At 41.2% G+C, this 277,313-nt stretch overlaps 1 protein-coding gene across 22 annotated transcripts; it reads left to right on the top strand.

Annotated features, from left to right (window-relative positions):
- Window positions 1-50,094: 50,094 nt before the first annotated feature.
- On the top strand, window positions 50,095-249,000 carry PDLIM5 (PDZ and LIM domain 5). 22 transcript variants are annotated; one of them, XM_034772227.1, is made up of 22 exons: window positions 50,100-50,281; window positions 54,607-54,743; window positions 111,273-111,424; window positions 157,339-157,381; window positions 158,979-159,094; window positions 164,107-164,121; window positions 166,220-166,237; window positions 166,593-166,765; window positions 167,808-167,844; window positions 170,069-170,098; window positions 173,661-173,795; window positions 174,643-174,744; window positions 182,717-182,845; window positions 183,242-183,448; window positions 184,957-185,106; window positions 185,675-185,809; window positions 206,790-206,974; window positions 234,283-234,457; window positions 241,263-241,443; window positions 242,794-242,914; window positions 246,344-246,459; window positions 247,407-249,000. In XM_034772227.1, the coding sequence occupies exons 2-22, from the start codon at window positions 54,648-54,650 to the stop codon at window positions 247,494-247,496; spliced, it is 2,406 nt and encodes an 801-aa protein (XP_034628118.1). In that variant the 5' UTR covers window positions 50,100-50,281; window positions 54,607-54,647; the 3' UTR covers window positions 247,497-249,000. The 22 variants fall into 22 exon arrangements, with proteins under 22 accessions (XP_034628135.1, XP_034628136.1, XP_034628114.1 ...); XM_034772233.1 differs by lacking the exon at window positions 158,979-159,094 and adding an exon at window positions 163,121-163,137 and having other exon boundaries at window positions 50,101-50,281; XM_034772228.1 differs by lacking the exon at window positions 164,107-164,121.
- The last annotated feature ends 28,313 nt before the right edge of the window (window positions 249,001-277,313 follow it).

Raw genomic sequence — 277,313 nt, 5'->3', positions numbered from 1 at the left:
AAAGTATAAAAATGTGAGTGGGGCCAGATTCTGCTCTCAGGATTCAATGATGTTGTGCCAGATCTGAACTAATATGACCGAGAGCAGAATGTGGCCCATTGTTTTCATCAAGATAAAGAAATTGAGATGTAGAGCAATAATAAAATGATTCTTAAACATTCACTCATCATATTGCCTTCTGCTGCTAGCTTACAAAGTGATTTCACAATACTTTCTTGCATAAATGGCAGCAATAGTAATGTGTCTCAGAAAACACGAAGAGTAGTATTCTTAGAACCCAATAGGCTTGCAGCATTATGAACTGTAAAGTGGATTTTTAGATACCACTGATCTCCGATAATACAAATGTAAATATCTATGTGCATATTTTTAACAAGCACCTCTTATTCTAGGAGAACACTTTTTCAATTCCTTTAAGAAGGCCCAATCCTGTGACTACTGAAATCAGTGCCAAGATTACTACTGACTTCAGTGGCACCCAGATAGGGCCCAAAATGAGTTAATATTAATGGAGTCATAAAACATAGCTATAAAATTAGTGATGTCAAAAGACCTGATACTTCCTGCTATGTAATATTTCAGGAGTATCAGCCAGAGTAACTGTGTCTTAGGGTGCTTAAAATAATTCACAAGAAGACTTTTGTGTACCACTCTGTTTGCACTTTTGGATTAAGAGCAATGTACAAATGTACAATATTGACTCAATCTCCCATTTTTAGGAAAGGTATGTAATACTTTGTGCAAATAGATTAAGTAGAGATGTCCTAACCATGTTTAGTTGTTGTTTTTTGTTTTTGTTTTAAAGGAATGGCTGAAGAGAGAGCACATTAAAGTAAAAGGGACAAACTTTTCAAACTTGGGTTCCAGTCCCTCACACACAGGTACATTTGTTAATTGTGCTCATATGAGAAGTCGCTTTGAAGTTGATGGGACCCATCGCATGCACTCATTAAGTACATGCTGAAGTTTGTGAGAAGCTAAGGCCTTGGCATCTAAAGTTAGACATTTCAATGGGAGTAGCCTGATTTTCAGCCGTGCTGAGCACCCAGCACTCCCATTGATTTCTGTGAAAACTGGTTTCTCGGAATGTCTGAAAATCAGACCACTTCTATTGAGATCTTCAACTACAGACACCCAAGTTTGAGGAATCTGACCAAAACCAATTAATAACTGTGGCAAAACACTTTGATCTTAGTCCTGAATCTTACTAGTAATTAATTAGCAATTGTTTGTTTCTGTGACTTCTCTGTTTAAAACAAATGTACCATGTGTGCATTTTTGCCAATAGATCCATATGTAACCTAAGGTTTAGACTGCAGGTCTGTTAAACATTTCCTTTTCCCATGAATCAATGGGCTGCAGATGGTAGACTTCAACCTGTTCTAATTTAAAACAGTGGTAAAATAAAGGTTTGGAATAAGAAATAAGTCCTTATTTAAATTCTTTGAATGCTGAAATATTTTTCCCACTGGTTCAGATGGGGCAATGGGCAGGGATTATATCATTGGTTCCCTATCCTGGAAAGACCTGGAAAATCTGCAGTCCCAAACCTACTACACCCCCTTATTTAAAGTGATACCAACATAAAAAAAACCCTTATAGACTACTGCCAGAAAACTGTTTACATACTGTTGTTACAAGTGACATGTAACTGCAAGTGAAAAATACACACTTTTTTCTCTATTTTTCTGCTTGTTTATCCGTTTGCCAGCACTTTTTGTACAACCAGTTTCATAGTTTCTCCTGTATAAATAATTAGTTCCTCTGTTTGTGGTATGCTTTCACACAGAGGAGAGAGAACCATTTTTTTTTAAATAAGAAAACTGATTGTAACACCCTAAAATCTGGCAGGAGTATACAGGTGTAGAATATGAAATTTCTTTTAACTGTGGAGCATGTCAGGTGGCAGGGGGTGTTAATTAATCATGCTTCAAGTTGATAGTGTCCCTTTAATACTTCAAATGCATGTGACAGTTAAAATACAGGGTGAAGTCAGACATGGGAGCAGCAGCTGAATCTGCACATATGTGGTCAAACAGAAGCTGGCAGTGATTCATATTTTGCTGATAACTCATAGCATGGTACTATACATAAATATTCCAGTATGCACTGAAAAATTATATGAGTGGAGTGTTTTTCTGCTGGGATGCTCATCCTTCCTGAATCTGTCACATATTTTCACAAATCTCAATCATGCAAGGGTCCTGCCGCATTTCTGTCACTCATTTTATAAAAAGAACAGGAGTACTTGTGGCACCTTAGAGACTAAAAAATTTATTAGAGCATAAGCTTTCGTGGGCTACTGCCCACTTCTTCGGATGCATTAACTTAATTGGCCTCTCAGAGTTGGTAAGACAACTCCCACCTGTTCATGCTCTCTGTATGTGTGTATATATATCCCTTCAATATATGTTCCACTCTATATGCATCCGAAGAAGTGGGCAGTAGCCCACGAAAGCTTATGCTCTAATAAATTTGTTAGTCTCTAAGGTGCCACAAGTACTCCTGTTCTTTTTGCGGATACAGACTAACACGGCTGCTACTCTGAAACCTGTCATTTTATAAAGTTTCTATGTTACCCTCATGTTATTTTCTTGTTAGTGCTACAAGCTCTATGCTACATGGAAAATGTAAATCACATGCAAATCCATTTCTACATAAACATACCACTAATTCTTGCTAACAGTACACAAACAATACAAAGTCTACATACACATACCACTAATTCTTGCTAACAGTACACAAACAGTACAAGGATGGGGACATAATCCTTTACTATTTAAGGTAAAACAATCTCACAGAGATTGTAAAATATTTCACAGAGAGAAAAATTTTAATCCTCTAATCTGATACAAAAATAGAAATTTTGTTCCAAAAATGTTTGCTGTTTATTGCTTATGTTTGCATTTTTTTTATAATTTCAAAAGTCAGTTGTGCTTTTCCTGCTGGGTCCCCCTTCGTCTAAAACTAGCTTTCAAATGAAACTCATCACTCCTAGTCACTGCGCTGGCGAGAGTGCACCAAATATAAAAGTCAAAATAAGGACAAAACAGCAGGTTTTGCTGCATCATCCTCCCCATCAACAGTGTTAGCACTTCACGATAACGGTTGTGGGGCAAGCTTGGTCAAATATGGCTAAAAGGTTCTGCTTCCATCCATTCTTGGTCCTATGGAGCAATCCTGTCCTAAAAATTGGTGACAAAATCTTGACATGGAGGAATTCTGACACTGTTGCAGCTAATTAACAATGATCATTTTAAAACATTGTTGATCTTCAGCCACAATTTGACTTGCCCTGCTCCAGAGCATGGAAATATCTCCAGTTTAAGCCTTTACTTAGGAATGTGTTTGGACCAGATGCATTGGGACCTCCAGAACTTTTATTATTTTGGAGGAAACTTCCTGGATTTTGCGAGCATGCTCAGTAGATTAAAATTGTTCAAAGGTTTGAGCAGTAAGCTGCTAATAAGCTCTACTACACGTATGAAAATGGTGGTTTTCAGAGGTTTATAGCTGAGCTAACTGTGCGTGGATTTTAATGGGAACAGCAAAATACACCTCCCTGAGGTATTTCCCTTCCAAATTTCAAGTTTCTGCTCTAAAGCAGGGAAGTGCTGAAGCTCTTCCAAGAAACAGCTGGAAATATTTAACAGCACAACTATTTTTCTATTAGCAGTGTTTTCGGAAATAGCCAAACCCTATTTTCTGAAACTTACAAATAAAAAAAAAAAAATCACCTTGGGCAGACAGCAGTGTGAAACTGTCAGACGGAATGATTAAAGTTTGATAAATCTCGAAGCAACCAAAAACAGGAGTCTGTAATGGAAAGTGTTAGGCAACCTTAATTGTAGGTGTGGAGGGTGACTCCACCTCTAATGAGAGAATTGAACACTAGGCATTCTGTTCGAAGCTTCAAGTGTGATAAAACTTCTTGTGGTTTCTGAATTAATTTATATCGAGCTATCTGATCAGTTGACTGAATGTATAAAGGAAGCTTCTTGGTTCTGTTTGATACCTATTATAATTTAATTTTCAAAGTGATGTAAGATCCCTGCCACAACCAGTAGAATGTGCTGATTACCAACTAATTTTCCCTTTAAATTCTGACATTGAAATCCTTTCTAAAATGCTCCACCGAGGCTGCAACTTCCCTTATAAATTAGACTGAGAGAAGGATGAATGAAAGGGACATCAATCAGTAGATAATCTTGGACAGTTGATTAGTTTGGCACAACAATAAAACAAAACAAAAAATCTTAAAGTAATCCTGCTGCTAGACTCAAAGGTTTGAGCTGAGTTAGTTATTGGGACTTTCAAATACTTTTGGGGGTTTTTTGAGCCTAAATTAGTGGTTGAGTAAAACAATATGCAGACGTTCTACCATCTGATCTAATAGGATGTAGTGAATTTCCTTCTTAACAAGAAGCACACATCAAACATGTCCAGTTACCAAAGCCCAGCTAGACAAAGGTATTTAGATGCCTAATTCCCACTGATTTCAATGGGAGTTTGGTGTCTAAGTACCTTTAAGGAGCTGGAGCCTAACTTCCAGAGACAGTTGGGGAATGGACAGAAGCTCTGTCATTCTTTCCACGTGGTAATTTTATAGAAATGAGTTTGAACGTCATCCTTAAAACAGAGTTCTCTTCATGAAGAGAATTCCCCTAATGCAATATATTTTGCAAGGTGGAGAGGGTTCTGCTGTAGCTGATTCTGAAGACTCAGCTCATCTTCTACTTTTACGTGTGCCTGCCTCTTGCCCACTGGCACTATCTGTAAACCACGTACACATTGCTAGGTACGACAAGTATGTCTCACGCCACAAAGGCTCCCTCAAGGCTGCAAAATAAAATAACTGCATTGTCTATTAATTGTCTTTCTCCTGAGTCTTATACTCCTAGGCCTCACTGGCTTTGAGTGATGATCTATTAGGCCAAGGCAGTTAGGCAACAGAGGGTGGTACTGTATTATTTTATTATGCTGCCCACTCTGGGAGTGGCTGGGGTGGTTCTTTAAGATGCTCTGGCATGCATCCCTTCTGGCACAGGCTGCTTCCTCAGGGAGCCATTGTTTTTGTACTGGGCTGGATTTATTTTCTTGCATGATTATTTTTTCCTGGCACAGCTTCTAAGCACTGTTTTGAAGGTGTTTCGCAGACAGTCTTTCACACTTTGGTAGTAATGACACATTCTGGTGCTGTTGATACAATGATGTATTTCTTGTTGGGTGAAGTTTACAGGCCACATTGTTCCTGTCAGGCCAGGAGAGCAATTGAGCTAGTAGGATATCCAGATAAGAAACTCCCACAGGCGTCCTCCCCTCTTCCCCCATTTTGATGGTGGTAGCATTTCCAAACTGTACTGAAAGAGAAGGGTTCAGGACACGAAATTTGGAACCAGATTTTGAACACCTTTACAGTGGAGTGGGGGCAGGGGAGGGAGGGGAAGGGGAGCATAGGTTGAATCTAGTGAGATTTAAAAAGGAGAGTTTAAAAAAAAAAACACTTTTATTTGCCTTCTGTTTTAGAGCCATCAGGGATCATGTTTTCATGCTGTTCTCTGCAACCAAAAGGGCTAGAAACATCCTGGTGTTGAAATGAAAGCTGAAATTTATCACCCGACTCTAGGAGCTGAGGCTTTAAGAAAACCACCCAACCGACACATGATAAAGTTGCAAGAATTGTCAATACTGTAGGTTACTTGGGAAGTTCGTGGATTTAACCATGCGGAGTTCCTGGGTACAGGGGCAGCAGATTTGTATAATTTTTGGTGGTACCTGGAACGGCTCCAAGTCCTGCCCCCCCACACACACACTCTCCCCCCCTCCCTGACCTGCCTAAGGCTCTGGGAGGGAGTTTGGGTGTGGGGCAGAGGTGAGCAAACTATGGCCCATGGGCCACATCCTGCCCATGGGACCGTCCTGCCCAGCCCCTGAGCTCCTGGCTGGGGAGATTAGTCCCTGGCCCCTTCCCTGCTGTCCCTTCTCCCCCGCAGCCTCAGTGTGACGCAACACCAGCGCTCTTGGTGGCAGGGCTTACCATGGGTGGCTCCCGAAAGCGACCTGCTTTTGGCCCAATCCTCTAATTTGTCTAGGTCACTGAACCCTATACCTACCCTCCAGCATAAGTACCTCTCCCCCCAGCTTAGTGTCATCCGCAAACTTGCTTAGGGTGCAATCCATCCCATCATCCAGATCATTAATGAAGATCGTGAACAAAACCGGCCCCAGGAAAGACCCCCTGGGGCACTCCGTTTGATACCGGCTGCCAACTAGACATCGAGCCATTGATCACTACCTGTTGAGCTCAACGATCTAGCCAACTTTCTATCCACCTTATAGTCCATTCATCCAAGCCATACTTTTTTAATTTGCTGGGAAGAATACTGTGGGAGACTGTATCAAGAGCTTTGCTAAACTCAAGATATATCACGTCCACCACTTTCCCCCTAGCCACAGAGCCAGTTATCTCATCATAGAAGGCAATCAGGTTGGTCAGGCATGACTTGCCCGTAGTGAATCCATGTTGACTGTTCCTGATCACCTTCCTCTCCTCCAAGTGCTTCAAAAGGGATTCCTTGAGGATCTGCTCCATGATTTTTCCAGGGACTGAGGTGAGGCTGACGGGTCTGTAGTTCCTTGGATTCTCATTCTTCCCTTTTTTAAAGTTGGGCACTATATTTGCCTTTTTCCAGTCGGCCAGGACCTCCCCCATTCACCCCAAGTTTTCAAAGATAATGGCCAATGGCTCTGCAATCACATCAGCCAACTCCCTCAGCACCCTCGGATACATTAGATCCGGCCCCATGGACTAGTGCATGTCCAGCTTTTCTAAATAGTCCTTAACTTGTTCTTTCACCACTGGGGGCTGCTCACCTCCTCCCCATACTGTGCTGCCCAGTGCAGCAGTCTGGGAGCTGACCTTGTCTGTGAAGACCAAGGCAAAAAGAGCATTGAGGACTTCAGCTTTTTCCACATCATCTGCCACTACGTTGCCTCCCCCATTCAGTAAGGGGCCCACACTTTCCCTGACCGCCTTCTTGTTGCTGACATACCTGTAGAAACCCTTATTGTTACCCTTCACATCCCTTGCTAGCTGCAACTGCAATTATGCTTTGGCCTTCCTGATTACATTCCTGCATGCTCGAGCAATATTTTTATACTCCTCCCTAGTCATCTGTCCAAGTTTCCACTTCTTGTAAGCTTCCTTTTTGTGTTTAAGCTCACCGAAGATTTCTCTGTTAAGCCAAGCTGGTCGCCTGCCATATTTGCTATTCTTTCTGCACATCAGGATGGTTTGTTCCTGTGCCCTCAATACGGCTTCTTTAAAATACAGCCAGCTCTCCTGGATTCCTTTCCCCCTCATATTAGCTTCCCAGGGGATCCTGCTCATCAATTCCCTGAGGGAGTCAAAGTCTGCTTTGCTGAAGTCCAGGGTCTGTATTCTGCTGCTCTCCTTTCTTCCAAATGGGTCTAGAGCCTTTGGAAAAAGGGCAGAGATTTATGCGAAGGGGCACCCACCCCAGTGCTGCATTCTTATTTTTTCTTCCCTCCTGACACTAAGATTCTCTGACCATGGCAGTGCAAAGCCCATCCCCTTCCATCCCTAAGAGACAGAGTGAGAAGTGCAGAAGTTAAAGTGCTCATTATAGTTATTAACATGGGAAATTCTGCTGGTGTGACAGAGGGGGATGGTCAGGGGCTGCATCAGCGCACCAAGCGCGTGCCTGGGGCAGCAAGCCACGGGGGGCGGCCTGCCGGTCACCGGAAGGGCGACAGTCAGGCTGCCTTCAGCAGCAATTTGGCGGCGGGTACTCCGAAGGCGTGGGACCAGCGGACTTCCCGCAGGCATGCTGCCGAATCCACTTTACCAGCGGACCTCCTGCAGGCATGCCACCAAACGCTGCTTCACTGCCATGCTTGGGGCGGCAAAATACATAGAGCCGCCCCTGGAGATGGTGTGTAGAGTAGCAATCCTCTGACTGCAGCCATGCTCTCCTTTCCCCCAAACCATCCCCCCACAAAACCTGGAGAGCCCTAAAGGGGCCGTGTGTACCAAAGTCCTTCACCAGGATGTCAGAAAGATGCATGAAGTGGGCTTTTCTTTCTCCTCACTGTATATGGGTCTATGCTCCTTATAATGTTTAATAAACAATTAAGAGGCTGGTTCAGTATTGCTGAGCCCAAGATTCCCAAACCACAAGTCAGGCCCTCACAATCATGAGACTGGCTTAAAATCATGGTATTGTAAAAACAATAGATTTGGGGTCCTTTTTATTTGCCTTCTGCTTTTGAACTCTTAGCGTTCATGTTTTCAGACGCTATATCTGTAAGGGCTACACCTAGAATTTTGTTATGAATACTGAGATTGTCCTGTACGAACCCAACTCCAGGTATTGGAGCTTTAAGAAAAACAGCGTCTATCATGGGCCTTGTGATAAAAGCCTAGTAGCTGGCAAAACCTCGGTTCATTCAAGAAAGAAGGCCCGACTCTGCTCAACTGCATAAACATATATAGTCACTCCCACATTGAAAACATGCTACCTATCCTTACAATCCTCTCTATGCAACAAAGGTGAGAAAGCAAAGGGAAGTGTCTTTGAGTAGCTGAACAGAGGACAGAGGTTGGACACGTTCACAGATTCTAAAAAGTAAGTTCTGGTATTTACAAGAGAAACTTGGACAGAAAACATTTAAGTTATCAGATTTTAAACCAAGGTAGAATGAATACCAAAAATTCTATTATTTTCTTCCTAGAGCAGTTTAATTAAATTGCAAAGGAAAGACCTATTTGTTCCATAGCTTAGCTAGATAATTATAAGGAAATATATATTTGCCGAGGGTAAGATTGTCGTTGACATCAATAGGCTTTGATTCACGCCCTGGAAGAGCTGTCTTATGCTGCATATATCCAGGCATTACCACTGATTCTACAAAGAGTAGTCTGTATTAAACCTGTCTGTATTGCAGATGTTCCTGACTGGAATATAAGGAATTAGTCACGTCTACTCAATATTTTAATGCTACAAACAGACTAAAGTCAAACTAGCAGTATATTAGATTGTTGTGGCTTGCAGAACATATTCACATAAAATAAACTCAGATTTCTTTTAAAGGAAAGCTGCTCTAATCATTTATAATAATTGTTCAGCTAGTTACCGTGAATAAATATTTATTAGATATACAAAAGTTGCCACTAAAAGGTGAATACTTACCAAGAGTCCACAGTACCTGAGATTTATTTAGTGTCTTTCATAAGGTGTTCATTATCATAGCATATAAGCACCTCATTAATAGATTCAGCCTCACCACTGCCTAAGATAGGAACATGCTGTTATCGCTATGGAGAAGCTGAGGCATGGTGTCGTTATGTGACTGTTCACTATTACGCAGGAAATCTGTGGCAGTAGGGGGACAGAACCCACTTCTCCTGAGTCCCAGTCCAAGTCTTAGCCACAAGCTCATCCTTCCTCCCTAACTACAGTGTACACACTAAGTTTCTGATTACTCCACAAAGAAATCATGTCCCCTGCAGATTTCTTTGCTTTCCCACAATAAAATGATTTCTGACAGGGAAGCAAAGGGAATCTGCAAGGAGCTCCTCCACAGCAGTATGGGCACTCATTTAAGGCGCCTGGAGCAGCTGATGGAAAGGTATATCACCATGGGGCTTGGGGTGCCCCAGCTGGTGGCGCTTACCCTGTGCTGGGCTCAGATTCTCTTCCTCTGAAAGGAGCGTCGGCCCAGGGCTGGGTCAGACCCATCCCCAGAATTCTCCCTGCCTCCATTTCTCCTCTGCCATGAGAGAAGGGGTAACTGTACAGGAAATTGCTCCCCCATCGGCCCATACCCTGTGTGTCAGGACCCCCACCTCCAATACCCAGACTCCCCATGCCACATCAAGCCGCACCCCCTGCATCCAGAGCCCCTGCTAAACCCGACCCCCCTGCACCTGGACCCCCCGCAGCCAAGTCCCCCCACCCCTGAATCAGGATCCCCCATGCATGCCCCCAGACCATTCCCCTCTAAGCTGCCTGCACTTGAACCCCCACCCCACCAAGCCCCACTCCCCCAGCACCCAGATACCATGCTGAGCTCCCAACACCCAGACCCCCCCATTGAGCCCCAACCACCTTTGCCTGGACCTCCCTGCAGAGTCCCATTTTCCCTGTACTTGGAGTCCCCCAATGAGCTTCTGTGCATTCAGATTCCCCACACACCCTGACCTCCACCAAGCCACCTGCATCCAGATTGCCCCACACAGAACTCTCTCACCCCATACCTGGATCCCCCACATTAAACCTCTCCACAGTTGGATCTTGCTGGACTGAGCCTGCTTGCCCCACATTTGGATCGGGGGCCAGGGCTGGGTGTGCATGCAAGACTCTGTCCCGCTTGCTTGATATCTTGGTGCACCTGGCACAAAAGGAACAGAGCCCTTGGATGTTTCTGAGGCAGGCCCGGCCCTTGCACTGTGTCAGAGTTGGGTGCAGCCTCACCGCTGAGTCCATGTCAGGGGGGAGGCCTGCAGGAGGAGCCCCCACCTCTGTGCAGCCAGTGACCTATGCTCCCCACTGCATAGCCTCCTAGTTTATTTATTGACAAATAAAACATGCAGAATTTTAAAATATGTCCAGAATGTTTTCTTTCTTTTTTTTTTTTTTTTTTTTTTGGCTCCAAGTTTTTAATGTTTTGGTGCAGAATTCCCTCAGGTGCAGCTGAAATACCTGGATTCTAAATATAGGCATAACAAATAAAACCAGAGGGAGGCTCAAACCAAAGCCGTGATCCCAAACACCCCACATATTTTTGGTGACATTTGAATCTCAGTTTGAACCTGAACTCTGCTGCTGAGCGTAATCTTTATAGCATGCCAAACCTAAATCATGGCTCCAACTGCACATACACACACCTATCACTGAAATCTGTGGCTGGGTCCCTTTTAGACACTAAAAGGAGAGTTCCCTGGGAAGCAGTGGCATATGTATAGAGCAGCCAACACAGGATTACTATTTACCTCCACGCCTTTAATCCTGTGTGATATATAAAGGTTGTAATAAAAAATTGTATTTTAAAATCAGGGATGTCTGCCATAAAACTTCTGACACTTTTTATAATTAATTTTAAAAGGGGGGAGGGATTGGTCATACTTATGTTATGTTCAGATCTAGTTAATGTACTTTTTTTTAACCAAACTTTCCCTGATTTTGTCCCACTTGCTTTGTTTTTTGTTAATATCCACATCTTAATAAGTATTCTGCAGCCCCTATTTTAAAATGACAGTATTGTACAGAACAAGTCCCAAGTCCCTTACCAGCAAGTATAAGCAAATGTAAGCGGTCATTTTTTGAAATCATAAACAGTGGCATACTAAACGTAGGGAAATATGCCCTCTCGATAAGGTGGCTGAGTCCATAAGAGTACAGCAAAAATTCCTGATCCTCCAATAGGCATATCTTGCACCCTCCACCAGAATATGTTGGCAATTTTGAAAGTCACCACACAGTTAAAACTAGTTCAGTGCTTCAGGCCATATTTTGACTTTCATGCTGCACATTTTCTGTATGTGGTGCTTGGAATATCTTCAAAACTTTCTGTCCCTGCTCTTACAAAGTTGGCTTGTACTTGTACCTAGAGAGCAAAGTATTCAAAACCACGCGATCTGTTGTTCACATGCCCGAAATTCACTTGCTATCAATAAGTACCAGTATAGCAATGTTTCCGCCACCAACCATGGCATCAGGATAATGATGATGATTACTGTGCCTGCACTGATGTCCTCTGACTGACCTGGGGAAAGCATAAGAATTATCAGAGGCTGCTTACCAGCCTTTAATTTTATGTGACACAGAGCAGTACTAGCTGACCCTGACACTCTAAGAACAGGTGTAGGATAAAAAGTGCTAAAATGGAATCAGAGTAGGAAAGGAACCTCCTCCATTTGGTATTACATCCAGTTTCAGTTGCCTAAGAAAAGTCCTGTTCTATCCAGAGTATAACACTTTTTGAATTACAAAGTGATGGGGTGGTACTCCACACACTAGCCCCAAAAGGGCTGAATTAGGCCAAGTGGGGAATTAGGCCAATCAGCCAATTAGGCTGCAAATGGGAGAGAGTTAAGCTGCAGGAAGCTAATTAGAAGCAGGCTCACCTGTGAGGGAACAGGTGGGTTTCTATAAAGCAAGGAGGCAGGCCACCAAGAAGAAGCCTCCAGTTAGGAGGCTTCCTGAGGTAAGGGAGAGGAAGTCTAGTAAGAAGATGTCCAGGGGCAAATGTAGTAATGTGTTGATGATGTAGACCTTAATTGTTGGTTACAAGGCCGTGAACTGGAACCCAGAGTAGAGGATTCTCCTAATGACCATTGCAGAGTGGTACTGTTTGGGGGTAGTGGACAGGAAGGCTACCTGGAGAAATGCTGAAAAACTATCTCAGAAGGGGAACTCACTTAGTGAGCTGGGTAGAGGGCTAAGTCATGAAGAGTATACACAGTTCCTGGAGTAAGAGGGGGATTGCAGGCAAAGATGGAGAAAGTGATGGAGCACAACTGCAGGAAGTGGCCTTGATCATGCAGAGCTACTCCACAGCAAGACCAGGAGAACTCACCGCTTTTGGTGAGTAGAGGCATCCCCTTCCCTTTCTGTCACAAAAGTATTGCAATGTGTCTCCTTGGCTTAGAAAGATGTTTCTTCCATCTAGACAAGCTGGGCCAAAATCCTAGTGGATGGGTCTTGCAAGAAGGCAAGATTGGGGTGTTGTGTATAACACCTTGGGCCTGCAGAAAGAGATGTGGGTGATTCAGTAGGTGGAACTCATCTTCTGATTGACTATTAAGACCAGTACCCTAGTACTGTGACAGAGGGAACTATACTGTTTTAGATGCTGTTTGATGAGATTTGTGGTCATTTAAGTTCCCCTGGCACCTTCTGCAATAACAGGGCCAAAAATTAATTTGGAGAACTACCCTTGCAGCATAAGGGCTTGTCTACATAATTTATATCCTTTAGTGTAGATTAATGCACTATCATGCACATTAGTGTGTCATGCTGTAACTTACCTTTGTGGACCCTGCTGGCCTGCACTAAAGGTTCCCTAGTGAGTATTAATGTGGTACTGTTTGAAATCCCACTAGTGCAGACTACAGCACCATGAGAATATAGTATTCCTTTTACATGCTTTTCCTTCAATAATAACTTCTTCACACTCTCATAAACATAAGCAAATGAATCAAGCAATTTCTTCTACAGGCTGGAAATGAAGAAATGGAGGGGAGGTGGTGGTGGTGTTTCTATTTTTAAATACTTTAGAGACACTCAGATGCCATAGTGATGGAGACCAGACAAATACCTAGATATAAAAGATTACATATTAAGTACATCTGGTCTTATCTCAGTGGTTATAGTAACAGTTCCCAGTGTGAATAGCAGCTATCAAAACAGGCATATTTTCCTGGAATTGATTACATGAAATATTAATCTATGTAATAAAGGTCTCATCCATATGTTGTCCTCTCTCATAGAACCTTTGCTGTAGGGTACTGCTGTTCTGCGTGTAGGTTGTTGTTGGCATATGTGAAACCTGGCAGACACAATGACTATGGGCAGAGAGGAATCAGTCATCAAATGCTGGTGATGTTTGATTTCTTCAGAAGGCACACCCATAATCCTCATTAACCTCTCCATAGCAGAATAGTATTCTGAACAATTTAGCTTGTGTACGAGCCAATAATGCCCCACTGCATCATATGCAGCACTTAAAGCTGGCATGCTTTTCTTGTCCTTAAAGGCATCTCCATTGTCTTGCTAATAGGTGGGTTGCCTTAATCATAAACTACTGACGACAAGAAAATTTTTGCCAGCTTATAAGGATGGTGAACTGAGAAAACTAAGCAGTGTCTTTTAGGACTATGTCTGTGTTCTGGTGATTAAATGTTTTATGCCACAGGTTGAGGATTTTGTCCTTTTTTTAAATCTAAAATTAGGGAGTCTTCCTCCAGATGACAGGATGATAGCAGGGCTGCTAAGGGGAAGAGAAGTGACTGAAGCAATGATCAGGAGACCTGCTCAGATGCAAAACAAATCTATTGATCTTTGTGGCTGTAAAGTCAAACTGTATCTTTTGGAGTGAGCAGGATTCTGCTTAATTCTTCTTTCTGTGGGGAATCTCTTGATGTAGCTACGTTTTTAATAGCCTTTATGACTGGTTCAACATCCTTAGCATGCTTGAGACACTGACCCACTGATTCTCTCTTGTGCTCCACAGCAATTTTCGTAATTTCTTTCTGTGTGTAAATTAAAAATAAAAACACAAACCTAGTCACAACCACCTTGTTGATCACCTGTACCTGGTGAGAATTCTTCTAAATACTTGCTGTTCTTTTTTTGTTGCTGGAACAACAAAAGGAGATGAGTAGTGGAAGGTAACAACCTGTTTTATAGACTAAAACACAGGCTTGTGGGGGTTGGAAGGCCATATATGTTCATGTATTCTGAAGTGGTGATGGGGTGGGGGGTAGCTGTTCTGAAGCACTCAAAGGAGAAAAGCATGTTAATAATGAACATGATGCTGGTACACTGCACCACATGTGACAGAAGCTCTGTATCATTTCATATGACACAGCCTATATGTAATGCCTCAATACTGAAGGGAATGAGAGTGCATGAGCTTCTAGTCTGTAATGGTATCATTAATGGATGAATTAACCAGCCTTCCAGTTGCAGGCAATTGGCAGGTAGTCTGATGGAAAACGAGCAACACTTTCAGTAAAGGTTTCAGCTAGACCACATATCAATTGCAGTAGTGGAAAAAACAGATGAGGCAAAGGTCTCTCTATTTTTACATGCAACAGGGAAAGTATTAGATATCTGCAACAATTTTCAGTTTGAAGGAAGGTGAAACTTGAATCAGGCTGAGTGTCTGAGGCATAGTGTGTTCCAACAAGGAATGAAGTCAAGGTTTGTGGCAACTTTTTTACACAAGATCCTATATACAAATAAGCCACGATCATGGCTTTGAATTTAGAGATTTGACTGTGCCATTGGCAACTTGATAGTCTAAAATGTGAAGTTGAGACACCAAGAAGGCAGAGAGCTTCAACAGCATGAGCTGATCACAGCTCTGTAAGTGCATATTGCTTTTTGAATGATCAGTCAACCAGAACACATGGGAGAGCATTAAGTGCAGAAGATAGTAAAGCAGAATTTAAGTGCTGTTCCTTCATGGTACTCAGCTAGAAAACAAGGGTCCAGACTCTAAGGGTTTGTCTACACTGCAATAAAACACCTGTATCTGATCAGCTGACTCGGGCTCATGGGCATTGGGCTGGAGCCTAGGCTCTCACTGTCTCTTCTCCTCCCCTGCCCCACCCCAACTTCTCCCCATGTGGGGTCCCAGAGCCTGGGCTCCAGCTACAGCCCAAATGTCTACACCACAATTTTACAGTCTTGTAGCCTGAGCCAGTGATAAAGGCCAGCAATGGGTGTTTAATTGCAGTGTAGATGTACCCCCAAAGCTGTTCATAGAAATGCAGGTTCCCTGGGTGAAATCATCCTCATTTCAAATGTTTGAACTCTTCTTATAGGTGCAATGTAATAGAATTTATCTGCTCTTGATCTGAGGTCTAAACACTAGTCAGAAAACAGGATGGGTTGCTGAGGCTGGGGCAAGGAAGGTCCTACATGGAACCCTACAAATAGCCATGCTTGGAGAAAGCCTTAGGCAGAGGTTATATTTGAGTTACCAAAAAACTACAACCCTAGAAGGTGGTGAGTTCTGAGTGTGACTATTCTGTTTGGAGGAAGAGTAAGAACTCGATAGCAGACCGAGAAACCCAGAGGAGAGAAATAGAAGGGCCAGGAAACTTAGCAAGGCAGACAATGTTGAGCTTATTCACAGCTGTCCCCTTAGATGGGAGCAGTTTTGGGGAGTGCATGGTGCAGGGGGTGCTCCTAGCCTGGTGTATTCTGGGGAACCTTGGAGCAGAGACAATCTAGACCTATGAAATCATGAGTATCCATATGGAGGGCTGGTTTCTCAACAGTGTTCTGCTGGATCCACTTGCCCCTTGGCAGCACTGCTCCTAAGCAGTACTGCCATTGGCTGACTCCTTTTGCTGCTGCCCAGTAGCAGTAATGAATGGGACCCGGAGGGAGTTAATGCTTCATGGGAGTCTCTGGAGTCGGCAAGACATTATTACACAGCAGGTGGCTTGTCCTGTGCTCTGCCTAGGGTGACCAGGTGTCTGGTTTTGCAGTGGAACACCTGGTCGAAAAGGGATCCTGGTGGCTCGGGTCAATACTGCTGACTGGGCCACTGACTGTCTGGTTGGCAGCGCTGCGCAGCCGGGCTGGCAGGCTCCTTGCTAGCCTCCGTGCTGGGCAGCTTCCGGGAAGCAGCCAGCATGTCCCCCCTATGGCTCCTACAAATAGGGGCAGCTGGGGGCTCTGTGTGCTGCCCGCAGCTCCCATTGGCCAGGAACTGTAGCCAATGGGAGCTGTGAGGGCGGTGCCTGTGGACAGGGCAGCACTTCCATGTAGGAGCCTGAGGGGGGACATGCTCCTGCTGCTGCTTCTGGGAGCTGCTTGAAGTAAGTGCCACCCGAAGCCTGCATCCCACCCCCTTTCCGCAGCCTGACCCTGTGCCCCAGTCCTTATCCCCCTCCAAACACCTCAGCCCTAGCCCGGAGCATCCTCCTGCATCCCACGCTCTTCAGCCCCACCTCAGAAACCACACCCCTGGCCAGAGCCCTCATCCCCTGCATCCCTGTCGAACCCTTATTCCCCCCTCCCTGAACCCCTCATTTCTGGCCCCACCCCAAAACCCACACCCCCAGCCCAGAGCCCATACCTCCTCCTACACCCCAACTCCCTGTCTCAGCCTGGAGCCCCCTCCAATACTCCAAACCCTTCGGTGCCAGGCCTTGGTTCATGTTGCACGTTTGATGAAGTCAAACATCAAATCCTGCAGTATCATTTTTATAGTCACTTTTGCTAAAAGAAATGCGTTTTAAATCAGCTCAATTGTCAACCCAATGTCAGGGGTAGGCTGTAAATACTCAGTTCTCTCTACTTATGGGTATGGAGTGCTGGTGAAAGATATATGCTGCCAGAAGGATTCATCCATCTGGCATAGGCTGGACTAGTATGTTGCTGTGCCAGTCTTGTGCTTTTATTGAAATGTCTCCATAGGCTGTGTGACCTCCTGCATATGCATTCTGTCTCCTAATATTCACCTGGTATAGGTCTATACATAGCCTTAAGTCAAGTTAAAGGGGATGGCCATGTAGCTGCACCATGGGAAGCTGAAGGAATCTGACATGAACTGCAAATAGGGCCTTAGTCTGTGTGCCTCTGACAACCCCATAGGCTTAACAGAAAATGCTAAATAGGGCCAGAAGACAAACTTTCAGTAGGTATTCAGAAGAGGCCTGAGTCCCAAGGCTTAGCCTAAGCAATAAAGTTTTGCTGGCATAGTTAGGTTTGGCAGGAGTGTGAAAATTCACTCACCAATCGCTGATGTAACTGCCATCGAAACCTCTGGTGTTAATGGAATTGCACCCACAGAAGAGTGCTTTTGTCAGCAGAGCTAATGTTTGGGGAGATGGTTTAAGATATGCCAGCTGAATGCCTATCAGCTTGCACCATACCTCAGCTATGCCAATGGGCGCCATAGTAGTACAGGTATAGCTATGTCAGCAAAGTATTTGTAATGTAGACACACCCTCACTTGCCTACTCTTCCTCCTCTTGGGTTAATTTCATGTTCTCTGACAACACTTTACAAGTGTTTTCAGCTGACTTTGTATTAAAACCAATTTTGTGGACCTCACTTGATACTTTTAACTTTGTAGGATATCATGTTTGGTCTGGATACTTTGCACTTTAAATACATATCCCACTCCTATTTGTTGTCTTTTTACCTGTGTGAGAGGGCCAGTGTTTGGGAAGAAAGTTAGAGGCTTTGTATATTTCACTGTCTTCCTGCTTCTCCCCATGATCTGACCTGATCTAAACATCTGAAAGCATAAACAATGGTGGAAGCACATTGGTGTGTGTGGGGGGGGGGGGGGGGTTGGATTCTTTTTATCAGAGAATCAATAGAATTTGCTCTGTAACTCCCAGCAGGAATCAGTGGGATTTAATGCTCTGGGTTGTGCATTGATTTTCTAGCTTCAATCTTTATCTCTCCTAATAGAGGCTTTTACAAATACTTCATGGCTCTTTATTTCTGCACAAAAGTCTGGCCACGTTTATATTACATTATTTTCTCGCCGGTAGTCGGCCTCAGCTAGAGGATGCTGCTTTATGCCTGTTGCTAGAGACATTGAATGTACGTGAATTTTAGCTGATTGTTTCAAAATAACCAACAGGGAAGAGTTATTTTATGCTCATGTAGCCACAATCACAAGCCTGTTTCCTTTCTGATCTTTAGTGGTGGTGGTCTCTGCACTTCTGTAGTGCTTTGCATCACAGTGCATTCACTAGCATTAATTGATCTCAGAGCTTCCGGTACAACAGTACTGCTTCATCACCATTTCACAGAGGAAGAAACTGAGGCACAAGGGCCAACATTTTCAAAGCTAGGTGCCTGAAGACTGGATACCTGTGTGCCTCAGAGGGACTTGAGTGTTCAGCACTTTAATAAGTGCAGCCCCATTTTCAGAAGTGCCTAAAAGTGGATTTAAGAGGCCAATCCTGGGCACCCAGCTTTGAAAATTTTGATCTGAGCATGATTTGCCTGTGATCAAACAGTGATTCAGTGACTGACCTGGGAATACAAACCAGGTGTCTTGATTCCCAGACTGTTCTAGCAGCATTGTCACATTAGTGCTGTGACGAATAGTAAACTTTTGTCTATTTTTACATGCTTATCTTCCATACATAGACTCTCTACAAATCAACTTTATTATGAAGTAATTGGCTTGTAAATTCTGTGAAATGCTATACTTTGTGCTACAACATTTGCTCCCTACACAGGGAAACTCTCTTGTATGCTTAGGCTATGTCTACACTGCTGCTGGAGGTGTGATTGCAGCACATCCAGATCATAGACGATTAGGGTTGGAAGAGACCTCAGGAGGTCATCTAGTCCAACCCACTGCTCAAAGCAGGACTGACCCCAACTAAATCATCCCAGCCAGGGCTTTGTCAAGCCAGGTCTTAACCTCTAAGGATGGAGATTCCACTACCTCCCTAGGTAACCCATTCCAGTGCTTCACCACCCTCCTAATGAAATTTTTTCCTAATATCCAACCTAGACCTCCCACACTGCAACTTGAGACCATTGCTCCTTGTTCTGTCATTAGCCACCACCGAGAACAGCTGAGTTCCATCCTCTTTGGAATCCCCTAGGGTGACCAGATGTCCCAATTTTATAGGCACAGTCCCAAAATTGGGGGCTTTGTCTTATATAGGTGCCAATTACCCCCACCCTGTCCTGATTTTTCACCCTTGCTATCTGGTCACCCTAGAATCCCCCTTCAGGTAGTTGAAGGCTACTATCAAATCCCCCCTCACTCTTCTCTTCTGCAGACTAAACAAGCCCAGTTCCCTCAGCCTCTTCTTGTAAAAAATGTGCCCCAGCCCCCTGATCGTATATCTGAGCTAGCTTGATCTAGACATCATGAGTACCAATGGCAGTGAAGGACTTCAGGACAGGCTAGCCACTCAAGTACATACCCCTACAGTCCCAGGAGGGCTTGTACAGTTCATGCTGCTGCAGCTCTACTGCTATTGGTAACCAAAACAACTAGATTAAAGCTAGTTTGGTATGCCTGCATGTACTGCAGTCACACTCTTCAATTGCAATGTAGCTCTATGGAGGAAAAGTAGTAGTTATTCTATCACAATATTCACCAGCCATGCTAGCTGGCCTGAGGCATTGGTAACTATCATGATACTCTTTAGTTAAGAGTCTGAAGGGAATATTTTGGGCTAATTTTTGGTCCTGGGATGGGGCTGCCCTGTCGCGTATGAATAAATGTTAAAACAAGCTACATATTTTCATGTCATCTCCACCAGCACATTTTGTATCTCATAATTCCCATGAGACTTAAAATGTATGTGATTTCATAATCTTTCAGGGTCCATGGATTTGACTAGCTGTCTGCTGGGAAACTGGCAACGCTTGTAATGTGCTCATTTTGTTTGTGGTGCCAGCGGTTCTTAACTCTCTGACCCTTGTTTTCCTTTCCCACTGGTTCTTCATGGGGGGGGGGGGCTATGTGTGACTCCATTGATTTCCATCATTATTTCTGAGTTTCACAATGGTAAGAGTGGAGGAGTCTTCATGCCTTACTCATGTGAGCTGTCATCTCTGTTGGCTTCCCTTTAGAGCATGTACACTTAGGAAAACCCTGAAATAAATAATGCAGAGTGATTATAAAGCCCACCAGCTTTCAGTCAGAGCTTGGAAGATCTGTGAGCCCCAAAAAATCAGAGAAGCATGCTGTCATGTCCAGAGCAGGGAGCTGTAAGTTAGGGCCAGTCCCATGTCTGCTACTGACTCAGTGAGTGATCGTGGGCAAGTCAATGCACTTCTCTGAATCAGTTTCCTCCGCTGTAAAACCGAGATAATACTTATCTCCTGGAGGCTTAGAGAGAGATTGTGCTTTACAGACACAGCCCTGCGTTGGTGGTACAGATGGACTGTGCCGGGGAACTAGAGAAGGGAACATATTGGCCTTTAGTTCCATTTTTACTATTATCTCTGTTTGCCTCCAATTCCTTTGTTTTCTTTCCTGTTCTTTAATGTTTAGGGGGACTATTTCTTATTTCAATAGTTCCCCACATTTTACATGTGTTGTACAGTAGAAAGATTAAAAAGACTTCCTAATAGAGCCATTGAGGGATTTTTCAACAAGCAGCTTCTTGTTGCTCCAGAGAGACTTAACTTGCCATGAAAATTTGCAGGCTTTGGCACTGGAAAGCATGGACCAGGTCCTTAGCCCCTGCTCCCAATTCTCTCTGTGCCACTGTGGAAGTTCACTTAAACAGCCAATTAGGGCCTTTTCTGTGTAGGGAATCCTCCTGTAGTGCACAGCTGGTTCTATGGCACTGCTCTGGACCACCCCTAATATAAGGGGTGTCTTGAGGCAGGAGGGTGAATGGCCAAAGGTTACTGCATTTCAACAGTCCTGGGCCATCAGAAATAGGGTGACCAGACAGCAAATGTGAAAAATTGGGGTGGGGGTAATAGGAGCCTATATAAGAGACCCAAAAAATCAGGAATGTCCCTATAAAATCGGGATATCTGGTCACCCTAATAAGAAATAACCTCTTGGGAACCATTCGTCTGGTACAAGTTAGAGAAGTTCTAAGGCTGCTCAAACTTGCCCTCTCCAGGAATGTGGGAGGGCGAGGGGAAAACCACGAAGGAAATACTCCTTCGGATCCACTGGGTACAGCTCCAACCCCATGTGACTACTGTGAAAATTAAACATTATAAAACCTTATTGTAATTTGGTGAACACTAGATGTCATCAATGAGGCTTCATTTTAGCAGTAACATCTGAGTTTTAGAATGCACTGTACAAACTTTCCTGTTAAAGTAGTTTACTGTGCATTCTTGAGCCAGGAAAACTTTCTGAAATCCCTATCCCAGACAGTCTAGTCAAGAATTCAAGCTATCCAGTAAAAATCATGTCCAGACCAGACTCTGCGTGTTAAGTGCTGCTTGTGCATGCACATGCTCTCTATATGTACTTTAAAAAAAAAAAGTCCAATTTATGCAAACATTTTTCAAATACCAAGTCAGGAATTTCTTGCTGCAGATTCATTTTCTTTATCTTTCGTGTCTTTGTCCAACTTCCTATTTCTAGTCCACCCTTCTGTACCAGCCCTGTCACTCTAACAAAAGGGAATGTGTGCTCTCAAAATCAGGAATATCCTTTTCAGGGCCTGTCAGTGTTGGTTTTTCAGCTTTGGGGTGAAGGTGGAAGGGTGTGAACAGGGATGTGTGGCAAGGGGGGAGAGGAGGACTAGAGAACACACCAGCCCATGTTCCCTGAGGCAGCATCGTTGGAAAGGTTCCCAATGGCTTCCTGACGTACTGAGGCAGCACTACTGTGAAGTGGAAGCAGAAATGCTGGTACTAGTGACTGGACTCCTCCTCATGCCAGCCAGCCTTAGAGGAGGGAGAGCTCTCTCTCCCTGTTGTGCTTTAATACCTGTTCAGCAACTCTAGATTGCTGAGCTGATGTCCAGTCAAAGGCCTCTCTGAAGTCACTGGCTTGCTATCTACTCTTACGTCAAACATCTGTGCCTTAACTGGCTACATGCCTTCACCTTGCTTTAGTCATGTAAAGTTCTTGGCTCAGCATTTTTGTTGGTGAGCTGATACCACAGTACAGGTATGTACTTGTAGCTTTTCTGTCTGGTGTATAGGGCCAGGCTGCTGTGACATAACCACCTCAGCATCTGACTTGTTGGCCGGATGTCAAGGAACAGGCCTCTGTAATGTGACACTGGCTCAGCAACTTTAGCTTGGTGGGCTGATGTCAGACTTTGGGCTTCTGTGAAATAATAATATAACCACCTCCTCCTGCCTTGCTAACCCATATGTCGTTTCTCTTAAGGCCCAATTCAACATTTGCCCTGCACCTCAGTCCTTTGCAGCAGTGCAAAGTGAGTGTAAAATGCTACCCTTCTGGTGTCGTATCATTTTACCTTCACTTTGCACTGGTGTAAATGACTCCATAACATGCAAGCTAATGGAAAATTGAGTCTTTGGCCTAGACACCCCCTCCAACCAAGAATCTCAATCCTGGCTCCAATTCATATATGAATAAAAGTGCATCAAACCTTAGCTTATGTGAATTGTTTGCCAATCCTTCTAAAAACAATTCTTTCCAAGCTAACCCATCTTCCTTAAACCTCAGAGATAATCAGATAACAGTTTGTGGCCATTTTATTCCTGACCCCCAATCAAAGCATCTGCAAAAAGACTCTGCCCAAAGCCACTACTCTATTTGCAGACTATGTCCCAGAAAGTTTGTGCGCCTGATGCAATGTTACTTTTTTAACACTCATTGCTTCATTCAGTCTTTTTAGTTTAGCCAGAGAGAACCTAGATTTCCAAATCCATGTAATCAAGTTTAATGCTAAGAGAGGTCATTACTGGAATGACATCTTATGCCTCCTCTTTAACTCGTGAAATTAATCTACCCCAAAGACCTACATGAAAGTCATCTGGAATTTTTTTTACAATATCTGAAATGTTTATGCACTGAGATAAAGCTGATGCTTAATACGCTTCCATTTTTAAAACACATGGCAATAGAAAATAACTCTGGGCACATCCCTGTGACAATAACTGTCCTCTAAAAAGGCAATTCTTAACCAGGGGTCCAGGAACAAGGAATTAAATTCAGTTCAGCTCTCCCCTTGCCCTGTATAAGTCCTCTGTGCTAGCTTTAATCTAGGTGGGTTAGTTACCAATAGAAGTGATGCTGTCAGCAGAGGCTGTACAAGTTTGCCCAGGATCTTGGGTACATAGTCAAGTGGCTAGCCCATGCTCAAGTCCACGCTGCTGCAGCTTCACCGTTGTTGGTACCCGAGTTAGCTAGATGTGCTGCAATTACTTTCAGCGACTGTCTACATTGCGGCCTCTTGGGAGAAAAGAAAAGGGATAATGACTTAGAGAAGACAAGGCTCCATACCCAGGCCTGGGCTGAACCCCAACTTGAATTGTTTTTCAGGATGGGGATTCTAGTGTGCTAGGTTCTGTACAAACACATGGGCAGAGGCAGTCCCTCCCCTAAAGAGATCTAGAGGTAGTGTGCCCCTCCATCATGAGATCTGATAGAATCCCAGGTTTATTCTAACCTGGATCAGAGGTGTTGTGGTGGTAAAATACAATGTTTTTGAGGAGCTCAGATACTATGGTGAGGGGAGGTATATAAATAGACCAAGAAATACCCACTCCACTATTCCATGGACCACATCCTGAGCCCTTCGCCAGCAGCATTAATCAGCTATAAATGCTGGTTTATCCACTCTGCTAAGGATTTACCCTATCAAGGCATCCCCATACCCCACCAACCCCAAGCTGCCAAAACGGACACTTCAGTGAAACACACAAATGTTCTAAGATTGTTAAACTTCAGAATAAGCTTTTTGGGGAAAATATAGCGTTTGTTTGCTGGAATTTCCCCCTTTCTCCTGGCATTTCTTCCTTAAAGGCCCATTCCAATACAGGAGGACTGGATGGGACTCTCTTCAGAGCACATGAATGTTAAATCTGTGCCAAGTGGAAGGAGTCACTTTTGAACTAAGTGAAGTTTTATTATCTTTCCTGCCTGGGGGGCAGCCACTACCTCTTCCAGATTCTAGCTATAGAAGGGTACACATGAGGTGTGGCTTTCTTACCAGTTTTGCAAACCCCTAACTTTGGGTTGATTGGCATCTGGGTCTTGTATATTTGAACCCTAAAACTCAGCATGGGGAGGGAGCGCCGCTAAATGGCTTTTCTGATTCCTTCACAGTTACCTTTTTCCCCCAGATCCCCCAGATCTGTATTTGTATGACTTTTGGTTTCACAAACATTAGTCTAGAGCTACTTTGCAAAATCAAATCCTTTGAGCATCGCGGGTTTCTCTAGATCCGCCTTTCCCTCCTTGCGTGTCCTTCCCCCCCCCCCTCCACCGCCCCACCTCCACCACTCAAAATCCATATAACTAGTTCTGGATTTAAGCTCTCTTTAGCAGAGAAGCACAGCAGAGCCACAATTGACACACAGATATTCATCTCGCATATGATCACTTACTCTTGTTATATAGTTAAAACAATATTCCAGTTGTGTATAAGTCCTCAGTATAGCTTCAAATCTAAAACTGCTAGCTTGTCACTAAAGGGGGGGAAAACTGGTTGCCTTCATATACCCCAGAAGACTACAGAAATTATCCCATTACTTGTTAGTTTCAGGAAAGAGGAAAATAAAGCCCCAGCAGAAGAGCCACTGTGTTCCATGGAACCCACGTAGCATGTGTATTATTAGAACACATGCTGCCTCCATACAACTCTGGTGGAATGCTTCTCATTCCAGAGCTCTTTGGCTACCCTTTTATCGAAGCAGAATGAGTGACATAGTTACTGCTACCAGGCTGACTGATTTCATACAGGAAACAGGTAACACTACAACTCCGCTGTCCTTCAAGTCACTAGCTGGTTTCAAAGGGCAAACATGCTGATGGGCCCACAAACTTGATTCAGTAAATCAATGCCAAAATTCTTTCTATACGAAAAACGTTCACTGGAATAAGCACAGATGACAAATGTTCTTGAGAGAGAGGCATAGAAATCATCTTGGCTACTGTGACAAGGGATATCAAGCTACAGGGTTAGAAGATTCTAAATGCAAGATAGAAGTGAATGCCAATTTTAAATTTAGATGTGGGAACTGTAGAAGGACTGCCTGGTTCTAAAAGGCTTCAAAGCCTCAGCCAGACTAATGGTCCATTTGGGCACATCAGGCAATACTACATATGATTCAACCCCAACATGCAGTTGCTATGTAGATTGCCAGTGAGCACCTCCTTTGTATGCTCAGCACTGGTTATTTGCAACCTTCTCTGTTGCACTCTGAATCCAAGTCCTAGAAAGAATACATGTTGCTCAGACTTTGCTGCTGTTCTGTCTATTTCTCTTTTGCTATAACTCAGTCCCCTCCTGCTTTCTTCTCCAGTTTTAATTCTCACTGCTCAAGACCTCTGATTTACATGTCTTAAAACAGATGCCTCATGTTGTGTAACTTGAGTTAATTATATGACCCGTACACAGAGCCAAAAAAGAAAGATGACATCAAGCTACTCTGGCACTGTTAAATTTCCTTTAAATTACAAGCTTAGAAAATGTTGTCCGACAGTTTGTATCACTATGTATCAAAGCGTTCTTCTTGAGCAGGGTATGGAATGGTCAGAGAAAAGAGCTGGCAGCCCGGAGACAGAGGCCCAATTTCTCTTATGCTCAGCCCGTTTGTGCCACTCCAAAGAGCCTCTGCCACAGCCCTAGATAATCTTTTTAAAAAGTGGAACGCTTTGCCTTATTTTAGAATTGTATTAAAACCACCCATATTCCATTATCCTTCTGTCTCCTTGCACTCCCTTTGTAAGATCAATTGCTGATCAATATGGATCCTGATAAAGACTAGACTTGGGTTGCTTGACCAAAGTCAATGTTTGATAATACTTGGCAGTCACTAAACTTTTTCCAGGTTCAAGAGCTCTTTCCCCAAAGCATGGGGCAGCAGTAGGGGCTAGTTAATGATACAGATCATGGAAAGCTAATTTTTAAATGCTGCTTGGGGCGGAGGGTGAAAAATAACTCATTCAAAACCAGAACTTGTTGAAATATAACTTCTGAAAATGGGGGGGGGGGAAGCCATCATTGGAAATCCTAATGATGATGTATCGAAGAAATGACAGATAATAATGAATGCGGAGGTTCCAAGCTCACTATGGGGTTTTTAGAAGAATATATACCCCAGAAGTAACTTAGTGATGATCTATATAGTCCATCAGCCCCTGAAATGGATCTCGGTCTCCATGATTCTTTGAACACTCCTGTTTTATATAACTGTGTGAATTCAACTCCCCAATCCATACCCTGCACAGCATAGCACACTTTCTTCCACTTTCCGCTGTCTTCCTTCCATCTTTCTCCCTCTCCTAGGATCCAATCCTGTAATCACTTACTTGTATGACTAACTTTACATTGCTATGCCCCTCTCCTCTCTGCTGCTCCCTGCCTTTCCCACTTCCTTTGTTCTTCCCTTCAGTGATTTTTATGTGCACTCACTGCCTATTTTGGAAATCTCTTGTGCCAGATTCTTAGCTAGAGTAAACTGATGTAGCTCTACTGACTCCAATGGCGGGAAACTGCCTGAATTTGCCCTTAAACCAGATATTTTCTGATCAGACCAGGTGGCAAAGTGAGGACCTTCTCCGGGGGTCTGATCAGCTAGGGATCTTTGGGGGGCCCTCTCCCCGTTCTCATTTGTTTTTGAGCATACCCCTGTTTTTAAACTCCCCTCCCACGAACACCGAATTTATGCCTGGAGATCTCCTGATTATTGTAAGCAAATCAAGTCCTCTCTGCGTCCTCTGATGCTGAAACTGCTGTTCCTGCTGCTGCTTTGGGGATTGGTAAGGAAAAACCTCTTGCACACTCCCCTTTGTTCTAGCTGCTGGCTTTCTTTCCCCAGCAGGCAGACACAAGGTAACTCCTTGGTCTGTATCTGTCATCTGCTTCTAGCTCCGCAGTGCCTTTGCTGCTAGAAATAAGCCTGCTTGTAGCCATCACTAGTTTAACTAACACACACACACACACACACACACACACACCCTGAAGCTGTATCCTGGGCACACACCACTCTGCCCTCTGGAACTACCCCTAGTATAAGGTGCACCCATTAGGTTAGATTTAGCCTTTAGTCTAGATAAATTGTCATTTCATTTTGCATAGTTGTGGTTAAGTTAGGTTTAGAAAATTGCTTGCATTGTACTCTGGAAGTTAAGCTTAAAGAATTGTTGCGTTGTGTTTTGTTGCTAATTTGGGTAATCTTGGTTAAGTTAAAACATAAGAGCTTGCTGTGTTCTGTATAATTGTCTCTCTGCTGTTTAAGCTTGCAGCCTGTCTGGTCTGTCTGTCTCTGTCTCTCAATCCCTTTTCCCACATGCTCACCCTGCTCCTACTGCTGCCAAACCTCAATTGTATTACTAAAGTCTAGCATAAAACCCCATTGGTTACCCCTTTTCTCTCTCAAACACCCCTCACATTTTACATTTACACCACTGACAATTTTTACCTAGAGTTGTTTAACACATTTTACCCATAACTGTCAGTTGGTTAATGCTGCTGTGACACACCCTTTACTTAGGCCTGGTCCACACTAGGCGTTTATGTGGAAGTTAGCGCCGTTACATCAAATTAACCCTGCACCCGTCCACACCGCGAAGCTATTTAGTTCGACATAGAGGTCTCTTAAATTCGACTTCTGTACTCCTCCCCGACGAGGGGAGTAGCGCTAAATTCGACATGGCCATGTCGAATTAGGCTAGGTGTGGATGGAAATTGACGCTAATAGCTCCGGGAGCTATCCCACAGTGCACCACTCTGTTGACGCTCTGGACAGCAGTCCGAGCTCGGATGCTCTGACTAGCCACACAGGAAAAGCCCTGGGAAAATTTGAATTCCTTTTCCTGTCTGGGCAGTTTGAATCTCATTTCCTGTTTGGACATCGTGGCGAGCTCAGCAGCACTGGCAACGATGCAGAGCTCTCCAGCAGTGATGGCCGTGCAATCTCAGAATAGAAAGAGGGCCCCAGCATGGACTGATAGGGAAGTCTTGGATCTGATCGCTGTGTGGGGCGATGAGTCCGTGCTTTCCGAGCTGCGATCCAAAAGACGGAATGCAAAGATCTACGAGAAGATCTCTAAAGACATGTCAGAGAGAGGATACAGCCGGGATGCAACACAGTGCCGCGTGACAATCAAGGAGCTGAGACAAGGCTACCAGAAGACCAAAGAGGCAAACGGACGCTCCGGATCCCATCCCCAGACATCCCGTTTCTACGAGGCACTGCATTCCATCCTAGGTGCGGCCGCCACCACTACCCCACCAGTGACCGTGGACTCTGAGGATGGGATATTGTCCACGGCCGGTTCCTCGGACATGTTAGCGGATGGGGAAGATGAGGAAGGAGATGAGGACGAGGCAGTCGACAGCGCTTACAACGCTGATTTCCCCGACAGCCAGGATCTCTTCATCACCCCTACAGAGATCCCCTACCAACCGTCCCCAGCCGTTAACCCGGACACAGAATCTGGGGAAGGATCAGCCAGTAAGTGTTGTAAACATCTAAACATTTATTTATAACAGAAAAGGAATATTAAGAATAACAAAAATGGGTTTCTCATGATTAGTTTGCCCTAGGCGCTTAACATTTCAGTCCTGGGCAGTGCAACTATTTAAAAAAATCTAACAATGTCCGGTTTAGCATGATTGTTCTGCCCCATCCGCTCTACTGTTTAGTCCCTGCCAGTGCAGCTACAGTAAAATGCGGTCTATATGTCCGGGGATAGAGCAGAAATCCTCCTGGGACATCTCTCCTGGAGGTAATTGGAAAACCTTTGCATCAGGTTCCTGGGGAGAGTGGCCTTATTGGGTCCTCCGTAGTAGGAAACGTTTCCGCGCCACAAGACAAGCAAGTACTCAGGGATCATTGCCCTGCAGAGCAGGGCGGCATACGGCCCTGGTCTTTGGAGGCTTTCCCGAAGCATTCTTTCCTTCTCACTGTCTGAGATCCTCATCAGGGTGATGTCGCTCATGGTGACCTGCTTTGAATTAGGTAGGGGAATGTTAGTGTTAGGACTGCTTGCCCGTTCCTTTAGTGAACTGTAACCGCTGGTTTGCAGCCACGCGGTGGAGGCGTGAGAGGGGCAGCATACAGGGATCTTTCCCGGGGATAGCCACGAGGGGGTGGGACAGGGGCAGAGTTCCTGCTTGCCAGATTGCTGGCAGCAGGGACTGGCATTGCTTTCAGTGTGAAAGGAGGCCAGTGATACTATTAAAGTTTTAAGCTGCCACAAGTCTACGGCTTACCATGTCTGCCTGCTACACAAATTCCAGTGTCCTGCCCTGCTTCTCAGATCTTCAATGCAAGACCCCAGGCACTGAATGCGAAGGCTGAGAATTCGACCTTGCCCTGAATGCACATGTGATAGGTGCTGTGCATGGTCTTGTTCACAGAGAAGGACTGTTTGTTCACAACTACATTTATCTTTCTGAGGAATTCACTCCCTTTTTCCCATTCCCACAGCCACGTCTGCGACTCTCACAACCTAGCCTGGCATCACACTCCCAGAGGCTAGCGCAGATTAGGCGTAGGAAGAAGAGGACACGGGAGGACATGTTCTCGGAGCTTATGGGCTGCTCCCGAGCCCAGGCAGCACAGCAGACCCAGTGGCAGGAGAACTTGTCCCAAATGCACCAAGCACACATGGAACGGGAGGAGAGGTGGCGGCAGGAAGACCAGCAGGCGACTCAAACCCTGCTTGGACTACTGAGGGAGCAAACGGACACGCTCCGGCGCCTTGTGGATGTTCTGCAGGAACGGAGGCAGGAGGACAGAGCCCCGCTGCAGTGTATCTGTAACCGCCCTCCCCCGCCACCAAGTCCCATACCCCCCTCACCCAAAGTGCAAAGAAGGAGGGGCGGCAGAGTCCATGCAAACTCTCACTCCACCCCTGCGGACAGCTCTAGTGGTAGAAGGCTCTCATTGCCCAAAATTTGACACGTTCTTTCCTTCCCGCCTCACACAAGCCCCTGTCCAAGTTTCACCTCCCAGTTTCATGTGTAGTTGCTAATAAAAAATACGTTTCTGTTAATTACGGTTTCCATGGTGTTCTTTTTTGGGGGGGGGGGAAGGGGGTTGGACAGGACAGTCACCTTTAACAGGGTACATAGGCGGGGGCAGGTCCAGCAGCAGGGCACATACACAGTGCAGTGATGCAGTCACTAGTTACCCTGGTCAGTCTGGGAGGTGGCTTTCATGTTCTGTGGTGGGGGGTGGGTTGCTCTGTGACTTTGTGGCGGGGGAGGGCAGTTACAGATCTTATGCGGCAGTCCTTATCCTGGATGACAGAGCCACGCAGCAGGGGATCTGTAACCGTCCTCCCCCTGCCACAAAGTCACATAGCCCGCCATACACACAGTCCCAATCAGAAGGGGTGACAGGCTCCATTGAAACAACCAGTCCACCACAGCGGAGCCTGTCAATCCTGGAGTTTAGAAGCGTCATTTGCGTCACTACACTACACCCGCTCCCCACCACAGTCTGCATCCCAGGTTTAAAACATTCCCGCGAAAACAGTAATAAAGAAAACAGTGTTCATTAGCAAAGTAGAAGTGATTTTATTTCTAAACGTGTGTTGGAAGGGGGTGAAGGGGGTATGTAACTGGAGAGGATAGTCAACATTAAGAGGGTAAAGAAACGGGGGCAGATTCAGCTTCTCTGGACACGAACTTTAAAGTCACAGGTTACCCTGCTCACTCAGGAACTTAGCTTTCAAAGTCTCCCGGATGCACAGCGCGTCCCGCTGGGCTCTTCTAATCGCCCGGCTGTCTGGCTGGGCGTAATCAGCAGCCAGGCTATTTGCCTCAACCTCCCACCCCGCCATAAAGGTCTCCCCCTTGCTCTCACAGAGATTGTGGAGCACACAGCAAGCTGCTATAACAATGGGGATATTGGTTTCGCTGAGATCACAGCGAGTCAGTAAGCTTCTCCATCTCCCCTTGAGACAGCCAGAAGCACACTCCACCACCATTCTGCACTTGCTCAGCCGGTAGTTGAAGAGTTCTTTTTCACTGTCCAGGGCGCCAGTATAGGGCTTCATGAGCCAGGGCATTAGCGGGTAGGCTGGGTCCCCGAGGATGACTATAGGCATCTCCACATCCCCAAGAGTTATTTTGTGGTCCGGGAAGTAAGTACCTTCCTGCAGCCATCTAAACAGACCAGAGTTCCAGAAAACACGAGCGTCATGAACCTTGCCCGGCCATCCCATGTAGATGTTCGTAAAACGTCCCCTGTGGTCCACCAGTGTTTGCAGCACCATGGAAAAGTAGCCCTTTCTGTTAATGTACTGGCTGGCCTGGTGGTCCGGTGCCAGGACAGGGATGAGAGTTCCATCTATGGCCCCACCGCAGTTTGGGAATCCCGTCGCTGCGAAGCCATCTATGATCGCCTCCACGTTTCCCAGGGTCACTACCTTTGACAGCAGTACATCAACGATTGCCTTGGCTACTTGCATCACAACAACCCCCACGGTAGATTTGCCCACACCAAAGTGGTTCGCGACTGACCGGTAGCTGTCTGGTGTTGCAAGCTTCCAGAGGGCTATGGCCACTCGCTTCTGGACAGTCAGGGCTGCTCGCATCCGGGTGTCATTACGCTTCAGGGCAGGGGACAGCAACTCACAAAGTTCAAGGAAAGTTCCCTTCCGCATGTGAAAGTTTCGCAGCCACTGGGATTCATCCCAGACCTGCAGCACTATGCGGTCCCACCAATCCGTGCTTGTTTCCCGGGCCCAGAATCGCCATTCCACAACATCCACATGACCCATTGCCACTGTGATGTCCTCGGCGCTGGGTCCCGTGCTTTCTGACAGGTCTGTGCTACTCTCAGACTTCAGGCCCTCACCGCGGTGCCATAGCCTCCTCGCCTGACTTATCTGCACCCGCCTCTGGGAAAGGTGGATGATAAGCTGCGAGGCGTTGAGAACGGCCACAACTGCAGCGATGGTCGCAGCGGGCTCCATGCTCGCAGTGCTGTGGCATCCGCGCTGTCACTGACTAGAAAAGTGCGCGAACTGATTTCCCGCCAGTGCTTTCAGGGAGGGAGGGCGGGAGTGATGGACGGATGACGACAGTTACCCAAAAGCACCCTCGACACATCTTTTTACCCAGAAGGCATTGGCGGCTCCACCCAGAATTCCAATGGGCAGTGGGGACTGCAGGAACTGTGGGATAGCTGCCCACAGTGCACCGCTTCCAATGTCGACACTTTCCCCGTTAGTGTGGACTCACAAAGTCGAATTACTGTCCTTAGTGTGGACACACACGTTCGACTTTGCAATATCTATTCCAGAAATTCGATTTAAGTAAAATCGGACTACTCTCGTAGTGTAGACATACCCATAGAAACTGTTAGCTACCTGTTACATTATACTTCAGTATTAATTGGCTACCAACTGTATTGTACCCCACTATTGAAACCCCCATCCTAGTTACTAAAAGAAACCCGTCCCCAATTGTCTACCTTAACAAACCCCATACCCTTCGCTATTAAATTTTCCCTGTTTTTGCATTTTCTTAAAGTTTATTTTACACCCCACCAGTGCAGTAGTTGTCCCCCAAGATCCCCTACCTGCTGGCAGGGTCACCCCCCTTTCTAGTTTGCCTAAGATCTTAACTTATAGTATGAAGGCTAGAACTGAGTTGCTCTGCAATCACCCACCAGTGTCCACATAAAGCTGCTGTTCTTACCCATGGTCTCAAATGGTTGCCCTTTTTAGAATCACCCTTTTCAACTAACATTACAAACAATGAGGTGATATCTGGCTTACTTTTTAACCTTCTTCCGCAACATCAAAACTTAAATGTCCAACTCTCAACATCCATACTGGAGGATTGACCATATGTAGTCAGAGCCAGCAAAAAAAATTCTGGCTGTCCCCGCCCCCACACACACTTTTTTTGGCTTTTACACATTTGCACTTTGCAGTTTTGTTTAAAATTTTAAAAAGTCAAAATTTGTAGTTACTGAAATAAACAAACACAATTACAAACAATTTGAGTTCAACTATACACTGTAATGAAAAACATAAGAAACTGGAAGACACTAACAAATTAAAAACTTATATGAACTGAATTTTTCTGGTTTTTATACTTGTGTAGTCTTTTAATAAGTCAGTGAAATCTAAATATTTTGCAATAGTACTTTAAATTGAAATTAATGTGAGTCCTGAAAAACAATTTTGAGACCTGGCAGACCTCAAATTTTTTAGTAATTTCAGTTTTGAGAAACTGCGCTCCCCAGAAGCCACTGATACTGGTAATGCTATAGCATAGTTTGGAGTGAAAAAAATCACTTCTTACTATAAATTCTAATAGTTATTAGCTCAGATAAAGCTATTAATTCATCATACAATTCTACTACATCAGTGTCAGCAGCGTTATCAGTATTGAGCGCTAAATGTAGGTCTTGGCAGTGCTTCCTGAGGTCGTCTTTGGAAAACTGATATTTAATATTTTCAATATCATATAAAAAGTCAAGTTTCACAATGACCATGCAACTGATAAAATCTTTCTTCAATGGAAGTTATAGCTACATCCAAAATACAATAGAAACCTTCAACTTTAAACCTTTCGTTTGGATCGAGAATAGAATCATCGTGAGCCTCATAACAAAACTGTCTTGTTTTTTTTCCCAAGGACGAATGAATTGATATGCAAACGTCGGTTCAAAATCAAGATCCTCTGCTATTGTTGCTGCTTTGACAGTTTCTTCAAATCCTTCATCTGAATGGTAGCTCTTAAATATTCCAGTGTTTCATTCAAAATAATCTTTGCCTTGGATATGTGTAGTTATGTTCTGCATAACTTTGCTGGTCAAATTAATTTGATTTAGAATATTATGCCGAATAACCGTGGAACATGAAAATTGAAACTGCATCATTTTCTGAGCCAATGTTTCAGCTTCATGTCAAAATGAAGGATCATATGACAAATCCTGACTTATTTAGAATAGTGCATCGTAAATCTTTCCTGATGAATATCGGAATGGTCTAATAGCATCTATCCTGCTTTCCCATCTAGTTTGACTTAGAGGTTTAAGTGTGAGTTTTTGTTCAAGATGCTTCTTCAAGACTGCCCAATGGTGTGTGTGGAAGCACTAAAAAAGTTGTAAATTGCATGCACTGTGGTAAAATATGAAACAGCATCTTTAGATGATTTGGTGGCATCACTGACAACCATATTGAGTGAATGCGCATGGCAAGGAATGAAAAAAGCTCGATTGTTTAAATTCAATATTCTTTGCTGTACACCTGCATGTCGTCCGCGCATGTCTGAGCCTTGAACGTGCATATTTTCTAAAGGCATTCCAGTGTTGCAACTCTGTAGAATTACATCTGTGAGGGCTTTCCCAGTAGTTTCGTTCACTGGTATAAATTCTAGAAAGTGTTTACAAATCTTCACGTCTGCATTTTCATCAATTTTCAGAAACCTTAAAACTATTAACATTTGCTTGGTTTTGCTCAGATCTTGAGTACAATCAACTAAGTAATTTGACATGTTTCAAATTTGATAATTTCATTACGCACGCCATTAGAAACTAATTCTATCTCATTTTGTGTATTTTTACCCAAATAATGGCTGTGAATCTCTCTCCATCTTTCACTCTTCTTACATGCTTAGCCATAACATTATCAAATTTTGCCAACAACTCAACCAATTTTAAGAAATTTCCATTGTTCTCCTATAAAATATCAGAGGATCCACAGAATGGGAGGCACTGTTCAGTGAGGAAATTAATGATTGCCAGTAAACGTTCCAACACCACTTGCCAAGGTAGAATTTCTGAATTTACGTGACGTCGCTGTACCACGTCGATTGTTGTATCGGAACGTAATCTGTTTGACAGTTCAATCCAATTTGTCAATGAGCGTAAATGCTTTTTTGATTCATGTTCTTTCAAATGCTGATGCAAATTTCACCAGTCATTAAAACCTGCAGTTGCCAGAAGAATGTCCATTACAGAACAGTTTGCAGCAAAACCAAAAAACTACATCTTTGATCTGTGAAGACACTAACCATGATCTATCAGCTTGTTGCCCATTTTCTCTTCATACTGGATGGCATAAATTGACAGTTCGACTCATTAAATGGATATTCAAATGTAGGATCTAATTTTGAAGGACCTTTTTTCCCCACAATCATTTGCATTGCATCAGTAATTGTGGGCCATGTACTTGGATCGGATCCTATGTCAGTTTCTCCACCTTCCAATAATTGTTCTTCAGTTTTAGATTTGGATAACAGTTCTTAGTTTCTGGACTCTTCAGCTGAAGTAGTAAATCTTTGGATTGTGATCATCTTTATCAGAGAAGATAACCTTTGGTCAGATCATCTTTATCAGTTGATAAAGGTCATCTTTGGTTTGATTGGTCTTCATCAGTTGATGGATAATCACCTTCAATGCATTGCTTACAGCTTTCTCCTTGATTGTCTACTTTTTTGAAGTACTAAAGTTTTTCTAATTCTTTGCTGTTTCTCTTTGTTGCTGGTAGGCAGTACCGGACAGTCACTTTTGTTTTTGTCCTGGCATTTTAGCCCTATAACCACTGGCACCAAGACAAAATGAAAATTAACACGAATGGTGCTGATAGAGCAGCAAAGTACATACATGTAATCGTGATTTGAGTGACCATGTCACAACATGACATATTTTTCATGTCACGCTCCTATTGCACTACTGTATTTGTCGTAGTTAAGGCACTAGTCATTGGGGCGAGAGAGCTCCCCGCGAGCTCGGATACGCACTGGACCCAGCCCTGCTGGTGTTTTCCCCAGCATTGAGGCAGCCCAGCTGGGAGCCCCAGGGGCATGCAACGGAGAGCGCTCTGGGGCTGGAGGAGCCAAGGAAGAGATGCTGGGCTTGCTGGACAGATGCTGCCCCTCTCTGCCAAGTCACTCACCCCTTGCGGGGGCGGAGGGGGCGCAGAAAGAGAATCGAGGCACCGGTGTACTGTGCGGGGCTGGGAAGGGAGGTGGCAGCCTCTGGGTCTCCAGCAGGCAGAAGCTTCCCAGGGACCCTCCCGCCCGGCCCGACTCTTACCTCAGTGCAGATCTGGCCTGAGGTGGATTCATCTCCCATTGCCGCTGCTTCTGCAGCTGGGAATTAGCGCTGCTGCTGGATCCCAGCCCCGCTCATCCTTGGTCTTCGCCTTGGCCCTGGCACGAGTTCGTCTCAGCCCGGGCTGCCGCTCCTCCCCTCCCCTGGCAAGAGGCGGCGCAGAGGGGAGGAGGAGGCAGCAGCAGAGGCGGGGACAAGCCGAGGAGGAGCAGCCCAACCTCTGCGGCTGGGGCAGGGCTGTGCTACCAGCTCATGCCTGGGGGCGGGGGTGGTTGCTACCCACGAGAGAGCAGCAGGGACTCGCTCCCCACTTAACGGTCTTCCTGCCCTGCCGCACCCTGGCAGCAGAACAAGCTGTTTACCGCCCCCTCCTCCCCCCCCCCCCCGGGGTGGTGTAGGATCCAGCCCAGGACGCTGCTTCAGGTTTGAGCTGGGGCCCCTGCATTATGTCGCCCCAAGCGCCTGCTTGTTTAGCTGGTGTCTAGAGCCGCCCCTGTATGTAGTGTTTCAGCAATATAGTGTGGTTGTACAGTTTTAACTTCAGACAACACAAGTCTTTGGAAGCACAGACATAGCTGGTATTGGTAAGGTCAGTGGTTGCTCTCCAAACCTAAAGAAGCGTTAACTAGAAATGGAAACACCAATGTCAGAGTGCGCTTCAGTGATCTCTACATCTCACAAATGAGAGGAACACCATGGCCAAGTTTGTCTACCAGGATGCAGTGCAGTCTTCTGGCCAGCTACAGTTGGAATAGCCTATCAGAACAGTGAAGAATCCTTAAGACAGTGAAGATGATCATGTGGTGCTGGCAAGTTCAGTGAAGTGCTTCCCTTTCCCCAGATCATTACCTCTGCCATATGCTGGGAGATTGTGGCTTTCTCCTAGGTGCAAATGCCTCTTTGGCATTGGCAGAACTGGGAGATGGTGTCTTGTGTATTTATGAAGTAGGTATAGCGCTGGGCAGTGTCCGTAGTCTTGACATTTGAGTCTAATAATCTCAATTAGTAGCATCACATAATTGCTAAACAGGATGGGAAATCTGTGTCATGAGGTGGAAAAGGGGTTGTGCACTGTGATCCTCTGCATTACCTATGAGAAGATTGGCACTATCTCTGAATCTTCTTGTTAGTGGACAACCCAATTCTTAACTTCTGCTATGTCACTAAGGTGGGAGAGCAGAATTCCATGTATCAAGGTTGATATCCAGTAAAGCAGAGAGCCACCAAGATGTGTGAAAGTATACACCTTCTCACATGACAAGAATATCAATGCAACGAGTGACAATTCTGTTCTGTGTCAGAACTGAAGTGCTAGAAGTGCTTTTTAGAGGGATCTAGGATATTGAGAGCAAAGCCACATGGCTTTCAATGTAACTCTTTGCCAGCTTCTTAAGTTAGCTTGCTCAGAAATAGGTCTGGTATCCAGTCCAATCAAATGAAGGTGCACATGAGTAAATTCAAATGCTTTGAGTTCAGCCTAAAAAAGTTTGCTTCTTAAATGCATGTTTGACTTATCAGCACTACCAATATCTCAGCCAGTAATGCCAATTTACACCTCCCCTTTGTCTATCACTTTCATCTTTGTATCTTTTTCCAAGCTGGCCCTGAGGTATGGAAGAACTTTCAGGTCACAGAAGATGGTTAGGATATGATAGACTAATTCAAACCCCTTTTAAAGGACATTCCTTCCACAAGATGTTTGCACATACTCCAAAAACAACAGATTAAGGATTTTTTAAAAAATCAAAAGTAATTTCTTCCTTGGAATCAACAAATACATCTTGTCTTTCTGTGTCTAAGATGGTAAGCTCTCCAAAGCTAGGACAGTAGAGTCATAGAAATGTAGGGCTGCAAGGGATCTTGAAGTCCTCAATCCAGCCCCTCTGCTGAGGAAGGACCAATTAACCTAGACAGCCTGACAAGTGTTTGTCCAACCTGTTCAACTTACAGTGATGGGGATTCCACAGCCTCTTGGAAGCCTGCCTTTATAGTTAGAAAGAGAATGATGATCAATTCTCCATGCTCATTGGAGATGGCAAAAGTAGTTATGGGCTTAGATTGCAGAAAGGGACATTTAGGTTAGATATTGAAAACTTACAATAGCCCTTAACATATTTGAAGACTCAAATCCCCACTCAGTTGTCTGTCTTCTCAATATTAAATATAGCTGGTTTTTAAACCTTTCTTCCTAGGTCAGGTTTTCTAAACCTTTTATCATTTTGTTGCTCTTCACTGGACACTTTCCAATTTGTCCACATGTTACCTAAAGTGTGGCATCCAGAATTGGACACAGTGCTCCAGGTGAGGCCTCACCAGGGCCAAGTAGAGCAGGACAACTACCTTTCATGTATTTTTATACATGACACTTCTGTTAACACACTCCCAAAATATTAGCCCTTTTTTTGCAGCTGCATCGCCTTGACTCGTATTCATTTTGTGATCCACCATAACCCCTATTCCTTTTCTGCAGTACTTCCACCTAACCATTTATTCTCTATTTTAGCTGTGCATTAGACTTTTTTCCTTCCAAAATGAAGTACTTTGCACTTGGATTTCAGACATTTCCTTAGTTCATCAAGGTCACTTGAATTCTAATCTTGTCCTCCAAGTGCTTACAACCCCTCCCAGCTTGGTGTCATTGACAAATTTTATAAGTATACTCTCCACTCCATTATCCAAGTCATTAAGGAAAATATTGAACAGTACCAGACCCAGGACTGACCCCTCAGGATCCCACTAGATACATTCTCCCAAACTGAGAGTGAACCATAACTACTCTTGAGTATTTTCTTTCAACCACTTATGCACCTACCTTTATGGCAACTTAGTCTAGACCACATTTCCCTAGTTTGCTTATGAGAGCATCTGAGACTGTCAGAAACCTTAATAAAATTAAGGCATATCAGATTTACTGCTTTCCCAATCCACTAGGCCAGTAACCCTGCCAAAGAAGGAAATTAGGTTGGTTTGGCATGATTTGTTCTTGGCTACTCCTTATCTTATACTCCAAGTATATAAAAACTGATCATTTAATTTGTTCTAGTATTTTTTTCAGGTACTAAAGTTAGGCTGACTGGTCTATAATTCCCCAAGTAATCTTATTTCCCTTTATATTAAAAAAAATTGGAGAATGGCAAAAATGCCACTTGTTGGCTGGGACCTCACCCATCCTCCAGGACTTCTCACAGATAATTAATGGTTCTGAGATTGCTTCAGGTAGTTCCTTAACTTCCCTACCATCAGGCCCTACTGCCTCTAATACATCTACCTTAGCTAAATACTTTTAGCATGATCTTTCCCAATTTTGGCTTCTGTTCCTTCATTGTTACCTGTGTTTTTTATTTGCTTTTCTATCCCTGTGCTTTCATCATGCTTGTACAGAGCTGTGCATGCTGCTGGTGCTTAATAAATTACAAATAACTTTTCAAATGATTGTTATTCTTCATCCATTCTCTGACTGAAAAATTCATCTCTGCTTGTATCAACTCTAGTCTAAACCACATTAAGTTACTGTTGTCTATTTGCAAGCAGAGTGGTTTTCATGCTACAGCTTGTACATTTTCTCTTCCCAGGGTAGTCTATATTGTAAAGGACTATAGACAAAGCTTCACCTCATGTTATAGCACTAGCTTTTTTAAAAGTAAATAGGAAAATTCTGATGTTGATCTACAAGACACTTCATGATCAGTGTTCTTAGCATATGGCAGGATTAACATCCAAGTACAAGTTATAACAAACTCATCCTCAGTGGGGATTATAATTAAAACACACCACAAACAGATGTATAAACCACTCCCTGTTGCCAAGGGAAAGGAAGTTAAAACAAACCAGCTGGGATTATGATTAGGAAGAGAGGATGGAAGTACTCACTCTTGTTACATGTAGGGCCCTGATAAGAATGCTATATGATTAACGCTGGAATATTATTCCTTGCCTCAGCATGCTATAAAAAAGAATAGACTAGAACTATGCCTCAGTGAGAGACTGGATGATTCAGTGGTTAGGGTGCTAGCCTGGGACTTGGGAGACCTAGGGTCAGTTCCCTCTTCTGCTAGACTCCCTGTGGCCTTGGACAAGTTACTTACTCAGTTCCCCACCTGTAAAATGGGAATAATACCTCCAGGGGGGTTGTGAGGTGTTCAGGTACTTGAGTGATGGGGGCCGCAAAAATCTTATGGCAGGTTATATAACTTGACAGACACAAATCTAGTTTGAAGCACATCCTCACAGCATGCCTGCTGGATTCCCTAAGATTACAAGTTCCAATTAGCTTACTCATTTGGATGAGGCAAAAGGATAGATATTTTTCCCTAGGCTTATGTACCATATAAATATTAAAAACATAGGTTGAAATCCTGACCTCATTGAAGTTAATGGCAAAACTCCCAGTGACTTCACTGGGGCCAGGATTTCACTAATCCTAGAATGCTGCTTAAGTATTACAGTAGTCGGTGCCCTATAGTTACCTGCGGAGGGAACAAAGAGGCTACAAAACAGCACACAACACTGTGGGTGAGCATTGCTTTTGGAGTATGGCCACTGATGGATTAAAGGTGAGTGACCGCTTAGGAGCAGAGAAGAGACAGGTCAAACTTATTCATTTATTTTGTTTATGGCAACTGTCTTCCTCTCTATCTGTGGACTTCACTGCTGCTTACTGGACACCAGTGACTGACTAGTGGATGGGAGAAAGTGAATTTTGAGGGAAAGTCAAAAATGGAAAAACCTATTTTAAAGGTGCAGGCACTAAGGCTATGTCTACACTGGCAATTGAAGGACACAACTTTTCTTTTAGCGGTATTAACTTTTTTGTCTTTCGGGGGGGAGGGGTTCACCATGAGCGCACACCAGAAGGGGGGGATGTTCCCATGGGGGGGATGGGAACAGCACACAGGAAAGGCAGATATGAGACAGGAGCATAAAGGCAAGTAGATCAGTTCTGACCATGACTTTGTCAGACCTAGAGTCTGTGGAAACAGGAATAATGTGTTTGCCGCTTCATAAGTGGATTGTGTGGGCCAAACTAAATTAAAGGGTCAGATCCTGGCACTTTCTGTTACTGTTTTGTACCAGACCACTTAATCAGCTGCCCTAAATTTCTTCAGGCATCAGGAAATCCCTGCTTTGCCAAGGAATATTGTAGCTTGATGGTGTGTACAAATTTTCTTAATTCAGCAATGAATACCATCAAAAACAGTGAGCTGCACTTCTTTAAAAAATGAAAAGAAAATATCAAGTGATTCCAAGTCAAACAAGTTTACAATTTGCCATGGCACAAGTGTCAGATTTCCAAAACACAACTGAAATCAAATTAACATCCATATATCAAACACTTCGAATTTGTCCAAGGTTTGGCCACATACATGCTATATCTGAAGCAGAAAGGACATGTTTGGTAGGTTTTAGGTGGATTGGGCAAAATTAGCCTGGTAATGGAAATATGCTCACAACCTTAAGTACAGAGATTTCTCCTGACTATAAAACCATATATTGGCCATTTTTGTGTGTGCATTTTTTTTAATTCAGTGAAGTATTCCAGGATATGGTTGGTATGAAACTATACACAATAAAACTTATTTTGTTGTACTGAATTTTCCCTATTTAACTTGCAGCGACACAGACCTGCAAAACTCACTCTTACAATGTTGCCACTTCCAATTTTATTGCTAGTCTTGTGATATTAGGCTTTTTCTTAAAGACCCAGTTCCTGGTGTCATGTGATTACATAAGGACCTCAGCTTTTGTTTTCCAAGTAGAAGTAAGTTTTGTTTTCTTTGGTTTGGTTTTGTTTGTTTTTTTCCCTAGTCTTCAGGCTTGTGGAGAAAAGCTTGGAAAAAACCTAAAGGCTCAAAAACCAGAAGGCAAATTCAGCAATAAGAACTAAAATTTTAAAGCTCTACTGACTTTTAAACAAATCTCACTATTTTTGAGGGCCTGACTTATTTATTTTTTTTTATTTATTGAATGCTTGGGATTGGCAAGAGTGCTGTTAAGTCCTAGATTCTTTAAAGAGAAGTTCTTTCTGGACTGAAAGTCAGTGCTAGCCTATGATTTTAAATTACATCAAACCTAGTTTCAAAAATAGAAACTAAAACTGGAAGTGTTGATACAGCCTGTATGACTAGAACAATAAATGATTTGCTAGTAAGTATTCTGCAGTGCATCATTTGTGTGTGTATGCCACTAGATCATTTCATAACCAGAGCTGCTAATCTGTCATGGTTTTCTATTGCGGTTGTTGTCAACCAGGGGTTGGGGAATCTGTGGGGGGGCTGTCAAACAGGACCTGCCTGGGTTCCCCCTTGACATTGTGGTGCCTTATGCAGGCCCCTAGCCTCCATGGGTGAGGGGGATTCCCAAGCCTCTGGGCAGGGGTGGCAGCTGTGCCCAAGGTTTGTGGGGTGGCAGGGGGAAAACCACCCCCAGCACATTTGAAAACTCTTGGAGGACAGGTGGGGTCCTAAAAGACTGGAGAAGGGCAAAAATTGTACTTCTGCTTAAAAAGCAGAACAGAGAATTATAGAACAGTTACCTTAACATTGATACCTGGAAAGGTACTGCAACAACTGATTAAATCAGTTTATAACCCTCTTATTCTCCAGATGCTTACAAGGAATAGCCAGCATGGATTTGTCAAGAACACTTCATACCATACCAAACCAATCTAATTTCCTTCATTGACAGGGTTACTGTCCTAGTGGATGTGGGGAAGCAGATGTGCTATACCTTGACTTTTAGTAAGGCTTTTTGATAGTCTCTCATGACATTCTCATAAGCACCCTAGGAAAATGTGGTCTAAATGAAATTACTTTGAGGTAGGGGCACAACTGTTTGAAAGACTACTCCAAGAGTAGTTACCAATGGCTTGCTGTCATATCCTCCCACTTTATGGAGTGGGGTTCTGCAGGGGCTGGTCCTGTCTGACACTAGTAAATATTTTCATCAATGACTTGGATAATGGAGTGGAGAGTATACTTATAAAATATACAAATGCCAACAAGCTGGCCTAAGTTGCAAGAGAAATTTGCCGCAAAAGAGATTTCAGTTAGTTTTTCTTAATATCTGTCACAACAGAGTGGTTAAGCTCTAGCATAGACTTCCATGAGAGGTTGTGCCATCCCCATGACGGGAGGTTAAGAACGGGTTGGATGAACATCTGTCTGTACAAGGATCATGTGGTTATAGCAGCACCTCTGAGGAGGCAGACTCTCATTGTTGTGTATTGGCAACAGCCTCGAGTAACTTCCCCCTGCAGCCCCCAGCTATGCTGTTCTAGTAATTCAGATGGAAGTGATGAATGCATGGATAGTTGGGGCCATATGCTCCTCTGGGAGGAAAGGCTGAAGTTTCCTAGTAAACTGCAAATGGACAAGGGTATTTTTCATTAATGAGGCTATATGATATTCTAGGCTAAGTGCAAAGTCAAACAGGACCCTCAGGCTTTGCACTACCTTGATATATTTCAGAGCTGGATGGGACTTCATGTGCTTGGGGATGTAATGAGTGACATTTGCAGGAGGCATAGTGCCAAGCTCTTTTCAAGCTTATAAATAAAACAGCATGAAAGTGACCTAAAAACCTTGTGACAGAATGAAAAATCATTGTTATGGGGAACTTTTACCTCCCTGAACTAACAATCATGTGATGGAGCTTGTCTCTGCGTGCAAAAGAGATTTTCTTTTAGGTTGAATAGAGATGCTTAATTGGGGGCGGGGGGGAGGGAGAGGTTGGGTTGAGAGGAACCATGACTGAAAGAGCAGTCCAGTCCAGCTATATAAAAACTTTCACAGTGGAGGGGAAAAAAATGAAGATTACCAAGTCAAGTTAAACAAGACACACGCCTCAGTGCTACAGCTCTTGCCAAAGTAAAAACCTCTGAAGGTGGGGAGTGGGAGTAGCTTGCAAGATTGCAGGTGGCCCCTGGGTCCATGCACACCCCCAGTAAAGTTAATATCTGTATTTAACGGGAGCCTTAACTTGGCCCTGATGCTGCAAGGTGAACTCTAATTGTACATTATTTAGCATAACTGTTTAATTGGATAAATCTTTTCTTTTGCAAGTCATTTTCACTGTAATTCTCTTTACTGTTAACAAATACATTTCTTCTACCCCAGTCTCTAGGTGTTTTTGCCACAGATTTTTAAAAAAACTAAAGCAAATAAAAACAAATTAAAACTCCCCTGGCAGCTTCTCCTCACTTCCACAGTAAGAAGTAACTAACTAGAGCTTAACTCAGTTCGCTCCACCCTAAAAATCCTAGCCTTTATGGGACTTTTCCTTTCCTAAAAGTTTGGTAAATGATTGAGCAATCCACTTTTCTGCAGGGGGGGGGAGGCAGTTCTGTTGTCTTTCAGACCACAAGAGGCAGTGAGTTCTAATGCTGATAGTCCCCATAGAGCATAAATACTCTTACAAGTGAGGCTGTAAGGTTTACATTCAAAAAGAGGGGGAGAATTATTGTACATATGTGAATATAAGAGCTAGCTGCCTGTACACACAAACATACTCAACAGGCATACCTCCAGTGGTTGAAAGATGGGTCTAACAGCCAGAACTTTTCCAGTTCTTACCCTGACTTTGTCAATCACTTCTATTGCACCTGGGACTTAATCACTTAACTTGTCTGACTCAGTTTCTCCTGCTATAAAATATAGAATTCTTACTCAGAAATAGTGTTTAATATCTGTACAGTGCTTTGAAGATGAAAAGAGCTGGATTATCAATCTCAGTCTATTAAATGCATACTTAGCCCTTTGTTCTGCCCAGCATAGGAGAATTTCAGGGGGGTGTCTGGAACTAGCTATGGCTACAGTGTTGTGGGCATGCCAGGGCAAGGGAAGCAGCTCAGGGACAATTTCTGGTGATCTTTGGCTCCTGGCAGAACTGGCCCCCCCCACCTCAAGCTGGCTCCAGTATTGGGAGAGGGTGGGCACAACTGCCCGTCACTTGTGTACTTTTACCTGGCGATGCCTAGCACAACTCAGTCACCTGCCTGAGGATTCCAGCCTAAGGGTATGTCTACACTACGGGATTAATCCGAATTTAGATAATTCGGATTTGAAAAACAGGTTGTATAAAGTCGAAATGAGTGCGGCCACACTAGCACAGTAATTCGGTGGTGTGCGTCCAAGTACCGGGGCTAGCGTCGATTTCTGCACCGTTGCACTGTGGGTAGCAATTCCATAGCTATCCCATAGTTCCCGCAGTCTCCCGCGCCCATTGGGATTGTGGGTTAAGATCCCAGTGCCTGATGGGACAAAAAACATCGTCGCAGGTGGTTCTGGGTATAGCCTCACTTCCTCCCTCCCTCCCTCCCTCCCTGCATGAAAGCAACGGACGGCAGACAACCATTTTCGCGCCTTTTTTCCTGGGTGGGTGAACACTGCAGACTCCATACCACGGCAAGCATGGATCCCGCTGAGGTCAAGACAGCACTCATGAATATTGTAACCACCTCGCGCGTTCTCGTGGAGTTTATGCTCAGCCAGGACCAGAAAAACGAGGAGAGGAGGCAGCGGCGGCGGCAGCGCAGCGACAAGCATGATGAGGACATGGACACGGACACGGACACAGAATTCAGTGAAACCACAGGCCCCGGTGCTTTGGAGATCATGTTGTTAATGGGGCAGATTCTATCCATGGAACGCCGATTCTGGGCAAGGGAAACAAGCACAGACTGGTGGGACCGCATAGTGTTGCAGGTCTGGGACGATTCCCAGTGGCTGCGGAACTTTCGCATGCGTAAGGGCACTTTCATGGAACTTTGTGACTTGCTGTCCCCTGCCCTGAAACGCCAGAATACCAAGATGAGAGCAGCCCTCACAGTTGAGAAGCGCGTGGCGATAGCCCTGTGGAAGCTTGCAACGCCAGACAGCTACCGGTCAGTCGGGAATCAATTTGGAGTGGGCAAATCTACTGTGGGGGCTGCTGTGATGCAAGTAGCCAAAGCAATCACTCAGGTGCTGCTACGAAAGTTAGTGACTCTGGGAAATGTGCAGGCTATAGTGGATGGTTTTGCTGCAATGGGATTCCCTAACTGTGGTGGGGCAATAGACGGAACCCATATCCCTATCTTGGCACCGGAGCACCAAGCCACCGAGTACATAAACCGCAAGGGGTACTTTTCAATGGTGCTGCAAGCACTTGTGGATCACAAGGGACGTTTCACCAACATCAACGCGGGCTGGGCGGGAAGGGTTCATGACGCTCGCGTCTTCAGGAACACTACGCTGTTTAAAGGGCTGCAGCAAGGGACTTACTTTCCGGACCAGAAAATAACCGTTGGGGATGTTGAAATGCCCATAGTTATTCTTGGGGACCCAGCCTACCCCTTAATGCCATGGCTTATGAAGCCATACACAGGCAGCCTGGACAGGAGTCAGGAGCTGTTTAACTACAGGCTAAGCAAGTGCAGAATGGTGGTAGAATGTGCATTTGGCCGTTTAAAAGGTCGCTGGCGTTCATTATTGACTCGCTCTGACCTCAGCCAAAGAAATCTCCCCATTGTTATTTCTGCTTGCTGTGTGCTCCACAATCTCTGTGAAAGTAAGGGGGAGACCTTTATGGCGGGGTGGGAGGCTGAGGCAAATCGCCTGGCTGCTGATTACGCGCAGCCAGACACCAGGGCGATTAGAAGATCACACTATGAAGCGCTGTGCATCAGAGAAGCTTTGAAAACCAGTTTCATGGCTGGCCAGGCTACAGTGTGAAATATCTGTTTGTTTCTCCTTCATGAAAACCCTCCCCCTTTACTGACTAATTTTCTGTAAGGAACCCACCCTGCCCCTTCCCCCAGCTTTCTTTCAAACCAAATAAAGTCACTATCATTTAAAAATCATTTATTCTTTATTAATAGATTAGAAAAAGAGGGAGGGAACCCGGGTGGTATTTGGGAGGAGGATTGCTGGGAAGGAAAAAGCCACAAAGAAAAGGTTAAAAAAAATGACAGCCTTTTGCTTGGGCCGTCTACGGGGGTGGAATGGGAAGGTGTACGGAGCCTCCCCCCCCGCGTTCTTACACGTCTGGGTGAGGAGGATACGGAACATGGGGAGGGGGGAGGGTGGAACAGGGGCTGAAGCGGCAGTCTGTTTTCCAGCAGCCGTTCCTGAACCTCCACCAGACGCCGGAGCAGCCCCAGCGTTGCATCCTTCATCCTCTGGTCTTCCTGCTGCCATCTCTCCTCACGTTGGTCCCTCCTCTCCTCACGTTGGTCCCTCCTCTCCTCACGTTCACTGACTTCTTTCCTATACTTTGAAACTGTTTCCTTCCACTCATTCAGATGAGCTCTGTCACTCCTGCTGGATTGCATAATTTCAGAAAACATGTCCTCCCGCGTCTTCTTCTTACGACGCCTTATCTGTGATAACCTTCGGGATGGAGGAGGGAGGCTTGAGGAATTTGCAGCTGCTGTAGGGAGGGGAAAAAAGAGAGAATTGTTTTAAAAGCTACATTTTGCAGAACAATGCTTATACTCTTTCACGGTGACCAACACTGTTCACATTACATAGCACATGTGATTTCTGTGCAAGGTCGCATTTTGCCTCTTAATGCTGAGTGCCTGTGGCTTTGCTGCTAGAGATCAATCACAGGTCTGGGCAACTGAATTCGGCTTGCATGCGGCCATGGTAAGCTTCTGCGCCGTGCTTTCCAACATACAAAGCATAGCTTGTAGAGTGCTGCAGAAGCCTGGCCAATCTCAGCCAGTTGGGGCGGGGGGGGCAGTGTGGTGGGGCTTGTCTGGGCCCCTTCAGGCAAGTAGAGTGCTGCGGTTTTTCTGTTAACATTCAGCAGCACCAGAAAATTCTCTGGGATGATCACGGTACCCTCCCCCCACCGCGTGGCTGGTAACAGGGAAGATCCCTGCTAGCCAAACGCGAAAAACTCAGGGCCAATTTCCCATCTGCGCTTGGCTAACTGCAGGGAAGGATTTATTTTCCGCCACAGGCAAACAGCCCAGTAGGAACGGCCACCTCTGTCCCCTTAATTAAGTTCCCGTATTTCAACCAGGTTACCAGGAGTGATATCACTCTCCTGAGGATTACACAACAAGATAAAGAACGGATGTTGCTTGAATGCCAGCAAACACCGGGACCATACGCTGCCAGGCTTTGTCAGGCAATGATACCAGATTACTTGCTGCAAGCATGGCGTGGTCAAGTGTCCTACCATGGAGGAGGGAATAAAGATGCACTGCCCAGAAACCTTCTGGCAAGGCTTTCAGAGTACCTCCAGGAGAGCTTCATTGAGATGTCCCTGGAGGATTTCCGCTCCATCCCCATACACGTTAACAGACTTTTCCAGTAGCTACAGACTTTTCCAGTAGCTGAACTGACCGCGAATGCAAAGTCAGGCAAAGTAATCATTAAAAACCGTTTGCTTTTAAAACAAGTTTTATATTTTAAAAGGTAAACTCACCTGAGGTCCCTTCCATGGGGTCAGAGTCTTGGGTACTGGCTTGGGAGGGTACTTCAGTCGGGGTGATAAAAAGATCCTGGCTGTTGGGGAGAAGGGAGTGCTGTGTGCTCTCTGCAAGCTCATCCTCCTCCTCCTCCTCCTCCTCTACCCCATCGGCAGAATCCTCAGGCGTCGAAACTATCCCTGACCCAGAATCCACGAACAAAGGTGGGGTAGTGGTGGCAGCCCCCCCTAGAATTGCATGCAGCTCGGCGTAGTAGCGGCATGTCCGCGGCTCTGACCCGGAGCGACCGTTTGCCTCCTTTGTTTTTTGATAGGCTTGTCTGAGCGCCTTGACCTTCACGCGGCACTGCTCAGAGTCCCTATTGTGGCCTCTCTCCATCATGCCCTTGGAAATTTTTTCAAAAGTTTTTGCATTTCGTCTTTTAGAACGAAGTTCTGCAAGCACTGAATCCTCTCCCCATACAGCGATCAGATCCAGTACCTCCCTCACGGTCCATGCTGGTGCTCTTTTTCGATTATCAGCCTGCATGGTTACCTGTGCTGATGAGGTATCTGTGGTCACCTGTGCTCTCCACGCTGGGCAAACAGGAAATGAAGTTCAAATGTTCGCGGGGCTTTTCCTGTCTACCTGGCCAGTGCATCCGAGTTCGGATTGCTGTCCAGAGCGGTCACACTGATGCACTGTGGGATAGCTCCTGGAGGCCAATACCATCGAATTGCGGCCACACTAACCCTAATTCGAATTGCTAAAATCGATTTTGGCGCTACTCCGCTCGTTGGGGTGGAGTACAGAAATCGATTTAAAGGGCCCTTTACATCGAATTAAATGGCGTCATTGTGTGAACGGTTTCAGGGATAATTCGAATTAAAGCTGATAAATCCGAATTAAAGTCGTAGTGTAGACCAGGCCTAAGTGTGTTACAGCTGCTACTAGCAGTACAGACATGGCTACTGACTGTTACTGGTCTTATTACTGCTGGATCTTTCTCCAAGGTAGCTATTGTATATCATATCATTTACATGATTTTTATACTCAGGTGAATGCTGAGGTTTTTAAATCATTCAAGGTACTGGCACACGCCCAGGATCGCTGTAGCAGAGAGGTGCCATGCAAGGGAACTTGCACTGGGCTGTTAACAATACTCTGCACCCTATTCGCCTCGTTCATTGGTCTGTGGCTGCCCTTTCTTGTAGGCCTGGGCCTTTGTTTGTGCATGTGCAATCTTTTGGCTCAGCTGTCCCGGCCTTTAACCCTCCCCCTGGATGCCCCCCCCGTGCAGTCTGCCAGGGCTTTCTTCTTTCTCGGCTGCGGCGCGGCGAACTTCCCCATCCCTCCTGGGCCGCGGGGGAGGAGCAGAGAGAGGCGGAAGTGAAAACAAGCCCCGCGGGACGCAGCTCCAGCCTTTCACAGGCGCTGCGAACTCCGTGCTTCTCGGCTCCGCGCGGCGGCTGCAGCCTCCCAGGTGAGCAGGTGCCGAGCGCCGCGGCCGGGGCAGGGGCCGCCGGGGCGTTTGCCGCTGAGTCCCGGCCGAGGCGGCTGGGCGCTCAGGTGCTGAGAACTAGCCGGGCTGGAGCGAGGGGCACCTGCGAGAGGAGCCGGGGGCAGCTCCTTGCTGGAGTGTGTCCTCCTCTTCCCGGAGCTCAGTGCATGGGGTGGGGGGCTCCGGCTGGCAGAGCCGCCCCCGGCACGGCGCGGTGCAGCGCCGGGCTGCCGAGCTCGGGGGCGGAGAGCAGCATCGGCAGTACATCTATTGCTGAGCGATATATCCCACCCCCAGTGCCCGGCCGGGGGGAGGAGGCGCCTGGTGCAGCGCGGAGGGGCATGGGCGGCAGTGTCTTGCCCTCTGCGGCCCCCAGGAGGGTGGGCAGGTCAGAAACCCCCCCGGAGATGTGGGGAGGAGAGAGTCACTCCGAAGAGAAGCGGGAGGGAAAAGCGGCTGTGTCTAAACGAGGGTCCCGTTGAGTTGATTGGAATTGCTATTGACTTCGCGACCGACTTCGATTTATTTGGTCCCCCCGTCCTCCCCCGAAATCCCTTTTGCAATCGCTACAGTGGTGTTTGTTTTTAAGGGAAACAACAAACACCGAGCTCTTAATACTAATTACTGTGTAACCGATTTGTTTTTTTCCTTTCGAGAACTCTACTCAAAGAACCAAACAGAATGGACACCAGAGTCAATCCTGTTTTGTAGGTGCTAACGCTGCAAGCCTGTGTGTGCATGTGTCCATGCCGGCTTGCGCCCGCCTCAGGCTCTCTGTTTTGGTGTTTAAATGCAAGAGTGTTGCACAAAGTAGTACCAAAAATGGTCAAGAGGAAGAAAAAGGATTTGAAAAGGAAAATTCATAGCTGAGCTGGGTTGGGCAGGTTTAGGGCGTGTAATTGTTTGATCATCCTAGCCATGTATTTCCTCCTGCCTGTGGGGACTCTTGTAACTAGATAGCTACAGGAACAGTAAAGCCAGCAGTTTCACTTGTATGCCAAGACGTACTTTTTTTAAAAGTAGTGTGGTGTTTAATGCTGCATCTTCTGCATTCTGTGGATGACGTGGGACTGCACATATAAAACCAAACCTCCTTTTTGATGGTTTCATACTATAACAAATATGTCTAAGATGTCACTTTTTGGGCCACTGGGATCTTCACTGCAGCAGAACACCAGATTTTCCCAGAAGCACAGGCCTCGACCACTTCTGCTGAAATATCATCTCTATAATACCAGCAAAGAGTCCTGGGGCACCTTATAGACTAACAGATGTATTGGAGCATAAGCTTTTGTGGGTGACACCCACAAAAGCTCATGCTCCAATATGTCTTAGTCTATAAGGTGCCCCAGGACTCTCTGCTGCTTTTACAGATCCAGACTAACACGGCTACCCCTTTGATACATCTCTATAATGTTATCTATTAGCACTATTGGAGGTATGACCTATGGTTGAGCAATTCTGATTCTGTCCAACAGAGGGCAATGATATACATACTTCTTTATGATTAGATGGTGAAACCCATTGTTGAGCACTTACACAAGAAGGCTCACCGAACGCTCATCAACATGAGTGAGAGTTTCACAATTTACCCCTTAGCTAGTTCATTGTGCAATGTTTTCACTGAGACAAAGTCAATTCATAGACCCCTGCGTGGGTACAAAATTTATATCCACATCCAATATGCAAACATGGACCGTGGATTTGGGCTCTAGATCTAAAATTTGGATACGCATCCATCTGCTTATCTGCAAACATGTCTGCTGATATCTGCATCCACAGATATAAATTGGGCATCCGTGGATTTGCAGGGCTCTGTCGATTCAGGTGGTGATACCTCTCCTTCATACCAGATATAGAATCTTTAACGGTGACATAAACAGATCAGTAAATCTATTAGGGTGCTTCTTTAGTTCTCTTTCCCCATATCCCAAATAAGTTCTCTAGTTTATGAGATGCCGATGTTTCAATGCAAGCTCAAAGCTGGAGAGTGCGGGTGGGAGGAGGGGAGAGAGCACATTATACCTTACCATGCCAAATGCCTTCCTTTGCAGTTAGTTACTGTAAGTTTTGGGTTATTTTGTATCTTTTCCTGGATTTTTGGTAGTTGCCCCCTTCCTTTCTCTTTTTAACGCATGCAGGAAAAATTATTCACACGCTTAATTTTTGCTTTGAGTTAGGAAAAAATATCTTGTCAATTCTTACTGGTGATCAGAGACAATCTGGTGTCGGTTTCAGAGTAGCAGCCGTGTTAGTCTGTATCCGCAAAAAGAAGAACAGGAGTACTTGTGGCACTTTAGAGACTAACAAATTTATTAGAGCATAAGCTTTCGTGGACTACAGCCCACTTCTTCGGATGCATTAGATAAGGTTCCTTTTTCCACAGTCATTAATTTGTGATAGCTTATAATTTTAGTGTGATTACTTTAGGGGGACCAAAACATTTTCATATGGTAGTAAAATCATTAGTAAACTAAAGTGCATATTTATATGGGATTCAGTGTTTAGTACATAGAATAATTCTTGCTTGAACTAGTGTGCAGGTCCTATAAGGATCATATCTCAAACTCTGTGGACATTCCCTTTTGTGTGGGTGAGTGGGAAGGAAGGAAGGAAGAGAAGGAATCTTTGAACTAGGGAGACATAGTCACATGTGGAGGAGAGCACAGGAGATGGAGATGTAAGTGAGCCAGGTTCTGTCCTAGAATTCAGTGGGAGCCATGGTCCTTTCGTGGCTTCTGACATGAGGGTGTAAGTAGTTCTAGAACTGCCTCAGTTCTGAAACAATCTTTGTTGTTGGCTTGGAGGAGTAGTTTCTAAAGGTTATCTTGTTAGCCTGCCTTACCCGAATGCTCTTCTTTTTATTTAGTTAACTGGACCTACTGGTGTGAATAAGACTCTTACAGTTTGGCCCAGGGAAACAAGGCTGAACAGCTAGCCCTTTCTTTTTTTGGTGAGGTGTATCTGGAAATCTATATAATTACATTATTTTTCCTCAAGAAATGACTTTAGTGCATTGTTAAATTTCTGGTGAGAGATTTTGTCGAACTTCCCAGATATTAATCTTCCCATAGAAATGAAATTCTTTTATTAGTACAGTATCCATAAATCTATTACTTTAAAAATAAGTCACCTGTAGTCTAAGTATAGTGAAAAATAATTCTTGCCGTACTTGATAATATTTGAAACACACTTTCTTCTACTCGACTGAAGTTCCACCTTAAATCTCCTGTATTAACTATGGAATCTTACAGTGATTTGGTGTAGTCTTACAGTAATCCACCCCTTAGTGTGTGCACTCTCTCTCCCTCCCCGCTTCAAATATATAAAAATAGAAGGCAGCTACTATCTAAGACGTCATTGTAATATTGCCTATATGTGGTGTAGCTGAAGCTGTTATCTTTGACACTGAGCAACAAAATTAAGTGCACAGCGTGCCTCTTAAAGGTAATCCTTCATCCTTGTTTGGGGAGGTGGGGAAATAATCTTGAGATTCCTTAAAAATACTCTTTCTTAGTTTAAAGAAGTTGCCTTGGTATTTGTACACAACTTTCTGTGGTTATAAATTTTTGCATTTCTTTTTGATTTCTTCTGTATGTGCCTAATAGGAAATTGGGGTTGGATGTACATTAAACTGTAGGTAAAAAATGCCAAGAAGAGAACATTTTTCTCTCTGAATAACTTTGACTTTAAAATTTGTCATTTTTGATACTTGAATTGTTACCAAAACATGCACACTCCTTGGAAATTAGTTTTTATGTGGTAAATGTACCTGTGTACCTATGACTAAATACATAATATCACAGGAAATTAATGTGCCAACATCTCTTACATAAACTATTAAAAATTTTATGTACTTAAGTAATTTTTAAAGACCACTGTCAATTTAAATTTGGTCCAATGCTTACATTTTGCAAAAAAAAGCTTAAATAACTCCAAACAGAAGCCTAGAGGAAATATTTCCATGGTTTTTTTTCTGAAGAAAACAATTGTTAAAAAATCATTGCATGCAGTGTGTGAAACCCAAATATTGCAGTGCTAAGAATCAGAAAGTAAAACTAAATTGATTATTTTTCTTTTTCTAAACTGACAAGTCAAAAAGTCAACAAAAAGCCCAAATAGTGGCAAACTAGACTTTTTAAAGTCCATTTACTTTTACTAATATAAGGTTTTACAGAATAGAAAAAGCTTGTTTGCAACATATATTTAAATTGACAGGGTCCCTTTTAAGTTAACGTGTGCATTTCCATTTCACTGTGTACATATCCTGTTAAGATTTACAATAAAAATTTAATCCTCTTCCACAGGCATTTTATTATCTGGAATTAGAGCTTCAGCATCCAACACCATGAGCAACTACAGTGTGTCTTTGGTCGGCCCTGCTCCTTGGGGTTTTAGGCTTCAAGGTGGAAAAGACTTCAACATGCCTTTGACCATCTCTAGGGTGAGCCATATTTGCCTTTATAGACTTTACAAAAATGTCTGGTTCATCATGTAGTACCTGAAATCTGCAAAGATGAGTATTTCTGTAATCATCTTGCTGAATGTGAGGACTGATCACTTGTACAGCGGATAGAAGTATTTCCTTTCATCCTTGCTTCCGTAGATGTGTGTGTAAGAAGCAGAGGTGGAAAGTTGCTGACATAAGTTCTATCATGTCTTAAGCTAAAGTTAGCTTTTGAACAGCAGGATGCTTGACCCTCTCTCCCCCCCCACCCCCTGGCAATGGATGGCAGAAGAGGATGCATATCTCTCAAGCGGGAGGGGACATGGATCTTTAATGAGAAAATAGCTTGTGTTGCCTATGTGTATCCAGCATATATTAACTGAGTTTATGGTCTTTAAGTATCTACTCTTGCAAAATCCTCCTGTTTAAAATAAAAAAAAAAGTAGTTAAACTATGTGCAGTACAATGTTCCCTCTAACTTTTTACACCCATGTGCAGAATGTATTTTGTTATGTGCACCAATATGGAGGTGATGTGTGGTGAGGGTGGGGCCGAAGGGTTCGGGGTGTGGGAGGGGGCTCAAGGCTGGGGCAGAGGGATAGGGTGCAGCGGTGGTGGTGAGAACTGTGGCTGGGGGAGCAGGTTCTGAGGTGGGGCCAGGGATGATGGGTTTGGGGTGCAGGAGGGGGCTCTGGGATGGGGCAGGGGGATGGTGTGTGTGGGGGGGGGTGAGGGCTCAGGCTGGGGATGAGGGGTTTGGTGTGGGACCAGGGTTTGGGGTGCAGACTGCCTTGGTGGTGGGGCTGGGGAGAGAGGACTCTCCCAGCCCTCTCTTGCTGCAGCAGCCTGGGAGAGAAGTGCCTCGCCATGGCATCTCTGGGGCCGGGGCTGGGGGAGAGGCACGTCTTCCTACCTGCGCAGACCTTGATAGCCTGCTGCGTGGCCGCGCAGCTTAGAGGGAGCTTAGGTGCCATAGTTGTGAATGGTGTTTCATTAAAATGTGCCTGAATGGACATGCCAGTTTCTCACGGGTGTTGTACAGTGTATTGCTCTAAAATGCTGCTATTCAAAGGGTTTGAGGAGCTAAGTCAAAACAGATAAAATCTTTGTACGAATAACAATCCAATGTCTAGCTAGAGCTCACTACCCTCAAATAGCGTTTAATGGATATTTTTCTTTGGATCTAGGCTGAGTTTCAAAACCTTCCTCAAATGTCTGAGGCTGTTATATTTGGCGTGTATAACATAATTATACCAAGTTTGCAGTATTGAGGCTTTCAGAATATTAGGAATCCTAGTTAGAGAAGAGTTCATTTTACTTCTCTAATACGTGTTTCCTCTGTGTGAACCAATTTTTTTTGAAGGGCAATTCTACTATAAAAGTATTTATGTGAAAATGGCAGCTTATTTAACAGATTGTCTCATGCCCTCTCCCCCAACACTTACCCTATTTACTTCAGTGACAAAGATAAGTTACTACTTACACCTGTTGAGTGCAGTGTCAATACTGCCCTGGGAGAGGGATTTGGTTTCTGTTGCATCATCAAACTTCGCTTTTTCAATTGCAGGTTCAAATACTGCTGGTTCATTTAAACCTACATAACCTTATTCAACTGTGGGTTACGCTGTTGCGATCAAGGTGAAATTTTGGCCCTGCAGCCTATTTTATTTAAATAATACCGAATTGAGTGCTATAGAAATGACCTCAAATAAATACAAACTTATGACAGTTGGTGCCTGAACCAGAGGGTGTACTGCATACTTTTTTAAACCTAGGGTGAGGTTTGAATGACTGACAGGAGAATCTCAACAAATGATTTTGAGTTTACTGATGCAGAGAAAACATGGAATTTAACAAGGCTGTTTTTACAGTCACTTTTCAAAGAACCACCACATTTCTTAAAGTCTGGGTTATATTCAAGTGCCTCTAGATCCATCAACATCATTGGCTTGCTTTTGAATGTATCAAACTTGTCACTTGAGTCTTAGGATTTTTTTCAAATTAGGTCTCAGTTGGGCTTCTAGTATGATGGCTGTCAGTTTACATGGGCGTGAATTGTGAGTGCAGCTGGTTGCACCTGGAGATTTAACCCTTTGAGTTGCAGGTATGAACTGCTCACATGGCAAGGAATGATTGCAAAGCTGTTGAAACATAGGTCCTAGACATTTTTTGGTCAGGAACTCTTATTTGGTACACATCCCAATACCTATCAAACCGTGGTAAATGATAGAAAATACTACTACTACTCCTAGTGTGTTTGAGAACCAGAGTGCAGCTACATTATGAGAGCGGGTAGATTTAAAATATCGTTCCCTCTCTCTGCAAAGCTTTGGTTTAAGACTACGTACTACACTTATCCTTGACTAACATTGCTTAATACATGTGGCACATATTTAAATGTGCTGTTGTATTGAGATGCACTAAAGAAATACACAAATTGGTCTAAACAATTGAATCTGTAATCCCCAGTCCTCTGATCCTATGCCAACTGGCCTAAGACTCCATCTGAGTAGCTCACAATACAGGATTGGGGCCATAATAATCGGAGCCAAAATTAAAAAAAAAAAAATGTAAAATTTGGCGCACCTACATGAGCTCCACCCCTTCTGGGTTGTTTCTTTTCACTGTAAGTTGGAGTGTGTGTGTGTGTGTGTGTGTTTGGTCCGGAGTTAAAATGTACTTAGTTTTGGTATGCAAATCCTCCTCCTCCTCCTATCTGATAATTTGAAGAGTTCTGTCTTGTGTCCTTTATACACTAGCACAGCATGTACAACACGCCATCCTTCTCTTCCCAGTGAAGCATAAATGCCTTTCCTGTGTAGTTAGACTGCTAATTAAAGAGTTTTGAACATACTGATTTAATAAAAAAGGTAACTAAGCAGCAGAGTTATTTCTGTTCCCTTACAAAGGTCCTGCTGTCTATCGTGACCTTCTTGGGTTTTGTGCAGTCATGCCTGGAATTCATTCTGGGCTGTGATGGTGAATCTTGGTCATTGTGTTGACAACTAATATCTTGCTGTAGCTTTGTTTTAACTCCTTGCATTAAGTTTAAACAATACTTAACACAACAGTATTCTCTGTAGTTGACCAATAGTAAGTTGGTCTCCTAAAAGTATTGAAATAAGCTGTAAAGTTCTTAAGTAAAAGGCTTTAATTTAAGAAACTTGCATCTCCTGTGACTGTCCTCAAGAAAGTTCATTCGTCTTGCTATTGCTATTTTAATGGCATTAATTAGTGGTGCTATTACTAGAAAAATAAGAGTAGACTGAGTTCTTCCATTGAAATTTTTGCAGTGGCAAATGTGAATTAAGGGTTTTTAATTTGTTATAGTGTCAAATAGGTCACAACATTTGCACTCATACACTTGTACACTGTGTATTTAAATTTGAATCCTATAAAGCATTTGTAGTGCTTGCCATGACTGAGTGACACTGTTAAAGTAATACAGAAATGTTACTATTCAAAAAGGAGTTTATATATAAAATGTTAATCAAGAGTCTGCTCTGAATCTAATGGGTGACACACAACCATGCAAAAATACAGAGATAGGTGGAAAAGATCCAGGGAGTACTTGGCAGAGAAACTTGGGTGGGGTATAGGAAGTTTTGAGGGTTTGGGGAGGAGATAGCCGAGACATTTGCGGGACGTGAGTTTTGGGATACTTTCAAAGTGAGAAGGTTGAACTACAGCTTTGATGCTTCAAGATGTTGAGCACTCTGGTTCCCATCCAGCAATGCACTTAAGCAAGTGTTTAACTTTAAGCATATGACTAATCTGATGGGACTGCTCCCAATACTGAAGTTAAGGATCAAACCCGATATGTGGAAGAAGATGGATACAGGTGCTCTGATTTGTTATTCTAATAAAGACTGATATATGGGCCTGATCCCATTTCTTTTAGACCTCATTGGCAGCAGGAGACTGGGCTGATAGATAAGAAAGAAAGAGTCTAAAAGTGAGACAGACAAATGCTATGGCACTACTTTCATATGGAGAGAATGCAAAAATTATTTGGCCTGAAATAAATGAAAATGGAGAATACTTGATTGGGGATATTCAAAGATTGGACACATCTCAGTATAACCTACCTAGTTCCATATGGCAAAATAAACAGAGCAAAATAAAATAAACAAAACTGAGAAGATGAGGAGAATGTAAATTGCCTTTTACCTTGTTGCATAATCCACAAATAAGAAACATGTTATAATTTAAGAGCAGTAAAGTTAGAGCAAATAAAAGCAAATAACATTAGATGCAAGGTATCCACTTCTGGTAGCTACTACCATAGGAAACGAAGACTCCTGTTTTTGCTGTATTTAAAATAAAAAAGGCTACCTGACTTCATGTTCATCAACAGCATTGGCAGTTAGGCAGACTGACTACAGCCATAATGAAATCTGCTTCAAGCTTATAAACTGCCTCTGAATCAATGTAGAGCAGTGTTAATAGTACACATAACATGTACACTGCTGTACATGTTTTCTGAAACTTAAAGAACTGTCTCCTGCCAGATTCAGGATATGGCCCAGTGCTCTGGATGAGTTGATGCTTGATAACATGACTGTAAAAGTAGCATTGTGGATTTTGATAATTATTGTCTCAATTATTTTTATATAAAACTTCCTCTGTTTATGAGTAAAAAGAGATTTTTGTTAAGTAACAGCCCAGCAAATTCAGCTTGGACTATGATGATCAAGCTGGTTCTTTTTAATCAGGAACATAATCACCAGTAGTAAAGTATCTGCAGGACAAATTAGCCATCACGGATGCTTAGTTAAGCCCATGCTCTCAGGCAGTCTGGTTGACTGATGACTATTGAGCAGACAGCTTGGGAATGACATTGATAGATACCATTTAGCCTTTGCCAGCTGGATCATTCCTTTTGGTTGTGGACTTAAGGGCAGGTTTCTCACACCAGCACCCCCATTTAGAATTTAAAAGAAAAGTAAGAAATTGATGCAATTTTAAGGACGTACAGTTGAATCTAAAGAGGTTAGGTAAGGTTTCCACAGTAGCACTAACTCAAACACCTTCCACATCGCGCATAACATGCTTAACAATGTAAACATTATGTATAACAATACTTAAAGCAAAGAAAACAGAATATGCTGCATATGTGCAATGTGGTGAATTAATATTGCTGTAGAATTGGCAACTTTTCTATATTCTGACTTCTTTAGGTGTTGCATTCATTTATTTGCATGAAAATTCTGATAGTTGGTTAGAGCTCTATACTTGACTAACAAAACTAGGATAAGACTCAGTAAATACAAATGTAATATCAGAGTTGTCAAAATTGCTGTCCTCTGCAGGGTGTAATGAATAGTGGTGTTTGGTGTCAATGTTGCATTTGTCGAGTTATGGTAACCTGAGAGAGCTTTAACCATCCATGCTAAACGTAAGCGTGATATGTTTTGTAATGTGCCAAAATAGGGACTCTACGCTTTTGAAGGTGACAAGATTTTTCACGCATTGCTTAATGTTGTTCTATAGCAACACTAAACAAGAAAAGTTAGAAAAGGATTTGATAGGTTTTTAATATTTAAGTTTTGTGACAAAGCATCCCCTTTATGGGAAAAATATACAATTAACTGTTTGTTAGCAAATACTGTTCAAAGGAGTTCTTTCAAAAGAAATGTTTCTGTCTGGCTTGATTCCCTTCAGCTTTAGGTAACATTTTTTTGAACAATGTTCTTTATACATTTTACTTACACTGATAGGTTCTGTGTACAACTTCCAGCTGGCAGCATCCCAGCTCCTCATAGTGCCTCAATTGCCTGATTCTGGCAAAGCATATGAAATAAGTCAGTCTCCATCTCTCTCTTCCTTTCCCCCACACACTGTTCCTCCCCCATCCTACCCATTCAAAAAAATAAAAACACCCTATCCCTACTTATGAGACAATGTTCATGATAAAAAGAACGAGGAGTACTTGTGGCACCTTAGAGACTAACACATTTATTTGGGCATAAGCTTTCGTGGACTAAAACCCACTTCGTGCTGATGAAGTGGGTTTTAGTCCACGAAAGCTTGTGCCCAAATAAATGTATTAGTCTTCAATGGTTGTGTAGTTAATGATGAGAGACTTGGGAGATTTGGGTTCAATTCCCAGCTGTGCCTCCAACTTCCTGTGTGAATTTGGGAGAACTGAGACACAGAATAATTGAGTCATCCATCTGTAAAATGATGGTGGTAATACTTCCCTCTGACTGTTGTGTATGTTTACGTTGTAAGCGTAGGGACTCTGTGTTTGAGGCTACAATGTGCTTCTCTCTATACAACCTTGTTGGGGCCTGTAAGTGCTACTGGTATATAAATAAAAATTTATATATTTTATATATGGAGCAAAGAACCCATTCCCCCACGCCTGTAGAGTCAGTGTCAGAGGGTCACTGTTAGGAAATGCATGCCTCCCTTTAATCCCGTGCTCTTTTTCCCTCTGTTGAAATATATAAAGCCATAACCTTATTCTGTAAACTGTATGTACGATTGGATCCATGTGACTTTTTTTCTGCACAAAGCTTGTGTTTCTGTAGCATCTTTGCTTTTTAAAAACAAAATCCTCTCTCCACCTTTGTATTGTTAATGTAACTTTGACTAGGGATCTGCATAGGTTGTGCCACTTGTATTCCACGGTGTGGCATTAGGATTTCTTGGAAACTACCTATTTAAAAATAAAAAAATAAATAATGCTAGCATCTGTGAAAATAATTGTAAAAGAAGTGAATAAAGCAGCAAGACACTTTAAATGTTGACTGAGCTGATGCTTGGGTCTTGGGATTGTTAGTTTCCACTGGGTTGAACCTATTTGATTTATTTACTTTAGGCCACATGTGTTCTGTCTGGTTTAAAAAATACACGATTGGGATGTAGGGAAATGAAAGCAAATAAAGTGGAATTTCACTCATACAAGTCAACTCCTTTTTCTCTCAGGGAATAACTTTTGATCTCGCCTGGCAAATAAATCAGTAGTCGTTCTGGTAACTATGGGCACTATCCTGCAAGATGTTGAGAGTTACCCGCTTGGGACAGGGCTCTTACTGGCAGCTTCTGGCATTGCAGAACTGGGTTGATTTGGCTAGTGAGTTGGGAGACACCTTCCCTTCCTCCCCCGAGGATACCATTCTGAAACACATTTTCATTGTATGGTAGCTTGCATTTGAGTGTCCTAATACCACTGTGTAAAAACCAACGTATATAAAATATTTGTAAGCAGTGTCTTTTGCTTTTATAGATGTCCTGTGAAGTCACTAGAGGCAGGGGGACAGGGCTGTTAACTTCCCTTGGAAACATGCAAAGGAAGTGGGGGTAGCAGACCATTGGGCTTCTTCTGGCCAATGGCTCAATGGTCAGTTTGTGCCACTGGGCACAAAAAGTAGCACGGGGTAGACATTTACAGGGGATTAAAAAAAAGGAGAAATTTCCTTGTGAAGGCTGTAAACTGGGGCTTTCTTTTGAATATTAATAGGAAAGAATTAGACTTATTTGCTTTCTCTGTATCTGAGGCTGGCGGCCTGACAACCTTTGTGAACTTCCTGCCATTTCAAGAAGCTATTTTTAGTGCAACTGCTTTTTCTCACTATTCATTCCTGATGGTTATCTTTGAGGGCATTGTGAGAAGAGACATAGCCTTCAAAGGTTGGTTTGTTTTGGTACAGAGCCAGGAGATAACATTGGTCTTGTTGGGGGATTTTAAGAACAGATCTCATATTATCAGGCTATCCATTTAAGGGAAAGTGTGACAGAAAACTGTCCCTCATGTTTCAGACAATGCGAGTATTGAAAAGGTGACGTTACCACAATCATTAGACAAAAACTGCTTAATATTGTAGCTTATATTTTACATCAAAGTAAGCTAATTTTGTAGGCAAGGAAACATGCTCTCAATCTCCACCTCTGTAAGGAGATACACATGCCACAAATCATCACAGGTGGCTCTCTGGTTGGCAGTCTCTGAAGAGAGGTGAATGGTTGAATGGCCATGAAAACTAAACATGTCTTGATACTGAGAAGGGATTGTGCTGATGTTACTTAAGTCTGCAGGGCCGTCAAACCAGTACCATTTTTATGAGAAATAAAGGTGGATGAAACATGTTCTCACTCTCGAACACATCCTGCTCCAGAGTCTCCTAAACTCGAGGTAGAATGGAAGTCTCGCTCATCACGGTCCTTTATCTTGTGTGATCAAGTTTCAGCTATGATTAGAAAAGATAGGGCAATATTGCATTCTCTGGACTGCAAGAAGCTGTACCAGTCAGTTTTTGGGGCAAAGAAAGGGCTGAGACTGAACCACTAGCATTGGACTACCATTAAATGGCAGAGGGGAAAGTTGAGCAGAAAGTATTGGATGTGCAGTGGTGCAAGTACGGTGGCACAGATATTTATAGCTGGTACAGTGTACCGGAAAGACACAGGAGGCACCCGCCCCCAGCCCTTCTATGCAGCTGCATCTCCTGACTGGGGTCTGTACAGTAGCTCCACCGGAGGACGGGGGGGAGGGGACTGGCCGTGGTACAGCATCCTCGGAGGAGCTGCTGACATTGGTCTACCTGGTGGCCCCACGTTCAACTCCTTTCCTTGTTGCGGTTCCCAGGAGCAGAACGTGCAGCTCCTCCGGTGGGGCTGCTGTACAGACCCCAGGCAGGAGGACTCAGGAGATGCAGCTGCATGGAACGGCTGGGGGCGGTTCAGCAGCCATGCCGGAGGAGCTGCACTTTCTGCTCCTTTGCCCGCTTGCGGTTTCACCGCAGCAGGGGAAGGAGAACAACATGGGGCTGCCAGGTAGGGATATAGGTGGTTAACCGGTAAGACTATACTTGGAGGAGTTGTGGGGGGTCACATGTGCCCCCACTCCTGTGTCCCTTCCATGAGTGCAGTGTACCAACAAGAAATGATTTCTACTTGCACCACTGCAGATGTCAGTCTGTCTGTAGCGGCTTAATCCAAGATGGAAATTTCTTGTTTCCCATCTCTTATGTTTTCCCCCAAATTGGAGCAGTACAGGAAAGTTTCAGTAGATCTGTTACTTTAGCTAATACTGATACATAAAAAAAAAAAAAAATCACTATTTTAGCTAAACATACCTTGGCTTAATTTAGGTGAGCTCAAATGCATCATCAGGTTTTCAGTGAGCGTTCAGTTCTACATATGAGTGTAGCAAAAATAATTGGTAGGCGGGGTGCATTCATTGCACCTCTGAATAGATTTGGGGTTTATCTGCACTTGTTTGGATGATCCTGTTTAGCTGCTGTTGGATTAGGTAAATGAAGAAAATGGTACTAGTAGCCACTGGTGAAAATTTTGTTTTAAATGACTTGTATCTGCCACAGACTTCCTGTGTGATCCTAAGCAAGGATAGAATCCAGTTCTCCAAAACAGTATTCTCCACGGGACTCTTCATTCTTTTCCTGTAGTCTCCTGTATCATTAACGACAGAATTTGGAAGGTGTGTAGCGAATGAACTGTGGGTCCTACAAACAGCCTCATTGACTACACAATTCTGATTGATTTCCAGAATACCGTCTTTCCTGTGCACGGAATGAGGGAGTGGACTTGGGGCAAAAATAGTATGCGATCATGTAATTGAAGACTGTATCGTCCTGTGTATTCACTAGAGGGCTGAATTAAGATTGCATGGATGGAGCATACTGTATTTGGTGTAGACAGCGTAATCAGTAGAAATGGGATGTTGAGAGAATTTTATTGCCAACTCTAACAGACCTCTACTGAGCATGTGGAAACAGCAGTTTTCAGAGGCCTATAACTCAGACAAAACTGGGTGGCTTTTTTTCTTTTTCTTCACAAGGACAGCAAAACTCTGCTCCAGCATATGAAGATGCTAGAGCTGCTCAGCAAAACAGTTGTCAATATTTTCCTTTAACATTGAAGTACTCTTCTCCCCCACCCCCATTGTGGTCTCTAAAACAGCTGAACTTCTTTTTGTTAAAACATTCCTAAAATGTTAACTTGAGGCAGACACCCATCATGGAAAATTTTGACCTAAACAGTTAAACGTTTTTAGCGAAGTTATAAGCAACAGAAATAGAATGGAAAGTGTTAGGTAACCCTAGCTATAGCTATCTGCTTTGCCTATATTGAAACACTCAGATGAATATAATGCATTATTTGAAATCCCAATAAGCTAAAATATGAATCTTGCTTCCAGATCTCTCTCATTGCCCTGCTGGAAAGGTCAAATGACTCAACTCACTATGGAGGGATTCTGGCTTAACCTGTTTTATTTTAAGGGATATCCTAATGTGGTATCCAGTCCTGTCTCTAACTTCCATCGCTGACCATCACATTTTGATGCATTTACCCCAGAGAGAGTGTGTAGTTTATTTTTCATTAGCTATTTCATGTTTGTTTTGACAGTTTTTGGAAAAAAGCTAAAATGAGATGTGTAGTAACTGTTTTTTGAGGGCAAGATTGCCAGCTGGGCTAAAATACATACAGGTCTGTCTCATCTTATGCAGGGGTTCTGTTCCACGGTTAGCGCGTAAAGCGAAAACCGCGTATAACCAAAAGCCCATTGAGTTCAATGGCGGGCGAAATCGCCCGCACTACAGGTATAGTATTAAAATTGTTTTTTCTCTTTTTTTTTTTTTTTTTTTTTGCTGACTGCGTAAAGTTGAAATTGCGCGTGTTAAATGCGCGTAAGATGCGACAGACCTGTACATACTGCATTTCATGGCAAGCTGATGCCTGGGTTGGGTAAAGAGATACCATAACCCCAAAGAAATGCAGTGAGGCTGGAAAAAATTGAAATGTCTATGCTCAGCAGAAGCTCCAATTGCTGAATGTGGTATGATTCATTTGGGCTTCTTCAATAACATTTTTCAGAGCAAAGGCAGAATCTTCCAGTCATGTACCTTATTTATTTTGACTTAAGCACTCCTTCATTATCCTTGGGTTTAGTGGACACTTGAGTTACATGGTGTTAGTAGTTAGCACAGGTGATGCTTTAAAAAAAACAGTGAGGTTCTTTCTTAATCATGTTTATATTTTGATCATTTTGTGCATGTCTACATGTTAAAAGTGGGGCTAATAATTGGGCCAATATCTTATGAGACCCTTCCTCTCTCTTGAAGCAAGTTGAAGCCTAGCAGCCTATGCTCTGCTCTCAGCGGGTGCCCCATCTTCACTTTTGAGGCGTGGGCTTCGCCACTCATTAAAAATAAAGATGTACAGAGATGGTCTTGTGCGGTTGCTGGGGAAGTCACAGTGCTGGTATATCTAAACAATTCCACGATGTTCCTCCTCCCCACCCACCCCAAGCTCCTCTTCTTATTTACGCTTCACTGGGGCTGTGGTGTCACTATGCTGACTGCGGAGGCTGCTTCCTATCGTCATCTATGTTGTGGTACAGCTTCCATCACTGCAGGAGAGCATCTGTACTCTACTGGCACTGAGAGGATCCTGTCAAAATGAGGAATCTACCAGAGGGTGGTTCTGAGGTCATGGACATGAAGATGGGGAAGAGCTGCCTCTTTAAGACCCTTTGTACAGGATGCTTGTAGGAGATTCTTGCTCCTCCTCTCTATCCTGGCCATATGGACTCCTACCTATATGTGGTGGTTGAGGTAATGCTGTTTTTCTCTGTGTTGGGACGTAGTTGACATTGAGAGCAGAATTCCAAGGGGAACACATGGTGTATGTGAAGATTCTGTCAATGTCTGTAGTTGGGAAATGGTGAAAATGCTGATTGCCAAGAGCTGAGGGGGCAGTGAGGAGGCTCTTTCCAACCAAAAGGCCTCGATATTTAATTTTTTTAAATCTAAGTGGAAGCGTAGATGGGGTTCAGAAGAGCTGGTAAACTTAACTTTCAACCTGAAATTTATTTTTCTCTCTCAGTATTTCTGTCATTTGGGAGTAGCCTAAAAAGCAAGCTTTGAAAGGCTAGTGATGTGTTTAAAGTGTTCAATCACAATGAATCTATAATTATAAAATGTGACATGTTTAAAAACTTTCATATGCAATGGTTGAATTGTAGTAATTTCTTTTAGAAAATGAACTTTTAAAAAAGAGTAGCAATGTGTAATGTATTTCTGGGTCCATTTCTTCTTGAAAGTGGCAGTGTAATTATGACCAAATTACTTGATCAGCCTTTTCTTATTGTATTAAAACTAGATCTAAATTCTTTTTTTACTTCAGGCCTCTATCATCTGTAAGAGGATTCTCCACCCCCTTCACTGAAGGAAAAGAGGCCTTGTGGAAGAATTGGCTGACTTTTATTAGACTAATTGGGAAGTTCTAGGCTTGTAAACATTTCACCATCAGTGTTGTGTGTGGTAAATCATATGGTTTCCTTCTGGTTTTCTCAACTACTTAGCATATCTCAATGTTGTGTATTCATACCAAATAAGGATTTTGTTTTCTTACAGTGCCTGAAGGTATTTTTACTAGCAATTATTCAGGAATGTACAGACATCTACTGGCATCTCAGTCCAAATTTAAACTGCAAGAAGTGTGTCTGTCAGATGATAGTGTAATAGCACTTTGGGATGGGTTTTTGATTTTTGATTTTTGGGGGGGGGGGGGGGGACGTCTTAAATTTTATTGGAAAAGAGTGATACTGATTGGGGTACGGTAATATTTATTTGCTCTCAGACACTTAGCAAAGAAAACAGTAAGCATTACACTGAGTACTTAATCCTTCTCACAAGTGGCAACCTGACTGAGTTTTGGTTCTAATACAGCTTGGTTCTGTTGTGTAATATCTGCACGTGTGGATGCAAGCTTTTATCATGAGCTATTTTCTTCAATAGGATGCTTTTTGAAGGCACTAGCCAAAAATGTTAAATATTACAAACAAACTAAATCTTTTGAACGTACCACTAGTCAGTTTATACAAACTCTCTGTTCTCTGAGAGCTATAGATAAGGGGATTTTCTATTTCCCTTTCTAGCTATCAGACTTCTTGGCAGCTATTTTCAAATGTGAGGAAAAAGTCATAAGAGGTAGTAGCAGTTTGTTTTAGGCAGACTCAAGAATACGTTCAGCCTGTAAGTTAAAATAGTGTGTGTGTGTGTGTGTGTGTGTGTACAAGGTGATTCTGCAAGTTGCTGAGCAGATCCTCTTGCAAAGCACTCAAGCATGTGGTTAATTTTGAGAACTGAAAAGCTTCTGTGTAGCTCAAAAACTTGTCTCTTTCAGCAAAAGAAGTTGGTCCAGTAAAAAAAATATTACCTCACCCACCTTGTCTCTTCAATTTTAAGCCTAAGAGCCACCCCCCTGAGACTACTAAAGATGCTTAATATTCAGCATCCTCTTCAGTGCTTCGCTGCTCAGCCCCTTGTAGGATCAAGTCTGTATTCTTACTCATTTGGTTACTCACGTTTGCAAGAAGAGTGGGATTTTTGCAGGGGGACATGACCCATGTTCCTATGTTGTCTTCAACTCAACTTGGATGGCCTTTTGACTATGTACTGCATGACCAGCTAATTCTTCTGCATCACTGAAAATACAGTAGGTGAGAATGCAGTAAATCAGGGGTCTGCAACGTTTGGCACACGGCTCGCCAGGGTAAGCACTCTAGCGGGCCGGGCCAGTTTATTTACCTGCTGACGCAGCAGGTTCGGCTGATCGTGGCCCCCGGTGGCCGCGGTTCGCCATCCCGGGCCAATGTGGGTGGCGGGAAGCTGCGGCCAGCACATCCCTCACCCACACCGCTTCTCGCCACCCCCATTGGCCCAGGACAGCGAACAGCGGCCAGGGGGGGCCGCGATCAGCCGAACCTGCCGCGTCAGCAGGTAAATAAACTGGCCCGGCCCGCTAGGGTGCTTACTCTGGCGAGCTGCGTGCCAAACGTTGCCGACCCATGCAGTAAATGAAAGAGTTTGGGGAGCCTTCTGGGTGAGAGAAGTGGCATTGTTTAAAGGAATGTAGAAAACCGTTATTTACTTGTTTGTTTTTACCCAGCTACAGTCCTGTAAATGCAGTTGAAATGCTCTCGTTTATCTTGTTAACTACTTTTTGTAGTATGTGCTCTCAAGTGGCAGCCTGGTATCTATCAAGAAGACGTTTCCTTTTTTGGTATTGTGTGAAAGTCTCTCCTATCTGGGGCTACAGACCAAATAGTTGAACTTCAGAACCAAACAGTGATAGCTGACATTTTTGGCTAAAACTGGCATATTTTTGAAGAGTTGTGGAATTTGCTGTTTGGACGAGAAATCTGATGTCTGGAAACAGAAATCACATTAATTCTCTAGAGTTAACAAGAGTTTCTTTGACTTGTTGCTGAGGCTCTTAAGTGCTTTTAAAATTTGTTATAGATCTGAGCTTTCAAAAACCTTAACCCCCTTTTCATTAGATAATCAGAGGAGACCTTATTCTGTCTCTGGCTTGTTGAACTGTTCACCTTCTCTGGGAGTGTTCCCTTTGTCAGTTCGTGTACATTTGAACTTTAAAACTTAGAAACTGCTGACCATTACAAATTTGAGTGTCATGAGTTTGTTTTGATACGTGACCTGATGAAAAGTGCTGCTGTCACAGTATTAAGAGAACAGCCTTGGTCAGCTCCATAACTCTGTGCTGGATGGTTTGGGATTAAATAAGGGCTCATTGACATCACTGTAATGACTACAATAGTCTGCTAAAATAAAAGATTAAGAAGCATGGAGTGTATTGATTTGTTGCTTTGACAGATTCATCTGTTAGATGGGAACAGCTGCTGTCTTCTCCCTGCTCCTCTTTGCAGTGAGAAAGTGCCACTCTCTCACCACAGCGGTAGACGCAACAGGGCATAAGTGTACAATTTTAGATTACTTGGCTGCTGATGTTGCCAAGTCCCAACCTTCCACATCGTCCGTGCATTCAGCATTCTTATTGGCTCCCCACTATGTAACACTCTTGTGCAGTAATTAACTCTCTGCACTTTTTAAAAATGTGTTCTCTAACTTGTTCTCAGCCTAGTCAGTTTGTGTCTCAGTTGTATGCCTTCAGCTACCATATTATACTGATAACTTGCATATTTACCTCTACTCTCAACATAACTTCCTCAGTTTAATCCCACAACCTTGCTTGTCTCCGACATCTTCTTGGAATGCCTTGCCAGCAACTCAGACTCGTCATAACTGAGCTCTTGATCTTACCCTCCACTATCCTTCCTCACCTTTTTTAGTTGCTGTTCACACAGGGTTACCATATTTCAGCAAGCAAAAAAGAGGACGGGAGGAGCCCCGCCCCCGTCCTGCCCCTCCCACTTCCCGCCCCCCTCAGAACTCCCAACCCTCCCCCCTGCTGCTTATCCCCTGACTGCCCCCTCCTGGGACCCCTGCCCTTAACTACCCCCCAGGCCTCCACCCCCTATCTAAGCCTCCCTGCCTCTTGTCCCCTGACTGCCCCCTCCTGAGACCCTCCCCCCAATCCTAACTGGCCCCCTAGGATCCTACCTGTACCGTGACTGCTCCAATCCTTATCCACACCTCCACCCCTAGACAGACCCCTGGGACTCCCACGCCCCATCCAAACACTCGCCACCTCCTGACAGCTCCCCCCCCCCCCACCCCCCGACCCCTCCCAACCCCCCTGCCCCCTGTCCCCGACTGCTTGGATCCCTCTCCCCACTCCTGCCCCCTGACAGCCCTGCCCCCAGAACTCCCTACCCCCCCCCCCGCTCCTTGTCCCTTGACTGCCCCCTCCTGGGACCCCTGCTCCTAATTGCCCTCCAGAACCCCACCCCTTACCTGTACCCTGACTGCCCAAAACCTTATCCACCACCCCCCCGAACTCCTGACCCCCCCCATCTCTTGACTGCCCCCTCCAAAAACCTACCTGCCCCTTCTCCGACCCCCTGGGTCCCTTGTTGATGGCCTTCGCCTAATGTCTCTGTGAGCTTGCTCAGGAATGGCCTGAGCCGTTCATCCCGGCATGCTGGGCAGCAGGGGAGGAGGAGTGGGGGAGGAGCTCCAGACTGCCGGAGGTGATCTGCGAATGCAGGGAGGGAGGGAGTGATCTCCGCTGCAGGGGAAGCGGAGTGGGAGCTCTTTCTGGCTGTCGGAGCCCCATGTAAGTGGCACCATCTGGTCGGCTGCCCTGTTAGCCGCGCACGCTCTGCATGGGGTGGGGCGGGGAGAGAAGTCCGGACATTTACAAATTCCCCCCGGACGCTATTTTTAGCTTAAAAGCCGGACATATCCGGGGGAATCTGGACGAATGGTAACCCTAGTTCACAAGACCTCCACCCTCTCACTCATTCAGGCCCATAACCAGTGTTTTCTGCCACACAAGTCCCAGGCATATCTAAAATCTGCTGCTGCTTCCTCTCTGTTTCCAAGAGCCAACCTTTACTGTTAGTCCACATCTGAAACTTTACTGCAGGCCCTTATTTCCTATCTTGACTCATGCATTACCCTCCTCTTAGGTTTCCTGACATCATTAATCTGTTATACATATTTTATTATAAGTAAACAAACCACCTTGCAAACTGTATACAGCTAGTTTAAACAGCCAAGTAAACACAACATTACCCTCCTACTTTTGTGTGTGCATGTGTGTACACCGTTTTTTGGAGTGAGCTTCCTAGCTTGGCTCACACTAGCACTCTAAAAATAGCTGTATAGATGGTGCTTTGAAGTAGCAGTTTGGGTTGGAACCTGGGCTCTGAAGCCTAGGGTGGGGGTTGGCTTCAGAGCCCAAGCCCCAGCCTGAACTGCCACTTCAAAGCACTGTTTGTCCAGTTATTTTTAGAGTGCTAGTGTGAGCCCCCTAATTCACATCTGTTGACCTGGGCTGGGAGGCTCACTCCAGAATGCTGTGTAGACATACCCTCCTACACTCACTGAATATTTTTTTTTAACTTTGGGGACAGAACCAAGCTCTTACTATGTTTTCACAGTGCCTAAAACAATGGGGCCCTTCCTGACTTGAGTGCCTAGGTCAGGGGTCGGCAACATTTTAGAAGTGGTGTGCCAAGTCTTCATTTATTCACTCTAACTTAAGGTTTTGTGTGCCAGTAATACATTTTAATGTTTGTAGAAGGTCTCTTTCTATAAGTCTATAATATATAACTAAACTGTTGTTGAATGTAAAGTAAATAAGGTTTTTAAAATGTTTAAGAAGCTTCATTTAAAATTAAAATGCAGAGCCCCTCCGGACCGATGGCCAGGACCTGGGGCAGTGTGAATGCCACTAAAAATAAGCTCGCATGCTGCCTTCAGCACGCATGCCATAGGTTGCCTACCCCTGCTCTAGGTGCTACAGTAATAAGTATAATGATAGTTTGGTAAATAATGGCTGCTTAACTTTTTAAAATATTTTACATTCCTTTATACTTAAAAGGAACTACTTAAATATCGTTAAATGGTTATTGTTACATTGTTTCTCCCAATGCACTAAGCCAAGTACATGTAGAAACACAATTAACCCAAAATAATAATAAACTAAATTACAAGTCCATTTTTAGCAAGTGTCTATTTACTGCACAGCTGATTCAAGCCCTTAGAATACATTTCCATTCTATTAAAGGCTCAAATTGGGGAAGAGAGGGGAGATGAAAAAAAGTTGGTGGTTTTTAACTTTCAAAAGCGAAAATATTTTCTAAAATGTTGTGGTTTTTTCGTTTTAATTCCTTATCAGATTGAAGTAACTACTGTTGAGTATATTGTATTTACAATAATGATTGAGATAGAGTTGCAGGAAATATTCCCATTGGCAAATGAAATGATCTTATGATCAACTTTATATAATACGAGCAGCCTTTTTGGGCGAGAATGCAGAACAAGGGAAATCTTAAAATGGAAAAAAAATTAACAGGCAAATGCTTAATTTTGCATTTAAAATGGTCCATGTAATCCAGTCAAGTGAAATCAGGTTTGATTTTAACTACTCTATGTAAAATTTCTAATCGCCGTGTGTGTGAGACAAGTACAGTCCATTGCTTTCAACTTGGGGACTTGCTCCTGGTTCGGCAGGGAGAAGAGGCTAGTCTGAGAGGGACACAATTTGTACTGCCTTAATTGAGTTAGCCCTCTGGCTGAAAATGAAATCCACCAGGTTGTGTGTGTGTGTTGCTAGCTCACTTCAGAAGCCACCATTACTCTCTGCCAAAGCAGAGTGGAGGGACAGGGAGAGTATACAACAGGACAGGCATAAGGGAGATGGTGAGAGCCCACTATCAAATCATATTTTTATTAACATCAAAGATAATTGGCAAAAAGCTTCAGATGGCAACTAATGGAAACTTAAACTCTCATCGCACTTGCTATGCAGATAACTATCTTTATAGGGCTGATTTGTTAAAAGGACTTGCCACTCTAGCTTAATAAACTCTTGTCTCCAAGTAGGAATCAAAGTATTCCATTCTCCTTTAGACATCCTTTGTCACTTCCTAAGTCGCTCCCTTTTCTCTTTTAGTCTTTGCAAAAGCTTGCACATATAGGACGAGATCCTCAACTAGAATAAAATCAGCATAGCTCCATTGACTTAGACCAGTGGTTAGCAACCAATTTACCACTGTGGGCTGCAAGCAATATTACCTGTGTGGCCCTGAGGATGTCACATGGGCCGCAGCTGTATGCTGATTGGGCCGCAGGTTGAGAACCACTGACTTAGATCATCTGAGGATCTGGCCTATGTTTTCATCCTTAGGTGACTGTCATCCTGAAGAAACTTCAGCTCTTAGTATTTTGTGTCCTCTTTCCTTTTTGAATCCTTCTATCCCAACTATCTACCAGATGAAACATGAAGCCTGTTGGGTTTTTTGTTTGGTCAGGACAGGTAGGCTATAGTACCAAGGATATGTTTACACTGTAATCATGGGATGTTATGAAAGCTAAAGTAGATGCACCTGAGCTAGCTTTAATCTAGCCTGCTTGGATAGTGAAGCCACGGCAGTGTGTGTTTTCAGTGTGGGTTAGCCTGCAAGTGATTACTCCAGGTTATTGGTAGGCTCATACACCCTGTGCAGAATCAGGCGTTGCAGTGATTTCATAGTTCTGGAACCTGCATATCTTGAGGAAAGCTAGCTCAGGTATGTCTACATGAGCTGCAGTGACACCCGGTGATTGTAGTATAGCCATAACCCGAGTGTTGCATTTCTTGCAAACAGACCAAAAATTCTGCATTGGGAAACTAATTGTTGGCCTACAAAGGGGAACTTCACCTTGTTGCCTTGATTTTGTTATGCTAATTCGAAACATCATTAACAAAACTAGGATTTCAGGCTTTCTCATATGCATACTTCTGTTTTGAGTGAAATTTTGTGGCCTGAGTTATGCAGGAGGTCAGTTTAGATGAGCCTAATAATACCTTCTGGCTTTAAAATCTGTTAAGACAGTTTGACAGGCATTCTTTTGATGGTGTTGTGTTGCTTTTGTTCTCTAACAGTTTGCAAACAGAGGTAACCTATAGACTGTGGCAAGATCGCAGCAATACTTCAAAGCTCATTTTGTAAAACCACACCAGTTTTTTTGCTTGGGCATAGATTTACTTCATTCTTGGTTCAATAGAAAATTAAACTTTTTTTGAATTTCATTCACCCTTTATGCCAAAGTATGGATATGTTGCCTTTCCTGGAAGGTAAGGTCTTCTGTGGCAATCTGTGCTTTTAAAAAGAATTCTTAGATGGTATTAACTGAGTTGGAAGTAATAGTCTCAAAGTTACCAGTTGAGCATGTCAATTCCCCGTCCATTCAGTTTGTCAGTTTTGGACGGGGGATCAGAACTTTGTTTAATAGGTTTGATCTAAGCAAGATTAAAATATAGATATGGTGGGGCCAGTCAAGAGGCTGCATTGCAATGTAGCAGGGCTGGGTTCATTTTACAGGCTAGCTGACTCTTGGAATGTGATGGAAGCAAAACAGCCCCTAAAAAGGGCGTAGTTCAAGTTACTCATCTTTCTCGGTTTAAAAGTCTCCTTTGACTGGCTTTGAAGGGGAGCAGGAGGTCAGAGGGAAGACAAAATCCTTTCCCAGCTTCCTTAAATAGGTGGGAGGTGCCTAAAGTGTGGGTTCTTGAAAGGAAAGTCAATGCAGTGACATACTCAGTTCATGAATACAAAAGAAATTCATGTTAACTCTTGTGACTTTATTACCAGCTTCACAGCATTTGATGGGGCTTTTTTTTGGTGTGTTTTAAAAGTCCCAACTCCTGGGACTTGTGCAGTTCACATGAAAACAGTTTCTCAATTTAAAATAAATAAGCCATCATAATTGGGGAGAAAAGCTTGAAACATGAGCCCCAAAGGCTCAAAAACCAGAAAGCAAGTGAAAAGTCAAAATATATGTGGCTGTAAAATTGTGAGATTAAAAGAATCTTAAGACTTTTGAGGCTATCTTGCGATTTTTCTTTCAATGCATGGTCATAGCAATACCAAGTACCATAGTTGGACAGCGTTATAAATATTGCCAGGCTTTAAGATACAGCCATGACTTGGCTTGTTATACACTTTTGGGGGCAGGGGGGGCGAGGGGGTGCGGTGGTATTTCTTAATGAACTGCTGGTGATATTTTAGGTACGCCTACATTTAGATGTAAATGGGCGAATTGTTAACATAAGTGTGTCTTCAGAGCTTTACTATCAGAGTTAAATTCGTTTCAATGTGTGGATTAAAATGCATCAATTTACTTTTTTTTTTTTTTTAAATTATCAGAACATACTTAATAAAACAGAAATTGGTCAACTGTGAAACATGTTATGATTTATTGTATATTGCTTAGAGTAAAATACATTGTGCAGCAGCTGTTTTTTTAAGACAATCAGAAACAGTATGTGGTAGAATTTGACCCTGTCAGAAAAACAAACAGGGCAAAGAGTCTGGTTGTTGACTCTGCATTTAGTTTCCCATGAACATAGCAGAAGAGGAAGCATTTTTTTTAAAAGGGGGAGGGGGGCAGTATTTGTGTTCTTTCCTGTCTGTTAGGATTTGGTTTGCTGTTAGAACTGCAGTGCCCTGAAACTTGTTTCAGTCAAATCATGAATTAAATTTCGGAGGAGCTCTTTTGCTATTTGTTTGCACATCAGGCTAAACCTTAGTTCTGAATCATACTTTGTATGTAATGTATAGGGATTTCTACGGCTACGTCTACACTAAAGGGCTTACAGTGGGGTAGCTGGATGCAGCTGCACTACTCTTGTGTAGCCATTCTATGCCAATGGGAGAGTGCTGTCTTGTCAACATAATTAAACCACTCCAAATAAGCGGCAATAGCTATGTGGGTGGGAGAAGCTCTCCCGCTGATATAGCGCTGTGCACGCTATGCCGGCATAACTTACGTTGCTCAGGGGTGTGGGCTTTTTTACACCCCTCAGTAACCTAAATTTTCCCGACGTAAGAGGTTGTGTAGACATAGCCTTAATCTCTGTATTAAGGTTAGAAAGTTACTTCCTAATAGTCCCACTCCCTCCCCTTCAAACAAAATCTCTTCATCTGAACATGTTGAGTAGAATTCTTGTACAAGTAAAAGTGAAAACAGAGTGGATGGCTCTGAAGAGGTTACTGAACACTGGGTATAAATAAAATACTGCTATTTTCACAAGATATTGCAAATAGAAAAATGCACATACTGTGTTTCTAGAACTGATTTTAGCATCAGGGTATTCACCTGTGAAACAGTCCTGATTACAATAATATTTACTAAACTAGGGTTAATGCCTTTAAATATTTAAGGGAAAGATAGATTCATGTCCTGGTACTTTCTCTGTGCGCCAAGAAATCTTGGAAGGATTTATTTCCTGATGTTTCTAATTTAGGGTGACCAGATGTCCCCGATTTTATAGGGACAGTCCGGCTTTTGGGGGGGGGGGGAGGGGCTTTTTCTTGGGCTCCTATTACCCCCCCCATCCCGATTTTTCACATTTGCTGTCTGGTCACCCAATTTTAATTGTAGGGGGACAGATCCTCAGCTACTATAAATCAGTGTGGCTTTGTAGTCTTGACTGGTGCTCGCTGAGCATCTGGCCCAGGGTTTTTCTTTTGTTTGCCTTAACAAGGCAGTTTCTCAGGTTTGGGGAATCCAGGGAATTAGGAAATGAACCTGGTGGGGAATCCCTGAACATACACTGAAATTCCTCTAAATAAACTGCTGATAATGAGCAAAGAGGCTATTAAGACTTGCACAAAAGTAGAGCTCTTACCATATTATTTACTGAAGGTTAATAAAACTAATATTTAAAATGCAGTAAAATTTAAACCTACTGATGTAGAGAAACCCAATTACAATATACCTTTCCTAACAATCTGAGGGAGAATTTATAGAAAATAGTTTGTGGGTTGGGCTGGCTATGCCAGGATTTTTTGGATTATGGTATAGGTAAACTATCTGTGTTTATCACTCAGACGAGAAGAATAGTGAATGTGATACCTTGCACTTCAACCCTTTCTATAAATGAGGAGGAATGTAAATGAGTCAGTGCAAGCATAAAGCAATACAAGTGCAATATTTGATAATGGATAATTATGCTATAATCATGTTTGCTTAAATACAAATTTATCTGTATGATATGCATAAACCTTTAAAGTGACTAATTGTGATAAAGGAATTACGGTAAATGAATACATTTTGCGTAAGCTGAAGCACTGAATTTAATAACTTTCCCATTCCTCAGTTTAACTTTCTGTAAATGAGGATATGACAGCTGGCATGATGCCCAATTATTTTTTTCTGAATTGTTTGATTTAGCAGTTCTTGCAGCTCTTTATGTATGGAAGACTGTAAAGTGACATGAATGTTTTTCAGACCTTTTGTCGTCTGTTTTTCATCAGTTAAAATTTTTTTAGCACCCACTGCACTTTTTCCCCTGCTTTGGCTCATCCACGCTATAATTTACTGTAGCACTTTGTGTTCATTTTCTGCTCCATACATCCAACTTATATTTTTCTACATTTTCATTTGTTGCAGTGGTCCATTCAGGTACTATATTGACTATAATGCTTTTTAAGGCATTTCTGATGAAATTCCAAACTAGGTTTTTAATTTTGATTGTATTGTTGGGTTTTCTTTCATCTGGGACACATCATTCATTTTTTGTCAATAAAATAGTTTAAACATTTAATTGGCCTTTTAGACAGGGGATTTTTACCTTAAGTTGTCCAAAATTAGGCTCTTGTATTGAAAAGTTATTCTAAATACTATTCCAGTCTTAAAATAATTAATATAATTTTATTAACTCTAAATTTAATTCTTTAAAAATGTTTTGAGAGTAAGATTTTTATACTATCTGGACTCTCTTTTAAAAATGGGTTTTCTCTAGTTTACTTGATAAGGGAGACTGAAAACTTCTATGTATTTGTTGCTCATTTAACATATAAAAAAAAATTACATTCTTTTTATACACCAAAAGACAAATCTTCTAAGAGCTCCATGACTGCATCACAACTTTCCCAACCAAACTGAACTAACTAAAGTCTCTCTAAACATTTGTCTAGCCAATGTTTTGTGGGGACTATAGTAAGTAAATAAAATGAATTTCAAAGCACCCTAAAGAAGTATGGGCTGGATGAATGGACTGTAAGGTGGATAGAAAGCTGGCTAGATCGTCGGGCTCAACGGGTAGTGATCAATGGCTCCATGTCTAGTTGGCAGCCGGTTTCAAGCGGAGTGTCCCAAGGGTCGGTCCTAGAGCCGGTTTTGTTTAATATCTTTATTAATGATCTGGAGGATGGTGTGGACTGCACTCTCAGCAAGTTTGCAGATGACACTAAACTAGGAGGCGTGGTAGATACACTAGAGGGTAGGGATCGGATACAGAGGGACCTAGACAAATTAGAAGATTGGGCTGAAAAAAACCTGATGAGGTTCAACAAGGACAAGTGCAGAGTCCTGCACTTAGGACGGAAGAATCCCATGCACTGCTACAGACTAGGGACCGAATGGCTAGGTAGCAGTTCTGCAGAAAAGGACCTAGGGGTCACAGTGGACGAGAAGCTGGATATGAGTCAACAGTGTGCTCTTGTTGCCAAGAAGGCTAACGGCATTTTGGGCTGTATAAGCAGGGGCATTGCCAGCAGATCGAGGGACGTGATCGTTCCCCTTTATTCGACATTGGTGAAGCCTCATCTGGAATACTGTGTCCAGTTTTGGGTCCCACGCTACAAGAAGGATGTGGAAAAATTGGAAAGAGTCCAGCGGAGGGCAACAAAAATGATTAGGGGTCTGGAGCACATGACTTATGAGGAGAGGCTGAGGGAACTGGGATTGTTTAGTCTCCAGAAGAGAAGAATGAGGGGGGATTTGATAGCCGCCTTCAACTACCTGAAGGGGAGTTCCAAAGAGGATGGAGCTCGGCTGTTCTCAGTGGTGGCAGACGACAGAACAAGGAGCAATGGTCTCAAGTTGCAGTCGGGGAGGTCCAGGTTGGATATCAGGAAAAACTATTTCACTAGGAGGGTGGTGAAACACTGGAATGCGTTACCTAGGGAGGTGGTGGAGTCTCCTTCCTTGGAGGTTTTTAAGGCCCTGCTTGACAAAGCCCTGGCTGGGATGATTTAGCTGGGAATTGGTCCTGCTTTGAGCAGGGGGTTGGACTAGATGACCTCTTGAGGTCCCTTCCAACCCTGATATTCTATGATTCTATGATTCTAAAGACTGACCTTGATTCCATATATCAAAATATACACCTAAAATATGTTTTGTTTATATATGAACAAAAGGTTCATATATTTTTCAGGATTTTTTTAATTCAGTTTTATTAGTGTCTTTTTGGTTTCAAAGGCTTATAGATGAATGGAATAGAATTGCCTTGGCTCCTGAGTGGGAAGTTCTGTAGCCCTTGAGGCTAAATGAGTAACACTTCTTTGTGCACAAAGATCCATATCGGTTCAACTCTGGCAATAGTAGTCTACTGCCTACTCCTGGAGGAATTCTGCACCAAAAAATATACTGTACACAATATATTAAAATTCTGCTTATTTTATTTGTCAAAAGAACACAATATAATCACTCCAGATTCAATTACAACTCTACCCGGATATAATGCGATCCGATATAACACAAATTCGGATATAATGCGGTAAAGCAGCGCTCCCGGGGGGGGGGGGGGGCAGGGCTGCGCACTCCGGTGGATCAAAGCAAGTTTGATACAACACGGTTTCACCTATAACGCGGTAAGATTTTTTTGGCTCCCGAGGACAGCATTATATCGAGGTAGAGGTGTATTTGGTAATTTATTTCAAAATACCGGTCAGCAAGTAATACAGACCAAAAAAACGGTTCAGGGATTTTTTTTACAAATAGATTATCATGCAAATTAATACACCCCTCCAAATTAGTGCAAAGATTTGGGGGAGTCAGGGGTAACGGAAGAGCTGAGGAAGAGGGCAGGAACCTGGGAGAAGTATGGAACAACTTTTTTTGGAGTGGATGGATTGCTAGGGAGTTGGGGAGCCTCCCCCATGCAGGCCGTGCTGAACTCGCACTCAGTCAAGCACATCTGCCCCCGTCCCTGACTTGACTTTGTTTCCAACTGTTTTGCCTTCCTTTTGCTCTTTCTCACTTGTCCCTCCCCAAAAGAGCCTTTTAAAAATAAAAAAAATCTGAAATAATCAAGTTGTTCTCAAACACATTTTTCTCATTGTTTTGGAACACTGCTTAAACTGCAAATGTTAAATATTAAATTACTCCTCTCCCTGTGTATTTCCTCTTATTCTCCTATGCCTTGGAATCCTTCTCAGGCTTCAAATATTTTATGGGGAAAAAAAATCTTAGCTATTGAGCCAAACTTAAAAAAATAAATCCAAGGACCAAAATAAAAACACCCATACCCTATAGGGAAGATTTAAATGTTACATGTTTTAACAGAGCTCTTCCTCACAAGCAGATCAAACATTTCAGTTATAAAAAATTAAGCTATTAAAGGATGTTGAAATATGGTGTAGGCAAATGTCCTTCCTCTTTTAATAAGGTAGTTGTGTGAATATTCCGGTTACTGCTTTTCAAAATACACAGTGTGAATTTAAAAAAAGACAGATTGTTACAAGTTTACTATAAACAAAGATTATCAAAAGAGTCAATGAGCAGACTATTGTTACAATAGAAAATTGTGTACCTCATTTTCTGCCTTTTGAAGGTGACCTGGAAAGAGATGCTCTAGTTACAAACGAGTTTCCAGTTTGATGTTTAGCACTCTACTGAGTGGTAACAGTTGTGGATGGTGTGACCCTTGCTCATAGACTTCCAGTGGAAGGCGAAACTGATGTCAGAGTATGGGCATATTTGTAGTGTAACTAGTTTTATTTACATATTCATACACCAGTCTTGGAACAGAGGTGGTCATAAACAGTTTGCAGGCAATCCTTTCTTTCCGAACTCTCAGCCAAACACCAGTTCCAGGGAGCAACTTTGCTTTAATCTCTCTCACTTTAGCATCAGTTTTTGAGACAAAATCTCTTTCTGCCTGCTACTGTTTCCCAAAGATCCTGCCTCAGAAATCCAACTCACTATTTCTTTCAAGACTAAAAACTTGATCTCATACCACAAAAAAATGTGTGTAACAGCACCATCTGGAAACTTCTGCCATAACATCCTTGGACAAACAACATTACCAAAATTTTGCACATGGGCAATTAACATGTAAGTGACTATACTTTATTTTTAGCAAATAGAAGAAGTTCTTGGGCTTAAGGTGGCCTTCTAGTATGCACATGGAGGCTTCGGGGGACCAAGAGGCACCAAGAAATTTTTGTCATACTATACTCTTAAAGATGATCTGCAAAGCTCCTCCTTATTTTCCTTACTCTCCCTCCCTGCGCCCCCAAATAAACTGATTCTTTAGTGCTTTGTTAAGATGCAGTCTTAAAATCCTTCATTTGTTGGTTAGGTTCACAGGTCTTCGCTTCCCCTTTCTTAGCTGGAGGACATAGTGCTGAACTACAAGGTGCGATCTGAGCTGTGTAGCTCTGCCTTCCTATCCTAAAGGAGATTATTTCTGTTAATTCAAATTTAAAAAAAGAGCAAGCAGAGAAGAAGCATGGGATGTCTTTTATAAGACCATAAATCAGCAGAAAAGGCCGGATTCGGTTTTGCTTTGCTCTTGTGAAGTTTGCATACTGGTAATGTCAGTGTGAAACATTCTGTTCCTAGTTTTGGGATTGTCTATGACTGATGTTGGATTATGTACCCAACTCTGTGTACACCGTTTTGGTATCTAGGTTCCAGGGTCCGCAAAGAACGTTGCAATCAATATGCTGTGGAAGCTCTCTGCTTCTGTTTAGTTTTATGTTACTGTTTGTGTCTTGTCTCCGTTTAATTAAGCAAAAAGCGCTTCCATTTGTTGCTAAGTAAAGTGATGCTAATTATGTGGCTGGCATGTATTGGTTTCTTATTTAAAACTGGACTCTTGCTTAACAGCAGAAAAGATGTAAAACTTAAGTTGCAAGCCAGAAGGAGAGTTAACCTAGTTTACAAAATGCTAGATAGTTTGCAGATTTTCATTTAAAAATGTAATCCATTCCTGTCTAAATAAAAAGCTGCTGCAAATCAAGTATTTGGGGAGAACCTGACTTTGTTCATTTTATTGTATGATGTACAGTGTACATTTTATATCCATTCAGTGTAAAACCCTGAGCTGCCAAGCAACTGTTGCCATTTTTCACTTCCTTGGAATCATTTTTGAACATCTGGATTTGGCAGAAGCTTTACATAAATCCCATGTCTCTTAAAAATATAAGCCGTGGCACGTTGTCTACCATGTTTCACCAGAACGTTCATTGTAAAGCAGAACTGTAATTTAATATGCAAGACTGTGTATTAAAGTGACATGCTACCTTAGTGTGCCAAGGTTTTAAATAACATATGCTCACTCTCCCAAGAGTATTATGTGAAAGTTTAGTCTTCCAAGTTTAATAACTTATTACTGAAATTAGAGCTCGCTGCTTAACACAGAACTTCTGTGTATAGGTGTGTGTCAACATTTGCAGGGTCTCCCTTTGCATTAATTCCTTTCCCTTTCCCTCCTCTTTCGCCCCCCTCCCCCCAGTGGAATTTTGTGTTCTTGAATATAACTTAACTGACACTGGAGACTGAAGCGTCTCTTTTTTTACAGAACACACTGTATGGGAAACAAATGTAGGCCTATTCAGTTATACAGACAGGATTGTACCCGTTACTTTCCACTCTGCCTCTTTTTGTGTCATCTGCAATCTTGATTTGGCAATGACTATGTATTTTTTTTCCACATCTTAGATAAATATATTGAAAAGCATTGGTCTGAGAACAGATTCCTGTGGGACCCACTAGAAAAACTCCCATTTAATGGCTATTGCCCACTTTTGTGACCTATCTTTAACCAGTTTTTAAATACATTTAATAAGGGATATGTTGATCTTAATTTTTCTTTTTTTTTTTTTGGTATCAGGACATCATGCAGGACTAAATCAAATGCCTTACAGAATTCTAAGTATACAGTCAAGACAATTACCTTAATCAATCAGACTTGTGATCTTGTCAAACTTGATATCATTTTTTGATGAGGCCTACTGTTTTATGAAAAATGTTGATAGACATGGGTATGTATTATGTTCCTATCTTTTAATTCTTTACTTATTGTGTCCCATATCAGCCTTTCTATGATAGTTGTCCAGGATCAATGTCAGGCTAATCAGCCTATGATTACTTGTGACCTCCTATTTACCCTTTGAGAACATTTGTATAGCATTAGTATTTTCTCCAGTCCTGTGGTACAGTGTTCCAAGATCTGTTTAAAAATCAGCATGAATGTTGCAGAGAGCTCCTCAGCCAGTTCTTTTAATACTCTTGGTGTACGTTACCCAGTCTTGCAGATTTAAAAATGTTTAACTTTAGTAGCTGATATTTAACATCCTCTCTAATTAGTGGCAGAAAACAGTGTTAATGAAATACTTTAAGACATGAATACATCATCCCATTTATTTCCAAATATAGAAGGGAAGTGTTTATGTATATCTGCCTTTTCTCCCTCATGACTAATCATTTTACCATTCTTATCAAGTTTCAGACCTATAATTTTTCTAGGATTTAATTTGGCCCTGAAATATTAAAATAATTCCTTCTTATTTTCTTTAACACTACTGGCCATAAGCTTTTCATTGACACATTTTAGCTTTCTTTACCAAATGATTATATTTCCTAACTGCTGATATTTGTTCATTGCTATCAGTTTCCCCATTTTTTGCATTTGTTATATACTGGGTTTCTTTTATTGCTGCCTTCACTCTCCTCTTAATCAGGAGGTTATTTAACCAAGAAGCCTTCATTTATGACAGAATTAGGTTTTTTGGGGGGGCACGTAATAAAGCATTCTTAAACAATTCCCAACTGTCATTCACATTGAGGTTTATATACTAGTTCCCACTCGGTTTTCCTCATCATTGTTTTCCAGCTTTGGAAAATTAACCTTTTTAAAGCTTCAGGTATAATATGTTAGTCAGGAATATATTCTGTTTGTACACAGAATAAAATTGGATGGTGATCAGTTTCGCCTAGGCAACCATCAATTTTTAGTTTAATGATTAGTTCATGTTTATCCATTAGAATGAGGTCTAGAATAATATTAGCCTGAATTGGTTGCTGTATTTTTTTGTTAGAAATTTCCTATAAATTTTTAAAACCTAGAAGTCAGTGCCAATAGCTAGGGTGTTTTTTTTTTATTCTTTTGTGGTGTGGATGCCTCTCACGACTAGGCAAGGTCTTCCAACACACTTGATGCTAACACAGCTTTCCTGGCAAAACTACCGGTATTTTTACTTCCCACTGACCTGGGCTGGATTTAAATCAATGGTTCACTGGTAAAAGGCTCTGTAACACAGAGTGGTCTTCCCTGTTGCCATGTACATACTCTGACAAATCCAGTTAGCCGAGATTTGTTTACAAAGAATGGCTTCCTGTGAGAAGCTGGTCTTTTTCCTCCCCACTTCCTGCTCATGCCCTCACCCACGTTTGTTTGCAATGTATAGAAATGCTTCCTCCTTCCCCATCCCCCCACATTAGTATCCAGAAACGAAATTAGTTCCTTACCAAGTTGTAAGGAACTAATCTAACTGCTGTATTCAGTCTGCCTCTGAAGTTGTTGATTTGCTACTGAAATTTTGTGATTTTCAAAATTGAAAAGAAGCATCTATCTGTCCCCCCCCCCCTTTTTTTAAAGCCATTTGTAAGAGGAGTGACAGCATTGTGCTTTCAGTGAGTAAGGCGTTTAATATATAGTACTTGCTGATAACGCTACAAAGGGCAAATATAGTCCCAGGGCAGATAAACCACTTTTTAAAATATTGGCATTATATTTGCATTATTTTTGTATGTCCAGTTTGTAGGCATCTTTTTATACTTCTATACAGAGTTAGGTAGTCTTGAAGAAAGAAAGATCATGTTCAGCTTTAAGCTTCTGTTTGTTGAAAAAGGAAGTTGTTCTCTCACATTAAGAGGAATGTGCAGGAAATGCTCTCTGCCGCCACACATCACTATATGCATACTCTGCTGTCACTTTACATTGACTTGGTATGTTTTCAGTATTTGAGAGTTTTAGCTTCTTGACTTCAGTTAACCACAATGGGTCAGAAGGCTAAACCTCACATGCCTTAAAAATTTGTCATAGAATCTAAAGGACTTAAGCATAGTGTTTAACCTTTTTAAATATGATTAATTGTTAAAATGATTTGTTGCCATTCATTATAATTGACATACAAAACCAAGTATTTTACTGTAATGCCTAAACGGTCTTTTGTGAATGTGATGTTAGTTGAAAGGTGTCATAATGTTATCGTTAGACGCTGAAATGCTTAGTCCACTAGGTGGGCATTGTAGCCAGAGGCTCAATAAATAGTTCAGTCCATATTCCCATTAAATCACTTTGCCCTGCACCTGAGATCACAAACAAAGGTGCCAGTTGTGGTGCAGGCTAGTCTTCTGATGTGACCTACACTGTGACTGTCAATTCTTTTCACATAAGCTACTGAGAAGATGTTTAAATAGTAAAAAGTATTTTTCACTGTTGCCATGAGGTTGGGTATTGTAAAACTTGACAACCAATGCCCTGAATTTTTCAGTGAACGTAATTGCTTCAAATTATTCATCTGCTGTGAAGTTCATTTCTGTGCTGAGACTTTGGAAGCTTAAAGGCCGTTCTTTAAGTGTTAGTGAATTTTTTCATAGCTGTACTATGAAACTTCTGAAGCGCATACATACCCCGCATGAGTTTACAGTTACAATGCAATGACTTTGGAGTACTTGAAAGTACTGCAATGTTCTTCCTCCCTTTACCCCCCCAAAAGTCCTTATTTAGATCATGGTCTCTTCCATTCTGTAAGTCCAGCAGCAGGCTTTTCTCAAACAAGTACCTTAAAGGGAGGGGAGTGTCCTCTGCCTTTTTTGGAATGAATATGTTTGGAAGTACACCTGTCTCTTATGTTGCTTATCATGGTGGTGAAGTCTCCTAGCCACTAGACCGATCGTTAGCATAATAGCGCTCTCTGTTCTGTGTGTAGGTAGGTTTTTTCCCCTTTAAATTATGAAAATAAGTAGTAACTTCTATAGTATCAGTATGAATATTTTTGATTTTGTATGAGCTGGAACTGTACAAGCTTTTCCATGCGGAAAATTATAACTCCATTTTGACCTGCTATTCCAAACCCAGAACCCTTGAGCTCGGATTGCCAGTTGTGCCATGTATGTGACAGGGAGAAGCCAAGGCTAGAATGAGACTATCGGTGTCATTTATGCTTGTGACCTAGTAGAACTTGAACCCAAATATCCTGAGGTGGAGGGTTAGTGTACTATCACACTGTGCTACCGCCAGGTCTTGCGTTATGTGAAGGATTTCTCTTGCCCATCCCTCTCTGTTCCTTGGAAAGAACCAGGTGGTATGGGCCAGGGAGGAGTGGGGAGTAACGATGTGGGTTGTTTTTTTTTTGAGAGGTGTCTGTATTTCTAAGGTTCCCAGTCCTTATTCGTCTTGGTTGCTAATCTCTTAAATAAGACCCATTAATTTCTGTCATTTTTGCCATCTTTATTCAGTGGAGCAGGGCATGAGTAGTGCACCTTAAATGTTAATTTGGCTTCAACGCTATGTACAAAAGCAGGTGTGTTGAATACAGTTTTGTTGCCGATAACCAGACTTGAGTAACGTAAACGGTTGTAGCCTTTGTCTTTGAGAGAAACAGTACTTGAATTCACGATGAAATCCTGCCCCTGTTAATGTCAATGGAAATTTTGCCAGTGACTTCAGTAAGGCAAAGATTTCACCCTTGAATTGTTTGTTTTGGTGAAAGGATTGGACCAGGAGTACTATACAGGACTGTGGATCTCTGAGGCACCTCAAGGGCCTGCATTAGGCCTAATACATGGCTTAAGGGTCCATCAATGCTAATTTACACCGCATCTCATTATAGTTGTACAGTTCTACTGTCATGTAGTATGGAGAGAACAAAATAGTATACAGCATGAATAAGGTACAGCAGCATCTTCCAATCCACTGTCTGTGAAGACTTGAGGACAACTGTATCTCAAAGGAGGGGAAAAAAATATTGGAGAAGAGGTTTTTTGTCTAGAATTATGCAAAAGTAGGTCCAAGTCCCATTAAAATCAATTGCAAACTTCCCACAGATGTCACTGAAAGTAGGCTTGAATCTCTAATTTGCATATGGTCGTTCCAAGAAAGCTCAGATCTGTTTGTGTAAATGTAATGAAAACTTGTACATGTTGAAATAATTTCTATAATAAGATCAAGAAAGAACAGATCTTCACTCTAAATACTGTTTTCATAACTCAGTCAATATTTAAGCATTCCTTCCAAAGCCTCTAGACAGTGTTGGGTTTTATTAGCATGTAAAAATGTTCCTTTCCAAATACCAAAGGGGGCCTTAAATATTTATTTTGATATGATGCCTTTTGCAGAGGTTTGGCATTTAGCTGCAGTGGTGTAGAAAATATGGAGTAGATTTGGGGAGATAGACTACTCAAGCGCCAATAAAAAATGCTCAACCAGTTCAGTCTCTCTTCTTAAACATTAGAATTCCTCTTACTCATGCCCAACACCAATACGCTTCTGACAGATGTTCAGTAATTTAAGATGAGCCGATTTCATTAATATAGTTAGACATCTGTAAAAGCATTTGACTTGGTTCCACACATCTTGATTTAAAAAATTAAACTAAATCAACATAAAATTAACATGGCACTCATTAGATAGGTTAAAAGCTGGCTAATTGATAGGTCTCAAAATGTAACTGTAAACAGGGAATCAACATTGGGCAGGTCTATTTCCAGAGGGGTCCAGCAGGTATCAGTTCTTAGCCTTAAGCTATTGACCTTTTTTTTTTTTAATCAATGACCAGGAAGAAAAATAAAATCCATCACTGAAAAAGTTGGCTGATGACCAAAAAAAAAAAAATTGGGGGAGTGATAAACAATGAAGAGAACAGGTCACTGATTTAGAGTGACCTGGGTTGTTTGGTAATCTGGTCACAAGCAAGCAATAAATGTGGTAATATGGCCAAATGTATTAATCTAGGAACGAAGAATGTAGGTTATACCTAGAGAATGGGGGGGATTCTATCCTGGGAAGTAGTGAGACCGAAAAAGATTTGGGGGTCATGATGGATAATCAGCTGAACACGATCTCTCAGGGTGCTGCTGTGGCTAGCAGAGCTAATGCAATCCTGGGATGGATGAACAGGAATTTCAAGTAGGAGAGGTTATTTTACCTCTATATTTGGCACTGTTGCAACCACTACTGGAATACTTTGTACAGTTCTGGTGCCCACAATTCAAGAACAAAGTTGATAAATTGGACAGGGGTCAGAGAAGAGCCACAAAAATGATGAAAGGATTAGAAAACATGCGTTATGGGGGTGAACTCGAGGAGCTCAGTCTATTTAGTATGACAAAGAAGGTTAAGGAGTGACTGAATCACAGTCTAGAAGTACCTACGTGGGGAAGAAATATTTAATAATGAGCTCTTCATCTAGCAGAGGAAGGTATAACACAATCCAGTGGCTGGAAGTTGAAGCTAGATGAATTCAGACTGGAAATAAGGCATAAGTTTTTAACAGTGAGCAATTAACCATTGGAACAATTTACGAAGGGGTCGTGATGAATTCTCTTTCATATTTTTAAATCAAGATTGGATGTTCTTTTTTTTTTAGAGAGATGCTCTAGGAATTATTTTGAGGCAGTTCTATGGCTTGTGTTGTGCAGAGGTCAGATTAGATTATCACATTGGTTGGACTTCTATTCCAACACAGCTGTTGGAATAGAAGTTGTATCTAGCTTTCCTGTATGTCAGTGCTGAGCATTACAACTAAGAGTTTGTCTAATCTTGGAAATGTACTGAAAAGATATTTGAGTAAAACATAGACAAGCCCTAAGCCACCAAGTTTACCCAGTCCTTTTCTTCTATTCTACTTTTTAAGTTTTAATTATCTTTGTCCATTTTTATGAGATGTTTTGCCACATCTAAATGCCTGAATACTGTAGTCAATGCACTTTTTCCTCGAGAGTTAGATTTTTCAGGTGGACATCATTACAAAGGCCTTCTGTATACCTCCCTTATTTTTGGTGCTTCTATCCCATTTCTTGAACTATTTTTACCTTTCTTGCCCTCAGTCTTTGTTTCAGAGATGCCTTGATCCCTAACATCTTCATGTTGCTATTATACGCCCCAAATAAAGGTGGGTTGTTTTTTTCTGCTCCAGACTGAGACATGCTTTTTGAATTATAAGCCAGTGACTTGGCTGCATCTATCTACAATACCATGTCCCTGTAATTACTCAGTGAAGTGGCTTGCAGAAATTGCAAGTGTATGGGAGCTTTGGAGAAATGGCATTCCCCTGTAAGCTGCAGGTATGGTAGGTCACCACCTTGGTACAGGAGGAAACGAGATGGCTACCCAAGGAGGAGACTAGGTAGACATGAGACCAGAGCGTAGGAAAACTGTCAAATGCTGTACTGCTGTCTTGGTAAAGAAGCATAGTTCCTAAGCATATTTCCATAATCGTGATCAAACAAGGCAATTGCACAGTGTTAGGACTTTTCTGACTTGCTGTTGTTCATTTGCTGTGATTGTAATATACTGGATTGAAATGTAAAACAAGTAGAAATACTTTACTTGGCACTGAGTCTTCATAGTTCTCCCTCCTCCCCCCCCTTATCCAGATTATTTCTGTTTATTTTAGTGCTTTAGTACTTGCATATCTAAATGTACTACATTAAGAATAATTTTAAATCCTATCTTAAGCTATTCTTGAAGTGTAGTCTCAAGGTAATTATGTATGTAAATTCCAAGGGTACCCAAAATAGCTGATTAAAAATGTAACTGCCCTGTTGTAGCGGGAATGAAGCTGATTCTGAACCTGTAATGTATCTGTCCCATGGCTCATGCTTCTATATGTGCTTTTAGTCAGCCTTTGTTGCTAAACAGCTTCAAAGATAGGAGTTCAAATACAGACTCAAGAGATTGTACAAGGAAAAACTGTGTAAAGGTCAGTATTCTATTTGTAAAACTGTTGAATATTGTACCATTACCCAGTATAAAAATGAAAATGAAACCGCATAAATATTAGGTCCAGATCCAGTTTGGGAAATAGCCAGGTTCCTTCTAGATGTAATGATGCACTATTTAATTTGAAAGATATGAATAATTAATAGAATGGGTTTCCCAGTTTTGTCTTCGGACATGGGTGCATCTTCTTATTCGGTCATAGTTATAGGTCTAAAATCAAGTACTGTGTACACAATTTGGAACTCAGCGATTGTTTTGGATTTCCTTTGGTTAGAAACTTGAAGGTTATAAGGAATTCTTTTAAAACTAAAAAGGTCTTTCCTGCTCTTTTTTTTTTTTTTAAATTTGCCTCATGAGTCATAACATGTTCAAAATAAAATGCGCATGACTTTCTTTTTAAAAGAACAGAATGTCACCTTGAAATCTTAGCAGACTTTTTTTGATTAGTAACCTTCATTTTTGGTAATATAGGAATAGGAATCATTCGTAACTTTAAAAGGGCAGGTATAAGTGAAATGGATGGCTGCTGTGCATCGGTACAGTTGCCCTGATGTTAAATGAAACCTAATGGTTTCTCCACTGTAAGGGCTTGTCTCTGCTAGAAAAGGTTTGCCAATATAGCTATACTGGAGATGCAGCTTGTAGCTACAAAAGCCTAAATGAAATATGCTATACAGGCAAAAGGATCTTTTATTTGCTGCTGTAACTGCATCTGCATTAGGCTTTTGCCAGCATAGCTGTCAGTTAAGAGTGCAATCTAATTTCTCTCCCCAACACACACTCCTAAATGACATAGCTGTGCCAGAAAAACTTCTCAAGTGTAGACCAGGCGTATGACATTTCCCTTCCATCCTAGCAACCCAAGAATTGCGGCATGAAATTCCTACCTATTGGGAGCCTCGAAAAAGATATCCTCACAGCATTTCAGCTTCTCGTGCTTTTTTCACCTTAGCTTATAATTGGAGGAGAAACCTCCAGAAGTTGGCCTGAGAGGTGCTAAGGTCACTGGGCTCAGACCAAACGTAGCCAGACCACTATGATATTCCAATGTAGAGGATTATTCTATAAGGTCACACTTTATATGGCACGACAGTCCATCTCTCAGAAGGGCATACTCATAGTGCATTATAAAGAATAATTTTACTATTATAGGCATGTAAGTCCTTGGACTCAGTCCTTTTTTGGTGGCTCTTCAGAAGCTGCTATATTTGAACCTATATATGTTATCCCATGTTGGACAGTCAACTTTCCTCACAGTATTTAGAGATGTGTTTTGTCCAAGTAACAGTAATATGAAGTAGATAATGGGGAACCTCTGTTTTAAAATATCAAGCGGATTCTTTTCAGTTTGATTGCTACCTGGAGGATTTTGAATTGCAGCAGTGAAAATAAGACTACTCTGATTAGGTTTCTTGGTGCTGTAATTTGACAAGGCTATGAGCAGAGGCACTGGAGTTCACTATCTGCTGACTCAGTAAGATAAAGCACTACATCAGTTTCCATTTGTGTCATGCTTGTTGAAGGTCATCTTGGCAATCATAAAGGCATGAAAAATTATTTTTACTAAGATTTCAGTTCTGTAGACAATGTCATTACTCTTGGAAAGCTTCCTACTTGCTGCGGGCAAGTGGATTTTTTTCATGTTTCTGTCTAAATTAAAAAATGGTTAAAATCTTCAGCGCGCTTGTCATTGGAACTATACTTATGAGTGCTGTTTGTTTAGAAGGGTTTTATTTGGGTTGTGTCTAATATTGTACGTTTATAAAAAATAAACAGCATTTAATCTGGAATTATGAAAATAAACTAAAACTGTTTCATCCTGTAAACTTAGAAAGGCAAAAATCAGTGGGCAGTTCCTGTATATCGCTGAACTTGGGTTGAAGTGTTTCAAGTGTTAACTATAAATAGCTGGGATGAATTTATTAATATATAGCTCCTTTAAAATGTTACTCTGTGGTTTCTGTACTTCAGGTATTCAAGCCAATAAGTCCATTTTAAAATAAAGGTCTGCTAGTATCCCCTTGGCACACAAAAGGCAAGAGGTCCACCAAGAGTTAGCATCTAATTCTCTCTCTCTTTCCTCTCTGCCTCCAAACCCAAAAAAACCCCTTTCTGCTCAAAAGCTTGTACTTGGTTAGTAATAAAGAATTCTGTAGCCATGATTTTAAACATATATCTATTCTTGTTAACATAGATAATGAATACAGAATGATGGGGTCTGCAGCATATTTGGTGTGCATAATTGATTTAACTGTTACGTTCCATGTGTTTGGAAGCACTTCTATGTTTTATCTCCATTATTTTATCTTGCTTTATTTACATTTAGCTGTTTTTCGTCTGAATGAAGGAATGTGCTAGTCATTAGTGCTTTTCTGCTTGAAGTTTGAGAGTAAACTCGAAAGTGGATGTATTGCGATTTAATAGAAGTTCCTGCCTCTTGGCTTGTCTTTCTGACACATCCTTGTAGATACCCTGCTGCCAGCTCAAATGGAATTTGAGAAAACGGAGCTACTCTTTTTCAGCTTCCTGCAAGTTTGGTCGCTGTTGATGCCAACATTGTCCTCCCAGCCACTCAGGCCTGTAATGAAGACCTTGTTTTTAACTTCCTCTTCCCGATGGGCCCTTGTATTCAGGCTGTATTCATGTCTTGCTGCCTTTCCCTGCAGGATCTGGTCTTTATTCTCTAACCAGCTTGCAGAAGCTCTCACCAGTCCCTTATTATATTGCTCCTCAACTACTGTAATTTCTTCCTCTCTGCCCTTGACTAGTGCAGTCTTGCTATATGTTGCATTCTCCTAGGAATGTAAAAGTGAAATAGCCATTAGTATGTAATAAGCTATTTCTATCAGTAATGAGTTCTAAAATGTTCTTGCTACTAATTTATGTACTATGAAATTGTCAGATGAGTTTTTAAGAACGTAAGAATGGCCCTACTGGGTCAGAGCAAAGGTCAATCTAGCCCAGTATTCTGTCTTCCAACAGTGGCCAGTAACGGGTGTTCCAGCGGGAATGAACAGAACAGGTAGTCATCAAATGATCTATCCCCTGTTGCCCATTCCCAGCTTCTGGCAAACCAAGGCTAGTGACATCATTTCTGCCCATCCTGGCTAATAGCCATTGATGGACCTATCCTCCATGAACTTATCTAGTTCTTTTTGAACCCTGTTATGATCTTGGCCTTCACAACATCCTCTGGTAAGGAGTTCCACAGGTTGACTGTGTGTTGTGAGGAAAAAATACTTCCTTTTATTTGTGTTACACCTGCTGCCTATTAATTTCATTTCATGACCCCCTAGTTCTTGTGTTATGAGAAGCAGTAAACAACACTTCCTTATCTACTTTATCTACACCAGTCAGGATTTTATAGACTTCAATCATATCTCCCCTTAGCCATCTCTTTTCCAAGCTGAAAAGTCCCAGTCTTCTTATTCTCTCCTCACACGGAAGCTGTTTCATACCCCTAATAATTTTTGTTGCCTTTTTCTGAACCTTTTCCAATTCCAGTACATCTTTTTTGAGATGGGACAACATTATGTGCACACAGGATTCAAGATGTGGGTATACCATGGATTTATATAGCGGCAACATGATATTTTCTGCCCTATTATCTATCCCTTTCTTAATTATTCCCAGCATTCTGTTTGCTTTTTTGACTGCCGCTGCACATTGAGTGGCTGTTTCAGAGAACTATTCACAATGATTCCAAGATCTTTCTTGAGTTGTAACAACTAATTTAAACCCCATCATTTTATATGTATAATATCCTGGGTTTTTGCTCTCTGGTCACTTTGCATTCTCTTGTCAGACTGTTCGATAAGACACACGATTTCCCCCATGGCTAGCATGGGCAGGTTGCACACCCCAAATCCTCCAGAGCTGCTCTCTCTATTCCACTCTGGGGAAAGAAGAGGGAGGCAGGCAGGTGGCTGGCAAGGAAGAAGAGCTCTGAGAGCCAGTGGGGTTCATGCAGAAGAGTTGGAGAAGCACTGTTATAAATCATCCTTGGTGACTGTTGACCTGAACATTTGGTGCCTCTCTAGTGCTGTCAATCCCACAGCCGTTGAATAACGAGCTTAAATATTAGGTTAAATGTTGGGGACAATGTGATGTTAAAACTTACCAGCTGTAGCTTAATCCCACTGCTATTTGTTCTGTCTTAGTTGTCAAACGAGACTAATGCATCTCTGTCCTTTAGCTTACCTTTTTACATATTAGTAAACTATATTTCTGCCCCGAAGTCAACCGTTTCTCCAGCTTGAACGTGCCCAGGTGTTTAACTTTTCTACATGGGACTTCTTTTCAAAGTCTTCTATCACTTTTATGGATCTCCTTTTGTCCTCTAGCCAACTGTTCTATTAATGGGAATTTATTAAAAATGGTTTGATTTTATTTTCAAGCAGAGTTCTGGAAACGTGTGAAATAGAGGTGTGCAACTTGTTTTCTTTCCAAAATAAGGGAGCAAAGGTATTACTCAGGGTGGGGACAGCTTGGTCAGATAGCAACATGTCAGGCATATGAAGGTCAAAGTGAAAACCCTACCCTATTGATTTGAGATGTTCCTCAAGTCATATCCCCTCAAAATTGGCAAGACGAGGTGGCATATATTAGGCTAATTAACAAACTGCATCATAGAATCCACATGGGCATTTGCTCAGTTGAATTAGATGAACCATCTTAAAAACAAACAGAAATGATCCTATAGCAGAAGACAGGAAAATGTGTGTTTCCTGCTTACACAATCTTAAACTGGCCTGAGCACACAAGGTGGATCTGTTTGGTTTCAGAGAAAATGTGACTATACCTATACTCGCTTCTCTCTCTTCACACTTTAATTAAACGTCATTGGAGAACAGTAATTATGTTAATCGCATGTCTATTTTTTCATTAGTTTTGTTAGGAATGTTTGTGTGTCTACATATGCATATGTTCTCGGTTACACATAAATATTTCATCTCTCAAATAGACGGTAGCTGGTGGAGGGAGGGCAGGGAAATAAACCCCCAGGAATAATTTGCTTTTTTAACTTAAGCTATTTTTTGGAATATTCCAAATTTCCTAAAACCAACAAAAATTTTGGTCTTGCAGATGATATGCAGCTACTTCTGGTGATAGCCAGATGATGGCTGAATGGATGCTGCCTGTCAAGTGCATGTTAGATAGTGCTGCTGACATTCTGCAATAGAAGTGACAGACACCTGAAACACTTTTTTTCATGCAAATTGTTTTGTAAAGTGATGCCTCTTTAGCAACTCCAAGTAGTTGCATGCTTCGATGTTGAAGTAATTTGTGCTGTCTATGCAAAAATATCTGGGGGCGAGAGAGAGAACCCATTTACATGCACCTCACAAACTAGAGCTGATGTAGAAAGGTTAGGTTTGTTTGATATATATATTTATTTTAGCTTGATTTTCATTCCACACTCTTTGCATTGTTCTGAGAAATAAAACTAGGCAGTAGTCTTTTACCACTTGCATATAGTATCTCACCTGGATTAATACTAAAGCGTCTCAATACCCCCCCCCCCCAAAAAATCTTGGGAGAGAAGACTGCCAGTTAAAATAAGTGGAGCTCTGAGACATACTTATAGTATGAGAACACAAGTGACTTTCTTGAAAGAAGGCTTAGGGAAAAGTAGTGGGATCTTAAATATCTCCAACAATTTAGCATCTGACTAGATAATTGTTTAAATCACTTGAAAAGATACTATTGAGAAATGCTTCAAAAGTGCAAAAGTCCCATTTTCAAAAGAGACTTTGACAGCTAGGACTTAAGTAACCCATGTGCATAAGTCACTTTTGGAAAATGGGGTTTTGAGGCTCCTAAGCCAGTTAGGCGTTTTTGAACATCTGACCAAGATCTGCTTAGACATTGTGATATTCCTCCATCTTGACATCAGAACATGGACAAACAACATGGCTCTTATTCTAAGGATTATGTGTATATATATATCACCCTAAGACTTTTCCCTGATTGCTATTTCTTCCCTGTGTCTTCCCCTTCCACATCTCAAAATCATCCACACATGCCAGGCTTCACCCACCAACACAATCATTTTTCCCTCCCCATTAACCAATTGGTTGGACATACTGATAAATTTGTGTGGATGGAATCTTTCCTCTCACTGGAGTTGATGGGTGAACTCTATTTGACTTACTCACATCAGTAGTCCTATGGACTTCAGCAGGAATATATCTGTAAGTAAAACAAAAGTTTTTTTTGTCTAATTCGCTTTCTCCATTAGGTACTGAAATGGAGGTTAAAACTGCTTGTATCTGTAAAGCACATTAACGGCATTGCAATTTACAGTTGATAAAGAAATTATGTACTGCTCTTCATTTTGTTAGATTATAAAATGATACAGTGAAGTTGGACTAAAAAGGATTACTCTGTTTTCTAAACCTATGATGCTGAAGAGGTGAATAATAGAAGAATCTTGGCCTTATTTTGACACTAACAAACCTAAAATAGACCCTTTGGGAAAACTTATGTGCATCTCTGCTTGCCCCCTCCCGCCTCATAGACTGAGTGGTGCCAGGTGAGCTGTTTGATGCCTGTCAATGTGGGACACATTAGTCTGTAAAATGAAGCATTCTGGAACCGGTGAGGATTTTATCTGTGTTCAATTGGATTAGACATAGACTGGCATGTTTTATTTTATTTTACTTGGTAATTCACTTTGTTCTGTCTATTACTTCTTGGAACCACTTAAATCCTACTTTCTGTATTTAATAAAATCACTTTTTACTTATTAATTAACTCAAAGTATGTATTAATACCTGGGGGAAGAGGGGCGCAAACAGCTGTGCATCTCTCTCTATCGGCGTTATAGAGGGTGAACAATTCATGAGTTTACCCTGTATAAGCTTTATACAGGGTAAAACGGATTTATTTGGGTTTTAGACCCCATTGGGAGTTGGGCATCTGAGTATTAAAGACAAGAACACTTCTGTAAGCTGCTTTCAGTTAAGTCTGCAGCTTGGGGGCAAGTAATTCAGACGGGCGTGTCTGGCTTAGCAAGACAGGGTGCTGGGGTCCTGAGTTGGCAGGGAAAGCAGGGGCAGAAGTAGTCTTGGCACCTCACTTGGCAGGTCCCAAGGAGGGTTCTGTGTTCTGCCGTCACAGGGGCATAATCAGTGAAATAATAATTGCCAAGGATATGTTGTCTGAGAGCCAGTCTAGCCTGTTGTTGGTCTTGTTCAGCAAGGAACAGTGCTATCCCAAGAACTCCTTCTAGGACCAATGCACTGTACAAATGCCTGCTTGTCAAACAACCTATTCTAGGACTGTCCAGTGCAGCTTTCCTCTTCCTCCTCCTTGGATTTGCACCTGATAAATAGGGGTGATGTTGAATTGTAAACTGACAAGGAAGGCTAAGCTATAGCATACCCGGAAGATCTACTGTGTCACTATAGAGTTGATCTTCATTTCCAAGCATTGGTTTTGATGTGACAAGTCTGAACACTAGTAAAGTCAAGTATACTTTGGGCTGTTAACAGGTGGCAGTTTTCATTCAGTTTGGACGACTTGTTATCTTAGGTCCTGATCGTGAAAAGACTTGGGTGCCTGGTTTATGTAATGAGACACCCTGCTAGCTTTGTGGTGCATGAAATGAAGCATAGCAGTCAGTCTTTGAGGTACTTTTGACTTCATAGAGAGCAGAATTATTATTTTGCTTTCCGTGGATATGAAACCGACACATTCAGTATCTGATTAAAAGAAGTGCTCTTGCTTTTGGGCAACATACATGGCCACTAATAATCCCATTGCATTCTTTGTAAGAACATCAGTTTTAATCTGAGCTTCCTGGCCAAATTACAGCTTGGGCAACAACATTCTGCCTAATATTTTTCTCCTTCAGTTTCAGTTATATACAGTAGAGCCCTGCGTGGGACTATTTTTGTTTTTTTTTTAATCCTGCTCCCATCCCGCCCCGCAATTCCCACTCCCATTCCCACCTGCTCCCTCATTGTTTGTTGAACTTTTATCCATTATTATGGCAGTGCGTCCTGGGCTCTACCCTGCCGCGGGACTGGGATCCCACGGATCCTGCAAGACCCGCTGCCGTAACAATGACAACGGGATAAATATTCAACAAAAAATGCAAGAGGGAATGGGAGGGGGTATTGTGGAGTGGGACAGGAGCAGGATTAAAAAAATAATGTTCATGAAAGTTCATGTTTGCGGTGCAGGAGGTCGTCATCTTTTTTTTTTTTTTTCTTTTTTTTTTAAATCCTGCTCCCTCATTGTTTTGTTTGAATATTTATCCCGCTATGATGGCAGTGGGTCCTGGATCCCAGTCCCGCTGCAGGGCTCTAATACAGTTTTTCATTTCCTCCTCTAGCCTGCAGAGTTAATGTTGCTGTGTCTCAGCCCAGAGGTGCCCTGGATGTGACTGGTGAACAAAAGGGATATGATTCCTATGGTCAGTGGGGTTGGTAAAGCACTTTGGGATCCAGCTGGATGAAATGCATTGCGTAAATGCCAGATGGCTATTGACAGCTCAACATTTGCGTGAGCGCGGTATATTAGTGGGTGTTTATTTTTAAAGAGCCCCTGTGAATCCTGTTTCTCCTAATCCAGTGAGAAAAAGAGCCTGACATTTGCAGGTACTGTAAATGTCATTCGGCAGATGCCTTGCTGCACTATGTCAGCCTTCAGCAATAAGGATTTCGGAATACTGTTTTCATGTGTGTTTGCCAATTGCCTGGGTGCACACAAAGAAAACAGATTTACAGTACAATAAAAGCTAAGCTTTGCAAGGGTCAACTTCCCTCTGAAGTTAGTTTCCAGCAGTGAGCTGTTTGTGAAAGTGAAGGTGCTTATGAGAGGTCACATAAATAGTTTAATTTGCCTGCAACATCACAATGTTAATTAGATCATACACTCAATGTGGGCTGTGTTTTTAAAATGTGCTTGAATAGACTTCGTGGTGGCAGCAGACGTTGGTTAATGTTTCCCTTAAGCGTTGCATTGAACCTGTCATGTTCTTTGAAGTTAAACTGGGCAATTGCCCGTCAAATGATTTATTAGTGTATCCCAGCCCCCTCACTACACAGTGAGTGCTTTCTTTAGCAGTGGGACATGAGTAAAAAATATATTCCTGTTAGTTTGCCAGCAGCCACACAAACTTAGGCTATGTTCTCATTAGATCTCTCAAACAAAGCAGAATCCAGGTCAAATGCTTGAATAGGGTTGGCAAAGGAAAACCCAGGTGCTGCAGGAACTTGTACTGGTGATTGAGTTTGTGGCTGTCCAAGTCACTTGCTGTTAGACTGTTGCTTTAGTATTGAATAGCATAGGATTGACAGGCCTCTCTTTTAGATGAGCCATTAAACACAGGTCCTAAAATCTAGTGGCCGTTACAGTTTAGGGAGAAATTCAGAGGTGAAGTTCAAGATGTACCATTGGTGAGTAGGTCAAAGGGAGTCTGAGTTTTACACTCTGAGAAGCTAAGAAAATAGAGTAGCAGGAAAAGCAACTAACAGGAGGGTGTAAGAACAAGTTAAATTCCCTCCGACCCACCCACTTCCATTAGTACTGCCTTCGGGACCCTGCTTGAATAGTGTCTACTAGCTCAAATCCCTTACATTCACTTACACGTGTGTAACTTATACCACCTTATACGTCACTCCTACAGCTGGCCCATCAAGTGGTGCTTGATTAATACTAATTGATTATACTTGGATATAAATATATATTAGATTAAAATTCAAGTGTAAAGTGAGTTGAAATCCTTAGGTGTGAAAGATACTTCATAATTGTCAAATACTGAAGTATGGTAATAGTCAGAAAGGGGAATATAGTAGGAAGGTGGTGCCAATCTCATCTTGGGGACATTCATAGTCACATTTGCTTAGCTCAGAAGGAAAAAAATAAGACCTTGCTGCTGGTTCTAGCACTGCAGAGCTGAGATGACTATAGGAGAGTGATTTGGTTTCTTTTTGGGTTAATACATCTACAGAATAAACAAGCAAGGTACAACTGCAAAATGTTTGTTGGTAGGTGTACAGAGATTTACAACTCAAGGCTGAGCTGCACTGGGAACTTCTATCTGCATAGCTGTGTGTCTCAGGAGTGTGAAAAATCCACAACCCTGAGAGATGGTGCTGGTGGGATAGGCAGGAAGGGATAGGAGGAACCTCACTAAATGAAGCACATGATGTTGGGGGTCTGAAATGGAAATCTCTCTTACATCAGCAGTTCTGGATCCAGCCTGAATCCAGAATCTTAGAGAGTGGTTTGAATCCAACCAATCCCAAAGTTTGGGGTGTTGTGACCTTGAGTTCTGGTTTGAACCTGACTCTGAGCCAATCCGATATGGGGTCAGTGATAGCTATGCTTCAGAAAGCCATTTTTGTAAAGTCACTTTTTCTGAGTAAAATCAAAAGACCGGTAACTTGCCAGGAACACAGTTAAACTTTCAAATTCAGGTTTCAAGGTGTGTGGGGTCAGTCTTGCAGTTGGCCAACGTGTGGGAAAGAGCTACTGTGTGCACGATGCAAGAGGATGTTGACAGAGCAGGGCTCTAAAAGCACACGGCCTTTGAGTACATTTACACAGCAACCAAATACCTGCATCTGGCCTGGGTCAGCTGACTCGGGTTGCGGGGCTGTAAAATTGCTGGGTAGATGCTTGGGTTGGAGCCTGAGCTCTGGGACCCCGTATCATGGGTATTTTATTCCAGTGGAGATGTAACTTGTGGGCTTGTCTTCTTCTATTGGTGTAGATACTCCACCCCTTTTATCCTCCTCCGAGAGGCAGTAGCTCTGTCGGAGGCACATAGACCTGTCTACATCGGGGGTTAGGTCAATATAACTGCTTTCCGCACCCCTGAGTGTCGTAGTTACACTGACATAAATTGATAGTGTAGACCAAGCCAAAGAGAGTGCAGGCTTGGCAAATGCCCGAGTGAAAACTGAGTTGAAAATTACGTTGCCTTGTATTGTATAGAAAAAATTGTTGAATTTCACATCCAATATAGAAATTTAAGGGTGAGTTCAAGTCTATATAGTTATAAAAGTTTACAGTACCATTGTATTGTTTTATAAAAACTCCCCAACACAAAGTTACTCCTATTTATTTCCAAATGCAGTATTAATCCAAAAGTATCAGTTCATTGGTGTTTTTACAGAAATTTTAGAATACAATTCATATTAACTTTCAAAAATATCTTATTTTGCCTTTTAACTTCCTCTCTTGTTTTGTGCATTGTTTACATCTTTAAGATTGTTCCAACTCTTAGCAGATTTTGAAAGTTTCTAAAGACCACTGAAAGTGTGGGCAAAAATGCAGGCCATTAAACACGTGCAGTTCATAGTTGCATGTGGAAGCACAAGTGTTTGAGTATTATGCCAGTTCCAGCTGATGAGACTGTGTGTACATTAATGAATGCGTAGCAGAATAAAACCCTCTAGTAACCAACAGTGCCTTGACCTAAACTCTTAAAATCCTGTTTAGATGTGAGGCCAGGGGAAACCTTGAATTTATTTACAGAGCTGCCTCATAACACCTTTTTATGGTTGGTTGTGTCAGCTGTATAAATGTGATCTGGACTTAAATTTGGAATAAAATATTTTGGTTTGGAAGCGAGCATTAAGGCTGGCTAGCTAGCCTGCTGGCCGTGCCAATAATATTGCTCTGCGAAGGGCTATAATAATGATATGGCTCTTAGCTTCCAAAAAAGTGCCTATAAGAAGCTTATTTAGCAAAGATCTGTTATTTGCATATGTATCTTGCAGTGACTTTTTATTCCTGCAAAAGTAACGGGCCAGATCCTGAGATGGGCCAGAGCCTGTGTGACTCCAATGCACTTCTGTTTTGGGGAGGAAGGAGTGGATAACAGAAAGGAGATTTTAAATAGCTTTTCTTCTTTGGTTCTGGGACTGGCTAGGTGCAACTTCAGTTCTGCTCTAAATGAATCCAGATACGATAGCCCACAAAGGCCATTCCAGGAGTGGAAGATTGCTGGAGTATAGATGTGCCCTAACTACACATTGAGGGTGGGATAGGTGTTAATGCTGGTGGGTTATGTTGGCCCTGGAGAGTCTCTAAAGAGCTGGATCCAATAGATGTCAACTTGAGTGGTGCAAAGGGAACAGTGACTTGAACCCAGATCTCCCTTCTCCCAGCTGAGTGTACTAACTACCAAGCTTTAAGGTGTTGTGAGGGTTGGCGCTCGCACGCTCTCTCTCTCCCCCCTCTGAAGTTGTTTCAACTTATGTAATAACTAAAGTTGAACACCTTCAACAGGAGAGACTAAGAGAGAACCAACCCAGGATTCCCCAGCCTCGTGGTTACTCAGCTCACGTCCCTTCTCCAGGGCAGGGATTTGAACTTTAATCTCTAACATCCCAGGTAAATGACCTAACCACTAGTCTATTAGGTATAAGGGGGAATTGCCATCCACCTACTACTTTGTGAATGGCAATCCCCTGTGACTTTGGCCTGAACTTTCATCTGTTGTGTCAAATTTGCAAATAGCTTTGGTTGACCCAAAACTGCAAATAAAACTATAGGTCTGAAAAACTTGTCCCAGCTCTAGTTGTAATTGGAGGGGAAGCTCATTACCGAGTAGACAAAAGACTGCTCCTTCTGTGGCACTGCTGAGCCCTTGCTGATTATTTTACATAATGCTCAGGGCCGCTGAATGTAAGGGTGTTTCTAGACAAACAGTTTGTCGTGCACTAACTGGGGTGTAAATCTTCCCTATCCTAGCCTGCCACTCATTAAGTGCCCATGTGGATCATGCTGCCATCCACTAGAAGTTGCTTTTTGCACATTGACCTACTCCGCATAGAAACAGGAGTAGGTCAGTGCACGCTAGTGAACTTTTGCTCCAAATCTCCACATAGGCAGTTGTTTTGCAGCACACTAGTGCATGGTAGATTTACACACTGGCTTGCCCCATGCTAACAGTTCATTTAGACAAGCCCTCAGATGAAAACTGAAGGAAATTCAGGGAAGAGCAGTAAATGACTGAAGAAATATGGAGAGCGCTAAAATTCATGTAGCCTGTCCAATGTCAAAAGTACTTGAAGGGTAGAAGCCAAGGACGGAAAGGAGTTTAGGGTAGACCAGTGAGTTGGGCTGTGTCAGGTTTCCTTCCCCACTCTGAACTCTGGGGCATAGATGTGGGGACCTGCATGAAAGACCCCCTAAGTTTATTTTTACCAGCTTAGGTTAAAAACTTTCCCAAGGCACACATTCCACCTTGAACAGTATTCTGCCACCACCAAGTGATTTAAACAAACATTTATTGAGGGCCACTTGGAGCCCTACCTTCCCCAACTATCCCGCCCCCAAGTCCCTACACCCCCTTTCCTGGGGAGGCTTGAGAATAATATCCTCACCAATTAGTACAGGTGAAGACAGACCCAAACCCTGGGATCTTAAGAACAATGAAAAATCAATCCGCTTCTTAAAAGAAGAATTTTAATTAAAGAAAAAGTAAAAGAATCACCTCTGTAAAATTGGGAAGATAAGTACTTTACAGAATAACAAAAGAATGTAGAGGATCTCCCCTCTAGGCAAAACCTTAAAGTTATAAAACCAGGGATAAACCTCCCTCTTCCTACAAAGGAAATCACCATCCAAAATAAAAGTAAGCTAACGCATTCCTTCGCTAATACTTACTAATAATGGAGTTGGATTGCTTGCTTTCTTGATCTGTCTCTGGCAAATGCCACACAGAACAGACAGACAAAGCCTCCCACCCCAGATTTGAAAGTATCTTGTCCCCTTATTGGTCCTTTTGGTCAGGTGTCAGCTACGTTACATGAGCTTCTTAACCCTTTACAGGTAAAAGAGGAATTAATCCTTTACAGGGTAAAGAGGGATTTTATGCTACCCTTAGCTGTATGTTTATGACAGGCTCGGTCTGCACTACATACATACTTGAAAAATCCACACCCCTGAGAGACCTAGTTACACCGACCTTCACCTCCCATGTAGACAGAGCTATTTCAGTGGGAGCGCTTCTCCCGCTGATGTAGTTACTGTCTCTCATGGAGGTGGAGTTAAGCCAATGAGAGATCTCTCTCCTCTTGGCTTAGGGCAGGGGCTGGCAACCTTTCAGAAGTGGTGTGCCAAGTCTTCATTTGTCAGAGGGGTAGCTGTGTTAGTCTGAATCTGTAAAAAGCAACAGAGGATCCTGTGGCACCTTTAAGACTAACAGAAGTATTGGGAGCATAAGCTTTCATGGGTAAGAACCTCACTTCTTCAGATGCAAGTAATGGAAATTTCCAGGGGCAGGTATAAATCAGTATGGAGATAACGAGGTTAGTTCAATCAGGGAGGGTGAGGTGCTCTGCTAGCAGTTGAGGTGTGAACACCAAGGGAGGAGAAACTGCTTCTGTAGTTGGATAGCCATTCACAGTCTTTGTTTAATCCTGATCTGATGGTGTCAAATTTGCAAATGAACTGGAGCTCAGTAGTTTCTCTTTGGAGTCTGGTCCTGAAGTTGTTTTGCTGTAAGATGGCTACCTTTACATCTGCTATTGTGTGGCCAGGGAGGTTGAAGTTTTCTCCTACAGGTTTTTGTATATTGCCAGTCCTGATATCTGACTTGTGTCCATTTATCCTCTTGCGTAATGACTGTCCAGTTTGGCCAATGTACAGCAGAGGGGCATTGCTGGCATATGATGGCATATATAACATTGGTGGACGTGCAGGTGAATGAGCCGGTGATGTTGTAGCTGATCTGGTTAGGTCCTGTGATGGTGTTGCTGGTGTAGATATGTGGGCAGAGATGGCATCGAGGTTCGTTGCCTGGGTTGGTTCCTGAGTTAGAGTTGTTACGGTGCGGTGCGTGGTTGCTGGTGAGAATATGCTTAAGGTTGGCGGGTTGTCTGTGGGCGAGGACTGGCCTGTCTCCCAAGGTCTGTGAAAGTGAGGGATCATTGTCCAGGATGGGTTGTAGATCACTGATGATGCGTTGGAGAGGTTTAAGCTGAGGACTGTAGGTGATGGCCAGTGGAGTTCTGTTGGTTTCTTTTTTGGGCCTGTCTTGTAGCAGGAGGCTTCTGGGTACACGTCTGGCTCTGTTGATTTGTTTCTTTATTTCCTTGTGTGAGTATCGTAGTTTTGAGAATGCTTGGTGAAGATCTTGTAGGTGTTGGTCTCTGTCTGAGGGGTTGGAGCAGATGCGATTGTACCTCAGTGCTTGGCTGTAGACGACCGATCGTGTGGTGTGACCGGGGTGGAAGCTGGAGGTATGAAGGTAGGCGTAGCGGTCGGTGGGTTTTCGGTATAGGGTGGTGGTAACATGGCCATCGCTTATTTGAACTGTCTAGGAAGTGGACCTCCCGTGTAGATTGGTCCAGGCTGAGGTTGGGATGGAAGCTGTTGAAATCATGGTGGAATTCTTCCAGGGTCTCCTTCCCATGGGTCCAGATGATGAAGATGTAGCGTAGGTAGAGAAGGGGCGTGAGTGGACGAGAGCTGAGAAAGCGTTGTTCCAGGTCAGCCATAAAAATGTTGGCATATTGTGGGGCCATGTGGGTGCCCATAGCGGTGCTACTGGTCTGGAGGTATATATTGTCACCAAATTTGAAATAATTGTGCGTGAGGATAAAGTCACAGAGCTCAGCAACAAGTTGTGCTGTGGAACTAACCTCGTTATCTCCATATTGATTTATACCTGCCTCTGGAAATTTCCATTACTTGCATCTGAAGTGAGGTTCTTACCCACGAAAGCTTATGCTCCCAATACTTCTATTAGTCTTAAAGGTGCCACAGGACCCTCTGTTGCTTTTTAAGTCTTCATTTATTCACTCTAATTTAAGGTTTTGCATACCAGTAATAAATTTTAACGTTTTTAGAAGGTCTCTTTCTATAAGTCTATAATATATAACTAAACTATTGTTATATGTAAAGTAAATAGGTTTTTAAAATGTTTAAGAAGCTTCATTTAAAATTAAATTAAAATACAGAGCCCCCCAGACCGGTGGCCAGGACCCAGACAGTGTGAGTGCCACTGAAAATCAGCTCACGTGCCGCCTTTGGCACGCGTGCTGTAGGTTGCCTACCTCTGGCTTAGGGCATCTTCACCAGATGCAGCACAATTGCACTGATGTAAATTTGTAGTGTAGACCTACCCTTACAAGTAGGAGTAAATGGTAGAAAGGATGAGCAATGGAAACTTTAGGCTGAATATCGTGTATGGGGGGAGGGTGGGGTTAGACTGTGGAATAGTTTCCTAGGAAAAGGAGTAAAATTCATTACACAAGTTGTTTGAAACTAGACTGGGCAAAGTATCCAAGAATATACTATAGGGAACAATCCCACATGGAGCGGGAGGATGAAAACGAGAACAGGTATTTTCCATCTCTATTTTCTATTTTGCTTTTTTGTTTTCTCAATCACTTCCTATTACATATTTCAGCCAATAATTCACTTGCTAATTCATGAATGCTGCCTGTCTATTTTTATCTATTTGGAGGAGGAGACGTTGGCTTGATTCTGATCACACTGGTGGACAATAAATGATTAATCAGTAAAAATCATTGGGGCAAATCTGATCCACTGCCACTGATAGATGACTCTTTCTAGATAAAATTTATATATCTAGGAAAATGGTTTTTTGTTTTTTGGAAACATACACTACAGAGATGAGGAGAGACTCTTCTCTTGCAAATTTGGTGTGTTGCATGTTGCAAAATGATAGGGTACCCTGTAGACTATATAAACTAAGAAAGCAAAACAAACATTTAGCTTTTGTTGTGATGTTTTGGATTTGTTAGTTTAAAAAAAAACTGCACTGAAGACGTTTTCTATAATGTTACTTTTGAAGTTGGTCCCAAATCAAGAACTAGTTTTTATTAAATTTGGACTTAGAACACATTTTAGAGCAATATTATCACTTCTGGGAAAATTGACGTTATGTTGGATTTTAAAAAAATTGGCCTCCCTGTTAATTACTTGTTTTAGTCTTTTAGGAATCAAACAGAGGCTAAATCTGAAATTTGATACATGATTTTGTTGTGCATATTAGAAAGTTCTCTGAAGACCCCTGTTTGGCAAAGACTAGATCTTTACTGCAAGCCATGAAGTCGGCTCTGAGGGACCAAAGAAAGATTTTCTGATGCGGGGGCTGGTGTCAGCAATGATTGGCCTCAGCAGGTGATGGATTACGTGCGCTCGCGCGCGCTCTCTCTCTCTCTCTCTCTCTCTCTCTCCCTCTCTCTCCAGTCCTAGATTAAAGGAGCTATCCAGGCTATATGTGGTGTTCTGCGTCTAAGTGGTGGGACATTTTCACTTTTCTGTTTCAGATCCTTTCTGCAGTTTGTGAACAGTCTGTATTAAGCATAATAGATAATGTGAAATATAACTTGGTTTTACAACTGCGATTCAGATTTGGTGGAAACATGCTCCATATTGTAAATACAGCATTGAAATTAATAACCCAAGGATTCAGAGAGATTTATGGAAGTTAGCTGGCTTTGTACCTAGCTTGATCTGTTCTTTCAATTCCATATCCTCTTTCTTCCATGCATTAACACATGGTGTGGGTGCGATTGCACTTACAAAAGCAACCCTTTTAAAACAAAACAAAAACATTACACAGCTTGGGATAAGGTTTCCTTCCTCCTAAGGTCTTTCAGTTTTTGAGTTGTTTTCTGTTTCCCTTGCTCATCAGCTAATAATTAGTCTTCTGTAATGTACCTATAAAATAGGTACCTGCTGGTTTGACCCTGTATTTAGGGCTGAGAGCTGTACATAGACAGCGATAGCATTTCAAAATGTATAAAATGAAAAGTGCTATTTTAATGAGATCAGACTTGGCCAGACATTCATAGGTGTGTCTCAATCTCCATCTCCCTGCAAAGAGTCATAATTTGTAATGGGCACATCTCGGGAAGGAAGCCACCTCTCGGTCACCACCTGTTTGAGGCTTGGTATTAGTAATGCTTTTCAGCAGGTTTTGGGTAAGGAGCTAGAGCTTGTCAGTGCTAACTAAGGTGGGCAGGATGCTGTGCTTAATTTTGCCTGATTAGTGTATAACTGGTGTGTTCATACTTCTCTTCACATATAATGGGCTCTTCGGCCAATATTTTACTGTAACTTGGGTACTTACTATACTGTGCAGTTAGTGGAGGAGTGTGAGCAAAAGGTTTGTCTACATAGCAATTGCTTGATGAATTGTAACTCCCCTTTTGATTGATGATACAAAATTTGTTTCTGTACAAATAGCAATTCAGCTGCATATAATAATTTCAAAATGTTGTTGTAACGAGCAAGTTTTCTTTATCGCTTGTCTGCTTTTCCCCACCCCATCTACCGCCACTCAATATTCTGTCTTTCACTCTCAATGTTTCCTTTTAGTTTGAACTGGGGGGAAAAGTAGTTGTGCTGGCCTGCAATTTTTGGGATAGTTGATTCCAAATCTGATTAGTTGGCACATCTCCTTTAATCCCTCTATCAACAAAATGTTTTGGTACCGTGATACCAGCACACATCGTGTGAATAATTTAAAAAAATGCTTCCAGTGTATATTTTAAGTGTTGTTGGTATTGCAGTACTTCCAGCCCCAGACATGTTGGTATTTAAAATACTGGCTTTCTTGACCCATTGCAGGTGTCAAACCTTACAATTTCCCCATATATTTAAAAATTTAAATTTCCTGAGGGATTTCCCTTTTTGAAAGAGCCGTGTATTGTTTTTATGGATCAAGCAGAAGCTGGAATGTCAACACAATTTTTTTTAAATGCACGTAATTGTCGCCTTGTACAGTATACTACCTCCTTTTTTTAAATAATCACCCAAGGTCTACAAATTGGGGACTCTCAAACATAGGCCACTTCTTGATAGTGGTTGTTTGGTGGGCAACTCTTCGCTTAATCACAGATGTGTACCTCACTTTCCCTCCCCTTGGATTCTGAAACAGAAGTTGCTTCCTGATTTCTAAGAATGGGTGTCTTCAAGTCCTAAATTCCTTTTTCTGTGAAACAGATATCTCTAGGTATGCCAGACAGTGACAATATGACAATAGTACCCTTTATTATTTGATCAGAAAGATGGGTTTCGGTTATACAATAAATAACCTTATACGGAGAGGTGGTGCTCTCATGTAAGAGGTGTGTGCTATACCGTCTGTGACAGTGTACCCCATAAGGCTTTATGGGGGGGTGCTTATAAATGTATGTATGACATAACTGGAATATGTTTTGTGCTGCCTGTGCCATGTAACATATCTCCGTAAAGGTTATGGTCTACTATATCTATTCATCCTAGTTGTACATATATATCATTTTCTACTTGAGGTTAAGAATATGGGCTGTATGCTGGCTTGGTTTCTAAGTAAGCTTTGTGAGGCATTTAGTCAGCTTCTTTAGGAAGGAATTCGCCAGGTTAAGTACCTGATCAGGAAACACTTGGGGAGCAATGCATCGTGGAATGCTCCAATCCACATAAGAAGTCTTCCTGGAGACATGCAAGATACTAGGGTTACCATACGTATGGTTTTTCCCGGACTTGTCTGGCTTTTCGGCAATAAAACCCCCGTCCGGGGGGAATTGCCAAAAAGCCGAACATGTCTGGGAAAATGCCGGCCGGGCACTTACCCTCCCGCGGCTGCTCTGCTCCTCCCCTGACTCTTTGGCTCTGTTTAAGAGCCGGGCTGCCCGAGCGCTACCGGCTTTGGGCAGCCCCCATGCCTCCGGACCCTGCGCCGCCGGAGCCCGGGAGGGGAAGTACCTAGCTGGGGGCGCGGGGTCCGGAGGCAAGGGGGCTGCCTGAAGCCCAAGCGCTACTGGCTTCACGGTTTGCCGGGCAGCCCCCAGACCCTGTGCCCCCGGCCGGCGCTTCCCCCGCACAGCTGGAGCCCGGGAGGGGAAGCGCCCAGCCGGGGGCGCAGGGTCTGGAGGCTGCCCGGCAAACCGTGAAGCCAGTAGCGCTTGGGCTTCAGGCAGCCCCCTTGCCTCCGGACCCCGCGCCCCCAGCTAGGTACTTCCCCTCCCGGGCTCCGGCGGCGCAGGGTCCGGAGGCATGGGGGCTGCCCAAAGCCGGTAGCGCTCGGGCAGCCCGGCTCTTAAACAGAGCCAAAGAGTCAGGGGAGGAGCAGAGCAGCCGCGGGAGGGTAAGTGCCCGGCCGGCATTTTCCCAGACATGTTCGGCTTTTTGGCAATTCCCCCCGGACGGGGGTTTTATTGCCGAAAAGCCAGACAAGTNAAGAACAGGAGTACTTGTGGCACCTTAGAGACTAACAAATTTATTAGAGCATAAGCTTTCGTGGACTACAGCCCACTATGCATCCGAAGAAGTGGGCTGTAGTCCACGAAAGCTTATGCTCTAATAAATTTGTTAGTCTCTAAGGTGCCACAAGTACTCCTGTTCTTTTTGTGGATACAGACTAACACGGCTGCTACTCTGAAACCAGTAACTACAGTGGGTGTGAGTGATTGCTGGACCCAGGCTAAAAGGAGATTAGCCTGTGAAAGGGAGCATGCTGGAACTGGTGAGGAACTTATCTGTATTTAGTTTGATTAGACATAGATTTGCGCACTTTATTTTATTTTACTTGGTGACTTACTTTGTTCTGTCCGTTACTACTTGGAACCACTTAAATCCTACTATCTGTATTTAATAAAATCACTTTTTATTTAGTAATTTACTCAGAGTAATACCTGGGGGAGCAAACAACTGTGCATATCTCTCTACAATCAGTGTTATAGAGGGCGAACAATTTGAGTTTACTCTGCATAAGCTTTATGCGGGGTAAAACGGATTTATTTGGGTTTAGACCCCATTGGGAGTTGGGCATCTGAGTGCTAAAGACAAGCACGCTTCTGTGAGCTGTTTTCAGGTAAACTTGCAGCTCTGGGGCAAGTGATTCAGACCCTGGGTCTGTGTTGGAGCAGATGGGAGTGTCTGGCTCAGCAAGACAGGGTGCTGGAGTCCTGAGCTGGCAGGGAAAACAGGAGCAGAGGTAGTCTTTGCACATCAGGTGGCAGCTCCCAAGGGGGTTTCTGTGATCCAACCCGTCACACCGTTTGCGTAATGTGTGTTTATGAATAAGAAATGTAGATAGATATGCATATAACCTTGTATGTACTGTATATTAAAAGAATGCTAACATGACCCATAGAAGAATGCTACTTACTCATTGCATTTGTGACATTGCAGTTAAACGATGGTGGCAAGGCAGCTAGAGCCCAGGTCGGGATAGGTGATGTGGTTCTCACCATTGATGGGACAAGTACAGATGGGATGACTCATCTGGAAGCACAAAACAAGATCAAGGCCTGTACAGGCAACTTGAACATGAATCTGCAAAGGTAAGATTTTTTTTCTTTAATATCTGCTGAATGAACACCTCTAAATCATTTAGCTAAATGCATGCATTTGCTGGCTATAATTGAAGGATAATGGTATTGTAGGCCTAGATGTATTCATTGCATCTAGAAAATGGTTAGATACAAATGTGAGCAGATGGACTGCCTTTCCTAACCTGCAGTTGGACATACAGTAGAACCTCAGTTATGAACACTAGAGTTACAAACTGATCGCTCAACTACACACCTCGTTCGGAACCAGAAGTACACGATCAGCAGCAGAGACATCTTCCCCGAAAAAAGAAATAAAACCCCCAATACAGTACAATACTGTGTTAAACGTAAAAAAAAAAAAAAGGAAAGTTTTTGGAAAAAAGACAAGGTAAACAAATTGTTTCTGTGCTTGTTTCATTTAAATTAAGATGCTTGAAAGCAGTCTTTTTCTTCTGCATAGTGAAGTTTCAAAGCTGTATTAAATCAGTGTTCAACTGTAAACTTTTGAAGCTCTCCCCCTTCCTGGAGCTTTGGTTTTGTTAATATCTAACTGTATGGGATATGAGCTGAACTTTTGTTTTCCCAGGCTTGTCTGCTCCTGTAGCTCCTCCCTCCTGACTGCTCAGCCCACATCCTAGATTCTCTTTTTCTCGAGCCTCTTCTTCCTCCCTTATGTCTGGCTGGGAGAAAAAGCTGCTTGTTTCAGCAATTCTGTTTACACTTAGCTTTCCCCCTAAAACTCCACTGGTGCTAGTAGCAACAATGAGACAAATATGTCTCCTAGATGACCTGCTGTGAGTGGGGTTAGATGCAACAGTAGTTAAAACATTAGAGGGCAATCGACACTATTGGACTCGCAATTATTAGCACTAGTGAAGAATTTTAGGGAGGAAGAAAAGTGTAGTGAACCCCTTTGAGTCGACAGAACATTTCCCAGCTAGATCAGCATCTGCAAATGATGTTTCAGGCAAACGGTGCCAGCCTGTTACAGATGGTTTCTCAGATGTTGGCAGTCTTATGTTTATATTGTGAGTCTATACCAATGAGCATTCAAGTAAAAAGCTTTCTGAACAAGCTGCAGTTGGAAGGCTGTTAATCCTGTGAAGTAATGAAATCTTTTAAAAAGATAAAACCTTTCTACAGGAAATAGTCCAGTCTTGCTCTTTTAAACAAGTACTCAGGGCAGGCTATGAAGAAGTGACAGCTGATAAAACAATGTTATTCATGTGGGATCTGAAGCTGTTTTGCTTGAGAAGTTGATGGCCAGGGCAAACAGTAAGAACAAGGGGTAAAGTAAAGATAACCAGAAACTATATAAGTGGATTTGGGGACTAATACTCACTGTTTTGTATTTCTTGGATTATAAACTTAATTTCAGTTGAAGGAGAAGGTTTTTCTTGAGGGAAAGCTCAGGACTCTATCGGAGTCTGGATCCCTTTCCAGAAATTTTGCAAGAGTAGCAAAATGGGGGGAAGGGGGGTGTGCGCGCACGCACACACCTGTTTGAAATGTGCATGTTTGCATTGTCATATCACACCGAATTTTTATGATTTTATCACAATATATTGTTTCTTTGGCGGTCTCCATTAGGAGTCCTGAACTCTTATGTCATTCTGACGCATCATGTGTCAGGTAGAAGCAGCAGTCAGATTGTGTCCAAGATTCCGGTGCTTAGGACACTGCAATGGTTTCTCTCCTGTTTTTTCATAGTTCCTGTTTTGTGTACCTGCTGTCCGGGGTGGGCAAACTTTTTGGGCCGAGGGCCACATCTGGGTGGGGAAATAGTATGCGGGGCAGGGGGTTGGGGTTGGGGTGCGGGAGGGAGTGTGGGGTGTGGAAGGGGTTGCAGTGTGCAGGAAGGGGCTCAGGGCAAGGGATTGGGGCAGAGGAGGGGTGCGGGGTATATGAGGGGGCTCAGGGAAGGAGGTTGGGCGCAGGAGGGGGCTCAGGGCGGGGGTGCAGGAGGAGTGAAGACTGCGGGAGGGGACTCGGGTGCAGGGTAAGGCGGGGGCTCAGGGCAGGGGGTTGGGATGCAGGAGGGGTGCGGGATGTACGAGGGGGCTCAGGGCAGGGAGTTGGGATGCAAGGTACAGGCAGGGGGCTTAGGGCAGGGAATTGGGGGGCAGGGTGCAGGAAGGGTTTGGGCTCCGGCTCCGCTTACCTCAAGCGGCTCTGGGGTGGCAGCGGTGCGCTCTGGGGCCAGGGCAGCGCTGCGGCCCCTGGGGGAGGGCGGGGGCAGAGGGCTCTGCGTGCGCTGCCCTCGCTGCACCTCCAGGTACCTCCCCTGAATCTCCCATTGGCTGCTGTTCCCCATTCCCAGCCAATGGGCGCTGCGGGGGGCGGTGCCTGGAGGCAAGGGCAATGCACGGAGCCCTGTGCCCCCCTGCCCGGGGGCCGCAGGGACATGGTATCGGCAGTGTCTCGGGCCAGATCCAAAGCGCTTAGGGGCCGGATCTGGACCGCGGGCTGTAGTTTGCCTACCCCTGTGCTAGTCAGTCCCTGAAACCTATTCCTGCTCTGTCATGCCTGGAATAAGATGATGTGTTTCAAATCATATCAGCAAGTAAACAGAGGAAAAGAAGGCAGTACTCTGAAATATGAAGTGAAGTTCTCAGAAGCCATCTATTAATGATCTATCCAAGGAGTAGATCAGAGGCAGTACTGGTGACACAAATCTCCTAAAATGTTTCTCTGTTCCTAAATGTCTATGGTATTCCTGCAATCACTGATAATCAGCCTGGCTTCACTAATTTCAGTGGCCTTTCTGGAAGATACAGCTTGGGCTAGCCTCTCCACTCCTAAGATATGGAGGCCCAAGGGAATTCCCAAAACTATAGCTACCATTGTTCTGACTTCCAGGGTCATCTTATCTTCAACTAACTGGAATCAAACTATATTTTGCACCAGGGGAGGTTTCTTGCCTATGCCACTGATGCTTTGGCTTGCATTTCATAAGAACGGCCAAACTGGGTCAGACCAAAGGTCCATCTGGCCTTCCTGTCTTCCAACAGTGGCCAATGCAAAGTGCCCCAAAGGGAATAAACAAAACAGGTAATCAAGTGATCCACCCCCTGTCGCCCATACACAGCTTCTGGCAAACAGAGGTTAGGGGACACCATCCCTGCCCATCCTGGCTAATAGCCATTGATGAACCTATCCTCCATGAATTTATCTAGTTCTGTTTTGAACCCTGTTATAGTCTTAGCCTTCAGAACATCCTCTGGCAAGGAATTCCACAGGTTAACTGTGTGTTGTGTGAAAAATAATTTCACTAGTTGGAATTCTGAGACTCTCAAAAATAGGGTGGATGAGTCTTCCAGTACCAAACAGCTGGTCTCTTAATGGCTCTTATCAGAATATTAGCCTTTTTAATTCAAAGATGTCAGCGCACCTCAGAAGTAACCCAGCCCCTGCAGCCATCGCCTCCTGGGAGCTACTCTGTGTTATCAGTGTAGAAACTGAAATGGCACAATCCTGCTTAATTAGAACATGAACAAAATTGATTAATAACAACTCCACATTTCTCAATGCTGAGTTCAAACTATCCAACCCTTGTATTTCTCAGGTGAAACTTTGGAGCATGATTCTTAATGTTTCTTCAGCATTAGCTACCTGTTCTGGCAAGTTGAAAGGACCTCATTCTTTGAGAACCTGCTTGAAATGAAAATAGAAGGGCTTCTTAATAGGTGTATATATATTTTTCCAAAGATTGGATCAACAACAGAGATTTTTGAGCATGATGGTTACACAGGAGTTAAAAAGCTATGGTCATGTTATATGTGGGCCTTTTAAAAGATTTTCCTGTCTATGTTACTAAGCCCTGAGCTTATTAAAGGTGACAGTTATTTTTTTAAACAAAAATGAATATACTTTTTGCATCATGTATTGGATTGTTTCTTCTCGTCACTCAGTTTGGACCATGAAAATAGACACTTTGACCTAGTATTCTGGATTAGCACAATGCTGCAATATTTGACTTCAGACACTACAGAGGAATGTTAAGGTCAAAACCACTTTTTTATTTTATTTTATCTAATGGTGTTGGGGGAAGGGAGGAAAACACTTGTTTTAGCTGACAGTGCTTCTTTAGGGTTAACAGGAATCAGTGGTAAGGTATTTTTGTAGGTGCGGAGAATGGGACATCATGTCTCAAGCTGATGGCTGTGTGCTCTGAATGTAATGTCCATATGCTGTATTCTGAGTTGAAAGAAATCAGTAAGGTGAAAGAGTGGGGAATAAGGACTGAAATATACTTTGTAATTCAAAAATCTTTTTGTTTAGTGCGAACATTGACTGACAATGGGCTCCTGATATAGCTTTATTCTAAATGCTATAAAATGATCTATAAACGTTTGTCAATTCCTGTATTTCATTCTACTGGTTGTAACATGAAACAATTTTACACAGTTTGCTTATTCTGAGATTAACAATTGCTGGCTTGTCTGCTGATGCAGGTTGATATAATCCTTCTAAATCTTTTAAATAATTGAAGTTGGGAAGCCTTCCAAAGATGAAACTGCTTGAACCCTCTAGATATTTCATGAGGAGATAACTTACTGTCTGTGTAATCCACCAAACAAAGTGGAATGTCTTCCTTGGGGCTGGCAATCTTCAAAAGTTACCTTGGTGTTGCTGTTTTTAATTTGAATGCCAAAATATTGGGCAACTCTGAGAAACACAGACTCAGTTCCTGTTCTTGAGTGTAATTTTAAATTTCCAAATCTGCACAGAGAATAGATCCCTGAGCCTGTGTGGAGTCCTATTTGAAGTACTTGGCTGCAGGGGTGTGGTTCTTAGTGTAGGGTTGTGGTCTGTATTTTATAAGACAATGAGGTAAGGCTTATAAACAGAGCAGAGAGGGGGGAGAGACTAGAACATTACAATAAGATAGCATGGTTACTCCTAAAATGCATCACTTGTGATGTTTTTCCACACCCTCATTCCTCAGAGGGACGATGGAAGGTCTTTTTTTGTGTGTGTGTGGGTTGACTGGGGGAAGAGAGTAGGGTTACCATTCGTCCGGATTCCCCCGGACATGTCCGGCTTTTTGAGCTAAAAATAGCGTCCGGGGGGAATTTGTAAATGTCCAGACTTCCCCCTCCCATGCAGACAGCACGCGGCTAACAGGGCAGCCGGACGGATGGTGCCACTTACATGGGGCTCCGACAGACAGAGAGAGCCCCTCCTCCGCTTCCCCTGCAGCAGAGATCACTCCCTCCCTCCCTCCCTGCATTCGCAGATCACCTCCGGCAGTCTGGAGCTCCTCCCCAGCACGCTGTTCTGAGCGGCAGGGTAAGAGGGCCAGGGGGTTGGAGAAGGGGCAGGGAGGTTCTGGAGGGGGCAGTCAAGAGACGGGGGGGGGTCAGGAGTTCAGGGGGGGCTTTTTGGGAGGGGGTGTGGATAAGGTTTTGGGCAGTCAGGGTACAGGTAGGGGGTAGGGTCCTGGGGGGCAGTTAGGAGGGGGGTCTCAGGAGGGGGCAGTTAGGGGAGAAGGAACAGGGAGGCTTAGATAGGGGGTGGGGTTCTGGAGGGGAGTTAGGAGCAGGGGTCCCAGAAGGGGGCAGTCAGGGGACAAGAAGCAGGGGGGCGGTGTTTGGGAGTTCTGCGGGGGGGGCTGTCAGGGGGAAGGGGTGGGGAGAGGGATCGGAGCAGTCGGGACAGGGAGCAGAGGGGTTTAGATGGGTTGGCAGTTCCTGGGGGGGGGGGGCTGTCAGGGCGTGGGGAGTGGTTGGATGGGGCGTGGGAGTCCCAGGGGTCTGTCTGGGGGTGGAGGTGTGGATAAGGGTGGGGGCAGTCAAGGGACAGGTAGGGGTTAGGGTCTCAGGAGGGGGCAGTTAGGGGACAAGGAACAGGGAGGCTTAGGTAGGGGGTGGAGTCCTGGGGGGCAGTTAGGGGCAGGGGTCCCAGGAGGGGGCAATCAGGGGACAAGAAGCAGGGGGGAGGGTTGGGGGTTCTGAGGGGGGCGGGAAGTGGGAGGGGCAGGGGCGGGGCTAGGATAGGATGGGGGCGGGGCTCCTCCCATCCTCTTTTTTGCTTGCTGAAATATGGTAACCTTAGGAGAGAGGTTAGGAGGAATTGAATGATGCAAGAGAGGTGGCTTGCCCAACTGGTAGGGAAGGGCATTTCATGGATGGTGGTTCATTGCTCCTTTTTAACTCTGTTGAAATCATGGTGGCTTTATGACCTGCACAAAGGGATGCCAGGCAAAGGAGATATTCTAGTAAATAAAGTATGAAACTTGATGCTTTTTTAGAAAATACTGTTTCTGTTTATTACTGTTTTCAGAAATACTTCTGCTGCTGTTTGACTACCATAACAAAACTTTGAGTTATCATTGCAATTGTGTGGTGCATGTTTCTAAGGTTAGACATACTTAAATGAAAAATCAAGTCCTTTTTTGTAGTGAACTGTAGACGTGGTAAGGCATATAAATAATAAAATTTCATGTAATATGTGTATTCTGAAGCACTCTCCATGTGAGAGACACTATCTGTGCATACAGGAAGACCGAGTTCATGTCCAGAGAATGTGTAGTGTAAGGCCTTGTCCTGCATTGGGATCTGCTAGCATGGACTCTGAAGTCAGTGGGACTGGGGTTCGTGATGGTGGGGGGAGGTCTTAGGAAAAGGTTATTAATGTCTCTCTCTCATTTGGACTTTCTTCAAGTCTTGAGATAAATATTTAATAACTTATTTAATGCTGACTTTAAATGCGTGGTTAGTGTTCATTGTGTTCTGTGGAAAACCAGTTCAATCAATTGGCAATTTGTACTCAAATGTTTGCAGGAGAGTATGCCTCTGTAGGGAAAATAAATGACTTTATTTTTCAGAATAAAATAGTACCATATATTGGTCAAATGTGTAATTGTTTGCTATCCTAGGAAGGAATCAGAATCACAAGTATCACAGTTAAAAAGGGATCCTTTCCTGGAGGCTTCCTAAGTACAGCTGTATAAATTCATACTTGCCAGATGTGCAAGAGTAGTAAATCTCTAATATTAAAAGTATTCTCAGGTACATATTTTTTAACATGTATTAAAAGGCATGTCCCATAAGGGCGTATTTCCAGCATTCTTCATTAGGGGATATTTTGTTTTTGCTGATTCCTCACATAGTAATTGGCTCAAATAACTGACTTTTGTAGAACTTGCAGTCCTGTTCCTCACATCCTTCATTTTGTTAAAGTGAAATGCCTTTTGTAAGTTCTGAAAATATGCTTTTATGGGGTGTGTCCTTTCTTCACCCTCCTCTCAAAGACTTTGTAGCTCTTTTGCTCCCCGATATTTTATTTTTCAGTCAAAGTACTTTCTTGGTTCCCATGAAGACTGATGGAAAACAGATGTTGGCTTTTTTAATGTATTTCCAGCTTGAGTAAATAATTATGTAAGCTACTGAAGTGTATAGCTAGTCAGAATTTCTATTTTAAATGTGTTTTCGGGGGGGAATATTTCTACAAAATCCTTTCTCCATGTTTTTACAGTTCGCAAAAATCAGAAGGGTAAAGAACTTGGATTTTACCGTTACGTGAGGTCACATCCGTCAGATTTCTGGAAAATATTGTTATTGCATTACTATTAATAGAAGTGCACAGGCATTGAGAAGAGACTATATAGTACTCTGTGGTCCAGTAATGTTTAGTGTTCTGAAGTAGCAAGTATCCACCAATGCTACACACCAAAAAAGTCTCTGCTGTTTTACAATTTTATCTTGGTCAGATGCTGACATGACTTTTCGGATGAGTTTCCTTTAACTATAAAATAGTGCTTAAGGATGGAGTTTTCAAAAGTACTCCCTTTGGCTTCAGTGGGAGTACAGTTAGTCCACCGGTGAGCGCCTGTGAAAATGCCACATTAACTCCCTAGAATGGTTATCTTGATGTATGTTCTGGTTCTGTGGGGGAGAGAAACTGATTCCATACAGAAAGAATAAGGTGCCATTAGTAATAACCGAACTTCTTTTATATAAGTCCTGCCCACTGAGTCCCTGATCTTATAAACACTTATGCATGTGAATAGTCCTATTGAAAATATTTCCAGTCAAGAAAATATACAAGAATTTTGAAGTGGTGTCCCCCCTCCCAGTGTGTTTTGTATGTGTGATTTTCCAGAATCTGCTTAACAACTCATCATCCAAGCGAACAAGATCAGTTCAGTTTTGTATGGCTTTTTGTTGGCTTCACTAGAAGAGCCACAAGCAACGAAATCAGGCTCTGTGGTGGTTTGCCTTTGTTCGAGCACAGTTTGTCTATAAGCTCCTTTTAGCAGCTCCTTCACTGGTTCATACAAAATGAATGCCAGGACAGTCTGCTTTTAGAGATTCTGAGCATCTACAGCTCCCATTGAAGAGGCCCAATTATTATTGATACCGATTGTATTTTTAACTCATTCTCCACTGTGTCAAGTCTGTACTTAGAATGTAAGCTCCTCAGGGCAGGCATGGTGTCCGATAGCTGTACTGTGAGGTGCCTACCTCACTTTTGGGTTAATTAAACTATTAAAGTAACATTTAATGATAAAACTTAGTTTTAACTACGTGCTGCTCTCATGGTGAAACTGGGACCTTGTTCTGAGTGGATGCTTGCTTCGTTTTCAAGCCTTTTCCCCCATAACCCATCAAAACTAGATTTTTTTTTCTTTTCTGTTTTTTTTTTTAAAGTTGATATTCTCAAGAGCTCTAATTCCAGCAGTTGGAGTTTTAAGAAAAACACCAGGTATCACATGCCTCACGATAAAACTGGAAATTGACAGTTCTGGGACTTTTTCCTACTGGACTTCTCTTCTTTGATATTTTCAGGTTCTCTTTGTAACCAAGGCATAGCAAGAGAACATTTTCTTAGGCCTGGCAGGATTTGGTTAAAGGCCTATTGTTACAGCATCTTTGGCACCAGCAGTCACAGCTAAAATGGTGGTTTTCCATCTGGCTAGTCCAATGATCTGAACCATGATAGATAAGGACACAATTCCAATTGAACCTCATTTCAGGTAGGGTCCTTTGCTGCTGAGTAAGACCTTATGAGTACTCTGAATTTGTTGTTGTTGTTTGTCCCATTCTGCTAGGCAAATGCACAATAAGAAACATTTCTTGCCCAGAAAAGTTTACAATCTAAATAAATGATATAGACAAGGGCTGTAGGAGAGGAAGTGGCATCTCCAATTTACAGATGGGGAACTGAGGCCCAGTTAGACTAAGTGACTTGTTCCAAGGCTGCACAAGATAATCTGTTCTTCGTCCCCTTTTGCTTCTCTGGTAGTCTCTCTGTTTTTGTTTTTGTTTGTTTGTTTTTGTTTTTGTTTTTTAATACAACAGTGTGTTGGGAAGCGGAAGTCTTAAGTTTCTAAAGTGTTCAAAAGCTACCCTGTCATAGAATGGGGTGAAAAGACCCTTAACAGCTGAGGAATGCTAACAGGTTGAGCAAGTTTAATAAGCAACATAAAAGAACATATGAAGGAAAACAAGCTATTGAACAGATTGCATCTATTAACAATATGCATTTCACTGTGGGAGGTTTAACCATCTACGCTCAGGTTTGAGTTTTAGGCTACTGTGTAGTGATTTTTTTCCCCAAGAGCTGCATAAGGGTAATCTTTTAAGAAACTTATGAGAGGTACTCTTGCTTTTATCCAACTTTGGTTTACTAGTCATCTTCCCTTCCCATACATAGGAATTCTTTCTTTAGTTTTAATTACTGTTAAAGTTTATAAAAAATTGTTGTGCCTATGCACTTACTTACCTATAGAAAATAAGAGACAGTCTACCTTGTTTCAGACAACAATTCAGTCGTGAGCATCATCTGCAAGTTTTGTGGAGGTTTTTGTTTTGTTTAGTTTGACAGTGCATGGCTAATATCTTCTCTGCCAGCCTTTCCTGGAAACTACCTTTCATTATAATACTTAATACTTTGCACTTGTAGCCCTATTCATCCAAAGACTTAAAAGCTCTTCATAAACATTAATTAGATAATACCTCTTACTTCAAAGGAGATTTTTCTTTACAGTGAAGGTTAAGCGGCAGAAGAGAGATATTAAAGGATTTGTTGTAGGTCTCACAGCAAGTTGCTGGCAGTCCCAGGAAAGCATCTAGAGGTTCCATCTGGCAGTCTTGTGAATCTCTCCCTCAGTCACTAGTATCCCGATCTAAATCCAGTATCCAACATCACTCCTTTGACTCAAGTGGAAGGATGTTGGGTGTTGGATTAAGCACCGAGTGTCAAGGCTAATTCTGCAAAATAAATCAACCGAAGAATAGAATTGCCAAAGACATCTTATAAAATTTAAACATTGCCATCGTGCGTTGAGGATGATAACTTTATTATAACTAGAACTGGCAGCACTGCCTGCTTTACTTTAACCATTAAGGCTGAAATTTTCCATGCTGAGTGTCTGCCGCAGGCTTTTACGGAATGTTTCAACAAAAACAGTTCAGCCATTTCTGAAAACAGGGTTTAGGAGAAAAAGTATTGTCAATGTTAAATTCTTGTGTTTAATTGGGAAGCGTTAGTTATTCTATATTTTGGAGCAGGAACCTGAAATTAAAGAGTGCCTTTTGCTGTCCCTCTGAAAATCACCGTTTGCATATGTTCATTAAGGGTTTGTCACCAAAGTTCTCCAAAGACTGTCCATACAGAATATGCTTTAGAGTCCAGGACTTAGGTGCTGAGCTGGACTTTTCCTGAAATTGCTTCTGCTGGTTTCTGGGGGACGCTATAGTGCTGAGCACCAGAAATTGGAGCAGAGAGGCTCAATGTTCTGTCTGCCAGAGTCCATGACAAGGGGGAAGCTACCTCACTTGCTTGCTGAGAGGTTAGGCGCATTAGTGGGGGTTGGGTATAGGAACGGAGTCGGACAGGCTGGGGATGTATCGGAGGACATGGGGACAAGATCAGTCTGGGGTACGTCAGTCTGGGGTATTGGTTGAGGGACATCTACGTAGAACCCATCACCGGACGTCGGCAATACCAGGAGGGATGACCTGGAGTGCTGATAAGTGCAGTCAGGAAAGTAACTGAAATACTTGCTTCATGGATTGCATTTTCTAAATGGACAATCTACCCAGGGCCGGCTCCAGGGTTTTGGCCGCCCCAAGCAGCCAAAACCAAAAAAAAAAAGCCGCGATCGCGATCTGCGGTGGCAATTCGGCGGGAGGTCCTTCACTGCCGCCGAATACCTGGACCTGCCGCCCCTCTCCCAACCGGCCACCCCAAGCACCTGCTTGAGAAGCTGGTGCCTGGAGCCGGCCCTGAATCTACCTAATTCTCAATTACTGAGGGATAATCTCCACTCATGGATCTATTTTGCTTTCCACAACCAAATATCTGCACAACTTTTCATGAGTGATGTACCCGAGTATTCATTTCTAATATCTAAACTGTATTGTTAAATCTATTCACCGAAATTTGGGTTATTGCTAATTAGGTACTCTATGTAGCTATGTAACAAACTTTGTATTTGTGGATAATCTAAGCAGTATAGCCAGATGTGCAGACACGCTTTTCCCAACCTATGTATTATATAATTGTTTTTAACATTAGCTTTAATAAAAAATTTTAATTTGTATGTTGGTTGCAAAATAGATTTTAGTCTGCCTTCTGCATATTGCAGAAAAATTTAAGGGCAAGTCTAAACGTAAAATGCTGCACTGGAATGAAGATGCTCTAAGCTGATGACAGAGCTCTTCCATCAGTTAATCCCCCTCCACGAGAGGCAGTAGGTATGTTCGTGGGAGAGAATCTCCTACTGACTTAGCATTGTCTACACAGGGGGTTAATTTGGTATAACTACGGTCACTCAGGTGTGGATTTTTCACATCCCTGTAATGTATTTATATAAGTCTGTAGCATAGACCAGATCTCAGCCACAGAAACATCTTTCCTTCTCCGAGCATAGATTGCTATGGTTTAAAAAGACAAGCAAAATCCTTGACTGTCATGGGACTGAAGAATAGTTATTTTTATCGATGTACTGTGGCACAGATCAATAGCTGATTTGATGAACCTCAGGATCTTGTCTGTACATTTCTTATATGAAACAGACTTTTTCTGTCGCAGTGGATTTTCTAAAGTCCACAGGCTTCTGTGTTTTTAATTCAGTATAACCCAAGTACTTGAATTTTCTTATCTTTTATCTATCAGATTCTGCCTAGTTCTAAAGTTAAGTGATCTGGGATAAAACACCAGTTACAAGGATACAAAGCTAATTAAAAAGCTGAAGGGTTTTTTTTTTGGGGGGGGGGGTGTTTTTGTTTTTGTTTTTGTTTTTGCATGCTAAAGTGTCCTAGTGCATGAGTTTATGCATGTTTCCCTTGAGGTGCGATCTGATGTTAATGCCATTTAGTTCAACAGCCAAACGGGTTTTGCTGACAATGCTATGACATAGAAAGTCTGATCAGCAAACTAAATAAATGGAAGGGCACAGTTCTTGCTTCCAGCTGGGATTAAAATATTTTTTGTGGTGAACAGTGTTTGTTTCGTACTAACTAGCATTTTGAAAAACCACAAGACATGCTGCAGCTAAGTGAACTTGACAAACCAAAGGCTTGCAGTTCGGTTCAAAAGGAGAGTTAGAGGGATAAAAATTAAAGGGGTGGGATGTCAGGGGAGGGGTTGAAATGAAAGGTCAGCAGTTTGATGGGATATTTCTGCATGTCTGCCAAACAATAAGAGGGAGTGGGAATGAGGAAAGTGGTACCAGCTCATGAAATGTCACATTGTGTTATGAAATGTCCAGGGTACTGCATTAATCTTTAAAGGCGCAACAGATGTAGAGTAGGGATGCCCAAACTGTTGCCTGGGAGCTTGATGTTCCATCAATTGACTTAACTTTTTTTTAAAGTTTGGGAACCACTGATAGAGTATAAAAGTATATAGAAGATACTGTGCTGCAGGGTGAGTTAAACTGAAGAAAAAGGAGAAATAGAATGTGAGTCTATGGAAAACGCTGAGTACCACAAACTGTGAGAAGAATGTTAACAGAACTGTAAAACTTTTCATCCAACTTCTAAATTAATGTACACGCTTAACTTTACTGTACTTAGGAATATATTATGTTTTCATCGAGCTGTTTCAGTAACTGATGGTAGTGGGGCTGTGAAAATACCAGACTGGTTGTATGGGGTAAAAGAAAGAATGAGTGAACGAAAGGAACAAGTCTTGAATCATTCATCTCTTTGATGCATCTCTGGAGATTTAAAAAGGAAGTCTAAAGAGTGATTTTAGAAAAACCCGAGTCACAGTAATTTAGACAGATTAATGGTTTTGCTTCTAAGGGTTCCTTACACATACTCTATTCTGATAGGAAAAACCATAGTAGTCACCGATTAGAAATAATTTTGGACAGAGTTAAATCCATATATGTTGTATTTACTTAGAAAAAATCTCTTCTCAAATGCAGAAGCAGTTAGTGATTGGCATGCCATAGGAGCAGTGCTTTAATTTCAGTAGTTTAAAGAACTTGTCCCCCTCAGGTAGATAAATGGGATGCAGAAGTTGCCTGGAGTAGTGTGTGTTTCTGTCCAATATAGTGTATTTTTTTAGTCCTATTCATTTGATACTGCAGCTGTTAACTATTTAGTGTATTTAGTTTTGATGAGTAAATGGTTCTCTGCTAGTTTCAAACTTGACACTCCAAGTGAAAACAAACAAGCCATGTTAAAGTAACTAAGTTTAAGAATCTAGTAGCCTGTGAATATATTACTCCACTGTTAAGCTGTCTGCACTAGCTCCTCCTTGAATTAAATCCAGTTCTAGATTTGTGCCCTGATATTCAGAGTCCTCCTTGGAGCTGGCCTTCGCTAACTGAGATCACTTCTCCATCTGCAACCATGACCTCCCATGACAGTCACACTCCACTGGAGGAATAAAATTGTCAATGGGAAAGTGTTGAGAACACAAAAGACAGAACTTTCACAAGCGCTGGACCTAGACAAAGGACGTTATTCTCACAAGAGATGGATGATCATGGAACTGGCGAATAGTGGGGAGGGACACAAAGGGGGCACCAGCCAAAGGGGGCGGGCATGTGGCCTCAACTCACGTGACTCCTCCCCGCCTGGGGCCCCCACGCTCTCCCCATCCCATGTTACCTGGGGCAGGTATGTGTGTCTTTCCCGCTGTGCTGCATCGTGCCAGGCAGTGTGGCTGAAAATTGCCTGGGACTCGAGTGCTGCTGCCCCATCCCAGCACGTTACCTGGCGTGCTGGGGGGGGTAGGGGGGAGAGAGGTTTCTGTCCTGCTGCGCCAAGCTGAGTTGCCCTGCACGGCGCCAGGCAGCATCCCCCTCCCAGGCAGTGTGGCCAGAGGCTGCCTGGGAGTGGGAGTGTGCAGCCGGGCAGCGTAGCCAGAAGAGGAGAGGCTCTGGCCCCGCCTCTTCCCTTCTGGCTCTGGCCCCGCCGGCTGCTGGACTTGCTCCTCTCCCCCCCCCCCGATGTTTGGGGAGTCACGTGACCCTCCCTCCCATAAGTTGCCATTCTTCAATACACACATGCACACACGTGTACACAAACACGGCAAACAAAACTGTAAACTCATTAAGCTGGTTTCTCAGAACCCAAGGAGGAAGAAAGAGTTATTTTTTTTACGTGTGTGGAGGGGTGCTCGGATGTTCCCCTAAGGGGTGTCTGTGACTTCCCCTCTGGCGTTGTCTGGACCAGTGATCTGCTAGGTCACCCCAATCCTTGACTCTGGGAGCCAGCCTTACCCTGCACTGCTGTGAGAACCCCCACTCCTGGGCTGTTCACGCACAGCCTCTGGCAAGTAATCTGCTCCCAGCTATCTGCAAGCAAATGACACTAACCAATATCTCTGGTCCCAGAGACAACCCTAGGAACCTCCGTCTTGCAGTGTCCAGTTAGGCCCGCTGGACACTACAAGCTTATATAAGTTTGTCAATTTAACAAAGAAACGAATATGTACCAGGCTGTTCTCCAAAGGGGCGTCTCTGATACACTTCAAACCAAACAGATTTATTAACTATAATCACTTAAATCTACTTTTATAAGTCAAAGCATAACAAGTCAGATTTGGTCAAATGAAATAAAAGCAAAACATATTCTAAGCTGATCTTAACACTTTCAATGTCCTTAAAAACGTAGATGCTTCTCGCCACAGGCTGGCTTTCCAGTCAGGCTCTCCCCTTTGATCAGCGTTTCAGTCGCTTGGCGTGGTGCTGTCTGTAGATGTAGGTAGAAGAGAGAGAACATGGCAAAATGTCTTCCTTTTATCATGTCCTTTCTTCCCTCTTGGCTTTGCGCCCCCTCGCCGCGCCCCCCAGTCAGGTGAGCATTACCTCATCACAGAACCAAACTGCCCAAAGGAAGGGGGTGACTTCCTCCAGGGTCTAACAGATTCTTTTGTTGTTGCCTAAGCCAGTGTCCGTTGTTCCTGTGAGGCTGGGCTGGGTTTGTCCCATCCATGCCCTGATGAAGCATGAACTGCCTCTCTGCTCTTGGAGAGGTTTTGCATGGGCTTGCTTTAAGCCATGAGGATACATACTTGCATATATATATTCATATATATATATGAAATTGTAACCTATAACATTACTATAACAACCATACTCAGTGCATTACGAGCCTTCTGAAGACACCCAACATGACCAACATGACAAATTTTGCATTGGATACCATACAATCATTTTATAAAGATGAACATGGGGGTGTAGGGTGTTCCTCCGAGGTACAGAGCATCACAGTGTCATGTAAGCAGCTTGATGAGAGCTGAACAGTAGTATTGCTCGTTGAAAACTAATGAGAGCTTGTGAGAAAATTAGTGATAGCCTTAAATACTAATTTTAGGATAATTATTTTAATTGTTCACTTAAAGGTCTGTCTACACTAAAAGCATGGTGAAGCACAAAGTTAATATAGTTGTTCGCCAACTTCCTTTTAAAATGTTTGTTTGCTCTGTAGACAGGAATAAACCATGTTATAACTAATTTCTAATATTTTATGCCAAATAGGGAACCTCTGCGAAATTGGGACACATCCTCAGCTGATGTGAATTGGCATACTCCACTAACTTCAGTGGAGTTCCACTGACTTACTCCACTTGAGGATCAGGCCTTACTGTATTCTAAGTGCAGAGTGAGACCTATATAAAGGCATGTTAATGATGAACTTTTTTAGTTGAAATAACAGTCTGCAAATTCAAATAACTTTCAGCTGTGTTTCAGAAAAAAGCTGAGTTGGGATAATATCATTGTGGACTATGGGGAATCATCTGATGTACTCCACATGGATATATTTGTGGAAAGAGCCAACTTACTTGCAAGTTGAAATGTAATATAAAAATATCTAACTTAATTGTGATAGTAACTAGTGTTAATAGTATTGTGAACACTGTTCAGTAATTCTCTCCAGATTACATACAACGGGAGTCGGTTTTATTTGTTTTTTGAGGTTGCTTTTACATTCCTGTTGTTTGGAACACTTTTTTTCATTGGTTTTGTTGGATACAAACAAAAATATGTACTAATACTGGTATTGTTTAGATGTTTGAGGTTCACAGTGACTGTCTCTTAGTTGCTGGTTTCTAAGTTCTCTTTAATTAGAAGTACCTCTAACATTGTTGCAGAGTCTTTATTTCTAAAATATTTTTTAAAATTCTCCATTATGCAAATCTAACAAGTCTCTTGAAAACTACATGTACGTAGCAATGCTTCAGAGCCTCTGCTTCATAATTAGAAGAGGCAACTTCCTATTCTGAGGAGAAAGTATCTCCTCTCTGGTAGCTGTGGAATGCCAGATGAGCCATTCCATAGCTGTTCTGTTCCCTTATATAGCCATGACACTCATTGCAGTGACCCAAGGACTTATTCACCTGACATCCTAACACAGAGGCAGCCTTTATTTCCCAGCTGGCTGACATTCAGTCAGCTGCAATACAATGTTGTTAAAAAGACATGGTGGCTATAGTTGGCTCTTGCTATGTGACTATCTTCCTCCCCTCTGCGCCCCCCCGGGTTGGGGGAGGGGGAGGGGACAGAAGGGAGAGAGCCGGAGGGTTAAGTAGGGAGATGCAGAGAGAGGCCTTGTGCCTTGAAGCCATAAGGCTACCTGGCATCCAAAATGTAAAGAAATGAACGTTACTCAAATCAAAGCCCTAGGATACTCTGCATTTTAGCTTCTTGTACTGTTTGCTCTTCTTGTCAGTGCAGTTTTCCAGGTACAAGTTACTTTAGGTGCACCTTTTTTCTGCTTTTGGTATGTTTTTCGAGGAACGCTCGAAGCCTTATTGAGTAATTTATGTTGAGTCTCTTCCTTTTGTAAAGAATCTTGTAGATGGATATGTGTTCAATGGTTTATCAAGCCATTAAAACCTACTCATCACTTTGTTGAATTTTTTTCATTTAATTAAGGGAATATGCCCCATTCTTCAGGGATGGTTATTTCAAGATGGCTTTCATGGACTTCTCGTTTTTTATTTTCTATATTGATTGTGTAGTGGCCACCTAAGGTAGACATATTTGTCAGCAGTCGTGTAGGGTGGATGTGTGCGCGCGCTCATTTATTAAAGGGTGATTATGCTTTACTACTTCTCAAGAAATCATGGCTAATTTGATTCAGGGTTTGTAAAATACCTTGAGGTTCTTAGAAGGAAGATGTTACATAAGTGAAAATATTTTAATATTCATAATAAGCTAATCAGAGTTGACTGTTACGAGTAATTGTTCCTAAAATCTTTGTGGATTAAAACTTACTTAGAGGTGGTTTTTTTTAGTTTTTGTTCTCTCTCCCATAAACAGTTAAACTGAATAAAAGAGAGTTTTTAACAGTTTCTCAGTTTGTTCTGTCTTCCTCCTCAGATTAATTATTGCCTGTATCTTTATTTACTTTTTAATAATCATTTACAAGAAGATTTAGATTTTTAGTCCAAAAGCAATATTAGAATCTGAAAATGGTAGAGTAGATTCTGTTGATTTAAGAACATACCGGATCATTGTTCTAACTAGTCTTGTACTCAGGCTGGTTACAGCCAATACCTCATGATTCAGAGGAAAGAAGAAGAAAAAGTCCATGACAGAAGAGATGCAGAGTTGCTGAGGAAAAGATTCCTTCCCAACTCAGAATGGAGAAAAAAATATGATGTGCTGAAGCAGGAGGCTACTGTTGAATTACCCTAAATATCTGTAGCTAGTAATTAAATCTAGGTGTTATCAGTGTTTTTTAATGTATCTAACACTGCTCATTATCTCCGAGCAAACACCAGCAAATTCTACAGGTTGACTACGCTATGTGAAGAACAAATATTCTCTCTTAATGAAGTTGAAGGCAAGAAAGTTTAGAATCAACAAGTATTGTATTTCCTTTTCCTCTTATTCCGTAGTAAGGTAAACAGGGAATGACCAGTTTTCATTATTCATTTTTATATAATGTAAATACCTTTTTATATTTTGTGATGGGTTTGTCCTAGATCCACACACTACTGAATGAAGGGGAAGTTGGATTCAAATCTGGACTCCATGGGCATGGATTTATACTAACCTTAATTTAGTCGTCTCTGACTACTCTTTAACCAAGCTGTTGCAGTTGCTCGTCATGTGCAATTCCTTCCATTCTTAGAGCCATATTCATTTTTTTTATTTGAACCTCTGTCATCTGCTGGGGCAAGGCTCTAGGCTTGCACTTGCACAAAGCTAAGCACCTTTAGAAGTTGTTTCATTTTGGGAACCCCATACCTAACGTGGTTACAAAAGAATGGTCCTTTCCCCATGGCATATAAGCCACCTGAACTCCTCCTACCATGCCCCTTGCGTTGAAATCAATCCGGTGTCCTTGCAGTCCTTCTCCATTGTTATTATTAACTGAAAACATACACCCCTTTGATCTTAGCAGTGTAATGGACTTCAAATAGGTTTAATGTTTTGGTTCGTTGAATTAGTATATGAATAGCATGTTGCTGAAGTTTGCTGGTAATAAACTATGTTTTCAGTTTTTATTGTAAACTGTTTTTAGTATATAGACCCACAGATCTTTAAAAGTTGCTCTTTCTGAAAGTTTTTGGAAAGTGTAATGTAAAATATTGCAAGACCATTTAGAGTGGAAGATGGTGCCATATAATTGAAGAGGTAATTGTCCTTAGTTGTGACCAAATTCATCTTTGGTAAACCGGCATATCTCGTATTGAAGGTCATGAAAGTTGTGCATATTTGACCAGAGCTGAATTTGGATTCTTGTGTATGTCACATAATCTTACTCTGTTAGAAGTAGAATCACGTCGTGTGTGTGTGTGTGTGTGTGTGTGTGTGTGTGTGTGTGGCTTAGAGTTGAGATAATTGAAGTTGATGGCAGCAAAACTTTTCATTTTCAGTGCTTCATAAAGTTTTAGAGTAAATTTAGGTCTTGATGTTTTTTCAGCATTCTTGTAGAATGAGTAACTCAGCTGAGTTTAGTCTCTCTACTAAATGTGAACTTGCAAATGGTTTAGATGTCTCTTCACTACATTTAAATTCACAACAGATTTACATGCTTTAACATTTCTGGATCTTAATATTCCTTTTAGGGCCCTGTGAACCTTAAACTTGTAGTGACTGCTAATCTTTTTTTTTTCCCTTCAGTTTTGACATGCTGTCAATTTGGCTAACATAACATTCTTCCCATGAAATGTAATTTTAAACATAAAAATGTTTAACCAGAACATTGAAAGAACTAGGTTGGTGCATGTGTGAAATATGTAAGAGGATGCGAGTCTACGAAAATAGAAATCTAAAAAAAATGGAAAGGAATACGACCCTTAATCTGTGTATTTGTATGTATGTGTCTCACGTGAATGCATACAAACTTGCAACGTCTGTAGGTGTTGTACTTTGCAAGCAAATGTTTGTTTGTGATTTGAATAATTAACTCTAGTACAACAATTAAATGTCTTTCTAAAAAGCGGTTGTGTTTTTTCTGCCTGCATGCTGCTGTGGAATTATGATTGACCTCTGCCTTACAAAGCAGCATGTGTCCACAGCAGTAGACACTGTGTAACATGAACAGAATCATGGAACTTTCATAAACTTGAACACAAGATTCTCAGTCTCACTCTTATTTAACATTAACGTGCTCTGGGGGGGGAAAGTACAGTAGGTTTCAACTTCTAATCAAACTGAGAGTTCAAACATTACTTATATTTTATCTAGGACTTTTACAACTAATAAGCTTGCACAGTGAGAGACTAGAAATTAAGTGTGTGTAATAGCCTGTTAGAGATGTACTGCTGATTTTTAGAAAGCTCAGTGTTTTTGTGAGCATAACTGAGAGCAGATATAACTCATGATTTTAGATTACTATCATATTTTTTCTTGCATGAAATCTGAAATGAAACGTATATTTCTCATGTGAAACAGCTTTGTGAATTTAGCGAAATATAACTTACGCGTTTTATATCTGCAAACTTAATATATAATATTTTCACTTCAGTCTTTGAAACACTTGAATTCATAGATGTGCCTCCAAATGTTAGTTAACTTTTCCCAGCCATGGCATACTAAGATATCAGGTATTCTCTTTCCAAGTGTTGGGAGGAAGGTAACAGTTTTACAATTCAATCATTTTTCCCAAGATCTTATTAACCCATAAAAGACCAGTAAGTTAATTTGACAGTTAAATGAATACTTGGGCAGTTGTTTGCATTTTGAATAGGATAACTAAGCCTCATAGATACTGGATTTTTCCTAATTTTGAGGAACTGTTCTATTGTATTACCTGACATGATAAAACTGCGACTTTTTTTTCCTGATTTCTCCCCCCCCCCCCATATAAACCTAAAACATCTGTTCCTGTTGTTGCACTGTTTAGCTTTAGTAGCACTGTTGGGCTGTGACAGCCAGAGGGAAGAACACTTGGGTCTGTCCTCGCTCTGGTATTAGATAGACGAAGTGGGAGAAGTTATATATAATTTTTTTTTTTTTTAATTGGACCAACTTCTGCTGGTGAGAGAGAAGTGTTCGAGCTTACACATCTTGTGTCTCTCATATCCTGGGACCAACATGGCTTCAACAACACTGGCTTTGATCGTCCACATTATATGTAGGACTGTTACTTGACAGAAAAGCCTGGAGGAAAGGAGGTCTGGATGGGGAGCCAACACAGGCCCGCCATTCAAAAATCTTCCATATCAGGTTAGATTAGGGGGAGAGCCTGCAGAACAGAGTGGGGGAAATGGAGTGAAGAGAAATGAGAAAACACAAGACATGATAAATGGGAGGAGGAGGAAAAACAAAGTAGGATTAAGGCAGAGGTTTGAGGCGGATATAAAAACAAAGGAGAAGGGCCTAGAGTGATGAGGTTGGGGCAGGAGAAAACCGAAAGAAAGATACACATGGTATACTAACTGGTAAAGCATTTTAATGCAATGTTGTGTTGGAGAATTTTGAGGGAAATTATGAAATTATTTCCTATGACCATGGGGCTGTATTTAAACTAGCCGGTTTTTACCTTAGCAGGAAGAATGGACTCCTGTGTCTCTAACTTACACATGTCTTCAGGTACAAAATAAAATGCACTTGTTTTTTTCCGTTTTCGTTTGGCTCATCCCCAAGGATGCTGGCAATAAAACAAATTGGAAAAGATGTAAATTTAAAATGCTTTGTTCATTACATGTAACCTGTGTAATATATTCACACAGTCTCTAGTTGGGCATGTTTAATTAATCTTTAATACTGACATAGAAAGAATTTCAGCTGAAATGAGTGTTTCACAAATTTTTTCAGCATACAATGTAAGCTCCTTTTGGCTCTGCTGTTTAGAACTGCTGCCTGTAGAACATAGTAGTCCTCATTAGTCTGGCCTGTAGAGAGATATGGAGCAATAGTCTACAAAATGTGGGGCTCCTGGAAGGTTCAGAGCTTCTCCTGTGGAAGTATAGATGGCCTTCAACTACCATTGACGTTATAAACTTCAGGACATTCAGCACCTCCCAAGACCCATTTGCAGGGTTGGCTAGGGTTACCATACGTCCGGTTTTTCCCGGACATGTCCAGCTTTTCAGCACTCAAACCCCCGTCCGGGGAGAATTGCCAAAAAGCCGAACTTTTCCGGGAAAATGCCGGCCAGGCACTTCCCCTCCCGCGGCGGCTCTGCTCCTCCCCTGACTTTTCGGCTCTGTTTAAGAGCCGAGCTGCCCGAGCGCTATGGGCTTCGGGCAGCCCCCATGCCTCCGGACCCTGCGCCGCCGGAGCCCGGGCGGGGACGTGCCCCGCTGGGGCCGCAGGGCCCGGCCGCAAGGGGGCTGCCCGAAGCCCAAGCGCTACCGGCTTCATGGTTTGCCGGGCAGCCTCCAGACCCTGCGCCCCCTCCCGGGCTCCAGCTGCACTGGGGAAGCGCCGGCCGGGGGCGCAGGGTCTGGGGCTGCCCGGCAAACCATGAAGCCAGTACCGCTTGGCAGCCCTTTCGGCGTGGCTGGGAGTGGGAGGGAGGAGGGGGCGGAGTTAGGGCAGGTTGGGGTGGGGCTTGGGGGGGGAAATGGGTGGGGCCCGGACCCCGTGGAGGGTCCTTTTTTTTTTTATTTGTTAAGTATGGTAACCCTAGGGTTGGCCCTAAGCTACTTCTGACATTGGCTGCTATTTTGCAGACACAAAACACATTTGCTCAAGGTCAGAATAAAGGACATGAAGGAACCATTGACTTTTTTTCTTTTTAACAAAAATTATAGCAAGTGAGTGTGAAAGTAGCAGTTTGCCATGCCATTTTGCATGGAGCTGCATTTTACCAATCAGTTTATATTTACTGTCAAAACTATTTTTTTTTTTTTTAAACATGTATATTATCTCTGCAGTTTTGGCTGACTTTGTGTACATTTAATGTTTGAGACTCTCTCTCTCTCTCTCTCTCTCTTTTAGTAAGAGAAATAGAATGGATAATATTTACGTAGTCTGGGACCAAAATATTTACATAGTTTGTAAGAAGAATTACAAGGGTGAACAAAGGTAGCCACAGACTTCAGCAATATACTTTTTATTAATCCTGCTCATTGTATGAGTCACCTAAATGATTTTACTTGAAAAACAAAATGTAAGAATTCACCTGATAATACCTAGGGCAGACCTGTTCCTTTCATTTTTACCCATTCTTTTCATGACTCACCAGGCCTTTAAGTTACTACTTGTGTCTCCTTCAATGTATTTGAATGCTACTAAAAAAAATAAGACCGACACAACGGAAGTACCACACAGGGAAATCTATGCTTAACTTTATTTTGATATTTCCAATATTCCTTCTGTAGTCTTTCAGGCTTTTGCTGCTCAGCGTGCCGCTATCCAGAGTGGCAGCTGGCTAAGAATGTGAAAATGGAAAGCCAGAAACTCCCATCAGTGCCATCTCCTGTGCCCAGATGCCACTTCCCCTCTGTTCTAGCCTCACAACGTGCCATGGTTTTCTAACAACTGATGGACGGGCAGCAGAAGGGAGGGGAGAGAATGGAATTTCTGCTGGTGGAGTTTCAGCAGTTTGTCTGTCTGTGACAAGGTCCTAAGCATCATGATGTTCCTTTGCCACAGCTGTGGTGGAAGCTGTGATCTTTCTCCTCCATCATAGCCTCTGTGAAGTCCCATCAAGTGGAACTGTTGAAGGTTTTAAGCTGCCTATAAACCCAGACTGCTTCCAATCAATTTGAATCAAGTGTTTGTCAGTATTGTAATTGGTGAGGCATCCCGTTTTTCATCATATGAAATGTTTGTTACACAAACTTCTTTGTTATGCATCATTTTTAAAAAGAATAATTTAAAATAAAAAAATCCAAATACTTTGAAGGAAAGGTCCTGAAGGCCGAGCAACAAAAAATGTGGTGTGGCAAACAATGTTAGTGAAAATTCCTGACTTACATGAACATAATGTTTTAGCAAATGTTTAGTTATTAAACTATTTCCAGCAGTTTGAGGCTTACTACACATTTACAGGGTTGTATCAAAACGTGTACAGCTGATATAATATATACTCTTTTCAACTTATGGTCTAGCAAACTTGGCTGTGCCTTTATATTAAATGTAAGAACTTTTAAAATGTGAAACAAAACATTGTCTCCCACAAACACCTCACTCTCAAGTTATTAACATCTGAAAGAGAGAGTTCAGATTTCTTTATGTAGTTCTTAGTGGAAATCTTTCAGACCCTTTCTAACCTTGACTGATTACATAGGTCAATAAAGATTTGGAATTTAAGAGACTTGTTAGCAAGCACTTAAAAGGTGGTGCCATTGTTCTTGTAGGGTTATTTTAAGCTGTGTCAATGGCCATGGAGTGAAGGATGCAAGGAAACAATGTGAAGTTGGCTGGAGTTTATCTTCACATCTTAAAATAACACAGATGCCTCACAGAATGGCATGATCTGTAGGGACATTTTAGCTCTGTTGGCACATTGTAAAATAGCCAACTGGGACACCATAGATAGATTTCAGCTTTGAAGCTTTGCAATTACTGTCTCAATACCTAATTTTTAAACTGCAAAATAAGTTATGTATAAATAAAACATTACCTCTTCAATCAAAATTACCTTTTGTAAAGCTTGACAGTAATTGTCAGCAGCCACATGAGAACAATACAGCTGTTGTAAAAACTGTTCCACACCCAAGGATGTTGAGCTTTTATTTCGTAGAGTATTCTTGTCTAAAGTAAAATTTATCCCTGTGCTTTTCACGAGGCTTCTCAAAGGTATCAGGGACATATACTACAGGAAACAGTGTGCGTGATAATATTAAATAAAGGCAATAGGAGAAGTATGTAGAGCCATGGAAGTGTTTTAAAAAAAAAAGCTATAAATATAAAACAAGCAAAACAAAATCCCAACTGCTCTTTTGGTTTTTAAAGATTGGTTTGTGCAGTTGTGGCATCTTTGCTGTAAACAAACACACAAATTCCTGATGATAAAGTCCTTGTTATAACTTATTTATAATTGTCCATGTTATTAGTTGCTCCCATACCGCTGCCACAGACTGGATCGAGGGACACACTAGGAATTAGGGCCCATTCATTAGTGTTGTTTTAGCCATTTCTTCAGCCACCCGCTGGCTGGGCTATCAATGGTACGTTTACCTTCTCAGTTTAGCCAGCACCCAACCTCAAGAAGGATGACAACTGTCCCATCCCTAAATTGGCAGTCTGACACCTTAATAGCATGGTAGGACCTACTGGAGAATACAGTCCGACATCATCACTGACTGCATTACGGATATAACTGTTTCACACTCCCCTTCGCATCCCAGTCAAAAAGGTGTGAAGCAAGGAGACAGGGTTTCACCAAAACTCTTTACAGCCTTCCTCGAAATGGCAGTGAAGTGCATGACCTGGAAGGGTGGAATCAGCGTCAATGGAGAGCAGTTAAACCACCTCAGATTTGCAGACGATACCATGTTGATTGTCAAAAACACTATCAAACTACAGAGAATGCTATAAGAACTTGACACAAAAAGCAGCCAAGTCGGACTGAAAATGAACCGCTCTACGACAAAATTTATGTGGTCTGATGCCTTGCCAAAAGCCCAAATAATAGTCAAGGGAGAACAAATAGTAGAAGTTGAACAATGTGTCTATTTGGGTCAAGAAATTAATGTCACAATCAGGAAGGCGAGCGAACTCGTGAAGAAAGAAAGCTGGTTGGCGCACATTGAATTCTATCAAGGATGTCCTCCAAGGAAAAAATCAACAAGGCAACATGTGCCAACCTCTTCAACTCAACAGTACCGCCGGCAATGTTGTACGGCAGTGAAACATGGGTGCTGATGAAGATAGAGGAGCAACAACTGTCTGTCAGATTTTAGTCTGCGACTGAGTCCCCAATGAAGTGACCAGAGAGCAGAGTGGAGTGCAGGATGTTGTCGTTGAAAGCAAGTAAAGCAAAATGCGATGAGCCGGGCATATAGCTCGGCTCATTGACAATCCATGAACAACAGCTGTCATCGAGTGGTACCAATGGGACCTGAAACGTCCACTCGGCCGACCTCCAAAGAGATGGGAAGATTTTTTTTATCATGAAAAGGCATGGCCCCACATGGAGAAGGAAAGCCACAATAAGAGAAGAATGGAAGACATGTTGTGATTGGTGCAATCTATATGAGGGCTGAAGGACCGATCAATCGAGGTGATCAGTTCCGTAGCACAATGGGATTGTAATCCCTGTTGGAGCTTCTAGACATATCTGTAATACAAATATTAATGAAGAGTTCACAGAATCTTCTATCTGATTTTACATTGATTGGATTTAATTTTCTTTTGAAACTTTTCATAGATACTTCTTTCCTCCTAAGTAACTTATCATTTTAGCATTAAGATGAGCTGAAACAAGGGTTAGGTCAGGACATGGTTGAATTTAGAAAGTTTATGCATAACTTTTTGGATTAGCTCTTGTCAAACTGATACTCCTTCAAATCAGGTCAGGGACTGAATCTGATAGACATAACACTTTGATACTTACTGTTTCTAGGACCAGCGGCATTAGACGGAAGTTATTACCAGTGTCTAAACTCTGATGAGATTTTAGAGAAAAATATCCTTAGTAATTTATTTAAAAGGATATATGTTGTATAGTGACCAGCTCTTAAGCCGAAAGCATAGCATTTGAATAGGTGGAAGAATAAAGGGCAAGGCAGTGAAATATATTCAGATAAGTAATACTCTTCCATATATGAAGGGATATTTTTGGCGCCTTCCCATGAATTCAGTAACTTAACCTCTACAAGGGACATGTTAATGGGGTTAGTAATATGTTTAGAAATGGAAGGGAATTCATTTGCTTCAAAAGACTATCCGCTCCCTTCACTCTGATTTAGAATACAGTAGAATCTTAGGGAATGGCAGTGGTTAGTAACTCTGAAATGTTTATAACTCTGAACAAAACATTCTGTTTTTCTTTCAAAAGCTTACAACTGAACAATGACTTAATACAGCTTTGAAGCTTTACTGTGCAGAAGAAAAATGCTGCTTTCCCTTTATTTTTCTTAGGAGTTTACGTTTAAAACAGTTTTGTATTGTATTAGCTGCTTTTTCCCTTTCTACTGCTGCCTGATTATGTACTTCTGGTTCCAAATTAGGTGTGGTTGACTGGTCAGTTTGTAACTCTGAGATTCTACTCTCTTATCTGTCATCTATGCTTATCAAATTCCTGTCTGTCTACCATGTGCTTGTGCCACCTAGGTCTGTGATGTTATCGGCTCAACTAAGCAGGGCTGGGCCTAGTTAGTTAGTAGATGGGAGACTTCCAACAAAAACTCCAGATGTGTAGCTGATTCTGTAGGTGTCACTCCTCCCTTTTTAAGTTCAGTACTGAGCCAAGAAATTCAGAATGCTGTTGGGGGTGGGGATGTGGTGTCTTTCAATGAAGACCTAAAACTGATGTTTCTAACTGCTTGTGATTGTGAGATTTCTTGTCACATTCCAGTGTGTGGTAGAATCAAGGTAGACCTGGTATTGCTTTTTTCATATTTTCACTTACATGGTATTCTTCTTTTCCTGTCCTAAACTTTTGTATAATATTACTGTGCATGTTGAAACAGCTGCCAAGTTTCATCCACTTCAGAAGTGATGCATTTATCTGTGGTGTGGTGGTGAACTGTATGGGCTGGAATTTCAAGGTGTTGAGTACCTCCTGTGAGTCATAGAAAACCCTCAACTCCTAATGACTACATTTGAAGTTGAGAACACTCAGGATTTTGCTGGTTAAAGCCTTATAAAATTGTGTTCCAGATCATGTATATCTGTGTTTTTTTTTTTTTTTGTTTGTTTGTTTTTGTTGTTAAATGTAAACCTTTTATATTTGTTGTTTAGTGTGAGTAAAATGTACAGAATTTGCAATGTACATAGAGGGGAGGGATAGCGCAGTGGTTTGAGCATTGGCCTGCTAAACCCAGGGTTGTGAGCTCAATCCTTGAGAGGGCCACTTAGGGATCTGGGGCAAAATCAGTACTTTGTCCTGCTAGTGAAGGCAAGGGACTGGACTTGATGACCTTTCAAGGTCCCTTCCAGTTCTAGGAGATAGGATATCTCCATTAATTTAATTTAATAAGTCAATATTAAAAGAGCTAAAGTTCTGGAACTACCTGAGTGTTTTATTTTTCAACTACAACATTGCATTAATACTAATTTTTTTGCATTTATAAATAGAATAATAAATTTTAGTATATGTGCTGCCGAAGCATACTATAACAACTTTCTTCTGACAGTTTCAAATCTTTAAACAAAGGTATTATCCCCATTCTACAAATTGGGAAGCTTAAGTAAAGAAACTGTGACCTTCTTAGTGTCTCATAACAAGTCAGTAACAGATTGGAGACTAGAATCCAGGTGTTCCAATCTGCCGTTCCTTGCTCTAGGCATTGGTGCTTAAACCCATGAAGGATAATCGGAGCACCTGAGGTATGATCTGTTTATATACATCTCTACCACGATATAACGCTACCCGATATAACACGAATTCGGATATAACACAATAAAGCAGCGCTCCGGGGGGAGGGCTGCGCACGTCGGCGGATCAAAGAAAGTTGAATAGAACGCGGTTTCACCTATAACGCGGTAAGATTTTTTGGCTCCCGAGGACAGTGTTATATCTGGGTAGAGCTGTATTTCTTTAAGCTGCCAGGGTGAAGGCTAGATTGTTAAATTGCAGGACCTGTTTTAACCCGAGGGCAATTGGTAGCTTTGTTTGGTAATGTCACCGTTTTATTATCCCCTGGGAATCTTTTATATGCTGAAGTTCTCCTAGACATTTGAATTTATTGCATAAGAATAGTTCCCAAAGTATAAGACAAGCGTTGAGTCAGCCAGCTCTTAGCCACCTCTGCTGCTGTTTTCTTTCACTATCTTGTGTGAGGGCTTTCACACGGGGTGTCCAATATACATTAAAGTCCTCCAGTGTGCTCCATATCATACTCAAGAAGTTGGAAGTACAAATCTGATTTTCCCCATGTTAACTAGATACATTTAAATTTGGTTAAAAACTGCATGAGATTTAGTTGTGTAGTGTTTGACGCACTTGGAGATATGGTAAACACTATATTTTTATTCATTCTATAAAAAGTGTTACCGGGGAAGCATCAATGTATAGAAAATGGCTGTGAATATTAAACAAGTCATCTTTGCTAGTTGTCTTTATTCTCTAATGCTAGTCATGTGTACTAAATACAATACCTTTATCAATTTGCAAGTGGGATATTAAATCTGAAGAATAATCAAATTTATCCAGGCCTAAAATATTTCTTATAAAAATGTTTTTAAGCCTGTTGGTTTACTTCCCAAAAACAGAACTAGCTGTGGGATTTGGCAATCCTGTGGCAGTCTTGCATGACTTGCTAGTGTTTCTTGTGCTTGGACAAGCCTAGATAAATGGAAATTTTTCAGTTTTAAGATCGTACTGTCCTATTCCAAATACCATTTGGTCTTAGTTGTCACGTGAACTGTAGATAAATAGATTAGAAGTTGAAAATTTGACACCTTTTCCAGAAATTATGTATCTGTTCTTTAATGTGATTGTGCATTATGAGGATCTCTACGTTATTTTTTTCAATGCTTGTTTCCAAAAGTGGTTTGCCTTGGTTCTGCATTCCTAATATTAAGAATATAGGGGGATCGTCATAGCATTTCCTTCATTATGCACTGCGTACATCATCCCAAAGCCTGGGATGAGTCTATTCAACTCTAATTTATATGATAGACTTACACTAAAACCTACACTGTGTCAGTCTTTTGTATAATTTATATCATTTTTTCCTTTATAATTACCATTCATCATTGTCTCACTGTTTAGGTGCTTTAAGTGATGTCATTTTGTCTATTTATACTTTAGTTCTCAAAGAACATTCCCCGCACCTGTTGCTGTACTTTGAAACACGTAGGTTTCATGTTGCTAACTTGTAGTATTCTTTAATTATAATAGAATAGGTGACCTACTGTCAAAAGAACAGTTGTCTCTAAATGGATTACAAGGAGTTTATGTGGCTTAAAATGGGCTCTGTCTTCCAACTGCTGCAAATAGTTCACATTAACTAGAAGAAATATTCATCAAAATAACTTGTATCTCAAGTAAAGGTAACATAAACACTAGTTTTGACTCTAAATTTCAGATAATACTTATTTAACTTCTGTGGATTAGGGAGGTGAAGAATAAAAATAAGAGGACAAGGGTATGAACCAAGCAGTTAGACAAACTGTTCAAAAGTGTCAGTGCCATCTGGATAAACAGGAAAAATGAGCACATTAAAATGGTTAACTCTCCTATTCAAAGTTGTCTGATCTCATGCAAGATCATTCCTCACCAGTCAGAAATCAGCAGTTCAGTATAGTGTCTTACTCAGGCTGTAACTGCCTGACTGTGGTGGGTGATACTGCGAATTCCATAGCAGAAGAAGTTGAAATTAATTATAGTGCATTGGTAAATGAAAGCTTGAATAAAAGACCCAAGCTAATTAGGGAGTCTTTTTTCATATTTTTGTCATTGTTTGCGATTATGAGCCAATCACAGTCTAGGAAAAAATTTCCTTCTTTCAAAAGCTTACTAGCTTGTCTTTCACAAAATCCTACCCAGCACAACTGATTCTCGCAAAAAGATTTTCGTGACTTCATCTGATCTTTGAGCAATCACAACTTCCAAAACGCTGTCAGTGGAAAGTCAGGGCAGTGGCACGGAACCACAAACCCCCACACGGCAATAAAAACCTTTGTTTTAGAGATTGCTTAATCTTTTAGTCTTGCTGTACAATATGAATAATGTTCATGGTGTTGTGAAGAACTCCCAACAGGTCTTGTGGTTTTCAAATGTCTGTTTTGCTTCAGTGATTAGTCACCCACAAAAGCAGTTAATTGCTTCATATGCTGCTTTGTCATGAATGTTACTCCCATAGCATTTCAAGCAGAAAAAAGAAAAAACTCATTCATTTTCTATTATGTAAATGCGGGAAGGGGAAACTCTTTACCTAAACTAGTTTAAGTTAGATGAATGGCTTAGTTTGAATGGGATTAACTTTTTTCCCCTTTCACCATTGCAAATGATGGCTTAATTAGAGTAGCACACTTTATACTCCTGTAATTCAAGCATTGTTAGAATTTTCCTTTATAAATGCTTCCCCAATTGGTTTATTGTCGACAGGAATTTATTTGTTCTTGTGGAGGGGTCACTGCTGGCTTCAATTTAACATTAGAGATGGTTATTTCTTTGCATTCTTTTTTCTTGCTGGTATTTGCTATAAACAAAAAAATGTCATCACTGGAGACTTCTCTGGCAAGCACTCTGACTTTCACATCACTCGCGCTTAGACTTGTGGCTTAGGGGAGGCCATTCTCAACAATAAACAATAGAGACTTGGTATTACTGCAGGGTATTCTCAAGTAAAATTATTCATACGCCTGGAACTGTAGTAGGCCAGATAACTAAGACCGAAATAACTTTGTCTTACGTATGTCTGATCTGCAATACAACTAATTTTACCACTAAAATAAATAAATAAATATATATATATACACACACACACACACACACACACACACACACACACACACACACACACTGCAATTATAAAGGCCAGTAAAATTAAGGAAGTGCAATGCTAAAGCCAATGTATCTTTAGGTAGTAATGCTATTTAAATTCTGTAATAGACACACTACAGTTTTTAAGATCTTTTCTCCACTCCCACCAGTGAAGTTGACTTTGGTAGCATATGTTTGGATATAAGGATTATGGGTGGACAGAAATAGAAAGGACCATGATTTGGGTCCTAATAAATGAGACCACCTCTCGCCCTAGATGAAACTGATACAGTTGAGGTCAGATGAGGACTGGGGCAACTGCTTGTCATAGCAACAAACTGCGCTGGAGATAGGTACCTTAGTGTAGGGCCCTCAGCTGGAGGATTCACTTCTAAGTTGTTTACTTTGAAGGAAGGGTTTAAGGCCCTTCTGTTTTACTGATGGGGGATGATATTGGATGATTGGGGGTAGGGAAAATTGATAGATTAAATTTAACAAATGTATTATTGTACACTTAGCTAGGAAGAATTAAAAGCACATTTTTCTATGCACATCATGAGAGGCAGGATACAGCGATAACTCTATAAACTATAAAATGTTTACCCTTATTTACACTTAGACATTTTGTGGGGAATAAAGCAGCATCTTGTTCATACCAATATTGTCCTTCACTTCTTTTATACAGCAGTTCATCTAGAAATTTATCTGCAGAAACTGAGTTATAAGGAAAAAATCTTGACTTGTCCTATATTTTAGCATGATTTATTCATGTTTATCTGCTAGTTTCCTTTGGCACAGTGACTAAAATTTTTCACTAAACCTGTTTCCTTTTCAGACTGGAAGAATCATTAATTTATTGGAATAAAAAATGCAGCTACTTCTTGCCTAACCTTATTATGCTGGTCTGGGCGAGGTTCTTATAAACTCACTCCTTAATTTAATGTGCTGCTGATCAGTTTCTGTTATGTAACATCTTACTGCTAGAACTTTTTTGGCGTTTCATTGCATTGACATAAATAAGGCTCAGATAGTTTTTGGTGCTAGCTACTGCAATGCTGCTGCTCTTGGCTGAAATAATACTGGACTGAAGAACTTGCTCACATTTTCAGTGAGAGCTGCCTGACGTCTTGGAAGTTGAGAATTAATTCCATTTGATTAACCGTTGTCTATGAAACTTGTTTGGTGAAAGGGGGGTTGGGCTGAGGTGCTTTACACACAGAACATTTATTTTAGCCTCAAAACTAGAGGACTGCTTGGGCCTAATTTTTAAGCCAGAACTGGACCCAAGCCCAAGAGAGTTGAGTTGTTTTTCCACCTAACCTGACCCTTCTTTCCTAACCTGTGTCAGCATCTCCACTGCTGTGGCTGCATGCTCAGCTCCTGCTGCCTGCCGCCTGCTTTTTTACTGTGTGTGCGCTGCAGAATCAGAGGTGCTGCAACTCCTCGACATGCTAACTCCACACACAGTACGCACACAGCAGTGAGGCGGTGGTGACTGGCGGGAGTGAGGCGTGCGGCCTCCACCAGTCCAACCCCATGGGCAGGAACTGACCTGACCTGATGCTGAGAGTGTTCAGTTGTTTTCTAACCTGACCAGAACCCAACACTGTGGGTGAGTTCAGGTTGGGTTGCAGGGCTTTACTCAAAACAGCCTTATGTAAAATGTTAAGGCTGTAAAAATTGCAAAACTACTTGATTTATGAAAAAGAACTTAATGTAAAACCTCATGTTCTCAAATATGCGGGCTAGCTAGCAAGCATTCCCAAGTAAGGATATGGTGACTGGGGGGAAAAAAACTTTTTTTCTATTTATCTTGATGATTTCCAGTTGAAGTACTAGTAAATGTGACTCTTCTCTTGGACTTATTTGGGCTCTGTTTTAGACAAATGAAGTAACTTGAACATTAGTCACCCATATCGTGCAGCCATTGGAAAAAATAGTAAAAATAGTTTAGGCCTTGGCTACACTGGCGCTGTGCAGCGCTGCAACTTGCTGCGCTCAGGGGTGTGAAAACGCCCCCTTCTCCCCCCGAGCGCAGCGAGTACAGCGCGGTAAAGCACCAGTGTGATCAGAGCCTGCAGCGCTGCACGCTCACTCACAGCGCTGCAAGCTACTCCCCTCAGAGAGGTGGAGTACATACAGCGCTGCGAGAGCTCTCTCGCAGCGCTGGCGGCGCAACTATACTCGCGCTTCACAGCACCGCCGCAGCAGCGCTGTGAATTCCCGAGTGTAGCCAAGGCCATTGATTGCAATATCCAATCCTGTGAATTATAGCCTAGGGTTGATGGGACATGGATGTCAGCATTTTTACAGGTTCTTGAGGAAATGCTTGATCCAGGGATAACTAGACTTATGACTTTCTTTAGATTTGTTTTCTTTTCTTTTAAAAATAGCATTTGTTGAAATTAGTGTTTAATAAATGCCTTTGGAGAGAAAATATTTGTAAGAACGTAAGAATGGCAATATTGGCTCAGACCAATGGTTCATTTAGCCCGGTATCCTGTCTTCTGACACTGGCCGGTGTCAGATGTTTCAGAGGAAATGAATAGAACAAGGCAGTTTCTCAAGTGATCCATAACCTGTTGTCCAGTCCCAGGTTTAGGGACACCCAGAGCACGGGTCCTTAGAGAGATTACTCCTATATAATCCTGGGAAGGGCTTCTGAGGGCTTTGTTTTGTGATACCTTCTTGCTATTTGCCCCTAATCATTATGTGGATGCTGATATTTAACAAAGGTAATTTGAGGAATTGGTGATGATTTAGAGTGAACTGAAGAAACAGGCATAAATCAATAAGGTATTTTGTTCAGGAATTGATTGAAATCACTATAATTGCTGAATATAATACATCAATGACTAGACTTCATCATTCGTGAGTGATGTAATGGTGACACCCATAGACCTGATGGGTTCTTTTGAACCTATCCTGCCTAGCAGCTTCAGCTCACCTGATCAGAAGAGGTTGAGGAGACATGCTAGACTTCCGCTGATATGGTCTGAGCTATTATATGTGTCACTCTCTGGGACTCTGGCTGGGAGGACTAACCTAGAGAGAGAGCCTAAACCATAGTCCCTTCCACCAAACAGCCTATGCAGTGGCTCTGGGTAAGGATCTTGCCATATCTGCCCTGGCCATGTGGGCCTGAGAGAGCAATCGGTGAGCCGCATCAATGCCCACGTCTCTCAGGCCAGGGCAAGCGGCAGCCTAGCATTGTGGTCAAGGCTCCTTAACCACAGCCTTCTGCTTCACCCAGGCTAGGGAAAGAAGCAGCTGGTGTCAGGAGTGTAGAAATCCTTGTTTTCTTCAAAATCCTTCCATGCTGCAGGCTGGTTAGGGTAAAGTTGTTGTAATTAGGACATTTGTTGTCTCTCATGTACCCGCAGCATATGCAAAATAGGGTGTTATATCATTTGCATGTAATCTGGAGACTTCTGCAGCTGAGGCTTGCCCTGACATAAGTAATTAACACATGAAGGGAGGATAGAATAAGGGAGGTAAATGGATCATTAGGCTGAAAACAGAAAGTTTGTGCTAAATAAGATAAGCGCAGCAATACTGGGTCAGACCAAAGGTGCATCTAGCCCAGTATCCTGTCTTTTGACAGTGGGCAATGGCGAGTGCCCGAGAGAGAATGAACAGAACAGGGTAATCAAGTGATCCATCCTCTGTCGCCCATTCCCAGTTTCTGGCAAACAGAGGCTAGGGACACCATCCCTGCCCATCCTGGCTAATAGCCATTGATGGACCTATGCTCCATGAATATATATAGAGTTCTTTTTTGAATGCTGTTAGTCTTGGCCTTCACAACATCCTCTGGCAAGGAATTCCTCAGGTTGGCTGTGCATTGTGTGAAAAAAATACTTCCTTTTGTTTTAAACCCGCTACCTATTAATTTAATTTGGTGACTCCTAGTTCTTGTGTTATGAGAAGGAGTAAATAACATTTATTTACTTTCTCCACCAGAGTTGTGATTTTGTAGACCTCTATCATATCCCGTCTTAGTCATCTCTTTTCCAAGCTGAAAATCACGGTCTTATTAATCTCTCCTCATATGGAAGCTGTTCCATACCCCTAATCATTCTTGGTGCCCTTTTCTGAACCTTTTCCAATTCCAATATATCCTTTTTTTGAGACTGGGCACACAATATTCAAGATGTGGGTGTACCATAAGAGAAGTAAATAGATCCGTAGGCTAAGACAGAATGTCTGAGCCAGCTAAGATAAGAGGGAGAACACCCAGGGAACCATTTACTAACCATAGACAAGGTAAGATAGGAATGGACAATGCATGGACAGGGCATGCTGCACAGTCATTTGTTCCTGCAAAGTAACCAAGCCAGTCACAAAATGTGATGCAGTGTGTAGTAAAAGTAATCTAATGTGTACATGTATAAAAAGGAAGAGGTTTGCTATGTAACTGTGGATGTGTGGTACGCTCTGTACCCACTCCCTCCACTTGAGTCTGATCAACTCAGTGTAGCTTTGCTGTATGCCAAATAAAGGAACCCGAGTGATGAAATCTGGAGTCAAACTGAATTTTTTTGGATCCCAGAGAACTGGATAAAGTGTTCTCCCAGAACTGGACAAGGTGTCCTGGATAAGCCAAATGGAAAAGGTCTTGGAGAGAGTCCCAACATCTTCTGAACCTTCAGCCTTAACAGATACAGCTTTAAATGTTATCCCCTTGAGCAAATAAATTGTGGAGATCTCAGCATTCTACTACATACATAATAGTTTTTATTTTGATCGTTTAACATTCTTTTAAATAACATAAGATGACATTATTGTCTAGCTGCACTTAGTCTTTAAAAATGTGTTCAGTAGGATTGCTACAAGAACACAGGAATGGGACTGTGAGCAGTAGCTGGCTTGAGAGGACGTGAAAACAGCTCATTAGTCTTTGCGTGGGGGAATACCAAAGTAGAAGGCAGCCGCAGCTTCCTCCTTTACAATGTGAGCTTTAACACATGATGGGGAAGACCCAGGCCTGCCTTCAATATAAAAAGAGAGCAAGGTTTGGTTTGACTGAATACTGAAGCACCAGCTAAAAAAGACTCTTTGCTTACTTCTACCTGGCATAGTGCTTTACTGAAGTAATTGTCTCATGTCCTAAAAAATCACACGGTGTGAGAATATGAAGATGATATATAACATATTCAGATTGTCAGACACTGAAGTTAAATGTTAGAAATAATTAACCTCATGAAAACTTATAGCTAATGAATTCTAAAACTGTGACTCATCAACAAAATATATGCTAAGTACAAGCAAGTAATTGTTCAAAGGTACTAAGTTTTGTGCACACTTTATCCAGCCAAGAAATGTGTGAATATATTTTCCAGTACACTGTACCACACACACATGCTGAGAGAGGAATTCTTCTGGAGAAAGAAAAAAATTAAGCTGAGAGAGACTAATGTAAAAATCACACTTTTGACTGAACAAGTTACTTTCTCTTGTTACAATTAACACCTAAGATTACTACAGCTGAGATAGACTAGAAAATATTATTTTCTTAATTTTATTTTTCACGTTAGAGCAGCACTTTGTGTATAGTTGATTTCACTTGTACCTTTGTATAGTAGGTCAATTCCCCTATTTGTGTTGGTCTTTTGCGGAGCAACAAGAACAAGACACATTTTTTTTAAAAAATCGGAAAACATGATTGTAAAACCTCAAAAAATAAGCAAGATGACTCAATGGTAGGTGTAGTATCTGAAACTGCTTTATACTCTTTTAAATAATTAACTGGTTTGAAATTGACGGTTTCTTCTTAGACATTCAGTATAACACACAAATTTGGATGTGCCATACCTGATAAATTCCCTGACCTTAAAAATGTTAATGTATACATCCATAGACGTCTGTTTCACTGAAACTACTGGAATGTGCAGTTACAGGCCTTCAGTGCTTGTCTTTACAAGATAACTAAAGCAGTGAATAACTTCCAGGAGTAGGCATATAAAACAGCAGGTAAGACAAACGTTATATTTCATTATTTTATGGCAGACAACTCAGACCATGTGATAATACACATGTATTCCTGGCTCTGCCCCTGCCTGGCTTGCTCAGTCACCTTGGGCAAGTCAGGTCCCCACTCTTTGCCTCAGGTTCCCCATCTATAAAATGAGGATAAGGATAATGACACTGACCTTCTTTGTAAAAGCTCTTTGAGATCTACTGATGAAAAGTGTTAAGAGCCAGGTATTATTATTATTATTATTATTTATTATTATTTATTATTTTATAAACAGAAAACAAAACCATAACACGTTTTGTTTTTCCTTTTTATGTGGTATATAATTTCAACTGTTATACAAATCATTAAAGTTCTTTTTACCTATTACTAGAACATAAAGGGATTCTTGCTCAATAACAAATGTATGGAATATTTCTCATTTTTCTTTGCTTTAAATTACTTCTGATTTTATTTTTGTTCAGATAACCCATAGCAGAAGTCTTAGTTTGGCATGTGCACATTCAACATTTTTACCCTGCCATTTTTTTTAGAAGCTACAGCACTGTAAATTGGCTATCAACTGACCACTGTCCTAAAATAAAGCTGAGTAGAAAATTCAAAGCACAGATCAAAATGGCAAAGCCATTAAGATACTAATTTTTATTGCAGTTGCCTATAGGATCTCATAAGTTGCTTCTCAGAGATATAATATATATAGATGATCAGGAAATGGGTTGATCTTGAGGATGCAATATTTCACTATTTTTAGACAGAAAAAAATGTTTTATAGAGGATTACGTTTAGGAAAAAGAACAGGAGTACTTGTGGCACCTTAGAGACTAACAAATTTATTAGAGCATAAGCTTTCGTGGACTACAGCCCACTTCTTCGGTATGCATCCGAAGAAGTGGGTTGTAGTCCACGAAAGCTTATGCTCTAATAAATTTGTTAGTCTCTAAGGTGCCACAAGTACTCCNGCACCTTAGAGACTAACAAATTTATTAGAGCATAAGCTTTCGTGGACTACAACCCACTTCTTCGGATGCATACCGAAGAAGTGGGCTGTAGTCCACGAAAGCTTATGCTCTAATAAATTTGTTAGTCTCTAAGGTGCCACAAGTACTCCTGTTCTTTTTGCGGATACAGACTAACACGGCTGCTACTCTGAAACCTACATTTAGGAAGTGTCCCCACACCCCCTCCCCTCCACCATGCAAAAGAGAATTGAAATAAAAGCAAGAATTATGCAGAGAGCTTTCCAGCCTGGTTTGGCTTTTAGAAGTAGTGGTAGGAAATGCCATTACTGGAACGGGATCCACAAGCAACTTGGAGTAGTATGTCAGCATTTTCATTTTTTTAAGCCTGTATCATTTGGCCATTAAAATCTTTCAGCGGGCTTAAACTTGACAGATTCTAACTGCAAGCACATTCCCTTGGTTTTGTCCACCAGTTAAATAGTTCTGCCATTTTCACGTCGTTGTAATTTAAAAGTAGGCTTTCCAGAGGTTAAAAATGTTTGCCTAAAAGCAGGGCCGGCTCCAGCGTTTTTGCCGCCCCAAGTGGCGAGGGAAGGGGTGGGGAAAAAGCAGCCATCGGCAGCACTTTGACAGCAGCTCTACCGCCGCTGCTTCATTCTTCTGGGACCCACTGCCAAATTGCGGCCGAAGACTTGGACGTGCCGCCCCTTTCCGTTGGCTGCTCCAAGCACCTGCTTGCTGCACTGGTGCCTGGAGCCGGCCCTGCCTAAAAGGAAGTGTACAAAGTTTTGAATAATTATATTTTTAACATTTTGTGAGTATGAACCTTGTTTAATCAGGGGCTGATAAATGAAACTAACCTCTTGGCAACTGGAAGTAGGAAACTTTTTGTCAGAGAGGTGGGGAGTATTTGCCTCTATTTCAGCAAAGTTCAAGCTTTTGCTTTAAAAAAAAAAAAACCCTTCAAATATAAACCTATAGAGTGGCCTTCTCATGAATGTGCAGATAGACTGAAAGAAGAGGCGTTTAAATGAGCTCAGTGTGATGCTAACTCTGAAGTCTCTCTCTCTAGCTTTTGGACTTAAACATATGCACTGTTATGGACCAGATCCTCAACTGATGTAAACTGGCGTAGCTCCTTTGACTGGATGGAGCTTTGCAAGTTTTGAATGGAGCTTTGCAAGTTTAGATCTGCTGAAGATCTGGCTCTGTTTTGATGGCGTCTGTACAGGACAGTTAAGCATCTTCTCATCCCAACCCTGCATGCATTTTGTGCCCTTTCAGCAAGAAGGATAAATCTTCGGCATATTGAATAAATGGAGGATTTATTAAGGGCTGATTCATATTGTCTAAAACCTGTAAACTATATTGTAGATCCAATTTAATCCTTAACCAAATGGCTTGTGCCTAATTATTGAGGTTATAGACATAATAAAATTGCTCAATCTTCATTGCCCTTCATATTGAGGTTTATCTATGCTCCAGTGACAATGGCATGCAATAATACAGTTTCAGCCTTAATTATTCGTTTCCTGACTAAGGCCTGGTCTACACTAGCGGGGTGAGGGGGGGTCAATCCAAGTTAGGCAACTTCAGCTATGTGAACAATGTAGCTGAAGTCGATGTACTTAGATCTAGTTACCACAGTGTCTTCATTGCGGTAAGTCGATGGCGGATGCTCTCCTGTCGCCTCTGCCTGCGCCTCTCGCCCTGCTGGAGTGCCGGCGTCGACAGGAGAGCACTTGGCGGTCAATTTATCACATCTAGACTACATGCGGTAAATCGACCCCCGCTGGATCGATTGCTGCCCGTCGATCCAGTGGGTAATGTAGAATGTGGAAAGTTTTCAATTGCATTAAATGTCATAAAAATATTAATCATATGAGAACAGCTTGCCGTGTGTTTGTAAAACAAAGTTCATCTTGTTGGTCTGGTCTAAATGGACTTTTTACACAGATGGAGTATAGTTTCTTCTGAAAAAGAACAAACAACTGTGATAGAGAAGTTCGTGTATGCAAGGGGTGCAAAATAGCACTGAAATAGTTTTTTAAATAAACAAACAGGAGGAATGTATTTTTAAACTGAATGTATTGTTTATGAAAGGCAGAAAGGCTTCCAGACCTGGACACTGAAGTAATTTATTCCCTGAAGGAGTGCTGCACTATCACAAGCAGAACTAAACTTCTTGATGGAGATGGTACAGTCCTAACTCTACTGAATTTTGTGGTGTAGATGTCACTCCACAAAACTATGCAAAAATGACTGTCTCACTTCACTGTGGCCAGTGAAATGAGACGGAAAGGTCTGACTTATCATAAAAACCTTGCCAAATTTGAACAGGTGCCTTACAGAGACACTACATCCTCTTATTATTCCATTGAGTCACCCAGTCCTCCTGGAAATTTGTAAAATACAGGTTCAGCTTTTGGTCTTCTCAAATCTTTGACGTTCTCCCCTTTTGGTGAACATTTAAGTGTACTATTTTAAACACCTTTTCTTTTCCTTCTACATAGTCTTCATAAAGCAGATGTGAAAATTCAATTAACTTACACTGCATTTGCAGAAATTCTTGATTTCACGGTTTGTATGATACTTCATTGCAAAACATAAACAGTACTGACAGATTGGTTGATTAATAGTGATGAGCCAATTTCCAAAGGTTAGTTGTCTTTCTTTAGTATACACGCAGTATTTAAGATGCTTATCCAAAAGTTGTGTTAATTGTTTAAATCTCTTGTGTCTGCAAAAATAGGCTGGAAGTCTCAAAAGAGAATTCTTGTAGGACTGGAAGTACCATATGGAAACGTCTTTCTTGTTGCATTTTGTTGTTTCTAATTCTGAATGGAATTAGGGAAATACTGCAACGTGGTATTTGCAAATATAGCTGGAAGGAGATGTTGTTCACAAATGCAAAATGAATTTAACAACGTTGTTTTTAATATTTTGGTTGGACATTAGGTTCTTCTTTTGTCTGAGCCAGTTTATCTATCCTTACTGACTAATGCATAAACTAGAAATATTATACTGGAAGGAGCAGGTGACTTAATAGATACAGGAGGAATATTTAGTGCAATGGCAAATTTGTTGATGATTTGCAATCTTGTAGTTTTAGAAGCATTTCATTACTTAATAATTACCACAAGTCAGATCCAGAATTACAATATGACTCCGAGCTGTTTAATTCCGCCGGGTGTCTTAAAAATGTGTATTGACTACATGGCTTCACCAAGGGTGCAGAACAAATACTTTCTCCTTATCTTAGATTCTGAACTAGCAAAGTCAGATTATGACAGAAATCTGATGTGGTAGAGATGTGTTGTCTGAGTTTATAAAGACTGAGGTTAAACCTTGATTCAAGAAGAGAGAGGTGTTGCAGCTCACAAGGGCTGAATAACTGGACCTAATCTTGGATAATCCTGCTCCCTTACCCTAGGGCCAAAGGCTACGTATCTTTATTTTGGGAGACTACCAAGGTAGTTAGAAGCTGTGGTAGAAATATCCTTTAGCACAGGATTTTTTTCTCCTTTTTTGGGGAGGGGAATAACAATTGCTTTACTAGCAGTACATTCATAGTATTACTTGTGTGGTATCTAGTTATTTTAAAAATATTATTGTTTAATTATGGACTCAGATCACTTTGACTACTCCTGTCAGTAAATTCTTAGTCTACAATTTAAACGTGAATTGTTAAGAATAATATAGGGATTTAGCTATACCTTGTGTAGTTGCATTTTCCATCTCCCAAATGGTAAATGGAAATAGGGGGTGTGTATCAGTGGAATCTAAATCTAACTTGACTTTATCCTGATTCATACCAGTGAATACCTTGAGTGAGGTAAACTTGAGGTTAGCATAGGATGAATAACGGTCAATTTGGTGGTGGCAAATTTAAAGGAAAATTCCCCCAAATTCTCTGCCAGTCTGGTAATAGGCCTGATAATAGTACCTTTACATTATATAAATTTTATTAGATTCCTATTGGTTTACCATAAATACAAAATGTATCTATGATGAGCAGAAATATGAACTGAACTGTTCCTAAATGTTGATGTATGTACATTCGACCATTGCTTCCGTATAAATTTCAAAACATGTAGAATATGGTTTCTGTCATGCTGGAAGTACAGAAAATCTCCTGAAACAAAACTTAGGGGGAATAAAACACTCTAAGTGTTCTGATTTTATAATTGTTGTTATGGTGACAAACTATTGCAAGAAAAACATTTTGCAGACTGTTTTATGAATGGGTTTTATGGTATTTATTTTGAATATACTGAACAAGAGCTGGCATAAATTTACTACTGTTGTGGAAATTTGATTGGTTCATCTTCTGATCAGCTGGCATCCTTAGTTGCACCAAAGGAGACCAGGAGACCTGCCTTTCAAATTAGTACCATCAAGCCTAATTAAGTGACTTTTTTTAATGGTTAACAGCAAGAAAAGTATCTAATATTTTGTGAAAGCCTTGATGGCCTGTTGTTCTCCTCAGCCCACTTTACCCACTAGAATTGCTATCTGTAAAACTGGCATTTAAGTCCCGACATGGCAAAGTAGGCAATAAATCAAGTGTAGCTAGAAGGGAGACGTATGATACTTCAGGCAGACAGGCTTTAAAACTATTTTAATATGTTAGCATATGTCACAATACTAAGAGCATTTGTGCTTATTAAAGTACTTAAGGAAGCATTCCATTTGGTCGATGCATTGGAAACGTTTTGCGTTTCACCCTAAATTATGAATTTTTCTTTTTTTTACTAACTTGCATAACCACCATAACATTTTTCTCATTCACATCTTGGTGGCTCAGTTTGCTTGGTGAGCATTTTCTTTGTGATCTTGGAGAAACCACAGATTTAGCTGGTTGTGGTCTGAAGTCAACAAACCTAAGTAAAACTGCTTTGAAACATGAAACCCAAATTTATTTCCTAGTCTCAAATGTACTTAGGGTAAAATTAAATAATGGTGTGCTGTCTGACTCCACAGGCTAAAAGAACATTGTGAACATTTTTAATGATCAGAAACTGAATTCACTTGTGTGGGGTTTTTTTTTGGGGGGGGGGGCTTGTTTTGTTTTTAAATAGCATTTTAACATGTCCTATTTCATCTGCAAAATAGGTTTGCAGATCATTAGGAAATAACACTTTGCAAGTACTACTTCAGACTAGTGTATGCATAAATGGATCTCAAACTGAAATGTCGTTTACGTTTTTTTCTCTGTCTAAAAGTTGACAAGTTATAATCTCCTGAAAACTTTAGGAGAGGGATGTCAAGGAAAGGATGATACAAATGTAACTATAATGTTGGGAGAGTTCGTGTGTCTTCGCTTTCCCGTTTTCCTAAACACCTCCATGCACTCTGGTATTCTTTGGCAGGAGAGATTTAGGAAGGAGACTGATCAGCATGGTGTTGTGAATTAATCCTCACCCTTTGAATGTGGTGATACTTCCCTCTAACAATAGGAGATAGTAAAGTGTAAAATTTTGGCTGAATCTTTAGGTACAAAACTCAAACTTGTAAAATTAAAAATGTTCATTTTTGACTGCTGGGGCAGCTTAGATAATAGCAATTTTTCAACAAACACTTATCAATAAAAAAGTTATTGAACTATGGAATGACATACATGTTTCATGCTAGCTATGGTCATAATAAAAAGAAATCTTTCCATGTGTGTTGCCATTTGTTCTCTTGTTGCTTTTGTTGCTGTAAATTGACAACTCTTGAATTAGAAGTGATTAATGATGCACCCCAGTGTTTTATAAGTCTTGAGGTCAGTAGTCTCATAGACTGGAAATTCTGTGGGAAACTTGGAGAGCAGACCTGTTCCTCCAAATGGACAAAAACCTCTCTGTTCAGAATTATCATTGAAGTGTGCATAATGTGTCATCAGTGATGAACAAATGCTGAAGACAAAGGGCAAAAAATGTGTTCTCTCTCTCTCTCTCTATGCATATTTCTTTAGCCAACATATATGCATAATACACATATCTCCATTTGTACCAGTTAGTAACAAGCCACACTTGTTATCTGAAGACTTTACTAGCACACAGTAATTTTATTATTAGAAGGTGATATGTCCTGAAGTCAAATGGCTTAAATGGAAGCATCGGTTGTTATATAGATTCAGCTGAAATATCTATTTAACTCCATTTCTGGCTCTCCACACTTTCCTGCTGCTGATACAGTGCTGATCTGGAGAGCCTAACAGATATTTAATTAAATTGCAACCTCAGTTGTTTGCTCACCAATTAACGGAACTCTTCACCAGTCAGTGGAATTCCAGAAGTAATGTTCAGCCTCCCTTATTCGAAAGCCTATTCCAAATATTTTTGGAAAATCAGGGTTGTATGATTTGGGATGATATATAATTGCTACTTCCTAGATAATTTTTCAAGTGCCAATTTTTCAGCTCAAGTACCAGATACAGCCAACGATGTCTTAAAATATGGTGATTAGCCATTCTTTCATATCAACTGCAAAAAAAAAGCTAATTTTGCTCAGCAACATCTTGTAATTTTGGTGAACTCAAACAATAAGTGATCTTTAGAGGAAGCTGCAGTACATATATATGCAAATATTTTATTATGGTTATGTACTTATATTTTGTATGACACAGACACCTTAGGTGAGGCCCTTAGATTCCTGCATCTTGCCAGTGCAGCCTTCAGTATCACAAAGTTTGGATGTTGTTCATTATGTCCATTACCATCCCTCCCCTTCCATCTCTTCCTCCCCCGCCATTTGCATCCGTTTGGAAGAATTTTTGTTGCTACCAGCAAAGGACTTGAAGTTATATTAAATTTATCTTGGAAGACCTGAAAGTACACATGAGGTACCAATAATAACTTAATTTGGCTATAATCCTTCAAAAGCAGAACTGCCTTTTTTTTAGTGAAAAGAAGCTTTGTGTTTTAGCACTGCTCGAAGGATGGTGCTGTGTTAAAACAGAGTCTGACTGGTGCAGTTGAGTTCAATGAAGTAATATCATATAAAAGGAAAGGAAATCAATAAGCAAACTGTTGAGATTATGGCTCATGGCCATTGAAAAGACTGTAGTTTAATCTAAAACTTAAACAGCAATCAAAATGACTTCTGTATGTTACTTGTTCTTGTTGAAAAATCAGCCGCATTAAGTGCAGACATGAGCCCTTTATTAGATGTATACTGAGGTAACGTAAAGTTGTTTCTGCAGCAGCCTGTGACGTTTCTGTCCATACAATAGTCATGGCTGCCATTTAGTGCTCAATCTGAAGGAAACTTAATTGAAACTTACGTAGTTTCTTGCACCTCTTATGTAGGGCTGGCTGTTTTGTTTTGGTGTTTCCTAAATGTTGTTTTGGCGTAAGAGAATCCAATTTGTTCATTTTTTGTCATATGTTAGCTGCAGTACTGTGGGTTCAAATCCAGTAATCTCATATTCTTTGTAGAAAATAATTAAGCTTAGTGAAAATTCACCCACATTAAATGGGGGAGGAGATAGATAGTACTTTACCTGTTAAAGTATATTTTCAGTAACCTAGCAATGAAGTACATGCATTTTTAAATTTGTGCATGTTTTTTTTTCTATTTTAGAGCGCACTCTGCACCAAAGCCTGATCCTGTTCCTGTACAAAAGGTATGTTTGTTTTTTTTAATTTCTACCCAGAGATGTAATGTGTCTCACTAGTTTCTGCACGTCCTTCACTCGATTCTTGATACACACTAGTAGTCAATCTGTTCTTTTAGCACAACATATTTAGGGTAAAGATCTCATATACCATGAAATCACTGTGCTTTTCTTAGTGATATTGGTCTTTTTAAAAAAAAAAAAATTGGGGATCAGTACAGTGATTAACCAAAAGCCATATATAAATATTACTGTCCAGCTTTTTCTTCCCCAAACACCTATTTTCTAACTGTTTTTTCTTACCTTAATGATAGCCTTTATAGCAGCATCGCCTCATCCTGAAGGGAGAAACCACTGTAGTTTCTTCCAAATAGAAGCTATAACCTTTCTGTGCTCTTGAAAGCAGCCTAGCTTGATAAAATGTATAGAACAGTTCATCAGAGTTCTTCCCAGTAGTGGAGAACATTGCCCTTCAGAGTTCACGCACTATTGGAAAATACTGTAGGCAAGACTATATTCTACATTTTGTAGAATCCTTGCAAAACATCAGGTTCACATTCTTTTTCCAATATTTTAACCAGATGGAGGCAGGTAGGAAGTCTTTACAGGACAGATGCATGATAACAGTCTGCACCGCTCAGATCCTAAAAGTGTTTGAGGAATTCTGTTCCATCTTTGAAACACACATCACCAAACCCCGGAAGTAAATAATAGCCTTAATAGTGTTTGGCTTGTTCCTCTTCAGCCAGTTTGCCAGTTGCTGCTGTGCCCCTTGAAATACCACTTCATGTACCCCATATCCTTTGACACAGCAGCAAATTGCTACATAGGATATAAAATGTAATGTTCTGTATTTGTGTGTGTATATTGAATTTGATTTGAGATGGAATTTGAATTTTAAAAAAACCTAAGCGGATTTATTAAGCAAACTTTTAGGCCACATATGAGTAATCTGGTGGCCTTTACATCTGAGTGAGTCTTTTGTTTAATCCTTTAACCTTATTGAGGCATGGATATCTTGCATGAGATAAGAGAAGCTACTATCTAGGGTTTCTATGTTTGTTGTGTATGTTAGGATCCTTCCCTCCCCAAAAATGCATGTGTCATGTATACATTTTCTTGCCAATACAGTATAGGTGAAGTTTTGCTACTATAAAACATATCATCTGTCTTGGTTTGAATCAAAGGGAATTACCTTCTCTCTTTCCAGTGAAAATGTCTATTCGGGATTTTGCATGTGGTTGGTGTGCTTTGTGTGTTTTTGTTTTATTTTATATAGGGAGAACCAAAAGAAGTAGTTAAGCCTGTGCCTATTGCATCTGCTGTTGCACCCAAAGTCACTTCCACAGTGAACATGGCCTACAATAAGACACCAAGGCCATTTGGAGCTGTACCTTCCGCAAAAGTCACTTCCATTCCATCACCGTCATCTGCCTTCACCCCAGCCCATGCGACTGCTCCATCATGTGCTTCCCCTTCACCATTGGCCACTGTCACGCCTCCCCCATTCACTGCATCTGGACTGCATGTTAATGCCAAATCCAGTACTGACCAGCGTTCACCTGCACTGAATGCTGCTAAAACTGCAGTTAATGTCCCATGGCAGCCCAACACATACAATACAACCCTGAACACGTATTCCAACGACAATGCTCAGGATGTGGCAGAGGGACAAAGAAGAGGATTCAAAGAGAGCCAGGTTGACAATAAGCAGCAAAATGGGTAGGTGGCTTCAGGGCACTTTGTTTGCTGTGAGGGACTTTTCTTCCAGACAGTTTAGTGGGCTGTGTTTAAGGGGACAAAACGCATCTTGGAAGAGTTGGGTTCTTTTCACAGAACATCTCTGTGAAAAAGATAAATGTGAATAGTCTGGTTTTAGATATAAAGTGAGCTTCTTAGAGGATCTTCTAAAAGCATCTTGTGTCTGCAGTATAATCTTTGTTATAGAGTTGAACCATATGAGATTTGTTGAAAAGGCAGTTGCAATCATTCATTGGATGTGTTTTGAACTTTATAGCAAGCTCAGTAGTATATTTTTTCAGTCCCGGCATGGTAAAGAAAGCAGCAGGCACCCAAAAAATGCGAGGCAGTTTGTCAAGAAGGGCCATCTAGAATTGGGGAAAACCAGGAATAGGACGCTAAGGAAGAATAACCTTAGCAGTGGCTGGCAAAATATAGAACTGGTTATATTTGCTACGTACAGGAAATTAGAATGTTGGTATGGGGAGAAGATCAAATTTGAACTGAATCTAGTTTTTCATTGGTTCTAATGCAACTTTCCTGGAAAGTTCAGTTACGCAGAAGTGTGGCCATCTAATCTAAAAAGCCAGCACTAAAATTCAAGTGTTAGAATATTTTTAGCAATTCAGAATTGTCAAAAAGGCAAACTCTAGTGTTTTGAAAGTTAAAACACTCACTAATATGTCTGCTGAGATTTAACATTTTAAAGACACTAACGGGATAGTTTTTGGTATTGCTGATGCTCAGCAAATCTTTAAATCAAGGCCATAAAGCTACATTTTGAAGAAACAGTTGTTTTAATGTATTTTACTTATTTGTCTTTCTTGCAACCTTAACTTAATTTGTGAAGTTCAAGAAGTATTTTGAATCATTATCAGAGACTTTTAAAGCTAGCTAGTATAAGTATTATTCCACTTTTGTTCAGCGGTCATCAGAAGAGCAGTAACAAAAATGTAGTCCTGATGCAAATCTCTCCTGGTCCATTTTGAATTTGGTGCTGAACATGAGCAGTAACATACAAAGAGAGAAACATCTGTATCTGAGCTAAAGTACAGCATTATGGTTTCAATTATTCCACTTTAAGAACAAATAATTGAGCAAATTATATATATATTCCTTTTTTTATTTCAAAACAAATTTCTTCCACATGTTCATTTATATAATACAGGCCTTATGCATTTTATATCACACTGTTGTCATGGCAATTTTAAGACTCTTTCAAACAGATGATGGCATTATTCCACACAGCTTTAAAAAAGGGAAAAAGCAGGCGGTCCTGAAGACTCATTCCATACTAGGAGACTTAAATGTGCTCTGGTGAACCGTGCATATACTTCTAGGAAGGGTGCTTTTGGAAGAATAATGCAGGGAGCTGGCTTCCAGCTACAGTAACTAGCACTGAAAAAAACACAGACTGATATCGAAATCAACTCTCTTGCAGGGAAGTAGTGCTGCAGGCCTAGAATTAGCACTTCAGCAGTCACGATAGGATGGCTGCTTGAGCAGCATAAATGCATCATAATGAATTCAGTGAAAAAACAATACTATGTGAAGAAAATGTCAACTGACTAGTGAAGAAATTCCTGTCTTCCTGCCAATCTTAGCAGAAAATTCTAGTATGGAAATTTGGAAAAGGTTTAGTGAGGTTGTGAAAGTATATTTTATTATAATAAAGGGCGACAACATAGAATACTTGGACTACAACTTGATTAAGCACAACTGTAAAAATCTTAAAGCCTTAAAACGAAAATGACAAAAGCATATACATCTGCATCTGTCTAGGTAACAGTACTCTCAGCTTGCTTAGTCACCATGCTACTTAACAAGTAAAGTTCTTCCTTGCTTAACCCGAATTATTGGGTAATTCTTGAAATAACAGAAGGATGCAAGTTTGAAGTAATGGGACCATCTGAAATGAAACTGCTTCCGATACACATGTTCAGCAATTCTGTTTTATAATAAAAAAGGGTGTGGTGCATCTTGTAGATGTACAGTATTGTCGGGCAAGTAGAGAGCTCTTGACTTGTTGGACTTTGCTGTACTCCAAATATTTTTGTTTCAAATGTTGAGCAAACCCTTATTAGTATAAGAATTTGCTTACATGCAGAAGAGGTGTAATGGTGAAGAAATCGGGGAGAAATTACGCTGTCGTTTTTACAAATATATTTAGACTAGAGTAATTCAGTCTGTTTACAAAAGGCTTTCCTAGCTAGTAACACAGTGGCTCTCAAACTTTTGTACTGGTGACCCCTTTCACGCAGCAAGTCTCTGAGTGTGCCCCCCCCCCCCTTATCAATTAGAAACTCTTTAAAATATATTTAACACCATTGTAAATGCTGGATATAAAGCGGGATTTGAGGTGGAGATTTTCAGCTCGCGACCCCCCCCCCATGTAATAACCTCGCGACCCCCTGAGGTGTCCTGACCCCCAGTTTGAGAACCCCTGCAGGAGCACCTCACACTCTATATGTAGTGTACTTTGGGGATAACTGTGAGCAAGTGATAGTTTTTTTTTGCTGTTGTAACTGAAGAGCAGAATATAGTTAAGAAACATTCTGCTGTTACTTAAACCCATGTAAATCAGGTGTTGTTTCACTGAAGTGAAGGGGTCAACTTCTGATTTTTACACAGGTGTAAATAAGAGCTGAATCTGCCCATTGTGTTTAAATCAGTCAAGTTATCCCATTGTTAAAAAAGTCAGTTTCTTCTTAAATTTAAAAGCAGCGTTGGCTACGTGGAGTCTTGTGGGTAATTTCTTATTGTATAGTAGATTCAGATTTTTGAAACAATAGATTACTCTGGGTGTGTATAAAAACAGAATATAGAATATTAAAATTGGGGCAAAGGGAGGAGGCAAGCAAGAGGAATGAGAAGCATTCAGTTTTTTAACTCTGACGCTCCAGTTATGGGTAGGTGAATTGATAGACCTAGCGATGAGGGACTGATTGCTTTCTCCGCCCCCTCTTCCCCCCCCCCGCCCCCCGCCATTTCAAGAGTATTTAAATCACTGCCTCAATTACAAACCATAGTTTAAAACTTGTCAGCTGTAGTTCATTGAACCAACCTGGCAACACAACTGGTAGAGCTGTGCAAATTTTTTGGCCGAAACCGTTTTTTCAGTGAAAAATCTTTACATCGACCAAAATGTTTTGCAAATGTGTGTCTATTTCACCAAATTGTTGCAGTTTTAAATTTCAAAAAACCTAGATATGTTTAATTTCTAGTTACCTTTTCATTTAGGAAATTTCCTTTCTTTCTAAAGAAAAATTTTTTTTTAAAAAGCTCAAAATCAAAATGAGACATTAAGTTTTGGGTCGAACGAAACATTTTGCTCATCCAAAAATCTTTTTTTTTTTTATTAGCCAAAAATTTTATTTTAGGTCAAACCAAAGCAAACAAATAAGTCAGTTACTCGCACAACTCTTAGATGTATCAAGATCTGGAACTTCTCCATAATACTAACTTCTTCTGGATGATGCTGATGAATCATTTTATTATGTAGGCATTCAGAGACAGCCTTAAATAAAATCACTTCGCATCTCTCTATTTCCCTTTGTGGAAATATTGGTGTGGTGTAGTGATTCAAAATATGACATTTGACCCTGGTGAAAACCTTATTAAACATCGAAACTGCAGCCTTACCAAATAGTCTGCTTCCTGATTTGCTTTGCTTTCACTGTAGGATGGGGAAGAGAGGTCAATTTTCTGTTTCTTAGCCATGGCTTAAAGGGAGAGCTCGTTTGCTTCATGTGGCTGTATGTAATTGTGCTTTTACCAAGACCTTCTTGCCAACTCACGCATGAGAATGTGCCTGCTGCTTAAAACAGGAAAGACTACTTCAGCTTCTTACTCAGTTCCATGTGGGTTGGCCTGAAACTTTCTCTTATAGGTTCCTGACAAATTTCAGCTTGACCCTAGAAGATACAAAACTCGAACTGGGAAGATTCTCTGAAGTATTGGGGAAGGAAATCATTGAGATAATGCTTTAAATCCTTTTTTCCTTTGCAGGTAACAACAGTGACAAAGTTAGTATCAACAGCACTGGAGTTGAATTACGGTGGCTTATGTTGTTGAAATAACCAGCATGTCTGATTATTGTGTGCAAAATTAATATTTTTGTAAAGCAACTTAATGTTTTCAAATAACCACATTTTAATGGAGTAAATTGTTCTGGTTTACACTGAACATGGTGTGATTTTTGCTTTTCATCATATTAAATATTGCAGCATTTCTTAGTCACAAAATATTTGTGTTCATGTGTATACTGATGAGATTTTTTTTTAAATGCTATTACTATATACCTAACGATATAGGTAATATAACTTGCTGCTGTAGTGGGGGTTAACTACATTTTAGAGAAGTGTTTGGTTTGGGGGTTGAAGGGCATCACGCTGTTAAATCAGCATGATATATAGAATACTCATAAATATAATATAAAATCTGTTGATCTATTTTGATTCCATGTGTTTAAATTAACTAATGATTTTATTCTGATTTTAAAAATGACATTTCTTCCTCCCCACTCACCTGCCTTCAAATAAATACAGAACGCTAGCCTGAGCTAACTGCTGAATTGCCTATCTAGATATCTTTCTTTGGCTCTGGCACCATCTTGTGCCTCCCTGAGTAATTACCATAAAGATCCTCAAACTCTAAAAAGGGAAAGTGTCTCATCTGTAGCAAAGAAAATGAGGGAGAAAACCTAGCAGAACATTTTTTTTCATGATTTAGCTTTTAACAAACATGTAAGGCTACGTAGCTGCCTGTGTTCTTTATTAATGTGCATTTCGTTAGCATGTATTTTAGTTTCTCTGTATTTCCATTTTGCAGTTAAATTCACACCTTTTTATATATAAGCTATCATTTTCCAGTTTAATTCTTTCTAACAACTTTCTCTTGTTGCATCACTTCATTTTGTCTGCATTTCTTACCTGTACTCCGTCATCCTGGAAATTCCATTGTCTCTTTTGTTACTATACCCCTGTCTTCTTCAGTAACCCTGATGAGGTGTAAGTACATCACTAATATAATTTGTTTTTTATTAAATGTTGTTGTATATTAATGCCTCTCACATCATTCTATACTTGCTGCTGTAACTTAGCTGCTGACTAATGAATTGGTTTAATAGGCCTGCCTCTTATTTTTTTGACAAGTTAGTGACAAATATCCTTCTTAGCCAATATTTTGCAGCTTTTTTAATGTGAAACAAATGAAGTACAGTAACTCCTCACTTAATGTTGTAGTTATGTTCCTGAAAAATGTGACTTAAAGTGAAACAGTGTTAAAGCGAATCCAATTTCCCCCTAAGAATTAATGTAAATGGGGGAGAGGGGGGTTAGGTTCCAGGGAATTTTTTTTGCCAGACAAAAGGCATTATATACATTTTAAACAAGCAATTTTAATACAGGTATAAGTTTTAAACAATTTTAAAGAAACAATTTAATACTACAATCATCACTGCTGATTATGAAGCTTGGTTGAGGTGGTGGAGTCAGAGAGTGGAAGAGGATGGATTGTCTGGCTGCTCCTCCTGTTCTTGCAAGCACAGGCACTGACTTTGCTGGGGGTAGGGGGCTCAACCCTTGGCCCCTTCCCCCAAGTCCCCACCCTTGACCTGCTTCTTCTCACCTCTCACCTCCTCCCCCTTTACTGCGTCCTCGCTCCTCCCCCCCCCCCTTCTGAACGCTGAAAGCCAGCTGATTGCCGCAGGCAGGAGGGAGGGGGGAGGCATGCCCAGTCCTCGCTCTCTTCCCCCCCACCCCCCCGCCTCCTAAATGCCACAAGCCAGCTGATTGCTGCGGGCAGGAGGTGGGAGGAGGAGGGGGAAGGCGCTGATCCGCGGGGTCTGCGGGCGGGAGGCGCTGTGGGGAGGGGAGGGGGGCGTAGGGAGGCTGCTAGCTGTGGAGAAAGCAGGCAGCCAAACAACGTAAGAGTGGAGCATTGCACAACTTTAAATGAGTATGTTCCCTAATTGATCAGCAACGAAACAACGTTAACTGGGACGACTTTAAGTGAGAAGTTACTGTACATTGATACAAACAGAATTGTTTTTTCAACTTTTGCAGTTTTGCCATGCCATATTTAAGGAGTTAATTTGGCATTATACATCTCCTATACAGTATGTAAAAACAAAAATAAGCGGTTACTATTAAAATGGATGCTTATAGTATCAGTCCCCTTTGGTGCTTTCCAAAATGGTGAACATCACCATGTATTTGCCACAGTTCCTGAAAGTATAGTTTTAAAAACTCCATGTCCCTGGGAGACTGATAGCTCAGGGATTGGTAATAGCATATGGAACATTATGGGGGAACTTTCAAAGGTACAAAAGAGAGAGTCCCTCTAATTCCATTGATTTTTAATGGGAGTCAGGCACTTAACTGCCCTTTGTGCCTTTGAAAAACTCCATCTACACCTTTAGGGTTTCCACTTCCAAGCCAGCCCTGATTGATAATGCAAGACATTTCTATAACAGATGGCTGTTGGTTGATGTATGTAAAATAAATCAGTCTTTTGAAGTCATGTCCCCATAGAGTGCAATGCTCCACTGTGTAGACAAACCCTTAATATACTTTCTATGGGACAGCAATCCACATCTCAACAGCCACCATCACAATTGGCAGCCTGGTTGATAAATTCAGTTGGGAGGCATGGAATTTCTTATCTTTTCATCCTTGTAGCTGCAGCACTAAATGTTCCAGAACAGAGCTGAGGTACACCTAACAGGCAGTGTGCTCTACGTCTGGGAACAAAGAGAGGAATTCATTCTCCAGGCCATTACACTTCACCAGCATTACACATACTATTTTTCAGAGATGGTGTTCTAAAAAATAAGCCACATTTTGATTACTTTTTTCTTACCTGTGGATATATATGGCATTAGTTGCAGATGCACATACAAAAAATCATGGACATTGCACAGAACCAATTTTTTGTAGCAGGATATCATTGTCACTAGTGGTTGGCTTCATTGCATTTTATCACTTGACTTACCCATATCTTTCACTTCACTTTTCTTACTACTTTTACTTATTTTTCTTTTCCTCTCTCCTTCCTGTTCACACTGGAACACTGTTACTTCTGTTGGCTTATTCCTTCAATTATAAGAAAAAACCCACCTAAACGGTAAATGTTTAAAAATGTATATAACATATTCACACTGATTTGTGCTGTTAGATATACTTTGATAGTGACTATAGAAAATATTTTAAATGTTTCATGGTAAATCTGACTTAAATTACTAAATTCATGGAATTGTTTTGCAAGCAATAGACTTGAATCTGTGTTTCTATCTATGAGCTCATGTCACTTTGTATGTAGTAACGTTTACAAAAGCACATCTGCACCCAAATGCAGAAGCTCTTTTTACAAATCTTGGTAGTGCATGAGGTCTTAAATGACATTGTGACAATGACAAAATTTAAGATTTCCTGATGAAATTTCACATTTTCCCCCTTATAACTATTCTTTGTTGAAATAGTCCACCAAGGAAGCACATTGTGGATACCTATACAGAGTTTTCCCACACACCCACTCATAGAGATGCCAGCAAAAAACGATTGATTGAAGATACTGAAGACTGGCACCCGAGGACAGGAACTACCCAATCGCGTTCTTTTCGGATCCTTGCCCAAATCACCGGCACTGAACACAGTGAGTAATTGTTTGGTGTTGCAGCATTAGATAAGGATAAGTAGCTGTAACGGACTTGCACCCTCTGTCCTGGCAGAACTTGCTGTAAGGTGCTGAAACAATAACTAATAAAGTTCTCCAATCCAATTTGTAACATTTCTTCCCTTGGATCATCAATTCAGTAATCCGTTACCCTGTTTTTCGTGTGAACCCTCCACACAGCAAAAGAGAAAGGGAATTATGGACAGGTGTCAATAGTGCCTGAAACTTTTTTTGACCTGACTAAATTCCAAGCTGACAGGGTCCTTTTTTAAAACAACTACCATAGTCCCCTTGAATCAGCTTGCTAGAAAAATGTCCCTCCTGCCCTTCCTCCACCACCACCAAATGTGGAAATTGCCACTCAAAATCACAGTGGCTTGTGAGGCCTAGAGTGGGGTGGTATTCCATCGTAGAGCACAAATGGGTCTAAATTTTCATACATTATGATGCTTCAGGGCTAGAAATGAGTTTTTCTTTCTGTTGAAAATAGGAGTTTCCAGCAGAGCATTTGCTTCTGCCTTACAAGAGCTAAAGATATCAAATCTTAAAATCATAACATAACATGGAATAAAAGGGAAATTATAATTTAAGTCATTCTAAAGTGATTAGTGAACATTATTCTCTCCCTATAATTTCTGTATGTTTAGATTTATGTTACTAAGGGACAGATTTGTAAAGATATTTAGATGCCTAAAGATGATGCACGGTACCTATAGTGGTTTCTGGAATCTAATGGGAGTTAGGCACTTTTGGAAATCCCACGAGACACCTGTCTGCATCTTTAGACACCTGAATGCTTTTAAAAATCTGGCCCTATGGCTTTACATGTTGAGGTAAGTGGAAAAAATAATAGCAATACCTTTTTTTGAAAAATTATAAAATAGTTTTTCTTTGGCATGTACAAAATACATGATCATGTGATGCAAAGATTTTATTGGCACTGTTTTTCAGGAAGATCAACCTTAATTCAATTGTTTCAAAGTAACCATTTAGAAATATAAAAATTCTTATTTCATTGCAGTGAAAGAACCAGAAACCGAGACTACAAAGAAAACAAAGTAAGTTGATTTGTTGTTTAACTGAGATCTGTATTTTGAGTATTCAATATTTTGCATGGCTTATTTTTAACTGATAATGTAATATTGCAGTTTGGTGCATTGGTGTAAAGTTCTAAAAACTTTTACATGTTCTGTGTTAGTATTGTGTGTTATATATGTATAAGTAAATGAATCAGCATGTAAAATCAATATTTTTGGGTGCTGTGATTGGCTTTTATTTAGGAGCTTAATACAAGACTCTGAAAATTTAAGGTTTGTACAGGAGTTGGAACTTTTCAGTGAATGTAACAGTTGGTTCTCTGTCTGGTGGTAGGTTGTAAACAGATGAATGTAATGTTTTGTCTTGAATCTAGCTGTGCATTTTTGGCTTGTAATAGATTAGATTAACTTTTTCTAAGATTTGAACAGATAGCTATTTTGTTGCTCTTGAAGAATTATGCTATTCAAAATTATGCTATTCGAAGTGGTGCTAAAGGCCCAGTCCAATACCTGATTCAGCAGGGGTCTTTGTATTAACTTCATTTGGCATTGCATCAGGCCTTGAAAGACAGATGATAACGTATATAGGCCTGTAAGTAGTGCATGGAGATGGCATGTTGTCAGTTCGTGTGAATTGAATTGTAAGACAAACATCTTTCCTTTCTTACGTTTCTTCTATCACTTCTTTCCACAGGGAAAAGATTCCCATCCAGATCTTAGGCCCAAAATATACAAAATTACGTGACTGGCACCATGACGTCTCAGCACGTGTCCTTAATGTCCAGTGATTTACCCAAGTTGCAAAAACAAAACACAAACCTTTTCTTCCTTTTCTCTTTTCCAAATGCTTTGCGCAAAAAAAAAGTATTTTATTAGCCTTCTTATGAGAGAAACTCTAGCTTTTTCTACACTTTTCTAACAATTTCCTACTGATGTGTAAAGAATAAGATGAAATTAGTTTGTGTTAACAAACTTACATAATCAATACAAAGTGACTTAGGTGACTGTCGTCAAGTGGGTAGAGGAGGTGGCAATTGAAGTTCTTTCTTGACAAGGAGGATTCATTTGTGTTGCTGAGTTTAAGTTCTTGTAGGTTGTTAGAAAGATGAGCAAAAGAACAGTATACAGGATGCTTGACAAGAGGCCTGTAAACACTGAAACACTTGTACTTTCCAGGATAATTGTATTTAAATTCAATAGAAGCTCAGCAGAAATATTTGAGTGGGTTGTAAATGTTTTAAAATGGTAGAGGGAGAAGTCAAATGGCTTCCCCGCCAAAAGGAGTTTTGCTGCTATTGCAAATCTTAGTGCAGTACAAGTACTAAGCCTGTTAAACAGGTGTCCTGTCCACACCATGGAAAGACTATACAAAAAAGGAGTGCAATGTTGCTGTGTATATGTAAGAGCTTCAGCATGCAACATCAAATGAGAATAAGATGTAGTCATAGACAGTGATGATTATTTATTGTAGGGTGAAACTCTTAGGGTTTTTTTGTGTTTTATAGAAGCTTCGGTACCCTACGATGGTAATGCTTATTATCCTGTAATATAATGTATTATAGTAGAGACACTCATTAACTTAAACTTTTTGAAGTTTGAAGAGTATTTTAATAAAAGCTGCTTTTAACTTAGTTTTGTCTGTTCTTTCCTTGAGGCCTTTTGACTCCATATGTAGAACTCTCATACAAAAGTGCTGTATCTCTAGTATTATAATCTTACTGCTGCAAGAGACAAGACAATAAAACCAAATCGAGCTGTGCAAGAGCCACCAACATTTGTACAATAAATGCATGGGATTTTTCCCAAATCTCCTTTTAAAAAGTTTCTATTACATCTTTTTGATTTGTAAGGGATACTGCATCGAGTGACAAAGTGACTGATCTTTTTTGCTGTCCCAAATAGAAGTATGTGACACGAGCCTAGAACATCTTCATTTAAATAAACTGTCAGCTTTTAACACCTATTGAAGTTCAGAAAGTCCAAACCTAAAAGGTTAATCTTGGAGCAAAATGAATTACTTATAAGTTATATAGCACTTTGTTTAAATTTTGAGTATATCAACTAGGGTTTTCTAATCAAAATAGTCCTTCCTTTGAACAATTATTATTGCAGAGAGGTTACATCCTAAAAACATTATAATATTCTGAAGTTTGCTTTTCCTCTTCAAAAGCATTACTTTGCTGTACAAAACATTCCGGCAGCTCAGCAATTCTATAGCTCACTGTGTTTGTCATCTTATCTTTAGGGAGAGTCAAACAGAAAATGGAGACCCCAGGTAACTGCTAAGTTGTCTTAACACTAACAGTCACTTGTGTGGAAACATAAGAGTGCACAATATAAGGAATTATATCAAAGTAAAAATAAAACTACAGGAGCGTTCTCATCCAGTGCATGATAGCATAAAAATAGTTACGTCCAATAATGGTTTGATTTGTTTTACATTAAAACCACATAATGACCTTTAGGGAAAATAATTCACTATAACGGTTTCACTGCGGACAAAAATTTGTCAATTGGAAATGAACTGCCTTGGCAGTTCTATCAAATTATAATTTCTCTTCTGTTTCAAGTACCTGTTTGTGTGTCACATTTAAATAATGTGCTTAGTTTTAGTAAAATGCACATAAAGCACACTTTTAATTATTGATTTGAACTAGAACATGTATGTTCAGACATTGGAATTGTAAGCATTGTATTAAAGTTGTTTTGCCAGTTTAAATAATTTTTTATGCATGGCAGGGAGGGAAAGTTATTACAGATTGTATTCAACACAGTGAAAAATAAGTGCGATAAGATGACTGCTGCTGGCCACTTTTGTAATGCATTCTTTGAGTGAATATATTGTTTGACCTTAAAGTATGTATTATTTTGAAATGCTCATATAAAATGAGACTATTTTCCTGTAGATATTTAATTTGCCATTTTATGTATCTTGCTAGCATTTAGCTCTTAATAGAATGAGTTGTTTCAATAAGAAATGGAAAAAATGATTTTGCAATAATCTAAAACATAGATTTGTTTAGAGTGAGTGAAAATAAATATACAAAGTGCACAAGTCTAAAAAAAATCCTCATGGTGTGTCCAGTGATAAGTATATCCAGATTCAAGAAGAATTCCCCAAAGCATAAGAATTTCCCAGAAAACTAGATTTACAAATCACTGGCCACCTGGAAATATGTTATGGTATGCCACTGTATAAATATTTGGATGACACTTCATTAAAGCAAGTTACTTTAGCAAAAATGTGTTCAGGGCTGTTAAACAAATTTCTAGATAAGCAAAAATGCTGCATATTTTTTCAAAATTAGAACCATCTGGTATGTCCCTCTGGTGGCTGTTCTTATATTAGTAGTTTTAAGAGTCTATTCTCTTTTTTTATTTGAAAAAAAAATTAAGGAAATCCAGGAACAAAAAATAAAAAGTACTGATTGTACCTTGGTTGGCTTAGAAAATAAAGAGTTGAATAGTGTATTTCATCACATAACTTTTTCAGTCTTTCTACATTAGAAGTACAACTATGCAAACTACCAATCAATCTCTCAAAAAGACTTCTAATGTTTTTCTTAAAACCATCTGTTGTTTTCCTTCCTGCCTCCATTTTGTCTGTTCCACCTTCACTAGCCAGCAAAGTCTCACTCCTATTTTCACATTCTCCCACTATCGGTTCAAGTGTGTTGCCATAGTTAGTCAACAGTAGGAAGAAGGGAGCCAGAAGAGCTCATCTTAATTAAAAGTAAGCACCTAATTGCTCAGTGGAGGAACAGGTTAGTTAGAACCTGTGCGCTGTCCCTGTGATCAGTTTGATTTCCATTGATCTTGAATAGCAAAAGTCCACAGTCTACTCATCTAAATGCTCTGTAGCAATGTTTTCAGTGTATTTACTCTTCTCTCTACCCTCATTGTGCGGCTATGCCAGAAAAAGGGAAGGAGACACTGGATAGGCTGCAACTTTATTCCTAAATGTCTGGGAATGCCTGGTAGGTAAAACGGTACAGTGCAGATAGTTCCATAGTCCTTTACGTATACCTAGAGATTTGCTGTCAGCCACCCCGCTGCTTGGACCTCACCACGTACATCCCACCTCAGATGAGGTTTAACAGGGGTCATGGGAGGGGGGCTTGATTCCCTGCCATAAGTCATAGGAGTAGGAGCCCCTAACCACCCCTGTTTCCACTCCTATAAAGAATACCTTATTAAGGCCTTTCCCAGTCCATTTTACCTGATCACCATATCTGTTCCCTATGGAGTACCTTCACTGGGAATCCGCCCCCACACTTTTATATAATGAGTTGCAACACCATAGCCTAACCCCCTTTACTCCCCTTCCCCCCCCCCGCTCTCCAGTTTGCCTTGGGGAAGGTGAAAAAAGCTACTTCACCTTGGCCAATCTGGGGGTGAGGGGAAAATTCCTCACCAACTGCGCTTCTTCTCTCTCTCCCCTCCACCCCAATTTCAACAGGTGGGAGACTGTTCAGCCTAGTCCGGGTGGAAAAGAGGGCCTCTACTGTACAGATGTGGACATAAATAGTCCGCTTCTCTTCAGGTCACCTGAGGGGTCGGGTGAGAATGGGTCAGCATCTGCATGCTGTCCGGGTATGGAGCTGCCTCCATGTAGTAACTCTCTCCCTTTCTAGTCCTTAAAGGGACAACACCTTCTCTGACAAACCAAAGGTCATTCTCTCATCAAATGTATCTGAAGATATTTTGCTCACAGACTTGAATGTCGTGATACATGTTCCATGCCCAGATGTCTCTTCCTCCCAACCACACTTATGACATGGTACTTCCAGCATTTCTTAATTTAAAAAAAAATTGAAATAAGTAAAAATTGTTGGGAGAAACATTAAACTGCTTTTATTTTAAAATGTGAATAATGCACCTTAATGCATACTCTGATTCCAAGTGTACATTTAACCTTCAAAAAGACAGACTAGCTTTCAGTCGGAGGTCCATATGACGATCTGGATTTAGCTAACTGCTTGATTCAAATTAGGCCTCAGAATGCATTTTGTTCCTGTGATATGGGAAAATATTTAGTGTCCTGATTTATTTTTTTTAATAAAACAACTGACTGCATCTATTGTGGAGGTAGGCCTAAAATTAACAGGCCTGGGTAATGGGGATGTAATCAAAGAAGAGTGAAGAATTTCAAGAGTTGTGAATAAACTTCAGATAAATGTCCAAGCTTTTTAAACTTTCTCTAAAGCAAACTTCCAAATATTTTGAGTTTCATCCATTCCTGTATGTAGCTAGGTAGATAAAAATGTGTTTTCTTTTGGAGAGAGTAACCGTGATCATGGAAAGTTTTACCTAAAGTAGAATACACCAATAACACTTAAATATTTCCATGGAAGCATTCAATGATTTTGTTGGGTTACAACTTATCATTTAGTAATAAAGTAATTTTCCGATTTTCAAGTATATTCTGGATGTCTGAATACCGAGGAACACAATTTTGGACATTAATGAACTACTGAGTGAACCCTGGTGCATGTTTTTCAGTGTTATTTTTATAAATGTAATATATTCAAACCATCAATCGCTCCTTGTACCACTGTTTTTTGTTGGTCTTCTATTTGCTTAAAATCTAAAGTTAAAATAGAACTTTATTATCATGCTACTCCCAAATCCATTAAATATTTTGAGTTGGTTACTGTTTGACTTGTTAGCGATATTGAGCAGGTTTGTGTAGAGACTTTTCTGGATTTTTAGATTAGCAAATCCCTAGCCATAGTGAAAATAGTGATCCCACTTTGGGTCAATTCTGAATTTTCACACATGTATTCCAACACCGTCCATGTGTTGTGGTTTTTTTTGTTTTTTTATCATCTGTAAAGCATGTCTGCAGATCTACCTAATGGAATAGAAGCCCAGAATTCCTCTTTAGATCTAAATAAACATTCAGTAGCTACTCAGACCATCGAGATGACACCTGCATCAGAACCTCCATCAACACCGTTACCAGCTATGAGGTCTGCTTCCCTGTCATTGCTAAGTCAGTTAAATACACTGATATCCCCTAAGACTGGAAACCTGTTAAGATATTTAAATTTGCATGATACTAAAAATAAAGAATGCGTTCTCACGTAGGTAGCTTTACTTGCTCAAAATTTGTGGAAGACAAATGTGGTGGTGTACGTTAACACGCTTGCCTTGTAACTCCTACTTACTGTTTGTCACAAAATGACATTGCCGTTAGAAATGTGATGTGCATTTCTCTTCAAACAAAAGACCTTTGTTGCATTAAATGTCACATTTGCAGTTACTTCAGTCATGTCTGGGCAGGTGGCATAATATGGAGAAAATGTTAAGAATGATACTTCAAGGTTCAACCCCACTCTGCTCAATTCCTGTAGCACACAAAGTAAATGGCAGAGTGGCAGCATAAAGCAAACGACTTACCCTACTAGTTTTCTGGAATGAAGAAATCACAATGAAAGGGTATAAAACACTAAGATGAAACCCAAATTAGAATTTCTGAGAATCTCATTTTTAGTATTTACTGTTTTTTTTCCATCAGGCTATGCAGAGTGACATTAAATATATATGTCTCATCTCTGTAAATATAATAATTGGCCATTTACTGATTTTACAAGCAACAATACATGTTTCAGTCTTTACCAAAGTCAAGAAAAGTCACACAAAAATTGTGCCTCATCTCAGCTCTGACTTTCACTTTAACCCTGCTTCCCATTCAAGATACTGATGTTTTGTTCACTTTTTAACGTATGTTTATTATGCCACTTAAATGTAGATTAAACATCTTTTTTGTGTTGATTTGATTTTGTTACCTTGAATGAAATGCAAACTGTTCACCAGACCAGAATCTACTTCAGACAGTTCACCGTTAGCCAAGTCTTCACCTGTCAGTGTTCCCTCTCCCAGACTTCCTGGACATGTCTCAAGTTCACCCCATGGGAGGTAAATGATTCTCCGGTGGTACTCTTCCTAATTATAACAGGAAAATCTATACTATCCATGTTTCTCTATTTTGGGGTAGATTTGACTGTCACCCATTTAAACTGAACATAACCTGTTTTATGAGCATGGCAGGAGGAGAGGAAAGAGGAGCAGAAACTTGAGGCCCATGAACACTTGATGGATACTAGTTAGCATAAGAAATAACATACTATGTAGTAAAACAATTCAGAAAGATCAATTTTGTCAGTGGGTGACCCTTCCCATGACCTGCTATAATTGATAACAATGAAGTGTCAATGTATAGGTTGAGAGTTAATTCAAATGTATTTCCCACTGAGGCAAAACCATATTAAATATATTGAAAAAATATGGTGTGCTCTTAAAGGAATGTTGTACTATGTGGTGATGAAATGAGAGATGGCAAACTTCCAGTCACTGACCTTGGATACGTTAATTGGCACTATTTAGACCATGTTTTCTTGGCAGACTGTAGACTCTTTTTTGGAGGTCATCTGTGGGTTTAGAAAGAGAAAATAAAATGTTTTTAAATGTTGTTCCTTAAGGTGAATAAGCTACACTGATGTACTGAATTTCATAAGCTAATAGTGTGGGTGTGTGGCTCTGTGTCTGGAAGAGAAAACAAACACCAAACAAGGCCTGTCATTTTTTGTACCTTATCCTAAATTTATTCAATTGGATTATTTTAGTTATCTGTACGGTATGGACAGATTGATGCAAAAGATAATCAAAAGGATAAAAATGGACCCTGTTCTTGGACAGTTCCACAGTTCCCTTAGCCTTAAGTATAACTACTCTTGACCCAGAGCCTCTCTAGAATTTGGATTACTCTGTTACAAGTGGTAGGGAACTAATTGTAGAGGGCTCTTGCCTTTGGAGCCTGATTATTCTTGTGGTCTTCTTCCAAAGCCTAAACTTTAGGTCATCAAGTATGACCTCATACAGGCCTTTGAGCTTTAGATTTCAACAGGGTATGCGGTCTCTGTTCTTCAGCTTTGTTGTTTTGAAAGTCGTGGCTTTTGTCGTTGGTTGGTTGTTACAGTGTGCCTGGCAATTGATGGTTACATTTACCTCTAGAACAAACTAATATGAAATATTTCTGGATGAATCTTATAAGACTTACTTTTGAATTGTAATAACTTCTGTCTTAGGAAGCTCATCTCATGGCATCTGTTGGTCTCACGATAACACAGGAGATTTCACCTCTCTGAGTTTAAAAAAGAAACAAAAACCCAAACACCCAATTAGCTGACTTGCTGATGCCATCCTTTTCACAATCTGTTTACAAAGGTTAGCAGCCATAAAACATGGTTTTTATTACTTGTGCTTCTGTCTCTAGTATGTCCATTTAACTGCTGTTCCTGTACCATATGTGCCATGATGTTGTAGTCAAATGTTTTACTGAAATCAGTGGTTTTTGTTGGCTGTTCACTACGTAACCTGGGCAAGACACTTAAGTTATCTGCTTCAGTTTAGCCACATGTAAAATAGGTGTCACACCTATGCATGGGACTTATTGGTTCATTAACCACTTTGGTGTACTTGAGTGAAAGAGTATATTCTGGTCATTGTTGTGGAAATTATGCTCAATTGGTTTAATTCTTGTTTTGCCATAATATTGGCTCTGCGTTAAAATATGAAGGTTACTGAGTGCAAACATCCTTAGATTTCTCCACACCCTCTTTGGCATGACAGCTTTTCTGACATGAATGGAAATTTGTTATTATTCGTCCCCCTAAGTGTATAGACTGCAGTTAGATCACACTAATAGCTGGCCAGTATCGTAATGGCGGAAGCAGTCGTCGTAGGTGCAGTATGATTAAGATGTGTACTTTGGTCTGTTACCCTTTTCCATCTTTTAGAGAGGAAGGAATATCCAGTGGCTAGGATACTAATGTAAGGAGTTGAGATACCTAGGTTCAATTTCCTGTTCTGCCACAAACTTCCTCTGTGACCTTGGGTGAGTTACTTAGTCTCTCTGGGTACATTTACATTTAGAATAGAAAGCCCATGGCACAGCCGTGGCTGGCCCAGGTCAGCTGACTCGGGTTTGTGGGGCTAAAAATCACTGTGTAGACCGCATAGGGTCCCAGAGCCCAGGCTCCAGGCCAAGCCCAAATGTCCACACAGCCATTTTACAGCCCCACCTGATTCAAGCCAGCAATAGGTGTTTAAATGCAATGTAAACATACCTATGCTGTCTCTGTTCCCCATTTGTTAAAATAGGGATCATTGCACCTGTCTGTCTCACGGGGGTGCTATGATGATACTTAAAAGAAAGTGAAGCTCTGAGACTTCACTGACTCAAAGCAGTATAGAAGCACTATTTTTATTTTGAAATAAATACAATGCACCATTCTGTATTAATACCTTAATCCAAGCATAGAACTACCATTGTCAAACATTTCACGTGAGCAGCATTTTTGTGGTTTTTATGTTTTTTGTGGCAGCCATTGTTTAAAGAAATAGGTTCTTTGTGTTCTCTGCTGTGACTCAAGGCTCTTGAAGGGAGGATGCTGCTGCCCTTTATTTATATTATTTATTTACCTAGTGCCTCTCCTAAATGATAAATCTTAAGCTTCCATTATTATCCCCTACATATCTTTATGCCTTCATAGTGGACATAGCTTCAATACAAATTTATCAACATTTACCAAAAAATAAAGGAAATAAACAGAAAAACATGCCAGTTGTTAAATGGTAATAACAGGCTTTGTTTCACTCCCTGACATTTACCACCTCAGGCTCTAGCAGATGGCTAAGGGGAACCAAACTGCAAAGGTAGGACTCCCTCAAATGAGAACCCTCTGCCTGGCACTAGTCTTACCCTAGGAGCTGACAACGCGTGTAACTCAGCCAATTTCTACCAGTTCCAAAGCAGACTCTCTAAAACCAGTTACCGCATCAATCAGGGCTTTAGAGATAATTACTGACACTATGAATTTGACCTAGAAGAGATGAGAAAGTCAAGACAGAGATTTGTGCATAGATCTGTATTCTGAGAGCCCACCCCACTCAGCTACGTTCTGCACCAAATGAAGCTTCTGGCTGGTCTTCAAGTATGCTGTGTCGAGTCCCATTACAGTGATTTTTACCTGGGAAAGCTATGGGTGTTACTCTCTTGAGGTCAGTATTGGAGCAGGTTTGCAGTTTCCAGGCCTGCTGTAGTAGATGTTACCATCTCTAGCAGCTGTCAAAGAATCCAGGAACAATGATTGATCTAATTACACCTTTAAGCTGAGAGCCATTCTGACAAAAGGTGAGCGTACACACTGAATAACGGGCAAAGATAGTATTGCCTCACCCACACCTGTAGAAGTTTCCTCCTCCTGAGAATCCAATATGAAGCGTTGAGTTTCAGCCAGTTTCCCCTCCATCCACATGTACCAACCAACAGGCCCCAAGCAGGCCCTCCCCCCCCCCAAAAGCCGTGATCACGATCTGCGGTGGCAATTTGACGGGAGGTCTTTCGCTCCGAGTAGGAGCGAGGGACCGTCCGCCAAATTGCCACTAAACAGCTGGACGTGCCGCCCCTCTCCGAAGTGGCCGCCCCAAGCACCTGCTTGGTAAGCTAGTGCCTGGAGCTAGCCCTGCCAGCCAAGTTTAAGGAGATAAGACCAGAAGATCAGCCCACCAATCAAATAAACTCCCTTTCCTTGATATCTTATAAGCTGTCTGTAAACCATAGTGACTCACAGGGACCACATAAGGAAGTTGCTGTTTAGGTGCTGGTGTGTTAATAGTTGTCAAGAGCAGATGGTGACAGCATTCCCCTTAGGCCACAGACATGGGGACTCAGTCACTGAGTGGTAATCTCAGTTTAGTTGGACCATTGAGGTTCCTCTTCACTGTGGAAGTGGGAGCTGGTTAGAACAGCTGAAGCAGCATAGGACTAAAATGGTCTAAAACGCTTCCTGGAGCGGAGCGGCGTAGGACCAGGGCAGGCATGCAGGGAGCCTGCCCTGGCTCCGGAGTGTGCCGCTGCCACCCCGGAGCCACTTTAGGTAAGCAGCGCAGAGCCGGAGCCTAAACCCCACCTGCACTCCGCCCCCCCCCAACTCCCTGGCCTAAGCCCCCTGCCTGCACCTCGCACCCCTCCTGCACCCTGAGCCACCTCATACACCATGTGCCCTGTGCCCTCTCCTGCACCCCATACCTCTCCTGCGCCACCTCGTATACCCTGCACCTGAGCCCCCTCCTGCACTCCACACCCCTCCTGCACCCCAACCCCCTTCCAAGCCCCCTGCCGCACCCCGTACCCCTCCTGCATCCCAACCCCCTGCATACAATTTCCCCATCCAGGTGAAAGTTTGCCCACCCCGATTTAGTACATATGGCAGGGTGCCCTTTTAGCACTTCTTTAAGATCAAAATAAATAAACATTGCTTTTACTGTTATTTGTGGTATACTGACACACCCATACATTTTTTAAAATCATAGTATAACTACCCTTTCAAATGGATGTTTTTATTTTGAAAGATTTAGATAAAATAGTGAAAGAATTGTTAGTGTCTCTCTTTCTCTCTCTCTCCCCCGGTCAAGCCAAAAGGTCCATCAAACTGTTTTCATAGGTTGGACCATCTCCAAATGTGTAGCAAGATGATTTTAGAGGTAGCTCTCATGTTCATTTCTGGCACATACTAAGACGGCTTTATCTTAGGATAGTGTAGATAAAACTGTCCTTCCCTCTTGTTAAGTTTTTAGCGTTCTCTCTTGTAAAGTAGGGTAATTCTTGTTTCAATGTCTCCCCGATGTAAGTTAGTAAAAGGGGTTTGTTTTTTTTTTGCCTTAATGAGATCAGAGGAGGAGGAGGATTATGGTAAGTGTTAACAGTAATGACATTTAGAAGCATTTATATTTTGATTCAATGTTTCAGTTAGAGTAGCGCTCTGAGACTCTGGCTAGGATCATCATCCTGTTATGATGGGTATTGTACAAGCAGAGATGGCCGTTGCCCCTAAGCACAGGCACATCTGGAACATCATACTGAAGACACAACGCAGTGGCTCACTTGTGCCCTTACTTATTAATTTTTCCCTCTGATGCCAAAGCAACTTATTTGAAATAACACATTTAGTAAGTGCTTACTAAAATAAGGGGAAACAAATATCTATCCCCACCTAATTGTTACTGCACTAGGTTGATCTGGAAGAAATTCCAGTATAGATAACATCTGAAATGGTGGACTCAGATATGCCCCTGGGCCCCCAATGTTTGTGCATATTGCAAAACGGACAGTTTGGTACACTATCACAAGAACAGCAGTATCTGCTCCAGAAAGGTAGAGGGGTGAGGTGCATTTGCTTATCCATGGGTTAAGCTTGTAGTGTGGGCAAGTGTTGTGAATGTAGGGAAGGGAAAGTAATTTAGCTGATGCTTGTGTATGGTTCCTGTTCTTATGGGGGGGCGTTATGGGCATGCATTCTGAGGAGACTAGATATGCCAGGCTGAAATCGGATCTCAGTCTTTAAGCACTGAATTCACTCACAAGTCTGGAAAAAAATCCCTCTTACGCCAAAGAAAGTACCTCTTTGTTGGTATGGTAAATTCATGTATTACCTCACACTTACAAGAACAAGTAATCCAGAACACCTAGACAGTTCCTAACCTGAGCAGCTTTGTTTTGTGTGTGTGCGCACGCGGGGGGGGAGGGGGTGTTGTAGTTTGTAGTAGTAAAGACATTTGAAAATAATTGGCTACTAATGGTGTTCTATGAACCAAGCTCATTGTTTTCATTAACTTCTTCATAGTCAACCTGTGGAACTCCTTGCCTGAGGAGGTTCTGAAGGCTAAGACTATAACAGGGTTTAAAAGGGAACTGGATAAATTCATGGAGGTTAAGTCCATTAAAGGCTATTAGCCAGGATGGGTAAGGAATGGTGTCCCTAGCCTCTGTTTGTCAGATGGTGGAGATGGATGGCAGGAGAGATATCACTTGTTAGGTTCACTCCCTCTGGGGCACCTGACATTGGCCACTGTCGATAGACAGGATACTGGGCTGGATGGACCTTTGGTCTGACCCAGTATGGCCGTTCTTATGTTCTTAAGCGGTGAAAGGCTGTTGTCTCAAACACTCTTTAAGTAGCATACATCTTAAATTGATCTCCAAAAAAGTCCTATTTTCAAAACCATGACCATCTGAAATTAATGAGTAATTGCTGTGAAAGCCATCATATATTTAGCAATGCAGAAAAAGGCTATCCAAGGGTCAGTAGACTTAATCTCATCACTTATGTCCTGCATTTATTGTCACTGAGCTAGTGTAGATCTTCATTTTCCTGGTGGTCTAGCGCTTTCCTTAGCTGAAATCAGTCACTTGTGTCATCCGCTTCTGAACCCAAGAAAAGGAGAGAGTTTGATTGCCGTTACAGCTTATGAAGAAGCTGGAACTTATTACTGAATGAAAGCCAGCCTTACTGCCTGTTTGGCAGATTTCACAGTGTAAAGTAAAATGATTGTAATTGTCGTTTCATTCCTGTAATTAAAGTGCAAATTAGTCATGAGGCAATATACCAAACTGCTGTATCTTGTTTGGTCTGTTGTTTATTTCCCCATATAAAATTGTTGTATTAAAATGTGGGCATTCCTTACGCCTCCTAATGTTTAAATGTTTATAACTAATTTAGAAATTACTTTTATGGATTTACCCATTCACTCCTTCAAGGATCACTCATTCAATAGTTTCCCAGGCAACTTTAACCTCCAGAAAAAAATAGGTGTCCCAGATATCTTGAAATAGACAGACATAATATGAAGCAGGTCAGTGGCAACAAGAGTCTTTAGGTTGTTCAGTTACATCTGTGAAAAGTTACCATGCATCTGACGAAGTGGGTATTCACCCACGAAAGCTTGTGCTCCAATACGTCTGTTAGTCTATAAGGTGCCACAAGACTCTTGGTCGCTTTTTACATGTCTTAACAGTGTCACAAATGTCTTTGGGTGGATTTAAAAAAAAGTAGTTTGGTTGCTTTAAAAAAAAAAAACTTTTGAGGATGGTGTGTTGTCAGTGTGAATGTTCCCATTAAAATGAGGGAAAATACATAACCCCAAAGTAATGTGTGCAAAGTGGTTAATTTGGAATGTTAGTCTTTACTTTTCAAATGGTATAAGAAATACTTTGAATTAGGTATTCTTACTATATGACAAATTTGCACATTATCCTTTAATATATGGTTTTAAATATGAATAGTCAAATCTTGAAGTGCTCTTGCTGATTAAAAGGCAGCCAATAGTATATTCTGAAATAAGTGTAATCTTCGGGTTTTTATTGCAAAAGCATCAGCTAGTGTTAAAGTAATTCCCTTTTCTAGCCACCAACAAAGCAAAAAGAATATAAAGTAACTGTTCTACAAGAAATGAGGGTGTAAATCCAAACATGACTGAAAAATTCCCCAAAGGAGAACAAGCTCATGTGATATCAAACTATTTCTCTGCATTTAGGGTCTCGTACAGAGCCCAGCGAAATCAATGTGACTGTAAGAACTGAATTTAAGGGCAGCTCCAGAAAATAATTAGAAAGGGCAAAATCCCTGTGTTTGTCATTAGGGCTGGTTCAAAACAAACAAACAAACAAAAACCGCTAGAGGGGAACTGCGCAAATATCATTTTCTATATTTTTAGTTTAGCCATCTCTTGGGTTGAAAAATGAGGGAAAAATTGTATGAAGTGCCCACTCACCTGCCAAAATCTGAAATTTGATCAAAATTTCTAAATTTATAGAACTTTGTGTAAATGGGGTGGAGGGCGGTGGGAGGCTTCTGATTGCCAAAGATTTAATACAAACAAAATACTAGCAGATGTGTATATTTTACTGTTAACTTACCATAGTTCCTTTAGTATGTAACCAAAGTAATTATTTTCCTTGGAGGCTATACACTGTGATACTGTGGGGATTTTTTATATTTATTTTCTCTGCTTAGTGTGCTACTTACATCTCTGCTTTCTTTTGCCTTAGAAAACTCTTGTTTGACAATCCTTTGGAAGCCTTACCTAAGTGTGCACCTCATCCACCTGCTGTTGTTCAGGTTTTAAGTGTCAGTAGTCAAGTTGCCACAGTGTCTAAAGTGGCGTCTACTTACGCTAGGTAGTGTGTCTTATGTCACACATTTTGTTTCAAGTATATCAGAAATTGCTGGAATCATTATTTAAAAAAAAAAGTTACATACTTTGCTTTCATTGTTAAATGAGGCTATTTGTAAGCTGTCAAAGTTAAACCTTGAAAAAAGCTACTGCCCTGAGGAATCAGTTTGTGGCTGGTCCTATTTTTCTTGCTGCATTTTTTGTTAATCTGAAAGATAACACAGTAGAAGAGTCCCTGTGCCTTGCTGCCTTTTACCAGTAGCATCTTGTCACAAATAAAACCCCTGTTAGAAATAGATAGCAACTATTGTTTATTTTTTTATTAAATAAAGAATTCCAGTTGAAATGCTTCTGCATATCTGATCTCAAAACTACTTCTTGTTAAATTAATGTCAACTAGGAAAATAACTCAATCTGCCGAGTTGAGTGCTCCAGGTCCAGCAAGCTTAATAACAAATGAAGCCGGTAAAGAAAGTTCTCTATCTGATAAGCACACAGTAGCTACACAGACCTCTGAGCCACCCTTGCTCACAGTTGCACCAGCAGAGCCACCTTGTGCAGTCCAACACGTGGAATCCATACCTTCGGTGCCTCCTATTCCTGACAGGTACACAAATCTTGGCCATCTTAAATTTGGAATTCAAATAATATAAAATAATGTGGTTTCATCTCATTTTACGGCATGATGCTGTAAAATGTGCATTGCCATATTATCCACTAACATGGAGTTCTTGCAGCAAAATACAGCAAAATGCTGTTTTGGATTGTGTGATGAAGTGCCATAAAGGAATTAGTCCCTTACCAAAATGATATGTTGACCTAGCAATGAAATGCTTTTCTCCTGAAAAATGCAGTGAAGGGGAAAATTGGGGGAAGTTTATAATTAGCAGTGATTCAGTTCAATTTTTAAATAGACAGATTTGTAGCAACGAAACTTTGTAAGGCTTACTGCTATTAGTCAGTAACAGTAACCCTATACTTGACTTTATTTTCTGGAAGGCAAGTGTTTTATTTTGTCATATTCATTTTGATTTCATGATCCTTGCTCTTGTTGCCTAAAATATGCTAGATGTATATATAATGTTCTTTTACCCTCTCGATATTTTTTTGGGCAGGCATTATATATTTGTGCCTTCTTTTGAAACAAGTCCTTTTTGCTAAAATCTCAAGTTCTCAGTCTAGATCATCTTTAAGTCATACAAGGTAAAATTTATGATGTGCACACAGCAGACTGTTAAGTGAAAGCGTGACAATATCTCTATTTAAATCAAAGCTGCACTGCAAAATGATGTTGTCATTCATGTGTTTGGTTTAGTTACTTCTGAAACCGATTGAAAAATGGAAAAACAAGTGTGTGGAAATTTTTTAAGTTGTAGTTTTCCAGGATTCTAAATGGACCTTTTAACATTTTTTTTTCCCCAAAATATTTTTCAGTATATTTATCTTTGGGTTGGTTTTTGGGGTTTTTTGTCTCCCCCCCCTTTTCTTTTTATTCTCCTCCCTCCTGGGGACAGTGATTGGGGGGAGGAGGGTAAGAAAAAGTGAAGACAGAGGTACGGAGAGAGGCGAATAGAAGGAAAACCTGAAAATATTGATTTTTTTTTTTAATCAGTTTTTGTGATGTGCACTAGTTACTTGTACCTTTAATGTCTTTTTTTCTTTTAAATGATGATTTTGGTATAATATTATACTGATTCTGATTTTAAGGCGATCAGCAGAATAACTTTTAAAACTCATTTTGATGCTCTCATGAAGAACTAGTCAGAGAATCCAAGACCCTGATCGTACAACATGCTCTGTGTGAGTGGACCCCTGCACCCAGACTGAGTTAATTGTAGGATAAGGGCCCAAGGTTGTGAATTGTTGTACTGAATTAGATTTTTTTTTTTTTTTACTGAAAGCTGTATTGATCATTTAAGAGTGTTGTGCCTAAGAAAAATCCGTTTTTCCATATTCATGTTTAAGGGTCAACAGAGTAGTCTTTCCACCAACTTATGCGTTGAAATGGCACCTTCATGATGGCACAGTTTTCAGTGATTACTTCAAGCTGCTTCTACTATTTCTTGGTTGAGATCTCTTTCCTTTCTCTCTGTTTTCTCCCCTTTTCGATGAAAGCTTCTACACTAGAAAAGCGCTGCCTGAAAATCCATTGGAAGATCTGCCAAAGTTTTCTCCCATCCCTGTTCCTTCTCCTTCCAGGCAGAGCTTAAAAGTTATAAGCAGTGCTGCCACTGCCGTGTCTGCTGCTGTTGCTGTACGGGCCAGGTAGAAATCAGCTGTAAAACGGAGCCTTCTTAATTTTTATCAATCAGTTTCAAAAAGCTCATGCTCACTTAGGAGTTAACTGGGAGAGATGTAAAATCAGAAACGGTTAACTTTCACCTTAGCAATATGTGCCTGGGGTTAGAATAGAATAGTCTCCTATGTTTTACTCTGCTATTGGCAAAGTCTGGGGCAAGAACTTTAACTTTTCTGAGTCTCATGATGCCCATTTTCTATCTGGATAAATTAATACCCCCTTGCCTTGCATGGTGGTTGAAGATTAATTGATATTTATCAATAGCTTTTAGATCCTTAGATGCCATCGGCTATACTGGGATATTTTATGACTATCTAAACATTTATTATGTTTTTAGTTATTAAATGATTTTGCAGACACTGAAGTGGTTTCTCAAGGGAGGGAGTGATCACTTTCCAGTTACAATTCTTGTCACACTCTTATGGAAACTGTTGGGAAGCTCAGATCTCACATGTTATTTTAGTAGTTCCTGTCAGTTTTCATCTTTGTGTGGATAGCTAGTGTATTTACCAAGTCTTTCTAAATGCTTGCTAGACTCTCCGATCCTAACGTCTACCGTTCGCTCTTGGATGCCCTTCTCATCACCCCTATCACTAAACCTCCTCCTCTACAAAGTATCAGGCCCTCAAGGAAATCAACAAGTGCTTTGGAGTTGCAAAAGAAAGAGAGGTATTGTATGAGAGTGATGCTCTTTTGTCACTGAAGACTAATAAGACATGAGTTTCTGTATCGGTGTCTTTTTCTGTTGACTGCATCTTCTAAGTGATCTGTCTGATATGCTCTCCTGCATGATATCACCGGTCCAGTATACTACTGATTCCACCTCTTTGTGGAACTAATCTGCACTTTGGTGGTCCTAACATAGTTAATGTCCCATTAATTGAGCAAAAATTTCTTACCTACAGTTGTGTGACTTTGAGGTACACAGTACAGTTTGTAATGCACAGTCAGTTTTATGGAGGCATGACCACTCCGGTTAATTTATTGGAGAAGAAAGAAAAAACAATTACTTGGGATTTCTAATATGAGTGAGATATTTGCAACAGTTTGATGAGCAAAAAAGCCACATGTTAAGCTATTGGAACAAAGAACTTCTATTTCTCAAAGGTTGATTTTTCATATATAAAAACAAATAACTGGCATGTTGTACAGCAAATAAATATTTGTAAACATAATTGCCATTTATACCCTTTGCTCAAGGGCTGGTGAGGCTAGATGTACCAGAACTTTTTGTTCCTGTTTCCCAACTGCAACTATGTTAGAATCAGCTTCCTTGGAAGCTACTGTTATCTAATGGAATTCATTCTTAAAGCCACAGATCTGTATTGGTTTTTAAATGGCAATGGTTCGTTAATTATGTTCAGCAAACACATAACAGGGGAACTTCCAGATGGGTAACAGTGCACTTACCAGCACTGTTTCTCTTGGATAGAGAACTTTAAGGAGACAGAGCCCAATTTTTAGGTGCAGTTGAGCTCCACTTGTAGCAAAAAATGGGGGGTGAGGCAAAGGTACATTTTTTTTCTCTCGTATTCTGGGGCTGCTGGCATCACTTTGGACCTCAGTAAAAGTTAAATCAGCCTGTTTTGGGAGAAGTTGCCAAATAAATAAATTGAAGGCATGTGAGGAAAAATATCCTCAAACCATTTATTTTCAGTTTCATATTTTGCTGCGTCGACTTTTAAACAGAAACGAAGAAAATTATTTTTGTTAGGGCAGGCTTAAGTTCATATAGTAAATTGTTAAGAACCAGCTGTCTTTTTTTTATTTGTGACATCCTGTAGAGGTTAGTCTTCTTTGTGCAGCAAAAGGAAAAGCCCTTTAGAAGTTTTGAAAGATTTTATAATACTCTTGGCACATCTGAATCCATTGGTTGAAGTTCTGAAATCAATCGTATTGCCATTGACTTAAGTAGAGCCAGGATTTCATCCATGTCTTTATTCCCTGCATCATTAATGGAGTTGGAAGTTATGGTGCTTACAATTTAATTCACTGAGTTCAATAAAACTGAACCCATTTGGTGTTTTTTCCTTGTTGCCAGGGCCAGCTCTGGCTTTTTGGCCGCCCCGAGCAAAAAAAAAACCTGCAGTGCACAAGGGCAGGGGGACTGGCTTGTGGGGTGGGGGAGAGGGAAGGGGTGGGCGGGAGAGAGAGAGAAGGGGGCGGCCAGGGCTACAGCAGGGGCACTGCCACGCGGCCCCTCCTGCTGCGCTGCCACCTGCTGCGAGTGCTCCGCTCCGGGTGGGGAGGGAAGGAAGAGGACTGCCCTGCAGGGCGCTCTGGTTCTCTGCGCCGCCACTGCCCCCTACAGGGCGGCCGGAGCAGGAAAAAAAAAAAGCGTCCGTGCCGCCCTAGGATTGGGCAGAATGCTGCCTCGAACAATCTGCGGCCCCAAGCACCAGCTTGCTCAGCTAGTGCCTGGAGCCAGCCCTGCTTGTTGCTGTTTCTTATGGGAGATTTTTTTTTCTTAGTGAAGTCACAAAGAGATGCATTGAATCGAGTTGCAGAGAGCAGTTCTAACAGTAGAAAAACAACCAGTCTCTGAGATTAGCTGTGGCACTCCCAACTGTCCCCTGACAGCAAGTGAGCTGCAGTTATTATGAATTAAACAGAAGTAACAAAGAATGTAAACTAGAGAGAATTCCTGTTGCTAACACTGAACATTTATTGGTCTAACTTTTATGATGGGAGGATCGTTTTTATTTCTAAAAGGCTTTTTGTAGGCTTTGTTAACAGAGAAATTATGACTTTGTGTTAGACATTTGAAATTCCTGAACTGACTCCATTCTGACCATGTCATCTTGGGTGAATATTCTGGGTGTCTCTCTGATTTGGAAGAGAGCATTTTTTCCAGTTAATTCAGGAATTTTCTTCCCCCTTCCCCCTTTTTGGGTAAAGTTATCCTGTAATATTCAAGGTTAAATTATGCAGAGCAGGAGGAGGAGAGGTTTTTAAATATGCTACTGACTCAAACACCATGAGAGGAAAGTGAAATTGGGAGACAGCACTTGTACGGGGAGGGAGAATGAGGGGTAAACCTGGGGGCGCATTAGTCATTCTTAGAGTTGCTCAAGAATTTTTCAAATGTTTTTTTCACTGAAAAATGCCACTCCATCAAAACCTGAACTGTTTGTGGGGAACGGTCAGTTTCAACACATTTCAAAATAGTCCAAACATCCCGTTTTGACATTTTCTAAGTGAAAAATTTTGGTTTTTCAGTTCAGAATGACTTGTTTTGAAATTTAATTGAATTTATACTAAAATACTTTTTAAAAAGAAAAGGTTGAAATTGAAAGTGTTTCATAATTATTTAAATAAAACATTTTGATTGACCCAAATTGAATTTTTTTGGTTAGTTGGTTTATGAAAATTTGAGATTTCTACTTTGTTCCAGTTGAGGATGGGGACTTTTTTTTTTTTTTTTAATCTCAAAAATTCTTACAGGATGGGAAAACATTTCTTCACCACCCCATGTCACTTTGGCTATTGGCCTTCCCAAAAAGCTCTTCAAATTAATACCCAGAGAGCAGGAACCCCTGAGTCAAACACTTTAAATAGTATCAGCAGACTTTGTTTTTAAAGACTGTTTTTTCAGGCATTGAATTATTTTTAATTAGATAGTTTTAAAAAAAAAATAAAACCTGATCATGCCCCTTTAAGGATGTTTCATTCTCTGGGCTACCTCAATTCTGAGCTCTGCGGGCAGGTATTGGTGTGGGGTCCTGGATGGTGGTATGATGTACAGGGCCGGCTCTAGCCTTTTTGCCGGCCCAAGCAACCCCTCACCCCCCNTCTGCGGGCAGGTATTGGTGGGGGGTGAGGGGTTGCTTGGGCCGGCAAAAAGGCTAGAGCCGGCCCTGTACATCATACCACCATCCAGGACCCCAAAAAGCGGCAATTCGGTGGCAGGTCCTTCGCTCCGAGAGGGAGTGATGGCCCCGCCGCCAAACGGCCGGACGTGCTCCGCCCCCCCCCCCTTCATTGGCCGCCCCAGGCACCTGCTTGCTAGGCTGGTGCCTGGAGCCGGCCCTGATTACATGTGTATTTTTATTCTATTTAGTTGATTTAAATCAACAAAGCTTTTTACTAATTTCACAGATTGGACATGAACCAAGATTTGGGAGTAAAACAATCATCTGTCTGTTTGAGAATATTCTATTTAAACTGCTACCTTGAGGGTTTGCCCAGAACAATGAAAGAGAAAATTGGACTACAAATTAATTTAAAAAAAAAAAAGTGAAACACTTCAGGACAAGATAGTGCTCAAACTTCTCTCTCATATCCTATAATCCCAGTGCAAATATGGATAAAAGGACTGCTTAGCAGTAGATGGACACAAAACTTTGTGTCATCATTTGATAATAAAAGAGAGTCACCTGGCTAAGTTCAAACCCAATTAGTGTAAATAAGCACACATTTTCTATTTAAGATGAGCGCATATTACGGTAAAAATGGTAAATTATGACAGAGGACAACAGCCCTTATGAGATTTCAAGGAAATAAATCAGCAGAAATGAGAAATTAGCAATTAGAATGCATACGCAATACTTGCAACATACATTGTCTTGAAATAGTACATGCATAGGATGTAGCGCTGAAGATTAATTGTTATTTTAAGAAGCAGTCCACATGATTGCACAACTTAATGGCTAGTAATCAGCTGTAATAGGAATTGTGCATCCTTAGCCAAAGAGGAGAAGGCACTAAATTATACAGTAGGAAAACTCTTCTGAAAATGGGACTGTTGCAACTTAGAACATAATGTGGGTAATGGAGCATGGACAGCTTTGTTGTTTTGTTTTTCTTAGACCCATGTTAGATAAATCCATTTTGCAAAACGACAAATATATTGTGGCAAATGCAGCTCATTTATTTGACTTGCTGGTTAGGACTACAGCAAACTCAGGGTTTTGGTAGGTAGTATTGCTTTGGGATCACACCATTTTGTTCTTTCTTTCCCTTTTCACCATCCCCCAAAGAGTCTTAATCTTAAGCTTTTGCATATTGTACACCTATCAGAGGTTAGATGGACCTAGCTCTCCTTTGGAACTCGTTAATGCTACTACTCTACCACCCTGAGGTGGTTTATGAGATCCATTTGCTTTCTCCCCAACTACTCTGACCTGGAGATGGAGTGTTTTGTTGCTAAAGCACTTCCACACGGTATTAATCTCTGAAGTGACATTGATTTACAGTGCTGGCATCCATTGGCGTGTGGGACAGCTCTAAAGGTATGTTTTTTTCCTTGATGTACCAGAATTCTTTCCCAGGTATCTGCTTGGAGAGTCTTGCTCAAGGTCTAACTGATCACCGTATTTGGGGTTGGGAAGGAATTTTCTCCCGGGTCAGATTGGCAGAGATCCTGAGGGTTTTTCATCTTCCTCTGCAGCATGGGGCATGGGTCACTTGCAGGTTTAAGCTAGTGTAAATGGTGAATTCTCTCTAACTTGAAGTCTTCACATCATGATTTGAGGACTTCAGTAACTCAGGCATAGGTTAGGAGTCTTATAACAGGTGGGCAGGCAAGGTTCTGTGGCCTGCAATGTGCAGGAGATCAGACTAGATGATCACAATGGTCCTGACCTTAAAGTCTGAGTCTATGTAGAATCGTAGAAATGTAGGTCTAAAAGGGACCTTGAGAAGTGATCAAGTCCAGCCACTTGTGCTGTTGCAGGGCCAAGTAAACCTAGACCATCCCTGACAGGGCTTTGTCCAACCTGTTTTTAAAAACCTCTAGTGATGGGGATTCTGCATCCTCTTTTGGAAGCCTATTGCACAGCTTAACTACCCTTCTAGTTAGCTTTTTCCTAATATCTAACCTAAATCTCCCTTGCTGCGGATTAAGCCCATTATATCTTGTCCTGCCATCAGTATACGTGGAGAATAACTGATCACATCTTCTTTATATAACAGCCCTTCACATATTTGAAGACTGTTATCAGTAAGGCTAAGATTTTATCATGGTTATTTTTAGTAAAAGTCACGGACAGGTGTCAAGGTTCCTTCCCCACTCTAAACTTTAGGGTACAGATGTGGGGACCTGCATGAAAATCTCTAAACTTAACTACCAGCTTAGATCTGGTTTTGCTGCCACCACTCCCAAGTACTAACTCCCTTCCCTGGATAGCCTTGAGAGACTTCTTCACCAATTTCCTGGTGAACACCGATCCAAACCCTTGGATCTTAACACAAGGAGAATTTAACCATCCCCCCTCCTTTCCCCCACCAATTCCTGGTGAGTCCAGATCCAATCCCCTGGGATCTTAACACAAGGAAAAATCAATCAGGTTCTTAAAAAGAAGGCTTTTAATTAAAGAAAGAAAGGTAAAAATCATGTCTGTAAAATCAGGATGGAAAATAACTTTACAGGGTAATCAGATTCAAAGAGCCCAGAGGACCCCCCTCTAGCCTTAGGTTCAGAGTTACAGCAAACAGAGGTAAACCCTCTAGCAAAAGGAATATTTACAAGTTGAGAAAACAAAGATAAACCTAACACGCCTTGCCTGGCTGTTATTTACAAGTTTGAAATATGAGAGACTTGTTTAGAAAGATTTGGAGAGCATGGATTGATGTCCGGTCCCTCTTAGTTCCAAGAGCAAACAGCCCCCAAAACAAAGAGCACAGACAAAAGCCTTCCCCCCACCAAGATTTGAAAGTATCTTGTCCCCTTATTGGTCCTTTGGGTCAGGTGACAGCCAGGATACCTGAGCTGCTTAACCCTTTACAGGGAAAAGGATTTTGGTGTCTCTGACCAGAAGGGATTTTATAGTATTGTACACAGAAGGGCTGTTACCCTTCCCTTTATAGTTATGACAACACATCACAGGCAATAAATAAAAATTCACGCAGCTGGTGACCTATTCGTGACTTTACTAAAAATAACCTGGGGGAAGGTCTAGATGGGGGGGAAGAATGGAGTCCCATAGGGGGTGACTGACAGGCCAAGCCCCCCACCAGTGGCTACGGCTTGGGGCGCAGGCACAGGGGGCACACAGCCTCTGCTCTAGAGCTGGCCCCAGCTGCGGGACAGAGGTGCACGACCCCAACTGCAGCTGCCGCCAAGCCCCAGCTGCGGTGGACGGGGGGGGGGGGGGGGCGCACGGCCCTGGGAAGCCACAAGGTGTACACACGTCCCCCCGGTGCAGCTGCCAGATAGGGGCTCACAGCCCCAGGTGCAGCCCCCCCCAAGCCTGGGACGCTGCGGGGCTAGGGTGCATGGCCCCGACTGCAGCCCTCGGCAGAACTAAGCCGTGGGGCTAGAGCGCCCGTGTCCCCAGCTTCAGCCCCCAGCGGAACTAAGCCATGGGGCCGGGGCACGTATGTCCAGCTGCAGCCAACCCGTTTCAGGGCAGGGACACACAGTCCCGCCTCCACCTCCTGAAGCCCTAGAAGTCATGGAGGGCCAGTAAAGTCATCGAATCCGTGACTGCCGTGACCTCCGTGACTAAATCGTAGCCTTAGTTATCAGGTCCCCCAGAATATTCGTTGTCTTTGCAACTGCTTCACGTTGGTGACTCGTATTCAATTTGTGATCCACTATAATCCCTGGATCCTTTTCAGCAGTGCTGCCAGCTAACCAGTATACCCCAATTTGTAGTTGTGCATTTGATTTTCCCTTTCTAATTGAAGTAGTTTGCACTTGTCTTTATTGAATTTCGTCTTGTTGTATTCAGACCAACTCTCAAATTTTGTCAAGGTCCTGTCCTCCGAAGTGCTTGCAAGCCCTCCCTCTCAGCTGGGTGTCATCTGCATATTTTATAAGCATGTTCTCTGCTCCATTACCCAAGTCATTAATGAATATATTGAATAGTTCCAGACTCAGGACTGACGCCTGCAGGACCCTGCTAGATACACCCTCCCAGTTTGATAGTAAACCATTAATAACTACTCTTTGAGTATGGTCTTTCAACCAGTTGTGCACATGCCTTACAGTATTTCATCAAGCCCATATTTTCCTAGTTGAGTTATGAGAATGTTATGTGGGACTGTGTGAAAAAGACTGACTTTCTTAAAATCAAGATATCATCTCTACTGCTTTTTCCCCCTTCACCCCCCCCCCGGCCCCCCCCCCCCCCCCGGTAACCCTTCAAAAAAGTCAGGTTTGTTTGGTGTGGTTTGTTTTAGACAAATCCATCCTGGCTATTCTATGTAAGCACCTGGAGGATAATAGGATTATACACTGATTGTTTAATAATTGGTTCCACTGTCTTTCCAGGTATCCAGGTTAGGCTGACTCATCTATGATTCTCTATATCCTCTTTGTTCCGATTTGTAAAGATAGGTATTATGTTTGCCCTTCTCTAGTCTTCTGGAACCTCACCAGGAGTTCTGAAAGATAATTAAGGATTCTGAGATTGCTTCAGCTGGTTCCTGTAGTACCCTAGCATGAATTTCATCAGGCCTTGCCTGCTTAAATACATCTAATGTACTTAAATATTCTTTAACCTATTCTTTGCCTCTTTTGGCTTGCATTCCTTCACCCTGGTTGTTAATATTACTTGTGTTGAGTATCTGGTCACAATTAATCTTTTTAGTGAAGACTGAAGCAAAATAGGCATTAAACACCTCAGTCTTTTTGATGTAATCCGTTATTGGCTCTTTCCCTACCTGCTCTAGGCTTCATCTTTTTCTTGCTCTTAATGTATTTAAAGCATCATCTTACTGCCTTTTATGTTCCTTGTTAGATGTAAATCATTTTGTGCCTTAGCCTTTCAGATTTTGTTCCTACATGCTTGTACTATCCTTTTGGACTTCTCCTTAGCAAATTGTCCATGTTTCCACTTTTTTGTAGGATTCTTTTTTTGATTTTCAGGTCATTAAAGAACTCCCGATGGAGCCTTACTAGTTTCTTATCATTATTCCTATATTTCCTTCGATTCGGAATAGTTGGCAGTTGGACCTTTACTGTTGTCTCATTGAGAAAATGCCATCTCTCCCGAACTCCATTTCTTAGATTTTCTTCCCATGGGACCTTAACTATCAGTTCAGTTCTCTGAGTTTGTTAGTCTGCTTTTTTGAAGGCCATTGTCCTTATTCCGGTGCTCTCACTCCTTCCATTCCATAGAATCAAGGAATGCCTTCTACCTTTAGGTTCACAATCAGTACCTCCCTGTTGCTCAGTATTGAGTCTAAAGTTGTGCTCCCCCTGATTACATCCTCCACTTTCTGGATTAAAAAGCTGTCCCCAATACACTGCAAACATTTATTGGAAATTTTGTGTTTTGCCATATTACTTTTCTAATAGATGTCTTGGTAGTTAAAGTCACCCATTATTATCAGGTCTTGTGTTTTGGATATGTCTTATTTGTTCTAGAAGTGCCTCCTCCTCCTTTTCCTGATTTGGCAGTCTGTGGTAGACCCCATTACCATAATGTCACCTCTGTTTATTACCCCTTTTATCGTTACCCGGAGACTCTCAACTAGTCTGCCTCCCACATCCTTCTGGACCTCAGAACAAGAGTATATATTCTTGCTCTATAATGCAGCACCATTTCCCTTTTTACCCTGCCTGTCTTTTCTGAACATGCGGTATCCCTCTATATTGACATTCCAGTCATGAGACCTATCCCTACTATATGTGAAGCAAAGAAGTGACATGCTTTTGTTAATTTGCAAATATCAGATCTTTTCCTAAAATTAATCCCTATGGCAACTACTCTTGCTGAATGGCAGCATTTTAGAGGGAGCATAATAGGAACACAATGCAGCACTATCTGTACCTTTCTGCTTCACATACCTGGTACATTACAGCCTGCAGAATTACTTAAAAGGAATGTAGCATGTCCTCATAGGATTAAAACTGGTGCATACTCTGAGGCAATACACTTCTGTTTATTCTGAAAGAAGCTTTGAAGTTGATTTTAGAGTGCTGCTGATGTTGGGATTATATATGCTCCTTAACAGAACTTGATGTGAAAAACAGAGCATGAATAAAATTGCCTCACCCACCCTATTTTTTTTTTAATCCTGGGATGTTTTTTCCTTTACAAATCACTGGAACATTGTTACCTTTAGCCACATATAAATATTTATATTCTTAATGTGACATGTAAACACCTTTTTATAAAGATGAATGGGATTGTGGGGGGATTGGGAATTTGTTACAATTTCTCTTGACTTTTGTCTCCATATTCTTGGCACCAGGTACTCTGCAGAACCATTCTGCGGGCAAATTACAATTACACTGCTCAACAGCCAAAATGCTTCTGAAATAAATGTAGTCAAACTTTACTAATTCTGGGTCACTGAGAATGAAAATGATGCTTAAAATTGTTGATTGGCTCTAGTTTTCAAGATATGCTACTGGGTCAGTATATACGACCCTTGACTTGGGAATGGCAGAGGATCAGTGAGTTATAAAGGGAAGGGATCTCAATTTAAACCAGAAATGACTAAAATACATCTTTGACTGGATCTATGAATAAATCTATGACTGGGTTTGGACAGTACTTGCTTTTTAGGCAAAACAATAAATGATGCAATCTGAAGCTGGTATTGCGTCATACATGATATGAATTGCATCATGTTGTTCCAGTATAACTACTATGGTTAAGAAAGCCTATCACCTTTATTTTGGCTACAAAATTGGAGATCAGGACAAGAGGTAGGCCCCACACATATGCTGCAACACCTGTGCAACAAATCTTCGCCACTGGTTGAACAGGAAAAGGAAATCTATGCCTTTTGCAGTGCCAATGATTTGGAGAGAGCCAACAGATCATACCAGCAATTGTTACTTGTGCATGGTGCCTCCAGTTGGGAAAGGTGTGTCAAAGAAGAAAAAGTGGACTGTGCATTATCCAAACATTCCATCAGCTATACACCCAGTACCCCACGGAGAAGGACTGCCGGTTCCTGATGCACCAGAATCATTCTCACTTGAGTCAGACGAGGAAGAGGATGAAACTTCTGGTCCTGAACCATCAATGTCACAGGACCCACATTTTCTCCCATCCTCCTCCTCTGAAAGTACCTGATAACACAAGGTGAACTGAATGACCTTGTCAGGGATTTGGAACTACCCAAGAATAAGGCAGAGCTGTTGGGCTCCAGACTACAGCAGTGGAATCTCCTGGCAGGTGATGTTAGGGTTTCCATGTTCCGTGACCGTCAAAAGGATCTTGTCCCATTCTTCTTCATGGAAGGTGATCTTGTAGCCTGCAACAACATCGATGGTGTGATGGCTGCCCTCAACATCGTTCACGATCCAGATGAGTGGAGACTGTTCATTGATTCATTGAAGACGAGTCTTAAAGCTGTTTTACTGCATAATGGCAATGTTTTTCCATCAATTCCAGTTGGTCATGCAGTCCATATGAAGGAAACCTATGAGAACATGAAACAACTTTTGAGGTGCATAAACTATGACCAACATCAGTGGCAGCTTTGTGGCGATTTGAAGGTTGTTGCTCTCTTGCTTGGCCTGCAGACTGGATACACAAAGAACTGCTGTTTTCTCTGCAAATGGGATAGTCGTGCAAGAGATTCCCACTACATCAAGAAAGATTGGCCACTCCGACAGTCATTGGAGCTTGGGAGAAAAAGTGTTCAGCATCCACCACTTGTTGAATCAAGGAAGATTTTGTTACCACCCTTACACATCAAGCTGGTCTGATGAAGAACTTTGTCAAGGCCATTGACAAAACACAAGCAGCTTTCAAGTACCTCCGTGGAAAATTTCCAAGGTTAAGTGAAGCTAAGATAAAGGAAGGTGTCTTTGTTGGTCCTGAGATTCGTGAACTTCTTCAAGATGATGCATTTGACCATGCACTGCGTGGCAAGGAAAAGACGGCATGGAAAGCCTTCAGTTAGTGGCAATAAATTTTCTCGGAAACAACAAGGCAGACAACTACAGGTTGTTGGTGGAAAACCTCCTCAAGGCATACAAAAGCGTTGGTTGCAACATGTCAGTAAAGATACAATTTTTGCACTCTCATGTAGATTTTTTTCCACCGAACTGCGGAGCAGTGAGCGATTTCACCAGGACATTGCAACAACAGAGAAACTCTATCAGGGCAAATGGAGCCCATCAGTGCTTGCTGGACAGTGACAAGAGATGCTCCATTTAATGAATACAAGAGACAAGCCAAGAAGCGCCGAGCAGACACTGAATAGGACTAAACTATGTACATAATAGTTTTTTGCCTTTTGTTTCATAATAAATTTTATTTATATAACCCTTTTGCTGATTTTTAAAGTGTTACATAAACAGGACAGGTGAAATATTATCATGTAAAGCAACCATAAATACATGAAAAGACCTAGGTTTACAATTTATGATTAAAACTCTACTATCTACACAATATACATAGACATAAAATGTAAAAACTTAAATATCTTAGAAACAGTAGCCAATCAGTTGTTTTAATTGTCAGATTTGAAATCAGCACATCAAAATACATAATAAATAGCACATTTTGTCTCTGAAGCAGACAACTTCTCAAAAATTGTAGACCAGTGTTATCTACAAACATTATGGAATGGCTTTTGCTTTTTTCAAACCATATGCAGATTATAATAATGTATAGATTTTTGTTATCTCATGCTTGGTTTCTTTTTCTTGAGAAGCCACAGCATGGCAAGTCATTTCAGATCACACGGGTAGTCAGTACGGTCCCCAAAAAATTGCACATTTAAGCCAGAATTTTAGCTGAAAAAACTTGTTGCATATTTTTTACTTTAAAGTTGCAATGGTGTCATTATATAGAAGATTATCACATTTCTGGGGCAGGGGAAGAGGGTGGGCTGGCGGACGAGGACAACAAAGCTTACTTTGGTTAAAAAAGATTATCACATTTCTGGGGCAGGGGAAGAGGGTGGGCTGGCGGACGAGGACAACAAAGCTTACTTTGGTTAAAAAAAAATTCAAGGAGGTGACTAGCTATCCAAATTAGAGATCCATCCTGGGCTAAAACAGCCATGTTGATTAAGCAAGAAGGAGATAGAAAATAAAGTTAGGACATATGGAGGTGGTGGGAGTGAATTTTGTCCAGCAATTTAAAATGTACTAAATTAACTCCTTCCTTTATCTATTTGATGTCTCTCCAGGTTAGGGTGTAATGGACATTTCCAGATATTCTGGAACATGGACTTAATCTTCCAGTTTCCCTTCACTCGCCAAAGAAAAACAGTTTGAACTCAATGATGCAGTCTATCTATACAATTAATTGCATGTGTTTTTTATGGAGACGCGCAATGAACAGCAAATGCAGGTTTCCCATCTTCTGTCTTTTAGGCCATCTGCTAGCTTTGACACAATTTGTAATAGGTGTTCTGTAGAGAAAACAGTAGGACTACATTTGGACAGCTAAGACAAGAGTTGGGATATTGGCATTTAATCAAGAGTGCTGAATCAATTGAAGTAAAAGTCCCTTCTTTATGGTTGCATATACTTTCAGTTAATACATGTTTCCCGTGATACTGCACATGATCTATTGATCTAGTAGGTGCATAGTTGCAACAAGTGATGGAGAGTCAGGGTTCTTGGGGATATTCTCAAGTATTCCAATTTCTTGCTGGGTGGCTTTGGGTGAGTCACTACAATGATCTGTGCTTCAGTTTATAAAAAAGTAAAATAATGCTTCCCGACATTGACATTGCAAATTTACTATGAAAACGTCAGATTAAAGGTACTCTTTCTTTCTCTCCATCTCTAGTGTAAGATGAGCATTCCTATAAGTACAAATCTTTTTAGTAAAGTTTTGACCAGTTTATTCAAACATCTGTTTGTATGCAGCACAGTCTTGTTCTGCTTGAGATTCATATTTAACTATTATGTGGTAAGTTTTAATACAATGGAAGATTTATGTCTTTATTAAACCATTCGGGTTTAGAAGCAATGAAACTGAATCAAGGCTATCATATTCCATTTGGATTTGAGAGACTCCAGGAAGGATGAGGTGCCCCATTTTTTTTCAGGTTTTTATAACTTCCCCCACTTTGTCATAAGGGATTTGGTATTCTTCAGGGAAATTAACTACACAGATTGCCAGGTCATATGGAGAAGACATTTGCAGACTGATGCTTAAACTTTCTATAACCCCTTCTTTGTACAAATTTGCTCAAGACTGCTGGGAGCTGTTTCTGGAAAGACACTGCTTCTAGGCTAGGAGATGGAGTTAAAACACCATTCATACAGAATGGTGCTAGCAAAATATGCTACTCTGAAGGTGAAGTTTAGTGTGGTGGTCTTTTCAATGAAGATGGTGGTGATGGCTATTCACATCCAATCTCCAAGTCTGGAACAGTGTGGTCAAGCAAATGTATCAATCCCGGATGTCAGTTCAAGGCATATTGTATAATGTTACTTCTCCATTGGTTGCTATAAGCATGGAATTAATTCTCACTGAAAACTAAAATCGATTTTCTATAATCTACCTCCATTCTCCCTAAGTGATGCAATTCCCTGTCATTCCTAGCATTATCAAAGAAATTATTAACCTTATCACAGAACAATTTCTTGAACTGAAATTAAGTAGCTATATATTTCTACACTGCTCTTCCCAAAAAGGATGCTTTGATTCCTAACTCACTTGATTAAAATGCAATGCTTTTTAATACAGAAACTTGAGATTTCCAGAAGGCTACCTAAGCAGTCACTTTGCTTGTAGAAAATGACACTTAGCAATCTGGTTTAACTACATACAAAGTAGTAAATTTAAAAAAAAATTGTACGGTGCACAGTAAAGGAAAGGATGGGATGCATGCCAAGTGGAAGAGAGAACAAATGGTACTGGAAATGGGGGTGTGGGGATCCAAATCTATCTGAAATTTTCATATTTTAGAAGAACATCTCCTTCAAAGCTCCCATTCACCAAGAAACTTGTCATCTTTCCTAAGAAGTAGCAAGAAAGTAGGTTTTGTTAATAATTAAAAACAAAAAGCCGTGTGCACCCTTGTCAGCTGGTAACAAAAGATATTTTAATTTAGGACATTTTCAGTATTTGTGACTGTGATATGGCAGCTCCATGCATTCCAAAAGAGCTTCTGAAGCATTAGAAACTTCCACTTCTTCGTGGCTCTGAAAATATCTCTAGCTGCTGGAAACGCCAGGGAGCAATAACATGTCTATCTAAATGCAGTTTTGTTTCAGTTCTGTGGAAGTCTGAATGATTTTATTGGCTGCCCCCTGTGGAAAACTGGCGTGTACCAGACCGAGGCATTCCTAGTTACACACGTAATTAGGAAAGCCTAAGTCACGGGTGCTTTGAGTTAGTGTGTTTACAGGTAAATCAACTGGCTTCTTATTTCTGTAATCAGAGTTGAGGGGAAACAGCAGTAGATTATTAAAACAGTTAATCCCCACTAAATGACATCCAGTGAAAGGAACATTGTACTGTGTACATTTTTGGTCACTTCTCCCTGTGGGCTTGTAATACATAATTTCTGGAAGTTGAGTCAAGCCTTGGTAGTTTGTGCAGGGAAGCATGTGAAGTTCTACCTTATATTTAGCCAGTTCATTAGCATTAAAAGTTATACAAACACATGACACATTCATACCTCATATAGGGGCACAGCTCATGCATTTTACAACAAGAAATCAGACTTAAGAATCATCTTCAAAATATGTATCTCTAATGCGCATGTAACTTCCACTGAAGAGTGCAGGCCTGGCATTTGGATTCCATAAGCATTGCGAGCTTATTTTTCTTTATTTTTCAGTTAAGCTTGTCAGTCTGTCCACTATGTTTTAGTTTTATTCATATTTCTCAGCATTAAGTACCTAAATTAGATAGCAGCTTCTGACACGTGTTCAGTATTGTCTTCATTCTCCTAATCTTAATTCACAATAAAGATTCAAAAGCAATTTTGGAGAAACTCTACTTGTCTCACACTTCACCTATCATCATTTTATTCTGTTCCATTCAGGTTTTTAGATCACTCTCAGCTACCATAGTTTCTGGGTGCCTTTTAGCAGTATGTTAAGCAAAATGACTAACATCTGTCTTGTGGTTTGTTCTCTCGCTCATCCTCTTCCCCAGGTGAGAACTGCGTATGCAGGGTAGTGTTTTGGTAGGGGTTTTGTTGCTCATTTAGTTTTGTTTTCAGTGTACATCCTATTCTGATTTGTCTAGAGAAGACTAGTCAAAAGTGTAACTTGCACTTCAAGGACTCTTAGTCCTGGTGGGAGTTAATTCCACAGTTTCAGCACAGAAGAGCTTTATCCTTATGGAAGAAAGTTTCAGTGTGCCAAAGTAGTGGAGAGTCAACCTCTATCTTAATCTCTGAGTTTTAAGTGCCCAGGCTATTGGACAGAGATCTTGAACTTAACTTGATGATAATCATCTTCTCCCGCCCCCCAGGTACTTTTGAAAATCTCTCCCATAGACTTAATAAGGTAAAAAAAAATCAGTTCTTAAAAGCAATAGCGTCTTTCTTTCAGCCAATGTGGTTTTTGTTATTTCTAGAAATACGTGAAGCTTTCTATTTTGAAAAGGAACAGGAGCTCTATTTTTTAAAAAAATATTTGAAAAAAAGGATTAAAACTGGCAAAACTTTAATGTTTTGGCATAGAATTATACAGATCTTCACCCTGAACATTGTTGGGAGAACTCAGAGGCACTCATGTTATAAATCTTGGTTTAAAAAAAAGACCTCATCATTGCTATACTCAGTACATTTGTATTTTTAATTAGTACACTGAATAAGTGGTTTAGTGTTCTCTTTGTTGACCTCCACAGCTATTAATTTTTCTTGAATTTCATTAGTACTTTTTTCTGCCTATTGTATTATTTTCTCCAGATCAGACATTTTTACCAATAGTAAATCTAATTTATTCTTAAAGGAATCAAATCAGACTTCTAAATCTGACCTTGCTAGAAGAATATCCTCAAGTGTAACCTTAGTATTAACTGCTGGAATGAAAGACTTTGTATTGATAATGGCCAATTTTTGACAACGTCATGCATTGTAGTAGTTTTCTCCCTCTTTCCTCTTTCTCTTGTAACTTTAGTCCCATTTGAAGTCTTCAAATGGGACTAAAGTTACAAGGAGAAAGAGGAGAGTGGTGTAAAAATCAGATTTCTAAATCAAACGTTGCTAGAAACTTCTCTGAGGGATGCCCCAATACTGCTTTGTTGCTTGCATTTGGGAGGCAGAAATGATTCTGCAGAGGGACAGAATTTATTTCCGTGAGGCGCAGGATATAAAGCAATAATATTGTAGAAGCCTAGAAATATGTCGACAAAAATAGCAAGGTGTGGGTATACACGGTATATCAAAAAGTTATCAAAATATTAACTTTGTTTTTGGGTTTGGGCTGGCAGGAGTATAGGTGCATTCCTGAAGAAATAGGTGTCAATGTATGAGCCAACTAGTAATGAATCAAAATAATCATAGTTCTGATGCAGAAAAGGGTAATAAGAAATTTAGAATGATTCCCTTGCAGTGGAAGTTCCCCTCTAGAGTTTAAAAAGTATTGTGTCTCCAGGGAGCAGCACCAGCTCCTATAGAGAGAGACATAGAGCACTCCCTGAAATCTCCTTTTTGGGGGGCCCTCAGTGAGTAGCAACAAGTCCTTCAAGGGGAAAGGTAGGCTATAACTCCTCCACTCCCTGATACTGCCTCTAGGTGGGAAACCTTACGATGGAGACTCTCAGGTAGCAGCAGCCTGTCAATTAAATTTTTGACAGTTCTTAGGGCTGGTCTTCACTATGGGGAGACAGACGCTGCTACAATTGATGCAGCAGGAGTCGACTTAGTGGGTCTAGTGAAGACCCACTAAGTCAACCACAGAGCATTCTCTGGTCGACTTCGGTACTCCAGCTCCCCGAGAAGATTAAGGTAAGTGGACGGGAGAGCGTCTCCTGTTGATGCAGCGAAGTGAAGACACCGGGTTAAGTTGACTTAAGCTATATCGACTCCAGCTACATTATCCACATAGCTGGAGTAACGTAACTTAGGTCAACTTACCCTGGTAGTAAAGGCGAGCCGTTAGTATGTAAAGGAATATATTCAACTCCTATTTGTTAGGAACAGACAGAAGGAGCAGGAAGAGGTGTCTGAGTTCCATCTCAAGGCTGCTGAAACCATTGGCTTGGAACTTTTCTCTTGTTAAGTTTCTCCCTTGGTTACATCTGGAGCACAGTATTGTGGACTCTGAGCATTCAAAAATCAGAACACTGGCTTAAAAACAAGAGATTTTCTTTAAAATATATATATATAGGTACTGGGCTCTTTTTATTTGCTTTTTGGTTTTAAATAAAGTCTGTGAGTCTCACTTAATCCCGTGACTCCAGGAGCTGAAGCTTTAATAAAAATACAAAATATCATGAGATTGCCAGCTGTTGCAATCTGAATCAATGACCCACAGGCATGAGCTGTCATAATCTATATCTTCAGATGACTACAATCGCAAATATTTAACTTAGGACAGAAATAGCAAAGTGCTTTAGGCATTCCAAATTGCACTTCTGTACGTATTTCAAGTTTAGTATGGCTAAAGATGACTTGTATCACTATATAAACAAAAATCAATTGTTGGCCCAACCAAATAAAGCGACAGCTGAAAGAGGCCTTAAAGACTGCAATTGTCCACTGGGTTTACCTCTGTCATCCCATACCATTTTTTCTAAATAGGATATTAGAATACAGCAAGCTGCCATGTTTTCAACATCTGGTGCTTCCATCTTGGGAAGATGCTTTTTCCATTTTTGAGCTAGATTCTCCAATGGTGTAAGTTGGCTAGAATGAATGCAAGTCAATGGAGCTTATTGATAGCCTCTCAGAATCTGGCTCCACCTTGCTAATTTTTTAAAAACAAAGCTGTCTTTGTGCAAAGGAAGTTGTTAATTCAGTAGGATTTTCTTACGTGTGCTCTTGTCTCCAGTTCCTGAGTTATCCTAGATCACGGTAGACGTGACAACCCAGTGGTCTGGGGAGAGTAGTGGATGGAAAATTGTTAGTTTGGTCCAAGATGATGAAAAGTTTTAACTATCGGGATGGGGACCTTGAATGAGTTGGACGCTGATCTGAAGTCAATCGTAGAATCCAGGTCATTGTTGTGGTGTGCTCTTGGGATGAGACACTCTGCAGTACTTTTAAGGTGGGGAGGGCCGGGGGGAGGCTTGGAAGGGCACGCTAGAGTGGCTTTAAGCCTCCTTTGTACTTTCTCAATGTTGGGTTGTTGCAGGGCCTAGAGATATTCTTTGGCATAATTGGGACAGCACTGAGTGGCTATTTAACTTACAGCAGCCTGTCCTGGCTACACTATGGATGGCACCATCCACAGTGCTGTATACTGCGGTCCAGACTCTGACGTGGCCCTCTTGCCTCTTGATCAATGCCCTTGACACTCCCCGTATGCCAGTGCTTGTCCCAGGAAAATTCTCCCCCAGCTGGAACCAGGGCTTTTTGTGTCCCTTTATGCCACTCTGGCCCCTTCACCCACCGTAAAGGGGCCAGAGCAGGCCTTCTCCTTAGGCCTCATCTTTGCTTTGACAAAATATGTGTTCTGAGTTTGACCTGAGGTAAAAGCCTAGTGAGGACGAGGCAATTTGTCATTTTCTTGCAAGTTAGCAGGTCAAGTTTTAAGGCCACGGGGGAGCCCAGGGTTTAACTCAACCAACTCACTTATGTGAAAACTACAAATTGGCTTTCTACGCTAGGGTTTTGCCTCAAGTTAGGAATAGACCTTTTTTCATAGTGAAGACAAGGTCTAAGAGTCTAATCCTCATCAGTAGATGGGCTACTCGTTGTACCATGTCCTTTTTAATTGTCTTCAAATACACAGACTATGATACTACAGATCCTTAACACCTCCTTAAAGTCTGCTGTTGAAAGGGTGTGTATTCTAAGCTTCTAAAGAATCGGTAATCTATGGATTTGTGCCTCCAATTTTTTTGACATACATATTAACGCTATAGAACATGGGGGCTTACTTTTTATGCTTAGTCTGTCACCTCACAAACACTACAATCGTAAATCAGTCACTATGGCAGCTGATCACAACTATTCTTATAATTAAAGGTTTGTGTAATTCCAATAGCGGCTGTAAATAGAATGAGGTGAATTGAGGATTTGGTTTTAACTTGTCTGAATTTCCTTGTTTGTGGATTTGTCATGAAATCCACAAGAACGGTCTGAGGCACATGAAATATTGACACTTCACTAGCAAACAGAAGGCAAGCTCACTACTTCATTATGAGGGATAGCTCTTGAGAGTATTAAAATTCTCACTTTTTTTTAATAGACAAGTCATTATTGTGCACATGTATTATCTAGTTTTCACTAAAATGTCTCAGGGATTTTTACTACACAAACTTAGTATCATATGCTAATACCAAGCATAGCTCTATTTCAGTACGTGACAGTCAATCCACGTGCTGTAGAACTGTAAACTCCAATAGAGATAACGTTTATAGGATTTCAAAGGTGTTAGCATTTCGGATTTCAAGGAAGGACGAAATATGGATGTAGCTTTGGCTCTGTTGATGTGTTCTACCATGTCTTTGTGTTACAGAAATAGTTAGTGTTTCCTGCTGTTTTGTGGTTCTATTCGTTTACAAATGACTTTCATTAGCAAGTACAGCGTTATTTTAAAGGTTTCTTACTAAAATATTTTTTCATTTTTCAAAAATAAATACTAGGGTTTTAAAAACAAGTAACCATGCACAAATCTTTATTTGAGATGCTTGTGCTTCCAAACAGTTTGCGGAAATCAGAAATGAAGCATTTGCTTCCAGCAGCTTAATTAGCGGGCACTTAAAATGCATGTGAATTCCAATTAACTGCAATTGTCAACGGGTTATTTTTTTATATATATATATATATACTATATATAATATAATAAAAGTATTATATATAATATAAGTACTATATAGTATAAGTACTATATAATACTTTTATTATATATATATATATATAATAAAAATATTAAATAGCAGAACTGTACATACCTTAAGACATGGAAACCGCTTTAAACTTCTTTAAAAAGGCAATATAAAATATTACATACATGTTGGTATGAAACCACTAGAGCTCTAGTGATGGGCAACCACTAGTTGCCCATCACTACATGTATCAGTCATTTTTGTGCTGACATTTTTATGGAGAGCTACAATTAAAACATGAACATATGGATACTTACCCACTATCCAAGAAGAAAATATTAATATATTTAAAAAGTCAGTAATGGAATAGTCTTAGTCATGCTGAGTTTAAGGTAGAGAATTCTACCTCTACTCCTATTCAGTGACAATTTTAGGTGTTTAGAAAAGATGCTGTAAAGGGGACTTTTATGTTGACTATTTGCAGAAATTTTAAGAAAATAGCTTTAAAAAAAGTATATAACAGGTCTTAGCAGGAACATTTAGTTTCTAAATATGCAGCAGTCGTCCCCCCCCCCCCCAAAAAAAAAAAACCCTCAGTAAGAGAGATTATACACAGCGAAGAAGAGAAAAGGTAGGTGGGCTTAGTTGTTAAATAAGTTTTGAATTTAAAAGGGGTCTTGAGGGTTTTGTAGGATTTGGGACCAATCTATGACTTTTTGCATATGACAAAGTAATTTCAAGTATGATTATGTGTGATAAAACTGCTCATGCAACTCCTGCTTTAGTATGAATGGAAAACCCTTTGCACCTGGGTCTTGCATATACCATCACTTCAGTGTGTTCCTGTTTGGGTAAGAAATACTCTTTTTGTCTCTGAACAGTGATTCCCTGGAGGCTTCACAGCCTGTTGCTTATGCCGCTGCCTCTGTGAGGAACATGCCTGTAAGTCCAGACAAAACTGACACCAGACCAACTGCAGCCAATATCACATCTGCTACAGCCTTTAAACCAACCGGACCTCAGAGTGCTGTCAAATACTCAGGTTGGCAACCTTCAAACCAACCAGGTAACTTTAAAGAAGCCTTTCTTATTCACTTAGAGAACTTTAGACACCTTATTAAAATAGTCAAGTTTATTTGACAACAATATTTAAATTCAGATTGGATTGCTCATCCAACTTTGTCATTTAATAATATTCATTGCTATTACTTTTTAGGTCAATTTTAAACATACTTGTGGGCCTGACCCTGTATCTTTTTTGTGAATGTCCCATTTATGTAATTGATTTTTCTTCTTGTGAGTAAAAGTTGAAACCTCAGGTCCTTAGATATTTATTAAAGTCAGATAAATTATATTTAAAATACTGGTATTATAAATGGACATTTCCCAGATGTGTGTAAGGTATATGAAGTATTATTTTGACTGTGAAGAAGAAACATACATTTAGCCACTATGCCCTTCTCCCAGCTGGATTTTATATATTTTGAAAATCATTCATCGGCATTATGCGGAGCTGGTTATGTGTTTGGTATTTCTGGTTTGCTGTCTTTGGTACCAAAAAGAGAATAAGCAATTTATTTTAGTTTTTGTAGTGCAGATTTTAAAGGTTGGTTCCTATAAGAACAATCTGAAAGTTTATTAACTTTGAGCACGGTTTAGTAAATTTTATCCATGTGCACCAATGCTGAGAGAGCTTTCTTATGGAGAATACACTCATGATCCCTTTTTAAAAACCAAAAGAGCAAGACAGTGGTGTGATCCAGGAGAAAAGGTGTTTATTTGCAATAAGTATTTGTTCTAAGAAATATACCGCACGAAAATTCATCTTCATTTTGTGGTAATGACATGTGTAGTATATTGAGATAGTAGAACCCTTTTTAATTACACTGCTTCCCAAACTGAGGTGATCTTTGATCCCAGGCTGTACTTGAGCATTCATTTGTAAATAACCAGGGAAGTTTTTATTGATGATCAAATTATAACCATCAGTTTCCTTGTAAGAATGAAATGAGTTTTCTCTCTTGCGCTTCTGATGGAATATGAGCCATGAAGTATCTTTTTTTTTATCCTACTATTAAGAGAGCTTCCTTTTTTGAAAAAAATCCATACAGGCTAGAAGATAAATCTCAATGAGCCCAATGTAAAAATGGAGAGAGAACATATGGTGTTAATGCTGGATGTTTTGTAATGGGGTCTTCGGAACATATGGTCATATTATTGTCTGTTTAATAAAGATGCCAATATATTCCAGTTTGAACAGGCAGTACTACCAAAGATCCTCATGGTGGCAGTACACTGTCACTTCTATACTCATTTGTAGGACTGTCACAGAGTAAGGATCTTCTTAAGGCAGCAGAATATTACTGACAGTGTTAGGGTTTATTTCAATTTAAGTCAGTCTATATTTTTACTGAATTATTTTTTTTTAATTAGCGGTCTTAAAAATATCCTCTTAAAAGTTATGCCTTCAGTTCATCGTGCAGTTGTAGCAAGCATTGGTGTGACTATGGTACCTGTGTGTATTAAATAGTGACATGTCACATTAAATATTTGTCTAAATTATGAATTCTTTCCCAGTGTACTAGTGCTTGTTTCCACAAGATGATTGGTTTATTTTACTTGCAGAGATCCATTTCAATACTTGGCGTTTCAGCAGTATGACAGTCAATTTCAATATGTTGATGGGGATTTCATTGCGAAATCCCACTACTGCAGCGTTAATGTAAATGTAATGCTTGGGATGGGTTTTTGGGGGGGGCGGGTGATGGGTGCCATATAAGCATGGAGAAAGAAAGATGTATAAGGATGAATTAAATCAGCTTTCTTACTAATCTTTGTAAATATAGGAATATACTGTACCCCTTGAAAAATTAGTATTATATGTTGGTGATGCAAAGCAGAAACACAGCCTGATTTCTTTTTTGAAATCCATTGCATATTATCTTGTTTGTTGGTCATGAGTTCAGGGCTTCTGATGGGTTTTTTTTGCTTTTTCATATTCAAGCATTTTCTAAGAATTTCAGGTCTTCGATATATCTATGTAGTGGAGGGAGGGCTGTGTGTGTAAGTGTTCCAGTTTTACATCATTCAGCCTTGACAATGTTCCTGTTAACATTTGACAATTCTAAGAGCCATACAAACTGATTCTGCCAGATCAAAAGTCTCTATTAGTGTGAATCCACGCTAGGCTGTTAAAATGAGGTATTCTATTTGAATGAAAGCAACTTCATTCTGCGTGCTAGCAGGCACAAGAGAGTGGCAGGTGCAGTAAAGCGTTAGGTTGAATAATCAACACCTAACCCCATGGACAATAAAGTAAAAAAAAAAAAAAAAAAAAAAAAAACCAGCTTCCTTCATCCTAGTTCAAGGTGATCTGCTAATTGTAAAGAAGTTCTATGCCGACAGTGACCATAATCGCCTTTAGCCTATTGTTCTGCTGTAGAGTTTGGGGGTAGATTGTTTTAGGAGAACCAGGCTTAGATTGCCTTAAATGTAGCCAGCTTCCTTGGGAGCTACATCTCAGGTCACTATCTTTTCCAATAAAAATATAACAAAGGCTGGAGTAAAAGTAGCATAAGAGGTGAGGCTTTCTGGCTATCCTTATGTCATGTTGTTTTACTTATCCTGCTGTCCTTTAGAGTGCCTGTGTCTAAATGCAGTTTGTTAAAACACTGGGGGGGGGGGAGTAGAATTTCTGCCATTTCTAAGTGTTTTTTATTTTATATTTTTTTTTAAACCATCTGAGTTTGTCTGGCGGGGCAGTATAGGTAGGTATACTTGTCACTGTGTTGAGAAATAATGAAGAGGCTGCATTTCACGATTTGATTGAAATGTTAACAGCCGCCAAGGTATCTCAAGCTTGACCAGAGATTATATTACAGGTTTCGTTTGAGATCTGCCCTTTAAACCTGACGTAAGCTCACCTGTGGTTTTAGATAGCATTTGTTACCCAGAAGTCTTTGAAGAAGGTAGTAATGCAAAACCAGCAGATGAAAGAGATCTAGGCATGGTTACAACAGCATTACAGCAGAGATTGGATCTTCTTCTTTTTCTCAGGCATATATTTTACAAAATGGAAACCTTCAAGGTCTCACTGAAGTTAAGACCAGCAACTTTTCTCTGACAAGCACAACTCCTCAGGAGTTCAGCATTTTGGATAAAAGTAAACATGCATTTAAGAAACAGAACAAAACTTCAACCATTGCAAGGCATATTTTATATTCGGTCACTAATTCTATTTCCTGGTTGCATTCTGTGTACCTGAAGCTTTCTGTGTTCTTGGTAAGTGAAATTCCTGACACTTCACAGTCTAAAAACAATTCAGGCTGGATTTATAAAGGTATTTAGGAGCCTAAAAGTGCAGATCTAGACTAAGTGGAATTTTCAAAGGTGCCTATTTGTCACATAATGAAAGTAATTCAATGTCTTTCTAAGAAGAAAGCTGGTTCTCATTTTTACTAACATGAAATGCAGTGTTTTAAAATATATTTCATACTTTTAAGCAGCAAATTTGCCCTTCATGAAAGTGGAAGTCAGTCTTAGGAAATAATTAAAAGGTAGAAGTCTGTCCATATTCATTTGCTATTAATAGCAGGTGTGTAACATTTGAAGATTGTTTCAAGCACCAGCTGTAGTATTAGTGGCATTTGGGGCAGTTTTAAAATTGTCTGTTGACCATCACCTCATGTTGTATCCGTAACAAAGCTGAACCCAGTGGTAGGATTCAGTGTGGTGTCCAAAGAAGCTGCAGACATGTGTGATTGGGCACATGTTCTATATACATAGCATGAGCATTATGGGTAGTTATATTTCTATAACTTCAGACTACACTAATCAATCACTAGTCAGGGTAATGTCTTCTAGTATGCCTACAATAAGCAGCAAATAGAGTAGCCCTCCAGATTAAGATTCCCCTCCCTCCCCATCACCCCAAAAAACCCATCGTTGGTCTAACTCAGGAGGGTCATCTTCAGTCCGCGCCAGCAGGCGGTAGTGCAAGAAATACACAGGCTGATCTATTTAGCAAAATAGAAACTATTTTCTATGTGAGTAGTGCAGTGTCATCTGTCTCCCTTTGTTTCTGCTATTCTGGACTACCTACTAACAACAACAACTTTCGGGACTGTCTATCGGCGCCATAGGGAGAACACTTAGCTACAATATCTGCACATCATCCTGCAGTTCATGACGAGACCATGTGTTCCCCACCCTACAGTTGCTAGATTCCTCAAAGATCTCATTTCATTTGTTTCCCCCAATCTAGGAAGCCCCCTCCTTCTTGGGACTTCAATATACGGTTATCTGGCTTAATGGGACACCCTTTTGAACTCTTAACAACCTGTTCCTTTTACTGTTTATCTATGAAGACTGCATTGTTACTGGCAATTGACGTTGACTCGAAGAATAGGGGCCATTCAGCTCTTCATGACAGATACCCCTTATACAGTGTTCCATAAGGACAGGCTCACTCAAAGGCCTCATCCTAATTGTTTCAGAATTCCACATAAACCAATTTATTATCTCCCGGTATTTTTCCTTAAGCCTCATTCAACCTCAGAGGAAGCTCAACTGCACAAATATGCTACAATATGCAGTCTCTGTTTACATTGGAGGACAAATCCATTCAGAAACACACCTTGACATTAGTGGCCTTTGCAGAGAGGGTTAAGGATCAGGCTATATTCTCAGAGGTTACATAAGTGGGCCTCTAACCTGTGTAAAGACATGTTATGAGTTAACCGCCTAGCCTCCTCTGGAGCTCAGGAAGTCCCTCCTTCCTGTTGAAAGAATAGCCCAATTTCTGAAATCTATGGGGCAGCTACATGGAGCTCGGTTCAGACATACACAAGTGTCTACTCATTGGTGAAAGATTCCAGATCAGATGCTTGTTTGATAGGGCTGTACTGCAGTTTCTGTCCTAGTGCTCACCTCCACGCAAATGGACGACTGTTTGTTCATCACCAAAAACGGAAGCTGTGTAAACAATCACTTGAAGAAAGAACAGTTATTTACTCTACAGGAACTGTAGTTTTTCCACACTGGAACTCCCTACACCCCTTCTGTGTAGTCCTGTTCATCTAGGATTCTGTATTGGCAAAGGAAGTGAGGGACAGTTGGTCCTGCTCTGTCCTTTATGTCCTCAGGGGCACATGAACATGCAGGGTGAGAATCCATTCTTCTTCGATTGCTGATCTCTATGTATTCTGCATGTGGGTACGCATGTGCCCGAGTCCGGAGATCTGGACAGCGTCTGTTGGCCCGCACTTGTACAGCAGGTCTTCTCATGCTCCCGAATGAGGGTATAAAACGCAGTATAAGTCAATGCCCCTTCAGTTCCTTCTTACCTCATATGAGGCAGTCTCTCCTTTTTCCCCATCCCCATCAGAGGACTTTAGGCAATACCAGGACTTACTACAAAGAGTGGCTAATGATCTCCAGATATCCCCGGAGAAAGTCCAAGACCCAAAATATTGTGAGATAGACATTCTGGAGCCACAGAGCCCAAGTAAGTGGCTCTTCCAGTTAAGGAGGCCGTATTGGCACTGCCCAGCAACCTGTACCCCTAAATCTAAGAGGGCCAAGAGGAGCTATTTCATCCCATCAAAGGGAGTCAAATTTCTGTTCTCCCACCTGTTCCTGGCTTCCTGGTGCTACAGGTTGCTATGGCACAAAATGGGTCACAATACCGAAGGAACACCCAACCAGAAAAGAGCTCCAAGAGACTGGGAGTAAGGTCTTCTCTGCAGTTTTGAAATTCCCCATCACCAATTACCAGACTTTACTAGCCAAGTACAACTTGAACTGTTCTAGGCTTGCACCCTTTAAGGACAAACTTGCCCTGATGACAGAGCCCAATTTCTCTCCCTTCTAGAGGAGGGCAAATTGGTGGCATAAACGGCCCTTCAGGCTGCAGTTATGCACTGGATACAGCATCCAGAAGCTTGGCCACCAGTATTATGAGGAGGAATTCATGGTTGCAATCCTGGGGCTTCCCCAGGGAACTACAGAATATGATCAAACACCTTCCCATTGAGTCAAACATTTTTAATGGAAAAAAAAGATGCTCTTTTAATTTGTTAGAGGACTCAAGACCTACCCCTCCACTCTCTGGGGATCTACACATCAGCCCCAAGGAGGAGAGGCACCAAAGGCAGACCTGTCCACCAAGACCACTGCTGCCTACTCCTCATGCTCTCTACTACCAGCATCCTGACAAGCCTCCCTGGAAGCGACAGAAGACTTAGCCCTGCTTTTCAGCCCATTCCCAGCCCATTGCTGGGAGCCACTTTTGACATCTTAGTTAAGACCCACTTATCATTTCTGATGCTACTTGACCCTTCTGTCAACTTTGCGGGCCATCTTACTGTCTTCTCCCACAACTGGGAGTTAATTGCAACAGACAGTTGGGTATGGGAGATTATCTTCCAGGGATACTTCAAAGAACACCCTCTCCTTCCTTCCTCACAAAACTGCTTCCCAGTCCCCCTTCTGGGACTACTCTCACAAGGCGATTCTTCAGCAGGAAGTGGACAACAGAACATGTCCCACCTCAGTATCAAGACAGAGGGCTCTATTCTCCATATTTCCTAGTCCCCAAAAAAGACTGAGGGTGGAGATCCATTCTGGATCTTTGGCAACTCAATATCTTCATTCAGAAGTTGAGATTCAGGATGGTTACGCTGGCATCCATCATCTTCTTTCTTCAGGAAGGGATGTGGTTCAGGACTCGCAACGTGAAAGACACATATTTTCATTTAGACATTCACCCCTCCCACAGGAGGTTCCTACAGTTTATGGTGGACTGGGAGCATCTCCAAGTCCTCCCCTTTGGACTAGCGACAGCCCCCAGAGTGTTTACGAAGTTTTCTCCAGGGTGGCAGCAGCCCAGATTGAGGCATCAGGGCCAGGCAGTCTTTCTGTATTGGACCATACTCCTTGTAGGACACTCCCAACAGGCGGTCAGGTTGGCTGTTCGGTTCCTCATCCAGAATCTCACAGCCCTGGAAGCTTGCATTAATGGAGAAAAGTCTTTTTTATCCCCCAGAAGGGTAATAAACTTTATTGGGGCCACATTGGTCTCTGTTTCTACAAGAACCATCCTCCCTGCAAAAAGGTTTCAAACAACGTGCAGCATGATTTCTTTGATTTTCTGCCTACCAAAATTACATTGTGAATGTGCCTATCACTGCTAAGTTATATGGCAGTATGTACTCATGTGACACTATTTGCCAGGTTTTGTCTACGTTGCCTGCCAGTGTGGCTCAATTCAGTCTACTCTACCAACCAGGACCACATCAACTCCAAGGTGACCGTTCCTACCAGGGTCATCACCACCTTTGTTTGGTGGTCAAACCCAGACAAGGTACGAGTGGGAGTCCCCTTCTCTACTCCAACTCTGTGTCACCATTGTAACAGATGCTTCCATTCTCGGGGGGGCACCCATCTGAGCAGTCACCCTGTGCAGGGCAATGTGGACTCCATGGGAGGCCAGACTACATAACAACATCCTACAGCTGCGGGCAGTCTGCTTTGCATTCAAGGTCTTCCTCCCACTCATTTGCTCCCTGCATATCCAGATAATATCACCACCCTGGTCTACATGAACAGGGAGAAGTAAGGTCTCTACTGCTTTGTCTGGAGGCAGTCAGACTTTGGAACTGGTGCATCAGGCACAAGGTCACTTTCCAGGTGGCATACTTCCTGGGTATTCACAGCTTCTTAGCCGATAATCTCAGCAGGCACTTCTTGGCAGACCACAAGTAGAAAATCCACAACTCCATTCTGACAGACATTTTCACATGGTGGGACACACCTCTGTGGGACCTCTTTGCATCACAAATGAACAAAAACCTCCCCCATATTGTTCCAGGGAAGCCACAGGCTGCAACTCCCAAGGCGACACTCTATTAGCATGGACAAATGGTTTCAGATAGGCCTTTCCTCCCATCCCCTGCTTCCACAGGTCCTGAGAAAGAATAGTCATAACGTCCCTCTTGTGGCACCATACTGCCCAAGACCATTTTGGTTCCCAAAGCTTCTGTCAATGTCAGCCCACCCTCCAAATCAAGCTCCATCCTTTTCCAGAACTCCTGATGCAGGACAGGGGCAGAGTCAAACACCCCAGCCTGGGCTTGCTTCACCTTTACCGCATGGTGTTTGGATGGGTGTTGGAAGCAGAGCACTCTTGTTCAACTCCCATCCAGGCTACACTTACCCAGAATAGAAAAGATTTGACTAGGACATGCTATGTAGCTAAATAGAAGCATTTCTTTGCCTGGATACAGCACAGTTATTCTTACCTAGTCTCTTCAAGCATCCCAATTGTTTTAGTTTACCTCTTGTCTCCAAGGAAATCTGGTCTCTCGATCAGCTCATTATAAGTCAACCTCGCAGCCAGTCATTAGTGCCTTCCTCCATCCAGTAGACAGGTGCTTTGTCATGCTGTCGAAACTTATTAGACCTCCATTTGAATCCTTAGCAACATGTTCTATGTCCCACCTATCCATGAAGGTGGCATTTCTAGTGGCCATCACTTCCGCCAGGAGGTTCATCAAAGTGGGAGCCCTCGTGGCAGACCCTCTATTTATGGTATGTCAGAAGGACAAGGTAGCCCTTCGCCTTCACCCTAAACTTCTCTCCAGGGTCATCTCCAAATTTCACCTTAACCGGTGCATTCACTTATCTGTCACTTTTCCAAAACCACACACTACATCTGAAGAGAAGACTTCATTCTCTGTGTTTGGCATGGACTTGCTTTTTTACCTGCAAAGTCCCGAACCCATCAAAGTCTCCAAGAACCTTCATCGTGATAGCAGAGAGATCCCAGGGTCAGGCTATAATCTCTCAAGATTTCCGAGTGGTTTTCTAGCATTATTATCTAGTGCTACCGACTAGCTCACATCACGCCTCCCAACGGTATAACGGCCCACTCCACAAGAGCACAGGCCACCATGGTAGCATCCCTGCAGGAGGTCCCTATGCAGCATATACGCAAAGCAGCCACCTGAGCTCCATATGCATGTTTTGCTACACGATATGCACTAGTCCAGGCCTTTGCTGCAGATGCAGCAGTGGGATCTGCAGTACTGCATGCATCTTTGCTGCCAGCTTCCTTGCATCCACCTCAAGTCTGAGCCCTGCTTGCCAATCACCCATATGTGAAATACAGATAGGGAGCAGCACACAAGAAGCAGAGGTTACTTATTGGAACTAGAAGTTCTTCAAGATGTGCCATCCCGCTCTGTTTTCCACTACTTGCCGTCCGTCCCCTCTGCTTCAGATTTGGTTGGATTCTCGGGAAGAAGAGGAACTGAGGGGGCATCGACCCATGCTGCCTCTTATACTGTCAGTCGGGAGCAGAGATCAACTGTGCATTTGTGGGCCAATGGACACTGCTTGTTAAAATCTCTGGACTGAGGTGCATGGTGCTTATGCAAACCCACATGTAGAATATAGATAGGAACCAAACACCTTGAACTTCCAGTTACAGTAGGTAACCTCCACGTCTCGTGTATGGGGTACATGCACACCAGGAGTGGAAAATATGATTACTACTATGTTGTTAAACATGGTTTGATATCACGTCTAGCTGATGAACTTGTCATTTTCTCCTCAATGGTCAAGGGAAGAAATTCTTGCCAAGATTTGAATCTTCTTGCAAACAAATTACTCTTGACAGAATTTTGACTACATTCCAGTGTCATTTTACTAGTCAGTAGCTAAATAGTATGTAGCGCCATTCATTCCCAAAGAGCCCCAAAACACTTCACCACACCACCACTTTATGCACTCAGCACATACACAGGAATTGCTTTTGTTCACTGCTGACATGCGGTTTGTTTCTTAGGTGAAATGTAGCAGCTGTTGGACAGCACACAGTAACGGTCCTCAGCAACTTGAGAGGAAGTGAAGAATAATACTGTATCGAATTGACATTGCTGGGGCATTTTAAGATAGAATTTTTCAGTAACCTCAGTTACCCAAATTGGAATTTGGCCAGGGCACAATCCCGTTTTGTAGACCATCTAGTGGGATCTTTAATAGTCAGAAATGGCTAGGACTTCAGTTTTATATACTTTTTTTAATGAAAGATCACTCTGCTACCTGCACTGAAGTTGGGGAGTGGAGGCATCACACAGTGCTGACTTAGGAGGAAAAGTGCCATCAAGAGGATTTCCAGTACTGTTTCTTGAGGTTCCTGCTTAGTTTTGGGGGTCTGAAGTGAAGTGGTACAGGTGCAGCTCCTAAAAATCAGTTTTCCATCTGGGAAAGTGTATTGCATTTTAGTCAGCAGCTCTCTTGCCTTCTAGACCTTGTAGCTGAGTAATAGGATCAGATATGGAGGGCTTGTGATATAAGGTTCAGAAGACAAACTAATTTCTAAGTGAGTAATACTAAGTGAACGGCTACCAGAGTATATTAATTTTGGTTTTTCCCATTTGCACTATATCTCCTTCCCATCTTATTTCTCAGCCCGATTCCACTAAGATACACAATCCCTTTCCAGCAGAAGCAAGATTGGAATGTCAGCATATTCTTCAATAGCTACAACTGTCAGTTGCCTAATCCTGAGCCAGCAACATGTGTTAAGCACATGCTCTGTTTGATGGAGAGAGCATTTTGGAAGCTGGCTTTAAACATAGACGAATTGTTCCCCGGGGGTCTTTGTCTGAAAAATTCTGTTATTTCCCTGCAGTTGTCCTCATATGTTTGCTAGGCATAAATTTACCATTTATTCTCTGTAGCGTCATCTTTCTGTAATTCTCCAAATTGATAGCTGTTCTTTCTTCTTGCTTGTTCCCTTGGAACCCTTAGGCAGAACCTCCAATGTGTGAGAAAATTTAAACCTGGCATTAGCCATGATGTGACAGCCTATCCTACATATAATGACAATGTAACCAAGACAAAAGTTCACTGTCCCCACCTGCTGGCAGTTATATCATGGGGAGAGGTTTGAGTCTACTACAGCCTTCTTACTGAGGAACCTGGTTGAAATTCTGACTATATTAAAGGCAGTGGGAGTTTTGCTATTAGCTGAGACAGCACAGGGTTGGGTTCAGAGATCCTGAATTTGTTTACTGCTACCAACAGCCCATCAATAGCTATTACATTACAACAAAATGCTTATCCTTTCAGAAAGGTTTTTCTCTAGAGGTCAATACAGAGAGTGACTATGACATAGTCTCAGTCTCTCTCTCTCTCTCTCTCTCTCTCTCTCTCTCTCTCTCTCTCCTTCTTTTTCTGTTTTTTTATTTTCTTATTTTGCTTTCCCCCCCTTTCAGACCTGATAGTGAACTGGATGGCCCATCGTTCTTAGAAATGCTTTAAGCTGGGAGACTCAGTCTAGCCTCACTATTAACGTCATCTTTGTTTTCAAGGCTCTGCACTCCTGAGAGTGACAAATCAGTTCAGCTCATCTCTATTCACTTCTTTTACAGAATGGGGAAACTAAAGGCACAGTTACTATCTGTGTGTAGTGAGAACTGTGGTCTGAATTGGGGGGGGGGGGGGAGGAAGGTGAAGAACCTTATATGTTGGTACACTGACATCTGGTAAAAATGAGCCTTTGAATCCAATAAGGTCCTGCCCTTTTCACTGAAATGAAAGTTAATCAAAGTTAGCCATTGCATAATGCACGTCTTTTTTAGTGAAAACCTAAAACCCTTGTCTTACCAGTTGTCTATAAAGAGTAATATGACTGATGGATGAAAACACCAGAACTTTCAATGTGGTTTATAGATTTGTGTTTTAGTAATTTTTCAGTTAATCTAAATTATTATGCTGTCATATGACAGCAAGCCACAAGAATTTTATTCTTTTAAAAGTTAACTCATATGAACTCAGACTTAGCCAAGCAAAACCCATTGTGAAACCACAGTAAAGTAATTTGTAAATGTCAGCCATTCAAGTTAAACTATTTACTTGCAGTGTGAAATTGTAACTCTTGAGAACATGGTAAGAAGCAGAATGTATTTAGAAATCTGAATATTTGTGGTTAAAAAGGGAATGGGTCACAGGAACGATTCACAGTTATGCCCAAAACTTGTTGGAGATGCATGGTATAATGGACTTCACTATAGGATGTCCTGAACTGAACCCATCTCTGTCAAAAGTCATACAAGGTCAGTAGCAAAGTAATTATGACTTGGTATTGCAAAACCTGCACACCATTTCACTTAACATTCCTGCAGTTACAGTGCTGCATCTATCTGACTATTTGAACAGACACACACATTGTTTGCTCTTGCAGTGTTGTAATTGCACACACAAGTTGGGAACATAATTTTTCCATGTGTGAGTTTTGAAGATGAAGACTCTGCATTCCTCTGCTTTTATACAACTTGAATAATAGCACAGAAATGTTAAGGATTAATTAGTTAATGGGCCCAATTCTGCTTTGCCGGACACCCTGTATAGTTGTTTACACTAGATCAAAACACTAACATGTAGGACTCACATGTTGTGATGATGTAAATGTAAATGACCGTACAAGGTACAGAACAATGGAGAGTCATGCTCAGTGTTTGTATAGAATGCTTTGAAAATGTAAAGCATGATCCATTTACTCAATACTAGCCTTATAATTGCTCAGTTTTAAACATCAGTGTAATGTAAAAGGACATACAGGGTGTATTTCAGTTGCGTAAGTATAGGATGTTAATTTTTCATAAGGTTATATTCACTCTTCTTATTTAATTCTTAAGGTAAAAATTATTTGAACTGAAAGCAGTGAAGACGACAGCAACAAAAAAATACCCTCTGCAGAAAAGTATGTTGTGGGTTTCAATATGTGGAACTCCAGCCAAACAGTACTGCACTCTGTTGTGCAGGGGTGTATGTCACTCTCCAGGCTTTCTTGCATTCCAGGACCCTTTTCAGTAAACGATGCCAGTTGTGCCAAATTTGTGATGGTATAAGATGTAACAAATCACAAGGAGACAAGCTGAACCAAGCCAAAACCACCATACTCATTTTAATTAAGATACTTTACAGCCAATTTAATCTGAGTTCTTCTAGCTGAAAGGCTAGTTGCTAACACAGGAAACTAACCCCCCGAAGTTGCAGAGATTCCTGAAATTAGGTCTTGGTTGCACCTGTTTTGATTTTTTCATGGTGCACATACCAGCATACTCGGTCATTTAAAGAAATGATAATGGTTTAATCCTTCCTGTTCTGCCTTTCATCAGTAGGGTTTTTTTTAGCTTTGATTATAGTCCACAAATTCCGTATGAACCAAAGAGGGACTATTGAATGCCTTTTTCTCTGCTGCTTATCTTGAAGTTGTGTCCATTTAGCCTGTGCAATTTCACGCAGGGCTCGTATAGGGTAGGGTATTGCATAAGTTTAACATAACAAGTTGACAGCAGATTTTTTCAGACCCTTTGCTTCATCCGGCCATCTGTTTGATTTGGAGGGAAAGGGACTGGAAGAGTTTGTACTGCACCGTATATTAACAAGAGTCCAATAAGTGCGCATATGAACCTTTATAGTCTCCATCCATCATACAGTAGTCTGATAGCATTATGTAAATCATTGGATTACAGCACTTTCAAATGAAGTTCTGGCGCTCCCACCAATTAAAGCTGCACTGTTATTTATAGCTATTACATGAAGTCTGATGTTCTGTTTAAGTGAGCGTTAAACAGTTCAGACAGTTGTATTGTTGCTATGCACCAGAGAACCTCTGTCAAAGTGACTTTGGCACTGCTACATATCCGCCTTTTCCCCTTTGTCTTAGAAACCTTTCACTAGTGTTTGTATTCATCCATGGGTTCAGCATTGGAACATGCTATTGTTAATATAACCAGGGCAAAGTCACACTGGGATTTTCAGAAAGAAAAAGGCAGTTCTTTACCTTGCTTCAGACCTAGTTAAATATTAAACCAACCATACCAAAGAGTTTTGTGAAAGTAAATACTTAAGGCCAAACTTTAATAATATAGTGCACAGTGTTATTCATTTCAGAAAAGCTAGCTACAACAATGAAAAACGGCCCCTCGGTAATAGTTTAGAAGGAGTATCATTAATTAATGGCAATGAGGGCAAAGTGAAGCCTGTAGAAATCTGAAATGTGGCTCACAAGTTCCCTTGTAACCTTCAGAGACTCGAGATCCTTGCATGTAGCACTTCCAAGCTATTCAGATCACGATGGAGTATTACATCCTGGGGCTTATCATCCCTCCATATTAGAGTGGCTACCGTCTGCTCCATTTTATGAAAATTAAGGGGAGCCATTAAGACTCCCTGTGAAAGGGCAGTCAAGTACCTTAAGAGGCTTCCAGGGTTTGGCTGGGTGGTTTCATTTCCTCTCTACACTCAGGCCTGGTCTACACTAGGCGTTTATGTCGAAGTTAGCGCCGTTACATCGAATTAACCCTGCACCCGTCCACACCGCGAAGGTATTTAGTTCGACATAGAGGTCTCTTTAATTCGACTTCTGTACTCCTCCCCGACGAGGGGAGTAGCGCTAAATTCGACATGGCCATGTCGAATTAGGCTAGGTGTGGATGGAAATCGACGTTAATAGCTCCGGGAGCTATCCCACAGTGCACCACTCTGTTGACGCTCTGGACAGCAGTACGAGCTCGGATGCTCTGACCAGCCACACAGGAAAAGCCCCGGGAAAATTTGAATTTGAATTCCTTTTCCTGTCTGGCCAGTTTGAATCTCATTTCCTGTCTGGACATCGTGGCGAGCTCAGCAGCACTGGCAACGATGCAGAGCTCTCCAGCACTGATGGCAGTGCAAGCTCAGAATAGAAAGAGGGCCCCAGCATGGACTGATCGGGAAGTCTTGGATCTCATCGCTGTGTGGGGCGATGAGTCCGTGCTTTCCGAGCTGCGATCCAAAAGACGGAATGCAAAGATCTATGAGAAGATCTCTAAAGACATGGCAGAGAGAGGATACAGCCGGGATGTAACGCAGTGCCGCGTGAAAATCAAGGAGCTGAGGCAAGGCTACCAGAAGACCAAAGAGGCAAACGGACGCTCCGGATCCCATCCCCAGACATCCCGTTTCTACGAGGCACTGCATTCCATCCTCGGTGCGGCCGCCACCACTACCCCACCACTGACTGTGGACTCTGAGGATGGGATAGTGTCCACGGCCGGATCCTCGGACATGTTAGCGGACGGGGAAGATGAGGAAGGAGATGAGGAGGACGAGGCAGTCGACAGCGCTCACAACGCTGATTTCCCCGACAGCCAGGATCTCTTCATCACCCTTACAGAGATCCCCTACCAACCCTCCCCAGCCGTTACCCCGGACACAGAATCTGGTGAAGGATCATCCAGTAAGTGTTGTAAACATCTAAACATTTATTTGTAACAGAACATGATTATTAACAATGTAAAAAATGGGTTTCTCATGATTACTTTGAATAACTTAACGGTTCAGTCATGGGCAGTGCAAGTATTTCAAAAAAATCTAGCAATGTCCGGTTTTGCATGATTGTCCTGCCCAAGCCGCTCTACTGTGTAGTCCCTGCTACTGCAGCTACAGTAAGATGCGGTCTATATGTCCGGGGATGGAGCAGAAATCCTCCTGGGACATCTCAAGGAAGCTCTCCTGCAGGTAATTTGAAATCCGCTGCATTAGGTTCTTGGGGAGAGTGGCCTTATTGGGTCCTCCGTAGTAGGACACGTTGCCGCGCCACGAGACTAGCAAGTACTCCGGAATCATTGCTTGGCACAGCATGGCGGCATACGGCCCTGGTCTTTGGAGGCTTTCCCGGAGCATTCTCTGTCTGTCGCTCTCAGAGATCCTCATGAGGGTGATGTCGCTCATGAAGACCTGCTTTGAATGAGGTAGGGGAATGTTATTAGTGTTGGCTGGTTTGCAGCCACGCGGTGGAGGCGGGAAAGGGTCAGCCGAAAGGGATCGTTCCCGGGGACAGCCGCGAGGGTGTGGGACAGGAGCAAACTTCCTGCTTGCCGGATTGCTGGCAGCAGGGACCGACATTGATTTCAATGTGAAATGAGGCCATTGCTAATATTAAAGTTTTAAGCTGCCACGAATCTACGGCTTACCATGTCTGCCTGCAACAGAAATTCCGTTGTCCTGACAGGGTTCTCAAAAGTGCTCTGCAAAACCACAGACAGTGAATGCGAAGGCCGAGAATTCGACCTTGTGCTGAGTGCGCATGTGATAGGTGCTGTGCATGGTCTTGTTCACAGAGAAAGACTATGTTCTTTGTTCACAACTACATTTATGTTTCTGAGGAATTCACTCCCTTTTTCCCATTCCCACAGCCCCATCTGCGACTGTCTCACAACCTAGCCTGTCATCACACTCCCAGAGGCTAGGGAGGATTAGGCATAAGAAGAAGAGGACACGGGAGGACATGTTCTCCGAGCTTATAGCCTGCTCCAGAGCACAGGCAGCACAGCAGACCCAGTGGCGGGAGAACTTGTCCCAAATGCACCAAGCCAACATGGATCGGGAGGAGAGGTGGCGTCAGGAAGACCAGCAGGCGACTCAAACCCTGCTTGGACTACTGAGGGAGCAAACGGACACGCTCCGGCGCCTTGTGGATGTTCTGCAGGAACGGAGGCAGGAGGACAGAGCCCCGCTGCAGTCCATCTCTAACCGCCCTCCCCCGCCACCAAGTCCCATACTCCCTTCACCCAAAGTGCACAGAAGGAGAGGCGGCAGAGTCCCTGCTAACTCTCACTGCACCCCTGCAGAGAGCTCGAGCAGCAGAAGGCTCTCAGTCCCCAAAGTTTGACAAGTTCTTTCCTTCCCGCCTGACACAAGCCCCCGTCCAAGTTTCACTTCCCAGTCCCCTGTGTAGTTGTTAATAAAAAATATGTTTCTGTTAACTACTGTTTCCATCATGTTCTTTTGGAGGAGGGGGGGAAAGGGGGTTGGTAATTGGACAGGACAGTCACCTTTGGCAGGGTACATAGTCGGGGGCAGGCACAGCAGCAGGGCACATACATAGTGCAGTGATGCAGTGACTACTTACCCTGGTTAGTCTGGGAGGTTCTTTTCATGTTATGTGGTGGGAGGTGGGTTGCTCTGTGACTTTGTGGCACGGGAGGGCAGTTAGAGATCTGAAGCGGCGGTCCTTAGGCAGGATCACAGAGCCACACAGCAGGGGATCTGTAAGCGTCCCCCCCCGCCACAAAGTCACATAGTACCCCCATACACACAGTCCCTATCAGGAGGGGTGACAGGCTCCGTTGAAAGAACCATCCCACCGCACCGGAGCCTGTCAGTCCTTCAGTTTAGAAGCTGCATTCGCGCGACTACACTACACCCGCTCCGCACCACAGTCTGCGTCCCAGTTTTAAAAAATTCCCGCGAAAACAGTATTACAGAAAACGGTGTGCTTTAACAAAGTAGAACTATTTTTATTTTGAAACGTGTGTTGGAAGTGGGGTGAAGGCTTCTCTGTACACAAAATTAGAAAGTCACAGGTTACCCTGCTCACTCAGGAACTTTGCTTTCAAAGCCTCCCGGATGCACAGCGCTTCCCGCTGGTCTCTTCTAATCGCCCGGCTGTCTGGCTGTGAGTAATCAGCAGCCAGGCTAATTTCCTCAACCTCCCACCCCGCCATAAAGGTCTCCCCCTTGCTCTCACAGAGATTGTGGAGCACACAGCAAGCTGCTATAACAATGGGGATATTGGTTTCGCTGAGATCACAGCGAGTCATCAAGCTTCTCCATCTCCCCTTGAGACGTCCAAAAGCACACTCCACCACCATTCTGCACTTGCTCAGCCGGTAGTTGAAGAGTTCTTTTTCAGTGTCCAGGGCACCTGTATAGGGCTTCATGAGCCAGGGCATTAGCGGGTAGGCTGGGTCCCCGAGGATGACTATAGGCATCTGCACATCCCCAACAGTTATTTTGTGGTCCGGGAAGTAAATACCTTGCTGCAGCCGTCTAAACAGACCAGAGTTCCTGAAAACACGAGCGTCATGAACCTTGCCCGGCCATCCCACGTAGATGTTGGTAAAACGTCCCCTGTGGTCCACCAGTGCTTGCAGCACCATGGAAAAGTAGCCCTTTCTGTTAATGTACTGGCTGGCCTGGTGGTCCGGTGCCAGGATAGGGATGTGAGTTCCATCTATGGCCCCACCGCAGTTTGGGAATCCCATCGCTGCGAAGCCATCTATGATCGCCTCCACGTTTCCCAGGGTCACTACCTTTGGCAGCAGTACATCAACGATTGCCTTGGCTACTTGCATCACAACAACCCCCACGGTAGATTTGCCCACCCCAAACTGGCTCGCGACTGACCGGTAGCTGTCAGGCGTTGCAAGCTTCCAGAGGGCTATGGCCACTCGCTTATGGACAGTCAGGGCTGGTCGCATCCGGGTGTCATTGCGCTTCAGGGCAGGGGACAGCAACTCACAAAGTTCAAGGAAAGTTCCCTTCCGCATGCGGAAGTTTCGCAGCCACTGTGATTCATCCCAGACCTGCAGCACTATGCGGTCCCACCACTCAGTGCTTGTTTCCCGTGCCCAGAATCGCCGTTCCACGGCATCAACATGACCCATTGCCACCGTGATGTCCTCGGCGCTGGGTCCCCTGCTTTCTGAGAGGTCTGTGCTACTCTCACACTTCAGGCCATCACCGCGTTGACGTAGCCTCCTCGCCTGACTTTTCTGCATCTGCCTCAGGGCAACCTGTATGATAAGCTGCGAGGCGTTGAGAGCGGCCACAACTGCAGCGATGGTTGCAGCGGGCTCCATGCTCACAGTGCTGTGGCGTCCGCGCTGTCAATGACTTGAAAAGTGCGCGAAATGATTTCCCGCCGGCGCTTTCAGGGAGGGAGGGAGGGCGGGAGTGAGTGATGGATGGATGACGACAGTTACCCAAAAGCACCCTCGACACATTTTTTTACCCAGAAGGCATTGGTGGCTCGACCCAGAATTCCAATGGGCAGCGGGGACTGCGGGAACTGTGGGATAGCTGCCCACAGTGCACCGCTTCCAATGTCGACGCTTTCCCCGTTAGTGTGGACTCACAAAGTCGAATTACTGTCCTTAGTGTGGACACACACGTTCGACTTTGCAATATCGATTCCAAATATTCGATTTAAGTAAAATCGAACTACTCTCGTAGTGTAGACAAGGCCTCAGAGTTCACTTGACCGGTTTGGGAGCAAAGATGTGCACCTCCAAAACCTCAGCAACCTCCCAAGGTACTTGAACACCCTGTCATGCGCTCTCTGTCAAATTTCAGTAATCTTTTGATTGGGTTGAACTTGTGCGTTTCTCCTTTAACCTACACTGTTAGGGTCTGTTTTCTGTTTTGTTTTTTGAAACTTTCTTTTTAACTCCTTACACATTTTTGCTAGTCTAATAGTTCAATTGCCTTCTTTTTTTCCTCTTTAAAGCATTGCAGTCTGATTTGCTTCAATGGGGGAAATGAGGGTATAAACGGTGACAGATATATATGTCTGACAGCAGGTGAACAGAACAAAAATCATAAAATATATTGTATAAACTACAGATAGGGCTCAAATTGATGATCAGTTCCAGATCATGTTGCAGGATGTGCTTGTATTGAATGTGCTAGCTTGGGACTAGCTCTAGTAGTACTTGAGTGTAATTTAAGAAGACAAAAAAATAGCTACTCTAAAAGCTATCTAGTTATAAAAAAAAACCTGTACAAAACAATGTTAAATAGACTTTAAAACAGGAGGCAAAAGTATAACTGGAAGATGTTGCTTTTGTGATTGCCGCCCTTTTGCTCGATTGACTTCCAGAGTTAAAAGTGTGAGATGCACATCTTGAGCTTTAAGTGCCACCGCTTTGTAGGTGGGAAGATGTAACAATTTTTATTTGTGTAACAAACACTCACCAGTGGGTTACACTTCTTGTTTAAAGCATTGGAAGTTACTTTCAAAATTCTGAAGTAAACTGTAGTTTTTGGTTTTGGTTTTTTTGGTTATCCTTTGAGATTAGAGAGTCAAATTAACCAAAGGTATTTTGTCTGTTGTTTTAAATTTATAGTCTACCTACCAACAGCTTTAAACTTCGGCTTTGCCATGATTTCTAATGAGGAAAGCAATTCTTTCTGTTCTAGTTTATATCATCAAATAGGACTGCTGCTGGCACATAACAAAAAAATATTAACCCCACTGAGAGAGAGAGACACAATAGGTATTGAAACAGTGACAAGAATTTCTAAACGCTACTTTGGAATTCTTTGTAAAAATATTCTTAAGCCTTATCCTGCAGTCAGATCTACTGAAGTGGACCCCTGCATCCATGCAGAGTTTCGCTGGGGAGAATGCTCGCAGTTTGTATTACTGCATCCAAGACTTGTTTATGGAAACACCATTCTCTGAGGGATTAAATTTTAATTTCTCAATTTGTATCATGACCACAATCTCATTTAGGGCCTGATCTACTCCTGTTGAAGTTGAAAAGGTGTTTTGCCATTAATTTCAATTGAAGCAGAATTGGGCCTTCTAATTCAGACTGATGTTATGTTGTCTTTTCCTGTCCCCTCATACAGCCATAAATTGAAGAACAGAGCACCAATCTGAACTTTGAATTCTAAGCTTTCTTTAAAACTATTCACTGTAGTGTTTTTTGGTATTAAACTTCCATTCAAATTCATTCTTATGTCTATATATGAAAGATGCTGTGTTACATAGGATCGGTATCAGACAGGACATGTTACCAGAACTGATAATGCTCCTTTCCTTCTTTCTTATTTGAAATAGATTTTCTCAACCATGTTGAGAGATTTTTCACATGCAGAGATCTTGTTTTTGAGCAGAAATAACTTAAAGTTTAGTTCAATCCCCACAAAAGTGGGCTTTATAATTACTGTGCATTGAGACTAAAGAAAAGAGAACTTTGTGTTGGTTCATGAAGTTTAAAAAAAAATTAAAAAGCAAAAGGTTTTTCTTAAATAAACAATGAAAACAAAGTTAGCAAATGTGTTTGAATTGGCGTTGTTATTTAACAGGCATCTCAAATGCACATTAGCAGTGTACCAGAAGCTGTGCTGGAATTTGATTTGTGAAGAAAACAATCTTCAAAGAGATTAGTTTTTAGTGTGTGTCTTTGTCTTCTTACTAGCGGGTACCTGCAAGTTAGAAGGTAAAGTACAAGGAGAGGGATGGAAAGCATCATTAATCAAAATATTTTTCTTTCATGTTTCTCAAAAGCTTTTTTCCACCTTGTTATCTGCACTTATTTGTAGGCTCAGCAGGCATTAATAATCTGAGATAAACTACAATGGAGCAGTGACTTGCTCATGATTAAGTGTTTTGGAGATACAGTTTTCAGAGGTAGCCACTTTCAAGGAACGCTAAATGTTCAGATGATGGATTAAGAAGTGATCTTTTTTTTAAAGATCTAATTTTTTAACAATTATTGACTGTCATCCATTCTGATCTCGTTCTAATAGGTGTTATACATCAAGATTAAAAGTAACATAATTGTATGAAAAAAGAGTAACTTGTATACTATATACTACCTCAGAGGTTGGAAAGGATCCAAAAGAGTGTCAGCCTTATCTCCAAATAACCTGGCTCATGTCGGTTTATCAAACCTTAGAGTTAATTAGACAGAAAATGTGTGTGGTGTATTGGTCTTCCAATGGGGAAGGAGTAAGGAAAGTGGGTAATGAGGCCATTTTATTGGATTAATAACCAGCAAAATTGCAGTACCAAAGCCTTGGTGCCAAAACGAATTTCTCTTTCAGGTGTACTTTTTGGCCCCAGACGTGTGTGAATAAGTCTCTTTTTAGTTCCAAGAAAGAGTGTATTGTGTTACCTCCCTTTTACCATTAGAAATGACTTGTTTAATTTTCTATAATATCACTGTTGCCTCGATGAGTGACTGTATAAGCATATTATAAGGTTCGTCATAACTCTAAGCCGTTATACCGCTTAAATGCTCTAGAGTACTAAAGATCCATGCTGCTAGTCCACCGGTTAGATCCGCACTCCTCTCTAGGAGGCAGGAGAGAGACTCCTGTTGTTTTTCTTCAAGATTATCAGAAGGAGTCAAGACTGCACAAACTAATCATATTAAAATGTCTTGACAGAATTCCATCCATATATGATGACCAGGCATGTTGTTGTCACAACACACACATCACAATAAAATGTCAAGATTTCACTCTCTAATAGTGGGTTTTTTTCCTCTTTTCAACTCAAATCAGTATTGAGTGGCTTTCCAGCATACAAGGTTCTGGATTGCTACACTAAAGCTACAACAGAAAGCAAGTAGTGATTAGTTCTTCTCTTCCCTGTGATCACAAGTAAAAGGCTGCTGTACTACTTTTTGTCAGTGTGCTTAAGAACTAACAAACAACCAGACTTCTAAACCAAAAAGGAGTAATCACCTTAATATACTTAGCTTGCTGCAGCAATAAAGGGAGAGAAGTGGAGGACTGCTTATTCATTATCCTGAGCAACGGAAGACTATCTTCTGTGCCTTTCATGTCCCCCTTTCTCTCTCTTTTTTTTTTTTTTTTTTTTTTTTTTTGAGAAAATCGTTTGTTTTTTAACTCAGCTCGTAAGTCTCCTTTGCTTTCAAGAAGTAGTGAAGATATGCACTACAGTGGAAAAAGTTCACATAGGATGCTAGTTTGTGGTGATTAGCTTACCAGTATTAGAAAAACAAAAGGAGAAAATAGTGTATGTGACAAGGTGGTCTGTGCAAGCCAATCTCGAAAGGGAAATACCATCTTTGTCACTTGGAAGACCTGTTAACTAAGGGCATGTCTAGACTACATCCCTAAGTCGACCCCAGGCTCTAGCTTCCCTGTTCCCGGCTCGGAGCGAGGGAAGGAGGTAGGGGCAGCTGCCCGGGTTTCTCAAGTCCCAGAGCAGGAAGCTGCCGGGCAGCAGCCCAGCTGGGAGTGGAATGCTGGGGGCAGCCAGCCTCTAGCCGCTCAGCTTTCTGGTCAATTTCATGGCTCCTGCGTGGAGCCGTGAAATTAACAAGACAGCCAACAGCCCATGTAAGTAATGCAACGTCTGCACAGATGCTGCGTCACCATACCTACACTGACCGAAGCACTATGCCTCTCGTGCAGGTGGAGTTATGTCCGTATAGTACAGCAGTTACATCAGCGGGACAAGGCTGTAGTGTGTACACTGAGGTAATTAGGTCGACGTAAGCTGCCATACATGAACCTAACTGTGTAGTGTTAGACCAGGCCATAATAATCAGGGAATGTTTCATGGCAATAATAATTGACCAGCTGTAAACAAGGTTTCTTGTCATGGTTTATTTTAGGGAGATCTGAAAATAGAAGAGTAGGAACTTCATTTATACACGACTCTCTCGCCCCTTCCCCCCCTTTGTGATTTTTTCCATTTTATTCTGTTGTAGCTCTCCTGCTTGGTGGTGATTCTTTGTATTCGGCTGAACATATGTGATATAAATGGAGTGTGAATGGTACTTAATTCCCCCCCCACACGCTTCTTTCCTCTAAATCACTGCAGCATTTGATTTCCAGCCTTTCCCAGAGCAAGGAGAATGAGTATGCTTTGATGCTTTAAAGCTGGACTTCACTTCCTTTGGTGCAGCCATGTAATCTCTGTAGCCAAGAGTTAAAAGTTGGGCAGAAAGGGGGAAATCCTTTGTCTTTATGAATCTTTATTCCTGACCTTGTATTCCTTGGCATACTTCATGCAAAGCTGTTGTCTATTTTATAGAGCACTGACGTTTATTATAGTTGGCTACTTTTTTTAAGAAGTTTAAAAATTTGGGCATATTGCTCTCTTGCATTGTATTTGCTTAAGGTGTACAGTTGTAAATGTATTTTGGTTCATGAGCTCATTGCTGTGGTGGTTGAATGGTTTGTTAATACAGCAGCTCTCAAAGTGATTGTTTAAAGCCTTTACAAGCCTGTATGTTTTATAATATTGAAATGAATAGAAACCCAGTATCTGAATCTGCCATTTCAAATATTCAGGCATGTTGTGGCAGTTTCACTTTGTGAGATTTCTCAATACATTTATGGGGATTCTCTTTGAGAAACTTGGTGAGGGGGGAAAGATGATCTGTTGAGGAACTTGGAAAGTAAGTTTATTTGTTTTGTGGGGGTATTAAGAATTTCTGGCATCTTTCAATTCCCCTGGCCGTAATGGCATTCTACAGATAATGAATTTTATAATTCATAAGCCACTTAAGAAAACAAAAGAAATCAGATCTAAAGTGTGTATGTTCTGTTACTACTTTTATCTTTTGTAACTGTAAAGTCCTAGCATTGGGTCTTAAATAACTGCCCCACAGTAGGTTTAAGTACAGGTTTTGAGGTCTGATCCTTGTAGTAAGTTTCAACAGTAATAGGAGTTCTATTAATATTTAAAAGGCACACGTTTAGGCTACGTCTGCTCTTCGAGCTCAGGGCATAATTCCCGGTTTGAGGAAATGCTGCTACATTAGCTCTCATCGAACTCCCATACTAAACATAAAGAGGAGCTGTGACGACAGGAGGGGCTAGACACCTTGAATACGATCCTGTCTGAGAGGCTAGGTATATACTCGGGCCGCGTGATCCCTCCTGCCACTTGTGCCATCGCAGCTACGCTCGGTTTTTAATGCAAGAACTCAGTCAGAGCTGGCTTAGGTATGTCTCTTTGACTGGGAAGTACTCCTCCATCTTGAAGTGTGCACATAGCCTGAGAAGGTAAAGTAGATTTGGGGGTGAGTGGCCCCAGTGAAGTCATAGGTAGTTCTGCCACTGACCTCAGTGGTGCCAAAACATCACTCTAGAATTCTGAAATTTGATAGAATATTTCTAATAAAATAATAATGTTATTAATCAGGGCCGAGCACTCCAGTCCGATGTGCTCAGCCATCTATAGGAATGAGGGTTTTTTGAGTGGAAATTAATTCTTTTGTGGCTCAGCCACAGGCCCCAGCTTTGCAACCACCGTAAAAAATGTCTAAGTGCTGTATGTCTCCTTAAGAAATAAGACTGAAAAAAATAAGCAGCATTGCTAAGCTCAACCCTTGATCCTGCGAGCCTCCTTTGATACAATAGCTGATACAACAATGGAAATCATCTGCACCTCCTGGAAGAGAAAACTGGCCCAGTAGATGATGATAGTGGAGTTGATTTTTGAGTTGTTGGACAGGTAAGTATAGAATAGTGTTCTGTACAGGCAGATCTGTTGATGGGTCTGGTGAAGCAGTGCTAGAGACGGTTACAGTTGATGATTACTATATGATGAATTCTCTGACTCTGGGTAGTATTTCCTTTGCTGACATGCTGTGGTGTGTGTGTGTGTGTGTGTGTGTGTGTGTGTGTGTGTGTGTGTAACCTCTCCCCTGTTTCCTATGAGCTCTGTCTCTTTTACTTTGGTTCTTTTTCTCAAAGCTTTCTTACAACAGAAAGCAGTTAGCAAACGTTATTGGGTGATCGATGAATGTGGTCCTAGATTATTCTTAACGCCGTTTATTTTTTCTTATCTTACTGTACTTAATATAACTTTTCATTTTCCATCCTACAATAAGAAAGTCCCTATTTTTTAAAGAACTTGTTGTTCTTAAATGTCAGCAATTGTAGGTTTAGTATCGCCTAGATGAAGGAAAGGTATTCCTCCTGGTTCGTTATTTCATCAGTTAAAAAATGTGAACAGTGAAAGCATTGGCGATGATCATTATTGGTGGTGCACCCTACCCAAAGAGCACATTATCGATGACATTGGAAAACTAATTCATAGAGCTGAGTAATTTGGCACATTTCTGTAATGATTAAATCTAATTTTGGATTTACTGCCTAGCCACCTGATGAGAAATCCCAAACCATGTTGGTTGACGTTGTCAGAACCAAGTACTACATTCTTTAAAAATTACTCAGAGAATTACTCAGGACACTTGTACAAAAACTGGAGGCTGACTTGAGCCTACAAATAATGCCTCTGCCCAATATCTGTACCTCCATCTACCTCCAGGCAGCTAGACTTGCCATTGGTTCTCCTTTTTCTCAGGCAGTGATGGAGGGAGGACTCCTGAGACTTAATTTTGCAAGATGAATTCAGGAATAATGTGTAACTCCCAATCTCACTGTTTTTTTTTTTTTTTTTTTTTTTTTCCTTTTCTTTTCTTTTCATAGACCACCACTCACAGGTGATCCGTTGTCCCCACCACCTGCATTTCCTCTGCCTGAGGGCCCCAGGATGGAAGAGGTCCAGGTCACCATTAGTGTGGTCTGAAGGGGGTAGGGTAGGATATGGTATTGCAGCCCTCTTCCCTTTTCACCTTCTGAGTGGGACAGTAGAAATCTGTGGAAGGGTCAGGGGGCATAGGACAATGAACTCAGTGTTGCCAATTCGCACAATTTTATCATGAGACTCCGTGATGCTTGGTATTTTTTTGTAAAGCTCAGCTTCTGGAAGCAAATTATGACGTGAGAATCTCAGCTTTCATATTTTTAAATCCATTCTGATTTCAGAAATGCCTTAAAAACTGGTCCTAGTACATCTAAAAGTTCAGAAACCTGCTGCCTATTAATTTCATTTGGTGACCCCTAGTTCTTGTGTTATGAGAAGAAGTAAATAACACTTCCTTATTTGCTTTCTCCATACTAGTCATGGAGACCTCTATCATACCCCCACTTAGTCATCTCTTTTCCAAGCTGAAAAGTCCCAGTCTTAATAATCTCTCCTCATACAGAAGCTGTTCCATACCCCTAATCGTTATTGTTGCCCTTTTCTGAACCTTTACCAATTCCAATATATCTTTCTTTGAAATGAGACAACTACATCTGCACATAGTAATCAAAATGTGGGCATACCATGGATTTATATAGAGGAAATATGATATTTTCAGTCTTATTATCTATCCGTTTCTTAATGATTCCCAACATTCTGTTCGCTTTTTTGACTGCTGCTGCACATTGAGTGAACACTTTCAGAGAACTATCCACAATTATTCTAAGATCTTTCTTGAGTTGTAAGATGTATGTCATGCTGTTTTGTCACTGCTCATATATTTTTAACCTTGGCTTCAGCCTGATCTGTCCAAAGCACAGTGAGATCTTAACATGTCACATGTTCTGTAACCTGATTGCTCCATTAAGTCCAATTTTATCCTTTCCCACTTAATTGAAAACCATTCTGTTTCCCAGAAATTTTAGCCTGGTGGGTAATGGTAATGTTGGTTTGGTGCTTTTGGTGGCTAGTCACCTGCCAGAGTGAGTGAAAAGAGTAAACTGGATCCATCACGTTACCCTGTTGCTAGCGCTCTCTCGCTCGCTCTCTCGCTCGCTCTTTTATAGATATATAGATAGATAGATAGATTTTCAACGTCATGTATGTACTGTGCATATTTTACACACACAAATTCAGGTATTGAACTGAGCTCTTTTCACTTGTATACCTGTTTATTGAGGTTGACGCAGTATAGACAGTATTCAAAATACTTTTTACTCTATTTTCCATAGCTCCTGCAAGTGGATGGACATCAAACAATATGACACCGTCTGGTGCAACTGCACCAAGCGATAAGTCTGTGACACAGCCTCAACTAACAGAGCAAGATACTTTGGTGCAGAGAGCAGAGCATATTCCAGCAGGAAAGCGTACTCCTATGTGTGCTCAGTGTAACCAGGTCATTAGGTTTGTACTCCTTTTAATGATCATTTTATCCAAAAATCTTTCTGACAACATAACCTTGGTTTTTTGTTTTTTTTTGTTTGTTTGTTTTGTTTTTTTAATTATTTAGTCTCAAATGCTTTTGGGCTGCATTTCAGTATAACAAGATTCTGTGTTATATACCATTTTCATGCATGAAATCCACATGATTCATTGTAAAAAAAAAAAAAAAAAATTAGCCTGGACCTGGTGATACAGGAATCAAATGTGGAAGCCAGTATATGCTCTCAATAGTCATGGGTGCTTTTAGAACCTGTTTTACTGAAAATTGGAATGTTGACTGGGACGTGGCAAAAATAAAACCTAAACCAAATAAACAAGTTGTGACAAAATCAGACATTCATTCAATCAGCCCCAGAAGATTAACAAGTCGAAAGGCAAATACAGGATGATACGCAAATCAAATAAGGAATAACCAGTTTTGAATGATACTTGGTAAGCCAGAACAATTAAATGAAAAGAGGAGGAAACATAAGTTACTCCCACACATAAGAAGAAATGTCACATTTTAATTATTGCTAGGACTATAGTAATAGTTCCTCCCCCCGCCCCCAGTATCAAATCTTGAAATCTGTCCAATCATAATCTAGGGCTAACCATCATGCACTTGATAGTTAGTGTCTAGTGACTTTGAGTTGTATAATATGGATGGAAAGAAATTTCACCATGACACGTTTTTTGACTGAGATTAAGCTTAATAAATTCCGTTCACTTCAGTGATGTAATGATGGGTTTTAATATATAGCCAGAGATTTCTGCCAATTAGCTGATGGGTCTTTCTCCAAACATCAGTAAATGTAAAAAGGACCACCTCATGTGAATGTGTGAACCTTCCTGGTATTCCTTCCGTAAGGAGGGGAGAAGGATGAATTTCCGAAGAGCTAGGTCATGATCTTGGATTTTAAAAAAAAAAATTCTTAATGTGTGGTGTATTCTTGGGCAAATTTTAAAAACACACACATACACACCCACCCCTGGGCTGCTCAAGCTCATAAAACCAGGAAAATAATTTACCCCAATGGTGAGTCTGTTATAGGTCCCCCTCTCATTTTGACCTATTAATTTATTAACCGTATTTTCAGCTATAGAAGTAAACGAAATTGAGAATGCACTGTAGTTTTCAGCATGGTTGAGCCAACAGGCTGCCTTGATCAGAATTGGATACTTTTTCTGAAAAGCTAATTTTAAATAATTACCTCTACTTCATATATAAAAGTCTCAAAAAATCAACTTTTCTCTATTGTAGTCTGTTGACTGTACTACATCTTTATGTCCTGGTTTGGGATCCAAGTCAAAACTGAGACAGCTCCGTAATCATATGCTGGGATGTATACAACTGAATTGAATTCCACTTCTTGACCCATCAGCTTTCCACTCTGATAGTTTCCTATCTGATCATTTAACATTACGTTAACTTTAGACTAATCAGTAGTAACTGAAGTGTGATGAGATACCCTGGAAGGATTTATTTTTAAATGATTTCTTTGCTATTTTTATTAAATAATCAAGGCATTAAAAATGAGTAATCTGGTAATTTTCTTATAGCAATAATGAATGAAATATGTGCTCATGTTCTAATTCAAACAGACAGGCATTCATTCCGATTCAACTTTTATGCTGCACTATAAAAACATAAAATGTATGTGCTCACAAGTCTGATGGGTGCAATTAAAAGGATGTATTGAAAAGTTTAGCCTCTAAGACCACGTATCATTTAACTATCTCATTACCTGGCTAATAGAAATTTCCAAATGGATCAGTAAATTACATGCAGAAAGCCAAGCATGCCAGTCTTCCACAGCTGTAGTTATTTTGTTTTTAAGGTGTAACACTATAATATCTCACTTGAGAAACTGCAGCTCCCTTTAAATTGTTGCTAGTTTAACAGACATTATTGTTGCTTTATCTACACCAGTGGCTCTCACGCTCTAATCAGGAGAACCAGATGGTCACATGGTGCTTTTTCACCTTGTTTCCAGCTGCTAAATCTCATTACATGGATTTAAACATGCATTAAATGCTCTCCTAATATTACGTAGCTTGCCGTATTCTTGGAGCAGGGACTGTCTTCTAACATGAATATGCAGCTCACTGGGGCTTTGGTGTATGATTAGGACCCCTAGGTACTACTGCAAGACAAATAATTTGTATGTAAAAAGTTGCTGTAGTTCCCATATGGATGATGATTGATCACAAATGAAATGGGTGGTGAGCTACGTAACTGAACTGGAGAATGTTTGCTCTCTGAAACAATCTCTGTTAAGATGCAGTCTACACAAGAAAAAAATGCCCTGGTCAACAGCACTTACACCATCACCTACTGTAGATTTTGTGTGGCAGATACCTCCTTAATAAATTGATTGGTATTGCGACCCAGCACGCCAGGTTGCAACACCAGTCACTCAAATTTGTCATAACAGAGGGGCTGCCAGGCCTAATCTGAGTTGCGGTCGCAACATCACTCCCTCAAATTTGGAGGGGATGGGTGTAGGGGCTAATGAGCCCGGGGAGATCAGGTTGTTGGTGGAGGAGGGTGCCTGAGAGGGGAAGAGAAGGGTCAGGTGGAGTTGGGGGAGCAAAATTATGCCACCCCCACACTTAAATGGTGCTTTGCAGCCGTTGAATTATAATGCATCTTAAAGTGATGGGTTCTGTTTTCCCACATGTGTGCAGGGGACTTGCATATCTAACTTCCTTTTTCATTAGTGCTAAATATTTCTTACATAAATCCCATGTATTCTGGTGGAAGGATTAGTTCCTGTGATGCTGGATTAAACAACCTTCTGGACATGAATAAAAATATGGCAGTTGCAGTTCAATTTGCATGCCATTTTTAGTTTATTGCTACTGGGATTTATTTTAATTAGAGTAAAAGCTGGCTAGTCACACATACATGGCACGTGGGTATATCACAGAATAATTGTACCATACAATATTTCAGTCTGACCACTGTTTATCTGCCTTTCAACAGTCAGTTGTATATCAGTTCAGATTATTTGGGTGCTTTTTATAGGCCAAGCTTTCATATCTTTAAATGCCAACAGAGTTCTTAAGATCAAGGATAATTTCATGTCAAGATCAACTGACAGTACAGTAATCAGTATACTGAGTTCACCCAACATTCTCACGCTACACTGGTTTGGGAAGATTGCGATAGCTTTTGGAGTTCAAGTTTTAACATAATTACAGTTCATGCCCTTAGTGGCAGCATTACCTATGAAAAGGTAGGAGCAAGATCAAGTGACATTCCATTGTACACCTGTTTTGCAGCCAAAATGCACTGTAGAGTTGGTTACTTTACACTAAGGCATAGAGTAACCATGGCTTGTCAAGCCAAAAAAATTGAGACATCTTATAACTTTTTAATTTATTCTCTTAATTATTGATATGTTTATCTTCCACAGACTTCAACATTTTCCAAGGTTTCATTAGATGAACTTTTCTTTCTTTGCATAAAAATATCCAAACCCAAACACAAGCTATATTTTCTGTTTAAAATACCTATGTGCTATTTGTAATGAGGCTCTGACAGACTTTTAATTGATAGCTCCCAAGGACTTTAGGAACTCAGAACATCTCTTAATATCAAGATGCTGAACTGGCTGTCACTTGGAAATCCAAATTTGTATCCCCTGGGTCTCCACTAATAATATATTCTTAGGTGTGCGTGACAAAAGATTTATTTTTAAGATCTATTTTCACAGAGTTGAATTATTTTGAAGGGGCAAGCGGCAAAATTCAGAGTACCATTTTTGTTGGTTTCTTAGATATAAGAAAATACATATCATGGAGTTTGCCAGTGACTGGAAAAGAAGAAATGTTTCTTATGTTTTTTGGATGGCTAGTCTTTTTTAACTATGAAGCGATTGACCACCTGAGCAGATGTGAAAATCCTTTCCATCTCTCCACCAGTAAATTCCTCTGTTGGCTTGATATTGCAGTACAATGTACATTGATCACCTAAGTGGATACAGCTGGTGCACCCCGTGAATATACTGACACTGTTGTATCTAGTTATAGTGTCAAAATAGTGCTTATTTTCTGGTAAACCTTTATTTCTCCTTTTTATACTGCTTATGTATAGTATACTTTTATACTGCTAATTTATAAGCAATATAAAAGTGGCTGCCTACTTTGCACATGCAGTGATCCTTGCAGGGTGCCGAATGAGTAAATAGTTGGCTGAGCATATGTTTCTACCTCCAGCTGTAGGGTTTGCACACCTAGTCTACACAGTCATGTTTGAAAATTGGGCCTGAAGTCCTTAGCGCCTCAAAACGGCCTATAAGGAGGGCTCACTCAAAGCAAACTGTGGCTTGTGGGACTGCCCTTGATTTTCATGATGGAGTGGGTGATGGTTTTATAATATATATGACCTACAAAATTTGACCTCTTGCAGTTATAATTCCCTTTTAGGTCCAGTGGTAAATGAATACCTTTCATTACTGCAAGCACTCAGTAGTTTTTGATGAAACAATTTAAGCCATGCAAAGATCAGGAACGTCTCCAAAATTTGGAATATCACATCTTTGTCTACTTTGCAATTATTATTTTTTCTGTCCTTTGGGGTTTTCTTTTTAGGGTTTTGGGCGTGATAAAACTTCTAACATGTTCAAACAGTGACCCAGTTAGAAGTATGTGTGTGTTTTTTTTTTTTTTTTTTTTTTAAGGCACGTTTCTGAACATACGTATATAGAGAGTAAAAGCATAGTGATGGAAACACTTGAATCCTAAGAGACACTGTGCAGTCTGTTACCATATTTGTCTTGGGCCCGTTGGGAGGGAAAACTGCTTAGATACAATTTTATACCATTTCCTGTCCACCTGGATTCCAGCACACTATCTGGAATGGTTAGCCTAAAAAATGTCAAAACTGTGGAGAGCTAAATATAACAGATGTTGAGGTCCCGCTCCTGCTTTTATTAGAATACTTTCCTTCCACTTTGCAACTATCCAAGCCTATCATTTTAGTACAGACAAACAGAAACTTGATCCTACTGGAGCTAGCAGAACCTCTTCAGTGTCAGTCTTGTGTTAATGAATGCGTTAAATTAGCCTGTGCTGACACTGTGAGAAGAGAGCACTTTGTTGTACACAAGAACTTGTATTGTTTGATCTGTACATAACTGAAAGGGCATTGATGTAAAAAGGTGCTTGTACAGAGGCTGAAGGGTATCAGGTTAGGTCAGCGTTTGCACTATTTAGGCATCCACAAGGGAATCTGGAGTTTGACGACACTAATTCTGTCTTCCAGGTTCAGTGGAAACAATCTTTGGAAAATTGTTCCTATTTCTCCAGTGGTCAGATATAGTCAGGCAATAACTTTGTAAATTTAAATAAATTTTGTTCCTTTTTCAAGATGATCCATGAGCCATTTTAGATATATTTTAGTCCCATTTCCTATGCTGTCCTCTCCTGTTTGTGTTCCATCAAGAAAACAAATAAATGAGGGAAATGAAAAGAATTATCCACAGCTTCGTTCGATGAATTTCCCCGCGTTCTACTGTCCAGTTGTCTTCCCATCCTGCAGAAACCCTACCCTAGCAAGCTAGTTGGAAGAATTCATCCCCATTGTTCTCCCTACCTTCCCTAATTATTTTGTTGGTAAGAAAATCTTGCCGTTTTATACAAAAAAAATGTTCTATTCCTTCCTTAATGCCTTTTAATATTTGGAATCATTGTGGTTCTCATTTACATTGTGTGTGGGGGTTTTGTTTGTTTTAAGTTTTGGTGCAGGACAGAGTGCTGTATATTGAGCATGGTCAGAACTAGGTTAAGTACGGCAGCAAGGTACACAATAATCTTTCAGGGTTGCAGAAAATAAAGGTATGCTAAGAGACAGATGAGCCTAAACCACAAAGTTTTGTTCCAGACCCAGATTTCCTCAGTTTGCATATGGTTTGAACTTAGTCTCAAATCAAAACCCTCTCTTTGCTAAAACAAATTTGTGAGAGTATCAAAGAAATGATAGAAATTAACCTCTTTAAATATGTTTCAAAATGAATATAAATGTAAATGTGTAAGGGAGAGCTTTATACGTATATTCTGGCAAAAATTAATTTGCTTGTAGACTGGATTGTTTTGTTCAAAAGCATAATTGACTTATCCAAATGAATATTTTACAAGTACTTTTGCATCTCTCAAATGATAATGGCTTGACTTTTCCCCTTCTGGATGCAAAATGTTCTTGTCATAATTGTCTGCTGGAGAAAACTGCTGTCTCTCACCTGGAACAGACTCTCAGAATAAGGAAACTTTATTGTATTTTTGTCTTTTGAGAAACAGATCGTATCTGTCTTGACTTCTTTGTGGAGTCAAATCTATTTTAACCTTTGTAACCTCGATACAGATATATCAACAACTTTTTTTTCAGTACATACTAATTTTAAATGAAATTCAATATATTTTGCTATGGGTAGAAATAGTTTGGAACATAATGAGATCTTATAAAATAGTAACCTTTTTTCTAGCAATCACTTTAGTGTTAGGGCACTATATCTAATGGAGTTCAAAATAAGATGTGAAATTAAAGCCATAAGTGTTTATTGTGAACAAAGATCATTCCAGGCATTATTGGAATATAGTGAAACTGGCACAGAATTATTCAGCGTTCTATTGGAGATTGTTGTAGGTAAGAGATGTCAGCCAGCAAAGGTTTGTAGTTTGTACTAATGTTACATGGGTAATTTGGATAGGCGTTTGCAATTGTCAGTGTTGCCCCCCGCAGTTGCACTGCATTGGTTAAACTAGTCCTTTCTCTTTGAACCAGGGGACCTTTCCTGGTGGCTTTGGGGAAATCCTGGCATCCAGAGGAGTTCAACTGTGCTCACTGCAGAACCTCTATGGCTTACATTGGGTTTGTGGAAGAGAAGGGGGCTCTCTATTGCGAGATCTGCTATGAGAAATTCTTTGCCCCTGAATGTTCTCGATGCCAGAGGAAGATACTTGGAGTAAGTAATCAAACTGTGTGTGCATGGTTTAAATTTCGTTGTTTTTTTTTAAAGGTGAATATTAACCACAACCTTTTCCTCATTTTTGTAATGAGAATAGTTGCTGTTAGGGAACACTTCATTGCAGATTAAGCTTTTTTTTAACTTGCAGGGCATCTCACATGTCCCTTCTAGAACTCTGAAATCCCCTTTTCATAGCCAAGTTCTCCTCCTGAAGATTCACTCTGTAGCACCACTACAGCTGTCATCAGATAGGCTGCAGTTCTATATTTTAGTCCCATGCCAATAATGGACATTATGAGTTTTTCTCCAGCACTGTTTGAGGAGAGACATTGCAGCCTCTCCCTTGCAGGAAACCTGGACCCCAAGCCTTTCTTCTGGCTTTGCCTCTTTGGAGTTAATCTTCTCTCTCCAGGTGACCCATCGGTAACTGCTGCAGTTCTTCGATTGTCTTAAGTGAAAGGATATTTTATTAGTGGTTTTTCACAGAATTAATGAAATAATTGTAAAATATGTAAAAATGACTATGCCTAGCTGAGTACTACAGAACATGTCATTTGTCTGGCACTAGGCATAAGATAAAATATTGAAATGTTCCCTCTAGTATGGCAGGTAGAAAAGCCCTTGCTCCTCTCACAGCCTAAAGTTTCCAGTTCCAACCATTTGACCCAGAAGGATAAGAGTCTGTTCCCCAGTGTAGCTGGAAATGCTGAGCATACATCTCCTTGCTTTAGCCATCCAAATTTTCAAATCACATTTGGCATTACATCAACTTTCAAAACCTAACAAAATTGTCATAATGTCATTTGTGATGTCCTCTGATTAACTTTTCCTTATCTTCATGAATATTAATTTATATTTGTCTGAAATCAGTGGGACTACTCACACAGTAAGGTGCTACTCAACGTGAATAAGGGTCTCAAAATCTGTTTGGGGACCCTAGCAGGGTGCCGGGGTATTGTTAAGCTTGTTGAACTTCAGCACTGCAAGAGTATCTCTGAAACGATGGAGTAACCAAATTGATCTTGGCTTTGGGGTTTTTGTTGCTTTAATTTTTTACAGCTGCCAAAGACTTGAAATAACACGTTGATAATGTTGAGATGATAATTTAAACAGTTCTTCATCAGAGATGAAGAGAGTGACACATTTATTAAAAATGCAGCAGTTTATAATGCATGTCAGCAAAAAATAATGCTCATGTTATCTTATATAATAAGATCCTCAAGTAACATTGCAGAGAAAGCATGAAAACAAAGGGTTTGTTTTTTAAAACGGTACAGAACATGATCACCCCTATTCACTCAGCATATCAACATCACTTATTAATACCCGTTTTTCTTATCCCATCAGGAAGTAATCAATGCTTTGAAACAAACTTGGCATGTTTCCTGTTTCGTATGTGTGGCCTGCCATAATCCCATTCGCAATAATGTCTTCCATTTGGAAGATGGGGATCCCTATTGTGAGACAGGTGAGCAGCGACAAAACCACCAATGTTTTCGGTAAAACAAAACAAACCATTTCACTTTGACAGAAGCTTTCCAACTAGTTCTCATAACAATGTATTTATTTCAGCTTATCCAACAAACTAGCACCTTTGAATCTGGGGTTGGATTTTGCCACCGTGAAATCAGTTGGAATTTAGCCATTGACTTCATTAGGAATAGGCTCTTTGTCGTAGTTTGATTTAGTTGCTGTTCTTGCTAAGTTCCCAGATGTAGGTATAGATAACACAACAAAATGCTAATTCTAAAGAGGTTTTCATGTTGGTTTTTATGAGAATCGGTATCTCTTCATTCACTTGAAACAGGGATTAAACAAGCAAATAATATGGGAAGTAGTGTGTGTAACTCTGAGTAGTCCTACTGAAGGCAATAAGGCTGCTTCTGGTAGTAAGTTATCTGCACAGGAGGAAGTGTTTTGCAGGATCAAGAATAACATCTGTAGAACACAAGCTTAAGATCAAAAAGGCTAGTAGGAATAAAAATACAGTGATTTGATTATAGCTCTTGAAAATCTAAAGACCAGTATTAATGTGAAAAACAGTCTTCTTTGAACTTCCTTTTTTCACATTTTCAGCCAAACCATTTCCTTGAAGGAGTGAATAATTTCATTTATTTTTTTTTGCTTTCCTAGTTTGTTTAAAACGTTCCACATTGATTCCCTCTCTAGGAAAGAAATGGCTGGTATTTATAATAAACATTTACAAAATGTGAAAGAAATCATCGACAAAAGGTTCAATGTTGTGTGTTTTTTTTTTTTTCTTGCATGGTATTTAAATCCATATTAGAAATGTCATCAGTGAGCAGGGGTGAAAGTAACTGAGGACACTTACTGGTACGGGGGTGGCTCTGGCCCCCAGAAGGGGCGGGACCTTGCGCGGAAGGGGCAGGGGGCCAGAGCCACACACACACACACACACACACACACACCCCGTAATGTACAGTGTGATTTCACTAATAGGACATTTGGGTGAGTAGCTTAGGCAGGAGAGAGTGAAAAGCAGATTGATTGGGAAGAGACCTGGGGTGAACCTTGTCTCCACTCAAGTAATGGCAAAACTCATTGATTTCACCGGAGCCAACACTTCAGCTCTCGCTGGCGGCAGAGTTGTTTGGAGTAATAGAAACAGTGAAGGGGAGATAAAGGTCAGCATGGCAAAGGAAGATCATCAAAAATTCTGCTGCCAGGGTTGATTTGGTGATGTGGAGGAGAGGAGTACACACTAGTCTTCCCGTAAGTGTCAGAAATACTGTAGCATCTTGCTCCTGTTGAATCATGGGAGTATCCTAAGGAGTAGAATATTGACAGATGAGTAGTCTTGTCAAGTATGACAGTGTTGTGAAATGTCATCCTCTGGGGGTTTGAAGTCCCTAAATACCTGGAAATACTTGACAGTCTCTAAATAGAGTGATCAAAACTAGTATTAAAGTAATCAATAACTCACTTTGAGGTGGAGAATTCATGACCGCATTTGTTCTGCTAATATTGAATGCTTGCTCCTACTATCAAGTGATCCTCCATGTTACGCAATGCATTGATTTGTACTACTTTACAAGCCTTCCCAGCTCAAATGCTCACTCTTCTGAACTACAGGCAGATAGATATTGGAACAAGATGCCATTACTATCAGTATGATACATTTGGTAGTAATCTTACTTGTGAGCCATAAGGTTGTTAGTACAAGTTAGTTTTGACACATGCTGAGGCTGCAGGTACTACTGTCAGGACCAGGGGTGGCAGTGCAATGTAGTAAAAATACTGGGTTTCTAATGAGGTGTTAAACTGAGGGATTGGCTGAGCAATCAGTATTAACTTGCTGAACATAGAGCACTTCCAAATACTTCTGTGTGAAGAACACTGCGTAGAAGAAAGGGTTACACCACTGTTTCTGGAGGGTGAAAGGGAAAGAAAGCTGCAGCCTTCCATTCTGCCTCTGCTACTGCTGTCTTTCTTCCGAAGGAAAGCCTGTAACTTTTTGACATTGTAAGCAGGAGCCAAGTTAAACAGGGCTTGGACTATTTTAAGCATGACAGATGCATTGAAGCAATATGCTTGTGACACGAGGGTCACAGTCAAGATTTACGGGTCCTGTGAGATGGAGAAGAGCTGTACTATTTGATGTTCTTACCAACTTTCCCCACGACCCACCCACCCACCCACACTTATTTTTTCCCAGCATCAAGTTCCTGGACTAATTGAAATAATACATCCCTCTTGCCACTGTCAGCCAGTGAAGGGCTTTACTGCTCCAATGTTTGTGCTCACAACCTGTTTTTAATAGTCATGTTTTAGAAGATCCAAAGGAGAAATCTGCCCCTTTGGCTTTTCACATGTGAAAAGGCACCTGTTGGCTCTGAGTTCTCCAGCAGGCATTAGAGAGACTCAGCAAGTCCATGTTGCCTAGTAGAGGAACAAAATCTACTTTCACACTGCTTGCCACTCCTTCCCAGGCTCCCTAAGAACAGTCCTCAGACATCTCCCCTCCTTCAGTGCCACAATATTACCAAAAAGAATGAAGTCTGAAATTCCAATATAGCTGTCACTTTGTCTAATTCATCTAATGGAAACTTAGTGTTCCATGACACGTGGTACTTTTGGCATCATGATGCAGTGATCCAAAACCCATTAAAGCTACCTCACTGTTCTGGGCCTGAACAGTTATTTTTTTCCTTGCGCTTGGCTATTGGGGGTGGGGAGGAGGAATGGGTCTGAAATAAAAGAAAACTTAAACTAATTCAGGGTGAAAGTTGGCCCTGTGCAGCAGAGCAACAAAACATAGGACATAAATGATGCATATCATATGAGATGGACCTCTGCACAGAGGTGAGTTTCACTCTTTGAGAGGAGACTTTCAGAGCCAATACTGACCTTCCTATATTTTAAAATGTTGGTTAAATGCACATTCTATTATAATGAGCATACAACAGGATCCAAACTTAAGTGTGAGTGCTGTTGTATTGGAGTGTAGGTTAAAGTTGCTCATTTAAGAAGGAAATACACCTAGTGCCGAGGGCCAGCGTGAGGCCTATGCACCATGTAAAGTCTCAAAATAGGGATTGAGTGGGACTTAAGTAGTGCATAGACCTTGTTCTGGCCCTCTGCATGGGATGAATTTCACTCTTAACACACTATTGGACTTGAAGTGAAAACACAGAAGGAAGAAAAGAGAGATGAAGGAAAGATGGAGAAATAAAAAGGAAAGGGAGTGAGCATGAGCTGGTGAGAAGAAAGGGTATTTCATGTCTCTCAGGCCCCTATTTAGTTTATCCACCCCCTGAATGCTTTGTTCTGGAACTTGGCAGGTAATATAAACACAGTACCCCCTCCTGAAAAATAAAATGATTTCTAAAGGAAATTCTTGCATTTCCACTCATGCGTCATACTTTCTGGGGTACAGATTACTACGCCCTCTTCGGTACCATGTGCTATGGCTGTGAATTCCCCATTGAAGCTGGAGACAGGTTTCTTGAAGCCCTGGGCCACACCTGGCATGACACCTGCTTTGTGTGCTCGGTAAGTAAAATTATTCGGCATTTTAAACAAATCAGTGGCAGCAGTGCTTGTGCTAACCTGAGCAATGTGGGAGTAACAGCTACAATGTCACTTAATCCTCCTAACCCGAACAAAAAGTACTTTCACAGTTGTTTGGAAGGTGTGTTGCTATTGTGGTATTTTGGCACTCTTCGAGATCTTTTGGCCTGGATCATGGTCATGTGTACTAGGATTTAGCCCTTAATGTCGACCCTCCTTGAATATAGCATTAAAAGTCGATAAAGGAAGATGTCATATTTCTAAAATGGCAAGAGTATCGTTTGTGTTCAGTTTCATATATACAGGAGGTTTTTTAACTCAGATAGAGGAGTTTACAACTCACTGTTTTACTGCATTCTCCTGTAATAATACCCCCAGTATGTATCATCATGTATTGGCTAAAAATCGAATGCCTCTGTCTCAGTTTCTTTAATGTTCTGCTTTATACTGTGCTGATCATTTATATATTGAAATTTCTGCTTCAGTTAAGTTAACCTTTAGGAGTTTTATTCTTATTTGAACACTGTTACAAATAAACTTTGATGTCCCTTCTTTGTATTCCAAAGGTAAATGTACTGAGACAACATGACAAATGTATTGTAGCTGAAATGAAAGTATATCTCTATCATCTTTGCTTGTATTGCATGAACGGGAAAAGTAACAATAAGGATGGGATTTTTAAAAGTGCTCAGCATTGTTTTAATTCTGCTTTTACTGAAGTCAATCAGAAAGTTCCCATTGACTTAAATGGGAACAAGTTTAGACCAACACTGACACTTTTTTAAGGTCCTACCCAGAAAGCATGTTCCTAAGCAACGGATAATAATCCTTATTCCATGATTGTGTGCATCAATAACATGTCATTATTATTTCACATTCAGAATAATTCACAGAGTGATTTTTGTTTTTTTTCCCCAATCCTATTTCAGGTATGTTGTGACAGTTTGGAGGGTCAGACGTTCTTCTCCAAAAAAGATAAGCCACTGTGCAAGAAGCATGCTCACTCAGTGAATTTCTGAAGCTTAGGCCACATATAGTTAACAAACATAAGGAATGGAGAAGGTTGAATTTCATTATATGTCCATTTTCAGTAGGCTAATAAAATATTTATATAAGATTTTAGGAAATGGAAGAGAAACGTGGGAACTTTGGGCTTTTTACATATGAATGTTGAGAGTATTTATCAGTGAACATTTTTGAATCAGTAAAAAGAGAAGGAGGGTGATCTGTATACCAAGAGTAAATTATTGAGTGTAAAAATACACACCTCACAGCATATTACTGTATTGATCTCATGATTTTTTATGGCCAAAGTTATATTTGTTTCAATATCAAAAATGAGGCTTACAGATTTAGAGACCCGATAAAATTAAACTTGCTTTTGCTGGTATTCAGGGGAAAAATGGGTGGGGGGAGGGAGGCGGGGTTGCATGCATATACACACACACACACACACACACACACACACATTTTATAGGAATGAATTTTTTTTTAAGGAATGCAATCAAAGATGAGAATTGGGGTATTTGTGTCATAAGTAATGAATGAAATCTTTGCTGTGATAACCATATTCTGTAAGCCAAGGCTACGTTTATATGGAGTTTTTGTCTTTGGTAATCAAGTCTTGAGCAGATCTGCAAAGGGCATCGCAGAGATTTTTACATGGCCACCAAATGGTGGAATTGCTTCTCTGCTAGAAAATAGGTATCTAAAAGATGCCCTTTGAGCCACTAGAGAAAACACATGGGACACTACTCTTCAAAATGTTACATACCACCAAAATGCTAGCCAACAAGTCAGGGTGTGAAATTGCATCTGAGGGTACTCAATAGTACTACACTCCAGTAGTTTGGAGGCAATGTTTTAAAGCAGCTTAAAATATTGACAGTTTTCTAGATATTGGTGGGTTGGACTAAAACACCAGAGGGGGAAGCAGACTGGGCAATTTTTAAGGCTCAGAAAATAATTTTAGTAGGACTGATACTGCTTTTGAAACAACTAGAATCTGGAGAGCTGGGGCTCAAATAAATACTTCCAGTGACAATACTGTACACAGCACATGTTTGGGAAGAGGATGGATATGGACAGGTTTAAAATGTACTGTAGTTTCTGCAGGTGAAAGTCTATATTTTAGAGGAGGAGAGATGAAAAACTTCAATAGATTTCCCCCACACACACACACCCCCAGTTGGAATTATACTACAGTTAACTCACATTAAACATTTATTGTAGTGATTCTTCTTAACCACCCACCGACCCATCCCCCTTTGTGGACGAGGATTTGGAATTTCCCAGTTGCTAAGAAATTCTAGACCCACAGTCTGGAAGGGGCTAACACTGCTGCGTTATGCAGCAGTTTTATCCTTTAATTTGTGCTTTGTCTATTTGTATTATAAACACACACGCACACATGCTTCTAACCTAAAGTCACTGTTAAGTAATTAATATTAAATGGTGAAAACAAGTTATATAAACAAGCACACACAAAAAGGAACTATATAACTATTAATGTTTTTAATAGGTGAGATTCTAGTAGGGCACTTTATATCTCTCACTGAATATTTATTATTTTGGTTAGGAATATTCCATATTGGTATCTTTTTGATTTCACTTTTAAGGAAACCTTGCTTATTTACTTCCAGAATTTTTAGGTGTCTTTTTTGGCGGGGAGGGGGTGGCTACAGGCTTGATGTAGTTCAACTGGGAACTTTACAACTTCCAAAAGTATTTTTCATGTGGGATATCCTCAACAAACAGTGTTCTGCTTTTGAGCAAAGGTTAGAATTGTCTAGGGTCAATCCTGCCTTCTAGAACATAGCAGATGTACCAGAAACTACATTATAACTTAGAAAATCAGCAACTGTGCTTTTTACGTGCATGCTCTAAGTGATTTCTCAAAATATGCCTCTTGGAGGGCAGGACTGAATTTAAATGTTTTGAGGTGAAAGTGGGTTTAGGGATGCATATTTGAACCATGATGGCAGACTTTTCCAAGTTCAGTTACATCAAGCATACAGCTTTATCTGTAAATATAATAATGAACGCTTAATAGAACATTATCACAATTTTAAAGGTAATTGCTGGGTAATGGGTGCAATATGTGTTGATCCATTCAGTAGTCTTTACCTGCTGTGTTTGCTGAAATAATAGCGTTTTCTATTCATATGAATGGCTTTGCAAACAGCAGTAAAGTAAAAATACTTTCACAGATTATAATTTCTCAAACCTCTGTGGTTTTTGCCTTGTTTTGTTTTAAAAAAAAATAGTTAAAGAAACCTGGTGATTTGCTTGCTTGCTTTCTTTATGATGCTTTGGCTTCTACTTTTGACTTCACATTTGCAAATTTCATAAGACAAAACTCTGTTCCTCTGACCAGTTTTGATTCTAAATAAAAATGTATGAAAAGCAGAGTCTGCAAAGCAGTATCATGATGTACACGTATTAATAAACAGCTTTGGAGTTATATCTATTTTGATGGGTTGTTGTTGTTTTTTGTCTTCGGATATTTTTTAAGGTCACAAGAGAAGCAGAAATGTAGCTCAGAACAATATCACTTACCCTATTCCTATTCATTGAGCATTCTTCATTTCAAAATACTGGCCAGAGTAAAATATTTTGCAGTGTATTTGCAAGTGTGTTTGGCATTTTTCCCTGGGTTGAGGCTTTTCATAGCAATACTATCTCCCATGACGAGCATTATCTGATACTGTATTTAGCCTTGGTACAAAGCATTCTCTGCTTTCACGTAGGGATACTTAACCATCTACTGTAACATGGTCAATTACTTCATGATAAAGTAGCCTCATAAGATTCTCATGAGCTGCATATCTCTTAAATAGGCAAATGCACTGTTGTTTTCTGTCTTTATTTGTACAAACAGAAAAAAATACTGCACATGGCTATATAAAATTTAGATGCAGCTTTACAGGAATTGTGTCTCTGCTGCAGTGTTTAGGCTATGAATAAGACAAATGCAAGTCTATTTGCAAACAGTATATTAAACTCCAGAAGCCAAACTCTTAAAGGCATCAAGTCTAAATTTGACATTTTAATGGGAGAGGTTTGGTTTGTATCAATCACAACATCGTTTAACATTAAAATGCACCGACAAAAATAAGAGATCTGTCATTCATTCATTAAGAAACTGTAATCTAGTGTAAGATTTATAGGCTAAAAACTCAACAGTGTGTTTTCACAATAAATCCCCTTTCACAGCTCAACCCAGAACAAGTCTCTCTGTCACTCAAAACGTTTGCCGATCAAAATGCCCTGTATAAGATCTTCAAAGGTTTTCTCACAAAATTGCATATAAATCCTTTTACCAGCAAAAGCTTAGTATAGGTTTGTGTTTTACTTTCTTGGGGCATTGGTTAATTTCTTGTGCTCAGACAAGATCTTGGTTATATCAGAAACACGTAGGGCCTAATTTATTATTAGCAGTCTGGTGTTAATTAGGGGGAATTACCAGAAATAGTTTGCTTGATGGAAATTTATTATAGGATCACACTTTACTGATGGCAAAATAGGAGTCACTGAAAGAATGCAGCTCCTACTCATAACCAACTAATTAATAAGGTGCCAAAATTCCTCTGAGAAGGGTTTGGTCCTAACTATGGGAACTTAACAGGGCAAATGGTTCCTATGCAGTATTTAAAATTTAAAAGGGGGAAAGAGGGAGGAGGAGAAATTGCTGCCCAGCAGAAATCTCAAAAGTGGCAAGGCTTTTACTTGCACTTATAAATGAAAGCATTTAACTCAGTTCCTAGGCTTATTAGAACACTTTTATGCAGACACAAAAACAGCTGCAAATTTACTATCTTATTTGGTGTTCTGAACTTGATTTTCAGTTTTCCTTGTGTATATCTTACATTATGGCTGTGCTTTATGAATAGGACTTTAGAAGTAACAGACTATTGTACTGAATTTTATTCCCATTTAGAAAAACTCCATTTTTTATGTAATTGCTTAAAAAGTAAAGCTCAGCGTAAGTGGCAGATTTATATTAATGATTGCTACATAAGGTACGGCTTCTACACTTAATACACTTAAATGTACGGCATATGAGGCAGTTTGGGAATAGAAAAGCACTGTCAGTTATTAGCAAGGACCGTGTGGTTCAGTGGAAGGCCCATTCAAGGAATAAGTTTTCTTTGCATCTGACCAGAATACTATAATGCAGTGGAGTGCAACCAAAACCTTGCTTACTCTGTTATAAACTAAAGAATAAAAAATCACGATGGAATAAAAAAATAGTAGCTGGCTGGTCTGGAAAAATATTCTGGGTGAGATTTTTGAAGTGCCAAAGGGATTTAGGAGCACAAGTTCCATTGCAAATCATTAGAACTTATGCTCCAGATGGCTTAGGAACTTAGAAGAGTTACACCTTTTATCTTGTGTGTTTTAAAAGACTTCTGCTGTATTATGAAACCAAGCACTGTGTTTTGAGTTGCTTTCACACTTTCCAAACACATAGGTTTTTTTTTAAACACACTCACCTGTACTTTACCTTTCCTACCTATTAGAAAGCACCATTGTTTTTTTTTTATTTGCTTAAAATACTTCAGTAAAAGATAATCCCATCAGGTGTGTCTTTATTTTTCTTCCCAGTACACCAATGAACTGTCAAATGTTCCTTTGGTAAATATAAATCTGAACTGAGCTTTGGTGAGTCATTCATCAGAATGTCATGTTTTTCCTGCCTTGAAGTTTCCATTATTTGATTCAGCTCTTTGAACATAAATGGACATTACCTTACCTCCCACGTGAAGTCCTGTGTCCTCTTGAAGTATATCAGGCAACAGGAGAGCAAAACTATGTGTTGGGTCAAATTTATTTACAATTTTCGTGCAAGCGCAGTGAAGCAAATCACTTATGTAAATCACAAGTAACTCCATTGTAGTCACACTGGTTTTATTTACATGTGTAGCCATTAAGTGTGATCAGAAGTAGGCCCTTTTGTCTGGATCTCCAGCTGATGTAAATCTGCGTATTCCCATTTAAGTAAATGGAGAGATGCCAGTTTATACTTGCTGAGGATCTGGCCCATTGTCTTTAACAAGATGTATACTAACAAATGAATTTGCTTAATGAAATGAAATCATTTTAAGACTAGGTGACAAAATACAAATAACTGAGCACCATGACACTTCGAGCTCCTTCCATTGTCATTTAAAAGATACAAGATTTTTCATACAGCATATTTCATCTCCTGAAGCTTTGATTTTTTTATGTCTGTAGGCAAGCTCTAAAATAATATAAATGAGCAGACAGCTTAGGTTAATTGTGAAAGCTTGTACATATCTGATATTTAATATAGCTAGTGTAGCTGTTTTGGGGATACTGATTCAGTGACATTTATCTTCAGTATCATATTCACAACCAGGTAAGTACGTAGCATTTGTTTTATCATGTAGTTGAGTCAATAGTCTGTGAAAATCAAACAGGTGATCAAGTATTAATTAAAATTAACCTATGTACGAAAGGTAATTTTCAGTATTTATAATCTGACTTGCAATACTTACTGTGACTTGATTCACTTACTTCATCGCACATTCAGCCTCCGCTGGTTGTTTCTTTTCAAAACCTACTGCTAATGTATGTAAACTCATCAACTGTACACCTTTGAGGGTAGGTGGAGAAACTGTTTAGATATCTGCAAATGAAATTGCTTTTTTAAACATTATTTGAAATTCACTGACATTTTTCAAGATGTACACGTGCGAACAGTTCCACAAATGATGCATAAGACAGGTATTGGAGTGATGTTGGTCAGAAAACACACTGCAATAGTTCCATCCTCTCTTACTGGATGTAAAGAACAAACTGGAGTTCTAAGGAACGGTGCTTTATTGTTAGAGGGCCTGTTAGTCTTTCTAGGTTCTTATAATGCACCCATCACTGCCTGAGAAGCAGGTTGATCTAGAACAGTGGTTCCCAAACTTTAACAATCTGTGAACCCCTTTCACTAAAATGTTGTGTCTCACGAACCCCCTCTTAAAAATGAATATTTCCAGGAATTTTCTCCTTTACCTGAGTTTAAATTATAAAAGCAGTGATCTTGGAAATATAATTTGTTTTTATGACATGCTTATTACACACTATTTATTATTAATTATTACTTATCATTATAGTATTTTTACTACATTATGAAAACGGCAACACTCTTCCAAGATCTCACTTTCGTAGCTTGTATCACTTTGAATAAGCCTGTTATAAGTCAAGGCTCCTATGTTTCATCAAGGAGTATCAGATGTGAAACAGCATGAAGGTATTTAAGAAGCCAACTCAGAGTTCCTCCTACACAAGCATTCAGGTCTTGAGCAGTCCAGGCAAACAACGCACGTTACAACAAAGCTTAAACTTGTTCTTCATAATAATTTTAAAAACAATACTAGCTGCCTATTTAATTTTAAAAACAGCAAAAAATATCCACCTCCCTTTCCATTTCTTATAATGAGTCTTGAATTTTAAATCTCTTCATGGTGGTAGAGACGCTTGCTTTGATCTGCTGAGCTCTTGGAAGTCCAGGGGCTCCAGGCTACTGGCCCCATGCTGCCCCGGGTTTCTAGGGACAGCTCTGTCCGCCATTAGGGATTTTTTTCCCGAGAACCCCCTGTAACATTTCGCGAACCCCAGTTTGGGAACCACTGATCTAGAAGCTAAAGCACAAATTTTGGAGCCAGGAGTGCCTGAGTTCTAATCCTAGTTTTGCCACCATCTTGCTGTGTGGCCTTAGAGAAGACACTTTCCCTTGCTGTTTTGCCATTTATTTACAGTGGTGGTCATTTTAAAAAAGTGAATCTGTCCTCCCAGTCACCGTATACGTGAGATATCCATCATTTTCTAAATGGGGCAATACTGCAATGTCTCAGATACCGCTCTAGGGTAAATGCTGACATTTCCTATTTGCATAAGCTTTACCTATTTTACAGGGGAGTTGTGCAAATTAGTTGAAATTTAGAAAGGGATTTGAACAATCCAAGTGCTGTATGTATGCTGTGTATATTTTCTCAGGGCGTGACTCTCTGCCAGTCAATAGAGAATTATTTGGTCGCTCTGACCACTTGTATTTGGGGAAGGAACTATGCAAAATTCCCTCTCCAGAAGCCACAGGCATGCTTCTGTAAATCAGAAGTAACTCCTCCAAGGTGAATGGCAGTAAACTGATGCAAGTCAAATTGCAATCTGTCTGCAAATCACAAGCATCCTTACATTACTGATGCTTTCCCTCATTTCTAGCTCATATGCTATTTTTCTGCTTTTACTGAAGGCCCTTTGTGTGTTGGTACTAAACTCATCAGTTGCTGATGCAGCTGTATTTCTTGACTATACCCTGGGGATACTCCCCAAAGACCGGTAACATCACATGCTTTTGTCTGAGGCTACTTAATATTGCAAAACCTGCAGAGCCCTTGATGGGGACCCATATCAATGGCTTCACTTTCCAGAATATTATGAGACTCTAATAAGCAATTGCATTTTGTAATTCATATTTTTCTGCTTAATGACAATTATGGTCGTGACTTGTATTCTACCATAAAGAAACTAGCTCCCTGATTAGACAATGCTCTGGTACCATATGCTCTAGAGTCACCACCATTAAACATACAAAGGCATACTTTGCGGAAAAATAGGTATAATATCAGGCAACACAACTTTTCAAATTATGCTATGTAATGTATTCTATAGACAATCGTATACAATGTATTAATGTGTGGGTAGGGTATGGATATGTTACTCTTTGGAATACTGCTGCTTATACGATAGTGAAATTAAATCCATGCATGCTGTGTCTTGTGCCCAGAAATCACAGGCAGGGTTAAATTGTGATAAAAGCCCATAACCACCATTAGCAATCACACCTGCTTCCTGCACTTAAGGTATTAACCCTTTTTTACATTATACAATCTGTATTGTAAAATATATATGGGCATATGCTATAGCTTATGAAAATTTTTGGCTTTTATATCTTTATATATTATAATGTATTATAATGAGTTGATATATTGGGACACGGTGTGTTACTTAGAAACGTAAAGGCTGGATTCAATTACATTTGTTTTTTTAAAAGTTTCGAAATATAGAGGTTTTATAACAAGTCAGCCCAAATGATTTGAAAACTGCTACAATCAATTAAGAGGGCAGCTTCTACAGTGTCCAGAATTTACCAATCTTGCAGAAAGAGAATTTTGTAAATCAACAAAGTAGTGGCCATTAAGAAAGCAGGGTTTGCTCTCAGTGGCCACAGAGTAAATTTCCCTGTATTTAGGACTGGAAATAGCTACACTAGTTCAGATACAATTGTGTGGTGACCGGGGTATGTGTTGATTTTTCACTATTATTATTTTTTTTATGGCAGTAACTCTTTTTTAAGGCAGTTGGGAGGTTTTGCTTGTATGCAAGACATCACACAATTTGATTGTGTAGAAAGGGTTATAGGTCTGGTTTCTTCACACAGATCTCTCCCATAGTCATTGCCTCCCAAGAGTATATTAAGGCTAAACAAAGGCCAGATCTACCAAATTCTCAAATTTCACCCTATCCTCCTGATGTATACTGCTTCTCAATGCAGGGTCCGAGCCAGCTCTTAAGGAAGTAAATGGGAGTCTTTCCACTGGATTTAACATGGGGCTGGGTTGAGGACCATCACACATTTCTTTCTGGAGAGTCTTCCTCTCTGTTACCATATATGGAGTCTAGTCTTGTCTTCTCACTGCTGAGATATTGATCTTCCTCACAAAGGAGACAACCCAATGAGTCCAGTCCATCCCAGCAACTGACCATTTTGCAACAACTAGTTACTGCTGTGCCCTGACTCATGAAATTCAGCACTCGCTTCCTTTCACTCGACAGCCCCAGTCACTTGTGTCCAATGATCCTGCCCCTACAACCACTGCAAAAAATTTCTATTGTTCAAGACACTTTTAGTCATTTGAGTTTATGGAAGTTAAAGGCAAATCACTGCTGAATCCCAAGAATGTATGAAACTATTCTATCAATGAGTCTATTGATCAATATGGCAACAAATCTCCCACCAATATCCTCCATCTTAACATCATCAGTGTGAATGATTCCTGTGGAGGGTATGAAAAATGGAGCACAAGTTGGTGCTTCACAACCTTCCTCATACAACTGTTACCATAACTGTATTCTTGCTAGTCCATCCCTGACACCATCCAGAAACAATCTAATTTGTGACAAACTGTGCATTGCTTTGTGAGATGGACAGACTCACTTCCCCTTATGATTAAACCCAGTTGGGGGTCTAGTAAAAATCCTACTGAAGTCAGTGGAAAGATTCTCATTGAGTTAAATGGACTTTGGATCAGGCCTTCAGTCTTGGTTTTCCCAGCACTAGCCACTGCTCTTATTTCCTTTTTCCCCCTACCCCAAATCACTGCCTGTCTTATTGTCAGAAATGCTCTAAAGCCTGGCTGCATATTTAAATGTCATAAGGAAATGCAAGCAACAAAAGGAGTGACTTGAAATGAAGGAATGGATTTTTTTAAGCATTATGGGCTGGATTCTCTTTTGCCAAGATTCACTTGGCACAGGAGTGGATGGGTCTGACCTGCTAGGGAAACAAGATTTCTCCGACTTGCTCAGCTGCTCTGTGACAGCTGGCAGTAATATGGATTCCATCATGTGACATGATCACATGTCACTGTGAGACCCTAGCCTTCATTCTTTCTGGGCTGGCCCATATGTACACAGGAAGGTTTGCAAGTAAACAGAGCCGTTTACTGTTCATTGATTCTGAAGCACCCTTAATGGTTTCCACTTAATATGTTTACATCAGTAATACAAGTTTATATCTTCTTCTAACTCCAGACATAGAAATAATATATGCAAACAAATAAGATGAATACACTCAATAGATTATAAGCTTTATAATGATACCTTAAAAGAGACCCTTTGTGTAAAGCATATTCCAGTTACATCATATTCACATTTATAAGCATATTTTCATAAAGCATATGGAGTGCAACATCACAGAGTGATTGGAGAGGTAGGAGGAGAACCCAGAGGAGACAGTGTCACAGAAGCCAAGAAGGTAAAATTTCAAGAACAGCAGCATGGTAAACTGTTAAAGGATCCTGACAGGTGAAGAAGGAGGATGGTGTATTGGATCTGACCTTTGGCTAGGAAAATATTATTAAAGACTTTGACAATGGTTTCAGTGGGACATAAGGGTTGAAAGCAGTATTGGAGAGGAGGGTCCAGGATGGAACCGAAGGAAGGGGAGCTCTAGACAGCAACTGTAAACAGTTTGTTTAATGAGATTAGAGATGAAAGGGAGATGGAGCAGTAGTTAGAGGCAAATGGGGTCAAGGGATGTTGTTTCTTTAAGATGGGAGAGACTAAAGCATGCTGGTAATGTGATGGGAAAAAAAGCCAGAGGAGAGTGGGAACAAGGCTGATCAGGGGATGGGATGGGGTCACTGAGGCAAGTGGAGGAGTTAGAGGAGGACAGCAGGCAAGAAACTTCCTTGTCTGTGACAAGGGAAGCCGAGGAGAAAGGTCATGGTATATTTTGTCAAATTTCTTTTGAAAGAAATTGCAAGATATTGTGCAGATACAGAAGTGGAGGCAGGATTTGAGGAGTGAGCCAAAGGTGATGAAAAGGGGGCTGAGATTGTGGGCATGGGATTCAATTAAGTTGGAGAAGCAGCATTATTGAGCTAGGAGGATGGCAGAACTAAAGGAGGAGAGAACAAATTTGTGGTGGAGGAAGTCAGCCCAGTCTCAGGATTTCCACCAGAGATGTTTTGTAGCATGAGAGCAGGTATGGAGGAGGAAGTGGATGTTGAGGTTGGCTGGGCTGACCTTGGTATGGAAAGTAGGGGCAAAAGAGTAAAGGATGGAAGAGAGTGAAGCATGGAATCAGTAACCATATCCATGGAAGAAAAGGAAGCGAGGGCTGAAAGCAGATGAGAAGTCATCAGTGCTGATGGACTGGAACTTTTAAGTGTCCCCACAGTTTGTCATACATACAAACATATAGCTAATAGATCGTCTACATGCTTGCCAGTCAGCAATGTTTTGCTGTTGGAGGTGCAGCCCAGAACTCGCAGACCTGAGAGGGGGAGGGCAGAGATGGCTTTTTTCCACCTTTGTGCCCTCCTGAGTCTGGGCTATTTCAGGCACCGAATCTAAGTTACAGCTGCCCATCCTGCGCTGCCTATGAATAGCAGTGCTTCCCAGAATCCTCATAGTGTTTTATGCATCCCCAGCACACTCCTTCCTGCCCGTGGTGTAACCGCTGTGCTAGGGCTTGTGTAGAGTAGCTTGTGATTGTTATAAACAGTACCTGCACTGGAGAAATACTCCCTCATCTGCTAGGGTCCTGTACAACACCACAGCAGAATACAGGGGTTCTAATGAGGGAGAAAATCTCACCCATGATTTTTAAATTGAGATTTTTACCTGTTGTCATATGCAAATATTTGGGGCTATTTTATTTTTATGCTGTGCTAAAGAACTAAAGCTGTAATGTTTTTTAAATGCAATGCAATGGCACAGCAAACTCTTGCGCAACATAGCATAGTCTAGTAGGAGTGTGATCTAGCTGCTCTGGGAGTTGATGAATTTCTAAAAGCTTGTTGCCATGGCTGAATGTTAAACAAATCCACAGCTTGTTCTGGGATGTGGGTTATATACTTCATCCAGCACTACCCTATTGCATACATTTCATATGCTCCTTCGTGACAGCCAGAGATGAATAATTGCTTCAAGATCCATAGACCTACTCTCCAGTTTGATGCATGCATTGTCATTTTGTTATAATGCTGAATTTGTTTTGGAATTCTTATCCATCTGGAATAGTTCTCTGTTCTCTGAAGTGCTACCAGCTACAGCAATATTTACAGCTTTGTAGCACAGGGAGTACAAAACGCGAACAACTGCGTTTTGTCTACCGAAATTCCCCCTGATTTTCAGCTGGAATACAGTATTGTTCACTTGCTGTCCAAAACTGTTGTGTCAAAATGCTGTGTGCTGCTAGACGGCAGCTGAGTCTCACCCCAGAGGTGGCTGCATTGATCAGGACATGTGGGAGAGTGAAATACAGAAGGGATGGATTTTAAATCACAAGGCCACAAATTTATTAATTTGTAATTCCCCTCTCCCTCCCCCTGAAAAAAATACCATGCATTTATATAGGTCCAGTGTAGAGTTAAATGCCTCCATACGAAATAACCAGTATTCCTGATTGGACCTCTTCAGTCTAACCCCTAGGAGTCAAGCCTCTGCTGAATCCTCTTGCCCTGCCCTGCAACAGTTTAAAAAAAAAAAAAAAAAAGGATAAATGTGAAATTTGTCTTTGAAGACTTAGGGTCTCTCCTTCCTCCTCTGGGCTAATGAGGGCCAGTAGTTCTCTCCAAGGGTTCATGTTGACTATAAGGAGCTGGCCTCTTTGAGTTTCTCACCCAACACTGAATACTGGAAGCAAGTTATGATGAAATGACCACCTTATTCACAGCTTTCAAATTCTGTCCTTACTCCTGATTATCCTAAAGCTGGGCCTCCAGGATGCTGTAAGGTAGGTGAAAAAACCCACCGGACACCTTGTCAATCTTGCTGCAAGGGAAAAATCCCTCCCTTATCCCCAAAACTGATGCTCAGTCATCTTGGAAACTCACTTAAACTCTATCCCCCTTTTAGGGCAGGGAGGGCAGGACCGTAACTGCACCAAAATGGATGCTGCATGGCTAGCGGGATTCATATATGGGCAGGGGAGAGGCAAAAGAGAGGATCAACTTCTTCCTCTTCTCCCCCTTCCCTCCCCCCGCCCAATGGGTGCAGGCAGAGGCAGAGAATTGTCTCCTCCCTTTATCCCACCTAGGCATGATTTCAACAAGTATTCTGGGCAGGCTGAGGTGGAAAGGCTGCAGAGCAACCAAGCCTCCTACTCCTTCCTCCCCCCCCCCCTTTGCCCCTCCTCTCATGACCACAGGGGTTGTCTTTCTCCTGCTGGTTCAATCAAACTTCTCCCCCCACACACACACCCACACCCACCACTGAGATAGGTTGGGAGAGGCATTTCTTTTAAGGTAGTAAGTGATTTGTGTATAGCATTAATAATTTCTAAAGCAATTTGAGGTCCTTCTGAATGAAATGCGCATTTTGAATAGGAGAGATGTATACATTCCCTGTGGAAAGGAGAAGAGTGAGAGATCATAATCAGAGAGCTCTGGAGGAATGCCCTCTGTGATAAATCATCCATCATCATAATCCTAGAGCTTCTCTCCTCTGTACTTCAGTTTCAAAATCACCATCTCTTTTGTTGCATGGAAACTCATTCAGTGCTAATAAATCTTATACCTGATGCCTCAGGTAGTATAAATAATGGAATATATTGTGCCAGAGGGCATGTCTCTTCTGGGAATATGTTCTTTATTTTCATTAATGCAATGGTTTCTTGGAGAATATATAAATATAGTTGCATCACAAAGCATTTCAACACCTATTCCATATAATCTGTTGTTAAGAAATAAATTATTTAATATGTAAAGCTCTCCCTGAGTTTGAGGAGATACAATGCATATGGGGAAATTAATCTAACAATTATTTATTGGCTATTATACCATCTAGTGAACAGTGTCTTGACATGATTGCTCATAATGAATCTGTTCCCTTAAATCTGAAGCACGTTTTAAAAATCCAATAGCTTAAAATGAATCCTCCTTATTCCAACAATTTGCCTAAGAGAAAAGTTTCCAGGGTGATGACTAGTTGACAAAGGAAACATTTATTACAGGAAAAGCTGAGTGCTGCCACTAGCTTCGATAGCTTGACACTTTCCCATTATAAAACCCTGTTTTCAATTGTTTATAATGTATAGGATAATGTACCTTAATATAAAAGGCTTAAAAAACTACTTTCCTGAGAAGAGAATTGTGAGCAGGTCACTCTCCTGAGTGATTATTCTCCTATGTCCCAATCCAGTGCATGAACTGCAAGGCCATGTCTTCACTTCCTGCAGTCTCCTGTCTCATTTGTTAGGCACCTCCCAACTTTTGCAGCAATTGAGGCTCCATTCAGTGAGCATTATCTATCCTGGGCACTGAGTGATGCTGGATTCCTGTGGAAAAAATACTATGTGATCATGTAATTAAAGACTGTATCCTAAAATACACACACAAGAAGAGGCCACATGAATGCTGTCAATTTCCTAATTTTTGAATCCTTGATTTTGCAGTCTTACAAATGTTCTTTTAAATATAATGGAGCATAATCTGTAAAGCAAAGATTATATGATGGCATGGTGTGTATATAAAAGCGCTGAATCTGTCCCAAGCTGCTCAGAAGTCTAAAATGTCAGAGTAAGTCCCAGGGGAAACGGATTAGTGGGCAGAGTGCAGGTGAAGCAGTCAAAGGTAGATATCATAAATACAATGTTTAACATGGATATCACAGGGAACATATAATGTGATTATGTGCGTTCTTATATGAAATTAAGCATTGTAATTGATCCATTGTTACAGGATCACTGAATTTTTTTGTTTAAAACAGAATTTTGTATCTCCTTATCTTCCATGAAAATGGACAGATTACCTAATCAAATATACAGGTGACAGAGGATCTAAGGTCTGTCAAAAATTTGTTTTATGATAAGAGTCATTAACAAAAGAAAAAGGATCACATCTAAGCCACTTCTATGTTCAGTGGAGATGGGGTGTATTCTACAGAAGTGTATGAGCAAAATCCTGTTGAAAAGAGCAGTAGTACAGATCAAAAACTATTCACCGTACTTAATCTAAAGAAACGGAAATCACTGGGACTTTCGATTATATCAACCTTGGAGGCAGGGAGGCTGGCCTGGGAGAAACTTCTAGGAGTAATTAGGAGATAATACTCATGTGTCCTTCCTCCTAAACGGAACTTCTAATCAAACACTGTCTTGGTTAATATTGATGAAACCTCATCCTGACACACTAATGGACTCTTAACACCTGAGAGACACATGGAAAGCAAGAAGGTGTGTGTCTGGACATGCAAGCTGACCTAACTTGGAAAATGGATCCAGAGGCCAGGAAAAGCTGATGGTCCATGAACAGCAACTGATGCTGACAGTCTGACCAGAGGAGAAAGTGCTTTCAACAGATATAAACTATTCTCTACCCCTTCTCCCCCCGTAGCTAAGCTGAGAGGCCTTAGCTAGTTTCTCTTACAGGAAGAGTAAATCTAGAGGCATTAAGCAAACCATTGCTTTTGTTTCAATTCCATTCTCTCTCTGGTTTTAATCAATCTTGTTTTTATTACAATTACTAGTGGATAGATAATTTTATGCAGATGTCGTCAAAGAAAAGGGAACATTATAGAAAGAGGTACCGAAGGGTAAAGAGTTTCTACAACCTACATGCCCTTGCCAGTCTCGGTCAAGGGGCATGGACCCAGGTGTCCTTTCCCAGTGACCTGTGTGGTCATGAGACTGTGATAGATGAACACAAGGAGAGAGGCCAAAGGAACTAGCAGGAGATGAGAGTTGGCAGAAGCGTTGGTCACCATGCAACATTTAGGCCCCAATCCAGCAAAGCGCACTTAAACTTCTTAGGAGTCCTACTGAAGACAAATGCTTTGCTGGTTTGGACTTTAACCATCATGACCCAGATGAATGTTATGTATAATACTTTTAGTGTAATATCATTTTTATCATTCTAGTATTTAAAAATCTCTGTTTTTTAAAATTCAGCATGGCTGGTCTACTTTTTTTTTCCAGATCCGTACAACACTTACACACTTCAAACTTTTCACATCTATCACTTGTGACACAGCTTTATTTGCAAAATTAGTCATAACCTCTTTATGGGCTAGACTGTGGAATCCTTGTTCAAGCTGATGAGCCCTTTATCATATGAGTTGTACCACTGAAATCAATGGGATTACTCACGTGGGTAAGTGTTTGAGAACCATTGAAAGCCTGCTATCTCAGCACTTTCCAGAGCCTGTTGGGAAGCTGGAAATATTGCTGTTTCTGTAGAGTCTTAAGATGTCAAATGCTCAACGTGTCACTGGCCCAGAACTGAATATGGGCCTCAGATGGGTGTAAATCCACATTTGGGAACAGAGAGGGAAATACTGAGCAGGTTGGCTGTTGGAGGGATAAAAAATGATTATTTGAAGCTCCTCAGGGGGTTGAAATATTAGAAATAGCTCCAGGGAAGATACTGGAATGGGAATGGTAAAGTGGTGAAAGATGCATCATTCTGCAATTAATCTACTGGATAGCACCACCTTATATGGCCTCATCTACATGAGAAAATTGCAAAAGTTCAATTTAAATTGGTTTCTAAACTGATTTAGTTTAACTGGTGCAAACTCCTATGTAGACATGTTTATCGTGGTTTCAGAGTATCTTATTTCAGTTTAGCTTAAACTAATTCCTAATCAACTTAAACTAAACAAAAATAAGGCTGGTTTGAACTGAAATCAGAGTTTCCATGTCCTGCAGGGCATGTATGTCTGATAAATTATATATTCACGTTGCTGACATACAGTGGTACAGTTTTACTTTTGTAAGGAAACTGATGCCATTTTCCAAGGGAACTTTTAACACACTGCAAAACTCAAAGGAAACAGATCATGTCTTGTGTTTTGTCACATTTTCAGTGTTTGTGTTGCAGGGATTTTTATGCACCGTGTTACTGGCTCTGGTCATCAGTCTATTTACCGCAGAAATGTTTTGGATTATATAGAGCCGTGGCTGAGTCACAAGCAATGTCTTAAGTTATTTCTGGAAATATTTCAAACAAAATATCAAAGTAGATCAAACCCAGTTACAGATAATGCCAAACAGTCATTTAAATGGGGGGGGGGGGGGGGAGGGAGAAGGAATTGCAGCTGCCAGACCACCTTCATGTGGGAGAGTTGGCTATAAATTTTAAATATCCATTCTGAGAATTATACTGTGTGTAAGAAATCAGTATCCTGTAGTTTAACAACTGAGTCTCAGATGCCCCCAATACACAAAGGCACAGTAAGAAAGAAAAGGCTTTAAAAGAAATGAAGTTCAGTGGAGCATAACTCTAATGAAGAGGATATCCCAGAGGCTGCAGTTTTCTTGCTATCTTGGGGGTAAAATATACAATAGGACATGGACATGTTTGGAAATTTGCTAAGAAACTGGAGTCTACAGCTGTAGCACAGAAAGTACTTCAGGTAATAACTTTTATTTACAGGATGATATGATCTATGGATGAGCTCCTTAGCAACACCTCAGATAATTCACCATTTAGTAGGTCCCTTGGACATTCTTTACCAAACCTCGGGACAATCCCCTGAAGTTCACGATTCGTGCTTGCCAAGTTAATTTGAACCAGTCACATTGTTTGGGACCTCTCATCCCTTAGTAGGCCCCGTGGGTTCAGGCTGCCCTGTGTGTGTTTACAGGAATATTAACATAAGGGTCTGGCTGCCAGCCCTAGACTGACACACACTCATCTGTGTCTCAGCATTTCCTGCTTTCTTCCCACTAGGTAGAGTTTATGAATGAAGTGCGTGGCCCCCTGCTAAAGAGGGAACCATTACAGAGCTCCCATTAGTTTTCTTAAAATCTTTCCAATAGATCTTCCAATGAGATGCCATTTACATAATGAGATACCATTCCGGTATCTAATGCTTTAGATAGTGAGATACCATTCCGGCCTACTGCCCTTATACTTAGTGTACCTGGGAAATATTGAGATAACATCATTTAGTTACAAAGGCCATTGACCATTATTTAAAAGGCAACCACTTAATAAATATTACATTGTAGTTGCTGGACAAAATATAGTAGGTGTCTCAGGCTGGGGCTGGCCCCTTTAAGGGGAAATAGGGCCAGCCCCAGCTGTGCCACAATTACCTTTCTCGCAGCCTGAAAGGGTGGAATTAATGGGGTCAGGTGATAGCCAAATGACTACTTGGGCTTCATGAGAACAGCTGAGAGAACTCAGAGGTAAGGAGCTACAGAAAGCAGGTTAGGCTCCCATGGGGTGCCCTGAGCTAGGGTCTGCAGGAAGCATGGAGGTGCCTGGGAGAAGCTGCCAGAGTAGTCTGGGAGGGGACCTGCTAGCAAAAAGGGCCTCCATGGAGAAAGCTGTGGGAGGTTGTGCTCAGCTAAAAGAGCAAGGAGGAACTCTGCAGGGCACAGGAGTTGGGACAAAGAGCAGGGAGATACTGTGAGTGGGACTCCAAGGTAAGTAGCATGGATGTTGGTGATCTTTAACAGAGCAGGAATGGAATTGACCATAGCCCATATGGGCCAAGAACTGAGCCCAGAAGGCAGGCTGAAGAGTAGCCCAAGAGGGGTAGAAGAATTTTTTGTTCGGACTTCTAGTTGGGCTTTTGTTATCCCAGAAGAGGTTAAATTTGTTTAGTGACTTGGCCAGAGAGCCAACACACATCACGCGGTAGGGTGACCAGATGTCCCAGTTTTATAGGGGCAGTCCTGATATTTGGGGCTTTCTTTTAATATGGGCTCCTATTACCCCCCCCCCCCCCACTCCCATCCCGATTTCTCACACTTGCTGTCTGGTCACCCTACCACACGGACCCATGTGGAGAAGGCCAAGGACACCCACATTAGAGGGGAAACTGAGGAAGGGATGCTGCAGGACTGCCCCATTCCATGAGTGAGCCCTCTGTAGGCAATGGCCCTGGTAGGGTAGGATAAGGGGGGAAGGCTGTATACAATTCTACTATATTCTCCCAGAATTACAAATGTAGGTGGAGTGAGTTTACCCAAGTGGTCTGACATTAAGGGTGCTTTCCCTCAGGTCTTGACACGATTATTTGTCCATCTGCATGGTCTTTTATTAGATATTACTGAGATGGCTAATGTAAAAATGCTTCTAAGTTCTATGTTCTTCAAAAAAACTGAGTTCAGGTTTATGTGGATAATAAATAAGAAAGGACAAGGACTTTGATATGTATTTGTCAAATGCTAATGAAACAAAATCTCAAGCTCTGAACATGTCTCCTAACAACTAGGTAAAATTATTTCTGCCTTGCTTATTGTCTGTTACGTGGTACTGCGTGAATCTCAAACAAAGTAAGGATTATTTATGTTTATTATTATCAATCTTGATAGTATACTATAGTCCAAAAGTTTCTGGGTGTCCATCTTGCTGGGTGATATCGAGATGAAGAGACAGTTCCTACCCCAGAAATTTAATTTTGTTTAAATAATTAATTGATAAAAGTGATAAGTTATAACTTAAATATATATATGGCTGTGTTGGGGATGGGAGAGGCGTTCTCCAATTTTCCTGTGTCTATTTGCTTTCCGTACCAACCAGTTACCCTCAGAATATCTCTGCTGGGACAATTTGTACTTTCTGCTTATGGACACTGGATGTGCTTGTCATTTGAGACAGTTGCTACTCAACCAGAAGTTCTAAAGGGGTGTGAGTCCAGTCCTTCATGTGCTGAATGTTCAACCTCTTCATCACTCCCAGCCTGGGGTGAAAGGGATCAACCTTGAACCCTCTATTATATTTCCAGTAGATCCCCAAGCCATATAAAGCTGATGAACTATGAAAATACCAGAGCTGTATAGCTGGTGCCATTAAAATTGTTACAGTAGTTCACAAATAATTACCATTACCACACCATTCCTTATGCCCAGCTGCTTCCCTGATCCACCCATCGATACAACTATTCCAAAGCATATGTGAGATGTGTATGTCCTGCATGCCCTTTCTGCATCCTGTGTGCCCCCAGCACAGCAGAGTGATTTCAGTTCTACTACATGAAGATTTTCTGCATCTGTACATGAGAGAGGATTTGCCCCGAAGGGCAGACAAGATTAATTCAGCTGTTGCTCGTAGCCTGATTTGTTCTTTGTATCCAACGGATACTCTATCTGGGATTTTCTTGGAATACATACCGTTACAAATGAGAGGTAATGAGTTTCTCGGAAATATTGTTTCAGCTCTCCACACCTACCACAGATTACTGCATGTTTTTGCTCTTTATATCTGTTTCTACCTGTAGTGTAGTCTTTCTGCCACTCCACTTGTTACATCTATAGATGCAGTGCTTTGCCCGCACAAAAGAAGTTATAGCTCTGGGGTTGTAAAGAATACAGAGGCAATGATTCGACAACAATGAGCTCTGTCAAACACATTTCAACACTTGTTGCTTGTCCCAAGAGATGCTCATTAGCAACTTGAAGTGATTGCATTTGCATGCAGCATGAAAGAGTTTTGCCAACAAATGTGCCCTTGAAGTGATCAGACATGTGCAAGAGGAGGCACCAACTAGATGCCTACAAACATTCTTGCACTGATATGAGTACCGCGGTGACTTTTTTTGCACACAGGATGGAAATCAAAATGGATGTCACCAGAGTTTCTATGTAACACGACCAATTAATGAAAAAAAATTCTCTATTTGAGATATGCCATTGATTCCCCAAGCAAAGTGAAACTGTAGCTAAGAGCAAAATCGCGCTTTCATTCTAAATACCGATTTTCAATCACTTTTCTGGAAAAAAAAAATTCTCATGCTTTGTTTCAGCTCAAAAGCAGACCTCCTCAGCAAGTTTTACTGAAATTCATTTGGATTCTTAGAGTTAGCCGAATGTTTAAAAATAATAATAAAGTAAAATTCCACTATTAACATTTAAAAGTGTGTGTGGGGGTGGGGAATAGCAGTTTTCAGGTTAAAAATGTATTATAAAGATTTGTGAAGTCAGTGTGCCTGGACTTCATTTTTCAGGGCACCTTTCCAGGTTTCTAATGATGCCAAAAAATAAAAATTGCCAACTGGCATGATCTTTGAGTAAGAACTACAGCAGAGCCCCAGGAACAGACTCATGCCTCTGGTTTGGGGCCTTACCCTGAACTATGTCCAATGATTTAGGGTAACATACACTACTAAGATTTCTGCGAAAAATGAAAGCACCATTGAAAAATCTAGATACCAAATTTGACTAGGTCTACTAAAGTACAAAAAACTGAGTTCAAAACTAATGGACTGGAGATCTTGAAATATGAGTACATGAGGTGCATTAGTGCTATAGGCCAGTGAAATTGATTAACTAAGCCCACTCAACTCAAGCGCTTAATGTTTTTTATAACTATGTTTTTGGCCGGTGAAATAATCACTAATTCAAATGGAAGTCAAAGGTATGAGACAGGAAATGTTTTTCACCTTTTTTCCTGACTTGGAGGGAACATGCTTGGTTGCTGTACACCTTAGCTTGTAGGCAAAACTCATCCTCTTCCCCGACAAATTGTGGGTCACGTAGCCCTGGATTTGCTCTATGAACAATGGAAATTACAGCAGTCATGTGCTGTTAAAAAGATGTACGCACGTTTTTATTTTCTTTCTTTGTGCAAACTGAAGTCCTGAGTTTCCTTCTGTACAATTAAATTTGCTTTTATTTTGTCTGTCTATAATCAAGTCTAACACACTTTTTCAGTTTGTAAAAACTGAAAGCTTATAATCGCCTACAGTTCTAGCAAAACTGGATAGATTAGTTTTTTTTTTCCTATGCAAAACAATAGTATAGCTTGTCATGCGGATTTATATACACTTTTCCAGGAAATATTGCTGAAAATGCCATATCAAACTACCTTCCTTTCATTAATAGACTTCTGTGTGAAACATAGAAGTTAAAAAAATGATGAAAAAATAAAAGCATTTAATAATTGGCTAGCTTGACAAAAGAAGTAACACACCAATGTAGACAATGTGTGTCTTGCTGATAATACTCTGTGTAGGATAAACATTGAAGACACTAGGGTTATAGACAGCACAATGTATCTAATTTTGAATAAGCTGAAAAACATTGTTAGGTAACATAATATACCAGTTAGTATAATTCTACCATAATGCTTATTACTAGAACAGAACAGGGTAAACATTGGAGCTCTATCACATAGAATAAGTACCAAAATTTAAGTGTCAGTGCGATTTATATTTATTTTTCTTAGGTAACTTTTTAATGATATGGACTAGTGACAGACTTGGAGCAGTACTAGGACCACCACATTGATTCAGCTAAGGACTTATACTAATTACAGATTGCCAGTTCCATCTTACTTTGTTTTAATCCTTGGTTTGACCAACAAGATTAATTCTGTGTAGTTTAAAGTCCACTACAGAATTTTTCCCATTAATGACTTCATGTGGCATTATTATTGAAGCAAGATTCTGATACTATAACTTATTAAAGGAAAATCGATGCTAGAGGTCAAATTGTAAATTCTATGGCACCGTTCACACTATTTCAAAATACTCAGTAAAATATTATTTCTCTTAGCCAAAGTTGTTTATAGGAAGTATAGGGAAGAATAGGTCATAGTCTGATCTCCATGCAAACACATAATTTACCCTAGCCTCAGTGCAGAGGTACATGCTAACATTTTCGGGTTTTCCATGAGAACATTTCAAGCTACTACATCTTCTCTTAAAAAGCAATAGTGTTCAATAGTGAGCGGTAAAATGAGGTGGGGTAAGAGAAAAAGTTTAGCAAATGTTTCTATGACAGAAAATCACTCAAATCTTGGCTGGAATAGTTGGTAATGGTAAAATTAGGGTTGAAGCGGAAGTCAGGGCTAGAGTGATAGTAAGATTTTAGGGTTAGACAATTTTAGGATTTGATTTTGAGTTAGAATTAAGGATAGATGCAGTGGTAGCATTCAGGCTTGCTTTTGGAGTAAATTTATAGTTAGGCCTCAAATTAAATATAGTGTTAGGTTTAAAATTAGGCTTAGGGCTAGAGTTAGATTTAGAGTTAGGGATTTGGCATGAGTTTTTGGACTATTCCTTGTATCCCTGCTCCTGAAAAGTTTAGGTGTTTCAGTTACCATGGGTGAAATCCTGGCTCCATAGAAGTCAATGGGTATTTTGTCATTGACTTCAATGAGGTGAGGATTTCGCCCCTGGAATCCAGTTGTACAGGGTTCAGAGGAAGAGAAAAATGCACTCCAAGACAGATAAATAGATAAATGTACAGTTCCGCTAAAACTGACTGAAAATAACTGAATAAAAATGTCTTGTTTTTAAGTCTGATATCTTCGGCCCTTCCAACATTAGAAGCAATGCTATGTCCCCTACTGTCAGGCTGAGAATATTTCCTTTCCAGCAAAAAGAAGAACAGGAGTACTTGTGGCACCTTAGAGACTAACAAATTTATTAGAGCATAAGTACTCCTGTTCTTCTTTTTGCGGATACAGACTAACACGGCTGTTACTCTGTTTCCTTTCCAGGGCTATGAAACTTCCATTACTAGCCCTGTGGATCTACAAGATGCTGTATTTAAAACAAGAGACCTCTAGCAAAACTGTTACTGTCTTAGGACAGACACTGGCTTAGATAGTGTGGGTCTAATGTTCCCCATATTTAGAGGGGAAAAGAAACATTTTTTGTTTTGTTTTGTTTTTGGGTTTTTTTTGTTTGTTTGTTTTAAATGGAATCTGAATCTGCTCAGACACTTTGAAATTTAGGATAAATCCCAGGGAGGTGGATTAGTGGGCAGAGAGCAGGTAAAGGCAGAGTATCATATTCCTGTCAAATTATCACATGGGTATCACCTACACACACACGGGTGGGTGGTGTACTGGGGTGTGTGTGTGTATCTTGGTCTTTGTCCACTACATTTGTTTAATTACTGAACAGGAACCTGTACTGTAGTTCTTGGATTTTTAAAATTTCTTTTTCATTGTAAAAGCTTTGACACTATTTGGCACTGGTTCTTATAGTCAGCAGAGAACTTTTAATGGGTCTAAGGCATTTTTATTACCCTTTAAAATGTTTAATAGGGTTTCTGTGTAATTTCTCAACATGTTCTTATTTGTTTATTTTTTGATACTTTTGCTATATAGTTGTAACCTTGTGGTGTTGGATTTCATTACATTGGCACTGTCATACCACTAGAGTTAAGGGCATGTTAGTACTTCCATTATATGTCTCTATTTTTAGGGATTTATGGTCTGGACATGAAATTTCATTCCCAGGTGAATCTCCTTATGCATGCTCTCATCTTAGATGCAAATTATTTTCTTTAATTAAGTTTAAAAGAAATTTGGCTTGGTTACTTTTAATTTACACAGGATCTGTTTTCAGACACTTTTTGTGCACTTTTACAAGTATAATGAAAAAACACATTTTATATGAACAATTAAGGGGCTGATCTTGCAGTTCTTACTAATGCAATTCTTTTCTTAACTGTAATAGGAATTTTGCCTGAGTAAAGTCTGCAGGATCAAGCCCCAGATTTGGCATTGAATTAATGAATAGTACAGTTCTAATTACCTTTGGTATCTTGTAAAAAATGTAAATGGACAGGATATTAAACTCTGAAAAACAGCTGCTCCACATAGACTGTAAATACTTTTCAAAGCAATTCAGTAAAAAAAAAAAAGTCTTGCATGCAACAGTTTATTGGGAAAATATAGATTCTGAAGGCAATCTTTGGAGATTATTTGAAAATAAAACACCATATCTGACCCCTAAAATTAATCTAATCCAACAATCAGATCCTATGAATTTCTTTGCATCCATATTTGTACCATTTACTTACACTGTGCATTTGTAAAACTGTCATATGCATATTCTTTTCCTGAATTGTACATAAGAACGGCTATACTGGATCAGATCAAAGGTCCATCTAGCCCAGTATCCTGTCTTCTAATAGTGGCCAATGCCAAGTGCCCCAAAGGGAATGAACAGAACAAGTAATCATCAAGTGATCTGTCGCCCATTCCCAGCTTCATGTGTTTTATCAGATCTTGTTTTTTCAAGAACATCAATATTGAAGGCTCCATTTTATCTCTTATGAGGAGGAAGCATGTTGAAGCAGTGGTGTCAGAGGTATTATGGAGTTGAAAAATAAATATAACATCTCTACACCTTAAAAATAGCATAGCAAGCACTCCTCCCAGCACAACCATCTATCATGCGGGAGCCACACCCACGCACACCCCAAACATATCCTCTCTGCAGCCAGTCATAGCTATTGCCAATAGTAGCCCCTTGCACACTGCAGTGCTGGGAGACCAATTATGGCTATCTGACATACTGGTAAAATATTTTGCATGACCCCTCTATGACTAATGGACAAAGGATAGTCACCTGCTTCTGATCCCCACCTATCGGACTTGGTCATCTAGGTCAAGTGTTAGAGGTTGAGCTTTAAAGCTAGAACTCTTGGTTTCTATTCCCACTGATGACATAACCAAAGGGGAGTTACAACTGGTGTAGCCCACATGGGGATCTGAACTGCTATATGCTGCAGAAACGTGGAATAATCTTGCAGAGAAACTTGCAAAACGTGCTGTGTCTCCTGTGTGGGCTAATCCACAGATGACCATCCCCAGCAAATTAATTTTGTTCTTTCGTTCAAGTGGTAGAGGTCTGTGCTTTGCACATGTTCAGTTGCTGATGATGATCCAAAAAGGGCAACATAGCACAGCTGCTTGTGTAGGCATACTGACAGGGAAAGTTCTCTGCATCTTGTCTTCCCACCAGTGTACCTATGCAGGGGCAGGTATAAATTAGCTTGTAACCTTGTCTGCCTGTGCCTACTGTGAAACAGTTCTTCAGAAGACACTGATACATCTCAGGTCAGTTGGCAGTTCTGTAAGAAATCTATGGCAAATTATCTGCAGGATTTTCTTCTACATCAGCAGTTGGTAAGAAGTTTTTCAAAACTTTATTTTTAATCATTGTCTTGGGGACAATAAATAGAAGAACATCTGTACTTAACATTTCTCCTTTTCAGAAATTCTTCATATTCTGCAGATATGAAATGAGGTCCATTTTAAATTACTAGTGCTTTTGGATTTCTTTCATGTTAAAAATGTTGAATGGATGACTACTATGGAAGTAGTCATGGCTTCTTCTAGCCACCCAGCTGAAGTAATTAAGTACTGTAATGCTAATACTTTTACGAAAGGTCCTAATATACTGCTCACAATTTTTTTTCTGTGCAGTACTAGTATTACGGGAACTGGATGTCATAGTGGCATGTATGTCTTATCTGATTTCTCATGCATTTCATAAATGTCACAGGATCTTATAACGTTCTCAATTTGAGATTCCTCCCTCTGGCAACCAGGAGCCTCTGCTTCAGACAACTCCTGTAATCATGGGGTTCATGAGCAAACAGAAGAAATCTGGATGAAAAGTCATGGGGGGAAAATCAAGGACTATATATTGCACATGGTATAAGCCATACAGAGCTAATTGATCAGAAATGGAAAAAGAGGAGAAGACAACTGGATTTGCACTCTCTTGGTCATCCTGCAATTGGGACATCTCACACACGACATGTTGCAGAAGGTGCTTTGAACTGTTTTGTAGACGCTGTACTAAGATCACCAATGAACACTTGAACCATTTCAACACCATCTTCCAGGTAAGTATTAGTTACTGGCAAAACAAAGCAAGACAGGCAATGTACAGTGACATTTTCACATCCTGACTTCTGTTTTCTATTATATGTAAAAGACAGCAAACAAACCAACCACCATACAATGTGTATCAGTCTCTGCATCGACACTAATGGGTTAGTAATCAGCCTTTTAAAGTAAGTTTACGTCTCTCAAGGTTTAGTACCCTATGTTTCAGTCACCCAGACTCAGATGAGGACTTCTGTTTTAACCATTAAAATATTTGTATTTCAGTCCATGATTGAGTGTGTACTTGTACCTTAATAATCCTGCAGGGGTAGGAAACAAAGAGAAATTCTCTTCATGGAGTTTCCTGTGTATTCTTCCATTGGAGGTGGCAACAACAGCTGAAACAGGCAATTCCTCCACCAAATTTCATAAATCTCTCCAGAATCACCAGAAACCTAGGTCAATATGAATTGAGGCATCAACACCTCCCTGCCAATTTTGGAATCTGGTGAAATACCCTACGCTACTTTCTGCCAATGTGGCTGCATTGAAGCCAAAGTACTAGGGCTTATATATTACAGCTACCCCCCCTTAAAAGGGGACTCTCATTGTTGAGGGCATTATCTCTATGGAATAGCTGTATTAATTTACCATGGACAGCTACACAGAGCTGGTTGAGATTGATGTGTGTGGCGGGGGATGATGTTTAATCTCTGCTCCACCTCACCCCTAACACTCCTTTTCTATTGGTCCTGCAGTTCAAGCAGGGGTTAACATCCTGGTTTCAGCACTGCTGGTATTGTGTCAATTTGCTGCACTGATGTTGAGAGACAGACCTTTGTGAGGTCACTGGCTCAGTAGTCTGTTAGCCTGAGATCAGTACATGTTGTTTTGTGAACTCACTGGCTCAGCTGTTGTAGACTTGCTGGACTGGTCTCTGTGACACCTGTAGCTTATTGGTTTGATGTCAAGGCATATATGCCTTCAGCCCCTCTAGCTAGCTGGGTTGATTTCAAGACGATAATTGTAATACATGATGTAATTGTAATGCACAATGCATCATGTAATTCATGATAGATAAAGGACATCTGTTCCTTTAAAAATATTTGTATCTGGATAGTTGAAAAAGCAACTGGGTAAAACGACCATGAGTCCTAGCTTTCCTGGGAGAGACTTTATTTGATGTCTTGGGATCTGAGGAACTAATTTTTGAACCACAGAAATGCTCTACTTTTTTATTCCATCAATAGAATTTTTTAAATAACTACTCTGTTTGTTGCAGATATATTGTTGTTGCCGGCCTAGAGAAGGCCCGAGCGGGCAACAGGGTCCGTTGCCCGGTGTGCTTTGCACCAATGAAGACACAGAGGTGGAGAAACAAAGCAAATTTATTCAAGATATCTGAATAGGCACTAGGAGACCAGCATGTCTCAAATCAAACGCAGCACATACAAACAAATTTCCCTTTTTATACTCCAAGCTGTTTCTGTGTAAGCCTTTGTCTATTTCACCCCTACCCTTCCCTTCCAAACAACAGTTACTGCAGGTACACATTGTGCATGTTAGAAACTTTCCCTTCGCCTGCTTATCTTTTAGCCTTGTAGATTCATGTGCACGCAGTCTTTCCCCCTCCTACTTTCCCCTGCACTTATCACTACAGCATTTGCTAGTGTGAACGAATCTGCAGCTGTCTGCTAGAAAAGCTGACCATTACATATTCTGCTTTTTAGGCTGTCAGCACTCTAGGCTGGGTAATGTTCACAAGATGGAGTTACTGTGGCTCACCTAGACCCAGTGCAGAAGAGCTTCATCGACACTTCTGGCCTTCCGTTCTCCTGAGTTACCTGGTAGCTATGTCTAGTGACACCAACATTGTTATAGAATGGAGAATGTGCTCTCTTGTCAGGAAGAAACAATCTAGTGGAATGAATGCACACGGTGATGAGCAGCATTTGAAGTGAAGAGAAAAGTCCACGTGCCGTTTAGCTACTATCAAAGTTGTTCTTCTGGTCAAAAGTGCATGTTAACCATATTTGTTCAGTGTTTCATGATACACGTTCAGAACTCAGTTACTGGAAAAAAATCTGCCACTCTTAAGTAATATGCAGATGTCACTGGGGAGCCAGAAGAAGCTGGCAATATCAGAACACATTCTAAGAAAAATCTACTTTTATCTTTTGAAGGACTATTTCATGCCCCTAAAAATGGTACCACAAAAGTGTCCTAGTTTATGATTTTTTAACACATGGTCATCACCTTACAGCTAGGTGACATAATTGGTGCTTCACACACTTAACACATAGGAAAAAGGCAAGGAAGACAAATATATACAAAGCGGAGGTTGTGGTGAAACAAAATGCCAGATGCCAGTCGTTTTCAAGTAAGGGGTGATGCTGCACTCTTAATTCATGCTGGTTTTTGTTTGTTTGTTGGTATGTATTACATGTAAAAGACAACAGAGAGGCAGATCACCATCCACCAGGAACCAGTCCTGTCCTAATTTTAAAAAGAATTTAGTGCTGGTGGAATATGCCAGATTGAGACCTTTGGAGCACGAAGTCCCACATTTTGCTACAGAAATGGCAACACACAGGAAGCAGCTGAACAGGCATCCTTCAGCACTGAGATTCAATACTGATTGTGAGGCACCAACTCATAGTGAAAGGATACCTTTTTTCCATACCAATTCGTTCATTGGCCTCTAAGATGAGTCAGTTCTTAAACTGCAATTCTGTACTTCTATCATTTTGGACAGATGATTGTGCAGCTCAGTTTGCAAATCTTTCACAGATTCTCCATTTAGAAAAGAATCGCCTGCACCGTAAATACTGTCACAAGTTTGGCATGATTAAATATCAGAGGAGGTCTCAGATGCCCCAGACCATCTGAAGAGCCTGCCCCCTTCTGGTGTTTCAGCTGAATCAGGAAAGTCTGCATGAGGGTTGAATAGTACAAGTTGACATAAAACCTTCAGTTCTTACAAAGTGAAATATGGTACTGTGCTTTAAGCCCTAAAATGTTGCTTGTGGGCTGGAAATTAAGAATCTGGATATGGACAAGCTTTTCCAATTGCCTTTGGAACAGGTGCTACTGCAAGCTGTGAAAACAAAAAACTGAGCGCCAGCAATTCCCATAGCTTTCTAGAGCTATGCAGCACAAGCCTGAGGGAGGCTTCCTACATGTAAAGACTAAATGACAAGGCATATGTACTGTAATCATGACCTATAACTATAGATAGAAATAAATATATATATATATATATACATATATACTATTTACATTTAATTTATAATATTATCTATGCTATATATATTAAAAGAAGAAAAATTCTCAGATTTTTGCCAGCTGGAAGAAGTTGAAGAGGATATTGAGGAATCCTTGAACTAAATGCATGTTTTATATTCCCGAAAAAATGATGCTGCTCAATTGGAGTTGGAGCAACCATAATGAGTTGTGAGCAACCTTTGGGTCAGATTCCCCTGGGGTTTATTATGGTGTGTTCTG

This window comes from Trachemys scripta, chromosome 5, assembly GCF_013100865.1.
Source record: "Trachemys scripta elegans isolate TJP31775 chromosome 5, CAS_Tse_1.0, whole genome shotgun sequence".
NCBI classification, from domain to species: domain Eukaryota; kingdom Metazoa; phylum Chordata; order Testudines; family Emydidae; genus Trachemys; species Trachemys scripta.
The sequence above is the reverse complement of the archived record's forward strand: the minus strand, read 5'-3'. Positions and strand labels throughout refer to the sequence as shown.

What these genes read in the sequence shown, in the direction of transcription:
- PDLIM5 (XM_034772223.1), top strand. Translation starts at nt 54,648, where the DNA reads ATGAGCAACTACAGTGTGTCTTTGGTCGGCCCTGCTCCTTGGGGTTTT. An exon ending in TGCCTTTGACCATCTCTAGG is followed by an intron (nt 54,744 to 111,272) that starts GTGAGCCATATT and finishes GTGACATTGCAG; the next exon opens with TTAAACGATGGTGGCAAGGC. An exon ending in GCCAGAGGAAGATACTTGGA is followed by an intron (nt 241,444 to 242,793) that starts GTAAGTAATCAA and finishes TTATCCCATCAG; the next exon opens with GAAGTAATCAATGCTTTGAA.